The sequence below is a fragment of the Moschus berezovskii genome, chromosome X (assembly GCF_049115385.1).
Source record: "Moschus berezovskii isolate FMDL1 chromosome X, NW_MosBer_1.0, whole genome shotgun sequence".
In the NCBI taxonomy this organism is placed as follows: Eukaryota; Metazoa; Chordata; class Mammalia; order Artiodactyla; family Moschidae; genus Moschus; species Moschus berezovskii.
The window spans coordinates 49,852,320-50,140,677 of NC_142488.1; the positions used below are offsets into that span (position 1 = coordinate 49,852,320).

The following is a 288,358-nucleotide window of genomic DNA, read 5'->3' on the forward strand; positions in this document are numbered from 1 at the left end:
TACACATGAAACACTGGCTTTACAGGGTTCTAAGAGATGAGGGGTATACACTGTCCTGCAGTAGATAGTAGACCCTCAAAGGATACTATTTAAGTTGCCCTTAGCTTTTTTTTTGGGGGGGATTACCTTTTTTTTTTTTTAGTTATTACAGTTTTCTTGTTAGTATCTGTAGCATCTTAGATGATTTTAGATTTTAGATGATTTTGGCAGCCTCTTTAGAATCTGAGAGAGATCACTGTCAAGTTGCACTTTACTGGGTTTTATCCAGTTTTAGGAGGAGGGGAGGCAATGTCAGAATATATGCTTTTGGTTTTCAAGAAAGTTAACTAATATTCTTAAAAGTCTGGTCACAGAGTTACCTAATGCTTGATCAATCTGTGAAACTCAAATATTGAATTCTAAAATGGTATTTATCAACTACCACATATAAATATGTTTAAAATACTTTTCACTCTGAAGATTTCAAAGTAATTTCTAGGACACATTTACCTTATAATGAGTTCTGTTGGTCAGCATTCCAGATGATCACCCAACATTTCTGTTGACAGATTTTCCTCCATATTCCTCTAAAAATTTTACCCCATGATCTTGCCAGGTAATGAGAGGAAAACTTAATGGGTGTACTTTTTTTTTTTGCACACTCTACTTTGTGACATTCAGCACCCTTTTTCAAAAAACAAAAAAGTGTCTTCTGTTGCTTACCTGAGGATCACACTCAGCATCATAAAGATTCTGTCACTATCATTTGGGGGCATCCAGGACAGCATTTTGAGAACTGCTGTTGATAAGAGTCACAGCTTCTTTTTATAAAACATACTCTGGTTTGGATGAGTCTTTCTAAATCTTATGTACAGATTCTTCAAATTTCTTCTACAGTATTATTTGCAAGTTGAAATGGTTTTAGGACATTAGTGTAATGCAGATTCTCGCATTGCAGTTTTCCATGTGTACAAAAAACAATGTGCCTAAAATCTGTAATTCTTTCAAACTGCTTGTGTTTCATTAGTAGAGTCAGCTTTGTGTGATTACATTGAGACTTACAATTTATAAGCTGAAAATACTGCAGGTTTTATGATCCTTTTTGGAGTTACAATCCTTTTAAATAGTGTACCCCAGGATGAAAAAAGCTCCATGGAGATGACATTTATTAATGGCTGCTCTATATCATATGTCCCACATTTTGCCACCACCTCTGTTTTATATACAATTCATCATTCTTTTGCCTGCAGACTTTTGCAGTGCCTTGTAATATTTAGAATCTTTTCAGATTTTTTGCTGGAAAGAAAAGTAGTCTTCTAAAGTTTGAAGATGGTGAGTAGTGTACTGCTGTCTCCATGCTGACTGCAGTAGTTGGGTTAACATATATGTTATGTATACATTATGTATATATAACGTGTGTAAGTTTAAAAATACAGAAAAAAAGTGAGTTTGTGCAGAAATGAAGAAAACAGTGTTATTCACATCACTGTGGGTTTTTTAAGTTATTTTTTTCTCGTTACTTAAATGTTTGACTCAGATTATAGTCACTTTGACTGTAAATATTAGCTAGTTTTCTATCTAGGGGTTTTGCATTATTTCATAATTTTGCTAAATCATGATAGTGCTGTTTTCATCCTTGCTGAGGTACTTTTCCATCCCAGAAATAATTTAACTCTTGAGGTAAAGCTCAGAAATTCCCTTCTTACTTAACAAAGAGCCTACTATATATAAAGAAGGGCCTTCTTCCCATTTCCAACACACACCAAAACCTGTCCTTTCCATTTTCCTTCTTGTAGAAGAAAAAAGGTTACACTAAACAATCCTGCTTGTAAAGCTTTTTTGAGGGTATTCAGTATGTCCAACCATCATGTTTACTTCTCAAAGTGCAAGTCTGATGAATAGTACTGTATCTCCATATGTGGCAATGTGAGCATTTCATCATGAAGTACCTGCTGCTATGTTTGTGAAGTTGGGTGTAACATCTTAAGAATATGAAACCAGTATTGGTGTAAATCTAATGAAAATAACCCTATGTATTTGTACCAGTCTTGAATCTCTATTTAAGGCAACTTGCTGTAGTTAACAAATATCCACTTCGTTTTTCATCTTTTCTTGCCAGTTTTATATCCAGCATGAATTCCGATGGTTTGACAGCAAAATTATCTGTGAAAGTTTAAAAGGCACTTTTCTGCTGTGATTTTTGGATTGAGTGTGGAGTGTTATGTATATCATTTTAGAACCCCATATTTAATCCCACTCCAATTACAATTCTTTATCTACCTCTTTCAAAGCTGTTTTGGGGTACACATGAAAACACTGCCTGTGAAACTTGTTTTTTGCCTTGATTCTCAGTATTCTTTCAGGTTATAAATCTGGCCTGCCTTCTTGTCCCAGTGCTGTGAGTTTGAAATGCGAGGGACCATCACTCTGCCACCAATCTATGTTTTAAGTGATGAGAGCCACGTGCTTCTGAAATAAGCTTTGGGGATGTAGGGATGGAGAACAGAGAAATAAATCCAGCTGGTGGCAATTTATGACTTAGTGGTAGAAGTTAGTTGTAAACAAACAAATGGTAAGAAAATACCTAAATTAGACAGTCCAGTGCCTGTAACTTTGCATCCTTTATTAGAGATGCATTTCTTGTCTGTGTGCCTAAAGGGCTATGGGTTGAAATTGCTTTAACTATCAAAATGAAATATTTGATAAATCTTATAGCAGTGGCCTGTCATTCAGCTTACTAGCGTACAACTAAGTATTTGTAGTGATATTCTATTACCTTAAAATGGCTGTATGCTTTAGTTGAATTGTAGTTAGTTGTAACTGTTCATCCAATCTCTAACATTTATCAGAGGCATTGACTTTCCTCTTTGCTGTCTTCTCTGAGTGATGAAAATGATGCATTCCTTTTTTCCCCCAGAAAACTGAGTAAACGTTTGTAAACCACATATTGTTTCCCTTGTTTACTGTGTGTAACACTAAAGTGTATTTAATGTTAGTACTAATATTGTATTTCCGGCTTCATCTACAAGTACATTCCTGAAGTATCCTTGCCATCAGTTTGGGATTCAGTTATTTAATCTTCTGTTTGGTATAGAAGAATATTGAGATATTTGAGGTGTTGTGCAAGCCATTATTTCTAGAATAGATTGTTCATTTTTCATCCTGGATGAAAGTTTGATGACAGTAGTTTCCTGGGGACTTGTTTTTTTCCCCTTTTATTTACAAGATGACCCAATCAGGGAAGGGAGCATAGAAAAGGTCATTGATTTGGTTAAGTGTAATTTCTGAGATTGAAATAAAAAACCCACAAGTAATTCAGACTATAAAATGGTGACACTCAAACTTGGTAAAATCCTTTGACGTGAAATTAGTATGAAATTTTTCTGAAATGCTTTCAGGTCACCCTGGAAATAGTCTTTGTATGTGAAGGATGAACACAAACACTGGTCAGAAACCTTAACAGCCAACATAGACATGGGCCTGGGATAGTAACTAGGTTACACTGAAGGTATTTTCAACTGAGATAGCTGGAAGATTATATAAACCAACAGCTCCCATTCTGGAAGATTTTCTTTTAATTAAAAGAACCTCAAGCAAAAAGGCTAAAAGTCAAGCAAGAAGGGGAAGAGAGAAACTGGGCTCTTGAGAAAGAAATCAGTGCCATTGAAAAATAAAATTCCTAAATCCATGCTTGTCATTCTTCCTGTTTTTGTTTTTTTTAAGTTGCATTTCTTCTCCACTGTAAGATTTCAGATTGAAGTTTGTGGTCCAAAACATACCCTCAGCAGAAATAGTGATTGATTGGAAAGTGCAGTTGTTTAAGATCTGTCATGCTCAATCACTTAAAGCTGTAATTTGTTTGATATGAATATTAAGCATGTAGACCTAGTGCAGCATGGGAGCCACTCAGGAAGTTTATGCAATTAATAAACTTTCATGCATAATTTACTATAAAGTATGCAGAATTTTAGCCACTTCTCTACACTTAACCTTTAGTTGTATATGTCAACTCTCTTTTCTTAATTGGGGAATGTAGCATTATACGGAATGTTGTTAAACCTAATTTTAATCCTTCTTGACATTAACTTTTGTTATTTTTTTTATAAACCTAAGTGATCTGCCTTTAAGCAGTTGTCTGATTTTGGTTCTTTGAAACTGTGATTTTTATTTCATTTGTACCCAACCATTGTTAAGTATTTTGTTTCCTGGAAATTTTGCTTTGAAACAGAAAATAAAGGCTGTGTTAAAATGAGTATATTATCTTATTAAAATGCTGTCATAGTCACTGCAATCACGTGGCTTAAGCTGGTTCTTCATTTACCAAATCTAACTTAACAGATTTTAAAATGTTAATCCTGTAGTTATGTTGGCTAGACAAGCTAACAAACCTGTACCTCGATTTATAGCTCCAACAAATTTTGGAGTTGGACTTCTTCCCCTGATTTGTCAATAAGCTATAACTGTAACAGTCACTATGATTTACTGAGTGTTAATTAGGCTTGTAATATTTTTAATTCACAAAACAATCCTATAAGCGAGATCTGTTACTATCTCAACAGAGAAAATTTGAGGGTCAGAGAGATTAAATAATTTACCAAGGCACGATAGCTAGTAAATGATGAAACCTGGATCCAAACCCAGGTCTGACTCCGAAGTTCATGGGAAAAACCCCAGGCCATGCAGGAGACTCTGGTTCGATCCCTGGGTTGGGAGGATTCCCTGGAGAAGGGAATGGGTACCCACTCCAGTATTCTTGCCTGGAGAATTCCATGGACACAGGAGCCTTGTGGGCTACAGTCCAGGGGGTTGCAAAGAGTCAGACACGGATGAGTGACTGACTTTCATACTGACTCTCAGATATACTGTAATAATAACAATCAAAATATATTTAGACTAATTTTTCAACTAACCATTATGATTAGTATATATTCTTTTCATATATCTTTCTTGTTTTTAGTTTATTTATTTTAATTTTGGCTGTGCTAGATCTTCATTGCTGTGCTCAGGCTTTCTCTAGCTGTGTGTGGGGGCTACTCTCTAGCTGTGGTACACAGGCTTAGTTGCTCTGTGACATGTGGAATCTTCCTGGACCAGGGATCAAACCTGTGTCCCCTGTATTGGCAGGAGGATTCTTATCCACTGCACCACCAGGAAAGTCCTTCATATATCTTACATGAGGTTATATCCAGTGCTTGTTTTATAATTTCAGAATTAGATGTATATGTTTATGATACAAGCAATGATTCAAAATGTGCTCTTTGCACAAACTTATGATAGGGTATTTCCATTCGTATTGATAGTGTTTATGGTCCACCTTCAGGGAAAAAAAGTGCATTTGGAAATCTCCCTTGCACATCTTTCGTTTACCACACTACAGTGACTTGGGAAACTGTCAAATGAGGTCAGATCCCTTGTTCATTTGATAATTTAGGTAGAAGACTCATGAATATATTTATGCAAATAGCCCTGGAGGCAGAATAAGGGGTCTATCAGAAATATTCAAGATTAGATGAGGATTCTTAAAATGTTTTTAAAAATCTATTACCTTGATTTAATGATTCAGTGACTCCAACGTATTCTCTCTTAGGTGATCCTTAAAGGGAAGATCTGGAGAAAGGAAATGGCAACCCATTCCAGTATTCTTGCCTGGGAAATCCCATGGACAGAGGGGCATGGCAGGCCATAGTCCCTAAGGTCACAAAAGAGTCAGACACAACTTAGCAACTAAACAACAACAAAGGGAGGATACACAGTGGAACAAGCACAGGTTTTTTGATCTACAGACCTCTCAAACCTCTGTTTTCTCATTTGTAAAATGAGGTGGTTTTGACTATTAAATGAGATATGTCCCAAATTTGCTAAGTGTGCTAATTGTTAGACATCTCTAGTGACCTTCACAACAAACTTGCACTTGGGAAATCAGGCTGGTTTAGAAATGGGCCCTGGTTCGGATTATAGTTACTACAGATACCTTTTTGAGTCCAGCAGACCTGGATTTGTATTCTAGCTTTGTGAACTTAGGAAAATTACTTATTAGCTTCAATTTCCTTATCTGTAAAAATACCTCAGTGGTGGTATTTTGAGACTAAGTAAAAAAAAAAAAAAACATAAAGGGCTTAGCACTGTGCCTGGCACATAGTAGGTTTGCTCAAATAACAGTAACAACTCCTGAAGGGACCTCACATATCACTCAAGAGAAGAGGAAACAGTCATAGAGATGTAACAAAGCTGAACCCAATCTGCAAGTCCACAGGAAGTCTGCTGGGGAAAGATGAGAGTATTGGCTGCAGTGATAGATGATGTAAAGTGAGGTTCAGAGATGAAAATATTTAAATTGGAGGATAAAACATCATAAAACCCATTTAAAATGTGCCATCATTAATGAGCATTATATAAAAGAATGAGATGACATAATTAAGTCTGTGACTAAAGAATTTAGGAGGAGCTCAAGTAGTAGGAGTTGAGGAAATTCAGAAGGTGGGTCTTAAGACAGGAGCTCAAGACAAAAATGAAGTACAGCATAGATGATAGTCTGAATAGGAAGAGGACTTTGGGATAAATAGATGAAGAATTGGAAGACTAGCTCACATGCATGTTACAGATGAGGAAATAGACTCAGGAATTTAACCAGTATTTGTAAGATTTCTCCATTCTAGCTCAGAGGTTCTTATCCCTGTTTGCAATATTAAAATCACCCAGGGAGGTATTTTTAAAAATTAGTGCCTTGGTTGCACAACAAAGTGAATATACTTAACACTACTGAACTGTATGGCAAAAACCACTACAATGTGAAGTAATTAGCCTCCAATTAAGAAAAATAAATTAATTTTTTTTAAATGGCTAAGATGGTAAATTTTATGTTATATGTATTTTACCACAATGTAAAAGAAAAATAGTGTCTGGGCCCCATCCCTCTAATTAATATTGTTTTATAAAGCTCCCCAGATAATATATTAGTATCATATTAACCTAGCTAGGGTTGAGAACCACAGTCATTGTTTTCTTTACTAATCGAATGACCTCCCTGCTATTATTGCTGGTTTAAGAAACAGAAGCAATATAGCAGCCTCATTAGACCTTCTAATAAATTATTTCCTATTACCATTATAAGCTTCAGTTCAGTCGCTCAGTCGTGTCCAACTCTCTGCGACCCCATGAATCACAGCACGCCAGGCCTCCCTGTCCATCACCAAAGCTTACAGCCTCTCAAACAGCCCCCACAGATTTGGGCAATAAAGAAAGCTAAGTGGGGCCCTTATAGAAACTAAACTGCTAGTTTACTACTTAGGTGGAAGATATAAGATTTAATCCAATGTGAATTCTCCATGCAACCTCTTTATGCTTCTCTCTACCTTTCACTTTAATGATTAACATTTGTTAGGTGCTTACTGTGCCAAACACTTTAATATATCATTTAATCTTCACAAGCTTCTGAGGTAAATATCATTAACATCTCCCTTCTAAGCTCCTTGACTGTCTTGAGAACTCTTTACTCCCAGCCTAGTGTTATTCCTGGCACATAGTGGGCTTCCCTTGTGGCCCAGATGGTAAAAAATCTGCCTACAGTGCGGGACATGCGGGTTCAATCCCTGGGTCGGGAAGATTCCCTGGAGAAGGAAATGGCAACTGACTTCGGTTTTCTTGCCTGGAGAATTCCATGGACAGAAGAGCCTGGTGGGCTAAAGTCCAGGGGTCACAAACAGTCAGATACGACTGAGCGACTTAACACTAACTTAACTAAAGTGTTATTCCTGGCAAATAGTAGGTACCAAATAAATCTGTTGAAAACTTAATGAGTCTATGTTTCACAGATACATTAAGGGCTCAAGAGGTTAAATAACTTGTTATATAGCAAATAAGACGTTGAACAGGTTTTGAAGCCCAGATCTCAGCTCCAAAGCACACACTTTAAGCACTATTCTGTGACATGCACTGTCCCTTTCTACTTTCAGGGCTTTGGCCTCTGTTTACAGTACCCTCCGTATGGCCTATGTTTAGCATAAAGATTCTCTTGTGCTATTTATGTTTCGTGTTTTTAAGTAACAGAAACCCAATTTGAACAAGCTTAAACAAAAAGAGGAATTTATTATAAAGTTGTTGGTGGTATCTCACAAAACACAAGGATAATGCAGATGGCCCTTAGGAACAAATAAATCAGGTGCTAAAATGCAGCCAACATTTTTCATCTTTCCTCATCCAGCTCAATCCCAAATTCTCTGGGAAGGTACATAAAGAATGGCTCCTGATGCAACCCTGAGAGTAAGGTAGAGAAAAGGGTAGCAAAGGGGTAGAGGGGAGACAAAATAGATATTTACATACAGTCCTCCTTTTGACTGCCCCATAAACACATATGCCATTTCCCCCATATCTACAATTCCAAAATGCCCACACCTAACAATCTATGGACTACTGCCAGTCAAATGTAGCTGCTGCATCCAGAGCAACAACATGGCATGGACATGCCCCTTCCTCATCGAGTTCAGTGCAATCTAAATGTGGATCCTGCAACCTCTTTATAACTTGACTGCCACCAATAGATAACATGCAATAATAGAGAAATATTTAGATTAACCACAAAGTTTCCTTTTAGGAAAGCAAAGGGGCACACCTTTATCCAGTCACCGGTCCAAGTATACACCATTTCCACCTGGATAGGAAGGAAGGAAGGAAATAAATTATAGCTATAGAAAAACTTATGAGAGTCAGTTATATTGATGCGCCTTCTTGCTTTACCAGTCTGTACTTGGGCCTTGGGCTTACTCTAGAAGAGCAGTGATTCTCAAACTTAAGAGTACATTAGAATCATATGGAGAACTAGTGCAACCTGCAAAAACACTCAACACAAACACTCCATTCAAACACCTGCACTAAAGAGACCAAACTTGGCTTCTAGCCTTCTAAGTTTCTCAGTTCAGTTAAGTCACTCAGTCGTGTTCAACTCTTTGTGACCCCATGGACTGCAGCACACCAGGCTTCCCTGTTCATCACCAAATCCTGGAGCTTGCTCTCAGACTCACGTCCATTGAGTCAGTCAGTGATGCCATCCAACCGTCTCATCCTCTGTCGTCCCCTTCTCCTGCCCTCAATCTTGCCCAGCATGAGGGTCTTTTCCAGTGAGTCAATTCTTCGCATCAGGGGGCCAAAGTATTGGAGTTTCAGCTTCAACCTCAGTCCTTCCAATTAATATTCAGGACTCATTTCCTTTAGGATTGACTTGTTTGATCTCCTTGCAGTCCAAGGGACTCTCAAGAGTCTTCTCCAACACCACAGTTCAAAAGCATCAATTCTTCAGTGCTCAGATTTATGGTCCAACTCTCACATCCATACATGACCACTGGAAAAACCACAGCCTTGATTAGACGGAACTTTGTTGGCAAAGTAATGTCTCTGTTTTTTAATATGCTGTCTGGGTTGGTCATAGTTTTCTTCCAAGGAGCAAACATCTTTTAATTTCATGGCTACAGTCACCATCTGCAGAGATTTTGGAGCCCAAGAAAATAAAGTCTGTCACTGTTTCCATTGTTTCCCCATCTATTTGTGATGAAGTGATGGGACCAGATGCCATGATCTTAGTTTTCTGAACATTGAGTTTTAAGCCAGCTTTTTCACTCTTTCACTTTCATCAAGAGGCTCTTCAGTTCTTCTTCACTTTCTGCCATAAGGGTGGTGTTATCTGCATATCTGAGGTTATTGATATTTCTCCCGGCAATCTTGATTCTAGCTTGTGCTTCATCCAGCTCGATATTCCACATGATGGGCTCTGCATATAGGTTAAATAAGCAGGGTGACAATATACAGCCTTGACATACTCCTTTCCCAATTTGGAACCAGTCTGTTGTTCCATGTCCGGTTCTAACATGTTCTAACACGTTAACATGTCAGAGTCTCTGGGATGACCCAATTTTCATCTAGAAAAGCTTGGGGCTGTAAAAAGAATGTATAGCTTGTTCTAGCTGACCTCTGAAAATAGACCTGACCTCTCTAAGAGTGTTTACCTAAAAGGGCTTACAATTATGAATTCTTCCCCTGTCCCTTTGAGATGTATATGTATCTCCTACAACTCGAGAGTGTGTGTCTCAAGGACCAATCCTTTGAAATGTAATCATTATGAAGGCTAGGGCCTCTGTCTCTCAGGAACTGTGGGAGGATATAATGCTGACTTCAGTAATTGCCAATGAGCAGACACAGCTAGCCTAATTGCATTTACACTGGTCAGCCCTTTGTAATTTTTCCGTTTCCTGCCTCTACTTGAGCCCCGCCTCACTCCTCCTCCCTCCTTCTCCCTTTAAAATGCTGTCACCTCTGCACAAATGGAATGGAGCTCTGCTCTTTCCCCTACTGTCAGTAATTGAATAAAATCTGTTCTCACTGCTTTAACTAATGTCAGCCTTTGTTTATCTTTGACACCACTTAAATCACAGATTGGTCTTCCCCGATGGCTCAGCAGGTAAAGAATCCACCTACAAAACAGGCAATCGATCCCTGGGTCGGGAAGATCCCCTGGAGGAGGGCATGGCAACCCACTCCAGTATTCTTGCCAGGAAAATGCCATGGACAGAAAAGCCTGGCGGACTACAGTCCATGGGGTTGCACAGCTGAAGCGACTGAGCACACAAACACAAACCACAAATTACTGGCCTCACCCCCTAGAGTTTTTGATTCAGGAGGTCTGGAGTGAGGCCCAAGAAATTACATTTCTAACAGATCCTAGGTGCAGATGTGCTAGTCCATGTACCATACTTTGAGAATCATTGCTGGCTCATGGTCGCTGTTCACTAGATATGATTTTCTTCCTCAAAACCTCTTATGACTGCCTGTTGATTTCATTGAGGGGACTCACAAGGCTAATAAGTGCCAAGAATCTAGTCAACTTATGCACTTTGAATCTTTAGATTTGCTAAACAGAGTAATCTGACTCATTCTGTTGCAGCTCTACTTCTTAGCTCTGTACCTAAGGACTTGCCTCCTTCTCCCTGGCATTCTGCTCAAGGTGTCCAGTTCAGAGCACAGATAGAAAACAGCAGGCTGATTTAAAGGACGTGAAGCTTCTCTTTTTTGATCTGCTCTGGGAATGTTATACTTACCCACTCTCTCTTGCCTTTCAGCTGGATGCATGTACAGAGGAAGCGATCTTCACATTTGGGGGCTTTGGCTTATATAGATGGCTTCCTTGGTGGCTTAGATGGTAAAGAATCTGCTTATATAGATAACCTCATTCCAACTGCCAGTTTCCTAATTAGTGAAATATTTGAAGTGAGACAGAGTTCTACTACTATAAGTCAGCAAAGCCCATGAATATCTGACCGTCAACAGTTGCCAAACTCTTGATATATGCAGAAGGACTGCTGTTTTTGAGTCTCAAGAGCAATAAACAACTATTTCATTGCAAAATAACAGAACGCAAACTTCTGATTAATGATACGAGAGATCGCCAATCTCTGCCAGTCCTACAGTTTAGGGTTTGTAATTTGACACACCCCATTTCCGGTACCAGTTCTTGAATTAATATTTTTTGGTCATGAGTAGTTTCTAATTCAATTCTATCTTAAAAATAGTAAGGATATGAGATTGCTTCAGAGAAACCAAGGACAAAAATATCTAAAGAATGATCTAAAACCTGGGACTTAAACATGATGAAGCCTTCCTATCTCCCCTCTCTTCTCTGAGTCTGCATTTTTCTTCCCTTCCTTCAGACCAGCATCTTTTACTTTTGTTCATCTGATGGGAAAATTGACTGCTGATAGCTTCCAAGATTTAAATTTCAAGAAAAACTGGTCTCTCTGGTCCAGTTTCAAATTTCTAGGGAATGAGATTCTGATCGACCCAACCTGAATTTATTATCTACCTTTGACCCAGTCAGCTATGGTTATGGTTAATATGACAGTTTTTGTTATAACTGTAAATGGGGAGAGGGTTAATTCTTGGAAAGGAGGGCTGAGTAGACAATCATTTAGGTATCCATTATACTAGAAAAACCTCTATTCTTTCCATCTGCCATCCTTTCAAGCCACTATTCTCTCTTTCCCTGCTTGTTTTCTCAAGAGTTATTTATGTGCATTGCTTCAATATCTACTTATTCTTTGCCAATCTGGCTTGATCTATCTCCATTAGTCTTTTATGATGAATTTCTTTATGGAGTTTGACACTTTTTCAGCTTTTGCATCCCCATACACTTTTCTCAATGGGCTACTTGTCCACGGGGCCGCAAAGAGTCAGACACGACTGAGTGATTAACACTTTCACACTTTTCTCAGGCTTCCTAGGTGGCACTAGTGGTAAAAAAAAAAAAAACCAAAAAAACAAAACACGCCTTCCAATGGCAGGAAGATCTCCTGGAGGTGGGCACAGGAACCCACTCCAGTATTCTTGCCTGGAGAATTCATGGACAGAGGAGCCTGGCAGGCTACAGTCCATAAGGTCACAAAGAGTCAAACACAACTGAAGCAACGTAGAATGCATGCACACTATTCTCAGACTTCATTTCACCTGGACTACTCTTGGGTTCTGCACTTTTGTGTTCTTATTTAGCCTGCTTTTATCTCCTGCCTTCTATTAAGTTCCAAGCCAGATCTAACTACTACTCACAGAACAGAATGAATTTTCTTTGCTACCCTCCTCCTATTGAAACAGTGGGCTCTAAAAGCCAGCCAGCCAGAAGACTGGCACAATATCATAATCAACCAAGGAGAATGCTAAAAATAGATTTTTCAAAAGATGATTCTGTACTGTTAGGGGGAAAACTGAAACCACCTGCCCTGGCCAGGCAAGATAGTAGCCACTTGCATGAGTTATCTTAACAACAGGAGATCCTGGTAAGGACCATGGAACTAACAAGCTACCACCAACCAGAAGAATTCAGGAAAGGTCAAAAAGAGAAGACGCCAGTCCATATGTCCTACCAGCCTCCCAGAATCCTCATTGCACGCCATCTTGGCTGAGCAATTCACACACCATCAGTAAGAGCCCAGAGGCAGAATGACTGGCCAGAGACAAACTGGCCATAAACTCCAAGACTGCAAGCTATGTGGCAGAGCACTTCTCCTGGGTTCCCTTACCCTATTGTTCTCTGCTCAGGTGCCCTTTCCCGATAAAGCCTCTTGCTCTGTCAGCACGTCTCTTCAGACAATTCATTTCCAAGTGTTAAACAAGAGTCTACTCTCAGACCCTGGAAGGGGTCCCCCTTCCTTACAATTATGTCTGGAATTGGAGCCCTTACTGCTATTTTCTCAAGAGTTCCCCAACAAATTGATTCATAGTGGTTGCAAATAAATGTCCTAACTATATAACATTGTAGCTCAAAGAGTACCAGAAAGGAACAACTTGTAGTTTAATTTGTGTTGATGCTTATCTCCCTAAACAAAGAGATCCCGAATACATTGGATATCCCATTTCACTTTGTCTCTGCATTATCTTGGGCAAATCAATAATGTAAATCTCACTATTCATAAACTGGGGCCAAAAAACTCTTCCTCAAAGAATTACCTTAGCTAAAAAGTTATGTGGATTATTACAGAACAATTGCACTCATCTCACACATTAGTAAAGTAATGCTCAAAATTCTCCAAGCCAGGTTTCAGCAATACATGAACCGTGAACTTCCAGATGTTCAAGCTGGTTTTAGAAAAGGCAGAGGAACCAGAGATCAAATTGCCAACATCCGCTGGATCATGGAGAAAGCAAGAGAGTTCCAGAAAAACATCTATTTCTGCTTCATTGACTATGCCAAAGCCTTTGACTGTCTGGATCACAACAAAATGTGGAAAATTCTGAAAGAGATGGGAATACCAGACCACCTGATCTGCCTCTTGAGAAACCTGTATGCAGGTCAGGAAGCAACAGTTAGAACTGTACATGGAACAACAGATTGGTTCCAAATAGGAAAAGAAGTATGTCAAGGCCGCACAGTGTCACCCTGCTTATTTAACTTATATGCAGAGTACATCATGAGAAACGCTGGGTTGGAAGAAACACAAGCTGGAATCAAGACTGCCGGGAGAAATATCAATAACCTCAGATATGCAGATGACACCACCCTTATGACAGAAAGTGAAGAGGAATTAAAAACCCTCTTGATGAAAGTGAAAGAGGAGAGTGAAAAGGTTGGCTTGAAGCTCAACATTCAGAAAACGAAGATCATGGCATCTGGTCCCATCATTTCAAGGCAAGTAGATGGGGAACCGGTGGCTGACTTTATTTTTTGGGCTCCAAAATCACTGCAGATGGTGATTGCAGCCATGAAATTAAAAGACAGTTACTCCTTGGAAGGAAAGCTATGACCAACCTCGATAGCATATTAAAAAGCAGAGACATTACCTTTCCAACAAAGGTGTGTCTAGTCAAGGCTACGGTTTTTCCAGTGGTCATGTATGGATGTGAGAGTTGGACTGTGAAGAAAGCTGATCGCCGAAGAATTGATGCTTTTGAACTGTGGTGTTGGAGAAGACTCTTGAAAGTCCCTTGGACTGCAAGGAGATCCAACCAGTCCATCCTAAAGGAGATCAGTCCTGGGTGTTCATTGGAAGGACTGATGCTGAAACTGAAACTCCAATACTTTGGCTACCTGATGCGAAGAGCTGACTCACTGGAAAAGACCCTGATGCTGGGAAAGATTGAGGACAGGAGGAGAAGGGGACGACAGAGAATGAGATGGTTGGATGGCATCACTGACTTGATGGACATGAGTTTGGGTAAACTCTGGGAGTTGGTGATGGACAGGGAAGCCTGGTGTGCTGTGATTCATGGGGTCGCAAAGAGTTGGACACGACTTAGCGACTGAACTGAACTGAAGGTTATTTTACAACCTAAGATCATATTGTTATTGTTATCCAGTGGTTCAGTCATGTCCGACTCTTTGCAACCCCATGGACTGAAGCACGCCAGGGTTCCCTTTTACTATTTCTCAGAGTTTGCTCAAATTCATGTCCATTGAAGTCGGTGATGCCATCCAACCATCTCATCCTCTGTCCTCCCCTTCTCCTGCCTTCAATCTTTCCCAGCATCAAGGTCTCACAGAAATGTTGGTAGTTATCATTTTTACCTTTCATATGTGTCCTTTTCAATAATGTGCTACCCACGTTATTCCCTCCCCCCAAAGGAAAATTCTTCGTCCTTGGAAATCTTATAATACTTAAGCTGAATTAAAATAATCCACTTTACTTCCTTTCCCATGATGCATCACTAGCCCCCAAACTCCTTTTTCTGGGAAAGGCGATAAACAGCCTGAAGCAACTTGGTGGATGTAGAGTTGGAATGCAAATCTTACCACGCCCCGCCCCTTGATACCTAGTGAATACAAGGGTAGACGAGGATGGTAATTTAGTTCCAACTCTTTATCCTGAAGCCTTAGAAGAGAATACAACTCCCAGGATGCTCCGCTTCCCTGCCCCGCCCCCGGTACTCCCGCACCCCTGCCTCCAGCTAGAAAGCGTGTACCACAGAGAAGAGGCAATATGGCTCCCGGAGGTGGCAGGAACAGACTTTACCCTTTTTGAAGCGGTGAAGAGCGGCGGGAGAGGAATAAAAAAGAAGTGACTAGAGCCTGTCATCGGTTTTATCCTCCCAGCCTCTCCTGAGTCCGGTCGGCCTCACCCCTTCTCTCTTCCCAAATCCATTCAGCTGTCTCCTCTTCACCCCGCCCTCGTTCCGTCTCTAGCTCACCCCTCCCCTCGGGAATCCTTTCCCCGCCCTTCGCCCCCCGCGGAGTGCGCACGCGCCCGCCCCCAGCTTCGCGCCCAGATCGCCGCCTAGCTTGCTCGCGCAGCCGCCGTCTCATCTGCCCACCGACGAAGCATGGGCGTCCAGGGCTTCCAAGAGTTCCTGGAGAAGCGCTGTCCCGGGGCCGTGGTGCCCGTGGACCTCCTCAAACTCGCGCGCACGGTCTCGCGCCAGCAGCAGCAGCACCAGCATCGCCAGCTGCCGCCTACGGCAGCCCTAGCGCCCGGGGCACCACGCGCCGCCAGGGGCTCCGCGCCTCAGCAACCGCCATTCCCGCCCGCCGCCTTGGGTGCCTACTCCGGGGGCGCGGGGCCGACTCGGCACCATCACCCCGCTCACCACTTCCACCATCACAGCCAGGCGCACCCCGGCCTGCACCCGCCGCCGCCGCCGCCGCCGCCGCCTCCGCTGCCCGGGGCACGGGTGCTTGTGGACGCGGGCTCAGCGCTGCCGCGGCTTTATGGCGGCTACCAGACGGATTGGGTGTGTGGCGGCCAATGGAACGCCATGCTGGGCTACTTGTCAGCGCTCTGTCAGGCTTGTGCCTATCCCGGCGGCGACGGCCTGGAGCTGGTGGTCATGTTCCCCGGGGGCCTGGGCAAGGACCGGCTGGCCGAGTGGGGCCGTCGGTGCCAGGCCGAGCGGCAGACAGCGCAACTGATCGTGGGACACGTGGGCAACAAGGGCACCCCTCCTCCTCGGGCCTGGTTCCTGCCACCGGCCTGCCTGAGCCACTGCGTGAGGCTAGCACTCATCCGCTTCCGGGTCAAGGTGAGGGAGGGGCCGGATCTTAAATAACTCGCCCCACACCTATTCCCTCCCAACTAAACACCTAACCACCCACCTACTTACCTTTCTCCCATCTACCCACTCACCGCCCAGTCAGCTAACCCACTTGCCTAAATACCCTTGATCATTTTATCCATCTACCCAACCCTTCATACCACCCCCTACCGATTCGCTCACCTACATAACCACATTTCTCTGCCCATGTCATCCCAATAACCCCCTTTACCCAATTGACCTATCTCTGGGTTTTAGCAGAATTTCTTTTGTAGCTCCATCTTTCTCCTGCTGTTTTCTGCCTCAAGCTCAAATGCCCTTTTCAAGTTTTCCAGTTGACATCCTTCTGTTTGTCTCTTTCCAACCTTGCAGAAGATCAGTTAAACATGTTAATTGAACACCTTTCTTAGCAACTTTTCCCCGAATTTTGAACCATTGTTTCTTTTGCACCCATCTGTCCAGTCAACCATTTTCATTTCAACCTGTTTCTATCTCATCTTTCCTTAACCTAAACAAACAGACAAACCGACTGGTTCACTTTTCAACAAGTATTAACCCATTAAGAGTAAGGGGTTTAAAAGACATGTGAGACATGGTTCCTGCCCTTGGAAAATCAAAATATACACATGAAACATTTATTCAATGGTATAAATGTGTTACGTGATTGCGCTTTATGCTAAAGATTGTAAGTATAGTAGTTGTTTGGTGTATGTGTGTTGGGGGGGGCGATATCTGGGCTAAAATGCTTAGAGGAGGCTTCCTTGAAGTTGGACCTCACCTGGGTTTGCAAGAATGAATTGGATTTGAATTACTTGCAGGCTTGGGAAGAGGCTTCTTTAAAGGAGAGAAAGAAAGTGAGCAGAAGGAAATGGGAATAGCAAGCATGTGAGGCCCCATGGGGGCCAGTCTAATCTTTGCATGGGGTCACTGCATATGGGACCTGGAGAACAGCTTGGCAGCACCCCCAGTTCTTGGCACAACAGCTGTTGCTTTGTTGCTTTCCCATACTCTTAAGTTTCAAGTTCCTACGTGTAGGGAATAGCAAAGCTTGAGAATTAAAGGAGGTGGTCAGGAAAAAAATAGTACAGGGTTGAGTAGGACAGAACCACAAACCTATTCCCCAACCAAGGCTCTTGGGGATATGCACACAGTCAAAAAACTGGAATCATAAACTAAGGAAATGGTGCTGGGTGGAGTAATGAGGAGGGAAAAATCTCAGCTGAGAGATTGAAAGACCCATATAAACTTGCAGTGGTCATACAGCTTGTGGCTAGAGTCCAGTCATGCTTCTTGTGCTCAGCACCTAATATATGGCTAGGCTGGGTAGATTATAGCTGTTTTTAATAATTTTTTTTAAAAAATTCAATCATGAGCTATCTCAATACAAAGTGGGAGAAATATATATATCAGACTCCATTTGCTTGCCTTCCTGACTGGGCATTTTTTCAGTAGTTTGTCCATTCATGGCCATTCTTTCCAGTTTGTTTTCACTGCTACCACTCCATCTTTAAGGACTTTTTACCTCATAGTCATTATTAACTTGGTCTCTGTCAACAGTGACTAAGGTTGATGGAATGCTCAGTGTGTGCCAGCTGCTAATCTGGGTGCTTTATCAAATGAAAATTATCTCATTTGATCCTCATAATAACCTGTGAAACAGTATTATCCGTTTTTTTCAAATTAAGGAACTGAGGCACAGGAGGTTTAGAAACTTGCCCAGAGTCACCTGGCAATAAATGGCAGAGCTAGGATACATGCCCAGGCGATCTGGCTCCAAAGCTCATGCTCTTAGCAACAGTGCTCTAAGATGAAGCCTTCTAAAGTGCCAGTCAGATTAAATCATTTCCATATTGGACTAAAATCTTCTCTGGCTTCTGGGTAAAGACAGGTTTGGGCTGTTTGTTTGTTATTATTCGTTGAGTACCTATAGGCCAGGTAATATGTTGATTGCTGAGGAGTCAGAGTGAAGTAAGGGGATCGCTAGCCTCAAGAAGGTCAGATTTTAATAAACGAGACAAGCTGAAAACAAAGTTGCAGATACTGTGAGGTAATTGCTCATGATTGAAAAAATATGGTCCCTGTATGAAGTATTGGTTAATTCTGGTTGAGAGTGTGAAAATTGAGGGGGTTTTCACAGATTGATACTGAGCCTTGAAAAGGTCTGGAAAGGATGGTTCAGAGAGTGGACACAGATGTGGAGATATAAAATGGCCTTTGAGCTCTGAATAGATTTTGATTAGAGGTTGGCAGGTAGTTGAACACTGGGTTTGTGGTTTTCCAACTTTTTTGTTCATGCACATCATCAGCAAAAATTTTTGAGAGGCAACCCTGAAATGATCTAAGATTCTTCATTACACATAGGCTCACTTTTAAAATCCCAGCAGTTCATAAAAAATATATCTTGGATTGGATAGATAGATTGATAGGTGGTAAAGTAAATGTAGTAAAAATGGTAGTCTCGGTAGTGATTAGTTTAATGTTCACTATGAAATTGTTTCAACTTTGCTATATGTTTAAAGTTTTTTGTTACAAAATGTTGGGGAAAAAATTTCTCAGTAGTCATAAGCACTACCGTTTGCAAAATATGTCTTCTTTCCCATGCTAGATGATAAACAACTCTTTGATCTTTTCATAGTCTCCATAATAACTTGTTTATTTTAGGTGCAGGATATCTTTTTTTCCTTCAATGACAAGGTTCAGTTCAGTTCAGTTGCTCAGTCGTGTCTGACTGCGACCCCATGAATTGCAGCACACCAGGCCTCCCTGTCCATCACCAACTCCCGGAGTTTACGCAAACTCATGTCCATCAAGCCGGTGAAGCCATCCAGCCATCTCATCCTCTGTCGTCCCCTTCTCCTCCTGCCCACAATCCCTCCCAGCGTCAGGGTCTTTTCCAATGAGTCAACTCTTCTCATGAGGTGGCCAAAGTATTGGAGTTTCAGCTTCAGCATCAGTCCTTCCAATGAACACCCAGGATTGATCTCCTCCAGAATGGACTGGTTGGATCTCCTTGCAGTCCAAGGGACTCTCAAGAGTCTTCTCCAACACCACAGTTCAAAACATCACTTCTTCGGCGATCAGCTTTCTTCACAGTCCAACTCTCACATCCATACATGACCACTGGAAAAACCATAGTCTTGACTAGACGGACCTTGGTTGGCAAAGTAATGTCTCTGCTTTTTAATATGCTATCTAGGTTGGTCATAACTTTCCTTCCAAGGAGTAAGTGTCTTTTAATTTCATGGCTGCAGTCACCATCTGCAGTGATTTTGGAGCCCCCTAAAATAAAGTCTGACACTGTTTCCACTGTTTCCCCATCTATGTCCCATGCAGTGATGGGACCAGATGCCGTGATCTTAGTTTTCTGAATGTTGAGCTTCAAGCCAACTTTTTCACTCTCCTCTTTCACTTTCATCAAGAGGCTCTTTAGTTCCTCTTCAAAGTGTGTAGTGTGGCTCTTAATATGGTGAGTTTAAGACTGGCTCCAAACTGCATCTATAAAGTATCTGTAGATGTAATCAGTGACTGAAGTTTTCTCTCCTTACTCTGGTCAGTGATTGTTGTTGGAGTGATGGAGAACTTCTTGGTTTCTAACACAGACTTGAAAGGTGTTGGTTAATAACTGATTGTGATTTTCATTTTCAGGGAGGTGTTTCACTGTCTTGAAAATAACAATTCTTCACTTGAATGATTTGCATGCCTTCCATTTCTTTTGACTGAAATGCTAGTGAGTCAGTCCAAAACCCACTAGTGTATTTCTCCTTCCCTTGGTTCTGTTCTTGAGTCTAGGTCACAAGTTCGGCCTTTATTCCCAATCTAACTTTCATTTGTGATAGAGAAAATAGAGGGATTGAATAAAAGATAAATTGCCGGGTTGTCTGTTTAGGTTTAGACAATTTAAGACTTCCCTTTAAAATATTCAGTGTTATATATAACTGGGATGAATTTTGTTATTTGGTTGGTTTCATTTGTATGTTCTGCAAACCTTTGTAAGTGATCATTGCCAGTAGCACAGAAATTAAATAAAACCACAAATCGCTACCTAATCTCTTCCCAAGGGTCTCAGAGCAACCATAAAGCAGTTTTAGAATGTGGTTTCAAAGATGATGTGGTGTGGTTAATGGTATGAATACTTTGTTTTAATGGTTAGTGTATATATATTACAAAAAAATAGAACACATGAAACCCATAGTTTCATAGGTATAACTCTTTAGAATGAGGCCAATTTTTAAAAAGTTAAGTTGATTTAAAGAAAAGTATTAAGGTGTAGTACTTGGAGGGGCTTCCCTGGTGGCTTAGTGGTAAAGAATCCGCCTGCTAATGCAGGAGATGTTGGTTTGATCTATGGGTCAGGAACATCCCCTGGAGAAGAAAATGCCTAGCCACTCCAATATTCTTGCCTGGCACATCCCATGGACAGAGGAGCCTGGTGGGCTATAGTCCATGGAGTTGCAGAAGAGTGAGACTTGACTTTGCGACTAAACAACAACAGTACTTGGATGTTGCAGAAATCATGTTGATAGTAAATGAAAAAGTGAAGTTTGAGAAATCTGACCAACAGCATACGCCATTTTGTGCTTTTGTTCTCTAGAATACAGTATAGCAGTGGCTGCTGTGGCTCCTGATTATTATTTTCTTTGCCACTTTATTTTTAATTGAAGGATAATTGCTTTACAGAATTTTGTTGTTTTCTGTAAAACATCAACAAGAATCAGCCATAGGTACACCCATGTCCCCTCCCTCCCATCTCCCTCCCCATCCCACCCTTCTAGATTGTCACAGAGTTTGAGTCCCTGTTTGAGTTCCCTGAGTCATACAGAAAATTCCCATTGGTTGTCTATTTTACATATGGCATTTTACTTTTCCATGTTATTCTCTCCATACATCTCACTCCTTCTTCCCCTCTCCCCATGTCCAAGGTCTGTTCTCTATGTCTGTTTTTCCACTGCTGCCATGAAAATAAATTCATAAGTACCATCTTTCTAGACTCCATATATGAGTCAGTATATGGTATATATATTTCTTCTTACTGATTTATTTCACGCTGTATAATAGGCTCTAGGTTTGTCCACTTCATTACAATTGACTCAAATGCATTCCTTTTAAGGCTGAGTAATATTCCATTGTATATATGCACCACAGCTTCCTCGTCCATTCATCTGTCAATTGGCATCTAGATTGCTTCCATGTTCTAGCTATTGTAAATAGTGCTGCAATGAACATTGGGGTACAGGTGTCTTTTTCAGTGTTGGTTTCCTCAGGGTATATGCCTAGGACTGGGATTGCTGGGTCAAATGGTGGTTTTATTCCTAGTTTAAGGAATCTCCATACCATCTTCCATAGTGGCTGTATCAATTTACATTCCCACCAGCAATGCAAGAAGGTTCACTTCTCCACTCCCTCTCCAGTGTTTATTGTTTGTAGACTTTTTGATGGCCATTCTGACTGGTGTGAGGTGGTATCTCATTATAGTTTTGATTTGCATGTCTCTAATAATGAGCAGTTGGACTGTGAAGAAAGCTGATCGCTGAAGAATTGATGCTTTTGAACTGTGGTGTTGGAGAAGACTCTTGAGAGTCCCTTGTACCGCAAGGAGATCCAACCAGTCCATTCTAGAGGAGATAAGTCCTGGGTGTTCATTGGAAGGACTGATGCTAAAGCTGAAACTGCAATACTTTGGCCACCTCATGTGATGAGTTGACTCACTGGAAAAGACTCTGATGCTGGGAAAGGTTGGGGGTGGGAGGAGAAAGGGACGACAGAGAATGAGATGGCTGGATGGCATCACTGACTCTGTGGACATGAGTTTGAGTGAACTCCGGAAGTTGGTGATGGACAGGGAGGCCTGGCGTGCTGTGGTTCATGGGGTTGTGGAGAGTCGGACACGACTGAGCAACTGAACTGAACTGAACTGAATAATGAGCAGTGTTGAGCATCTTTTCATGTGTTTGTTAACCATCTTATGTCTTCTTTGGAAAAATGTCTGTTTAAGTCTTTTTCCCCACTTTTTGATTGGGTTGTTTGTTCTTCTGCCATTGAGTTGTATGAGCTGCCTGTGTATTTTGGAAATTCTTTGTCACTTGTTTCTTTGCTATTATTTTCTCCCATTCTGAGAGTTGTCTTTTCACCTCACTTTGTAGTTTCCTTTGCTGTGCAAAAGCTTTCAAGTTTAATTAGGTCCCACTTGTTTATTTTTGTTTTCTTTCTATTACTCTAAGAGGTGGGCTATAGAGGATCTTGCTTTGATTTATGTCATCAAGTGTTTTGCCTGTTTTTCCTCTAAGAGTTTTATAGTTTCTGATCTTACATTTAGGTCTTTAATCCATTTTGAGTTTATCCTTGTGTAGTTGGCCACCTCATGTGATGAGTTGACTCACTGGAAAAGACTCTGATGCTGGGAAAGGTTGGGGGCGGGAGGAGAAGGGGACGACGGAGAATGAGATGGCTGGATGGCATCACCGACTCTGTGGACATGAGTTTAAGTGTACTCCGGGGGTTGGTGATGGACAGGGAGGCCTGGCGTGCTGTGATTCATGGGGTCGCGGAGAGTCGGACACGACTGAGCGACTGAACTGAACTGAACTGATGGTGTTAGGAAGTGTTCTAATTTCATTCTTTTGCATGTAGCTGTCCAGGTTTCCCATCACCACATACTGAAGAGGCTGTTTTTGCTCCATTCTTTATTCTTGCCTCCTGTGTCAAAAATAAGGTCGCCATAGGTGCCTGGTTTTATCTCTGGACTCTATCTTGTTACATTGGTCTCTATTTCTGTTTTTGTGCCAGTGCCATACTGTCTTGAAGACTGTAGCTTTGTAGTATAATCTGTAGTCAGGAAAGTTGATTCCTCCAGCTCCATTCTTCTTTCTCAAGACTGCTTCGGCTAGTCATGGTTTTTTCTGTTTCCATATGAATTGTGAAATTTTTTTGTTCTGGTTCTGTGAAAAAATGCCATTGGTAATTTGATAGGGATTTCATTGAATCTGTAGATCGCATTTGGTAGTGTAGTCATTTTCACAATATTGATTCTTCCTGCCCAGGAACATGGACTGTCTCACCATCTGTTTATGTCATCCTTGATTTTTTTTCATCAGTGTCTCATAATTTTCTGTATACAGTTCTTTTGTTTCCTTCAGTAGGTTTACTCCTAGATATTTTTTGTTCTTGTTGTTGCAGTGGTGAATGGGATTGATTCCTTAATTTCTCTTTCTGATTTTTCATTGTTAGTATATAGGAATGCAGGTGATTTCTGTATATTGACCTTGTATCCCTTGACTTTGCTAAATTCACTGATTAGCTCTAGTGATTTTCTGATAGTATCTTTAGGGTTTTTTTTTTTTTTATTTATAGTACCAGTCCATCCTAAAGGAGATCAGTCCTGGGTGTTCATTGGAAGGACTGATGGTGAAGCTGAAACTCCAATACTTAGGACACCTGATGTGAAGAGCTGACTTGTTTGAAAAGACCCTGATGCTGGGAAAGATTGAGGGCAGGAGGAGAAGGGGACGACAGAGGATGAGATGGTTGGATGGTATCACTGACTCGATGGACATGGGTTTGGGTGGACTCCGGGAGTTGGTGATGGACAGGGAGGCCTGGCGTGCTGCGGTTCATGGGGTCAGAAAGAGTCAGACACAACTGAGCGACTGAACTGAACTGATGTATAGTACGCTGTCATCTGTGAACAGTGCGAGTTTTACTTCTTTTCCGATCTGGATTCCTTTTATTTCTTTTCTCTAACTGCCATAGCTAGGGCCTCTCAAAACTGTGTTGAATACTCGTGGTGAGAGTGGACACCCTTGTCTTGTTCCTGATGTTAAAGGAAATGCTTTTATTTTTACATAACTGTGAAATGTTTCCTGTGGGCTTATATATGGCCTTTTGCTTTTCTGCATCTATTGAGATGATCATATGATTTTTATCTTTCAGTTTGTTAATATGGTGCATCACATTGAATGATTTGCGTATATTGAAGAATCCTTGCATCCTTGTAATAAACCTGGCTTGATCGTGGTGTTTGAGCCTTTTCATGCATTGTTGAATTCTGTTTGCTAGAATTTTGTTGAGGATTTCTGCATCTATGTTCATCAGTGATACTTGCCTGTAGTTTGCTTTTTTGTGTGTTGTCTTTGCCTGTTCTTGGTATCAGGGTGATTGTGCCCTTGTAGAATGAGTTTGGAAGTGTTCCTTTCTCTGCAATTTTTTGGAAGAGTTTCAGGAAAATATTCATTAGCTTTTCTCTAAATGCTTGATGGAATTCCCCTGTGAAGCCATCTGGCCCTGGTCTTTTGTTTTTTGGGAGATTTTTTATCAGTTTTGATTTCATCATTTGTAATTGGCTTGTTCATAATTTCTATTTCTTCCTGGTTCAGTCTTGGGAAGTTAAACTTTTCTAACAAACTGTCCATTTCCTGTGGGTTGTCCATTTTGTTAGTGTATACTTGTTCATAATATTCTGTTATAATCCTTTGTATTTCTGTCTTGTCTGTTGTAACCTCTCCTTTTTCATCTCTGATTTTGTTGGTTCAATATTTTTCTCCCTTGTTTTCTAGATGAGTTTGGCTAGTGGTTTGTCAGCTTTGTTTATCATCTCAAAGAACTAGCTTTAATTTTGTTAATCTTAGCTATCGTTTCCTTCATTTCTTTTTCATTTATTTCTGTTCTGATATTTATGATTTCTTTTCTTCTGCTGACTTTGGGGATATTTTTTCTTTTTCCAGCTGCTTTAGTTGTAGTTAGGTTGTTCAGTGCTTTTCTTGGTTCTTGAGGTAGAATTGTATTGCCATAAACTTCTTTCTTTGAACTACTTTTGCTGAATCCCATAAGTTTTGGGTCATCATGTTTTTGTTGTCATATGTTTCTAGAAATCTTTTGATTTCCCTTGTTTCTTCAGTAACCTCTTCATTATTTAGTGGTATATTATTTAATCTCCATGATTTTGTGTTCTGGGCAGTTTTTTCCCTGTAGTTGATAACTATTCTCATACCGTTGTGGTCAGAGAGAGATATTTGATACAATTTCCGCTTTCTTAAATTTCCTGAGGCTTGACTTGTGACCCAAGATGTCGTCTATTCTGGAGAATGTTCCATGTGCACTTGAGAAGAAATTGTATTCCTCTGCGTTTGCATGGAAAGTCCTGAAGATACCAATTAGGTCCATTTGGTCTAATGTTTCATTTAAAGTTTGTTTCTTTATTGATTCCCTGTTTTGATGATCTGTCCATTGATAAAGTGGTGTGTTGAAGTTCCTTACTCTTACTGTGTTACTGTTGAGTTCCCCTCTTATGCGTGTTAGTGTTTGCCTTATGTGTTGAGGTTCTCCTATGTTGGGTGCATAAATATTTGCAACTGTTATGTCTTCTTCTGGATCAATCCTTTGATCATTATGTAGTTTCCTTCTTTGTCTCTTATAGTATTCTTTATTTTGAAGTCTGTTTTGTCTGAAACAAGGATTGCCACTCCAGCTTTCTTTTGGTTTCCATTCGCATGGAATATCTTTTTCTATCCTTTTACTTTCAGTCTGTATATGTCTCTAGGTCTGATGTGTGTCTCTTGTAGGCAACATATATATGGATCTTGTTTTTGTATCCATTCCATCAGTCTGTATCTTTTGGTTGGTGCATTTAATACATTTACATTTAAGGTAATTAGTGATATGTATGTTCCTATTGACATTTTCTTAATTGTTTTGGGTTTGTTTTTGTAGGTCTTTCCTTTCTCTCGTGTTCACTGGCTATGTAATACCCTTTAGTATTTGTTGTAAGGCTGGTTTGGTGGTGCTAAATTCTCTTTACTTTTGTTTGTCTGTAAAACTTTTGATTTCTCCATCAATTTTGAATGAGATCTTTGCTGGGTATCATAATCTTAGTTGTAGATTTTTTTTTCTTTCAGTACTTTAAATATATCTTGCCATTCCCTTTTGGCCTGCCACATTTCTCCTGAAAGATCCACTGTTAATTATATCGGTTTTCCCTTGTATGTTAACTTGTTGCTTTTCCCTTGATGCTTTTAGTATTCTTTATTTGTGCTTAATCTCTGTTAGTTTGATTAATATTTTTCTCCTTGGGTTTACCCTGTAATGGATTCTCTGTGCTTCTTGGACTTGATTGACTATTTCCTTTCCTGTGTTGGGGAAGTTTTTAACTATAATTTCTTCAGAAATTTTCTCAGTGCCTTTCTGTTTTTTTTCCTCTGGGACCCCTATAACTCGAATGTTGGTGTGTTTAATATTGTCCCAAATGTCTCTGAGGCTATCCTCAATTCTTTTCATTCTTTTTTCTTTATTCTGATCTTCAGCAGTTATTTCTATCATTCTGTCTTCCAGCTCACCTATCCAGTCTACCTCAGTTATTTTGCTATTGATTCCTTCTAGAGTATTTTTAATTTCAGTAATTGTGTTTTTCATCTCTGTTTGCTTATTTATTTCTTCTGTGTCCTGGTGATTTTATTAACTGTGTTAATTGTTTCTTGCATTTTCTCCATTCTATTTTCAAGTCTTTGGAGCATCTTTATGGTCATTATGCTGAATTCTCTTTCAGGTAGATTGCTTATTTCCTCTTTGTGTTTGGTCTTGTAAGTTTCTACCTTGTTCTTTCATTTGTGCTGTATTTCTCTGTCTTTTCATTATTTTTCTAACTTGCTCCACTTGAGGTATCCTTTTCCCAGGCTTTAAAGTTGTATTCCTTCTTCCTCTTGGTTTTTGCCCTTGGAGGGAAAGGTTGGTTGAGTGGTTTGTGTTGACTTCTTATTAGGGGTGATGTCTGCCTGTGTTCTAGTGAGAGGAGACCAAGCTGATCAAGCAGATAATTACAGAAATACTGGGACATATACACACACTTCCACACATAGAGTTATAAGCAAAGTATTCTAAAGAAAAGAGGAGAATGCAGAGATGCAAAGAATAGCAAGGACAGATAAGAAAGCCTTCTGAAGTGAACAATGCAGAGGAAAAGAATAGACTTGGAAAGAGTACAGATCTCTTCAAGAAAATTGAAGATACCAAGGGAACGCTTCATGCAAAGATGGGCACAGTAAAAGACAGAATCGAAAAGGACTTAACAAAAGAGATTAAGAGGAGGTGGCCAGAATACACAGAAGAACTATACAAAACAGCTATTAATTACCTGGGTAACCCCAATGGTTTTTCTGGAACTCTCTTGCTTTCTCCATGATCCAGTGGATGTTGGCCATTTGATCTCTGGTTCCTCTGCCTTTTCTAAAACCTGCTTGAACATCTGGAAGTTCATGGTTCACATATTGCTGAAGCCTGGCTTGGAGAATTTTGAGCATGACTTTACTAGCGTGTGAGATGAGTGCAATTGTGCGGTAGTTTGAGCATTCTTTGGCATTGCCTTTCTTTGGGATTGGAATGAAGACTGACCTTTTCCAGTCCTGTGGCCACTGCTGAGTTTTCCAAATTTGCTGGCATATTGAGTGCAGCACTTTCACAGCATCATCTTTCAGGATTTGAAATAGCTCACTTGGCATTCCATCACCTCCACTAGCTTTGGTCATAGTGATGCTCTCTAAGGCCGACTTGACTTCACATTCCAACCAGTCCATTCTAAAGGAGATCAATCCTGGGTGTTCATTGGAAGGATTGATGCTAAAGCTGAAACTCCAATACTTTGGCCACCTCATGCGACAAGTTGACTCACTGGAAAAGACTCTGATGCTAGGAGGGATTGCGGGCAGGAGAAGAAGGGGACAACAGAGAATGAGATGGATGGATGGATGGCATCACCGACTCGATGGACATGAGTTTGAATGAACTCCGGGAGTTGGTGATGGACAGGGAAGCCTGGCATGCCGTGATTCATGGGGTTGCAAAGAGTCGGACACGACTGAGTGACTGAACTGAACTGAACCCCAATGGGGTGGTCACTCATCTAGAGCCAGACATCCTGGAGTGTGAAGTCAAGTGGCCTGAGGAAGCATTGCTATGAACAAAGCTAGTGGAGGTGATGGAATTCCAGCTGAGCTATTTCAAATCCTAAAAGATGATGCTGTTAAAGTGTTGCACTCTGTATGCCAGCAAATTGGGGAAACTGAGCAGTGGCCACAGGACTGGAAAAGTTCAGTTTTCATTCCAGTCTCAAAGAAGGGCAATGTCAAAGAATGTTCAAAGTACCACACAGTTGCACTCATTTCACATGCTAGCAAAGTAATGCTCCAAATCCTTCAAGCTAGGCTTCAACAGTATGTGAACCGAAAACTTTCAGATGTGCACGCTGGATTTAGAAAAGGCAGAAGAACAGAGATCAACTTGAAACAGTGACAGATTTTATTTTCTTGGGCTCCAAAATCACTGCAGATGGTGTATGTAGCCATGAAATTAAAAGACGCTTGCTCCTTAGAAGAAAAGCTATAACAAACCTGGGAGGCGTATTAAAAAGCAGAGATAGCACTTTGTCAGCAAACATACATCTAGTCAAAGCAATGGTTTTTCCAGTAGTTATTTAGAGATGTGAGAATTGGACCATAAGGAAGGCAGAGTGCCAAAGAATTGATTCTTTCAAACTGTGGTGCTAGAAAAGGCTATTGAGACTTCCTTGGACTGCAAGGAGATCAAACCAATCAATTGTAAAGGAAATCAACCCTGAATATTCATTGGAAGGACTGATGCTGAAGCTGAAGCTCCAATTCTTTGGCCACGTGATGCGATGAGCCCACTCACTGGAAGAGACCCTGATGCTGGGAAAGATGGAGGGCAGGAGGAGAAGGAGTCGACAGAGGATGATATGGTTGGATGACATCAGCAACTCAACGGACATGAATTTGAGCAAAGAGATGATGAAGGATAGGGAATCCTGGCATGCTGCAGTCCATAGGGTTGCAAAGAGTTGGACACGACCGGGTGACTGAACAACAACAAAAGATACAGTAAATAGTGTACAAAATTCTGTCCTGGATTTGTATTGCTTAAAGTCTGTTTCCACAGTTTCACCACATGGTTTCCTTTTTGTACATTCTTGTGTCAAATTGTATACTTTTTCACCAGATATATACATAGATGCAATAAAAAAAAATTTAAAGAAGATTTATTGAGCACTTATGTTCATTTGCTAAATGGACAGTACTGCCAGTACAAGCAAATGTGTAAGCTCAGTGCCAAGTGAGTGACTCATATAATGATTTTATAGGAATTCAAAAATAGCAGTCTCTTTTTTTCCCTACATTTTAAGTCTCTCCCTTTCTGGTTTCTTTCATTTATAAGTACATATGCATATACAAATAACCTTTAAAGAATAAAAACTCCCCCTTTGTTTTGTAATTCCCTTAATCCCTTTTAACCATCATTCTTGAAGATAGAAGATTTTATAATTTCCCATTCCCTAGCCTATTGCCACTTGATATGTAATGTCAACATTTTGAAGCAAGCAAAACCATTTCCATTCTTACCCTTTATTAATGTTCTATGAAATTTCCTTTCTTTGAATTTCCTTTCTTGTATTACATAATGCAGCTTATTGCTGATTCTCCCATATAAGTCTCTAGTTGTTTCTCCTCCTCTTACTGCTTCCTTAAGCATTGGTGCTCTCATGACTTCTGTCCTATCCATATTCTTCTACATACATTTTCTGAGCAATCTCATCCATTATTAAGGCTTTAAGTGTTAACTGTATTATGATTATTCCTATAGCCCTTTTTCTCTAGCCCAACCTCTCTCATAAGCTTCAACACATCTTTTCTATGTCTTGTAAGTCACTTATATTAAAAAAAAAACCCAAGATGTCCTATAGGTGACTTATATTAAAAAATACCCAAGATGGAGTTCATTCTTTTCCACCAAAACTTGTTCTAATTATGGTATTCTCTTTTTCTTTGAATGTCATCTTTCATCCATTTCAAGCCAGAAACCATGGAGATCTTCTCAGTTCTTCAGTCTTCCTGTCACTTCTATCCACTTGGTCACCAGATCCTGTCACCTCTACCTCAAAAATGTCTCCTGAGTCCAGCTACTTCCACCCCCATTGCTGTAGTTCAGGCTGCCGTCATTTCTTATCTGAACTGTGAAAACTGCCTCACTCTTTGTGCCATAGTCCATCTTATACATTCCTATCAGAGAAGCTGATTTTTTCTGTGCCCAAAGATACCCAATGACTTTTTGCCTAACCTTACTAAACTCATTGCTCCCAGACAATGGCATGGGAGAAAAAAAGAGAATTATAATGTGATATGAAAATACTCCGAGAATCTCCAGCTTACTTGGTGCTTACCTTTGCCCATACCTGTTCCAAACATTGGAAGGTCCCAACCATTCTGAACTTCCATTTTTAACATCCTAGATACACCATGTCTTCTCATATAGGCTTTTCTTATTTAACTCTCACTCTTTGTGTAGCAGATTCCTATTTATTCTTGCTGTCACTATGAAATCTTTCCCAGGCGAGGTAAACAATGCCTTCCCTTGTGCTATCAGATTTTTTCTCCCATGCCATGTGCATTGTATCCCTAGAACTTACTTACCTTATGACTGGAAATTTCTATGTCACTCACTTCAGTTGCTCAGTTGTGTCCGACTCTTTGCAATCCCATGGACTGCAGCACGCCAGGCTTCCCTGTCTATCGCCAGCTCCCAGAGCTTGCTCAAACTCATGTCCATTAAGTCAGTGATGCCATCCAACCATCTCATCCTCTATCATCCCCTTCTCCTCCCTGCTTCAGTCTTTCCCAGCATCAGGGTCTTTTCCAATGAGTCAGTTTTTTTTCCATTAGGTGCCCAAAGTGTTGGAGCTTCAGTCAGCCCTTCCAATGAATATTCAGGACTGATTTCTTTAGGATTCACTGGTTTGATCTCCTTGCAGTCCAAGGGACTCTCAAGAGGCTTCTGCAGCACCACACTTCAAAAGCATCTTCAGTCTCAGCTTTCTTTATGGTCCAACTCTCACATCCATACATGACTACTGGAAAAACCATAGCTTTGACTAGATGGACATTTGTTGGCAAAGTAATGTCTCTAATATGCTGTCTAGGTTGGTCATAGCTTTTCTTCCAAGTAGCAAGTGTCTTAATTTCATGGCTGCAGTAACCATCAGTGGTGATTTTGGAGCTCAAGAAAATAGTCAGTCACTGTTTCCATTGTCTCCCATCTTTTTGCCTGGATGCCATGATCTTAGTTTTCTGAATGTTGAGTTTTAAACCGGCTTTTTCACTCTCCTCTTTCACTTTCATCAAGAGGTTCTTTAGTTCCTCTTCACTTTCTGCCATAAGGGTGGCATCATCTGCATATCTGAGGTTACTGATATTTTTCCTGGCAATCTTGATTCCAGCTTGTGCTTCATCCAGCCCAGCATTTTGCATGATATACTCTGCATATAAGTTAAATAAGCAGGGTGACAGTATACAGCCGTTAGGTACTCCTTTCCCAATTTGGAACCATTCTGTTCTTTCATATCCGGTTCTATGGGTTGGTTCTTGATGACTTGCATACAGATTTCTGAGGAGGCAGGTAAGGTGTTCTGGTATTCCCATCTCTTTAAGAATTTTCCATGTTTGTTGTGATCCACACCATCAAAGGCTTTAGTATAGTCAATAAAGCAGAAGTAGATGTCTTTCTGGAACTCTCTTCCTTCTTCTATGATCCTACGGATGTTGGCAATTTGATCTCTGGTTCCTCTGCCTTTTCTAAATCCAGCTTGAACACCTGGAACTTCTTGATTCACATATTGTTGAAGCCTCACTTGCAGAATTTTGAGCATTACTTTACTAGCGGGTGAGATGAGTGCAATTGTGTATAATTTGAACATTCTTTGGTATTGCCTTTCTTTGGGATTAGAATGAAAACACCTTTTCCAGTCCTGTGGCCACTGCTGAGTTTTCCAAATTTGCTGGCATATTGAGTGCAGCACTTTCACAGCATCATCTTTCAGGATTTGAAATAACTCAACTGGAATTCCATCACCTCCACTAGCTTTGTTCATAGTGATGCTTCCAAAGGCTCACTTGACTTCACACTTAGGATGTCTGGCTGTAGGTGAGTGATCACACCATCATGGTTATCTGGGCCAGGAAGATCTTTTTTGTGTAGTTCTTTGTGTGTTCTTGCCACCTCTTCTTAATATCTTCTGCTTCTGTCAGGTCCATACCATTTATGTCCTTTATTGTGCCCATCTTCGCATGAAATGTTCCCTTGGTATCTCTAATTTTCTTGAAGAGATCTCTAGTCTTTCACCTCTATTTCTTTGCATTGTTCACTGAGGAAGGCTTTCTTATCTTTCCTTGCTGTTTGGAACTCTGCATTCAGATGGGTATATCTTTCCTTTTCTCCTTTGCCTTTAGCTTCTCTTTTCTCAGCTATTTGTAAGGCTACCTCAGACAAACATTTTACCTTTTCGCATTTCTTTTTCTTGGGGATGGTCTTGATCCCTGCCTCCTGTACAGTGTCATGAACCTCCATCCATAGTTCTTCAGGCACTCTATCAAATCTAATCCCTTGAATCTATTTGTCACTTCCACTGTATAATCATAAGGGATTTGATTTATGTCATACCTGAATGGTCTAGTGGTTTTCCCTACTTTCTTCAATTTACGTCTGAATTTGGCAATAAGTTGTTCATGATCTGTGTTGTTCATGATCTGAGCAACTGTCAGCTCCTGGTCTTGTTTGTGCTGACTCTATAGAGCGTCTCCATCTTCAGCTGCAAAGAGTATAATCAGTCTGATTTCAGTAGTGACCATCTGGTGATGTCCATGTGTAGAGTCGTCTCTTGTATTATTGGAAGAGGGTGTTTGCTATGACCAGTGCATTCTATTCACAAAACTTGGCCCTGCTTCATTTTGTACTCCAAGGCCAAACTTGCCTGTTACTCCAGGGTTCTCTTGACTTCCTACTTTTGCATTCCACTCCCCTATGATGAAAAGAACATCTTTTATGTATGTTAGTTCTAGAAAGTCTTGTAGGTAGTCATAGAACCATTCAACTTCAGCTTCTTCCGCATTACTGATTGGGGCATAGACTTGGATTACTGTGATATTGAATGGTTTGCCTTGGAAGTGAACAAAGGTCATTCTGTCATTTTTGAGGTTGCACCCAAGTACTGCATTTTGGACTCTTGTTGACTATGAACGCTGCTCCATTTCTTCTAAGGGATTCTTGCCCCAATATTCGATACAATTGTCATCTGAATTAATTTTGCCCATTCCAGTCCATTTGAGTTTACTGATTCCTAAAATGTTGATGTTCACTCTTGCCATCTCTTGTCTGACCACTTCCAATTTACCTTGATTCATGGACCTAACATTGCAGGTTCCTATGCATTATTGTTCTTTACAGCATCAGACTTGACTTCCATCACCAGTCACATCCAGAACTGGGCGTTGTTTTCGCTTTGGCTCCTCTTTTCATTCTTTCTGGAGTTATTTCTCCACTCTTCTCAAGTACCATACTGGGCACCTATCAACCTGGGTAGTTCATCTTTTAGTGTTATGTCTTTTTGCCTTTTCATGCTGTTCATGGGGTTCTCACGGCAAGAATACTGAAGTGTTTTTGCCATTCCTTTCTCCAGTGGACCACATTTTGTCAGAACTTTCCACTATGACCCATCCATATTGGGTGGCCCTGTTATCTTTTAATTGTGTCCCAAGAGGGCAGAGATTTTGCTGCAGGGCTTGACGCATTGTGTATAATAATGGTTATTGAAAGAGAAAGAGGTAAATTGATAGACTCATTTACTATAGAAGGCTTTGAAAGGCAGATAAGTAAGAATATAGAGCCAGTGTTTTATAATGTTATAGGTTCATTCCGTGAAACTTACTCAATTTCAAATGTAATTGCCACAGTTTGTTAAGGAAAAGTATGCTTTGTAGCTGTTTAGCGATGCATTTATAGAATAAATTTCCCCTTGATCTTAGTAATGATAGCTACCACCTGGGCTAAGTAGCTTACATAGATTCATTATGTTATTCAATCTTATTTACAGACTTTATTGTGAGTATTAAATTAAGTACAGTGCTTAGAACATTATATGCAACATAGTAATTGCCGTATAAATGACAACTTCAATTACTTTGACCCAAATATATCGTATGCCAAGTAAGTTGGACATTGACATTTCACTCTCATGCTTTAAGCTTGACATGACATGCAGGGTACTTGATCTGCCTACCATTCTCTGGCCTCATTTAACCCCATTTTTCCTATCAGAACAATGAATGCTTTTTAGCATTTTTTGAACACCTATTCTTTGTGAGACCCTGTGCTCTGCACTATTAACAGTGGAATTTATTCCTTAAATAAATGTTTAATGGACTTCTAGTGTGCACTCGGAGAAGGCAATGGCAAGCCACTCCAGTACTCTTGCCTAGAAAATTCCATGGATGGAGGAGCCTGGTAGGTTGCAGTCCGTGGGGTCGCTAAGGGTCGGACACGACTGAGCGACTTCACTTTCACTTTTCACTTTAACACATTGGAGAAGGAAATGGCAACCCACTCCAGTGTTCTTGCCTGGAGAATCCCAGGGACGGGGAAGCCTGGTGGTCTTCCGTCTATGGGGTCACACAGAGTCGGACATGACTGAAGTGACTTAGCAGCAGCAGCAGTGTGCACTAGGCACAGTTTAATATTAAGAGGATAAAGCAGTGACCAAAACAGATTTCTTACCTCATGAAGTTTATATTCTGGTAGGAAGGACAAACAATAAACCAGATAAAGAGACAAAGTGTATAGTATTTTAGGTAGAATAGTAAGTGCTGTATGGAAAAATGAACTAGGAAAGTGAGACAAGGGAACACTGCAGTCGGGTGGAGCTCTACTCTAATCCTCCAGGAGCTGATAGTCTAGTAGGAAAGACAAGTAAGAAAATACTAACAGTAATAGCCCTGAGGATCTTTTCTCTGACCCTTGTCATAGGCCCAAGGACATAGTGAAAGTGGCAGAACCACAATTTGCATTTCAGATACCAAAACTTTTGCCTTTCCATCTATACCACAAAGAAAATCACAAGGATTATGGCAAGGATAGCAAACTTGCAGCCCATAGCTCCACAGATTTTTTAAAAGAATCCCATTGATTTTCATTGATCAGTAGTGTTCATCAGGATCTAAAGTCACATTGTGGGTTTGGATTGAATATTAAGGCATCATCTAGTTGAACGGTTTTTCATTTCCTTCTATCATTTAACTTGCATTTTACAAACTCATTTCTTTTTTAACAAGTATGGATTTGTTGCCAACATTTTAAAAATTGTGAATTATTACCAAGAATTCTAACATTCTAGCTGCTCTTGAAATATTGTCCTTGTGCAACAGTGACTTGCCCCTTTTATCAAGCCACATCGTCTTCATTTATTGGAGTCTATACTGCTCCATGGTGTCTGACCAGGTGCCACTTGCCTTTCATGACAGCCATCTTCTACATGACTCCTGGTCCTATCACTTCACGACAAGTAGATGGGGAAACAGTGGAAGCAGTGGCTGCCTTTATTTTTTTCTGCTCCAAAATCACTGCGGATGGTGATTGCAGTCATGAAATTAAAAGATGCTTGCTCCTTGGAAGGAAAGTTATGACCAACCTAGACAGCATATTAAAAAGCAGAGACATTACTTTGCCAACAAAGGGCCATCTAGTCAAGGCTATGGTTTTTACAGTAATCATGTATGGATGTGAGAGATGGACTATAAAGAAAGCTGAGCGCCAAAGAATTGATGACTTTTGAACTGTGGTGTTGAGAGTCCGTTGGACTGCAAGGAGATCCAACCAGTCCATCCTAAAGGAGATCAGTCCTGGGTGCTCATTGGAAGGACTGATGTTGAAGCTGAAACTCCAATACTTCGGCTACCTGATGTGGAGAGCTGACTCATTTGAAAAGACCCTGATGCTGGGAAAGATTGAGAGCAGGAGGAGAAGGGGATGACAGAGATGAGATGGTTGGATGACATCACCAACACAATGGACATGGGTTTGGGTGGACTCCAGGAGTTGGTGATGGACAGGGATACCTGGCATGCTGCAGTTCATGGGGTCGCCACAAGTCAGACACAACCAAGTGACTGAACTGAACTGATGTTGCTCCTAGTAATTCCCACCTCCTGGTATTCACACTCTTGTTTAATCTACCTCCACCTCCTGTGTGTGGGCTGGACTGTGACTTGCTTTTAATGAACAGAATATAACAAAAATGATGAGATGTCACTTCCAAGATTAGGTTATGAAAGACTGCAACTTCCATCTTGTTTGCACTCTGTCTCTCTCTCCCCCTTGGAATTTTTTGCTTGATCACTCTGGTGAAGCAAACTACCATGTTGTGGGCTGCCCTATAAAGAGGCTCACATTAAAAGTAACTGAGGGCAGCCTCCGACCAACAACCAGTGAGGAACTGAGGCCCTCAGTGCAACTGCCCACAGGGAACTGAATCCTGCCAACAGCCACTTGAATGAGCTTGTAAGCAGATCCTTTCCCAGTTGAGCCTTGAGATGACTGCAGCCTTAGCTGACACCTTGATTGCAGTCTGTGAGAGACCCTGAGCCAAAGAACCCAGTTAAGACACATTCACAGACACTGCTGCTGCTAAGTCACTTCAGTCGTGTCCGACTCTGTGTGACCCCATAGACGGAAGCCCACCAGGCTCCCCCATCCGTGGGATTCTCCAGGCAAGGACACTGGAGTGGGTTGCCATTTCCTTCTCCAGTGTGTGAAAGTGAAAAGTGAAAGTGAGGTCGCTCAGTCATGTCCGACCCTTAGCGACCCCACAGACTGCAGCCTACCAGGCTCCTTCATCCATGGGATTTTCTAGGCAAGAGTACTGGAGTGGCTTGCCATTGCCTTCTCCGATTCACAGACACTATGAGAAAATAAATGTTTTTTGAGCTACTAAGTTTGGGGGGTAATTTGTTATACAAAAGTAGAAAACTAAAACACCATTGATTGTTGTGCCTGTACTATTGTTTTGTTTTCTTTTTTGCTTGTCCTTTTTTTATAGTTTTGAAGAATATGAAATATTTCTTGTACCCATATCTGAAAAGTGGAGAAAACATACGCAAGAAGGACAAATATTTAAAGGAAAATCAAAGGGAGCCTATTTCCTAGTGGAAGTGATGATGTATCTAAACATAATGTGTTTGTTGAAAGACTGTAATTTAAGACACCATTTAAAAATAAACCATTGTAAGAAATATGACCAGTATACAAGAATGATGAGTGCTGAAACAAAAAGAACTTTAAAAATGGATTGGAATTTCAATAGGTTGTTTTTTAATACAGTCAAAATTAAATAATACTCCCATGAAATGGGATTTTATATTACATGAAAAAATTGCCGGGGCTTGAAAGCCTTTTGTAAGTAGTGATTTAAGAAAAGAGTGTTGAGTACAGCAGAATTTTACATCATAACCAAACATTTGCAAAAGTAGTAGATACATTTGTTCAGGATGTTTAAGATTGGTGGCTGAACATTTTTGTGACAAATTGTGTCAAGAAATTAAATTATAAAGTTTAGATTACAGTTGGTTACAACAGATATAAACACTGTACATTTAAAGTTACACTTAACTATGTGTCTAGCCAGTAGTTCTCAAAGTATGGTCCCTGATCAACAGCACTGTACCACTTGGGAACTTGTTATTAATACACATTATCAGGCCTTACCCCAGACCTACTGGAAATGAAGCTTATCAATTTGTTTTGATAAGCCCTCCAACTGATTCTGATACACCCTAAAGTTTGAGAACTGCACCTAGATATATAATTTAGATGTTAATAATTTTGATGCAATCTAACTCTTTTTGAGTTGCTTGTGATGGGTTCATCTACAAATATCTGGATTTTGTATGTTGAGAAAAGTCTTGAAATTTTTAGTATAGATTGGTCAAAATTAATGAATATGACTACAGATGGTACTTCTGCAATAATGTTACTGTTGAACTTAGGAAGCTTCAATTCTTTTTTAGAAACATTTTACAAAGACTTAAGGCTGTTCATTGTATCACTCCTTAGGATTCCATTTTTTATGCAAAAATGTGCAAAATGGATCATGTCAGTAATTGGTAATTAAGACTGTGGTTTGTACCAAACATAGTTGAATACTTTGCTTGGTGAATTATAAGATTCATATCACGGAAATCTGCCCTATTATAGAGATTAATTGACCTAGTTGAGGTATGGTACTGAAGATACTGGAGAAAAACAACTTACTTGGCATCCAGAAGGCATTCAGCACACCAGCAAAGACTAAAATAATATATATGACCTATTTGGTTGACATTACAGTTCAGTTTGAATAAAAACAAGGTTGTTCAGAAATATGTTCCAAATGTGTGGTTGTGTTTGCTCATTCCTAGCAAAATTATCAGAGAAGGCAATGGCAACCCACTCCAGTCCTCTTGCCTGGAAAATCCCATGGACAGAGGAGCCTGGTAGGCTGCAGTCCATGGGGTCGCACTGAGCGACTTCACTTTCACTTTTCACTTTCATACATTGGAGAAGGAAATGGCAACTCACTCCAGTGTTCTTGCCTGGAGAATCCCAGGGACAGGGGAGCCTGGTGGATGGCCGTCTGTGGGGTCGCACAGAGTCAGACACGACTGAAGTGACTTAGCAGCAGCAGCAGCAAAATTATGCCTTAGGACCACTCATTTGGCAGGAGATGAACTGACTCACTTTGCTGAAATTGGTTTCCCATAAATGAACATGATGGCCTGAATTACATTCCCCAAATTGTGGAGTTGTCTACTGAATTCCAGAAAGTTTCTCTGACCTTATATTCTATGAAAATAACCTTTTCCAAATGATGTTCATGGTGTGAAAGAATAGCTACAGTTGTTTTTGTTCAGTCCCTCAGTTTGGTCTTACTCTTTGTGACCCTATAGACTGCAACATGCCAGGCTTCCCTGTCCTTCACTGTCTCTCAGAGTTTGTTCAAATTCATGTCCATCCAGTGATGGATGAGTCGGTGATGCCATCCAACCTTCTTATCCTCTGTTGCCCACTTCTCCTCCTGCCCTCAATCTTTCCCTCCTGCCCTCAGTCTTTCCCAGCATCAGGGTCTTTTCCAATGAGTTGGCTCTTTGCATCAGGTGGCCAAAGTATTGGAGCTTTAGCTTCAGTCATTCCAATGAATATTCAGTGACAGTGGAGATACTGATTTACTGTGCTGTGGTACTAAAATTGAAGCATGATGTCATTCAAATGCCAAAATTCTACAAATATCTGAGGAGTAGTAATCCTAAATATAAAAAACACTATGCAAGACATCTATTTATGTTTGGAAATGCCTACATTTCAAAGCAGCTGGTTTCCATTATGAAATAGGATAAAAGTAATCATTCCCAGTAAAAGGATTCAAGGCTAAATTCTTTAGTACCCATGTAACACAAAAATATAAGACCTAACATTGACCTCTTGGTGCATTAGAAAGGCATCAGACCTCCTGTTGCAAGTCAAAGGAGCATATGCAAAAATGTAATGGTTGAATTTTTCTGTTTAACTTTTACTTTGAATTTATAAACTCCAGTATTTTAGTTGTTCATATTGTTAATACCTACAGTGTAGTTTAGGGAAAAATTTTTTCTGGTGGTTGATTTTCTTAACCATCTTCATTTATGTTAGCTGCAGCCCCTAGTTCAAGGACTCTTAGAAATTTCTCACCATCATTGTCATCTCTCCAGTTCCTGTCTTCCTTGCCAAGGTAACCCAAAAGCTACCTTGGATTGTTGTTTTTCTCCTACTTTTCTTTTTAAAAACATTTTTTTATTCTTTTTGCCTGCACTGGGTCTTTGTTGCTTTGGGCAGGCTTTCTTTAGTTGCGATGAGCAGAGGCTACTCTCTGTTGTGGTGCACAGGCTTTAGGCACACGGGCTCAGTAATTGGGGCATGCAGGCTCTAGAGCATGCTGCCTTCTGTACTTGTGGTGCACTGGCTCAGTACTTATGGAGCTCAGGCTTCGTTGCTTCACCACATATGGAGTCTTCTGGAACAGGAATTGAACCCATGTCCCCTGCAGTGGCAGACAGACTACTACCAGGGAAATCCCTGTTTTCCTCTTATTTCTAAGATTACCTTTCATCAGGCCTTCTGCTTTTTCAATCCTAAAGATGTTGCTTTGGGTAGAACAAGTGCCTATTCTGGAATCTACTTGTTTCAAATATTTCTGAGGACCTTCAGAGAGTAATATGTACCATAGAATTCATCTTTGTAGAATAAACAGACTGGACTTTATTTCTTAATGACTTTTTAGAGCCTGTGTGTTAGACATTTTATATAAATAATTTCAAAGTCATACAGTTAGGTAGGAATATAACAGAATCTCTACTTTATAGATGAAGAAGTTAAATGACTTGCCCATGATCTGCCCCACCAATTCAATTTGAGCATAGGTCCATTGAATGCTGAAGTTCCTGCTGTTTCTGCTGATTACAACACATGCTGAAAATAGTCTCCTGTCCCCAGATGAGCCACAACAAATTAAATAAATCTAAGTTATTGTTCTTATATGTGATAAGCAGTTTCACCTACAGAAATGAGCTGGCTCTTGGCAGCCTAAGAGCAATTTAAGGGCATTAAAATTGAGTATTCACAAATTAAAATGAGCATCTTTAATAGCCTTTGGTAACTCTGGATCAGTATTTACCACCTCTAGCTTGACTGCACTATTTAATGGCAAAGACTCTACCAGTGTGTGTATGTAGATAACTGATACTCCTTCAGTTGAGAGGGAAGATCACTTTGTGAATGTTGTCTTGAATTGACTATGATTTTGATTGCTACTATTCTTATGTTTTAAAATGATTGATTGATTGATATTTGGCTTCACTGGGTCTTCACTGCTGCATACAAACTTTCTCTAGTTGCAGTGAGTGGGGTCTACTCTTTGTTGCAGTACCCCGGTTTCTCATTGAGGTGGCTTCTCTTGTTACAGAGCATGGGCTGGAGGGTGCGTAGGCTTCAGTAGTTGTAGCATGTGGGCTCAGTAGTTGTGGCTCACAGGCTCTAGAGCTTGGGCTCAGTAGTTGTAGCACAGAGGCTTTGTTGCCCCACAGCATGTGGGATATTCCCGGAGTAGGGATTGAACCAGTGTCCCCTGTATTGGCAAGTGGATTCTTAACCACTGGACACCAGGGAAGCCCTGTTCCTACGTTTTAATTTGACATTATTCTTAGCTTTGTGATTATCAGTTTAGTTTATTAATGACTGTTGAACTCCACAGTACGCAGTGGCACAAATTTGCATTAACAGTAGTTTTAGTCTGTAATTTTAAGGTAATTAGACTTCAAGGCACATAGACATTGCAGTTGAAGTATAAGCCATCCATATTTCTACCAGTAAAGCACACTTACACATAATCCATCCCTGCCCCTTACTTTTCTTATAAAGTGGTGCTTCCTTGTCATTCTGATTTCTTTTTGCTTTGGAATTGAGAACAGGTGGACCACAGAGCCCTGTCTGAGTCTGACATCAGTTTCATGTATTTAACATGGTAGGGAAGTGAGGCTAGTATCCCAGCAGAATTTGGGATGAACTGGAGAAAGTCGTATTGCAGAGGTCAGAAAGCAGTATTACCTCTGGATTAAACTTTCTATGGTCAGGCAAGATTCTAGAGATAGGTATAATATAATCACTGTAACTAGCAAGTTTGAACTTCTCTGGTGGCTCAGTGGTAAATAATCTGCCTGCCAATGCAGGAGGCAGGGGTTCAATCCATGTGTGGGAAGATCCCCTGGAGTAGGAATTGCAACGCTCCAGTATTTCTGCCTGGGAAATCCCATGAACTGAATCCCTGGCAGGCTACAGTCCATGGGATTGCAAAAGAGACAGACATGATTTAGCGACTAAACAATTAACAACTAGCAGGCTTACAATCTAGATAGTCTCTATGGCCCTGTGCCTATTGTGAAATATTAGCACCACGCTCTAACCAACTGAGCTAACTGCCCCACCATTGTGAAATATTAATCACTAGAATGTCAGCTCCATGAGGACAGGAATTTGGGGCTCTTGTTCACTATTGTTCTTAACACCTAGGTCAGTGCCTCACATGTTTCAGTGCTTGACTCAGTAAATATTGGTTGAAGGCCTAAATGGTTCATTGATTCTCTATGTTCTATTCACTGGAGGTATACCAGGAAACAAAACAGAACAAGAAACCCTGGCTTTATTGGAGCATACATTCTAGTGATAAATACTTAACACTTGTTTTTAAATAGAAAATGTTGTTCAGTAAAATATTTTTTGAAAGAGCCAAAATATAGATAAGATGGAAAATATGAGCTCAGATTGAAGAGAAAATAGGAGCACTTGCCCTGTCTAGTTATTTGCTCCACTTCTCCATCTGCTCAAATCCTGGTTTGGGAAGCACAATTTGAAAGCCACTGCTGTAGAGTATGGAGAAGGCAATGGCAACCCACTCCAGTACTCTTGCCTGGAAAATCCCATGGACAGAGGAGCCTAGTAGGCTGCGGTCCATGGGGTCGCTAAGAGTCAGACACGACTGAGCGACTTCATTTTCACTTTTCACTTTCATGCATTGGAGAAGGAAATGGCAACCCACTCCAGTGTCCTTGCCTGGAGAATCCCAGGGACGGGGGAGCCTGGTGGGCTGCCGTCTATGGGGTTGCACAGAGTCAGACACTACTGAAGCGACTTAGCAGCAGCAGCTGTAGAGTAGGGGTTTCCTGGGTAGCTCAGCTGGCAAAGAATCCACCTGCAATGCAGAAGACCCCAGTTCAGTTCCTGGGTTGGGAAGTTTCCCTGGAGAAGGGATAGGCTACCCACTCCAGTATTCTTGGGCTTCCCTGGTGGCTCAAACGGTAAAAGAATCTGCCTACAATGCGGGAGACCTGGGTTGATCCCTGGGTTGGGAAGATCCCTTGGAGGAGAGCATGGCAAACCACTCCAGTATTCTTGCCTGGAGAATCCCCATGGACAGAAGAGCCTGGCAAGCTACAGTCCATGGGGTCGCAAAGAGTCGGACATGACGGAGCAAGTAAGAACAGTACAGCTGTAGACTACATGTCTACACTGGAAAATGAGACATTAAACTTTTCTCAGGGAGCTGTTTTCCCTTGAATTTTATAAATAGGTGTGCTTCTTCTAGAAAGCATTACCTCACTGACTGGTTACGTGCCTTTCCTCTGTGTTCCAGTGGTACTGTGCTTATAGCTTTTTGTGTTCTTTTTAACTGACTTACTCTGTGCTATCTGCATCTTGGCATTTGTAGTCCCTCAATTCATGTTCCTTAGACTGAACAGTAAGCCAGCAATTAAAAGCTGTAGATAGTTGTTCAGAATCTCAACTCCTACTTTCTTTAAAGCTCAGATGTGCTCCTTTTCTGATTAGTTGTTTGCATATATTGTTGTTTAATCTCACCTAAATAATTTTATTGCAAGGTTAACTGAACAGGCCCACTTTAGACTAAGAACTCATTCTGCTTCAGAGGGTAGCAGTGATTATCTTCTTTATTTATTTATCTGCTGATGGACATTTAGATTTCTTTCATGTCCTGGCTATTGTAGAGAGTGCTGCAATGAACACTGGGGTGCATGTATCCATTTAGACCATGCTTTTCTCTGGATATAGGCCCAGGAGTGGGATTACAGGGTCATATGGCAGCTCTGTTTTTTAAGGAACCTATATACTGTCTCCATAATGGATATACCAATTTATATCCCTACCAACAGTGTGGGAGGGTTCCCTTCTCTCCACACACTCTACAGCATTTACTGTTTGTGGATTCTTTCGTGATAGCTATTTTGGCTGGTGTGAAATGCTGTCTTGTAGTTTTGATTTGCATTTCTCTAGTAATTAGCCATGTTGAAAATCTTTTCATATGCCTCTTGGCCATTTGTTTATCTTCTTTGCAGAAATGTCTCTTTGGGTCTTCTCCTCATTTTTTGGTTGGGTTGTTTGTTGTTATATTAAGACGCATGAGCTGTTTGTAAATTTTGAAGACTAATCCCCTGTTTAAAAGGGAGAAAAGGAAAGATATAACCATATGAATGAGGTGTTCCAAAGAATAGCACGGAGAGATAAGAAAACCTTCCTCAGTGATCAGTGCAAAGAAATAAGAGGAAAACAATAGAATGGAAAAGACGAGAGATCTCTTCAAGATAATTAGAGATACCAAGGGAATATTTCATGCAAAGATGGGCTCCATAAAGGACAGAAATGGTATGGACCTAACAGAAGCAGAAGATATTAAGAAGAGGTGGCAAGAATACACAGAAGAACTGTACAGAAAGATCTTCTTAACGCAGATAATCACCGTGGTGTGATCACTCACCTAGAGTCAGACATCCTGGAATGTGAACTCAAGGGGGCCTTAGAAAGCATCACTACGAACAAAACTAGTGGAGGTGATGCAATTCCAGTTGAGATATTTCAAATCCTGAAAGATGATGCTGTGCAAGTGCTACACTCAATATGCCAGCAAATTTGGAAAACTCAGCAGTGGCCACAGGACTGGAAAAGGTCAGTTTTCATTATAATCCCAAAGAAAGGCAATGCCAAAGAATGCTCAAACTACGGCACAATTGCATTCATCTCACACGCTAGTAAAGTCATGCTCAAAATTCTCCAAGCCAGGCTTCAGCAATATGTGAACCATGAACTTCCAGGTGTTCAAGCTGGTTTTGGAAAAGGCAGAGGCACCAGAGATCAAATTGCCAACATCTGCTGGATCATGGAAAAAGCAAGAGAGTTCCAGAAAAGCATCTATTTCTGCTTTATTGACTATGCCAAAGCCTTTGACTGAGTGGATCACAATAAACTGTGGAAAATTCTGAAAGAGATGGGAATCCCAGACCACCTGACGTGCCTCTTGAGAAACCGGTATGGAGGTCAGGAAGCAACAGTTGGAATGGGACATGGAACAACAGACTGGTTCCAAATAGGGAAAGGAGTACGTCAAGGTGGTACATTGTCACCCTGCTTATTTAACTTATATGCAGAGTACATCATGAGGAACACTGGGCTGGAAGAAGCACAAGCTGGAATCAAGATTGCTGGGAGAAATATCAATAACCTCAGATATGCAGATGACACCACCCTTATGGCAGAAAGAAGGACTAAAGAGCCTCTTGATGAAAGTGAAAATGTCTAGTGAAACAGTTGGCTTAAAGCTCAACATTCAGAAAACAAAGATCATGGCATCTGGTCCCATCACTTCATGGGACATAGATGGGGACACAGTGGAAACAGTGGCTGACTTTATTTTTGTTGGGCTCCAAAATCACTGCAGATAGTGACTGCAGCCATGAAATTAAAAGACGCTTACGGTTGAAAGGAAAGTTATGACCAACCGAGACAGCATATTAAAAAGCAGAGACATTACTTTGTCAACAAAGGTCTGTCTAGTCAAGGCTATGGTTTTTCTAGTAGTCATGTATGGATTGCAGAGTTCGACTATAAAGAAAGCTGAGTGCTGAAGAATTGATGCTTTTGAACTGTGTTGTTGGAGAAGACTCTTGACAGTCCCTTGGACTGCAAGGAGATCCAACATTTCCATCCTAAAGGAGATCAGCCCTGAATATTCATTGAAAGGACTGATGTTAAAGCTGAAACTCCAATACTTTGGCCACCTGATGCAAAGAGATGACTCATCTGAAAAGACCCTGATGCTGGGAAAGATTGAGGGTAGTAGGAGAAGGGGACGACAGAGGATAAGATGGCTGGATGGTATCATCAACTCAATGGACATGGGTTTGGGTGGACATCGGGAGTTGGTGATGGACAGTGAAGCCTGGAGTGCTGCAGTCCATGGGGTCGCAAAGAATCGGACGCGACCTAACTAAACTGCTTTCTTTATGATTCAACTCTCACATACATACATGACTACTGAAAAAAACCATAGCTTTGACTAGACGGACCTTTGTCAGTAAAGTAATGTCTCTGCTTTTTAATATGCTGTCTAGGTTGGCCAGAGCTTTTCTTCCAAGGAGCAAGTGTCTTTTAATTTCATGGCTGCAGTCACCATCTGCAGTGGAGCCCCTGAAAATAAAGTCTGTCACTGTCATTGTTTCCCCATCTATTTGCCATGAAGTGATGGGATCAGATGCCATGATCTTCGTTTTTTGAATAATGAGTTTTAAGCCAGCTTTTTCACTCTCCTCTTTCACTTTCATCAAGAGGCTCTTTAGTTCCTGTTCGCTTTCTGCCATAAGGATGGTGTAATCTGCGTATCTGAGGTTATTGATATTTCTCCTGGCAGTCTTGATTCCAGCCTGTGCTTCATCCAGCCTGGTGTTTCTCATGATGTACTCTGCATTTAAGTTAAATTAGCAGTGTGACAGTATATAGCCTTGACACACTCCTTTCCCAGTTTGAAACCAGTCTGTTGTTCCCTGTCCAGTTCTAATTCTTGCTTCTTGACTCGTGTACAGGTTTCTCAGGAAGCAGGTCAGGTAGTCTGGTATTCTCATCTCTTGAAGAATTTTCCACAGTTTGTTGTGATCCACCCAGTCAAAGGCTTTAGCATAGTCAATGAGGCAGAAGTAGATGTTTTTCTGGAATTCTCTTGCTTTTTCTATGATCCACTGGATGTCAGCAATTTGATCTCTGATTCCTCTGCCTTTTCTATATCCAGCTTGAACACCTGGAAATTCTTGGTTCACATACTGTTGAGGCTTAGCTTAGAGAATTTTGAGCATTACTTTGTTAGCATATTAAATGTGTGCAATTGTGCAGTAGCTTGAACATCCTTTGGCATTGTCCTTCTTTGGGATTGGAATGAAAACTCACCTTTCCCAGTCCTGTGACCACTGCTGAGTTTTCCACATTTGCTGGCATATTGAGTGCAGCACTTTCACAGCATCATCTTTCAGGATTTGAAATAGCTCAACTGGAATTCCACCACCTCCACTAGCTTTGTTCGTAGTGATGTTTCCCAAGGCCCACTTGACTTTGCACTCCAGCATGTCTGGCACTAGTTATCTGGGTCATTAAGACTTTTTTGTATAGTTCTTTTGTGTATTCTTGCCACTTCTTGTTAATCTCTTCTGCTTCTGTTAGGTTCATGACATTTCTATCCTTTATTGTGCCCATCTTTGCATGAAATGTTCCCTTGGTATCTCTAATTTTCTTGAAGAGATCCATAGTCTTTCCCATTGTATTGTTTTCCTCTTTTTCTTAGCATTGATCGCTGAGGAAGGCTTTCTTATGTCTCCTTGCTATTCTTTGTAACTCTTCATTCAGATGGATGTATCTTTCCTTTTCGCACAATGTCTGGGATTCAATTAAAAAAATGATCAGGCATGTACAATAGCAGAGAAATGAAACCAATATGGAGAAATCAATCAATAGAAAGAAACCCACAAATGAAACAGTGAGAAAATTAATTGAAAAGGATATTAAAGTACCTATTATAAATATGTTTTATATGTTGAAGAAGGTAGAGAGAAGAGTGAGCATATTAAGGAGAAAGATGAAAGATTTTTTAAAAGGACCCAAATTGAACTTCTAGAGATAAAAAAGTCATTGTCTGAAATGAAAAATGCAATGGAGGGGATTAATAGCCTCATTATTTTCCAACAAAGTGTTCTGACGTCCACAGAAGAGATAACACAGTTCTTGAAAGCATAATGCTTATAAGCATAAGGCCTACTTTTGAAGAGAACTTCTGTACTCAGTAGGTTATATTGTTTCCAGCAGGAAGTCTGCTATCATTTTATCACTGCTCAGCATATAAAGTATCTTTTTTTAAAAAAACAAGTTTCTTAAAAGATTTTCTTCAACATTGGACATTGTAGAAGAAAAGATAAATGAACGTGAAAACATAGCTATAGAAACTAACCAAAATTAAAGACACAGAGGGGGGAAAAAGACCAAAAAATGAACAGAGCTATAGTGAGCTGTGCAACAACTTCAAGGGGCCTTAATATACATGTAATTGAAGTTTCAAAAAGAGGGAGGGTGAGAAAAAATATTTGAAAAACTGTTGGCTGAAAAATTTCCCGGTTTCTTGAAAATTAGAAACCACAGATCCAGGAAGTTTAAAAAAACGCAAGCAGAATAAACATTCAGAAAACTAACACTAAGGCATGCCATAACCAAATTGCTTAAAACCAGTGATAAAAATCTTAAAGCAGCTTGTTTAAAAAAAGATACTTTATGTACAGGACAATGGTAAGGATGATAGCAGATTTCTTGTTGGAAACAATATAACCTGTTGACAACAGAAGCTCCCTTCACAAGTAAATCTTACATTTGAAAGCATTCTGTTTGAAGAACTGTTATCTCTCAGCCATGAAAGGGAATGAAATTGGGTCATGTGTAGAGATGTGGATGGACCTCAAGACAGTTATACAGAGTGAAGTAAGTCAGAAAGAGAACAATATGGTATCTTAATGCATATATGTGGAGTCTGAAAAAATTGGTGTAGACAATCTTATTTACAAAGCAGAAATAGCAACACAGACATAGAAAATACATATGGATACAAGGGGGAGGGCAGGGTGTGATGGACTGGGAATTTGGGATTGACATATTTACACTACTGATACTTAAAATGGATAACTAATGAGAACCTACTGAATAGCACAGGGAACTCTACTCAGTTCTCTGTGGTGACCTAAATAGGAAGGAAATCCAAAAGATAGGGGATATGTGTATACATATAGCTGATTCACTTTGCTGTACAGTAGAAACTAACACAACATTGTTAAGCAACTATATTCGAATCAAAAATTTTGTAAATATAAATACAATTAAAAAAAAAACGGTGACATCTCTTCTGTTGACCTCAGCAAATATTTGCTGGAAAATAATGAGGCTCAGGTTTGTTTATTTATTTATTTATTACATCCATTAATTTAACACACTCCATGTTCAACTTAAGGTAAGAACCCAGGTGCATGCATGCGTGGTTAGTCACTACAGTCATGTCTGACTCTTTGCTACACTATGGACTGTAGCCCACCAGGCTCCTCTACTCATGGGATCCTCCAGGCAAGAATACTGTAGTGGGTTGCCATGCCCTCCTCTAGGGAATCTTCCCAACCTGGGGATCGAACGTATGTCTGCCTGTGTCTTCTGCATTGCAGGCAGATTCTTTACCCACTGAGCTGCCTGGGAAGCCCGGAGAACCCAGGACAGAAGGCCAAGTCCCAGCATTTGAGCTTACAGTTTAGTCAGGGGCCCAAAAAAGATCTGTGGTTTTATAATCTCCAACAAATTTTTTAAGTGTTTGGTCATTAGTTTTTTTTAACAGTTTTGGTTTTAATGTTAGGAATATGGACTTGTTGATAATGGCTTCCAAACGATTGAGCAGGGAATTTTTATGTGAACTTTAAGGTGTCTTTTCAACCCTCTTGGCAAATCAGTGGAATTGGAAAACCAGCCTTCTTTTTTCATTTGATACTACTGTATATAGCAAGTTGTATCCTGATCAGTAGCTCCGTGGAGCTGTGAACTTCTCTTATTCTGGAATCCCATATATATCAGTAGCAATCTATACCGATTCCCAATCCAAAACCTAACAAATTTATCCTTTTCCTTCATCATTACATTGTGCCCTTTGGACTCAGTTTTCAGTGATGTATTTTCACTCATCTGTACCTATTCTTTTACCTTGTTCTTTTCTTTCACACTAGAATCCTCTTGACCAGCTGCTCTAATATGCTTATCTGAAGAGTCTCAGCAAAAACACATTGCTTTTGATGTGTTTATTTATTTATTTTTAATATATTTATTTTAATTGGAGGCTAATTACTTTACAATATTGTATTGGTTTTGCCATACATGGACATGAATCTGCCCCGGGTAGTGTTACTAGTCTTTGTATGTTTTATGGTATTAGTTCTTTCACTGTTTTTGGCTTTCCATTTGTATTTTATATAAAATAATAAGAGAAAATGTAGTAAAATATTTGAATCACTGCAAAATCTGCTCTACCACGATGGCTTTGTTGTCATAACTGGAGGGTTGGCTAGCAGGCAATAGCTTGAAATATTTGTCTGATGTGTTCAAGTCCAAATTTAGTCCAAAGAAGATGGTTTAGATATGTTAATATATAATGTATAACTGTGCAGATGTTATAAAAGTCAAGTGTATAAAATCTGGAAGCCTGTGAAACCAAATAACCCTAATACAAACCAGAAAGTAATGTGTGCTATAAACAGGTATCAACTTAGAAATAGCTATGGGGAGTTATGGGAGATCAGATTGAAGCAACATTGATGTGGGGCTTGAAAGACTGGTAAGATGTAGACAGGCCAAGATGATGGGAAAGGACCTTCTAGGTGGAAGCAAAGACTTGCTTGCATATTTGAAGTTTGTAACTTCCTTGGGTTGGTAGGAAAAATTCAAGCTTCCTTTATTCCTATCTACTCCCAAAATGGAGGACTTGTGATAAGGTTTAGGAACACAGAATTGAATCACTCTCTTAGGAGTAGAACTTGAGAGGTTAAAAGCTGTTGCCATAGGATCTCTACTTTGGCATATCTCTATCTTGACCTTCCCCTTGCTTGGATATCTTTCTTTGTCTAGTTAACCTGTTGGATTGTGCCTTTTCTCCAGTGCAGGTGAAAGGATAGAAATATCCATTCCTAGACCACCGTCCTTCACTGAGCAGGCCAACTGGGAACTTGGATAGAGTCCAAAAGATTGGAAACCTGGAAATGGAGGATGATATTGAGGCATGTTCTGCTCTAATCCCTCGAAGCCAGGGTTTCCCAGCTTTAGTACTGTTGATATTCTTTGTTGTGGGGGCTAGTCTGTGCGTTGTAGGTTGTTTAGCAGAGTCCCAAGTAGATGCTTGTAGCACCTCCTCCACAGAGAGGAGAAAGGGCAAAATCACCCATGTTGAGAACCACTGCTCTAAGCCTTATGAAAATGTTATCTATGATTCTAGCTACTCATAGTCTGACTAGTAAGACTGAGAGGGACAGAAAGAACCCAGGATATGAGCCCAAATGGAAGGACCAAGAAATTTAATTGGCCAGTCTCTAGTTTAGACCCTAAGCTGAAAAGCTTCATCTCTTTTAGACTCCTCATAGTTCATACATGCTCTAGAGTAAGATCTGGATGTCTTCCTAATCCTGCATTGCAGTTTCTTCTCATAGAGCACAATTAACATCTAATATGGCTCATCCACCTTTGGTGAACATCTACACACATACTGTGGTGATGCCAGTATCTCTGCTTACTGTCTGGGGAATGGTGGTAGATGCTTCTCAATATCCTGTGAAAGTTTGGAGAGTAGGCAGAGGTCATGGAAAGGGATCTAATTATCTCTCACTAGCCAGTTTGTGAATCTTGCCATCTGACACCTCTCAGGGTAAGGAAGACCAGGGCAACATTCAGCTTCATCTCAGAAAGATCTAGACCTCTCTTCTTCCTGAGGACTTCTTCATTAAGAAGATAGCCCAGGTCATAGCATCAGAATTAAGAATTCAGGCCCCTACCAAGCACCCAGGTGACATTCTTCTGACTGAAAAAAAAGAGAGAAATAAAGTGCTTTGGATATATTGGGGGCTTTAAGTTTTTCCTTATGAAGAAAAGATTAATTTGCTCATGGAATGGACTTCCTATTATTAAATTTTATTGGGCATTATTTAGTCATTATATTAATAGTTACTTGAAACACATTGTAAAATTCAATATGTAGATCTGGGTTGCATAGCAGGTACATTGTTCTAAATTCCCCACTCCCCCTACAAAGTCACTCCTCACAGAGTTTTTCCACAGCCTCATTGAGTGGGCAATGGGCCTTTGTCACCTCACACCTGGGATATAGCTGATTGGATCAGGTTAGGCACTTAACCTGAGCTAATCAGCTTCTCTTCCCTAAGAATTTGGAAGGGGGACTCAGTAACTTCAGTTAGCGAGCCACAGGTGCTGGACTGACGTAGAAGTAGTTTTGGAGGCCATGTGTGGGCTATACAAACTGATGAGCTGGCAAAGAATTAAGTCTTCGGTCTGTTTAGTTTCTGTTTCCCCCACAAGGTTATAAGATCAAAGAACATAGGAACCATGTCTCTTTTGCACACTAGAGTAGTCCCAGAGTCTGGTACAGTGCCTGATGCATAATAGACACTCAATAAATATTCATCAAAAAAAGTTTTGACCAGTTTTACCCCGGTGGCTCAGCAGTAAAGAACCTGCCTGCCAATGTAGGAGACAAAGCGGAAGCCATGAGTTCAATCCCAGGGTGGGAAAGATCCCCTGGAGAAGGAAATGATAACCTACCCCAGTATTCTTGCCTGGAGAAGTCCGTGGACAGAGGAGCCTGGTGGGCTATAGTCCATGGGATTGCAAAACAGTCGGACATGGCTTAGCAACTAAACAACAACAAACCGCCTGAGAGAATGCATATGTGTGCTCAGTCATTTCAGTCATGTCCAACTCTTTGTCCTCTTCCAGGGGATCTTTCCGACCCAAGGATTGAATCCATGTCTCCTGTGTCTCCTGCATTGCAGGTGGATTCTTTACCACTGAACCACTGGGGAAACCCACTTAAGAGAATAAATAATGGCTATTTGTCTTCTTTCTCTGATTAACTGTTTAAGCATTCATCTGCCTTTATTAATAGGAAGTCACTGTTTCCCTTTTGAGGGCTCTATCCCCCCTAAACTTGGTAAAGAAGATAAGAACCTATTCATTCCAAGGTGATGAGTCCTATTTCTAAATTCTAGGCAGAGGGAGAGAGAACTGGAAAGCCTAGTCAGTGCACTAGCACCATTGTTTTTCTTGTCATCTCCCCTGGTCATGCATAGTGCAGGAGTTTTGAGTGTCAAGGTTACAGGTCTTTGAGTTAATTCTTCATGCTCAGCTATTGACCCTCAAAACATATCACTGTGTTTTGTAGATTCAGTCCTGGGGCTTTAAATCTTAGAATCAGCCCAAACCCCAAGAATCCTTAGGTTCTGGTGTTGATCCCAGATAAGCAGCCCAGATTTTTTCTGCCTAAAAGGTAATTTTTCCTTTGGGACCACTGGCATCCTTTCTTGCCATTCCGCAGATGTCTAAAACTTTGAATCTAAGCAAAAAGTAATTGGATTCTTGTCCCTTTCCCTCTCAGAAAGCCCTTGGCCTTCTTATGCAGATTTCTCTACTCTTTCCCCCAAGACTCTCCAGAACTCTGAATAACATTGTTAATACACAGCAGGGGAAAGGTCTCCTTATTTCTTGGCTAAGAGTGCCTTTCTGCCTTCCATTTACATGACTTAGGGAACTAGGCAAATCATTTTTTTCTATGATAAAATATCTGCCCAGAGTGAGTCACAGTCTTCATGACATCAAAAAGAGTGGGATTTTTTTTCAATTCCACTCTACTAGGTACCTAGCTATATAAGAACAAAGATGCAATTACCTGGAATGTGCTTTCAGTGTAACTCTTCCAGGAATCTGTAGAGGTTGTAGACCAAGGATCTGGGTCATCAGGGTTTTGACTCTCTGAAGTACCTAACAACATGCAAGGGCAAGAGAGGGGACTATCCAGTATTACTTCATTTCAACTTGCTTGCATCTGCAAAGACCCTATTTCCAAACGTCACCTGTACAGGTACTGGGAATTGGACTTAAATGTTTTTGGGAAGAGCACAGTTCAGCTCACAACAGAAACTAACCACCATGAGAAAACCGACATCTGTGTTAAGGCTGTGTCTCTTGCTGTTTCCAATCTTTGAGGTGCTAGAAATACGCTATGTTCTGCATGGTAGTGGGTAAGTTCCATCTTCTCCATTCTGTGTTACATTTATCCCCCTGTGTCTCATAGGGTCCCTTGTAAAATCAACTTCTTGTATTCTGCCTGAAACCTCTTTTCACCCAGGGTTTAGACACTAGTCGACCCAGCCCACAGGGACTTCCCTGGTGGTTCAGATGGTAAAGAATCTGCTTGCAATGCAGGAGACCCAGGTTCAATCCCTGGGTCAAGAAGATCCCCTGAAGAAGGTAATGGCTACCTACTCCAGTATACTTGCTGGGAAATCCCATGGACAGAGGAGCCTGGCGGGCTACAGTCCATAGGATTGCAAACAGCCAGACACAACTGAGCGACTAACACTAACACACACCACACAGTGTTAGTCAGGAGACATACATTACATGTAGTAGAGTGATCAAGCATGTAAGCACTGCAATTAGACTTTCTGAATCTACTAGTATGTGTGGTGTTCGTTATTTAATCTCCGTTAAGCTTTAGGCTCCTAATTTGGAAAGTGGGTATGAATGATAATCTACCTCACTTGAGGATTAAATGAGATATCAGACATATATATAAAACATTTAGCCAAGTTCCTAGAATATAGTGAAGTGTGAAAGTCGCTCAGTCGTGTCCAACTCTTCGCAACCCCATGGACATTACAGTTCATGGAATTTTCTAGGCCAGAATACCAGAGTGGGTAGCCTTTCCCTTCTACAGGAAATATAGAATATGGTAATTATTTAGATGAGAATGAACTTACCACTAAGAATAAACATATTAATGTATTTTCACAATTGCTATAGATTTTTTAATGCCAATTCTTTCCATGGCTGGCTGACTTATTTATTTATTTGGCCATGCCATGGGGCATGCAGGATCTTACCCTGACCAGGTATCAAACCTGTGACCCCTGCAATTAAAGCAAAGCCTCAACCACTGGATCACCCGGGAAGTCTCCAGATTACTTTTGAAAGAAAGAAAACATTACAGATACTGCTCAAGCCCCACCCCACATCCCTTTCCCCGTTGTCCCTCCTCAATGGTTGCCATCATCCTGAACAGGGTATATATTATTTCAATGAATGCTTTTATACTTTTATTTTATATGTCAGTTGCCATAAACAATATTTATCATTGCTTTTGCAAAAAGGTCTCAAAGTGTATGTATGATTTTGAAGCTTGCCTTTTAAACTTAACGTTGTTTTCCAGGTTTATCCCAGTTGATTCATGTAGATCTAGCTCCATTGTATATTCTATTCAAATCATAGTTGATTTATCCATTCCTTTACTGAAGGACAGTTGAGCTGGTTTACATGACCACTGGAAAAACCATAGCCTTGACTAGACGGACCTTTGTTGGCAAAGTAATGTCTCTGCTTTTTAATATGCTGTCTAGGTTGGTCATAACTTTCCTTCCAAGGAGTAAGCGTCTTTTAATTTCATGGCTGCAATCAGCATCCGCAGTGATTTTGGAGCCCCAAAAAATAAAGTCTGACACTGTTTCCACTGCTTCCCCATCTATTTCCCATGAAGTGATATACCTAGAATTGGATTACTAGGTAATAGGGAATATATATCTTTTTCTGCAACATTTTATTAAGAAAATTTTCAAACATACAGAAAAATTAAAAGAATTGTACAGTGAGTTCACATGTGCCCACTACCTAGATTCTACAATTAACATTTTGCAATACTTGTTTTATGATACACAAATATCCATCTATCCATTCCTCTATTAATCCATCAATCTATCTTATTTTTCTGATGCTTTTTGAAATTGCAGACATCTGTAACTTCACTCCTAAATACTTCAGCACATACCTCATTAAATAGAAGTCAGTATTTTTTATGGTTCTTTTTTCTTTTGAGGTAAAATTTGTATGTAATAAAGAACACAAATCTTAAGTGGTAATACAATGAGCTTTGACAAATGCATGTACTTGCATTGTTGTAATTCCTTTCAGTACACAGAAAATTAGCATCAACCCAGAAAGCTCCTTCATGTGTGTGCATGCTACATCGCTTCAGTCATGTCCTTCTCTTTGCGACCCTATGGACTGTAGTCCACCAGGCTTCTCTGTCCATGGCGATTCTCCCCAGGCAAGAACAGAGGAGTGGATTGCCATGCCCTCCTCCAGGGGATCTTCTGGATCGGGGGATTGAACCCATATCTCTTAACTCTCCTGCATTGGCAGGTGGGTTCTTTACCACTAGTGCCACCTGAGAAGCCCAAGTTCCTTCACACCTCTTCCCAGTCAATTGCCTCTCCCCCAGGCAATCACTGTTCTGTTTTTTTCTGCCATAGATGAGCAGTTCTGTCTGTTGTAGAAACTCATATAAATTGAATCATGCACTATGTATTCTTTTGTGCAAGGCTTCTTTAACTCAGCCTTTTTATTAGCGAATAGTATTCTATTGTATGAATGCACCATACTTTGTTTATCCATTTTCTTATCTATGAACATCCAAGCTGATTCCAGTTTGGGGCGGTTTTGAATAAACTTGCTGTGATAGGCAACCTCTAAAGTGACCCCAAATGATCGCTGCCTCCTGGTACACATGAACTTGTGTAATCTACCTCCTTCAGCTGAATCTTCATATGAGAGCACAGCCCCAGATGATGCCTTGATTGCAGCCCTGTGAGAGATCTTAAGGCAGAGGCATTCAACTAAGCTGTGAATGAACCTGAGAAAATGAGAATCTGAGAAAATAAATGTTTGTTGTTTTAAGACACTGAATTTTGAGGTACTGTATTATGTGGCAATAGATAGCTAATACAGTAGCTGTGAACATTCTTATAAAAGTCTTTTTTCAAACAAGTGCTTTGATTTCTCCTGGACCTCAATATTTAATTTTACTAGGTATTTCTGAATTACTCCCCAAACTCTCTGTTCTTATTTATATTCCAACCATTAATGTCTGAGACTTTTTTCCTTCAATTTCTTACCAATACTTGATATTACCAGATCGAGTTAATTTTTAAATTTAATTAATTAGAGAGCTAGGCATGAGAGTTCCAGAAAAACAACTAGTTCTCCTTTATTGAGTATGCCAAATCCTTTGACTTTGTGGATCACAATAAACTGTGGGAAATTCTGAAAGAGATGGGAATACCGGACCTCCTGACCTGCCTCTTGAGAAATCTGTATGCAGGTCAGGAAGCAACAGTTAGAACTGGACATGGAATAATAGACTGGTTCCAAGTAGAAAAAGGAGTACGTCAAGGCTATATATTGTCAGCCTGCTTATTTAATTTATATGCAGAGTACATCATGAAAAACACGAGGCCGGATGAAGCACAAGCTGGAATCAAGATTGCTGGGAGAAATATCAATAACCTCAGATATGCAGATGACACCACCCTTATCGCAGAAAGTGAAGAACAACTAAAGAGCCTCTTAATGAAAGTGAAAGAGGTGAGTGAAACAGTTGGCTTAAAGCTCAACATTCAGAAAACTAAGATCATGGCATCTGGTCCCATCACTTCAAGGCAAATAAATGGAGAAACATTGGAAATAGTAGCAGACTTATTTTTGGCGGGCTGCAAAATCACTGCAGATGGTGACTGCAGCCATGAAATTAAAAGACACTTATTTCTTGGAAGAAAAGTTATGACCAACCTAGAGAACATATTAAAAATCAGAGACATTACTTTGCCAAAAAAGGTCCATCTAGTCAAGGCTATGGTTTTTTCAGTAGTCATGAATGTATGTGAGAGTTGGACTATAAGGAAAGCTGAGCGCTGAAGAATTGATGCTTTTGAACGGTGGTGTTGGAGAAGATTCTTGAGAGTCCCTTGGACTGCAAGGAGTTCCAACCAGTCCATCCTAAAGGAAATCAGTCCTGAACGTTCATTGGAAGGAGTGATGTTGAAGCTGAAACTCCAGTACTTTGGCCACCTGATGCGAAGAGCTGACTCGTTTGAAAAGACCCTGAGGCTGGAAAAGATTGTGGGCAGGAGGAGAAGGGGACGACAGAGGATGAGATGGTTGGATAGCATCACTGATTCAGTGGACATGAGTTTGAGTGAACTCTGAGAGTTCGCAATGGACAGGGACGCCTGGCGTGCTGCAGTCCATGGGGGCAAAGAGTTGGACACTACTGAGCAACTGAACTAAACTGAATCTCCTGATTTTCACCTCATTTATGAATATTTTCTCCCAGTCTATGGGTTGTGTTCTCATTTTGTTTATGGTTTCCTTTACTGTGCAAAAGCTTTTCAGTTTGATTAGGTTCCATTTATTTTTGTTTTTATTTTCATTTCTCTGGGAGATGGATTGAAAAAATCTTGCTGCAATTTGTGTCATAGAATGTTCTGCCTATGTTTTCCTCTAATAGTTTTATAATGTATGGTCTCACATTTAGGTCTTTATTCCATTTTGAGTTTATCTTTGTGTATTGTGTTAACGTGCTGTAAGTTCATTTTTACTTGCAGTTAGGGTCCTGTTTTCCCAGGACCATTTGTTGAAGAAAGTGTCTTTCCCATTGTGCAGTCTGTCTTCCTTTGTCATAGATTAATTTCCCATGGGTGCTAAAGTTTATTTCTGGACTTTCAGTCTTTTTCTATTGATCTATAGGTCTGTTTTTGTGCCAGTCCCATGCTGTTTTGATGACTATAGCTTTGTAGTATAGCCTGATCTGGGCAAACCTGATTCCTCCAGCTCCATTTTTCTTTTTCAAGAGTACTTTGGGTATTCGGGGTCTTCTTCGTCTCCATACAGCTTTTAAGATCTTTTTCTTCTAGTTCTGTGAAAAAATGCCATTGATAATTTGATAGGGATTTAATTGAATCTGTAGATTGCTTTATATAATATAGTAATTTTGACAATGTTGATTCTTCCATGCCAAGAACGTAGTATATCTTCTCATCTCTTTGTGTCCTCTTCAATTTCTTTAATTAGCACCTTATAGTTTTTGGAGTACAGGTCTTCTGTCTTGTTCAGTAGGTTTACTCTTGTGTATTTTATTCTTTTTGATGCAATGGTATATGGGGTTGTTTCTTGCAATTCTCTTTCTGATTTTTCACTGTTAGTATATAGCATTCTGTGTATTAATTTTGTAACCTTTTTGCAACTTTTCCAGATTCATTGATGATATCTAATAATTTTTCTTGCAGCATCTTTAGGATTTTCTATGTATAGGATCATGTCATCTGCAAACAATGACAGTCTAACTTTTTTCCAATTTGGATTCCTTTTATTTCTTTTTCTTCTCTGATTGCTATAGCTAGAACATCCAAAATTGTGTTAAATAAAAGTGGCAAGAGTGGACGTACTTATCTTATTCCTGATCTTAGAGGAAATGTTTTCAGCTTTTCACCATTGAGTATATTAGCTGTAAGTCCCTCATATATGGCCTTTATTACATTGAGGTAGGTTCCCCTCTCGGCCCACTTTCTGGAGAGTATTTATCATTAGTGGCTGCTGAATTTTGTTAAAAGCTTTTTCTGTATCTATTGAGATGACATATGGTTTTTAATTCTTCAATTTGTTGATATGGGGTATCACAATGAATGATTTGCCAATATTGAAGAATCCTTGCATAGAAAATCCCAACTTGATCATGGTATATAATCTTTTTAATGTATCTGAATTGCTAGTATTTTGTTGAGGATTTTTGCATCTATGTTGATCAGTTATTACTGGCCTGTAGTTTTCTTTTTTGTGTGTGGTATATTTCTTTGGTTTTAATATCAGGTGGCCTCATAAATGGGTTTGGGAGTTTTCCTTCCTAAACAGTTTATTTGGAACAGTTTCAGGAGGATAGGTGTTAGCTCTTCTCTAAATGTTTGATAGAATTTACCTCTGAGTTCATCAGGTCTTAGACTGTTTGGAGTTTTTTAATCATAGTTTCAATTTCATTGCTTGTGATTTGTCTGTTCATGTTTTCTATTTTTTTCCTGGTTCAGGCTTGATATATTGTACCTTTCTAAGAATTTGTGCATTTCTTCGAGGTTATCCATTTTATTGGCATATAGTTGCTTGCAGTAGTCTCTTATGATATTTTGTATTTTTGTGGTGTCAGTTGTGTATATTAAGGTTGGGTGCATATATATTAATAATTTTTGTGACTTCTTGGACTGATCCCTTGATCATTATATATTGTCTCTTATAACAGTCTTTGGAGGGACTGATGCTAAAGCTGAAACTCCAATACTTTGGCCACCTCATGCGACGAGTTGACTCACTGGAAAAGACTCTGATGCTGGGAAAGGTTGGGGGCGGGAGGAGAAGGGGACGACGGAGAATGAGATGGCTGGATGGCATCACCGACTCTGTGGACATGAGTTTGAGTGTACTCCGGGAGTTGGTGATGGACAGGGAGGCCTGGCGTGCTGTGATTCATGGGGTCGCGGAGAGTCGGACATGACTGAGCGACTGAACTGAACTGAACTGAACTGATAACAGTCTTTATTTTAGAGTCTATTTTATCTGATATACATTTTGCTACTCCAGCTTTCTTTTGATTTACATTTACGTGGAATACCTTATTCTATCCCCTCATTTTCATTCTGTGTGTCCCTCAGTCTGAACTGGTTCTTTTGTAGAAAACATATTTGGATCTTATTTGTATCCATTCAGCCAGTCTTTGTCTTTTGGTTGGAGTGTTTAATCCATTTACATTTAAGGTAATTATCAGTATATATGATCCAATTGCTATTTTCTAAACTGTTTTGGGTTTGTTTTTGTAGGTCTTTTTCTTCTATTCCACTCTTGTTCTCCTCTCTTACGGTTTGATGACCATCTTTACTGTTGTAAAGGTTGCTTTTTCTTTTTTGTAGTTTATGGGTTTGCGGTTCCTATGAGGTTTTGATATAGATACAATAGATAGATGTGCAACCTATACATGTACAAGGTTGTTTTTTTCTGGTCTCTTCCCTTTCTGGAGGAGTTCCTTGGCATTTGTTGCAAAGCTGATCTTGTGGTGCTGAATTCTCTTAGCTTTTGCTTGTCTGTAAAGATTTTGACTTCTCCATCAAATATGAATAAGAGCCTTGATGGGTAGAGTATTCTTGATGGTAGGGTCTTCCCTTTCTTCATCACTTTAAATATATTGTGTCCCTCCCTTTTGGCCTGCAGAGTTTCTGCTGAGAAATCAGCTGATAGCCTTTTGGGAGTTCCCTTGTATGTTATTTCTTGTTTTCCCCTTGTTGCTTTAATATTTTTTATTTGTCTTTAATTTTTTTCAGTTTGATTTCTATGTATCTCAGTATGTTCCTCCTTGGGCTTATCCTGCCTAGGAGTCTCTGTGCTTCCTGGACTTGGGTGTCTGTTTCCCATGTTAGAGAAATTTTCAGCTAGTATCTCTTTAAATATTTCCTCAGGTCCTTTCTCTCTCTCTCCTCTCCTTCTGAGACACCTATAATGTGAGTACTGGTGCTTTAATGTTGTCTCAGAGGTCTCTCAAACTGTTTTCATTTCTTTTCATTCTTTTTTCTTTATTCTGTTCTTTAGCAGTGATTTCCACCATTCTGTCTTTCAAGTCACTTATCCATCCATTCTTCTGCCTCGGTTATCCTGCTATTGATTTCTTCTATCTAGTGTATTTTTCATTTCAGTTATTGAATTGTTCAACCCTGTTTTTTGTTTCTTCTAGGTCTTTGTTGAACATGTCTTGCAGTTTCTTGACCCTTGCCTCCATTCTTTTTCCAAGATGCTGAGTCATCTTCACTGTTATTATTCTGACCTCTTTTTCCAGAAAGTTGCCTATCTCTACTTCACGCAGCTGTTCTTCTGGGATATTTATCTTGTTCCTTCATCTGGGACATTATCCTTTGCTGTTTAATTTTGTCTAACTTTCTGTGATTGGTTTCTTTCTGCAGGTTGCAGGATTGTAGTTCTTGCTTCTGCTACCTGCTCTCTGGTAGATGAGGCTTTCTAAGAGGCTTGTGCAAGCTTCCTGATGGGAGAGACTGGTGATGTGTAGAGCTGGGTCTTGTCTCTCTGGTGGGCAGGGCTGTGCTCAGTAAAACATAAGTCCATTTATCTGCTGATGGGTGGGGCCGTGTTTCTTCCCTGTTGGTTGATTGGCCCAAGGCAAACTAGCACTGGAACCTACAGGCTGTTTGATTGGGATAATCGAAGCCTTCAGAAGGGCTCACACCAATGAGTACTTCCCTGAACTGCAGCCACCAGTGTCTTTGTCCCTTCAGTGAACCACAGCACCAACCCCCCACCTCTACAGGAGGCCCTCCAACTCTAAGTTGGTCTTTTCCAGTCTTTTATGGAGTCACTGCTTTTTTTCCTCTGGATCCTGATGCATACAATACTTTGTGTATGCCCTCCAAGAGTGAAGTTTCTGTTTCCTCTAGTCCTGTGGGGGAAGTCCTGCAGTCAAATCCCGCTGGCCATGAAAGCTGGATTCTCTAGGAACTCCTCCTGTTTCCAGTCCCCCAGGCTGGGAGGCCCAGCTTGGGGCTTTGAACCTTCATTCCAGTGGGAGAACTTCTGTAGTAGAATTATTTTCCAGTTTGTGGGTATCCCACCCGGCATGTATGGGATTTGATTCTGTCACAGTTGTGCCCTTCCTACTGTCTGGCTGTGGTTTTTCCTTTGTCTTTGGGGTAGGGTATCTTTTTTGGTGGGTTTCAGTGTTTTTGTGTCCATGGTGGCTCAGCAGTTAGTTGTGATTCCGGTCCTCTCTCAAGAAGGGGTGAGTCCATGTTCTACTGCTCCACCATCTTGAGCTAATCTCCCTAAGATCTATTTATGCTTCCTTTTTTAATGAAATGTTCTCCTGGGTTATCAGACTTTTTTATCCTTCTGTTAGAAAAATTAGTTCTCTGCACCATGACTTTCAAATGATTTTGCAATTTGTCATTGTCTCTTGAGTTTACTTACATTGGCTTTTCCCAAGCAGAAATGTTTTGTTTTATATATTCCAGAGGATTGAGCTTTCTCTTCGCTGTTACATACTGAGTTTTCTCTTATACTTAAACTTTACCCACTGAAATTATTTTTCTTAAATTCCCCTATGATGTCTTCTATTATTTGTATAGTTATCCAAGTTAATGTGTGAAGAATGGATCCACCTTATTTTTCTCAAGTAAATATCCAGTTATCGCAACACCATTTGTTGAATAATCTATATTACCTTTGTAATTTAAAAAAAGAGGGTATTTGTTGTTTCAGTAAATAAATTGCATTTAAATAAAGAGAATGGCAACTGTTATAAATTAAGATAACTGGGAGCCATATCAACCAGATGTAGCATGTGGACCCTATTTGGATTCTGATTTGAACAAACCAACAATTAAAAGATATTTTTGTGACAATCATGGAAAATAGAATAAGGACTGGATATTTTGTTTGTTTTTTGGCCATACCATGAGGCTTTTGGGAACTCAGTTCCCTGACCAGGGATTGAATCTGGGCCATGGCAGTTAAAGCCTGGAATCTTAACCACTAGGCCACCAGAGAACTCCTTGAGACAGGGTATTATTAAAAAACTCTTGTTAATTTTATTCAGTGAAATAATAGTACTGAGTTTGTCATTTTAAGTCTCTGTTACAGATACATAATGAAGTATTTAGAGGTGATTTGATATCTGAAACTTGCTTTAAAGTGTACCAAAAATGACCAATAATCATATGGAAAGATGATCAATATCACCAATCATTGGAAAAGTGCAAATCAAAACCATAGTGAGCTATTACTTAATACTCATTAAGATGACTACTATTTTAAAAAGGAAAATAACTGTTGGTGACACTGTAGAGAAATTGGAACCCTTGTGCACTGTTGACAGGCATGTAAAACAATGCAACCACTATGAAAAACAATATAGAGTTTCCTTTAAAAATTAAAAATAGAATCGCCATATGATCCAGCAATTCCACTTCTAGGTGTTTATCCAGAAGAACTGAAAGCAGAATCTCAAAGGGATATTTGCACACACCCATGTTCATAGCAGGACTATTCACAATAGCCAAGAAATGGAAGCAACCTAAATGTCCGTTGATAGATAAAGAAAGAAGATGTATATACATACAATGGAATATTGTTCATCCTTAAAAGGAACAAAATCTTACTACATGCTGCAACATGGATGAACCTTGAAAGCATTAAGTTGAAATAAGCCAGTCACAAAAAGGCAAATACTGTATGACTCCCCAAAAAAGTACTAAAGTTCATAGAAACAGAAAGTAGAAAGGTGATTGCCGGGGGCTGAGGCAGGGGCAAATGGGAGTTGCTTAATGGGTATAAAGTTTCAGATTTGTAAGATGAAAAAGTTCTAGAGCTCTGTCTCAAGGTGAGAGTACATTTAACACTGAACTATGCACTTCAAAAAAATGGTTAAGATGATAAATTTTATCTTGTGTGATTTTTTTATCACATTAAAAACTTATATTTAAAAAATGCCAGACAAAAGAAAGTAGATGAAAAAAGAATGACAATGTTAACATTGATATATGAAACTGGATAATGGTGTCATGAAGGTTCATTATGCTAGTCTCCTTAGCTTTCTATTTTGCAATTTTCCATAATTAAAAGTTGTAAAAGTGAGTTAGTGAGCTTAGTATACTTGCCTTGAGAACCCCATGAACAGTATCAAAGGGCAAAATGATAGGATACTGAATGAGGAATTCCCCTGGTCGGTAGGTGCCCAGTATGCTACTGGAGATCAGTGGAGAAATAACTCCAGAAAGACTGAAGGGATGGAGCCAAAGCAAAATCAATACCCAGTTGTGGATGTGACTGGTGATAGAAGCAAGGTCCAATGCTGTCAAGAGCAATTTTGCATAGGAACCTGGAATGTTAGATCCATGAATCAAGGCAAATTGGAAGTGCTCAAACAGGAGATGGCAAGAGTGAACGTAGACATTCTAGGAATCAGTGAATTAAAATGGACTGGAATGGGTGAATTTAACTCAGATGACCATTATATCTACTACTGTGGGCAGGAATCCCTTAGAAGAAATGGACTAGCCATCATGGTCCACAAAAGAGTCCGAAATGCAGTACTTGGATGCAGTCTCAGAAATGACAGAATGATCTCTGCTTGTTTCCAAGGCAAACCATTCAATATCACGGTAATCCAAGCCTATGCCCCAACCAATAATGCTGAAGAAGCCGAAGTTGAAAGGTTCTATGAAGACCTACAAGACCTTTTAGAACTAACACCCAAAAAAGATGTCCTTTTCATTATAGGGGACTGGAATGCAAAAGTAGGAAGTCAAGAAACACCTGGAGTAACAGGCAAATTTGGCCTTGGAGCACGGAATGAAGCAGGGTAAAGGCTAATAGAATTTTGCCAAGAGAACGCACTGGTCATAGCAAACACCCTCTTTCAACAACACAAGAGAAGACTCTACACATGGACACCACCAGATAGTCAACACCAAAATCAGATTGATTATATTCTTTGCAGCCAAAGATGGAGAAGCTCTATACAGTTAGCAAAAACAAGACCAGGAGCTGACTGTGGCTCAGATCATGAACCCCTAATTGCCAAATTCAGACTTAAAGAAAGTAGGGAAAACCACTAGACCATTCAGATATGACCTAAATCAAATCCTTTATGATTATACAGTGGAAGTGAGAAATAGATTTAAGGGACTAGATTTGATAGATAGAGTGCCTGATCAACTATGGATGGAGGTTCGTGACATTGTATAGGAAACAGGGATCAAGACCATCCCCATGGAAAAGAAATGCAAAAAAGCAAAGTGGCTGTCTGAGGAGGCCTTACAGATAGCTGTGAAAAGAAGAGAAGCGAAAAGCAAAGGAGAAAAGGAAAGATATAAGCATCTGAATGCAGAGTTCCAAAGAATAGCAAGGAGACATAAGAAAGCCTTCCTCAGCGATCAATGAAAAGAAATAGAGGAAAGCAACAGAATGGGAAAGACAAGAAATCTCTTCAAGAAAACTAGAGATACCAAGGGAACATTTCATGCAAAGATGGGCTCGATAAAGGACAGAAATGGTATGGACCTAACAGAAGCAGAAGCTATTAAGAAGAGGTGGCAAGAATACACAGAAGACCTGTACAAAAAAGATGTTCACGACCAAGATAATCATGATGGTGTGATCACTCACCTAGAGCGTGGGCCTTAGAAAGCATCACCACAAACAAAGCTAGTGGTGGTGATGGAATTCCAGTTGAGCTATTTCAAATCGTGAAAGATGATGCTGTGAAAGTGCTGCACTCAATATGCCAGCAAATTTGGAAAACTCAGCAGTGGCCACAGGACTGGAAAAGGTCAGTTTTCATTCCAGTCCCAAAGAAAGGCAATGCCAAAGAATGCTCAAACGACCGCACAATCGTACTCATCTCACAGGCTAGTAAAGTCATGCTCAAAATTCTCCAAGCCAGGCTTCAGCAATACGTGAACCGCGAACTTCCAGATCTTCAAGCTGGTTTTAGAAAAGGCAGAGGAACCAGAGATCAAATTGCCAACATCCGCTGTATCCTGGAGAAAGCAAGAGAGTTCCAGAAAAACATCTATTTCTGCTTTATTGACAATGCCAAAGCCTTTGACTGTGTGGATCACAACAAACTGTGGAAAATTCTGAAAGAGATGGGAATACCAGACCAGCTGACCTGCCTCTTGTGAAAGCTGTATGCAGGTCAGGAAGCAACAGTTAGAATTGGACATGGAACAACAGACTAGTTCCAAATAGGAAAAGGAGTACGTCAAGGTTGTATATTGTCACCCTGCTTATTTAACTTATATGCAGAGTACATCATGAGGAACGCTGGGCTGGAAGAAGCACAAGCTGGAATCAAGATTGCCAGGAGAAATATCAATAACCTCAGATATGTAGATGACACCACCCTTATGGCAGAAAGTGAAGAGGTACTAAAAAGCCTCTTGATGAAGGTGAAAGAAGAGAGTGAAAAAGTTGGCTTGAAGCTCAACATTCAGAAAACGAAGATCATGGCATCTGGTCCCATCATTTCATGGGAAATAGATGGGGAAACAGTGGAAACAATGTCAGACTTTATTTTTTTGGGCTCCAAAATCACTGCAGATGCTGATTGCAGCCATGAAATTAAAAGACACTTGCTCCTTGGGAGGAAAGTTATGACCAACCTAGATAGCATATTAAAAAGCAGAGACATTACTTTGCCAACCAAGGTCTGTCTAGTCAAGGCTATGGTTTTTCCCATGGTCATGTATGGATGTGAGAGTTGGACTGTGAAGAAAGCTAATCGCCGAAGAATCAGTGCTTTTGAACTGTGGTGCTGGAGAAGACTCTTGAGAGTCCCTTGGACTGCTAGGATATCTCACCAGTCCATTCTAAAGGAGATCAATCCTGGGTATTCATTGGAAGGACTGGTGCTGAAGCTGAAACTCCAATACTTTGGCCACCTCATGCAAAGAGTTGACTCACTGGAAAAAGACTCTGATGCTGGGAGGGACTAGGGGCACGAGGAGAAGGGGACGACAGAGAATGAGATGGCTGGATGGAATCACCGACTCGATGGAGGTGAGTCTGAGTGAACTCCGGGAGTTGGTGATGAACAGGGAGGCCTGGTGTGCCTTGATTCATGGGGTCGCAAAGAGTCGGACACGACTGAGCGACTGAACTGAACTGACTAACTGAACTAGGTAACCATGTCAAGTTATCTATCCTTTCTAGGGGGCTAGTTGCTTAAGCAGCAAAATGAATAATTGGGCATATGTATATTATATCGCTTTGATGTGCACTTTAAATATAGCTCAGTTGGTAAAGAATCTGCCTGCAATGCAGGAGACTCCTGTTCAGTTCCTGGGTTGGGAAGTTCCAGTGGAGAAAGAATAGGCTACCCACTCCAGTATTCTTGGGCTTCCCTTGTGGCTCAGCTGGTAAAGAATCCGCCTGTAATGTGGGAGACCTGGGTTCGATTCCTGGGTTAGGAAGATCCCCTGGAGAAGGGAAAGGATACCCACTCCAGTATTCTGGCTGGAGAATTCCATGGACTGTATAGTCCGTGGGGTCACAAAGATTTGGATATGACTAAGTGACTTTCACTGTAAATATGTAATAATTCTGTATGTCAGTTATACCTCAGTAAAACTTTTTTTTTAATGAGTAATTAGCTCACTGGTTCTTAGTTAGGAGTGTGCATCAGAACCTACTGGAAGCTAGTTTTGGAATATAGGCATTCCAGTCACACTCAGGAGATTGTTTCAGCAGATCTAAGATGAGGCACAGGTTTGTATATTTTGAAAATGCTTTCCAGGTGATTGTGATTTATATTCCTTATGAGAGCCATCAGATTTGTTAAAGATCACTAGTCCTTGACTTTCTAGAGTTGAAATCACTTGGATGGTGGCATAATCAACTGCAGACCAGCTAAAGGTAATGTGTTGTTGTAGAAAGAGCATGGGCTTTGGTGTCAGTCTGATCTGGGTTCCTGTAGCCCTGAACATGCCACATCACTTCTCTGAGCCTCAGTTTCCTTACCCGAACCACAGGAGTTATAATGCCGACATAGTCAGGTTGTGATGATGAGAAAGAACATATCACAGTCAGCACTATGCCTGGTACAATGTAGATGGATGCTCAGTCAGTGACTGGTATGAGAGGTAGCTGGAAGAAACTGTCACCAGGGGACAGCCCAAAACTGTACTCCTACCCAGACCCATCTGGAGTTAATTGTTACTGTAGACATAAATATGTTGTGGCGCAAAGTAAGCTTTTTTGCTTCCTTTGCCTGGATATCAAATAGATACCTTGCTTTGTTATTTGCTTACCAGTGTCCCTCCCTCTGCTGTGACTTAATATGTGACATGGCTCTCTACTGCAACTAGAACCTCTTTCCATAGCTTTGAGAAAGCTTATTGCATTGAAACTCCTGTCAGACTCCAGAAGAACTACTGCTGCTGCTGCTAAGTCGCTTCATTAGTGTCCGACTCTGTGCGACCCCATAGACGGCAGCCCGCCAGGCTCCCCCATCCCTGGGATTCTCCAGGCACGAACACTGCAGTGGGTTGCCATTGCCTTCTCTGCCAGAAGAACTATCATTCCTCTAAAACTTAAATTAAAAATTAAGTCAATTGAGTTCAACAAAATTATCAAGGTCTGTAGGCTCTGACGACAAACTCCAGGCTTTATTCCTTCCAGCTGTGTGATCTTAGAGATGAAAAATGGAGATGATAATAATAGTTATGGCCTCATTGAATTGTTTTGAGTATGAAATGAATTAATACATGTAAAGTAATTGGAACATTACTTAGCACATAGTATATGTTCAGTATCTGTTAGTAACTATTATTCATACTGCAATGCATCAGATCTTATGTGGGAGCCAGGAATACAGAGATTATAAAGTTTCTGCAGTCAAGGAACTTAGTGTGGCAGAACCAGTATGCAGATCATTTTAGTATCCTTTATGTAGAGCAACAGATGTGTGCACAAGAAGGGCACTTAACAGTCTGCCTCTATTACATTAAAAATGGTGCTCTCCGGGAAGAAGCCTGGTACAATGGAAAGTGTGCATTCTGGAGTCAGATCAGCTTGGGTTTGAATCCTGTGTATACACCCTCATTATGCAACTTTGGGGGCAGCCAACCTCTCGCAGCCTTAGTTTTTTCATTTCTAAAATAGAGTGAAGTTTCTGACTTCTAACTGTTGGAAGCGCCCTATTTAGGTGCCCTGTGGTCCAAGGTGCCCCTAAGAAAGAAAGCAGGGATTTTTTAAAGAGAGTTAGATGAACTTAGATTCAGGCTCTAGCTATATGTTATTTAACCTTTCTATGTCTATTTCCACTTGTATGTTTTTTCATCTATATCTGCTTTGTCCTTGGTTGTTCTGTTGATGAGATAATGTATGTAAAGCACATACAGTATATAGAAGGTACTAAGCAATATATATATAATAGCTTTATTATCTTTCTAACAAAGTTCTCATCTATTATTATTTAAAGTAAAAACTTAAATACTATAAACCATGTTAATTTCAATATTCTTTTAAAGAGCTTCAGGCCATAGTTCCATGCAGGGAGTCAAAAAACTGGTCATTTGAATGGACAAATGGATAATGCTGCCTGTGTTTATAGGAATAATTCAGTTTAGGCTAGGAGAGGCTTTCTTTTTTTTAAGAGTATTTTGTTCAGTCTTGTGTTGTGCTGTGCTTAGTCGTGTCTGACTCTTTGTGACACCATGGACTGTAGCCCGCCAGGCTCCTCTGTCCATGGGGATTCTCCAGGCAAGAATACTGGAGTGGGTTGTCATGCCCTGCTCCAGGGGATCTCCCCAACCCAGGGATCCAACCCAGCTCTCCCATATTGCAGGTAGATTCTTTACCATCTGAGCCACTGGGGAAGCCCAAGAATACAGAAGTGGGTAGCCTATCCCTTCTCCAGGGGAACTTCCCAACCCAGAAATCAAACTGGTGTCTCCTGCATTGCAGGCAGATTCTTTACCAGCTGAGTTACCAGGGAAGCCCTGTTCAGTCTTATATAATCTTAAATTTCAACAAACTATAAAATTCAGTTTCTAGCCTTTCTGACTTTTAACCAAATATAGGTCAGCTTTTGTTGCATGACGTGTTCTCTTTTTCCCTCCTAGGTCTTTCAGAGCCTTGAAGACCACCATTTGGAAGTGGTGGCTTTTTTCAGGGAAAATGGCTTCCATGGTCTTCTTGCCCATGACTCCGAGTATGCTCTCTACAATATTCCCTCTTACTATAGTTCCCATGCTCTGAAGCTGAGCTGGAATGGAAAGAACCTCACCACCAACCAGTTTCTGATGCAGGAGGTAGCCAAGCAACTAGGCCTGAAGCGGATGAATTTTCCCATATTTGCTGCACTGCTAGGTAGGTGGTCCAAAGAACAGACTCTAATGATCATGTAAGTTTCCTCTTTCAGTGTTAAGAGATGAAAACCAGAGCAATGGTTATCACTGTTGGATTTATCTTCTGAAAGTTTGCATGCCAAGCACTGTGCTTTGGGGATTCATACTAGAAACTCAGCATGTTTTATTATTAATTAATACAGGATATTCCAGAATATTATTTTGATTCTTGTGAAAATTTTTCTTTCATTACATTCTATAAGTATGTTATGAAGAGTACCATCTTAGGGCCAAATATCTTATTAGCCCTAGGCAACTTTGGTTTCCCACTCAGAGTATTAGCATTTCTTCCCCACTGTTTAACTTTAGATCAAGAACACAAGTCATTCTGCATATTTTTCTTTTTGTTTCTCTTGTGCTAACATTTTATTATGAAAATTCCCGAAAGTACAGCAAAACTGCAAGAATTTGCTCTGAAAATCCTGTTTCTACTACCCGTATTCTGCCAATAACATTTTACTAAACTTGCTTTATCATATATCTGTCTTTATATCCATCTATCAGTTTTTCTTTAAAAAATGTATTTCAAAGTTAACTGCAGACTTGATTATGTTTGAGTTGGTTTTCCAAGTACTGACAGCATGAAAGTTAATATCTTGTCTCAGGTGTGACCTCTGTTTATAATCCCAAAGAATTTGAGCTTGGATAATCTAGTGGAGTCAGCACAAGTTTTGGAATTAGGCCTTGGACAAATCACTGAAGTTACACCTCCTGGTTTCAGTTTCCTCATCTGTGAAATGGAATAATAATACCTCACAGTGTTATTGATAAGATTAAATGAAATAAGATATATAAAATGTCGAGCACTTAGTAGGCAGTCAGCAGTCAGTGGCTATTATTATAAAAGGCAGCATAACTGGGTGACAGAAAATAGCATGAACTTTGGAGTCAGACAGTCCTAGATTCTTAGCCTGGTGTGGGCACTTATTAGATGTGGCACCTTGGGTAAAGTCACGGGACTTGCTCAAACCTGTTTTCCTATCTATAAAAATGGAGATGATATTACCATACACAGTTATTATAAAGATTATATATATAATGTATGTGATTCATAGTAGATAATCAAACATAGTTACTGTAGTTGTTAAATTAAGAACATAGATATGTATGAAATATTTGATTTTTTTCCCCAAAGTCCCTTCATGGCCTGGAGATTATAAGAAAATATTTGTACAGTCAATAAATGACAGATATACTTTATAGGTAACCACATTCTCCCAGATGAGGACCTGGCTGCTTTTCACTGGAGCCTCTTGGGACCAGAACATCCCCTTGCATCACTTAAGGTAATGTGTCCCATTTCCTGCCTGTGCATCCATGCCTAGAGGACATCACGTTTTGATTGGGATTTTGATAGAGTAAATCTTTCATTAGACTTAAATTATTTCAGATACTTACAAAAAATTTATAATTATGGTCAATACTCTTGAAAAGGAGAAACTCAGTTTTCTACCTAATATATAGGGAAAAATCTAGTTATCCCCCACCCCCCGCCCCGTGTCTTTCTTCCCTGTGTGTTTCTCTCTCTCACATTACTACCACTGTCACACAGAGTACTTCACTTTTGACACTTCTAGTCACTAAACGTGGGGAGTTTTCCCCACACCAAACAATTTTCTGTGATACCAGCTGGGTATCCTACAATTTAACTCAATTCTAACACTATCTACCTGAGGAGTATCAGATTGCACAGGTTCAGGACTCAATTCCAAGGACCACCCCACCCCCAACACACTTTCAGATAGCAGTTGCAAGCCCAGGTTATCACCTGTGCTTCTTACAAACCAACTAGCTATAGTTTTGAGGTTCCAATGACTCCCTTCTTGGGTTCAATAAATTTGTTAAAGCACCTCATAGAACTCAGGGAAATACATACTTACATGTATCAGTTTATTAAAGGGTATGACAAAGGATGCAGATGAACAGCCAGATAAAGAGATACATAGGATGAGCTCTGGGAGGATCCTGAGCACAGGAGTGCTCTTACCACCTAGGAAATTACAAAGATTTTAGGTGCTCTATGCTAGGAACTGCAGTCAGAGAACAATATATGTTTTCTATTATCTCACACCTTTATTATCTTAAGGATTCATACAAACCTATGAAGAAAAATATTAATACTAATACCCTAGTAAATAAAAAAATGAGCAAAGGAAAGAAGCAGACAATTCACAAAAGAGGAACTAGAGTGGCCAATAATATGACTAGGTGTTAAACCTCACTAGTGATCAGAGATGCAAATTAAATGAGCAGTGTGATTCTTTTTTTTAACTTAACAGTTTAGAAAGTATTGAAAGAGTAGTCTACCCACTCCTGTCAAGGCTGTGTTGAGACTGGTGCTGTCATATACTTCTTGTGGTAGTATAAGTTGTTGGTGGTATTATATTTCCCTAATCCTTTCACTCTCCTAGATGTCTATTTCACATCTTTCCTTCTCTCCTCAAGCCTCTAATTCTCCTTCCTTGCTTATTCTCAGCTCATGACCTGGCTTCCTATTTCACTCAGAAAATTGAAGCAATGGTAACAAAACTTCCACCAGGTCCCACTCTTTCAACTTCTCACCTGCATGCTCTGCCTGCCTTGGATGACCTGTCACTGTTCCTGTCTTAGGCCAACCCTTCTGCTCTTCTGCTGAATCCATGCCTCCTTGCTAACTTAAGGACATCACTTCAGAAGTTCTCCCCTCTTTCTCCCACATCATCTTCCCTCTCTTGTTGGCTCTTTCCATCAGATGCATAAGCATGCATTCATCATAAAAAATAAAACCTGCTCTTGATTTCACTCCCTCCACCCAAGCTACTGCTCCATATTTCTTCTTCTCTTTTAGCAAACTCTTCTAGAGAGTTGCCTATGTTTGAGCTGTTTACTATCCCCTTTCCCTGTTCTCTCTTCAGTTTGCTGTGCTGAAATTGCTTTCAACAAAGTCACCAGTGACTGTGATGTTAATAAATCTAATGGCTAGCTCTCAGTTTTCATCTTGCTTGACCATACAGCAGTATATGACCCACTTGCTCACTCTCTGAGAACATATTCTTCACTTGGCTTTAAGGACCCTATTCTCTTGTAGTGTCCTACCTACTTCACTGCTTTCTGTCTCCTTTGCTGTTTCCTTGTCTTATGTACTTAACTTTGGAGTGTCCCAGAGTTCTATCTTCAGTCCTTTCTCTCTTCTATCCACACAATCCCTTGGTGATTGGTCTAATCTGGTGTCATGACTTTAAATACCATATGTTCATTAATGACTTCTAAATATACGTCTCCAGCTTTGACCTCCCATTTGAACTCTAGCTCCCAATATCTAATGGCCTACTAAACATGTCAAAGAAACACATCCAAATGGAAACTCCTGATCTTTCCCCTAAACCTGTCCCTTCCACAGCCATCCCTAATTTTCATTAACAGCAACTTTATCCTTCCAGTTGCTCAGCCTGAAAGGCTTGGAGTCATCCTTGACGTCTCTCTTACTTATGCTCCACCTCTCTTCTGGTCAGGAAATACCATCAGTTCTTTCTTCAAAATATATCCACTTCTCATCATTTTCACAGCTACTACCTTGGTCAAGCCATCATTCTTGCCTGGATTATTATACCACTTTACTAACTATTGGTCTTCTGCTTTCACTATTTCATGTACCAATACCTCTCACCCCCAGGCCCAAATCTATTCCCAGTACAACAGCCAGAGTCATGTTAAAAACTGACTCAAATCATGTCACTTCTCTTTTTAAAATTCTCTAATGACTCTTCATATCACTCACCTAATCTTTACCATGGCCTACAAAGCCCTGTGCTGTCTGGCCCTCTTGTACAGCTATAATCTCATCTCCTTTTCTTTTGTTCTTCAAATCTTTGCATTTACCATTCCCTGTACTGAGACTGCCTTTTCCTCCCACGCAGATATTTCTTCACTCTTATAGGTTTTTCAAATGTTCTTTGGCACTGTGGCCTTTCCTGACACTCTTTTAAAATTACCTCCCCCCTCACCTGCCACACACAGACAGTTGGATTGTCTAACTCCTTCTCTGTTGGTACTTTCTCCATACCCCTTACCTACATTTAGCACACTATACATTATATTATTCTGTTTGTTTCACCAAACTTATCCCATTCTAACACACCTGTACTATGGCAAAACCAATACAATAATGTAAAGTAATTAGCCTCCAATTAAAGTAAATAAATTTTAAAAATAAAAGAATTTAAGCTATGAGGGCAGGGAGTTTTGTCTGTCTGTTTGATTGCTACATCCCTAATGCCTGGAACAGTGCCAGGCACACAATAGGCATTAAATATCTATTGAAGGAAGGAATGAATGGTACACCCTATGCCTAAATTGTATTAAAAGCTTTTAGAAATGGAAAATGGCAAAATGGTTGTCTGAGGAGGCCTTACAAATAGCTGAGAAAAGAACAGAAGTGAAAGGCAAAGGAGAAAAGAAAAGAAATACCCATCTAAACACATAATTCCAAAGAATAGCAAGGAGAGACAAGAAAGCCTTCCTCAGTGATCAATGGAAAGAAATAGAGGAAAACAAAAGAATGGGAAAGACTAGAGATCTCTTCAAGAAAATTAGAGATACCAAGGGAACATTTCATGCAAAGATGGGCTCGATAAAGGACAGAAACGGTATGGACCTAACAGAAGCAGAACATATTAAGTGACAAGAATACACAGGAGAACTATACAAAAAAGATCTTAATGACTCAGATAACCACGATGGCGTGATCACTCACCTAGAGCCAGATATCCTGGAATGTGAAGTCAAGTGGACTTTAGGAAGCATCACTACGAACAGAGCTAGTGGAGGCGATGGAATTCCAGCTGAGCTGTTTTAAGTCCTAAAAGATGATGCTGTGAAAGTGCTGCACTAAATATGCCAGCAAATTTGGAAAACTCAGCAGTGGCCACAGAACTGATAAAGGTCAGTTTTCATTCCAATCCCAAAGAACGGTAATGCCAAAAAATGTTCAAACTATTACACAATTGCACTCATCTAACACACTAGCAAAGTAATGCTCAAAATTCTCCAAGCCAGGCTTCAACAGTACATGAACCGAGAACTTCCACATGTTCAAGCTGAATTCAGAAAGGGAGAGGAACCAGAGATCAAATTGCCAATATCCACCGGATCATAGAAAAAGCAAGAGAATTTCAGAAAAGCATTTACTTCTGCTCCATTGATTATGCCAAAGCCTTTGACTGTGTGGATCACAACAAACTGTGGAAAATTCTTCAACAGATGGGAATACCAGACCACCTTACCTACCTCCTGAGAAACCTCTATGAAGATCAAAAAGCAACAGTTAGAACTGGACATGGAACAATGGACTGGTTCCAAATTGGGAAAGGAATACGTCAAGACTGTATATTGTCATCCTCCTTATTTAATTTATATGTAGAGTACCTCATGCGAAATGCCAGGTTGGATGAAGCACAAGCTGGAATTAAGATTGCTGGGAGAAATATCAATAACCTCAGATATGCAAATGACATCACCTTTATGGCAGAAAGCAAAGAGGCATAAAGAACCTCTTGATGCAAGTGAAAGACAAGAGTGGAAAAGCTGGCTTAAAACTCAACATTGAAAAAACTAAGATCATGGCATCCGGTCCCATTACTTCATGGCTAATAGATGGGGAAACAAAGGAAACATGACAGACTATTTTCTTGGGCTCCAAAATCACCGCAGATGGTGACTGCAGAAATGAAATGAAAAGATGCTTGCTCGTTGGAAGAAAAGTTATGAGAAACCTAGACAGCATATTAGAAAGCAGAGACATTACTTTGCCGACAAAGGTTCATCTAGTCAAAGCTATGATTTTTCCAGTAGTCATGTATGGATGTGAGAGTTGGACCACAAAGAAAGGTGAGTGCCGAAGAATTGATGCTTTTGAACTGTGGTGTTGGAGAAGACTCTTGAGAATCCCTTGGACAGTAACAAGATCAAACTAAAGGAAATCAGTCCTCAATATTCATTGGAAGGACTGATGGTGAACCTGAAGCTCCAATACTTTTGCCACCTGATGCGAAGAGGTGACTCATTTGAAAAGACACTGATGCTGGGAAAGATTGGAGGCGAGAGGAGAAGGGGACAACAGAGGATGAAATGGTTGGGTGGCATCACTGACTTGATGGACATGATTTTAAGTAAGCTCTGGGAGTTGGTGATGGATAGGAAAGCCTGGCATGCATGGGGTCGCAAAAACACGACATGGGTTTGCAAGGACACGACTGAGCTACTGAAGTGAACTGAACTGAAAAGCTGTTAAGAAGTAGATAGCCTTTCATTCAGCAATTATCATTCTAGAAAACATGTAATTAGATCATTGGAAGGTGGACAACAAGTCATACCTACATTTCACCATAACATTTAAAATTTTCAAGCATCACAAAAATAGAAAAAGTAATATATAGTTAACTGTCACTGTAACATCTTCCATAGCCAGTAGTTGTTAAAATGTGGCTACATTTGCTTGAGTTTTTGTTGTTGCTGTTTCTCTTACTCATATATTTTAAAACAGATGCCAGTCCTCAAGTTATTTCACTCTCATGTTATTTGATACGCATCTGTAAAACACATGAGCATTTTCTGACATAGGCACAATGCCATTATTACTCCTAAGAAAATTAATGATAATTTCTTGATATCATCTTAATATCTAATCCATTTTTAGATTTTCCTGATTGTCTTACAAAAGCTTTTTTGTGGTTACTTCAAATCAGGATTCAAACATGATTCACACATTACAACATTACCTTTAATAGCAGAAGTTTGGAAACAGCTAAAATGTATCATGACAATTTGTCATGATTAATTATGGCAGTGCCATAAAATAGTAACTTTGTTTTGGGATTATGACTGATATGGTTTTTTCATTCTTTATCCTTTTCGATCTTGATTCCAAGTGTTCTGTACTGAAAATTAGGGGGATATTAATTTAAAGAAAAGATGATATCTGTCTCTCAGTGGATTTACTGAATTTGAATTCTGTATCTCACCCGTCTCGCTCTTTTTCTTATGATCCATCTTAGACATCAGTATGCTTTGCTTATCTTACTTCTTCTAGGTCAGAGCTCATCAGCTGGTTCTTCCTCCCTGTGATGTGGTAATCAAGGCTGTTTCTGAGTATGTTAGTTCCATCAAAGACCCCTCAAACCTGGATGTGGTCGGGAAGGATGTTTTCAAACAGTCTCAGGTAAGCTAGCCTTCACCTTCCTAAGAATGTCCAGTTTTCTTACTTCACAAGTAACACCAGCAGATTTGATCATTTTTGTGCTGCCTGCCTTCTCTCCTACTAGGTGCTTATCTTCTCCCTTCTTACGGACTACAGTCCCAAAGTTTTCTTTTAGAAAACATCACTAGGCCTGCATTTAAAGGATTTTTTCCCCTTTTTTCTACTGATTATTAAAGTTATATGAACTCATTCTACAGAATTTAGAAAATGTCACTTATACTATCATTACCCAGAAACAACTTGCTGTAGTTATCACTCTGGCATATATCCCTCTCTTTTTTTCAGTGTATATTTTAATATAAAGGAGGTCTTGCTTATTGAAGGAAAATGAGTGCTGAAAAAGGCTATAAGTATATCCATATAAAACAACAGTGTTTCATTATTAATAGCGAAAAAAGGGCTCACCTGGGATTTTATCTTGTGAAATGAAACTAAAAGTTAGGAAAATAAGTTTTTATTTTTGACAATTTCATTTACACTTATCCTCCGGGGTTTTCAGTTTTATTTTAAATTTAAAAGTCAGTAAAACTGACTTGTATGGTTATATGGATTTCTAAAACATGTATAGATTTGTGTAGCCAATATTACAATCAGGATCAGAGCAGTTGAACCTTCCCCGAAATTTCTCATGCTGTCCCTTCATAATTACACCCGAACTCATCCCTAATCCCTGGAAACTACCAGTCTATTCTCTGTCATACTTAAATCTTTTAGAGAATAGCATGTAAACGGAATCACAGAGTATGTGATCTTTTAAGAATGGCATTTTTCATTCAAATTAATGCCTTTGAGATTGTTTTAAGTTGTTGAATGTTGCATCTATGGATAATTCATTCCTTTTTATTACCATAGTATATATTGTGTCACTCTACATCATTTTGTTTATGCTTTCACTGCTAGAGAATATTTGAGTTGTTTCCAATTTTCAGTGGTTCAAATAGAGCTTCTATAAACATTTCAGTACAGGCTTTTGTATGAATGTTTTCACTTCCCTACTGTAATACCTAGTAATGGAAATTCTGGGTCATATGGTAAGTCTATGTTTAATTTAAACTTTATTTTTTTTCTTTTTTAAAAATTTATTTATTTTAATTGGAGGCTGATTACTTTACAGTATTGTAGTGGTTTTTGCCATACATTGACATGAATCAGCCATGGGTGTACTTCTGTTCCCCATCCTGAACCCCCCTGCCACCTCCCTCCCCATCCCATCCCTCAGGGTCATCCCAGTGTACCAGCCCTGAGCACCCTATCTCATGCATTGAACCTGGACTGGCGATCTGTTTCACATATGATAATATACATATTTCAATGCTATTCTCTCAAATTATCCCACCCTTGCATTCTCCCACAGAGTCCAAAAGACTATTCTATACATCTGTGTCTCTTTTGCTGTCTCACATATAGGGTTATTGTTGCCATCTTTCTAAATTCCATACACATGCGTTAGAATACTGTATTGGTGTTTTTCTTTCTGACTTACTTCACTCTGTATAGTAAGCTCCAGTTTCATCCACCTCATGAGAACTGATTCAAATGCATTCTTTTTAACGGCTGAGTAATATTCCATTGTGTATATGTACCACAGCTTTCATATCCATTCGTCTGCTGATGGATATCTAGGTTGCTTCCATGTCCTGGCTATTATAAACAGTGCTGTGATGAACATTGGGGTACACATGTCTCTTTCTATTCTGGTTTCCTTGTTGTATATGCCCAGCAGTGGGATTGCTGGGTCATATGGTAGTTCTATTTCCAGTTTTTTAAGGAATCTCCACACTGTTCTCCATAGTGGCTGTACTAGTTTGCATTCCCACCAACAGTGTAAGAGGGTTCCCTTTTCTCCACACCCTCACCAGCATTATTGTTTGTAGATTTTAGGATAGCAGCCATTCTGACCAGTGTGAGATGGCACCACATTGTGGTTTTGATTTGCATTTCTCTGATAATGACTGATGTTGACCATCTTTTCATGTGTTTGTTAACCATCTGTATGTCTTCTTTGGAGAAATGTCTGTTTAGTTCCTTGGCCCATTTTTTGATTGGGTCGTTTATTTTTCCAGAATTGAGCTGAAGGAGTTGCTTGTATATTTTTGAGATTAATTCTTTGTCAGTTGCTTCTTTGCTATTATTTCCTCCCATTCTGAAGGCTGTCTTTTCACCTTGCTTATAGTTTCCTTCATTGTGCAAAAGCTTTTAAGTTTAATTAGGTCCCATTTGTTTATTTTTGCTTTTATTTCCATTTTCTGGGAAGTGGGTCATGGAGGATCCTGCTGTAATTTATGTCAGAGAGTGTTTTGCCTATGTTCTCCTCTAGGAGTTTTATAGTTTCTGGTCTTAACGTTTAGATCTTAAATACATTTTGAGTTTATTTTTGTGTATGGTGTTAGGGAGTGTTCTAGTTTCATTCTTTTACAAGTGGCTGACCAGTTTTCCCAGCACCACTTGTTAAAGAGATTGTCTTTTCTCCATTGAATATTCTTGCTTCCTTTGTTGAAGATAAGATGTCCACAGGTGCATGGATTTATCTCTGGACTTTCTATTTTGTTCCATCGATCTATATTTCTGTCTTTGTGCCAGTACCATACTGTCTTAATGACTGTAGCCTTGTAGTATAGCCTGAAGTCAGGCAGGTTGATTCCTCCAGTTCCATTCTTCTTTTTCAAGATTGCTTTGGCTATTCGAGGTTTTTTGTGTTTCAGTACAAATTGTGAGATTATTTGTTCTAGTTCTCTGAAAAACACCATTGGTAGCTTGATAGGGATTGCATTGAATCTATAGACTGCTAACTTAAACTTTAGAAGACTCTGCCAAACCATTTTCCAGGGTGACTGTTGCATTCCTTAACAGTATTTGTTATTATTGATATTGTTATTGTTAATATTAGTCATTTTAACGGCTGTGTAGTGGTAGTTCATCATAATTTTAATTTGCATTTCTCAAATAACTAATGATGAGCGTTTTTTTCCTGGGCTTACTTGCCATCCATATATTCTTTTTGGTGAATGGTCTGTTCATGAAGTCTTTTGCATATTTTTTAACTGGGTTGTTTGATTACTTACTATTGAGTTTCAAGAGTTCATGACCTTTTGTCAGAAACTTGGCTTGTAAATATTTTCTCCTAGTTTATAGTTTGTCTTCATATTCTTTTAATGGTCTTTTGCAAAGTTAAAGTTTTCCAGTTTTACCTTTTTTGGATCATGCTTTTGGAGTCATGTCTAAGAACTCTTTCCCTAACTGCAATCCCAGTTGGAGTTGGTGGTAAAGAACCCACCTGCTGGAGCAGATGTAAAGGACTCAGCTTTGACTCCTGGGTCGGAAAGATCCCCTTGAGAAGGGCATGGCAACCCACTCCCGTATTCTTGTCTGGAGAATCCCGTGTTCTTATCTGGAGAATCCCATGGACAGAGCAGCCTGGCAGTCTGCAGTCCATAGGGATCCAAAGTGTCAGACACAACTGAAGAAACTTAGCACTCAAGCACAATATTTTCCTGTTTTCTTCTAAGAATGATATAGTTTTACTTTTTACATTTAGAACAAGTCGATTTTGAGTTCATATTTTTCGAAGTGTGTGGTAGTTTGTTTTCCTTTTACATATGTATGTTCAGTGGTTTCAACAAAGTTTTGTGAAAAGATTCTTCTTTCTCCACTGTATTGCCTTTGTCAAAAATCAATTGTTAAGGACTCCATTGGTGGTCCAGTGGTTAACAATCCATCGGCCAGTGCAGGGGACATTGATTTGATCCCTAGCCTGACAAAACGTGGTCCACTGGAGAAGGGAATGGCAAAACACTTCGGTATTCTTGCCTTGAGAACCCCATGAACAGTATGAAAAGGCAAAAAGTAGGACACTGAAAGATGAACTCCCCAGGTCGGCAGGTGCCCAATATGCTACTGGAGATCAGTGGGGAAATAACTCCAGAAAGAATGAAGAAATGGAGTCAAAGCAAAAACAACACCCAGTTGTGGATGTGACTGGTGATGGAAGTAAAAGCCCAGTGCTGTAAAGAGCAATACTGCATAGAAACCTGGAATGTCAGGTCCATGAAACAAGGCAAATTGGAAGTGGTCAAACAGGAGATGGCAAAAGTGAATGTCTACATTTTAGGAATCAACAAACTAAAATGGACTGGAATGGGTGAATTTAACTCAGATGACCATTATATCTACTACTGTGGGCAGGAATCCCTTAGAAGAAATGGAGTAGCCATCATGGTGAACAAAAGAGTCCAAAAAGCAGTACTTGGATGCAATCTCAAAAACGACAGAATGATCTCTGTTTGTTTCCAAGGCAAACCATTCAATATTATGGTAATCTTAGTCTATGCCCCAACGAGTAATGCTGAAGAAGCTGAAGTTGAACGGTTCTATGGACCTTCTAGAATGTCTTTTTCATTATAGGGGACTGGAACGCAGAAGGAGGGTGTCAAGAAATACCTGGAGTAACAGGCAAATTTGACCTTGGAGTACAGAATGAAACATGGCAAAGGCTAACAGAGTTCTGCCAAGAGAACGCACTGGTCATAGCAAACACCCTCTTCCAACAACACAAGAGAAGACTCTGCACATGGATATCACCAGATGGTCAATACCGAAATCAGATAGATTATTTATTTGCAGCTAAAGATGGAGAAGCTCTAAACAGTCAGCAAAAATAAGACTGGGATCAGAGTGTGGCTCAGATCATGAACTGCTTATTGCCAAATTCAGACTTAAATTGAAGAAAGTAGAGAAAACCACTAGACCATTCAGGTATGACCTAAATCAAATCCCTTATGACTATACTGTGGAAGTGACAGATAGATGCAGGGGATTCAATCTGATAGAGTGCCTGAAGAACAATTGACAGAGATTCATGACATTGTATAGGAGGCAGTGATCAAGCCAATCCCCAAGAAAAAGAAATGCAAACCGGCAAAATGGTTATCTGAAGAGGCCTTACAAATAGCCAAGAAAAGAAGAGAAGCAAAAGGCAAAGGAGAAAAGGAAAGATATGCCCATCTGAATGCAGAGTTCCAAGGAATAACAAGGAGAGTTAACAAAGCCTTCCTCAGTGATTAATGCAAAGAAATAGAGAAAAACAATGGAATAGGAAAGACTAGAGATCTCTTCAAGAAAATTAGAGATACCAAGGGAACATTTCATGCAAAGATGGGCACAATAACGGACAGAAACAGTATGGACCTAATAGAAGCAGAAGTTATTAAGAGAAGGTGGCAAGAATACACAGAAGAACTATACAGAAAAGATCTTCATGACCCAGATAATCACAATGGTGTGATCATTCACCTAGAGCCAGACATCCTGGAATGCAAAGTCAAGGGGGCCTTAGGAAGCATCACTACAAACAGAACTAGTGGAGGTGTTTGAGTTCCGGTTGAGCTATTTCAAATCCTAAAAGATGATGCTGTGAAAGTGCTGTTGTCAATATGCCAGCCAATTTGGAAAACTCAGCAGTGGCCACAGGACTGGAAAAGGTCAGTTTTCATTCCAATCCCAAAGAAAAGCAATGCCAAAGAATGCTCAAACTACCGCACAATTGCACTCATCTCACACGCTAGTAAAGTCATGCTCAAAATTCTCCAAGTCAGACGTTAACAGTACATGAACCGTGAACTTCCAGATGTTCAAGAAAAGTCAGAGGAACCAGAGGTCAAATTGCCAAAATCCACTGGATCATCGAAAAAGCAATAGAGTTCCAGAAAAACATCTACTTCTGCTTTATTGACTACACCAAAGCCTTTGACTGTGGTGTGAATCACAACAAACTGTGGAAAATTCCTAAAGTGATTGGAATACCAGACCACCTGACCTACCTCCTGAGAAATATGTGCAGGTCAAGAAGCAACAGTTAGAACTGAACATGGAACAACAGACTGGTTCCAAATCAGGCTGTATATTGTCACCCTGATTATTTAACTTATATGCAGAGGACATCATGAGAAACGTTGTGCTGGATGAAGCACAAGCTGGATTCAAGATTACCAAAATAAATATCAGTAGCCTCAGATATGCAGATGACACCACCCTTATGGCAGAAAATGAAGAACTAAAGTGCCTCTTGATGGAAGTGAAAGAGGAGAGTGAAAAAGTTGGCTTAAAACTCAACATTCAGAAAACGAAGATCATGGCATCTGGTCCCATCACTTCATGGCAAATAGATGGAGAAACAGTGTATACAGTGACAGACTTTATTTTGGGGGGCTCCAAAATCACTGCAGGTGGTGAATGGAGCCATGAAATTAGAAGACATTAGCTCCTTGGAAGAAAAGTTATGACCAACCTAGACAGCATATTAAAAAGCAGAGACATGACTATCGACAAAGGTCCTTGTATTCAAAGCTATGATTTTTCCAGTAGTCATGTATGGATGTGAGAGTTGGACTATAAAGAAAGCTTGAGCGCTGAAGAATTGATGCTTTTGAACTGTGGTGCTGAAGAAGACTCTTGAGAGTCCCTTGGACTGCAAGGAAATCCAACCAGTCCATCCTAAAGGAAATCCTGAATATTCTTTGGAAGGACTGTTGCTGAATCTCCAATACTTTGGCCACCTGATGAGAAAAACTGACTCATTGGAAAAGACTCTGATGCTGGGAATGATCGAAAGCGAGAGGAGAAGGGGACAACAGAGGATGAGATGGTTGTATGGCATCACCGACTCAATGGACATGAGTTTGAGCAAGTTCCGGGAGATGGTGAAAGACAGAATCCTGGCGTTCTGCAGTCCACGGGGTCGCAGAAAGTTGGACATGACTGAGCGACTGAACAACAGCTATAAATTGTTTTAATGAATGAAGAATAAGTTTTCCAAACAAAATTTTCTGATACCTCTCATACCCACTAGGTCACATTTAACTTTCTAGCACAATTTAAGTGCTATGTTTGTTTTAATAAAAATGTATACTTGTATTATATTTTCTTAAAAGATTTACATTCTTTTGATATTCAAATCATTCTTTTTTCAAGTGCCTTTCCAGCCATGCTCTTACATAATTCTCTTTTCCATCATAGTTGAAAACTACTGTAACAGATCCTCATTGGTCTGTGGCTTCTAGCATAATGTGAGCCATCTTCTATCATGTCCCTTTACTTTGGGAAATCCTGACTTTATTACAGATTTACCCATTCGCTTTGTTACTTCGCATTGCACTTTCAGCTGTTTGCATGAGACAATTAAGAAGAGATTGACCCACAAAAAAAGAAATTGCCATGTTCAGTAGGGAGAGATCCTAGTATTAAGCAGGGAATACTCTTTAAATGGAGAATACATTTTCCTGCTGATTTTTTTATTGTGATAAAAATGCATATAAAATTTACCATCTTAAAGATTGTAAATATGTGTTCAGTGGTATTAATTACATTCATAATATTGTGTATCCATCACCATCATTCATCCCTATAACTCTTATTATCTTGTAAAACTGAAAATCTACAACCTTTAAAAGATAAGTCCCCATTCTCTCCTCCCTATCAGCCTATTCTACTTTTGATCTCTGATTTTGACTACTTTACATACTTCATATAAGTGGAATTATACTATATATAGGAAATTCCCAGTGGCTTAGTGGTAAAGAATCTGCCTTCAGTGCAATAGGCACAAGAGACACAGGTTCAATCCCTGGGTGAGTAAGATCCCCTGGAGAAGGAAATGGCAACCCACTAGAGAATTCTTTCCTGGATGGACAGAGGAGCGTGACAGGGCTACAGTCCATGGGGTTGCAAAGTGTCAGACATGACTGAGCATGCTTGCATATGCATTTGAATTTGCAATGGGCTTATTTCACTTAGCATAATGTACTTAAGATTTTTCCATGTTGTAGCATGTATCAGAATATCCTTCCTTTTTAACACTGAATAATATTCTGTTGTCCCTTTCATGAATCACAGCTTTGTAATGGCAAAGGGGCTTGTGTAACTCAGTGAAGCTGTGAGCCTTGCTGTGCACGGCCACCCAAGATTGACACGGTCCACTGGATTAAGAAATGTCAACCCACTCCAGTATTCGTGCTTGGAGAACTCCATGAACAGTATGAAAAGGCAAAAAGATATGACACCAGAAGATGATGGTCATAGCAAACACCCTTTTCCCACAACCTAAGAGACAACTCTGCATCTGGACATCACCAGGTGGTCAAAACCAAAATCAGACTGATTATGTTCTTTGCAGCGAAAGATGGAGAAAGTCTATACAGTCAGCAAAAACAAGACCTGGAGATGACTGTGGCTCAGATCATGAGCTCATTATTGCAAAATTCAGACTTAAATTCAAGAGAGTAGGGAAAACCACTAGGCCCATTCAGGTATGACCTAAATCAAATCCCTTATGATTATACAGTGGAGGTGATGAATAGATTCAAGGGATTAAATCTGGTAGACAGAGTGCCTGAAGAACTATGGATGGAGGTTCATAATGTTTTACAGGACGCAGTGACCAAAAGCATCTCAAAGAAAAATGCAAGAAGGCAAGGTGGTTGTCTGAGGAGGCTTTACAAATAGCTGAGGAAAGAAGTGCTGTGATAGGCAAGGGAGAAAGGGAAAGATATACCCATCTGAATGCAGAGTACCAGAGAATAGCAGGGAGAGATAAGAAGGCCTTCTTAAATGAACAATGCAAAGAAATAGAGGAAAACAATAAAATAGGAAAGACTAGAGATCTCTTCAAGAAAATTGAAGATATTGAGGGAATATTTCATGCAAGGATGGCCATGATAATGGACAGAAACGGCAAGGACTTAACAGATTAAGAAGAGGTGGAAAGAATACACAAAACACCTATACAAAAAGGTCTTAATGACCTGGATAATCACGGTGGTGTTGTCACTCACCTAGAACCAGACATCCTGGAGTATGAAGTCAAGTGGGCTTTAGGAAGCATTATTGTGAACAAAGCTAATGGAGGCGACGAAATTCCAGCTGAGCTATTTAAAATCCTAAAAGATGACGCTATTAAAAGTGCTGCACTCAATGTGCCAGCAAATTTGGAAAACTCAGCTGTGCCCATAGGACTGGAAATGTCAGTTTCATTCCAATCCCAAAGAAAGACAATGCCAAAGAGTGTTCAAACTACCATACAGTCATACTCATTTCACATGCTATCAAGGTAATACTCAAAATCCTTCAAGCTAGGCTTCAGCAGTACAGGAACCAATAACTTCCACATGTATAAGCTGGGTTTCGAAGAGGGAGAGGAACCAGAGATCAAATTGCCAACATTCATTGGATCATGGAGAGAGCAAAGGAGTTCCAGAAAAAAAAAATCTACTTTCACTTCACTGACTATGCTGAAGCCTTTGACTACGTAGATCACAACAAACTGGAAAGTTGTTAAAGAGATGAGAGTACCAGATGACCTTACCTGTCCCCTGAGAAATTTGTATGCAGGTAAGAGACACGGGTTCAATATCTGGGTAGGGAAGATCCCCTGGAGGAGGAAATGGCACCCATCTCCAGTATACTTGGGGCTTCCCCGGTGGCTGAGCCAGTAAAGAATCTGCCTGCAAGAGATGCAGGCGATGTAGGTTTGATCCCTGGGTTGGGAATATCCCCTGGAGGAGGAAATGCAACCCACTCCAGTATTCTTGCCTGAAAAATCTCATGGACAGAGGAGCCTGGCTACAGTCAGTTCAAAGGGTAGCAAAGAGTTGGACCTGACTGAGTGACTAAGAAAGCAAGAAGCAACAGTTCGAAACAGACATGGAACAACTGACTGGTTCAAAATTGAGAAAGGAGTACAACAAGGCTATATATTGTCACCCTGCTTATTTAATTATATGCAGAGTACATCATGCAAAATGTGGGCCGGATGAATCACAAGCTGGAACCAAGATTGCTGGGAGAAATATCAATAACCTCAGATATGCAGATGATACCACTCCAGTGGCAGAAAGTGAAGAGGAACTGAAGAACCTCTTGATGAGGGTGAAAGAAGAGAGTGAAAAAACTGGCTTGAGACTCAATATTAAAGAACTAAGATCATGGTATCTGGTCCCATCACTTCATGGCAAATATAAGGGGAAAAAGTGGAAGCAGTGACAGATTTTATTTTCTTGGGCTCCAAAATCACTATGGGCAGTGATTGCAGCCATGAAATTAAAAGACGCTTGCTCCTTGGAAGGAAAGCTATGATCAACCTAGACAGCAAATTAAAAAGCAGAGACATCACTTTGTAGACAAAGGTCTGATAGTCAAAGCTCTGTTTCCAGTAGTCATATACGGATGTGAGAGTTGGACCACAAATAAAGCTGAGTCCCAAAGAATTGATGCTTTTGAACTGTGGTGGTGGAGAATACTCTTGAGAGTCCCTTGGACTTCAAGGAGATAAAACTTGTCAACCCGAAAGGAAATCAACCCTGATTATTCATTGGAAGGAGTGTTGCTGAAACCTGATGCAAAGAGACAACTCACTGGAAAAGACCCTGATGCTGGGAAAGATTGAAGGCAAAAGGAGATGGAGGTGGCAGAAGATGAGATGGTTAGATAGCATCAGCAACTCAGTGGACATGAATCTGAGCAAACTCCCGGCGATAGTAGAGGACAGAGGAAACTGGCATGCTGCAGTCCATTGGATTGCATACTCAGACATGACTTAGAGACTCAACAACAATATTCCATTGTTTGTAGACTGAGGAAAAATTTTGTACATGCTCAGTTGAGTGTTGAATATTTTTAATGTTATAGCATTTGCTTGCCTTTTTAGCTTAATAACAAAATTCCCCCTTTGACTAAACAAAACAAAATTGTTTAATAGTGACTTTGCTTCTAATTCCATCCTAAATGTTTTACAGTATTTCCTAGTCCTCTTTATATGTTTGATGTGGTAGTCAGCTCAGTGTAGTCATCTTTAACTTGCTTTTTCCACTTAACATTATGTCTTAAACCATTATTCATTGTTGCTATATAATTTTCACAAATATTTTAAACAGTTATAGAATTATCAGAACTCTTTTAAACAAACATACAAAATCTGCTAGGTAACAGCATCAAATTATGAATTTCTACTCTGCTACTTGTGGCCTCTGTGGATCTATTAATGAAAAGGTTAGGGGCTTCCATGGTGATCCAGTGATTAAGAATCCACCTGCTTATGCAAGGGACATGGGTTCAATCCCTGGTCCAGGAAGATTCCACATAGCACAGGGCAGCTAAGCCCATGTGCCACAACTACTGAAGCCCTTGCACCCTAGAGCCTGTGCTCTGCAACAAGATTAGTCACCACAATGAGAAACTTGCGCTCCACAACTAGAGAATGTCTGTGCAGCAATGAAGACCAGTGCAGCCAAAAAAAATTAATAATTAAAAAATAAATATGTAAAACAAAAAGAAAAGGGTAGGGCTTAATTAAATATGATCATATGTAAAATACTGAGTTAACTTCTATAGATAAGTCCCATGTTAGCAGAATATAAGTATGAATAAACCATTCTTTGTCCTTACAGAACTTGAGGTTAATGGGGAAGATTGAAGCAAATAAATAAGTACAACAAAGGAAAAAACAATAAAGTTTTCATAGAATGAAAGATTTCATAGAAGTGGTACCTCTTGAAGGAAAAGTAAATGTTTAGCTTTCGGGGCACAGAGCAGAGTGGGACAGTGAGGGAAGTACATGTAATTCAGTATTTCAGGTTATTGGGTCATAGATGTATTCTCACTGACACATAATAGTTTATAAGACATATTGTTAAGTGCAAAAGGCTATTTGAAAAACAATATACAATTCCACTTATGGGAAAGAAAACTGTACTTATGTACGTGTGTGTGTGTGTGTGTGTGTGTATAAACAGCAAAAGTTATGACAGGACACATAGCAAACTGGTTACATTGTTCACTTTGGGGAAGGAATGAGGGTACAGAGGTAGAGATATTAAGGAAGGTTCTGTGTATGGCTTGTGTATCTAAAGTGACGCTAGATGACCTGGACATCTTAATATCTATATTTGTGTGCCTGGTGGTTTAGTCACTTAGTCATGTCCAACTCTTTGCTACCCCATGGACTGTAACCCACCAGGCTTCTCTGTCCATGGGATTCTCCAGGAAAGAATACTGGAGTGGGTTGCCATTTCCTTCTCCAGGGAATCTTCCCGACCCAGGGATCAAACCCTGGTCTCCTGCATTGCAGACAGATTCTTTACCAATTGAGCCACCAAGGAAGGCCATTTGTGTGCCTGCATGCATGCAAATAAAAGAGATCTGGAATGCTTTGTAGATCCTAGAGTATTAACAGTTATAAACTCTAAGAGATAAGATTATAATTGCTTAATTTTTTTTCTTTTTTATTATATCTTTTATTTTTCCTACAAAAAATAAAGTGTTAACAGTTAGGAGATATTTTTTGTAGAAAATATTCAACACTGGAGCTGTGTGGTAAATTGCATACTCAAATGGCAACTGACTCCAGTGTTCTTGCCTGGAGAATCCCAGGGACGGGGGAGCCTGGTGGGCTTCTGTCTATTGGGTCACACAGAGTCGGACATGACTGAAGTGACTCAGCAGCAGCAGCAGCATGCATTGATGAGAGGAGGGCAACCCATTCCAGTATTCTTGCTGGAGAATCTCATGGATAGAGAAGCCTGGTGGGCTACAGTTCATGGGGTCCCAGAGAGTCAGACACAACTGAAGTTACTTAGCACACATGCACTGATGATGAGAGTATAACTTGAGGCATCTGCTTTTGAAAGAGGTTTATATCATGTGTCAAGAGTCTATGAAAATGACCATATCCTTTGACCTAGTAATTCCACTTCTAAAAATATCTCCTATGAAATGACCCAAGAAACATGTAAAAATAAGCTTATTAAAACATTATTTATAATTAGAAATGACTTTAATATCTTACATTCTATTTGATGAAATATTATAAAGGTCATAAATTATATTCAGGAGGATTTAAAATTTACATTGGAAAACCCCCTTCTCAATCATCCCCAACCCCACATAGATAAGTGGTATTTTCTATTGCTATAAGTAAGTTTCACTTCTGTGCGTGTGTGCTAAGTCACTTCAGTAGTGTCTGACTCTGTGTGACCCTGTGGACTGTAGCCTGCCAGGCTCCTCTGTCTATTAGATTCTCCAGGCAAGAATACTAGAGTGGATTGCCATGCCCTCCTTCAGGAGATCTTCCCGACCCAGGGATGGAACCCAGGTCTCTTGTTTCCTGCATTGGCAGGCAGGTTCTTTACCACTAGTACCACCTGGGAAGCCCAAGTTTCACTTCTACTTGGACTTTCAGTTCAGTCAATTCAGTCGCTCAGTCATTTCCGACTCTTTGCGACCCCCCGGACTACAGCACGCCAGGCCTCCCTGTCCATTGCCAACTCCAGAAGTTTACTCAAACTCATGTCCATTGAGTCGGTGATGCCATTCAACAATCTCATCCTCTGTCGTCCCCTTCTCCTTCTGCCTTCAATCTTTCCCATCATCAGGGTCTTTTCAAATGAATCAGCTCTTCCCATCAGGTGGCCAAAGTACTGAAGTTTCAGATTCAACATCAGTCCTTCCAATGAACACTCAGGGCTGATCTCCTTTAGGATGGACTAGTTGGATCTCCTTGCAGTCCAAGGGGCTCTCAAGAGTCTTCATCAACACCACAGTTAAAAAGCATCAATTCTTCGGTGCTCAGCTTTCTTTATAGTCCAACTCTCACATCCATGCATGACAACTGGAAAAACCATAGCTTTGAGTAGACGGACTTTTGTTGGCAAAGTAATGTCTCTGCTTTATAATATGCTGTCTAGGTTGGTCATAACTTTTCTTCCAAGGAGTAAGCGTCCTTTAATGTCATGGCTGTAGTCACCATCTGCGGTGATTTTGGAGCCCAAGAAAATAAAGTCTGTCACTGTTTCCATTGTTTCCCCATCTATTTGCCATGAGATAATGGGACCAGATGCCATGATCTTAGTTTTCTGAATGTTGAGCTTTAAGCCAACATTTTCACTCTCCTCTTTCACTTTCATCAAGAGGCTCTTTAGTTCTTCTTCGCTTTCTGCCATAAGCGTGTTGTCATCTGCATATCTGAGATTATTGATATTTCTCCCAGCAATCTTGATTCCAGCTTGTGCTTCTTCCAGCCCAGCGTTTCTCATGATGTACTCTGCATTTAAGTTAAATAAGCAGGGTGACAATATACAGCCTTGACATACTCCTTTCCCTATTTGGAACCAATCTGTTGTTCCATGTCCAGTTCTAACTGTTGCTTCCTGACCTGCATACAGATTTCTCAAGAGGCAGGTCAGGTGGTCTGGTATTCCCATCTCTTTCAGAATTTTCCACAGTTTGATGTGGTCCACACAATCAAAGGCTTTGGCATAGTCAATAAAGCAGAAGCTGATATTTTTCTGGAACTCTTTTGCTTTTTCAGTGATCCAACAGATGTTGGCAATTTGATCTCTGATTCCTCTGCCTTTTCTAAATCCAGCTTGAACATCTAGAAGTTCATGGTTCACGTACTGTTGAAGCCTGGCTTGGAGACTTTTGAGCATTACTTTACTAGTGTGTGAGATGAGTGCAGTTGTGCATATGTACTCTTTTGTCTGTTTCTCCTTTCACTCATTACGTCTGAGATTAGTCCATATTGTTGCATGTATCAGTCTTTTGTTCTTTATTACTGTACAGATTTTTTTATCATGTATATATCATAATTTATCCATTCTTCTGTTGATAGAATTATTTCTAGTTTGGTGCTATTAAATAAAGCTGTTGTTAGTATTCTTGTTTATATTTTTGGTGGACATATGTACTTATTTTTCCTGGATGAACACTTAAGAGTAGGATTGCTGTGCCATATGGCAAATATATGTTTAGCATAATAGGAAACTCCCAAACTGTTATCTCAGCTCTACCAATATATATTCCTACAAGCAGTGAATTGACTTCCAGTCACTCCATATCCTTGCCAGTGCTAGATATTTATAATCTTAAATTTTAACCATTCTGGAGGATATATAGTGATTTCACAGTATGGATTTTCTGTATGTTTAAGTGGTTTTGGTTGTAATGTTCATACCTTTTGAACCAGTAATTCCTCTTTGAGGACATTTTCCTAAGGACATAATTTGAAATCCAGAAAAACTTATATGTACATATATGTTCTCTGTTGTGTAACTTATAATAGCCAAATGTGAGAAATAACTGAGATGTTGGGTATTAGAGAAGTAGTTAAATAATTTATGATACACTTACAATGATAAAATATTCAGCCATTCAAAATTATCTTGTACTATAATAAAAGCAAGACATGAAATTTTACAGAGTATGGTATCCACTATAGAAAAAAATAAATGTTGGGTTGGCCAAAAAGTTTGTTTTGAGTTTTTCCATAAGCTATTACAGAAATGTTTTAAAATAGACTAGCTCTACTTCAATCCCCAAAAAATGAATTTTAAAAATCAGTGGAAGGAAACACATCAAAATGTCTTTGGGTGTAGTCTTCTTCTATCTTTATGTATTTTCTCTAATGATCATGTGAGCATTTTAGAACAGCACAAAATGTACGTAAACTTTTTAAACAATTTTTTTAAGTATTTGAGCTTTAATGTTCTATAATACTCTCTCCCTGGACCCAATCTTTTCTGCAGCATAAAAAAATTGCTCTCTTGGGTTTCTTTAAACATTTGATTTCTGCCATTGTTTTGAATCTCAAATTATAAATTGCATGAAAAAGGCACAATCGTGTTATTTCTCCTTCTGAACATCTGATATTCCTATATCCAGTCCAGGACAGAAGATAAAATAGAACGATTCAAGAAAGCGGTTGAGTACTATTCAGTCACAACCAAACTCTCTTCGCTGCCCGTGGGGCCCTCCTTTCTAGGTAAGGCTTCCATCTGACCCCAGGCTGCTCTTTATGTAGAAGAAACTGAGTCTCTCAGAACTCCTGGGACAGAGTGGAATCACTTACTTGTATTGCGCCCTCCTAGAAGTTATTCCTATTTGATAGACTTTTTTTACTTCCTTTTGATTTCCATGTAATAAGAGAGGTGACATGAAACAGGGCCCTCATTTCTAGAATTTATAGATGGGATCCAATGCCATTTCCTTAGCTTGGGCTTCTTCTGGTGCTAATCTCTGTTGTGGCCTGGTATACGTAAAATTGCCCCATCTGTGGGGTCAGGCCTGAATTTGAATTCTACCTCTGTTATGTACTCACTGTGTGATCTTTGCAAGTCATATTTACATGAAATGTGGCTCATGACACCTCCTTAATAGAGTTGTTATCAGAAGAAATAATTTATGTAAGGTTCTTAGTGTAGCTCGTAGTAGCTGTTCAGTAAATTGTAACTCATATATTCATAATAATTTCTCAGGTGATATGAGGTTACCAGAATGTATTAGGGTAGAATTATTAAGATTGACTAAAGGAGATAGCGCTTTCTCTTTGCTTCAGGTTTTCGAAATAATCGCCTTGGAAATCCTCCCATTCCACGAAATCAAGTGGGCACTATCTCTGCTGGGAAGCCGATGGTAAGTATCTTTTAAGAAGCTTGAGACCATTTGATAGCATTAGACTAGGATTGTTTGCCAATTTTTATAATCTGAGTTAAGGAGTTCGGGTGATTCAATATTATCAGAATGTCAAGGTTGTATATACCTATGTCACGTTCTCAACTTGAGGCTGGCAGACTCTATAGAAAATATTCAAATCAGCAACCACTAGGTCACTGTAAATGTAGATTAGCTAATATTGAAAGAATGACTCTAGGAGACATAGATTGGTCCATTGTCCTGCCTTTGAAGGATTCTGTCCACACATCACTGTTAGAATTATTTCTCTTTATTCTCAGTATGTTCTTTGTATCCCAACAATTCCAGCTACTGGCCTCATCCACAGTGTCACAACCTTTGGGGGAACCATCTTGGAGCCTGGTAAAATGTTAAATAAATTCCTTTTGTGTCTGTTTCGTCCTTTAGTTTTCTCACCATGTGCCCCAGAAAATGAAATATCCACCACCATTCCCAGTGGGACCCAACTCCTCTCTTCTCTTCTCCCCCCATGCTTTGGGGGAATCCCATGCTTTTTCTGAGGATTCCATGCTGCAGGACAGCCCCTTTGCCAATTGGGCTATCTCTTATGATTCCTCTGCATCCCAGTTTCCCAATTACCTGACTTCCAAAGCCTCAACTCCTTTGGGACCAGACTCTTCCCACTCCTCTTCTTCTGATGGTGATGAGCCAGAAGGAGCCAGCTCTGAGTAAGTAGCTATACAGGCACCCCAGGGAATAGATTTCTGAAGTATCTATATTCTTTTACTTTTAACCTAGGTAGGGAATATGGGAAAGTGTACGTTCCTGGCTTTTTTCTGTGACTCTTTGCACTTAAGTGAAGTAGGAAAACTCTATGTTTTGTCACTTCATGATCACTTGGACCCTCTACAGGTAGTAATTTTCAGATACCCAGGCCACTGAGGTAGAAGACAGCATAGCAGCTGGCTAGAGAAGCCCTGGTAGGGGTGTGCTATGTATCATGTCTGTCATCTCTCAGTTTGTGAAGAGGAGTAGATTGAACATTAAAAAAATTGAAAGGTTTTATAGAGTTGAAATATTAAAAGAGTTGAGTATGCAGTTATATTGCTTGGTAACTAAAAAGGGTTAACTAAAGTGTAACTAAAAAAGGTTCTGAGAATCAAAACAGTGGGATTTTGTATAATCTCATTTTTCTTAGATTATTCCTCCAAGCAGATTATTCCTGGAAGATAGAGCTACTTTGAGGTTTTAATTGTAGTTATTTCCTTAGAACATAAGCAGACTTTAAACATGACTTTTATAAGGTATAAAGGACTCAGAATGGAGCCCATGACTTTTGATTGCTTTGGTTGTTATCTGAAGAAAGAAGCTAGGAGGATAGTGATGGCCACTGAGAGGAATGGTATCAGATCCAGTGCTAACCCAGTGTCCTGGCTTCTAGAGGTTTTGTAAGATTCCTTGTAATCAGAATAGACATCTTGAGTTGAAACATCTTTATTAACCTCCTTTCTGTCTTCCACACTTATCTTTTTAAACCTTTTAGTCGGATCACAGAAACACTTCAGCAGCAGCCTGGATGGGAGGATCCAAATAGTGACAGAGGGTCTTGGGTAGAGCCCATTGATGCTGGAGTTTCAAATGCCAGCCTGGGTGATGGTGAGCCACACATCCCATCTCTGCTATCTATGTCTACAAGGAACCATATGGACATCACCATTCCACCCTTACCTCCAGTAGCTCCAGAAGTCTTGCGGGTTGCTGAACACAGACATCGAAGGGGTCTTATGTACCCGTATATCTACCATGTCCTCACTAAGGTGAGAGAACACATCGACACTTACCTCCCTGCTCTCAACACTGTATTTCAACTTCCTAGACTGTAGGTTACCAGAGAAAAGTCTGACCTTTGTTATCTGAAAGGAGATCAAAGGAGACCAAGTGTGCTAGGGTCCGTCATGTCTCAAGGGTCTCTAGTGAGGTGAGACCAGTAAAAGATGAGACTGTGCAGGAAATGAGGCCTAGAGGAGAAGGGTAATTATGAGATTTTGGAAAATACAATGTACCACGTTTGTAAACTCTGGTCTAGGGATGAACACTCTAAGAAGAGGCATTATACCCTTGGTCTTTACCTCTCATGAACCGTGAACTTCCAGATATTCGAGCTGGTTTTAGAAAAGGCAGAGGAATCAGAGATCAAATTGCCAACATCCGCTGGGTCATGGAAAAGCGAGAGAATTCCAGGAAAACATCTATTTCTGCTTTATTGACTATGCCAAAGCCTTTGACTATGTGGATCACAACAAACTGTGGAAAATCCTGAAAGAGATGGGAATCCCAGACCACCTGACCTGCCTCTTGAGAAACCAATATGCAGGTCAGGAAGCAACAGTTAGAACTGGACATGGAAAAACAGACTGTTTCCAAATAGGAAAAGGAGTACATCAAGGCTGTATATTGTCACCCTGCTTATTTAACTTATATGCAGAGTCCATCATGAGGAATGCTGGGCTGGAAGAAGCACAAGCTGGAATCAAGATTGCCAGGAGAAATATTAATAACCTCAGATATGCAGATGACACCACCCTTATGGCTCACAGTGAAGAGAAACCAGAAAGCCTCTTGATGGAAGTGATAGAGGAGAGTGAAAAAGTTGGCTTAAAGCTCAACATTCAGAAAACTAAGATCGTGGCATCTAGTCCCATCACTTCATGGGAAATAAATAGGGAAACACTGGAAACAGTGTCAGACTTTATTTTGGGGGGGCTCCAAAATCACTGCAGATGTTGATTGCAGCCATGAAATTAAAAGACGCTTACTCCTTGGAAGGAAAGTTATGACCAACCTAGATAGCATATTAAAAAAACAGAGACGTTACTTTGCCAACAAAGGTCCATCTAGTCAAGGCTATGGTTTTTCCAGTGGTCATGTATGGATGTGAGAGTTGGACTGTGAAGAAAGCTGATCACCAAAGAATTGAAGATTTTGAACTGTGGTGTTGGAGAAGACTCTTGAAAGTCCCTTGGATTGCAAGGAGATCCAACCAGTCCATTCTAAAGGAGATCAGTCCTAGGTGTTCATTGGAAGGACTGATGCTAACGCTGAAACTCCAATACTTTGGCCACCTCATGTGAAGAGTTGACTCACTGGAAAAGACTCTGATACTAAGGGATTGGGGGCAGGAGGAGAAGGGGACGACAGAGAATGAGATGGCTAGGTGGCATCACCGACTCGGTGGACATGAGTTTGAGTGAATTCCGAGAGTTGGTGATGGACAGGGAGGCCTGGCGTGGTGTGATTCATGGAGTCACAAAGAGTCAGACACGACTGAGTGACTGAACTGAACTGAACTACTTCTCCTGAGCTATTTCCCTCCTCTAGCCTTACCATACAAATCCATTCCCCAGCAGAATGTCTAAGATGAATTTTCCCCATTTAGTCAGCTGTAGTTAATCACAGTAGAGACTTTTAAAATGGAATAGCTTTTAAGCTGTCTAATACTCAGCTGGTCTCTTACTACTTCTTTTTAGTCTGAAATTTTCTCTACATAAAAGTAGAGAATTTAATAGCTAGGCTACAGTTCATTACTTGTTCTTCTCAGCTCAATTCCAAACCTTGAGGTAACTCATTTTCTCCTTTGTCCTGAACCATTTTCTTTTTAGGGTGAGATTAAGATTCCTGTATGTATTGAAGATGAGTGTAACATGGAACTTCCTCCAGCTGCCATCCTGTTCCGATCAGCTCGTCAATATGTGTATGGGGTTCTTTTCAGTCTGGCAGAGACACAGCGGAAAATGGAACGCCTGGCCATACGGCGACGGCTACCTGTAGAAGGTAAATGTGGTTCTAGCTTTGACAGTTCTCTGAAAGTTTTGACTCAGAACAAAAATGTCTATGCAAGCACATTATACTTATGGCTGTGGAACAGTCTTTGAGAAAGTGCATAATTCACCAGAATACATAGTATGGGAAATACATTAACTTAAGCCCAAATTCTTTAATCGTTAAGCATTCAGAGTAACTATTACTTATAAGATCCATACTGAACTTTGGGAATGTGGAGATGTATCTGATGTAGTCTCTCCTCCTCAGTGTGGTTTTTGTTTTGAGATTTGATCTTGTAGATAATTAGAGCCATTGAGATGGTTTAAGCTCCAGAGTAATATGGTCAAATTAGTACATTCAAAAGAACCAACTAGATTTCTGCTCATGGGAAGATGGAGTAGATGTATTTTTACCTATTCCTCCTGCTAAATAAAACTAAAAGCTCAGGATATTCTATATGAAGCAGCACAAGATGCTCTAGAAGGTGAAGAGGTGACAGATTGGCTAAGGGCCTTGGGCTCCAAGGAATGAAGCAGTAGTGAGTTCCCTGGGTTTTCCCTGTGTTTTACATATCCTGTGCTGGGTACAGGACAAGCTCACAGCCCAGAAATGCCAACAGCTACAGACCAAGAAAACCAAGTGTTTTGGTTTTCTCTAGCCAAAGTACACAAAGGAACAACCTAGCAATACAGAAGGCATTTAGATAATAACCATTCTACTCCAGCCAAACACTATAGAAAAACTGTAACCTACTCTTGCCTCAACCAACAAAGGCCAAATGAAGAACTTGGAATTCTACCTTTGCCATACTGTAAGAAGGTATGCCACCTACACCTGCTGTGGAGGTGACAGACATAGCCAGGTGGGAAGCTAGGACTTCTACTCCCACTTGCCAGTAAAGAGACAGCATCCTCCTTCACCCACCAGAGTGTTAACAGGAAAGACCTGCTAAAACACAAAATTTAAATAAGATCCAGAGTCTCTTAAAATAATACCCAAAATATCAAGGTTTGAATTGAAAATCCCTCATTACACCAAGAACCAGAAAGATTTCCAACTGAGTAAAGAAAATCAATATATTTGTGCTATCAACAGAAAATGAAATCATTGTAACACAACTGATTAAATTACCTGTTAAGGATTTCAGAGCAGCCATGAGAGAGAAATGCTTTGACAAACAATTTTGAACATTGTTTTCCTTCTTTCTATTTATTTATTTTTTAGCCACACTGCTTGGCTTGTGGGATCATATTTCCCCAACCAGGGACTGAATCCAGGCCCCTGGCAGTGAAAGCATCAAGTACTAACCACTGGACTGCTAGGGAATTCCCTGAACGTTCTTAATGCAAATTAAAAATGGAAAGTCATAGCAAAGAGATCTAATATACAAAGAAGAATAAATGGAAATTAAGAATTAAGAGATACATCTGTGTCTCTTTTGCTGTCTCGTGTACAGAGTTATCGTTATCATCTTTCTAAATTCCATATATATGCGTTAGTATACTGTATTGGTGTTTTTCTTTCTGGCTTACTTCACTCTGTATAATAGGTTCCAGTTTCATCCACCTCATTAAAACTGATTCAGATGTATTCTTTTTAATTGCTGAGTAATACTCCATTGTGTATATGCACCACAGCTTTCTTATCCATTTGTCTGCAGATGGATGTCTAGAAGTCTTTTGGACTCTGGGAGAGGGCGAGGGTGGGATGATTTGGGAGACTGGCATTGAAACATGTATATTATCATATGTGAAACGAATTGCCAGTCCAGGTTCGATGCATGATACAGGATGCTCGGGGCTGGTGTACTGGGATGAACCAGAGGGATGGGATGGGGAGGGAGGAGGGAAGGGGGTTCAAGATGGGGAACACGTGTACACCCGGGGCAGATTCATGTCAATGTATGGCAAAACCAATACAAAAATGTAAAGTAATTAGCCTCCAATTAAAATAAATAACTTATATTTTTAAAAAAGTATTAAGAGATACAATAACAAATAAAATACACAAAGGATGGGTTAAACTGCAGATTGGAGACAGCAGAGAAAATAATTTTGAACCTAGAGAAAAATGAAGTTATCTAGTCTCAATAACAAAAAATAGACTGAAAAATGAAGAGTGATCAGTGTTTTATAATTATAATAAAAGATCTAATATTTGTATAAATCAGAGTCTCAGAAGGAGAAAAGAATTACTTAAATAATAGTTTAAATGTTCTCAAATTTGGCAAAAACAAGCCCACAGGGTCAAGAAGCTGAAAGTGAAAGTTGCTTAGTTATATCCAACTCTTTGCAACTGCATGGACTATACAGTCTGTGGAATTCTCTAGGCCAGAATAGTAGAGTGGGTATCATTTCCCATCTCCAGGGGATTTTCCCAACCCACGGATCAAACCCAGGTTTCCCGCATTGCAGACGGATTCTTCACCTACTGAGCCACAGGGGAAGCCCAAGAATACTGGAGGGGTAGCCTATCCCTTCTCCAGTGGATCTTCCCAACCCTGGAATCGAACTGGGGTCTCCTGCACTGCAGGTTGATTCTTTACCAACTGAGCTATCAGGAAACCCCCAAAGTGAAAGTTGCTCAGTCGTGCCTGACTCTTTGCAACCCCATGGACGATACAGTCCATGGAATTCTCCAGGCCAGAATACTGGGGTGGGTAGCCTTTCCCTTCTCCGGGGGATCTTGCCAACCCAGGGATCGAACCCAGGTCTCCCACATTGCAGGCGCATTCTTTACCAGCTGAGCCACCAGGGAAGCTGAGTGAGTTATAAATAGTATAAACCCAAAGAAATCATGCCAAGATAGATTACAGTCAACCCCTTCCAAACCTAAAGACAGGAAGAATGCTTTTTTATTGATGTATACTTGAATTATTATGTGTCTAAGTTTTAGGTGTACAGCAAAATTGGTTCAGTTATATATATATATATATATATATATATATATATATATATTCTTTCCCATTATAGATATTGAACATATTTCAACATAGTTCCCTGTGCTATATATATATATATATATATATATATATAGTAGGTCCTTGTTGATTATCAACTTTATATGTAGTAATGTGCATCTCCCCTGGTGGCTCAGAAGCTAAAGCGTCTGCCTCCAATGCGGGAGACCTGGGTTCGATCCCTGGGTCGGGAAGATCCCCTGGAGAAGGAAACGGTAACCCACTCCAGTATTCTTGCCTGGAGAATCCCATGGACGGAGAAGCCTGGTAGGCTACAGTCCACGGGGTCGCAAAGAGTCAGACACGACTGAGCGACGGAACGGAACGGAATGTGCATCTATGAGAGGGTAGCAGGCAGAAAGGCCAGGAGTCTACAAACGGAGGAAATAGGCTGCAAATGTCAGACTTTTTTTCTCTCTCTCTTAAGCGGCAGGAGGAAATTTTCCCTTCTTTATACAAAATTAAAAGGAGGGTTCTCTTAAAATTTTGAATTGCCATGATGGCACCTGGTTGCACCTAATCTTAACTTTTCTCAAACCTTGAGCTAACCAATGCTTTATTCTTATGGAAATGTTTTCTTAAGGTATGTTACTGAACCTAGGTATTTACCCTAGACTCTGTCTTTCTTAAGACTCAGAACCTCAGAACTGATAATGGCTCAGCAAACCAGTATGTTTTACTCATATATTGTTCTCCTAATCTATGTTCAGTTCAGTTCAGTTCAGTTCAGTCGCTCAGTCGTGTCTGACTCTCCGTGACCCCATGAATCACAGCACGCCAGGCCTCCCTGTCCATCACCAACTCCCGGAGTACACTCAAACTCATGTCCACAGAGTCGGTGATGCTGAAACTATATATTTACTTGGAAACCTGCCTTTCTTCAAGATTCATGTCAATCGTTTTATGACCCAGGATGACTCACCTTGTGCCAGTGTTATCTCAAAATGCATGTTGTGGGTGAGGGGCCTGGTGCCACTCTGAGTTTTGAGACATTTCCTTTCTCTAATTAACTGTGTGCTAACAGATATATAACATCCAGCTAAAGGCTAGCAGGGGGGCACTCTTTCTGCCTCCTTCTGATGCCTATGTCAGAAGCTTTCTCAATCTCTTTTATACTTTAATAAAACTTTATCACACAAAAGCTCTGAGCGATCAAGCCTTGTCACTGGCCCCAGATTAAATTCCTCTCCTTCGGAGGCCAAGAATCCCAATGCCTTTCATTTCTCAGCAGCAACCCAAATTCCTAATCTGTTAATCCCAAACTCCTAATTTATCTCCCCCTTCCTCCTTTGATAACTGTAAATTTGTTTTCAAAGTCTGTGTGTATGTTTCTGTTTTGTAAATAAGTTCCTTTATATCATTTTTATATATTCCACATATAAGTGATATCATATGATATTTGTCTTTCTCTGTCTGACTTATTTCACTGAGCATAATATTCTCTAAGTCCATCCATGTTGTGCAAATGGTAGATTTTTAATCTTTTTTACGGCTGAGAAATATAACTATATGTGGTGTTGTTGTTGTTTAGTCACAAAGTCTTGTATGACTCTTCGTGAACCTGTGGGCTACAGCATGCCCAGCTTCCCTGTCCTTCACCATCTCCCGTAGTTTGGCCAAGTTCATGTGCATTGTATTGGTAATGCCATCATCTGTATTGTATTGGTAATCTCATCCTCTGTCACCCTCTTCTGTCTTCAGTCTTTACCAACATCAGGGTCTTTTCCAGGGAGCTGGCTGTTCATGTCAGGTGACCAAACTGCTGGTACTTCAGCTTCAACATCAGTCCTTCCAAAGAGTATTCAAGGTTGATTTTCTTCAAGATTGACTGGTTTGATCTCCTTGCTTTCCAAGAGACTCTCGAGAGTCTTCTTCAGCACCACAGTTCAGAAGCATCAGTTCTTCAGTTCTCTGCCTTCTTTATTGTCCAGCTTTCACATCTGTGCCTGACTACTAGAAAGACCTTAGTCTTGACTCTACCAACCTTTGTCAGAAAAGTGATGTCTGCTTTATAACACACTGTCTAGGTTCGCCATAGCTTCCCTGCCAAGAAGCAATTGTCTTCTAATTTCATGGCTGAAGTCACCATCTGCAGTGATTATAGATAGCCCAAGAAGAGGAAATCTGTCACTGCTCCCACCTTCTCCCCTACTATTTGCTGTGAAGTAACAAAGGTCTGTCTAGTCAAGGCTATGGTTTTTCCACTGGTCATGTATGGATGTGAGAGTTGGACTGAGAAGAAAGCTGATCACCGAAGAATTGATGCTTTTGAACTGTGGTGCTGGAGAAGACTCTTGAGAGTCCCTTGGACTGCAAGGAGATCCAACCAGTCCATTCTAAAGGAGATCAATCCTGGGTGTTCGTTGGAAGGACTGATGCTAAAGCTGAAACTCCAATACTTTGGCCACCTCATGCGACGAGCTGACTCACTGGAAAAGACTCTGATGCTGGGAAGGATTGGGGGCGGAAGGAGAAGGGGACGACAGAGAATGAGATGGGTGGATGGCATCACCGACTCTGTGGACATGAGTTTGAGTGAACTCTGGGAGTTGGTGATGGACAGGGAGGCCTGGCGTGCTGTGATTCATGGGGTTGCAAAGAGTCGGACATGACTGAGCGACTGAACTGAACTGAACTGAATGGGACTGGTCCCTGTGATCAGATTGACTATGATTTTAGTGTGTCTGTCCTGATGCCCTCTTGCAACACCTACCGTCTTACTTGGGTTTCTCTTACCTTGGACATGGGATATCTCTTCACAGCTGCTCCAGCAAAGTGCAGCAGCTGCTCCTTACCTTGGATGAGGGGTATCTCCTTACAGCCGCCCCTCCTGACCTTGAACGTGGAGTAGCTCCTCTCGGCCCTCTGGCGCCCTCACAACTGACACTATTTGGATCTGGGGTTGCTCCTCTCGGCCACCGCCCCTGACCTTGGACATGTGGTATACCCCTCCTCTCAGTCGCTGCCCCTGACCTCAGGCGTAGGGTAGCTCCTCTCAGCCACCACCCCTGACATCAGGCATGGGGTAGCTCTTTTTGGCTGCCGCCCCTGACCTCGGGCGTGGGGTAGCTCCTCGCGGCCACTCCTGCGCCATTGCGGACTGGCGCTTTTGGCCGCCGCCCCTGACCTTGGACATGTGGTAGCTCCACTCCGCCACCGCCCCTGACCTTGGGCATGGAGTAGCTCCTCTCGGCCGCTCCTGCACCGTCGCGGCCTGACGCTTTTGGCCGCCACTCCTGATCTCGGTCGCAGGGTAGCTCCTCTCGGCTGCTCTTGTGCCGTTGTAGCCTGGCGCTTTCAGCCGCCTCCCCTGACCTCGGACATGGGGTAGCTCCTCTCAGCCACCGCCCCGGACCTCGGACATGGGGTAGCTCCTCTCAGCTGCCGCCCCTGACCTCGGGCGCAGAGTAGCACCTCTCAGCCACTCCGGTGCCATCGCGGACTGGCGCTTTTGGCCGTCGCCCTTGACCTCAGACATGCGGTACCTCCTCTCAGTCCCTGCCCCTGACCTCAGGCACGGGGTAGCTCCACTCCACCACCGCCCCTGACCTCAGGCATGGAGTAACTCCTTTCGGCTGCTCCTGCGCCTTTGCGGCCTGATGCTTTTGGCCGCCGCTCCTGACTTCGGGCAAGGGATAGCTGTTCTTGGCCGCAACTGTGCCGGCGCAGCCTGGCCACCGCTCCTGACCTCGGGCGCAGGGTACCTCCTCTCGGCCGCTCCTGTGCTGCCATGGCCTGGCGCTTTCAGCCACTGCACGGGACCTCGGAGATGGGGTAACTCCTCTAGGCCGCTCCTGTGCTGATACAGCCTGACGCTCTGGGCCCCGCCCCTGACCTCAGACGTGGGGTAGCTCCTCTCGGCCACCGCCCCTCACCTTGGGCAAGGGGTAGCTCCTCTCCGCCACGCTTCTGCACCATCTGTCGCAGCCCGCTCGCTTCTGCCCAGTCCGTCACAGCATGTAGAGATCTGACAGAATGTGGTCCACTGGAGAAGGGAATGGCAAACCACTTCTGTATTCTTGCCTTGAGAACCTCATGAACAGTATGAAAAGGCAAAATGATAGGATACTGAAAAAGGAACTCCCATGGTCAGTAGGTGCCCAGTATGCTCCTGGAGATCAGTGGAGAAATAACTCCAGAAAGAAAGAAGGGATGGAAACAAAGCAAAAACAATACCCAGTTGTGTATGTGACTGGTGATAGAAGCAAGGTCCGATGCTGTAAAGAGCAATATTGCATAGGAACCTGGAATGTTAGGTCCATGAATCAAGGCAGATTGGAAGTGCTCAAACAGGAGATGGCAAGAGTGAACATAGACATTCTAGGAATCAGTGAACTAAAATGGACTGGAATGGGTGAATTTAACTCAGATGACCATTATATCTACTACTGTGGGCAGGAATCCCTTAGAAGAAATGGAGTAGCCACCATGGTCAACAAGAGTCGGAAATGCAGTACTTTCACGCAGTCTCCAACGATCTCTGTTCGTCTCCAAGCAAACCATTCAATATTACAGTAATCCAGGCCTATGCCCCAACCAGTAGTGTGGAAGAAGCTGAAATTGAACGGTTCTATGAAGTCCTACAAGACCTTTTAGAACTAACACCCAAAAAAGATGTCCTTTTCATTATAGGGGACTGGAATGCAAAAGTAGGAAGTCAAGAAACACCTGGAGTAACAGGCAAATTTGGCCTTGGAGCACGGAATGAAGCAGGGCAAAGGCTAATAGAGTTTTGCCAAGAGAACGCACTGGTCATAGCAAACACCCTCTTTCAACAACACAAGAGAAGACTCTACACATGGACATCACCAGATGGTCAACACCGAAATCAGATTGATTATATACTTTGCAGCCAGAGATGGAGAAGCTCTAAACAGTTAGCAAAAACCTGACCAGGGACTGACTGTGGCTCAGATCATGAACTCCTTATTGCCAAATTCAGACTTAAATTGAAGAAAGTAGGGAAAACTACTAGACCATTAGATATGACCTAAATCAAATCCCTTATGATTATACAGTAGAAGTGAGGAATAGATTTAAGGGACTAGATCTGATAGATAGAGTGCCTGATGAACTATGAACGGAGGTTCATGACATTGTACAGGAGACAGGGATCAAGACCATCCCCATGGAAAAGAAATGCAAAAAGCAAATTGCCTGTCTGGGGAGGCCTTACAAATAGCTGTGAAAAGAAGAGAAGCAAAAAGCAAAGGAGAAAAGTAAAGATATAACACAATAAACTGTGGAAAATTCTGAAAGAGATGGGAATACCAGACCACCTCACCTGCCTCTTAAGAAACCTGTATGCAGGTCAGGAAGCAACAGTTGGAACTGGACGTGGAACAACACACTGGTTCCAAATAGGAAAAGGAGTACGTCAAGGTTGTATATTGTCACCCTGTTATTTAACTTATATGCAGAGTACATCGTGAGGAACGCTGGGCTGGAAGAGGCACAAGCTGGAATCAAGATTGCCGGGAGAAATATCAATAACCTCAGATATGCAGATGACAACACCCTTATGGCAGAAAGTGAAGAGGAACTAAAAAGCCTCTTGAAAGTGAAAGAGGAGAGTGAAAATGTTGGCTTAAAGCTCAACATTCAGAAAACTAAGATCATGGCATCTGGTCCCATCACTTCATGGGAAATAGATGGGGAAACAGTGGAAACAGTGTCAGACTTTATTTTGGGGTACTCCAGAATCACTGCGGATGCTGAATGCAGCCATGAAATTAAAAGACACTTACTCCTTGGAAGGAAAATTATGACCAACCTTGATAGCATATTAAAAAGCAGAGACATTACTTTGCCAACCAGGGTCCATATAGTCAAGGCTATGGTTTTTCCCGTGGTCATGTATGGATGTGAGAGTTGGACTGTGAAGAAAGCTGATTGCCGAAGAATTGATGCTTTTGAACTGTGGTGCTGGAGAAGACTCTTGAGAGTCCCTTGGTCTGCAAGGAGATCCCACCAGTCCATTCTAAAGGAGATCAGTCCTGGGTGTTCATTGGAAGGACTAATGCTAAAGCTGAAACTCCAATACTTTGGCCACCTCATTCGAAGAGTTGACTCACTGGAAAAGACTCTTATGCTGGGAGGGATTGGGGGCCGGAGAAGAAGGGGACAACAGAGAATGAGATGACTGGATTGTATCATTGACTCGATGGACATGAGTTTGAGTGAACTCCGGGAGTTGGTGATGGACAGGGAGGCCTGGCGTCCTGTGATTCATGGGGTCGCAAAGAGTCGGACACAACTGAGCGACTGAACTGAACTCAACTGAATAATTATCAATGCTGAGCATTTTTTTTCATGTGCCTTTCGGCCATTTTTATGTCTTCTTTGGAGAAATGTCTATTTAGATCTTCTGCCCACTTTTTGATTGGGTTGTTTGGTTTTTCAGTATTGTATGATCTGTTTGTGTAGTTTGAAAATTAAACCGTTGTTCATCCTAAGACAGAAAAATTATTGAAAGCAGCCAGCAAGAAATGATGCTTTACATAGAGGGGAAAATAATACAAATAAAGTTTGATCTTTCATCAGAAGTCATGGAGTCCCTTCTGCCTTTATAAAAGTGAAGCCTCCACCGTTAAAGTATATACACAAAAAATCTCACACAGTCCAAGACTCAGGACAGAAACAATAATTTGTAATGAGGCTGGATCAGACCAAGTCCTGATTTAGAGAGCCTCCCAGAGAGATAAGAGACAATTGAAAAATCATTGTGCAGATATCAAGCCAGCAGTATCCATTTTGGGGAGTTCATCCTATCATGGGTATATTGGTGCTGATACGTGCCATCTTGGAACCTTCCCTTTAGTTTATTAGTGCCTGGACCCAGCCCCACTCACCAGCCAATTAGCACCAGTTCTAGGACATTCCAGGCCAGACAGATAGCTGGGCAGATACACAGACATACCCACCAGTACACTGGTGGCTGTACTGAGCCGTTGGCCACACCGGGACCCAGCCCCGTCCAGCTGCAGGCCAACATCAACTCCAACACACTGGGACCTATCTCCACCCACAAATGGGCCAGCACTAGCCCCAGGACCTGGCTTCACCTACTAGTGGATGGACAGCAGGCCCTGGACCCTCTGGGCTCCAGCCCCACCCATTAGCCTTTCAACACCATCTCCAGGCCTAGAGACAAAGAAGGACATTACGTAATGATCAAAGGATCCATCCAAGAATATACAAAAATTATAAACATATATACAGCCAACATAGCAACGACTAAATACATAAAGCAATGTATTTGCTAAAGGGAGAAGTTGACTGTAGCATATTAATATTAGGGAACTTGAACACCTCACTTACATCAATTGACAAATTATCCAGACAGAATATAAATGATACATTGGCCTTAAATGACACATTAGTCCAAATGGACTTAGTAGATATATAGAAGTTACATCCAAAGGTAGCAGAATATACATTCTTTTCAAGTGCACATGGAGCATTCTCCAGGATAGATCACATGCTGGGCCACAAGATAAGTCACAGTAATTTTAAGAAGATTTAAATCATAACAAGCATCTTTTCCAACCACAGCAATATGAAGCTAGATATTAACTACAAGGGGAAAACAATAGCCTGCAAAAAAATTCTCAAACATGGAGGCCAAATGTTACGCTACTATAATGAATTGTAGCATAATAAATAATAGAAATAATAATAATAATAGCATATATAAATGATCAATGGATCACTAAAGAATTCAAGAAGATATCAAATAATACCTAGAGACAAATGCAAATAGAAACACAGTGATTGAGTATATATGGTGGGATGCAGCAAAAGCAGTTCTAAGAGTCATAGTAATGCAAGTCAGCCTCAGGAAAAAGAAAAATCTGAAACAACCTAACCTTACACCTAAAGAAAGTAGAAAATAGGAGCAAAAACCTCAAAGGCAGTAGAAGAAATGATAAAAATCAGAACAGAAATAAATGCTGTGGAAACTAAAAATAAGATCAGTGAACTTAAGACCTTGTTCTTTGAAGTGACAAAATTGGTAAATTTTTGGCTAGATTCATCAAGAAAAATAGATGGCCCCAATCAATAAAATCAGAAATGAAAATGGAACAGCTACAACCAACACCACAAAAATGAAAAAGATCATAAGAGATTACTATGGACAGTTATGCACCAATAAAATAGACAGCCTATACCAGTGGGAAGGTGGGAGGAGAGATTGGGAGTTTGGGATTGATATGTATATACTGCTATATTTAAAAAAGATAACCAAAAAGAATCAGGGAACTCTGGTCAGTACTCTGTAAAATAACCTAAATGGGAAAAGAATTTGAAAAAGAATAGGTACATGTATATGTACAGCTGAATCACTTTGCAGTATGCCTGAAACTAACACAACATTGTTAGCCAACTATAATCCAATATACAACAAAAATTTTTTTAATTAAAAAATAAATAAATTGGACAACTTAGAAGAAAAGTATAAATTTCTAGAGATGTACAATTTCCCAAGACTAAATCAGGAAGAAATAGAAAATATGAATAGACCAATTTAATGAAATTGAATCAGTAATCAAAAACTCCCAACAAACAATCATGTAAAGATTAAAATAAACCAGTACAACACTGTAAAGCTATTATCCTCCAATTAAAAAAATTAAAATACCTGGGAATAAATCTAAGCAAGGTGTTAAAGGACCTATATTCAGGAAATTATAAGACTTTCATGAAAGAGATTGAAGATGGCACAAACAGAAAGATATAAGTGCTTCTGGAATAGAAGAGTTAATAGAGTTAATATTGTCAAAAACCATACTATCTAAGGTAATCTACAGATTCAATGCAATCCCTATCAAAATACCAACAATATTTTCCACAGAACTAAAACAACTCTAAAATTTATATGGAAATACAGAAGACCCAAATAGCCACAAAGTCTTAAAAACAAAAATACATGGAGAACAGTATGGTGTTTTTCCTTAAAAAACTAAAACTAGAACTACCATATGATCCAGTAATCCCACTCCTGTGCATATATCTGGAAAAGGTGAAAACTAATTTGAAAAGATACATGCAACCCAGTGGTTATAGCGACACTATTTATAGTATCCAAGACATGAAAGCAGCCTCAATTTCCATCAGCAGAGTAATGCATGAAGAAGATAATGGAATACACTCACACTCTCTATCTCTCTCTCATACACACACGGATATTACTCAAGCCATTAAAAAAGAATGAAATAATGCCATTTGCAGCAATACAGATGGAACTAGAGATTATCATACTAAGTGAAGTAAGTCAGACAGAGAAAGACAAATATCGTATGATACTGCTTATTTGTGGAAAATCTGAAAAGTGGTTCAAAAGAACTTATTTACAAAACAGAAACAGAGTTACAGACTTCAAAAACAAATTTATGGTTACCAAAGGGGGAAAGTTGGGGAAAAGGGATAAATTAGGAGGTTGGGGTTAACATAAACAGCGCTTGTGGTAAAGAACCTGCCTGCCAATGCAGGAGATAGAAGAGACATGGGTTCAATCCCTGGGTCAAGAAGATCCCCTGGAGGAGGAAATGGCAGCCCACTCCGTATTCTTGCCTGGAAAATTCCATGGACAGAGGAGCCTGGTGGCTTACAGTCCTTGAGATCACAAAGAGTTGGACACGACTGAAGTTATTTAATTGATGCTTTTGAACTTTGGTGTTGGAGAAGACTCTTGAGAGCCCCTGGACTGCAAGGAGATCCAACCGGTCCATTCTAAAGGAGATCAGCCCTGGGTGTTCATTGGAAGGACTGATGCTAAAGCTGAAGCTCCAATACTTTGGCCACCTCATGCGACAAGTTGACTCACTGGAGAAGACTCTGATGCTAGGAGGGATTGGGGGCAGAAGGAGAAGGGGACGAAAGGATGAGATGGTTGGATGGCATCACCAACTTGAATGACATGAGTTTGAGTGAATTCCAGGAGTTGGTGATGGACAGGGAGGCCTGGCGTGCTGCGATTCATGAGGTCGAAAAGAGTCGGACACGACTGAGCGACTGAACTGAACTGAACTGAACTGAAGTGACTTAGCATGCATAGCATGCATGCATAAAGCAGATAATCAATAAGGATCTACTGTGTAGTCCAGGGAACTCAATACTCTGTAATAACCTATATGAGAAAGCAATCTGAAAAAGAACACATATATGTTATACATATTATATAGTTATAATTATATATCTTTTATCATATATTCAGGTTCAGATTCTCTACCCCCTGGTACCAGGGAAGCCTATATATAATGTGTATATAAGGTGAGAAGATGGAGAAACAGTGGAAACAGTGTCAGAGTTTATTTTTGGGGGCTCCAAAATCACTGCGGATGCTGATTGCAGCCATGAAATTAAAAGACGCTTACTCCTTGGAAGGGAAGTTATGACCAATCTAGATAGCATATTAAAAAGCAGAGACATTACTTTGCCAACCAAGGTCCGTCTAGTCAAGTCTATGGTTTTTCCTGTGGTCATGTATGGATGTGAGAGTTGGACTGTGAAGAAAGCTGATCGCCAAAGAATTGATGCTTTTGAACTGTGGTGCTGGAGAAGACTCTTGAGAGTCCCTTGGACTGCAAGGAGATCCAACCAGTCCATTCTAAAGTAGATCGATCCTGGGTGTTCATTGGAAGGACTGATGCTAAAGCTGAAACTCCAATAAAAGGGGTAGCACAGGAAAAATATTTGTGGTGATGGAATAGTTTTATATCTTGATTGTGGTGATAATTGCATGAATCTACAAATGACATAGAACTATACACATAGTTGTACCAATGTCTATTTCCTATCTTTGCTATTGTATTAAAATCACTTTATTTTATTTATTTATCTTTGGCCATACAGTGAGGCATGCAGGATCTTAGTTCCCCAACCAGGGATTGAACCTATGTCCGCTACAGTGGAAGTGCGGAATATTAACTGCTGCACAGCCAGGGACGTCCCTATAATCAGTTGAAGTGCTTGTGTTCAAGTAATCATTATTTTACTTAATAATGGCCCCAAGAGCAAGAGTAGTGATACTAGCAGTTCAAATATGCCAAAGAGAAACAAGAAAGTGCTTTAAGTGAAAAGGTAAAAGTTCTCAATAATTAATTTATTATTATTATTAAGTTATAAATAATTAATAAGGGAAGGAAAAATGATATGCTGATGTTGCTAACATCTATACTAAGAACAAAAAGATATATGGTAAGAACAAGTCTTCTATCTGTGAAATTGTGAAGAAGGAAAAAGAAATTTATGCTAGTTTTGCTGTCACATCTTTAACTGCAAAAGTTATGGCCACAGTACATGATAAGGGCTTAGTTAAGATGGAAAAGGCATTAAATTTGTACAATAAGATATTTTTAGAGAGAGAACCACTTTCAGATAACTTTTATTACAGTATAATTGTTCTATTATTGTTGTTAATCTCTTGCATACCTTTATCATAGGTTTACAGGTATAGGTAAAACCATAGTATATACAGGACTCAGTACTATGCATGGTTTTGGGTGTCTACTGGGGGTCTTGGAATGTATTCCCTTTGAATAATAGAAGGACAACTATATGACTGTAGAACTACGTGACAGTTGAGCTTTAACTGTTTTTCATTTATAAAATGGGTACTATATTTTGTGATAATATAATCATAATCTCTCAGGTTTGTCTAGAGGAGTAAGATTTACATTTATATATAAAATACTTAATACATACCAAGCATCTGATAAATGCTTACTACTCTTGCCGTTACTGCTGCTAACAATAAAAATTATAGTGACAGAAAATACAAAGATGTTGAAGTGTGATGGATTCTGTCAGTTGTGACCAGCGGTGAAATGCTCAGAGTCTCTATAGCCTGTTTTTCCTCAATTTCTGTCTTTTAGTTCCTTCAGTGATTCTTAAAGAGTGGTCTGCCTATAAAGGGAAGTCACCTCAAACCCCAGAGCTGGTGTCTGCACTGACGTTTCGGGAATGGACTTGCCCAAACCTAAAGAAGCTCTGGCTAGGCAAAGCAGTTGAGGACAAAAACAGAAGGATGCGTGCCTTCCTGGCCTGTATGAAGTCAGACACACCCAGTATGCTCAATCCAGCTAACGTCCCCACCCATCTGCTGCTCATGTGCTGTGTACTCCGGTAAGCCATGTGACCTGGAAGTGGTCAGTTCATTTCTCTTTTAGTTTTTTGACATTTCCCTTAAGCAAGTGGTTTTTATGGTATTTTGAAGTGGGGAGGTTTTATGCTGACTTTAGACTTCAGAAACACTGGAATTGATTGCCATGACATATATATATGTGGGCTTCCCTCATAATTCAGACAGTAAAAGAATTTGCCTGCAATACAGGAGACCTGGGTTCAATCCCTGGGTTGGCAAGATCCATATCCATGTACAATCTCTAGTGATGTTTATTTGTGTTGATTTTTTTTTCTTTTTAAATACAAGAGATATTATGGTATACATTTCATTCTATTTCTTACTTTTTTCACTCAGTGTTCTTTTTTAGATCTATCCATATTCATATATGGTTCATTCCTGATGACTGCTGAAATATATTCCAACAAGTACTAATATCACAGTACTTTATTTGTTCTTTGATAGATAGTTTCCAGTTCTTTGGTATTCCAAACAGTGCTGCAGGGAATATCTTCACAGATGTCTCTGTCTGTTTGTGTTCCTATGTCAGTTTATCGGAAGTATGCACTTTAGAGTAGAAGTCCTGGATCCTGTAAACTGTATATATAAATTTTTCACCAAATATTGCCAGATTTCTCTAGAACCTTGTTCTAAATTATTAATAGTGCATTAGAGTTTCTATTTCTTCATATTTTTGCCAGTTCTTATATAACTTCTTAATTTTTGCCAATCCATTGGGTTTCAAGTAGTATCTTTTATTTTACTTTGCATTTATTTGATCTTCTATTTTATATGTAGGGCTTCCCTGATAGCTCAGTTGGTAAAGAGACTGCCTGCAATACAGGAGACCCTGGTTCAATTCCTGTGTCAGGAAGATCTGCTGGAGAAGGGATAGGCTACCCACTCTAGTATTTTTGGGCTTCCCTGTGGCTCAACTGGTAAAGAATCTGCCTGCAATGGGGGACACCTGGGTTCGATCCCTGGATTGGGAAGATCGCCTGGAGAAGGGAAAGGCTACTCATTCCAGTATTCTGGCCTAGAGAATTCCATGAACTGCATAGGCAATGGAGTCGCAAAGAGTTGGACATGACTGAGCAACTTTCACTTTCACTTTTCTATTTTATATATAATATGTTAGCTATTTGTTTTCTCATTCTGTGAAGTGCCTATTTATCTTGCAAATTTTCTTTTAGGTTATTTATCTTTTCCTTGCTGATTACATAAGTTTTTTGTGAGATATATATATGTATAGACATACAAATATAGCAGATGCCTTTTCTGTATCTGTGTGTGTATGTGTCAAATTTCTTTTCCAGTCAGCCACAATTTTTTAAAACTTTATGTACAATATCCTTTTTGAACAAAATTATTTCACTGTCACTGGCTTTTCATTATTATGATTTCATACATACAGAAAATTGGGACTTCCTTGGCCATCCAGTGGTTAAGGCTCTGTGCTTCAACTGCGGAGACCATGGGTTCCTGGTCAAGGAATTAAGATTCTGCATGCCATACCATATGACACGGCCAATATATATATATATATATATTATGTTCCTGTGTCCATGGAATTCTTCATGCAAGAATACTGGAGTGGGTAGCCATTCCCTTCTCCAGGGTATCTTCCCAACCCAGGGATCAAACCCAGGTCTCCTGCATTGCAGACTGATTCTTTACCATCTGAGCCACCACGGAACCGCCCCCCCCACCACACACACACACACACACACACATACACATACATATATGTGTGCTTTGCTCAGTGACTCAGTCATGTCTGATTCTTTGTGACCCCATGGACTGTAGCCCACTTGGTTACTCTGTCCGTGGGATTTTTCCAGGCAAGAATACTGGAATAGGTTGCCATTTCCTACTCCAGGGGATCTTCCCGACCCAGAAATTAAACCCGCTTCTCTTGCATTGGCAGGCAGATTCTTTACCACTGCACCACCCAGGAAACCCTTATACATACATACATATAAAGAAAAATTGGAAGAATAGTATGGCAAACACTCATATGACCATCGTGTAGATTCTATAATTATTAATAATAACAGCTTTATCCAATATAACTTTCCCTCTCTCTATCTCTATCCATCCATTTATATATCCTTTTTGATTCATTTCCAGGTAAATGGCAGATATCAGTACACTTTACCCCTAACCAATGAGTATTTGATTTTGTCAAACCCATCAATCTATACGTTTATGGTGTGTGTTTTGGGGATCTTATTTAATAAATTCTTTCCTACCCATGGGTCATAAAGATGTTTCTACTTTTTCTGTAACTGTTTACATTATAGTTTTATAATATTGCCTTCCATTTCAGGTCTTTAGTGGGTATTTATTCTGTGTATGCTTTAAGAAAGGGTCTAGTTTTATTTTCTCTACATAATAATCCAATTTTCCCAACTCCATTTATTAAATGATCTCTTCTCTCCCCATTGATTTGTGTTACCACCATTCCTAGGTACTAATTTCCTATATATACTTGAGTTCATCCCTGAATTTTATTTTGTTCCATTGCCTATTTGCTGTCTCACCAATATCATGTTCATTCAATTATGAAGGGTTTGTAATTTGCCTTAATAGAAGGTAGGTTAAATCTGTACTCTTTGCTTTTCTTGTTTCAGACTTGTACTGACTGCTCCTGAACCACATGAATCTTTAATTTTCCATATATAATTTAGAATTAGTTCATTTTCCACGAAATCTTGTTGGGTTTTCTGGTCAATGAATTGGATTTACATTATAATGTTGTCCTTCTACCCTAAGATCATAGTTTAATTTTCCCTTTATTCAGATCTCTTTCAGTCTTTTTTGAAGCATAGTTGATTTGCAATATTATATTAATTTCAGGTATACAGAACTTTATGTCCTAAGTAGAGTTAATATTCTTTCATAAAGGTCTTCTGCATTTTAAATTAATTCCTAGGCACTTCATATATATCATTGTAATTGTCGATGGTATTCAGTTTTTTTTTTTATTAAATGTTCTCATTGTTTATTTGCTGATGTAAAGTAAGTAAATTTTGTACAAAGAGGAAGTCAGTCCTTACAAATCACCAGATGGTTATAGATTTTTGAGCTTTGAAATTGAACAAACCTTAAATTCTGGCTCTGGCATTTTTCAACTTGAATAAGTCACTTTAACCTTTTAGAGTATCCATTTCCTCACCATAAATGGGTATAATAATTCTTACTTCTCAGAGCTGTTTGAGGATTGAGATAATACATGCAGGGGCCCTATCACATAATAGATGCTTAATATATGTTAATATTCTAACTACCTTGATGTTGAGATTGGTGACTTAACAAGTCTTCCCAATAAGAATAATGGATTATATTCATTCCTCCTAGCTCCTAACATATTCCTGCATCACAGCACTACATTATCTCATATTAACTCTAGAATTACATGTTTTGTTTATCTTTTTTTCTCAAAAGTATAGTAGTAGCTCATTTTCCCGTTTATTTGATTCTCTGGGTTTTTGAAACACATCCAAGAACATGAAAATAAGTAAAAATGACTTATTATCAGCTCTACCAGCTATCACAAAGACTATGCTTTAATAGGTTCTATATTCTTCCCCTGAAGAGACCCCCTTAGCCTTCTGATCAACCTATTTATTCTTAATTTAGACACATTTCTGACAGTTTGGTCATCTGATTTCCCAGTGTAGAACAAATTAGAAGCAGAAAATCGTAAGGGAGTTGAGACAGAGAGTGGGAGCTATTCTTAGAACCAGCCCCAGGATAGCAATAAATGATAGGCCACTCCTTAAAAGCAGGGTAAAAGATATAAAGATTACTTTTAAAAAGACCTAAGAACCCAAAAAGAAGAGGCATCATCTGAAGTCTTTTTGTGTTGGGGGAACTGCCCTGTAAAAATCAGTAACTCATACAAGATCATTATTAAAGCACAAGGCAATTAGCAATGTTCACAAAATCAACAAGAACATGTTCTATAATATTACATGTTATATACCTGGCAATGTGCTAAGTCAGCCCTTTGTGTTCAATGCTTCTAATCCTCATAAAAGTGCTGAAAAGTGTTATTTATCTCCATTTATAGAAGAGGAAACAAAGGGTCAAAGAGAAGTAACTTGGACATGAGTTTGAGTGAACTCCGGGAGTTGGTGATGGACAGGGAGGCCTGGCATGCTGTGATTCATGGGGTCGCAAAGAGTCGGACATGACTGAGTGACTGAACTGAACTGAACTGAATAAGAGTTTGAACTAAAGTCTGTCCAACTTCAAACTCCTATGCTTTTTAAAAGACAAAATGGTAGAAAATATATAGTTTTAAAGATTAACAGAAAATCTTAATGGAAATTTAAAATTCAACTTTAAATGAAAATTAACTCATCCTAAATACTGCATTGCCCATCAGTGTAAAGACTTTGTAGGAGTATTGAACTATGACCTGATTGAGTGTTAGGAATCTAAACTCCTCAATTGCTTCTACTAACTGTAGTTAAGAGATACCCCTTATGAAAGTAATGCTGGGCAAGTTGTAGCTAAAACTTAAGTTGGTGCAGCTCTTGGACAGTTGGTTTAGAGAAATGAATATATACTAGGAAAACTTGATATATTTGAGGAAGGCATTAATACATATAATATGTATTAATAAGCCCATAAAATGGGCTTCCCTCATAGCTCAGTTGGTAAAGAATCTGCCTGCAATGGGGAGACCTGGGTTCAATCTCTGGGTTGGGAAGATTCCCTGGAGAAGGGAAAGGCTACTCACTCCAGTATTCTGGCCTGGAGAATTCCATGGACTGCATAGGCAACAGGGTCACAAAGAGTTGGACGTGACTGAGCAACTTTTCACCCACTTCACTTACTATATATAATAGTCACTACTGAGAAGGGAAGGATAATGAGGAACTCTGTCAGGCTTCTAGGGGTGGGATGCAGCCCTGTTGAATAAGGCGAAGCATGTGCCAAGGCCCTACCATTTCTAGCATAGGTACATTCCAAACTCAACAGTTTTCCAGAAATGCAACATGAAATTGGACAAAGTTTGTCCTCTAGATTCATGGCAAAGGTTTAGGCGTCTTTTCAGAGGAACAGTTCTATTAAGAAGCAGAAGATTCATTCATAGCTATAATAAAACATTTGAGTTAATCATGTGCCATCCTGATATATAAAGATGCATAAGAAATAATTTTTGTTCACCTGACAGAATAATTCTAAAGTATGTTGGAAAAGCAAATGAATAAGAATAGATTATAATTTTTTATTTTGTTTAATTTATTTATTTTAATTGGAGGCTAATTACTTTACAACATTGTATTGGTTTTGCCATACAATGACAAGAATCCGCCCCGGGTGTACATGTGTTCCCCATCTTGAACCCCCCTCCCACCTCCCTCCCCATATAATCCCTCTGGGTCATCCCAGTGCACCAGCCCCGAGCATCCTGTATCAAGAGCAGTAAGAGGCGTCTTGGCTCAAACAACATCAACAAAAAAGCCAGGGTGTATTATAAACATATACTAAATTAATGTGATACTGGCACAAAAATTGACAGGTCATTGTTTTAGTGCAGCTAGTACTAAGACTCTAGACACATGATAACTTAAAATATGCTAAAGAAAGCTTCTCAAATCAATGAGGGATAGATGAATTGTTAATAATTGTTGAGAAAATTGAGTTGGTATTTGGGGAAATAACATCATGTTAGAGCCTTACCACACATAAATTCTAGACAAATTTATTATAGACATAAATGTAAAGGAAAAAATAACAGGTAGAATAAAAGATGAGCAATGATTTAGCTGATCTTGAGACAAGAAACACGTTTTTTCAATGAAAATAAAGAAGCCCTCAAGCCCAGGGCATTGTCAAAAATAATGGCAAAATCAATGGCAAACAATCAGGTGGGACAAATACCTTAGTTGCCTGTGGTTGCAATACACCATACCAAAAATTTAACTGGGAGATCTGAGCAATAAAACAACCATAAAGGGCTTGGATAAGCTCCCATATTAGTCCTGGGAATCTGGAAGACTGTAGATATACATGGCTACATACAGACTCAGGAGAGGCCTAGAAGAGCCCCAATTACATTCATACCTGGTTGAACATGAGACTTGCACAAGGAAAAAAATAAAAGCCAGACATAAATTGCTTGAATTTTTAATGTATGCCCTAACCTACACATTGATCCCTTTTGTAAAAATGAAAGCTTTATTGGCCCAAGATGTTTCTGCACAACTTTTGACTAATCATTGGCTGATTAATAAGCTGTGATGATCCTAGGGAGACTCCTAGGAAGCTGGACTTTAAAATGACATGAATTAAAAGTAAAAATCTGAGCAAGGACATCAGGCTGCATATTGCAGGAGAGATAGACTATCCAGAATTAGTTCAGACATGTCACTAAACAAATAAACTAAAAAGCAGCAACTACAGTGCTTTGGGAAGGAGTCAAAAGTCCAGAGTTGCTATATTATCAAAACTGTCCAATGTCAAATAAAAAATTACAAAACTTGCAAAGAAATAATATATAGCTTATACTTAGGACAAAACACAGTCAATGGAAACTGTCTCTGAGGGCATATGTATATAGGACATAGTAAATAAACACTTTCAATCAGCTCCTATAAATTACATTCAAAGAACTAAAGGAAAACATAAAGAATTAAAGTATGCTGACAGTGACCCATCAAATAGAGAATAGCAATAAGAAAATAGATCTATCAAGATGGTCGAGTAGACGAAGACTTGCAACTCACCTCTCCCCATGAACGCATACAAAGCACATCTACGTATGGAACAATTCTCACTGAAAACTAATCGGAAACTGGCGGAAGGACTCCTGTACAACCAAGACAACAAGAAAGATTCATCTGTAATTAGGCAGGGAGGGAAGAAAAGCAATCAGGTCAGGCCCTGTACCCCTGGGAGGGAACTCAGAGGAACAGGGAGATTACATGGGTGGAGATTCACTCTGGGGAGTAAACTGTTTGAGCCACAGATTGGGACGGCCCAGGATCTGACACAAGGGAGACAAGCCCTCTTGACTGATTGGAGGACTACAGGGACTAACGTGAGGAATGTGGGAAGCCTGGATTGAGCATGAGAAGCATGTGTGTACTAGCTTACCAGCAAGGCAGGGCAGAGTGAGGACTTCTTCAGTGACTGCCAGGTTTCCCACAACTGCCCCAGTGCCAACCCCAATCGAGTGACTGCTCCAGACCCACTTATCCACAGTGCATCACAGCACTGGATCTAGGGCTGCCACAACCAGGTAGAAAGCTCAGATGTGGGACACCGAGGATACTGAGTTCCAGGGGGGTGTCTGGGTGGGGCTGTGAAGTCCATTGTTGGTGCTTACTCAAGATAAAAGTGAAAGAGGAGAGTGAAAAAGTTGGCTTAAAGCTCAACATTAAGAAAACTAAGATCATGGCATCTGGTCCCATCACTTCATGGCAAATAGATGGGGAAACAGTGGCTGACTTTATTTTTGGGGGCTCCAAAATCACTGCAGATGGTGATTGCAGACATGAGATTAAAAGACGCTTACTCCTTGGAAGTAACAACCTAGACTGCACATTAAAAAGCAGAGACATTACTTTGTCCACAAAGGTCTGTCTAGTCAAGGCTATGGTTTTTCCAGTGGTCATGTATGGATGTGAGAGATGGACCATAAAGAAAGCTGAGCACCGAAGAATTGATGCTTTTGAACTGTGGTGTTGGAGAAGACTCTTGAGAGTCCCTTGGATTTCAAGGAGATCCAACCAGTCCATCCTAAGCAGATCAGTCCTGGGTGTTCATTGAAAGGACTGATGTTGAAGCTGAAACTCCAATACTTTGGCCACCTCATGCGAAGAGGTGACTCATTTGAAAAGACCCTGATGCTGGGAAAGATTGAGGGCAGGAGGAGAAGGGGACAACAGAGGATGAGATGGTTAGATGGCATCACCAACTCAATGGACGTGGGTTTGGGTAGACTCTGGGAGTTGGTGATGGACAGGGAAGCCTGGCGTGCTGCTGTTCATGGGGTCGCAAAGCGTCGGACATGACTGAGCAACTGAACTGAACTCAAGCAGTGTATTAGAAGTAGCCCAAAATTCTTGACGGTGGCCACTCTAGCACAGTTCACCTCCCCATAAGCACTACGAATCAATGCAGGCCCCACCTGCCCTGAGTGTGACTCCACAGCAGGACTGGGGCAGTGGAGGCTGAAGGCAATAATTGGATGTGAAAGACAATGGGGAGTTGAACCAAGGTTGCATCTGAGCAGAGCAAGGGAAACAGTTGCTGGCGCCTACACAAGCAGTGCCTTGGAGACAGCTTGTACCTCTTTCTACAGCTGACATGAGCTCTGAGCTCACAGGGGCCCCCCTTGCTTCAGCTCTGGGGCAAAAGTCCTAGTGCAGGAAGGGGAGAAACACATACTTAAAGGAAACAGAGCCAACTCAGCTAGATCCTAAGGGCCTCCATTTCAGTATCTTGGGACCTGACCCAAATCCCTGACAGGATGATGATGGCCACTGAGCAGAGAGGAAGCCCCGCCTCACACCAGGCTCCACCCCTAGCACCTCCATAGCATTTTTTCTTACATATTGCGGTGCTCCTATGTTGGGTGCATATATATTTATAATTGTTATATCTTCTTCTTGGATTGATCCTTTGATCATCATGTAGTGTCCTTCTTTGTCTCTTTTCAAAGCCTTTATTTTACAGTCTATTTTATCTGATATGAGTATTGGTACTCCTGCTTTCTTTTGGTCTCTATTTGCGTGGAATATCTTTTTCCTGCCCTTCACTTTCAGTCTGTATGTGTCCCTTGTTTTGAGGTCGGTCTCTTGTAGACTACATGTATAGGGGTCTTGTTTCTGTATCCATTCAGCCACCCTTTGTCTTTTGGGCATTCAACCCATTTATATTTAAGGTAATTATTGATAAGTATGATCCTGTTGCCATTTACTTTGTTGTTTTGGGTTCGAGTTTATACACCCTTTCTGTGTTTCCTGTCTAGAGAAGATCCTTTAGCATTTGTTGGAGAGCTGGTTTGGTGGTGTTGAATTCTCTCAGCTTTTGCTTGTCTGTAAAGCTTTTGATTTCTCCTTCATATTTGAATGAGATCCTTGCTGGGTGCAGTAATCTGGGCTGTAGGTTTTTCTCTTTCATCACTTTAAGTATGTCCTGTCCTTCCCTCCTGACGTGAAGAGTTTCTATTGAAAGATCAGCTGTTATCCTTATTGGAATCCCCTTGTGTGTGATTTGTTGTTTTTCCCTTGCTGCTTTTAATATTTGTTCTTTGTGTTTGATCTTTGTTAATTTGATTAATATATTTCTTGGGGTGTTTCACCTTAGGTTTATCCTGTTTGGGACTCTGGGTTTCTTGGACTTGGGTGACTGTTTCCTTCCCCTTCTTAGGGAAGTTTTCAACTATTATGTCCTCAATTATTTTCTCATGGCCTTTCTTTTTGTCTTCTTCTTCTGGGACTCCTATGATTCGAATGTTGGGGCGTTTAACATTGTCCAAGAGGTCTCTGAGATTGTCCTCATTTCTTTTAATTCTTTTTTCTTTTGTCCTCTCTGTTTCATTTATTTCTACCATTCTATCTTCTACTTCACTTATCCTATTTTCTGCCTCTGTTATTCCACTGTTGGTTCCCTCCAGAGTGTTTTTTGATCTCATTTATTGCATTATTCATTATATATTGACTCTTTTTTATTCCTTCTAGGTCCTTGTTAAACATTTCTTGCAGCCTCTAGGTTTTCTGGGTGTACAACGGGTGTGCCTTCTCAGGTGTGCCATGTGTCTCTTCTGGGGAGCTGATCTCTGGCTGCGACCCTCCTGGTGGGTGTCAACCATCCAGAATCATAAGAAGTCTTGGTTAGCAAGGAAGCCTGCTTGCAGTTTCATAGAGGATGCTTCTCTGGGGCCGCGATTGCCCGCTTCCGGCTCTGGCTGCCCCCGCCTGTCTGTCTCTGGCAGGGAATGGGCTGGTCCGCAGCCAGCTAGCTCTGCTCAGTCCTTTTTTCTGTGAGCGGGCCTGTCAGTGTCTTAGGTTAGGGCTTTTCGTGGGAGAGAGCTCTCTCTCTCTCTTTTTTTTTCCTCTCTCTTTCTCTGGCTATCCCACAGTCTGGGTTGTTATTTCACCTTAGTTCCCTCAGACTGCCCTTGGGGCATTTAGGCCCAGTCCTTATCCCAAGCAATGCAGCCAGCGCCTCTCTATCCAGCCCCCGCTTGCTAGTGGTGGATGTGAGCATTTGGGCTGCTTCTCCACTGGGAGTTGCCGTTAGGCACATAATCTGTGGGTTTTAATTATTTATTTATTTATTTTTCCTCCCGGTTATGTTGCCCTCTGATATTCCAGGACTCACCACAGACCCATTGGTGAGAGTGTTTCCTGGTGTTTGGAAACTTCTCTCTTTTTTAAGACTCCCTTCCCAGGACGGATCTCTGTCCCTACCTCTTTTGTCTCTCTTTTTATCTTTTATATTTTGTCCTACCTCCTTTCGAAGACAATGGGCTGCCTTTCTGGGTGCCTGATGTCCTCTGCCAGCATTCAGAAGTTGTTTTGTGGAATTTGCTCAGCATTCAAATGTGCTTTTGGTGAATTTGTGGGGGAGAAAGTGGTCTCCCCGTCCTATTTCTCTGCCATCTTAGGACTGCCCCCCCAGTCAGTGTTGTAAAAAGAATGAATAAAAATAGAAAGAGACTAAAAGACTTATAGGACAATATCAAGCATACCAACATATGCATAATAGATGACCCAGGAGAAGGAGGGAGGTTGGAAAAAATACGTGAAGAAATAAGAATTGAAAACTTACCAAATGTGATGAAAAACATAAATCTGCCCATCTGAGATCAAAATCTCCATTTAATACAACCTCAAATATTCACACTTAGACATTGTTGAAAAGAGAAAGCCAGTCTTAAAAGAGGCAAGAGAGAAACAGCTTGTTACATACCAGAGAACCAGAAGAAGATGAATAATAGTCAAACGTTAGAAGTAACCTATTTTCACTGTTGGATTAATTAAGGAAGAAGAAGTTATATATACATATAATACAATATTATTCAATCTTAAAAAGGAAGGAAATTCTGACACATGCTACAACATGACTGACCGTTTAAGATATGCTCAGTGAACTATGCCAGTCACAAAAAGACAAATATTGTATGATTCCACTTATATGAGGTATCTAGAGTAGTCAAATTTAGAGATAGAATGTAAAATGGTGGTTTCCAGGGGATGAGGGGAGGGAGGAATGGGAAGTTACTGTTTAATAGGCATAAGTTTCAAGTTTGGAAGAAGAAAGTTCTGGAGGTAGATAGTGGTGATTATGCAGCAAAATTTGAATGAACTTAGTGCTGCTGAACTGTATACTTAAAAATTATAGAAGTGGTAAATATTATGTTATATATCTCTTACCACAGGAAAAACAAAAAGAAAGACAAGGTATAGGACCTCCAGAGTAAAGAGGGTAGGGCAAACCCTATCCTGAGCAAAATTATAACTTAACTACTGAAAATTGTTTTTAAAATAATTTAACCCCCAGGCATACCATAGCCTAGAAAACAGGGACTCCTTCTCCTCCTAGATCCCATTCTTGGGTTATAGTTTCACCCTGGAATAGGATTACTCCCAGTTCTTATCAACCCCAGCCCTATGTCCCAGTAGGTGTGGTAAAGAGGCTCACTTAACCAGCCTCCACTCATGGCAGAAGCTCTAATCCAGGGGCAGCATGCCAATGATATTTGGGGCCCTGATCATTCCCACTGAGCTCATGTGTCAGAAGGAGTTTCCACACTGGGAGGGTCAAGTCAAAAGAACTAGGGGCTGCCAGCCCATCACCCCATTCTCAGTACCACTTGTAGAGCAGAATGCCACTTGTCATTCTGAGAAAAGCAACCCCAGATCTGGTACAGTGACTAGGAGCTCTTCTTAGGGAAAAAAGCAGGCCATAAGAATGAGGAGCTTTATACGTCTACCTAAAGTGACTGTCTTTATTTGAAACACAGTTGATGCTAAGGAATTAACACAAGGCTGGTCACTCCATGATACAAACAGAATGGCAGAGCATTTAGAAGTTTTATGGAGGGAGTTGGGGAAATAAACAACCAAGAAGAGCCATCCTAAAACTCCCCTGGTGGCTCAATGGTAACGAATCTGCCTTCCAATGCAAGAGACAGAGATTTGATCCCTGATCTGGGAAGATCCCACATGGTCCCAACTTCTGAACCTGTGCTCTAGAGCCCAGGAACCACAACTACTGTGTGAATCACAACAAAATGTGGAAATTTCTTAAAGAGATGGGACTACCAGACCACCTTACTGCCTCCTGAGAAAACTGTATTCAGGTCAAAAAGCAACAGTTAGAACCGGACATGAAACAATGGACTGGTTCCAAATTGGGAAAAAAGTACTTCAGGGCTGTATATTGTCACCCTGCTTATTTAACTTATATGCAGAGTATATCATGTGACATGCCAGGCTGGATGAAGCTCAAGCTGGAATCAAGATTGCTGGGAGAAATATCAATAACCTCAGATATGCAGATGATACCACCCTCATGGCAGAAAGTGAAGAAGAAACTAATGAGCCTCTTGATGAAGGTGAAATAGGAGAGTGAAAAAGCTGGCTTAAAACTCAGCATTCAAAAAACTAAGATCATGGAATCCGGTCCCATCACTTCATGGCAAATAGATGGGGAAACAATGGAAACAGGGACCCATGACATTAAAAGACGCTTGCTCCTTGGAATAAAAGCTATGATAACCTAGACAGCGTATTAAAAAGCAGAGACATCATTTACTTTGCTGACAAAGGTCCATGTAGTAAAGCTATGGTTTTTCCAGTAGACATGTACGGATGTGAGTATTGGACCATAAAGAAGGCTGAGCACCAAAGAATTGATGCTTTCCAACTGTGGTGCTGGAGAAGACTCTTTGAGAGTCCCTTGGACGGCAAGGAGATCAAACCAGTCATTCCTGAAGGAAATCAACTCTGAATATTCATTGGAAGGACTGATGCTGAAGCTCCAAGACTTTGGCCACCTGATACAAAAAAATGGATTCATTGGAAAAGATCCTGATGCTGGGAAAGATCAAGGAGAGGAGGAGAAAGGGGTGGTAGAGGATGAGATGGTTGGATGGCATCACCAACACAATGGACATGGGCAAACTCCGGGAGATAGTGTAGGACAGGAAAGCCTGGCATGCTGTAGTCCATGGGGTTACAAAGAGTTGGACATGACTGAGTGACTGAACAAAAATAACAACAGTTAAATAAGTGGGAAAACACCCCTTGTTCATGTATAAGAAGATACAAGATTTTTAAGATGGCAGTAGTCCTCAAGTTTGACTACATATTTACCATAATCCAAAATCCCAGATGGCTTCTTTGCAGAAATTAACAAGCTGACACTAAAATCAATGCATAAATACAGTGGGCTCAGAGTAGCCAAAACAGTCTTGAAAAAAAAGGCGTAATTATAGATTCACAATTCTTAATTTAAAAATTTACTACAAAACTACAGTAATTGAGACAGTAGTATAAGGGTCAGTATATAAATGATGAAGTACATTTGAGTGCCCAGAAAAAAACCCTTCCATTTATGGTCAGCTGATTTTTGGCAAAGGTACCACAATAATTCAATGGGGAAAGATAGTCATTTTAGCGAATAGTTTTGTGATAACTGGATGGCAAATAGTTTTGTGTTAACTGGATATTCATATGCAAAAGAGTGAAGTTGGATCTCTTATCTCACATAATATACAAAAATTAACTCAAAATGTATCATAAACCTATATGAAAAAGCCCAAATTATAAAACTTTTAGAAGACAACACATGTAAATCTTCATGATCTCAGATTAGGCAATGATTTCTTAGATATAGTGCCAGAAGCATGACAGAAAGAAAAGTACATAAATTGGACTAGATCAAAACTAAAAGCTTAATCCACAGCAAACATTATTCTCAGTGGTGAAGGACTGGAAGTATTTCCTCTAAGACCAGGAACAAGACAAGGGTCCCCACTCTTACCACTATTATTCAATGTAGTTTTGGAAGATCTTGCCATGGCAGTTAGACAAGTAAAAGAAACACAAGGAATCCAGAAAGGAAAATAAGTAAAACTATTAGTGTTTGCAGATAACATGATACCATACATAGAAAATCCTAAAGATGCCACCAGAAAACTACTGGAGCTAATCAATGAATTTAGTAAAGTCACATAATACAAAATTAATACACAGAAATCTCTTGCATTCCTATGCACTAACAACAGAAAAAATCAGAGAGATTAATGAATCAATCTCACTCACCATTGCACCCAAAAGAATAAAATACCTAGGAATAAACCTACCCAAGGAGACAAAAGACCTGTATGCAGAAAACTATAAGACATTTTTGAAAGAAATCAAAGATAATATAAATAGATGGAGAGATATACCATGTTCTTGGATTGGAAGAATCTATATTGTAAAAATGACTATACTATCCAAAGGAATCTTCAGGTTCAGTGTATTCTATATCAAATTTCCAACAGCATTTTTCACAGACTAGAACAAAAAATTTTACAATTTGTATGGATATGTAAAAGACCCCAAATAGCTGATGCAGTCTTGAAAAAGAAAATGGAAAGGAAGGAATTGGGCTTCCTGACTTCAGACTGTACTACAAAGCTGTGGTAATCAAAACACTATGGTACTAGCACAAAAACAGAAATATAGATCAATGGAACAGGATAGAAAGCCACACACCTTACGGTCAACTTATCTTTGACAACAGAGACAACAATATATGATGCAGGAAAGATAGTCTCTTCAATCAGTGATGCTGGGAAACTGGACAGCTACATGTTAAAGAATGAAATTAGAACACTTCTTAGACCATGTACAAAAATAAATTCAAAATGGGTTAAAGACCGAAATGTCACACCGAATACTATAAAGCTAGAGGAGAACATAGGCAGAACACTCTTTGCCATAAATCACAGCAAGATCCTTTTTGACTCACCTAGAGCAATGGAAATAAAAACATAAATAAACAAATGGGACCTAATTAAACTTAAAACTTTTGCACAGCAAAAGAAACTGTAAACAAGATGAAAAGACAACCCTTAGAATGGGAGAAAATAATTGCAAACAAAACAGCTGACAAAGGATTAATCTCCAAAATGTATAAGCGGCACATGCAGCTCAATATTAAAAAAAAAGCCCAGTCAAACAGTGGGCAGAAGACCTAAACACACATTTCTCCAAAGAAGACATACAGATGGCCAACAAACACATGAAAAAATGTTCAACATTGTTCATTATTAGAGAAATGCAAATCAAAACTACAATGAGGTGTCACCTCACACCAGTCAGAATGCCCATCATCAAAACATCTACAAACAATAAATGCAGTAGAGGATGTGGAGAAAAGGGTACCAACCCTCTTGCACTGGTGGTGAGAATATAAATTGATGCAACCACTATGGAGAACAGTATGAAGGAAAGTAGGAATAAAATTACCATATGACACAGCAGTTTCACTACTGGGCATATACCCTGAGAAAGACTATAACTCAAAAGAACACATATACCCCAATGTTCATTGAAGCACTATTTACAGTAGCCAGGACATGGAAGCAACCTAGATGTACATCAACAGATGAATGGATAAAGAAGTTTTGGTTCATATATACAATGGAATATTACTCAGCCATAAAAAGGAATGAAATTGGGTCATTTGTACCGATGTGGATGGACCTAGACTCAGTCATACAGAGTGAAGTAAGTCAGAAAGACAAAAATAAATATCGTATATTAACACATATATATGAAATCTGGAGAAATGGTACAGATGAACCTATTTGCAGGGCAGGAATAGAGACATAGATGTATAGAACAAACTTATGGACACATTAGGGGAAGGGGAGATGGGAGATGAATTGAGAGAATAGCATTGACATATATATGTATTGCCATGTGTAAAATAGATAGCTACAGGAAGTAGTAGTATAGCATAAGGAGCCCAGCTCAGTGCTCTGTGATGACCTAAAGGAGTGGGATGCTGGGTGGTGGGGAGGGAGACTCACAAGGGAGGAGATATCTGTGTACTTATAGCTGATTCATGTTGTTGTACAGCAGAAACTAATACAACATTGTAAAACAATTATAATCCAGTTAAGAAATTTAAAAATTATACTCCAATCAAAAAAAAATTATACTCCAATTAAAAAAAAAAACTAAAAGCTTGTGTGGTAGAGACAATGCCACGAATAAAAGTGAGAACCCAACTCACAGAATGGGATAAAATACAAATCATATATCTGATAAGTGTCTAAACTATCCAGAATGTATAAAGAATTCTTACAACTCAATAATAAAGGAGAGATGATTTGATTTAAAAATCAAATCGGCAAAAAAATTCAATTGACATTTCTCCAAAGTAGATATATAAATGGCCAATAAGCATATTGAAAGAGACTCAACATCACTAATCTTTCAGTCAGTTCAGTTCAGTTCAGTCGCTCAGTCGTGTCCGACTCTCCGCGACCCCATGAATCACAGCACGCCAGGCCTCCCTGTCCATCACCAACTCCCGGAGTACACTCAAACTCATGTCCACAGAGTCGGTGATGCCATCCAGCCATCTCATTCTCCGTCGTCCCCTTCTCCTCCCGCCCCCAACCTTTCCCAGCATCAGAGTCTTTTCCAGTGAGTCAACTCGTCTCATGAGGTGGCCAAAGTATTGGAGTTTCAGCTTTAGCATCAGTCCCTCCAATGAACATCCAGGATTGATCTCCTTTAGAATGGACTGGTTGGATCTCCTTGCAGTATAAGGGACTCTCAAGAGTCTTCTCCAACACCACAGTTCAAAAGCATCACTAATCTTTAAGGAACTGCAAATCAAAAATACAATGAGATGCCAGTTTATACCCATTAGGGTGGCTATAATTAAAAAGACTGACAAGTGTTGGTGAGGATGTGGAGAAATTGGAACACTACTGGTAAGAACATAAAATGAAGACACATATTCACACAGAAACATGTTCTTGAATATTCATATAGCATTACTCATAATACCCAAGAAGTGGAAATAACTCAGATGTCCATCAACTGGTGAATGGGTTAACAAAATGTAGTATAGTCATACAATAGAATATTATTCAGTTATAAAAAGGAATTAACTATTGATTTATGCTATAACATGGATGAACCTTGAAAAACAGTAAGCTAAGTGAAATTCACCAGTCACAAAATGACATACATTGTTCTATTTATATGAAATGTTCAGAATAAGCAAATCTGTAGATGTGGGATTACCAGGGGTCTGAGGGAGGGGCAAATGTAGAGTGAATGCTAATGGATATGAGGTTTCTTTGGGGCGTGATTTAAATGTAGTGGTGACAGTTACATAGCCCTGTGGATTAACTAAAATCAGTGACTTTATACACTATTAATACATGAATTGTATAATAATTTTATCTCAATAAAGCTGTAAAGTAGAAAGGAAAATGAAATAGATCCCCAGATAACCAAAGATTAAGAGACTTTATTGCTGTCAACTTGCCATATAAGAAGTATTAAAAGATGTCCTTCACGTTGAAAGGAAATGACACCAAATGAATGAATGAATAATAACCACCTGTAATGGTAGTTACATAGGTATATGTAAAAAGTGGTATGAATATATTTTTTTTCTCATTTGTTCACTTAACCTATTTAAAAAGACAACTGCATAAGTCAATAATTATAAAATTGTGTGTTGGTTTTAGAATAATAGCATAATACACATGACAATAATAACACAGTGGAGGGAGGAAAGGAGAGAACTATATTGGAATAACATTTCTACCTTCTACTGGAATTACTTAGTACTAATTTGATGTGGTGTGTCAGTTAAGATGTATTTTGTAATATACACAGCAACCATTATGAAAATAACTAAAATATAGTAAAAAAAAAAACCAAAATAATTAAAATGCTATACTGGAGAGTATTTAATGCAGTAGAAGGCATTAAAAATGAACAAGCAAAAAAGGTATGAAACCTATAAATCTAAACATATCAACAACTATATCAAATGTAACTGGACTGAACATTCCTATCAAAAGGCAGAGATTGTGAGATTCGATACAAAGCATGAGCTATCTACAGGAGATATACTTTGGATTCAAAGACGCAAATAGGTTAAAAGACAAAGAATAGAAGAAAACATACCATGCAAGCAATAACCATATAATAGCTGTACTAATATCAGACAAAATAGACTCTAAGACAAGTAATGTTTTAATAGACAAATAAGAAAATTTTATAGTAACAAAAGGGTCAATTCATCAGGAAAATATAATAATTATAAACATATATTCCTAACAACAATATCCCTAAATACATGAAGCAAAAACTGGTAGAATTTAAGAATGAAATAGACATTTCAACAATGATAGTTGAAGGCTTCAATGCCCAACTGTCAATAATGGCTAGAACACCTAGACAAAAAGCAAAAATACGGAAGATTCATGAAACATCATCAACCAACTTGACCTGACCTGATAAAAATGATTAATATAGATCCTTCACACTACACACAAAAATGGATCATAGACTAAAATGTGATAGTTAAAACAATCTAACTTACAGGAGAAATTTTTCATGATTTTGGGTTAGGCGAAGATTTCTTAGATACAACAATCAAAGCAAAATCAACCTAAAAAAATAGATTTCATCCAAATACAAATTTTTACACTTCAAAAGCCACCATTACAAAACAGAAAAGACAAGCCACAGACTAGAGAAAATATTTACAAATCATATATCTGATAAAGGACTTGTATCAGAATATATATAAGAAACTCTTAAAACTTATAAGAAAACAGACAACTCAGTCTAAAAATGAATAAAAGATGTAAATAGACATTTCACCAGAGACGATATAAGGTTGTAATATAAGCACATGAAAAGATTCTCATCTTCAGTAATCATTGAGGAAATGCAAATTTAAACCATAATGAAATACCACTTCACTCAGCTGAAATGATTATAATAATTTTTAAAAAAAGACAATGATAATGACAAATGTAGGCCTGGCTGCAGAGAATTGGGATTCCCTCATACACTGATGGAAATTTAAAATGGTATAGCTACTTTGGAGATTAGTTTGGCATTTTCTTAACAGGTTAAACATAAATATATAAATAGTCACTCAGTTGCATCCAACTCTTGTGAGCCTCTGGCCATGGGATTCTCCAGGCAAGAATACTGGAGTGGGTTGCCATTCTCTTCTCCAGGGAATCTTCCCAACCCAGAGATCAAACCTGGGTTACCTGCATTGGCAGGCAGATTCTTGACTGTCTGAGCCACCAAGGAGCCCATACAAATAATCATATGACTCATTTATTTCACTCCTAGGTATCTGTTGAAAAAATAGGTCCACACAGACTTGCACATGAATGTTCAAAGAAATATTATTCATAATAATCGAAAAGTAGGAACAACTCAAGTATCTGTTAACTGGGAAGTAGATGTGATATGTCTATCAATAAAATATTACTCAGTAAAATAAAACTACTAATACATGCCAGAGCACTGAACCAACTTCAGAATCACTATGCTTCATGGCAATGAAAATAATCAAAGAAGGAACGTTCATGGACTTACTATTGTAAAGCTATCAATTCTCAAATTGATCTGTAGATTTAACACAATTCCTGTGGGCTTAATGCAAGAATTTTTATGAATGAAGACAAACTTATTCTAAAGTTTATGTGTAAATTTATATAGGCCCTTACAATAGCTAAAACAATCTTGCAAAAAAGAAGTATAGGAATCACTCTACCTAATATTGTAGCCAAAATAATCAAGACTGGTGTTATTTGCAAAGGGTTAAGCACATAGGTCAATGGAACCAAATTAGGAACCTAGAAATAGAACAACACAAGTATATTCAAAAGTGTAAAAACAATTCAGTGAAGAAAGGATAGCCTTTCAACAAATGGTGCTGAAACAATCAGACATCCATAGGCCAAAGAAACAAACACTTCAATCTGAACCTCACACATTATACAAAAATTAACTCAACCCTGTCTAAAGAAGGCATCCTAGGAACTTGTTTAGAAAACTGGGACTTTTTGAAGAAAGCATTAACCATTCTGTCTCTAAACTGCTGTTCTAATCTACAGATCCCAGACTGTAGAGTTATCACATTTCCTGCTTCCAGCCAACCCTGCTCACTTCAGACTGGCCCCCCATAATCGTAATTGGCAAGAGCCAATTCCTTAATACATATTTTGTTGCGCCTGTTTGTCCTGAATTCAGTGGTTTCTGTGTACTGGCAGACTCCTTGGTTTGTCTTGAGGCTGAAGTCAAGGGGAAATTCTCTCAGCACCAAGGACCTCTCTGTTCAGTCCTGAATGGATTTTCCCTCCAATTGCAGGGCTTGTTCCTATACTTGTGCCGCTAAATGTATAAAGGTATATAGTTATACCACCTCCAGATTCTCATTGTTGAATATATTGTGCAGTGTTAAATACAGTTCAGTTCAGTTCAGTTCAGTCGCTCAGTCGTGTCCGACTCTCCGCGACCCCATGAATCACAGCACGCCAGGCCTCCCTGTCCATCACCAACTCCCGGAGTTCACTCAAACTCATGTCCACAGAGTCCGTGATGCCATCCAGCCATCTCATTCTCCGTCGTCCCCTTCTCCTCCCGCCCCCAACCTTTCCCAGCATCAGAGTCTTTTCCAGTGAGTCAACTCGTCGCATGAGGTGGCCAAAGTACATTGCACCCTTAAAGCCATGTATCCATTTAAAAAATCTGAACGAAGGGCCAGCATATACATGAGGTCAGTGTTTGGTGAATTTAATAAAATAAAAATGATCAGCACTTCTAGAAATCTATCTTGAATGAATAATCAGAGATACAGATGAGATTTAAATATGTGAATATCTTCGTAGTAATTTTATAATAAAAGAAAATGAATAGTGTGTTTCTAATATTATAGGAATATTTATATAAATTGATAAAACACATGAGGAACATGAAGTCATTTAAAATCATGTTTTTGACAAGTATTTAATGATGAAAGGTTCTTATAATGTTGATTGAAAAAAGCAAGATAGAATATTCTATATGTAGTATGAAAAAGAGAAAAAACTGAGATTTGAGATGCTAGGAAGAAAGAAGCCATAAACTTAACAGCAGTTATACGTGAATGGTGCCTGTCTCCTCTACCATCTAGAGATGAAGTAACCAAAGGCAGAGATTCTTTTACTTTATTTCAGAACCTAGCTAGCATCCAGCCCATGGTAGGTTACACTTAGATTATTCAGTTCAGTTCAGTTCAGTCGCTCAGTCGTGTCCGACTCTCCGTGACCCCATGAATCACAGCACGCCAGGCCTCCCTGTCCTGTTTGTGAAATGAATAAATAAGCTTTTGTCACTTAATAATGATGCTTTTATCTTCTAGATACATGGTTCAATGGCCTGGAGGCCGAATCCTGCATCGCCATGAGCTAGACACCTTCCTGGCACAGGCAGTTTCTACTCAACTTTATGAACCAGATCAACTGCAAGAACTCAAGGTGATTTGAACTATCCTCATTTAAATTACTTTAAGAGCTCATAGCTCTATTTTAGGTCTTTTTTTTTTTTCCTACAGCTGGGGAGATTAGTAAGTTCTGCAGGTAAATGTTTGATTTACTTTAGCCAAATATTTATGTCTATTAATAAACCCAACACTGCTTACATACTGATAGGTGAGAATGGGTAGAAAAAATGGTATTGTGTAAGACTGGTAAGTTGTGGCCCATAGATCACAGTAAGGTTTCCAACTCTTACAAAAGATGCTGCTGCTGCTGCTAAATCACTTCAGTCGTGTCCGACTCTGTGCGACCCCATAGACAGCAGCCGACCAGGCTCTGCCATCCCTGGGATTCTCCAGGCAAGAACACTGGAGTGGGTTGCCATTTCCTTCTCCAGGGACTTATCCTGGTGTTCCATTTGTCTTTGAGTAAATGTCTACCCTCTCTCCCAGGTGGCTCAGTGGTAAAGAATTCACCTGCAGTGCAGGAGGTGCAGGGGACACAGGCTCGATCCTTGGGATGGGAAGTTCCTCTGGAGGAGGAAAAGGCAACCCACTCCATTATTCTTGCCTGGAGAATTCCGTGGACAGAGGAGCCTATGGCCTACAGTCCATCAGGTCGCAAAGAGTCAGACACAACTGAGCACACACACAATCCAATACTTGATTTACAATATTACATTAGGTTTAGGTGTTAGCACAGTGATTTGGTATTTTTGAAGATTATATTCCATTGTAGACTATTATAAGATAATGAATATAATTCCCTGTGCTACCTTGCTTTTTAAAAATAATACTGAGTGTTACATGTGTCTCTTTCAATTCTGGTTTCCTTGGTGTGTATGCCCAGGAGTGCGATTGCTGGATCATATGGCAGTTCTATTTCCAGTTTTTTGAGGAATCTCCACACTGTTCTCCATAGTGGCTGTACTAGTTTACATTCCCACCAACAGTGTAAGAGGGTTCCCTTCTCTCCACACCCTCTCCAGCATTTATTGCTTGTAGACTTTTGGATAACAGCCATTCTGACTGGTGTGAAATGGTATCTCATTGTGGTTTTGATTTGCATTTCTCAGATTATGAGGGATGTTGAGCATTTTTTCATTTGTTTGTTAGCCATCTTTATGTCTTCTTTGGAGAAATGTCTGTTTAGTTCTTTGGACCATTTTTTGAATGGGTCATTTATTTTTCTGGAATTGAGCTGCAGGAGTTGCTTCTATATTTTGCAGATTAATCCTTTATCAGTTGTTTCATTTGCTATTATTTTCTCCCATTCTGAAGGCTGTCTTTTCACCTTACTTATAGTTTCCTTTGCTGTGCAGAAGCTTTTGATTTTAATTAGATCCCATTTGTTTATTTTTGCTTTTATTTCCAATATTCTGGGAGGTGGGTCTTGGAGGATCCTGCTGTGATTTATGTCGGAGAGTGTTTTGCCTATGTTCTCCTCTAGGAGTTTTATAGTTTCTGGTCTTACATTTAGCTCTCTAATCTATTTTCAGTTTATTTTGGTGTATGGTGTTAGGAAGTGTTCTAGTTTCATTCTTTTACAAGTGGCTGACCAGTTTTCCCAGCACCACTTGTTAAAGAGACTGTCTTTTCTCCATTTTATATTCTTGCCTCCTTTGTCAAAGATAAGGTGTCCATAGGTGCGTGGATTTATCTCTGGGCTTTCTATTTTGTTCCATTGATCTATATTTCTGTCTTTATGCCAGTACCATACTGTCTTGATGACTGTGGCTTTGTAGTAGAGCCTGAAGTCCGGCAGGTTAATTCCCCCAGTTCCATTCTTCTTCCTCAAGATTGCCTTGGCTATTTGAGGTTTTTTGTATTTCCATACAAATTGTGAGATTATTTGTTCTAGCTCTGTGAAAAATATCGTTGGTAGCTTGATAGGGATTGCATTGAATGTTCATTGCAGCACTGTTTATAATAGCCAGGACATGGAAGCAACCTAGATGTCCATCTGCAGACGAATGGATAAGAAAGCTTTGGTACATATACACAATGGAGTATTACTCAGCCATTAAAAAGAATACATTTGAATCAGTTCTAATGAGGTGGATGAAACTGGAGCCTATTATACAGAGTGAAGTAAGCCAGAAAGAAAAACACCAATACAGTATACTAACGCATATATATGGAATTTAGAAGGATGGAAATGATAACCCTGTATATGAGACAGCAAAAGAGACACAGATGTATAGAACAGTCTTTGGGACTCTGTGGGAGAGGGTGAGGGTGGGATGATTTGGGAGAATGGCACTGAAACATGTATGTTGTCATATGTGAAACGAATCACCAGTTCAGGGTCAATGCATGTTGCAGGATGCTCGGGGCTGGTGTGCGGGGATGACGCAGAGGGAGGATAAAGGGAGGAGGGAGGTGGGAGGGGGGTTCAGGAGGGGGAACACGTACACCTGGGGTGGATTCATGTCAATGTATGGCAAAAGCAACCAATATAATATTGTAAAATAATTAGCCTCCAATAAAAAAAATAATAATAATACTGAGTGTTAGAGGGAAGTCTAGACAAGCAAGAGGAAGCAAGTAAATCCAGCATAATAACTGAAGGCAGTAGAATATAGTAGGTTAGAGAGTAGGCTCTGAAGCCAGGCTGCCTTGGCTTTGAATCTTAGCTCATTAGGTTGGGTAACCTCTGTAGTTTCAGTTTCCTTACTTACAGTATTATGAGGATATTAAATAAAATAATCCATGCAAAACACTTAGAAGAGTAGCTAGCATGTTCTAAGTATACAGTACTCAATTAGGTATTAATGCAAGACACTCCTCTTGTGACTTAAGTAGCCATGGTCCTTTGAGACCCTAATATAAACTAGAAGAAAATCAAGTCTAGTAAGACTTACAAAATCTTGACGTGAGATCAACTAAGGAAAAGATGAAAACAGTCTTAGAAAAACAGTATTGGTTCCTTTCTACAGTAAATGTGATATTGCTTGGTACTAGAACAGGTACTGACAACTCCACACCACACCTAGGAGGGGACCTGCAATTACTATCCCTTTTCCTGTTAAAGCCATCTAACATGTCAACTTGAGATAACCACTGTGTACATTTTGATGGTTTCTTCCAGCCTTTTGTCATGCATTTTCTACATGGTTGATATATTATTTATGTAATTATATATTGTATTTTTAAACTTAACCTAGAACATATTTTCTATGTCTTAAAATTTTTTAGTAAATATTTTATCATATGGATGTATCGCTTAATTATTCTTATTTTGGCCATTTGGTTTCCAGTTTTCACTTACTATATGTAATAATTAACATCTTTATGTTTAGAGGCTTATTCACATCTCAACTTCCTTAGAATAGATTCCTAAAAGTAGAATTTCTGAGTCAACAAATGTGACCATTTTAAGGTTCTTGATACATATTGCTTGATTTTAATATACATTGCTCATTAGTTTTATTTGAGTGTGCCATTTATTTCCCCATATCCTCATCAGCATTGGATGTTCTTTTGGTCTTTTGTTTTAATTTTTTTCTTATTTGACAGGCAGAAAAATTGGTGTCTCAAGTGGGTATCTTTTTAAGATTTGAAAGTTGATTTTTTTTTTTGTAATGAGTATCTTCCAAACCATCTCAGGGATAGAAATGGATAGAGGCTGCTTATGTACTCAGGTATCCATATTGAAAAGTAACATGTTCTCATTTAACTGCAATAATCAACAAAACTAGTAATCACAAAAACTAGTTGATCTGATCATATGGACCACAGCCCTGTCTAACTCAGTGAAACTAAGCCATGCCGTGTGGGGCAACCCAAGATGGACGGGTCATGGTGGAGAGGTCTGACAGAATATGGTCCGCTGGATAAGGGAATGGCAAACCACTTCAGTATACTTGCCTTGAGAACCCCACGAACAGTATCAAAAGACAAAATGATAGGATACTGAATGAGGAATTCCCCAGGTTGGTAGGTGCCCAGTATGCTGCTGGAGATCAGTGGAGAAATAACTCCAGAAAGAATGAAGGGATGGAGCCAAAGCGAAACAAATACCCAGTTGTGGATGTGACTGGTGATAGAAGCAAGGTCCGATGCTGTAAAGAGCAATATTGCATAGGAACCTGGAATGTTAGGTCCATGAATCAAGGCAAATTGGAAGTGGTCAAACAGGAGATGGCAAGAGTGAACGTCAACATTCTAGGAATCAGTGAACTAAAATGGACTGGAATGGGTGAATTTAACTCAGATGACCATTATATCTACTACTGTGGGCAGGAATCCCTTAGAGGAAATGGAGTAGCCATCAAGGTCAACAAAAGAGTCAGAAATGCAGTACTTGGATGCAATCTTAAAAATGACAGAATGATTTCTGTTCGTTTCCAAGGCAAACCATTCAATATTACAGTAATCCAAGTCTATACCCCAACCAGTAATGCTGAAGAAGCCGAAGTTGAAGACCTATAAGAACTTTTAGAACTAACACCCAAAAAAGATGTCCTTTTCATGATAGGGGACTGGAATTCAAAAGTAGGAGTGACAGGAAAATTTGGCCTTGGAGCATGAAATGAAGCAGGGCAAAGGCTAATAGAATTTTGCCAAGAGAACGCACTGGTCATAGCAAACACCCTCTTCCAACAACACAAGAGAAGACTCTACACATGGACATCACCAGATGGTCAACACCGAAATCAGATTGATTATATTCTTTGCAGCCAAAGATGGAGAAGCTCTATACAGTTAGCAAAAACAAGACCAGGAGCTGACTGTGGCTCAGATCATGAACTCCTTATTGACAAATTCAGACTTAAATTGAAGAAAGTAGGGAAAACCACTAGACCATTCAGATATGACCTAAATCAAATCCCTAATGATTATACAGTGGAAGTAGGAAATAGATTTAAGGGACTAGATCTGATAGATAGAGTGCCTGATGAACTCTGGACAGAGGTTTGTGACATTGTATAGGAAACAGGGACCAAGACCATCCCCATGGAAAAGAAATGCAAAAAAGCAAAATGGCTGTTTGAGGAGGCCTTACAAATAGTTGTGAAAAGAAGAGAAGCGAAAAGCAAAGGAGAAAAGGAAATATATAAGCATCTGAATGCAGAGTTCCAAAGAATAACTAAGAGAGATAAGAAAGCCTTCCTCAGCGATCAATACAAAGAAATAGAAGAAAACAACAGAATAGGAAAACAAGAGATCTCTTCAAGAAAATTAGAGATTCCAAGGGAACATTTCATGCAAAGATGGGCTTGATAAAGGACAGAAATTGTATGGACCTAACAGAAGCAGAAGATATTAAGAAGAGGTGGCAAGAATACACAGAAGAACTGTACAAAAAAGATCTTCACGCCAAAGATAATCATGTTGGCGTGATCACTGACCTAGAGCCAGACATCCTGGAATGTGAAGTCAAGTGGGCCTTAGAGAGCATCACTACGAGCAAAGCTAGTGGAGGTGATGGAATTCCAGTTGAGCTATTTCAAATCCTGGAAGATGATGCTATGAAAGTGCTGCACTCAATATGCCAGCCAATTTGGAAAACTCAGCAGTGGCCACAGGACTGGAATAGGTCAGTCTTCATTCCAATCCCAAAGAAAGGCAATGCCAAAGAATGCTCAAACTACCGCACAATTGCATTCATCTCACACGCTAGTAAAGTCATGCTCAAAATTCTCCAAGCTAGGCTTCAGCAATATGTGAACCGTGAACTCCCAGATGTTCAAGCAGGTTTTAGAAAAGGCAGAGGCACCAGAGATCAAATTGCCAACATCCGCTGGATCATGGAGAAAGCAAGAGAGTTCCAGAAAAACATCTATTTCTGCTTCATTGACTATGCCAAAGCCTTTGACTGTGTGGATCACAATCAACTGTGGAACATTCTGAAAGAGATGGGAATCCCAGACCACCTGACCTGCCTCTTGAGAAACCTGTATGCAGGTCAGGAAGCAACAGTTGGAATGGGACATGGAACAACAGACTGGTTCCAAATAGGGAAAGGAGTACGTCAAGGTTGTATATTGTCACCCTGCTTATTTAACTTATATGCAGAGTACATCATGAGGAACACTGGGCTGGAAGAAGCACAAGCTGGAATCAAGATTGCCGGGAGAAATATCAATAACCTCAGATATGCAGATGACACTACCCTTATGGCAGAAAGTGAAGAGGAACTCAAAGGCCTCTTGATGAAAGTGAAAGAGGAGAGTGAAAAGGTCGGCTTGAAGCTCAACATTCAGAAAACGAATTCATGGCATCTGGTCCCATCACTTCTTGGGAAATAGATGAGGAAACAGTGGAAACAGTGTCAGACTTTATTTTTTGGGGGCTCCAAAGTCACTGCAGATGCTGATTGCAGCCATGAAATTAAAAGACGCTTACTCCTTGGAAGGAAAGTTATGATCAACCTAGAGAGCATATTAAAAAGCAGAGACATTACTTTGCAACCAAGGTCCGTCTAGTCAAGGCTATGGTTTTTCCCGTGGTCATGTATGGATGTGAGAGTTGGACTGTGAAGAAAGCTGATCGCCGAATAATTGATGCTTTTGAACTGTGGTGCTGGAGAAGACTCTTGAGAGTCCCTTGGACTGCAAGGAGATCCAACCAGTCCATTCTAAAGGAGATCAGTCCTGGGTGTTCATTGGAAGGACAGATGCTAAAGCTGAAACTCCAATACTTTGGCCACCTCATGCGACAAGTTGACTCAATGGAAAAGAGTCTGATGGTAGGAAGGATTGGGCGGGGGGAGGAGAAGGGGACGACCGAGAATGAGATGGCTGGATGGCATCACCAACTCGATGGACATGAGTTTGAGTGAACTCCAGGAGTTGGTGATGGATATGGAGGCCTGGTGTGCTGTGATTCATGGGGTCGCAAAGCGTCGGACATGACTGAGCGACTGAACTGAACTGAACTGAACTGATCTATATTGAAAAGTAACATGTTCTCATTTAACTGCAATAATCAGCAAAACAGGAGTAAGAGTAAATGTAACCAATAACCGCAATTTCTTAATGGTAGTTTTTCCTCTGTGGTGGTTTCAGATTGAGAAACTGGATGCTCGAGGGATCCAGCTTGCTGCCCTCTTCATGAGCGGAGTTGATACAGCCCTGTTTGCCAATGATGCCTGTGGCCAGCCAGTTCCTTGGGAACACTGCTGCCCCTGGATTTACTTCGATGGCAAGCTGTTCCAGAGCAAGCTAATTAAAGCAGGCCGGGAAAGAGTATCACTAGTTGAGCTCTGCGATGGCCAGGTACCAGCATGTTGGGTAGCTACTAAGATCAACTGTGATCTGCTGTGAAAGTGAATGGCAGAAAAGGGTAAAGGAGCAGAGACACTGGGGAAGGAGGTAGCAGACGTAGGAGAATGTGTCTGACCTTAACCTAACTTGGTCAAGGATGGTCCCAAAGGCCCAGGGTCTATGTACATGTTACAAAATCATGTTGGGAAGAGTTTTTTCTTTTTTAATAATGGGCTTCAAATTTTCATATTCCTTTTTTTTGCTCTGAGTTATTTTTTCCCCATGGAATGAATGCTCAGATATACTATATGCCTTTCCCTCATTCTTAGAATTTCATTTCACTTATTTACAAAAACTAAGTCATTTTTTCAAATAATATTTTTTGCAAAGGAACTATTTTAGAAATAGAAGAGGGCAGTAAAATAGATGACAGAGTAAAAGCAGGGGATATTTTTGCAATAAAGCCTTGGGAAAGATGAAAGAAGGCAAGGGAAAGGAGCCCTTAATTTCTTCTTTGTCCATTTGTGGGGAATAAGCTGAGAGATTAGAGAAGAGGCCAGCAAACTACAGAAAGGTATTTTTTAATTTGAATTTTTATTCCAATAAAACTTTTTGAAACATGGCCACATTCATTCATTTACATATTGTCCATGACTGCTTTCATACTATAATGGCAGAGTCAGGTAGTTGTGACAGAAGCAATATGGCCTACACAACCTATCTGGCCCTTTTCACAACAAGCTTGTTGACCTCTTGACTAGAGGCATGGACTTTTCCTGGATAGAGGTCATGGTCTCTGATCCTGAGTATGAGGGAGAAAGTTAAAAGGGTTTGTATGTGTCAAGTTTTGTTCTCTCTTTACATAATTCTATTACCTCCCCCTTAAAAAATAACCTAGCCTATTGCTGGCTGTGTGATTGGCCATTACTAAATACTCATTGTTGTATTTGTCTTTCTTGACCTAATCGTGGTGCCTCATAAGCCCTTGGTCAGAACTAGTATGATGGTAGTTTGGCATCATGCAAAGAGTGGGATCTTTGGTGTCAGGCAGGCTTCCCTGAGCATGTTACCTTGAGCCATTTAACTCCAGGCCATGATTCCTTCGTGGGAATAGACTTGTGAGTTTGTACATAGACCGCCCAATACTGTGCCTGAAACATAGAAGTTTTAAAAATTGCAGCTGCTATTATTACTCTGTTCCTCATTTGAAGGCTGACCTGGCAACCAAAGTGGAGAAGATGAGACAGAGCATACTTGAAGGAGTCAACATGAACCATCCACCACCTTCTCTACTTCCATCACCTACCTTTGTGCCTCCCATGGTGCCCTCTCTCTACCCTGTTTCACTTTACCCCCGAGCCATGGGCCCAATGCCACCTCCCCCTCAAGGAAGGAGCCGGGGGTTTGCAGGTCAGTACCTAAGAATAAGGTGTTTGTCAGTGTCAATCTATTTCATAATGACCCATCCAGTAATTATTGCCAATTACAGAATCATCAGTTTCATATATATCTTGTCTCATTTACTGTCTGTGCTGTAGTGTGGTTTGAAGAGTAGCTTATTGAAATGGAGGGGTGTAGCCTGTGGAAGAAAGCCCACTGACTTCCCAGACTACTCTCCATAGAAGTGATTAGTCCCTAAGGTTTTGACTTATGAAGTAACTGATGTAGAAACCAAGAGTCACATTTTACTTTTGAGAACTGCAGTTCATGTGAACTGGGTCTTCATGTTTGCTGGTTAGCTCACTCATTCCCCATAGACAGGTGTACACAGGAGCTTGCAGGAAGGGCAGTGGGAAGTCAGTAAATGACTAGTGTCAGCAAACAACCGTAGCTTGATATACCCATTTCCACTCTGAGAGTAGACCTAACACCTTTCCAGAAGCATAGAGAGAAATAAGTCACAATCTGTACCCTCTAGGTGATTGCGTTTTAGTGGGGAAATCAAATACATACATACACATGTGGATCCACATATACGTATACTGGGTTAGCCAGAAAGTTCCTTCATTTTTAAAGTTAAAACACACAGTTTTCATTTTCATCATGAACTTCATTGAACAAGGTATTCATCGTTTTGTTCCATTACCTTCTGCCATTTTTCAGCCAACTTCATAATTCCATCTTCCCAAAACTTTTATTTTTTGCAAAGAATAGTTCCAGGTGTCTTTGATAGTCTTCCAAGGAATTGAAATTTTTTCCATTAAGAGAATTTTGTAAAGACTAAAATAAATGGAAATCTGAAGGTGCAGTGTCTGGTGAATACGGTGGATGAATCAGAACTTAGCCAAGCTGTAACAGTTGTTGCCTGATCATCAAAGAAACATATAGTCTTGCATTATCCTGATGGAAGATTTTGCATTTTCTATTGACTAATTCTGGATGCTTTTTATTGGGTGCTGCTTTCAGTTGGTCTAATTGGGAGCAGTACTTGTTGGAATTAATCGTTTGGTTTCCCAGGAGTTCATAATAGAAGACACCCTACCAATCCCACCATATACACAACGTCACTTTCTTCATATGAAGACTGAACTTTGATGTGGTTGGTGGTGGTTCATTTCACTTACTGCATGATCTCTTCCATTCCACATTATTGTCCAGTATCCACTTTTAATTATCCATCACAATGAAACGTTTTCATTACATTTAAGTAGAGAATCATAAGCAGAATTATAGTCAAATGGCTGACTATCACTGTGTGTAATAGATGACTTATTTGTTCTCTTCCTGTTTGCAAAGTTTGCACCTGGTTAAATGGAATGGATATAATTCACAGTGTATGATGTAAACCTTCAATGATAAATTCATGTAAAGTATACAAGTTTTCAATGCCCTTCTTAATTTTATTATTTTTATACACTGCTTTGTTCAAAAGCACTCTGATTGATGTTTGACTCTTTTGTATACTGTGTATGAACACAAAATAAAAGATGCATTTATTTGAAAAAAAAAAAGAATTATAGTCAAGAAGGTTTTCCCTTAACTTATGTGGAACCCCCACATCAAAGCGATGAACATAACCAAGCTGGTGCAAATGATTTTCAACATTTGATTTGAATATTTTGATCTACCACATGGTGTAACATTGACTATTCTCAATTAATGTCTCAGTTTGATCCCAATCAACTTCAACTGGTCTACCTGACTCTAGAGCATTGTCCAGTGAGAAATGTCTAGTACGAAACTTTTCAAACCACTTCTGATGTGTTTGATCAGTCACAGCACCTTCTCCACACACTGCATAAATCTTTTTTTTTTTTGCATTTCAGTTGCCTTTTTACCTTTCTTTTTTAAATAAATGCATACTGATGTGACAGCTGTCAAAATACAATCTAACAAAATTGTTTCAAATGAAGTTAAAGACAACTAAGCACTACTAGTGCCATCTTACAGAAAGAAAAAAAAAACCTTTTGACCAACACAATATATACACACACGTATGAATAAATTATGGTGATATCTGAACTGTGGCTTAATGACAAACAAACACGCATGCTTAGGTAGGTCAGGTACTGATCCTAATAGTTCAAACAACCTTTTTTCCTGGTGAAACAGTATTTTAATGGGGATATTTTAACATGAAATGTCAAGATTCTGTGATCGGGTGAGAGTGGTATGGTTGAAGTGTGTGTTGTTTATTGCTCATCACTTTAAAAATAGTAAAGCTTGGAAGTTGAAATTTGTCTTAAATTTAGGGTTACAAAATTCAGCATGGATGTTTTAGTTCAAGGGTGTGCCTAGGTGAGCAGTGTAAATGTCTGCTCAGTTCACTCAGGTAATGATTAGGTCTCATAAACCAGGGAGTCAGCCCTTCATTCCATCCTTTGAAGATGTTTTTACAGATGCCTGCTCTCATTCTTTACATGCTGATTTTATTGTGTCTCAGAAGATAGCTTTAATTAAGGCCAAGTTCTCAGAAGGTCCTCACCATTGTCCCAGCTCCCAGTGATAAAACCTAGTTTCCAGTTACTGGTGGCTCCTGAGGAGCCTCCTGCCTTCTTAAAGGCCACAATAGGATCCCCAAATGCAAGTCTTTCTTGCCCTCTTAGGATTGGCTAGTCACCTAGTTCCTTAGACTCCCATTTTTATATAAATGAGGGGTTCTTTGCTAACAACCTGCTAAGTGAGTGAAGAGTTATTAATATTTGGGTTTTTTCCATAAAATAAAGTTAAAGGCTTACTAGCATTCTCTATCTTATGAAAGCTTTCTTTTGTGCCAAACTGCAGACCTGTACTGTGCTTGTGAGCTCACACACAGAGTTGGAATTTCCTGTTTTAAGATGATATCATGCTATCTTGTCTTTGAATTGGTTCTTGTTTTCAACTGTTGCTATTCTTACCTTGTAATCATAAATCACTGTTAGTTTGTTGTTGTTGTTCAGTCACTAAGTTGTGTCCAGCTCTTTGCGACCCCATGAATTGCAGCACACCAGGCTTCCCTGTCCTTCACTGTCCCCCAGAGCTTGCTCAAACTCATGTCCATTGAGTCAGTGATGCCATCCAACCATCTCATTCTATCTCCCCTTCTGCCCTCAATCTCTCCCAGCATTAGGGTCTTTTCCAATGAGTTCGCTGTTCGCATCAGGTGGCCAAAGTATTAGAGCTTCAGCATCAGTCTTTCCAATGAATATTCAGGACTGATTTCCTTTAGGATTGACAGGTTTGATCTCCTTGCTGTCCAAAGACCCTCAAGAGTCTTCACCAGCACAATTCGAAAGTATCGATTCTTCATTAAACTGTTAGTTTAGTTTCAATTTTTTTGTTCTATTTGGTTGTTTGACTAATCCTCCAGTGTGCATTTGAATCAAAAGTAGTTTTGGCCAGTTACATGAGGATGTATAAATTCATGTATCAGTTCAGTTCAGTTCAGTTGGCTCAGTCCTGTCCAACTCTTTGCCACCCCATGGACTGCACCATGCCAGGCCTCTCTGTAAATCACTAACTCCTGGAGTTTACTCAAACTCACGTCCTTTGAGTCAGTGATGCCATCCAACCATCTCATCCTCTGTCGTAACCTTCTCCTCCCACCTTCAATGTTTACTAGCATCAGGGTCTTTTCAAATGAGTTGATTCTTCGCATCAGGTGGCCAAAGTATTGGAGTTTCAGCTTCAGCATCAGTCCTTCCAATGAATATTCAGGACTGATTTCCTTTATGATGGACTGGTTGGATCTCCTTGCAGTCCAAGGGACTCTTAAGAGTCTTCTCCAACACCACGTTTCAAAAGCATAAATTCTTCAGCACTCAGCTTTCTTTATAGTTCAGCTCTCACATCCATACATGACTACTGGAAAAACCATAGCATTTACTAGACAGACCTTTGCTGGCAAAGCAACATCTCTGCTTTTTTATATCCTGTCTTGGTTGGTCATAACTTTTCTCCCAAGGAGTAAGCATCTTTTAATTTCATGACTGCAGTCACCATCTGCAGTGATTTTGGAGCCCCAAAAAATAAAGTGTGCCACTGTTTCCACTGTTTCTCCATCTATTTGCCATGAAGTGATGGGACCAGATGCCATGATCTTTGTTTTCTGAATGTTGAGCTTTAAGCCAACTTTTTCATTCTCCTCTTTCACTTTCATCAAGAGGCTCTTTAGTTCTTCTTCACTTTCTGCCATAAAGGTGGTGTCATCTGCATATCTGAGGTTATTGATATTTCTCCCAGAAATACATGAATACATGTGTACATGAAATAAATTCATTTCCTGCTTTAAAAAGGTAGTTTGGGCCTATAATTTTCCAATAGCTTGATCTCAAGACCTCATTCTCTCTCCACAAATATTGAATCCCTACTGTGTATAGGCTCTGTAGTTGAAAATGAATCAGGCACACCCCACTTGCTAAAGTGGATGTATGTAGATTTTCAACCCTTTCTTCTGAAATTTGCTTCCACCATGACCCTTTGTTCTTATCACAGTCTTTTTACCATAGGGAAATGGAAAAAATACATAGAATACGTGGGCTGTGGATCTTTTATTCCACCTCTTATCCTACCTTGCACTTGCCATTCACTGCTGCCATTGTTCCTCTCTTTCTAGGACTCCATCCAATCCCACCCCAAGGAGGAAAACTGGAGATTGCTGGGATGGTTGTGGGCCAGTGGGCTGGCAGCAGATCCTCCAGGGGGCGAGGTTCCTTTGGCATGCAAGTGGTTTCTGTCGGTGGGCCAGGAAAGGGGTATGTATGTGACTAGGTTGGTATAAGCTAGTATCAATCAAGGTGGTCTTGGGGAAATGCCCAGCTATTGAACCCTTTTATTAAGGTAAGAGGCGTGAACTAACTTTGCATTTCTAAAGCCAGGTTTCAACAAAACGAAAAGCTGGTTCTTTGAGAGGGTAAATAAAATTGACAAACCCCTAGCCAGACTCATCAAGAAACAAAGGGAGAAGAACCAAATCAATAAAATTAGAAATGAAAATGGAGAGATCACAACAGACAACACAAAAATACAAAGGATCATAAAAGACTACTATTAGCAATTATATGCCAATAAAATGGACAACTTGGAAGAAATGGACAAATTCTTAGAAAAGTACAACTTTCCAAAACTGAACCAGGAAGAAATAGAAAATCTTAACAGACCCATCACAAGCACTGAAATTGAAACTGTGATCAATAAACTTCCAGCAAACAAAAGCCCAGGACCAGATGGCTTCACAGCTGAATTCTACCAAAAATTTAGAGAAGAACTAACACCTATCCTACTCAAACTCTTCCAGAAAATTGCAGAGGAAGGTAATTTTCCAAACTCATTCTATGAGGCCACCATCACCCTAATACCAAAACCTGACAAAGACGCCACAAAAAAAGAGAACTGCAGGCCAATATTACTGATGAACATAGATGCAAAAATCCTTAACAAAATTCTAGCAATCAGAATCCAACAGCACATTAAAAAGATCATACATCATGACCAAGTGGGCTTTATCCCAGGGATGCAAGGATTCTTCAATATCCGCAAATCAATCAATGTAATACACCACATTAACAAATTGAATAATAAAAGCCATATGATTATCTCAATAGATGCAGAGAAAGCCTTTGACAAAATTCAACATCCATTTATGATCAAAACCCTCCAGAAGGCGGGAATAGAAGGAACATTCCTCAACATAATAAAAGCTATATATGACAAACCCACAGCAAACATTATCCTCAATGGTGAAAAATTGAAAGCGTTTCCCCTAAAGTCAGGAACAAGACAAGGGTGCCCACTCTCACCACTACTATTCAACGTAGTTCTGGAAGTTTTGGCCACAGCAATCAGAGCAGAAAAAGACATAAAAGGAATCCAAATTGGAAAAGAAGAAGTAAAACTCTCACTGTTTGCAGATGACATGATCCTCTACACAGAAAACCGTAAAGATTCTACCAGAAAATTACTGGAGCTAATCAATGAATATAGTAAAGTTGCAGGATATAAAATCAACACACAGAAATCCCGTGCATTCCTATACACTAATAATGAGAAAATAGAGAAATTAAGGAAATAATTCCATTCACTGTTAGAACAAAAAGAATAAAATAGTTAGGAATATATCTACCTAAAGAAACAAAAGACCTATATAGAAAACTATAAAACACTGGTGAAAGAAATCAGAGAGGACACTAATAGATGGAGAAATATACCGTGTTCATGGATTGGAAGAATAAATATTGTGAAAATGAATATATTACCCAAAGTAATTTATAGGTTCAATGCAATCCCTATCAAGCTACCAACGGTATTTTTCACAGAGCTAGAACAAATAATCTCACAATTTGTATGGAAATACAAAAAACCTCAAATAGCCAAAGCAATCTTGAGAAAGAAGAATGGAACTGGGGGAATCAACCTGATGGACTTCAGGCTCTACTACAAAGCCACAGTCATCAAGACGGTATGGTACTGGCATAAAGACAGAAATATAGATCAATGGAACAAAATAGAAAGCCCAGAGATAAATCCACGCACCTATGGACACCTTATTTTTGACAAAGGAGGCAAGAATATTCAATGGAGAAAAGACAGTCTCTTTAACAAGTGGTGCTGGGAAAACTGGTCAGCCACTTGTAAAAGACTGAAACTAGAACACTCCCAAACACCATACAGAAGAATAAACTCAAAATGTATTTAAGATCTAAACATAAGACCAGAAACTATAAAACTCCTAGAGGAGAACAGAGGCAAAACACTCTCCGACATAAATCACAGCAGGATCCTCCAAGACCCGCCTCCCAGAATATTGGAAATAAAAGCAAAAATAAACAAATGGGACCTAATTAAAATCAAAAGCTTCTGCACAGCAAAGGAAACTATAAGCAAGGTGAAAAGACAGCCTTCAGAATGGGAGAAAATAATAACAAATGAAGCAACTGACAAAGGATTAATCTCAAAAATATACAAGGTACTCCTGCAGCTCAATTCTAGAAAATTAAACAACCCAATCAAAAAATGGGCCAAAGAACTAAACAGACATTTCTCCAAAGAAGACATACAGATGGCTAACAAACACATGAAAAGATGCTCAATATCCCTCATAATCCGAGAAATGCAAATCAAAACCACAATGAGGTACCATTTCATGACAATCAGAATGGCTGCTATCCAAAAGTCTACAAGCAATAAATGCTGGAGAGGGTGTGGAGAAAAGGGAACCCTCTTACACTGTTGGTGGGAATGCAAACTAGTACAGCCATTATGGAGAACAGTGTGGAGATTCCTTAAAAAACTGGAAATAGAGCTGCCATATGACCCAGCAATCGCACTCCTGAGCATACACACTGAGGAAACCAGAATTGAAAGAGATACATGTGCTCCAATGTTCATCGCAGCACTGTTTATAATAGCCAGAACATGGAAGCAATCTAGATGTCCATCTGCAGGCGAATGGATAAGAAAGCTGTGGTACATATACACAGTGGAATATTACTCAGCCATTGAAAAGAATGCATTTGAGTCAGTTCTAATGACATGGATGAAACTGGAGCCTATTATACAGAGTGAAGTAAGCCAGAAAGAAAAACACCAATACAGTATACTAACGCATATATATGGATTTTAGAAAGATGATAATGCTAACGCTGTATACGAGACAGCAAAAGAGACACAAATGTATAGAACAGTCTTTTGGACTCTGTGGGAGAGGGTGAGGGTGGGATGATTTGGGGGAATGGCATTGAAACATGTATATTATCATATATGAAACGAATCGCCAGTCCAGGTTGGATGCATGGTACAGGATGCTTGGGGCTGGTTTAGTGGGATGAACCAGTGGGATGGGATGAGGAGGGAGGTGGGAGGGGAGTTCAAGATGGGGAACACATGTACACCCAGGGCAGATTCATGTCAATGTATGGCAAAACCAATACAATAATATAAAGTAATTAGCCTCCAAATAAAATAAATAAATTTTTAAAAAGAAAGAAAAAAAATAAAGCCAGTTTTCAGTTGAATTCAGTAAACATATAATAAATGCCCTGCCTTGAAACAGTTTTTGCCCTGGAGGAGGACTTGGGACTTGGGACAATTCAATATAACATACAAGTGACAGATAGAGGTTTATACTGGTAACACAGAGGAGAGGCATCTAACATAAGAGGGTCAAACTTGCTAGTGGAGGTGAGTAGTTAATTAAGTGAAAATGGAGGTATGGGCTTTATGTGTTCCTCATGATCACTTTCCCACCCCCACCCCCACTTTCTAAAGGCATGGAAAAGAACAGACTGGTAGAGGAGCCAAAGGACACAAAAAAGGAAATAAACAAGTAAGTACCTTTTTGAGATTATCTCCCTCTTCTTGTTTTTGTTTTTGTTTGCAAGAGATCAGATTAGGCATGGAAACCTGGGAGCTTTCATAGCTTCTCCCAGCATTTGATTTCATCTGCCTACTCTCTAGCAATCTGTTGAGGGTGAACCTGCCCAGGCTGTTCCCACAGGGCTGCAGAGTGTTATCCTTTTCCCTGAGTGAGGCCACAAAATAGAAACCTGGTACTGTGTCCTAAAGACCTGCACTTAGCAAAGCATTACTACATGAACCATAAAGAGGCCAAAGTGAAATTAACAGTGGGATTCCAACAGCATACCTCAGTTTCTGTGGTGCTACTAGAGATGCTTAAAAATTGGACTTTCGCCTTTGCTGATGATGGGAGAGGAGGAGGCACTACCATTCTGCTTATTCTTGATGGTTCAGAATGGTCTGAACCTCACTGGTCTTCAAATTCATTGGTCCCCCATCCCCCTGTAGAGATCCAAAATCTTGTACTGGCTTCAGACTGCTGGGCTCCTTGTAGCATAGTAACTATCATTTCTTAAGTGCCTGCTTTCTCCAAAGCCCTCTACTAGACATTTTATATGTGGTTTCTAATCCTCACAAAGGTCGTTGATGAGACCATACCGCAAGACAATTTTATCATCAGTCCTCAATTCCAGCTCAGCTCTCATGTATACAGCCAGCCCTCATTGCATCCATGTTACTCCCATTTTCTAATGTTTTCTCAAGGAATACAAATTTGCTTTAATGTTATTTTGAGTCCAACATGAAACTATAGTGATAAGTCCCCTACACAACATATTTTGTAATGTACTCCAAAGCCAGAAAGCAGTGACTTTGGGTTTTTCCAAAGCTTCTCATCTTTTTCCAGAAACTGCTCCATAAGGGAAAAGGGATTGCACTGTGCAGGAAAACGGATCACTCGGGTAGTCTCCCATAAGGTAGTACCCTATAAGATAGTCCTCTCATAAGGTTGGAGAAGGGAATGGCAACCCACTCCAGGATTCTTGCCTGGAAAATCCCATGGACAGAGGAGCCTGGTGGGCTATAGTCCATAGGGTCACAAAGAGTCAAACACGACTGAGCACACATACACATACACGAGGTAGTACAGCCTTGATGAATTCACCATGATTCAGGGACTGATCAGTAGGCATACAGCCTAAAAAACTTGATATCTTTGGTACAATCATAGTAGATCCATCTCACATTAACCAAAATCACAGAAATAGCTTTGTGGATATGGCTAAAGGAGTGGGGGAGGGGACGAGAAGGGAGAAGGTGAAAGCTAAAGTACTAATTTACAGTGGAAAGAAATAATTATTACAATATATTGTATACTTTTTCCTAGTCACTCTTATAAATACATGTATTTATTATTCCCATTTTAAACAGGAGAAAACTGAGGCTCAGAAGAATGAAGTATCTTGACCATCAAGTTAGTATTAGAGTTGACATTCTAGCTTGAGCTGACTGATTCCAAAGCCCTGTACTGTGCTAATTCTGATACAGTATAACAACTGTAATTGTTAGACAAGATTCAGACCTAGGCCTTCCTGACTCTTGTATGCATGCTCTTAACCATATCTAATCAGAGCTTTCTTTCTCTTAGAGCAAGCTGCCAAGGAGGCCATGGTATCAGAAGTTTGCCTGAGGGTGTGGAATCAGAACAGTAATATTAGCTAGCAAATATTGAGTTCTTACAGTATGCCGAATGCCACCATGCTTTACATGGTGTGTGTCGTTGAATCCTTATATGAACCTATGAAATAGATAATATTATTCTCTCTGGTTTATGGATGCTATTTGATATCTAGTTAATATATACTATTCAGTTCAGTCACTCAGTCGTGTCAGACTCTGCGACCCCATGGAGTGCAGCACGCCAGGCTTCCCGGTGCATTACCAACTCCTGGAGTTTGCTCAAACTTATGTCCATTGAGTCGGTGATACCATCCAACCATTTCATCCTCTGTCATATACTATTATTCTCTTCTAGATGGGGAAACTAGGGGGAAAAAAGGGATGATAGATGATCTTAAATTCCTCTTAGCTAAGATTTCTGGCGGTACTGTTATCTACTCTAGAGGTAGCCTGGCCAAGGAAATCCTTACATTGACTTTGTTTGTAGCTAAGGCATCTTCCCATCTGAGATAATTAATTGTTCCAGTTTATTAAATATTCCATTACAGTCCTATCTTCATGAGATTATTCCTAGGTCAGTGGAGTTTTGTGTATTCTCAAATTATTCAGTCCCTTATTTGTTACATTTTTATTTCTTTGTTGACTCACATGGCTAATTCCTTCCATTACTAGTTTCATCTTATTTCCAGGTTCTTGAGAACTTCACAGTAACCTCTATGTTGTATAGGTATTGGAGACAAATGATCTAGCATTGAATCTGGCAGTGCCACTTACCAGTTTTGTAACTTTGAGCAAGTTACTTACCCTCTCTGTGCCCTAGTTCCCTCATCTATAAAAATGGAAGAACTGGTATCTACCTCAGAATTATTCTGAGTGTTAAATGAGATAGTGAAGTATTTAATATAGAACCTGGTACATGGGGAGTGCTCAATAAATATTGGTAGTTATTATCTATAATGACCACATATTCAATGGGCATTAGATTTCTATTATGCATTGTGTCAGTGGAAAGAACAATGTCTTTGGAATCAGACTTGGATGCAATCTGGGCATGCCAATGACCTTGAGCAAGTCATTTTACTTTTTTGAGCCTCATTTGTCTTTCTTATCTGTGAAACCAATATCAGAATACCTGGCATGTCAAACCACTTAATAATCAGAAACTCTTATTATTCCTAATAATACTCATTGGGAGCCAGTACTGCACTTCAAGGTCATGCAGTTCATGGCATTAGCATTTCAGGAGCAATTACCATTGCTGAAATTAAAACCAAGTGATTGTTTTTAGTTATGAAAATTTCTGTGAAATATTACACATAGATCTTATCATTTGTTTTCTTTTCCTTTCATTTACAAACCCAGTTGTCAGTATTGGACGGCGTTGCATGGAAGTTAAGAGAATAAACTTTAGAGGCTGACTGACCTGGAGTGGAATCCTGGCCCCACTACTTTCTACTTGTATCTCCTTAAGCAAGTTATTTTAATCTTTTTGAGCTTCAGCTTCCTCATCTGTAAATGGGATGTCATAATATCTACCATTTAAGGTGCCTTTTGGCATTTGAAAAAATACATTGTAAAACTTGGTAAATAGTAGCTGGGCCATTATTGTGTTGGTGTTATTGCCATTAGATTCGAGTTAGGTCCTTTTGTTGTCACCTTAAGTTCTCCAGACAGTGTCAGAGTGTACTTGGTGCTAACAAGCTTTGGACTTTCTGGTGTTTTTGAAGAACTGAAGCAGTTTCCACAGGCTAGCTTATAAACATGCTTGGGAAGGATCAGCCAGTTTTGGGATTACCTTTCCTACTGACTATCTCTGTTTTTGACAGAGCTCTTCAGATGGAGTTTCTAAATCCCTGGAGCCTCAACAAGGTCGGTCTCGCTCACAGGTAGATGGAAACAGTGGCACATTGATCAAGGAAGAGAAGACTGATCATCTTCCAGCTCCATCACAGTGTGCCTTATCCAGAGACAGCAGTGTGTGTAATAACAGTAACCGGTACTTCCCTGGGAAGAATGGCGAGAAGAGCTGCTTACAAGAGCAAAAGCTAGGAACTGTGACACAACAGAAAGAGGAGTAACAAGCAAGAAGATGGCTTCAGCAGATCAGGAAGAGGGGGAAACCTATACTTCTCTGATTTTAGGCCTAAGTTAGAGGAGGACATGAAATACTTACCCTAGTTTTGTTCAGGATTTTGATGGGGGTGTTCTTTGGTATCCATCTTTTCCCCTTCCCTGTCTTTTTCTGGGCTTCCAGACTCAGCAGTCTGTTTCTAGAGAAGCTCTGATCAAATATGAATGGCAACAAGACTAGTTCCTATTCTCAAATTGAATATATAGTGCCAATATTCTCTTTACCTCCCCTGGGAGGCTATTAAGGCACAGACTATTTGGTATCATCACGTAAGGACCTACAGAAAAGGTCTAACTTTGGTTTTCTGAGTCTTTATTATGATGTACATTTACAAAACCCATGGGATGGTGGATACAGCTACCTATGGCTTCCTAACTTGGCTTTTTTCTTTATGAACTGGTAGGGCCTTCATATATAATCAGTATCCACGTCCTTCTAACTCTTTTCCCCATTCACTTATGCCAGGGATTTGTACTACCGCCTCTAGCTCTGGCCTGACAATCAGATAGGTAGATGTTTTCAGGGAAGTGAGGTAGTATTGGTTATTTTATTTTTTTTATTCTTTTTTAATTTTATACACTTAAAATAACTACCAATGGCCTTTGTACTGGGGGATTCAAGTGAGTCAAAAAAGTACTGGGCAGATTTTTCCTGCCTCTGAACTAAAGCATTATTTGTAAAATAGAAGATGTGGTGCAGTTCACCCACTCCCTGCTTCCCACTCCCTGCAAGGGTGGGAATCAGTGTAATGAAATGATGTTCTAAAGGGAACTCAAAAGACTGTGTGTGTGTGCGTGCATGTGTGTGTGTCTGTCTGTCTGTGTACGGATGTTTGGGTGGATGTATATATGAATGTGTGTATCTATATGCATACACATACCCTTTATATAAAGAGACAGATCTATTTATCTATACATATTTTATATATATATATATGTGTGTATGTATGTATGTATAAATATATATATGTTGTATATATATATATCTATATACATGCACACACATACATACATGATGATGTCCCAGAAGATTTACTGAATTTCCCAGAAATGCTTCCACTGCTATGGAGTGGTGGGTTTCAGAAGACCACATTTAAAAAATCCTTACTAAGTCGTAGCCCATCACAATTACAAGAAGATGGGCTTCTCTAAGCAGACAAAAAGTACTTTCCAGAGATTGCCTGTTCAGAACAACAAACAATTGGGTTGTCACAAGCTTAATCTTGATCAGAGTCCTCACATCCCCTATGGTAAAAACAGAAGGTTGGATTAGGATTGGGAAGAGTTGGGCGTTTTCTTATGAAGGAGCAGCTTGGTTGGGAGAGAGAAAGGGGATGGAAAGTAATTATCAGGGCTTGCAGCCAGTTTAGGGAAATCTCATCTGAAACTGTAGGATCAAACTGGCCTTAGGCTAGAATTGATTGCCATGAATCCCTGAAGGAGAGTAGGTAGGGAAGTGTGAGGAAATCGACAATTTGATTTTACATGCCTAGATTGTTTCATTTATTCATTGACATTTTGACTACTGGATCTTTTCATTTGCTTTGCAAGGAAGACTTCAGAGGACTCTGGCCTGGGCCAACAGGGGTGTTCTATGAAAGGTTCCCAGCCCCCAAGTAAGATCAGAATCTGCCCAGGACAAAGAGTCTGTTCCTCTTTGCTAGAGATACTCTTGAGACAACCTTGCACTTCCAGTCCCTCCTCAGCAGCCTAAGTATGAGGGACGGGAACATGGCTTGCAACAGATTAGCATGTGTCTTCATTCAGGAATTGAGGCTTCTAGCCTCATACACCTCCTTTTGGGCTTTGTAATACTCTTGCCCAAGAAGTACCATTTCTACAGGAACACAACTGACTAGACTTCTAGCAGGGTCCTCTCTCTTTTTGAAAAACCTCATGCACCTTAACCCAGAGCAGGTCCTTGGTGACATTTTTCCAGACAACCAGAAAGCTGTTTGCTTACTGCCCACTTACAATAAGTGTATCATCATGAAAGACTGAAGATGTCTCAGACTGTTTTATCCTAGTCTGGCCCAGTTTAAGAGAACCCACAGTTTGCAGAGGTGGGAAGGTCTAGAATGCCTCTTCCCCTACCCAGAGACTTCATACATAAACCAGAGCAGGATGATAAGAATGCATACCCAGGCAAATGTAACCAATAATGAAGTGTACAAAAGCTTCCTCTATAGAATTGGCTCCCCTAGTTTTCCCCGCTCTTCTCCTAGCCTGCCCAGCCTTTCACAACATCTTGATGGTTAGGACTTCTATGTCCTGCAAGAGAAGGATTTCGTAGCGAACTTACATGACTTGGAAATTTCTTTCTGGAACCACAGAGGGAGGAATCCTTTGGAGCTCTAAAAGTAACCAGAATCACCGAGCTGTGTTAACTAGCTAGCTAGCTCCATTTTCTATTAGGAAGTACTTGGAGTTATATGGAAAGGTATTTTCTTCAGTTGCTATTTCTGTGAATCTTGAATCTATTTGATATGCTCAAATGACAGTATTGTTAACTCTCACAGCATTAAGATGATGCATTATTTTGTAGGTATTCACTGTGAGAAGTAAAACTGCTGTTTGACAGGGATGATTCCAGTTTGCCAAAAGGCTTGCTTTTCTCCTTTCCACACACCTCCACTTTCTCCTAGCCTGGCCCAGGATGAAACAAGTGACTCACTTCCAACTTTGATTTTTATTTAGATTCAGAATTTTGGGTTCGTAAGGTTACAAGAAAGAATTATAAAGGGCCATAGTCCTATATTTTATCTGCCAAGACATACAATTTAGAAGTCAGAAAGACTACGGTTTATCACTGGAAGATTAACTTTTTCTTGTTTCAAGATCAACTTTTTTGAATTTCTTTCAAATTAGGGAACTGAGTCTGCTCTTTGCTGTGAGTACCACTTGAAGAGACTGTCATCCTTCATTTGAGGTTCAATTTCTGACTATGATGTGGCCTTTCTTGAACAAAGTCATACATCTTTTAGGAACCCCCAGAAATGACCCCTTTACTGTAGGGCCATAAGCAAAAGCACCCTGGATATATACAGCCACAGATCCTCAAGGACTTGCAGTTCTTGATTTCTGCTGGTGTATCTTGGGGTCAGCCTATAACTCCCACCATTATTAGTGGCCAGTCTAGTCTGGACCAGGCCTGATAAAATGTCTGCTCACTTGTACCATTTTCATTCTAAGCCAGTAGGACTTTGGGTAGACTTTAAAACCCAAGAAATGACACTTGCTTTGTCTAGTGACATTTGATTTTTGTCTGCATCTTGATTTCCTGGCATTGTTGGCCAAGTCACATTAACTTGTTTTAATCACTGAGAAAAACAGTCATGTAAGGCATTAGAGAGGGTGGTTAAGAAGGGGCGTGGGGAATGAACGTTTATGTAGGGTAGAAAGAATGTGGAAGTAACTCCTTGGTTATAGAGATCCAGTCCACTGGAACCTTAGAAGGCTTCTGTAAGCATGTCAGTGCTACCCTTTTGGCCTTTAAGACTCCCCACCCCACATTGAAATGACAGTACAAGTAGACCACAGTTTAAAGTAGTTAGTTGATTCTACTAAGGTTTAATCATTTTACTTGTTCAGTTCCTAATGCATATTTCCCAAATATGCTTGGGGTTTCGGGGGGTAAGTTCTCACTGTTCCACTGTGTGTCACCCTATATTTTTCTCCCTCTTGTGACTTTGGCACCTTTTATTTGACTTTCCATTTTCTTAGCTTATTGCTATAGTCTGCTGGTGCAGGTAGAGCTCAGTGTACCCATTCCCCTATTACTGCTAATTATCTTCAGGATTGTCAGAGGTTATTTTGCTGTTCTAAGAAAAGAACTTCATATTTTTTTTACAAAACATTTTTTTCCAAGGTAAAAGCAAAATAAAATACCCCTTGTGCTAGGGTGCCCACTGCAGCTTTTGACATTGCCCTTGTACTTTTTTATAGATGCTCTCTTTGTCCGTGTTGGTAGTAACTGATGACTAGTGAATTTTCTTGTAAATGAAACAAATTACATATTTCAGTTTTTATTAATCTTTCATAACCCTGCCAAAGCTGATGACTTCATTTTAGTTACTTCCCAGAAGACACTTCCTCATCCACCTTTTATTTTATTCTATTCTATTTTTAGAATAACATACTAGGTAGAGAAACTTTAACTACAAGGATTCATTGATTTTTAGTGCTCCCTGATAAATGATGTTATTGACAAAAGTAAAATCTTTCATTGTTTTTTCCTGTGTTAATATCTCTTCTCCTGTGCTCTTGACAGTGTGTTTAGTGGATGGATAATATGTATTTCTCTTCCAAATTCCCTGCCTTTTTGGCCCACCTCACCACAAAAGCTCCATAGTTTATTAATGTAAGTTTGAATGGATGCTTCTTAGGGAAAACTGCAGGAGTTAAGGAAAGTGTTTCAGAAAGGAATGAAAATGTCTCAGGAGTTGTTCTGTGATGGAAATTGGTCTGGTGTTCTGTTAATGCTGATGGAAAGAAACTTACAGTGCTTAATAAAAGTCTATTCTTTTAGTTAAAAAATGTGAAATAATTTTGGGTGTGTGAAGTTTAATTTCTTTTCCCATTTCTGGATTTTTTTCTGTAAATGGAGGATATACTTGTCTCAATTCAGAAGTGTTACACAGAGACTTAGGAGCCTGTTTGTAGTTGAACATTAGGGCAAGAGAGCCAGTACAAGAATCATTAAAAGGAAGGGCATATTTAGCTTCCTGCTGAACTTCTTTATTTGGATGTTCTAAAGGCACCTTTGATTTCACATTTCCCAAACTAAACCTATTTTCTCTTCCAAAGCCTGCTTCTCTACATGAGTGACACTACCTTCTACTCAATTGTCTATACCACAAACCAACCTGGAAGTTATCCTTGATGCATGCCTTACCCTCATTTCTCAAGTCAGTTTGTGACAAGATCTGTTGGTAACATTCAACCATCTTTCTTTTTCTCACATCTGTCTCTTTTATCACCCCACTTGCTGTGGCTTAGTTCAGGCCTCCTTATGTCTCACCTGAATTGTTGTAGTTGCTCCTCTGCCTTATTCCTAACCAGGCAACTGTGAGCAAATTCTGTGTCTACGTGTATGTACCTTTTCCCAGTGAAAGGGTGCGTACCTTTTTCAGTTGCTTAAAGAAGTCTTAAGAAGTTAAGAACCACTGCTTTAATTCATCATGCTTATCAGCTTCCAGAGGAATCTGTCCTAACATGCTACATGCCTACTTCCATGGTGCCTTCATGATCTGGCAGCCTCATTTCCCACCACCCCAACTTACTCTAGCGACACTAAAGCACATCCTACACATTACACTGTTAATATCCATTTCTTCTCATTTGCTTATATCATTTCCTAGAATCCCTCTCTCTCCTTGTCTCTAGTGCAGTGTCAACTTTTCCCTCATATCTTTTGGGTTCTTTTCCTGATCCCGTACTGGGGTCCCCATACAGACTCACCACAACCAGTCCCTGTAGCACTTCACTGCATCTCTGCCACTAGACTAAACTTGAACAACTTTGTCTTGGCATCTACCACCGTGCATGCACTTAGAAATGTTTGATGACTAAATTAAGGACAGCTAAAATACGTTTGAAAATGTTCTGTGGTGCAAAACAGATTGTAGATTTTTGAGGCAGAGGATGTGTTGATGGCAAAATGCAGGAAGATTGAATATGAAGGTTCATCACTGAATGCTATTCATTTAAATGTGCTTTTAAATGGGGCTCTTAAAAAAAAACAGAGTCCTGACTTCCCTGGTGGTTCAGTGGTAAAGAATCTACCTATCAATGCAGGACACAGATTCCACCCCTGATCCGGGAAGATCCCACATGCTACAGAGCAACCAAGCTCATGCGCCACAACTATTGAACCTGTGCTCTAGAGCCTGGGAGCTACAACTACTGAAGCTCATGTACCCTAGAGCCAGTACTCCATAACAAGAGAGACCACTGCAATGAGAAGCCTGCATATCTCAACTAGAGAGTAGCCCCTGCTCACTGCAACTAGAGAAAAGCTTGCACAGCAGTGAAGACCCAGCACAACCAAAAATAAAATTTAAAAGAGAGTTAAAATTAAAAAATTTAAAAAAATTTAAAAAGAGTTCTGAGTCATCTTTGAGCAATAGACTGATGCTTAAAGCAGAATCTGAAGCCAGGACTCTAGATTCTTACTTTACTGCTTCTGCTGAGTGTTGCTAGCTAGGCTTGACCTCTGTGACTGCTCTGTGCCCTGTGTGTACAGGTTGCAGAAGGAAATAGCCGAGCCTAAAGGCAAGCATTAGAGGTTACTGAAGTTTGTAAACACTTTCCCTTAAATGAAAACTCATTTGTAAAAGTTTGTTTTATAGTTGGTTCATTATGGCTATAGATGTCTTTTCCTAACCTTTGCACTCTAGGTGTTGGGTCTCAGAATTTGATAGTGGGAGCCTTGATAATCTGTTCATCTTTTAAACCTTGCTAATAAAGATGAATAAATGTTCACATGGACATCAACTAGTCTAATCAGATGGACCAAAGAAGTCACTTTTCAGAACCTATTTTCGTATCTAAACTGAGTCACTGCAGACTAATACAGAGCTCATCCTTTTCCAAAAAAAAAAAAATCCTACTATCTCTGCAGTACTTTTAGGGTTTGACATCATTGGGAAGGCACAGTGCAATTTAAGAAATAGATTGTTAGGTCCACCATGGCTGGAAGAGTACTTATTCATATAGTGATACATGTGCCTTTCCTTTTTCACTAGTTTCATATTCCTAGGCTTTCCTTTTGTTTTGTGGTGCTTACAAGGAAAACAGGCAGAATCCAATAAGAAAGTTCTAGTCAGTTGAAAAGACTTTAAAATCAGAAAGTTTCTTGCTGTCATAGGATGAGCAAATGAGGGATCAACCATAGAAACTGGACATTCAAAATACCTCTCCTAAAAACCAGTCCCACAATCCTATTTTGGCAGAGTATGTGAAGGGGAGACCCAGTTTCTAAATGAAGAAACTTTGCCTTTTCTCTCTCATGTTGAAAAGCTGACATACAATGTAGGTGATACTCTGTCCCTTAACTATGCCTTTTTTGACTTTGTATATGTTGAAAGAGATAATATCTTTTGAGGAACATGTGTCAGGCAGGAACCTTGGTATGGATTTGGTTTCACTTGTTTTAAGGTTTAATGAAATGCCTTTATTAGCTTTCCAGACTTTTTATATATATATGAATACAACAAACTGAGGAGCTGGATCTTCTGCTGTCCTCACATGCCTAAAGCTGTCATTACTGTCTTGGACAAAGTGGCAAAAGATAACATAAAATCTTTGTTGTGAATTAGTCGGTAGGGTCTGACACATGCTCACAAGGTTCCTGACTAGTGCCTCAGTATTTCAGCACCTTAAGCATGATAAGGGCTTCCCTGGTGGCTCAGACAGTAAAACATCTGCCTGCAATACAGGAGACCTGGGTTCGATCCCTGGGTTGGGAAGATCCCCTAGAGAAGGAAATGGCAACCCACCCCAGTACTGTTGCCTGGAAAATTCCATGGACGGAGAAGCCTGGTAGGCTACAGTCCATGGGATCGCAAAGAGTCAGACGTCACTGAGCAACTTCACTTCACTTCAAGCATGATAAAATTCAGTCAACAATAAAGTGAGTGTTTCAACTAGAAAAAAGAGTTTGATAGTGGGAAATCTTTACATTTGGCCTTTAAAACTTACTGTTAACTGAGGACCTATTAGGTACCAAGCATAGTACTAGGCTTCTCAGGTGATGCTAGTGGTAAAGAACATGCCTGCCAACGTAGGAGACATAAGAGATGCAGGTTCAATCCCTGGGTTGGGAAGATCCCCTGGAGGAGGGCATGGCAGCCCACTCCAGTATTCTTGCCTGGTGAATCCTATGGACAGAGGATCGTGGCGGGCTACAGTCCATGGGGTTGCAGAGTCAGATACTGCCAAAATGACTTAGCACAGTACTGAGAGTTAACTTTGGCAGGATGATAAGGAGTCCAAGCCTAAGGCCCCTTTATGGAGGAGGTAAGCATTCTTTTTCACATTCTTTTGCATAGACAAGTAGGCCCCATAGGCAGCAGTATCTCTTGTTCAAGGACATGCCCCTTTTTGAGCTTTGGATATATGTTATGGGGGAAAGTCTGGGTAAAAACTTTCACAGCCTTGAGCTCTGGGTTAACCTGTTCCTTCTGACTAATCTTGTGCTGATGTCATCCCAGGATGTATGTTACAGGAAAGGGTCACCAAAGTTCTCACAGCCTTGAGGTATTTTTTATCTATTCTCAGACGTATATAATGCCCTACTTAAATTAGTGAGGTGGGTACTCTTCTGTCCCCTTCTGATATCTATGTCAGAAGCTTTTTCTGTCACTTTCACTTTAAATAAAATCTACACAAAGCTCTGAGTGACTGAGACTGTCTTTGGTCCTGGAGTTAAATCTCCTTCAGAGACCACGAATCCACCAGCACTGTTCACCATTTACCACTAAGCTATCATCTTGGGTGCTTGTCCAGGATCTTCAAGACAAGGTAAGGACACTTGGAGCTCTAGTTCTTTTGTTCTCCTAGTAAACACGTTTTCTGCTTTGTTAACTCTACAGTGTGCCTGTGCAAGTGATTGACTGAAAGCCAGAAATGCACAAAACAAGTGCAAAGCGAGAGTAGAGCCCAGTTTGTGTTTCTGTGGCACCTCATAATGACTGAGGGCAGCCCAAAAGGGGAGCCTGTCGGGGATTTATACTGACCTGGTGATACCAAGAGGCAGCCAACGTCCCTGTGAGGGGAGCGGCCAGAAATGGGTGAAGTGTGTGGACCAAACTTTCCTTTCTCGGTCACATTTTCCTGGTCTTTTTGACCATTTTGTAACTGCCTGGGAGAATTGAAATTACTAACCTAATCTGTCAAATCATAGACTTTCAAGGGACTTGCCATCCATTCTGTTACTGTGTACTATTACTTAGACCTCAAATTTGGATTGACAGTCACAAAGTACCTAGTCTTGTTAGAAGCCAAAAGTTACACCTGTGTTGTCTTTTCATGTACTGCAGACAGGAGCACAACTGGGAGCTGGGTGGAGCTCTGACTCCAGGAACCTCTCTCAGGCTAGAGGTTGTTCCCTTAGCCGCCTGCCTCGGGCCAACAACCTGAAAGTGAATCCTTGTCACAGCTGTGAGTCTGGTCTGTATGGATGGAGGCACTGCTGACAGCTGAGGTTTCTGAAGACACAGATTGGGAATTCTAGGATCTGGTCAGATTGGAAGTGCAATGAGCTTCATTTGGTAAGGCTGGCTCTTAGTGGGCCAGAGGAGGTTCTCCAGTGGCTTTTGTCTCAACTCTTCAGATATTCTTTCTGTGTAATCTGTGGAAATGAACTGAAAGGATTGGCACTAATACGTCAACAAAAATCACTTTTTCCTCACTGGCTGGCCCTTCACCACCTATTTTTATTTTTATCACATATCACCCCAGGTGGCATCAGAGGAGGAGCAGAAATCATGCAGAGGTTTTAATGGTGAGGAACTGGACATCAATCTGGGATGCCATCAGGACTACCCTTGCTGCATCTCCACCCTACCTTGGTGGTAGAATGGGGAAGGATGGTAATGAGACACCTGCATTGATAAGTTCAATTTAGTTCAGTTGCTCAGTAGTGTCCGACTCTGCGACCCCATGGACTGCAGCACATCAGGCTTCCCTGTCTATCACTAACTCCTGGAGCTTGCTCAAACTCATGTCCATCGAGTCTGTGATGCCATCCAACCATCTCATCCTCTATTGTCCCCTATTGTCTGCCTTCAATCTTTCACAGCATCACGGTCTTTGCAATGAGTCAGTTCTTCCCATCAGGTAGCCAAAGTATTGGAGCTTCAGCTTCAGCATCAATCCTGCCAATGAATATTCAGAACTTATTTCCATTTGGATTGACCAGTTTGATCTCCTTGCTGTCCAAGGGACTCTCAAGAGTCTTCTCCAACAGCCATAGTTCAAAAACATTAATTCTTCAGTGCTCAACTTTCTTTAATGTCCAGTTCTCACATCCATACATGACTACTGGAAAAGCCATAGGTTTGACTAGACAGACCTTTGTCAGCAAAGTAATGTCTCTGCTTTTTAATATGCTGTCTAGGTTTATCATAGCTTTTCTTCCAAGGAGCAAGTGTCTTAATTTCATGGCTGCAGCCACCATCTGCAGTGATTTTGGAGCCCAAGAAAATAAAGTCTATCACTGTTTCCACTGTTTCCCCATCTATTTGCCATGAAGTAATGGAACCAGGTGCCATTATCTTAGTTTTTTGAATGTTGAAGTTTTAAGCCAGCTTTTTCACTCTCCTTTTTCACTTTCATCAAGAGGCTCTTCAGTTATTCTTAAATTTCTGCCATAAGGGTGGTGTCATCTGCATATCTGAGATTATTGATATTTCTCCCAGCAATCTTGATTCCAGCTTGTGTTTCATCCAGCTTAGCATTTTGCATGATGTACTCGGCATATAAGTTAAAAAGCAGAGTGACAATATACAGCCTTGACGTACTTCTTTCCCAATTTGGAACCATTCCATTGATCCATGTCCAGTTCTAACTGTTGATTCTTGACCTGCATACAGATTTCTCAGGAGGCAGGTAAGGTGGTCTGGTATTCCCATCTCTTTAAGAATGAATGTTCAACAGTTTCTTGTGATCCACACAGTCAAAGGCTTTAGCATACTCAATGAAGCAGAAGTAGATGTTCTTCTGGAATTCTCTTACTTTCTCTATGATTCAACTGATGTTGGCAATTTGACCTCTGATTCCTCTCTCTGCCTTTTCTAAATCCAACTTGAACATATGGAACTTCTCAGTTCATGTATTGTGAAAGCCTTGCTTGGAAATTTTTGAATATTTCCTGCTGTGTGAGATAAGTGCAATTATGCAGTAGTTTGAACATTCTTTGGCATTGCCTTTCTCTGGGATTGCTGTGAAAACTGACCTTTTCCAGTCCTGTGGCCACTGCTGAGTTTTCCAAATTTGCTGGCATGTTGAGTGCAGCACTTTCATCATCTTTTAGGATTTGAAATAACTCAGCTGAAATTCCATCACCTCCACTAACTTTGTTCTTAGTGATGATTCCTAAGGCCCACTTGACTTCGCATTCCAGAATGTCTGGCTCTAGATGAGTTACCACACCAGCGTGGTTATCCAGGTCATTAAGATCTGTTTTGTATAGTTCTTCTGTGTATTCCTGCCACCTCTTCTTAATATCTTTTGCTTCTATTAGGTCCATACTGTTTCTGTCCTTTATCGTGCCCATCTTTGCATGAAGTTTTCCCTTCAGTTCAGTTCAGTCACTCAGTCGTGTCCAACCCTTTGCGACCCCATGAATCACAGCATGCCAGGCCTCCCTGTCCATCACCAACTCCCGGAGTTCACTCAAACTCATGTCCATCGAGCCGGTGATGCCATCCAGCCATCTCATTCTCTGTCGTCCCCTTCTCCTGCCACCCCCAATCCTTTCCAGCATCAGAGTCTTTTCCAGTGAGTCAACTCATCGCATGAGGTGGCCAAAGTATTGGAGTTTCAGCTTTAACATCAGTCCTTCCAATGAACACCCAGGATTGATCTCCTTTAGAATGGACTGGTTGGATCTCCTTGCAGTCCAAGGGACTCTCAAGAGCCTTCTCCAGCACCACAGTTCAAAAGCATCAATTCTTTGGCAATCAACTTTCTTCACAGTCCAACTCTCACATCCATATACACCCTTGGTATCTCTAATTTTCTTGAAGAGATCTCTAGTCATTCCCATTCTATTGTTTTCCTCTATTTCTTTGCATTGATCACTTAGGAAGGCTTGCTTATCTCTCCTTGCTATTCTTTGGAACTCTGCATTCAGATGGATATATCTTTCCTTTGCTCCTTTACCTTTCACTTCTTTTCTCAGCTATTTGTAAGGCCTCCTCAGACAACCATTTTGCCTTTTTGTGTTTCTTTTTCTTGGGGATGGTTTTGATCACTGCCTCCAGTACAGTGTCACAAACCTCCATCCATAGTTCTTCATGCACTCTATCAGATCTAATTCCTTGAATCTATTTGTCACCTCCACTGTGTAATCATAAGGGATTTGATTTAGGTCATACCTGAATGGTCTAGTGGTTTTCCCTACTTTCTTCAATTTAAGTCTGAATTTTGCAATAAGGAGTTCATGATCTGAGCCACAGACAGTTCCTGGTCTTCTTTTTACAGACTGTATAGAGCTTCTTCATCTTTGGCTACAAAGAATATGATCTATCTGATTTCGGTATTGGCCATCTGGTGATGTACATGTGTTTCGTCTGAATCAAGGCAAATTGGGAAGTGGTCAAACAGGAGATGGCAAGAGTGAACATAGACATTCTAGGAATCAGTGAACTAAAATGGACTGGAATGGGTGAATTTAACTCAGATGACCATTATATCTACTACTGTGGGCAGGAATCCCTTAGAAGAAATGCAGTAGCCATCATGGTCAACAAAAGAGTCCGAAATGCAGTACTTGGATGCAATCTTAAAAAAGACAGAATGATTTCTGTTCATTTCCAGGGCAAACCATTCAATATTACAGTAATCCAGGCCTATGCCCCAACCAGTAACGCTGAAGAAGCCGAAGTTGAATGGTTCTATGAAGACCTACAAGATCTTTTAGAACTAACACCCAAAAAAGATGTCCTTTTCATTATAGGGGACTGGAATGCAAAAGTAGGAAGTCAAGAAACACCTGGAGTAACAGGCAAATTTGGCCTTGGAGCACGGAATGAAGTGGGGCAAAGGCTAATAGAATTTGGCCAAGAGAACTCACTGGTCATAGCAAACACCCACTTCCAACAACACAAGAGAAGACTCTACACATGGACATCACCAGATGGTCAACACCGAAATCAGATTGATTATATTCTTTGCAGCCAAAGATGGAGAAGCTCTATACAGTTAGCAAAAACAAGACCAGGAGCTGACTGTGGCTCAGATCATGAACTCCTTATTGCCAAATTCAGACTTAAATTGAAGTAGGGAAAACCACTAGACCATTCAGATATGACCTAAATCAAATCCCTTATGATTATACAGTGGAAGTAAGAAATAGATTTAAGGGACTAGATCTGATAGATAGAGTGCCTGATGAACTATGAACGGAGGTTCGTGACATTGTACAGGAGACAGGGACCAAGACCATCCCCATGGAAAAGAAATGCAAAAAGCAAAATGGCTGTCTGAGGAGGCCTTACAAATAGCTGTGAAAAGAAGAGAAGCGAAAAGCAAAGGAGAAAAGGAAAGATATAAGCATCTGAATGCAGAGTTCCAAAGAATAGCAAGGAGAGATAAGAAAGACTTCCTCAGCGATCAATGCAAAGAAATAGAGGAAAACAACAGAATAGGAAAAACAAGAGCTCTCTTCCAGAAAATTAGAGATTCCAAGGGAACATTTCATGCAAAGATGGGCTCGATAAAGGACAGGAATGGTATGGACCTAACAGAAGCAGAACATATTAAGAAGAGGTGGAAAAAATACACAGAAGAACTGTGCAAAAAAGATCTTCACGACCAAAATAATCACGATAACGTGATCACTGACCTAGAGCCAGACATCTTGGAATGTGAAGTCAAGTGGGCCTTAGAAAGCATCACTACGATCAAAGCTAGTGGAGGTGATGGAATTCCAGTTGAGCTATTTCAAATCTTGAAAGATGATGCTGTGAAAGTGCTGCACTCAATATGCCAGCCAATTTGGAAAACCCAGCAGTGACCACAGGACTGGAAAAGGTCAGTCTTCATTCCAATCCCAAAGAAAGGCAATGCCAAAGAATGCTCAAACTACCACACAATTGCGCTCATCTCACATGCTAATAAAGTCATGCTCAAAATTCTCCAAGCCAGGCTTCAGCAATATGTGAACCGTGAACTTACAGATGTTCAAGTAGGTTTTAGAAAATGCAGAAGTACCAGAGATCAAATTTCCAACATCCGCTGGATCATGGAGAAAGCAAGAGAGTTCCAGAGAAACATCTATTTCTGCTTCATTGACTATGCCAAAGCCTTTGACTGTGTGGATCACAATAAACTGGAAAATTCTGAAAGAGATGGGAATACCAGACCACCTGACCTGCCTCTTGAGAAACCTGTATGCAGGTCAGGAAGCAACAGTCAGAACTGTACATGGAACAACAGACTGGTTCCAAATAGGAAAAGGAGTACATCAAGGCTGTATATTGTTCACCTTGCTTATTTAACTTTTATGCAGAGTACATCATGAGGAACGCTGAGCTGGATGAAGCACAAGCTGGAATCAAGATTGCCGGGAGAAATATCAATAACCTCAGATATGCAGATGACACTACCCTTATGGCAGAAAGTGAAGAGGAACTCAAAAGCCTCTTGATGAAAGTGAAAGAGGAGAGTGAAAAGGTTGGCTTGAAGCTCGACATTCAGAAAACAAAGATCATGGCATCTGGTCCCATCACTTCATGGGAAATAGATGGGAAAACAGTGGAAACAGTGTCAGACTTTATTTTTTTGGGCTCCAAAATCACTGTGGATGCTGACTGCAGCCATGAAATTAAAAGACGCTTACTCCTTGGAAGGAAAGTTATGACCAACCTAGATAGTATATTAAAAAGCAGAGACATTACTTTGCAACCAAGGTCCGTCTAGTCAAGGCTATGGTTTTTCCAGTGGTCATGTATGGATGTGAGAGTTGGACTGTGAAGAAAGCTGAGCGCCGAAGAACTGATGCTTTTGAACTGTGGTGCTGGAGAAGACTACTGAAAGGAGATCCAGCCAGTCCATTCTAAAGGAGATCAATCTTGAGTGTTCATTGGAAGGACTGATGCTAAAGCTGAAACTGCAATACTTTGGCCACCTAATGCGACAAGTTGACTCACTGGAAAAGACTCTGATGCTGGGAAGGATTGGGGGCGGGAGGAGAAGGGGACGACGGAGAATGAGATGGCTGGATGGCATCACCGACTCTATGGACATGAGTTTGAGTGAACTCCGGGAGTTGGTGTTGGACAGGGGTCGCAAAGAGTCAGACATGACTGAGCAACTGAACTGAACTGAACTGTGTTGTTGGAAGAGGGTATTTGCTATGACCAGTTTGGTCTGTTGGCAAAACTCTGTTAGCCTTTGCCCTGCTTCATTTTGTAATCCAAGGCCAAACTTGCCTGTTGCTCCAGGGATCTCTTGACTTCCTCCTTTTGCATTCCAGTCCTCTATGATGAAAAGGACATCTTTTTTTTTTTTTGGTATTAGTTCTAGAAGGCCTTGTAAATCATAATAGAATTGTTCAACTTCAGCTTCTTCATCTTTAGTGGGGCATAGACTTGTATTACTGTCAGTAAGGGACAAGTTAACTCTGGCCAGGGAAGGAAGCTTACGTGGAAGACCTGTCTCCACCCCTATCTAGAGCAGGGAGAGTTGCCTCCAGTAGAAAAAAGCCACGGCACTGGGCGCTGCTTTTTTCTCTCTTACATATGGGAGCTAGCAGTCCCAGAACTACCCCCTTTGAACTGTATCTTGGAAAAACTGGGGTAAGTTTCATCCCCAGAGCCCAAAATGTCCCTTATATACAGGCTTTCTTTAAGAGAAGACCTCACTTGCCCAGAGAGACAATCCCTGCTGGGACAACATCTTATCAATCAGTCTACCCCTGTCATCAGAGCCAATTTGAACACTCTGGTTTAAATTTTATCTATGAAACTGTGACTACATAAAGAAGAGATGACATTTTTGACACTGAATGACCATGATATTTTTAGACTCTGGAGAAAATAGGTTAAAATGAAATCTTTTTGAAATTGCAAAACCAGTTCTTCTAGCACATGCAATTAGGAAAAAGTTGACTTGTTAAAATACTTTTTTTGGAGCTCCGATCCTGCCTGAGAAACAGAAAACATGCCTGGGGAAAAACCTGAAGTTAACTCTCATCATGTCCTTGAGATACACAACCCACTCTGTCTGGGACTCCAACCATGAGCAAGTTAGTAGAACCTCAAGCCAAGAAAAAAAAAAGGGGGGGGGCAAAGAGAGATTTTAAATTTCAAGTGGAAAACTGTGAGGTCTCTGTGTGTGTCCTCGTCATTGGACAATATCGCTGAAACCTAATTGGCCTAAAGAGAAGTAAGCGCTTAGAAATCAAACAATTCTAAATTCAAAAAAATTAAACTAAAATGAATTTCAGGCTTGTGTGAACTGGGAAATATTCACTATTGAGTTAATATCTGGTATTGATGTTTGTTTATTGACCTAATTAACATAGACATTGTGAAGATACTTTGGCAAGTGACATAGCTTTGGATGATTTATATTTACTAATCTACAAAATAATGATATAAAGTACAGTTCATGGTTGCTGAAGGAAAGTAAGATGTGTGTTTTCAATAAAAAGGTATAAGAAATGAAATTACATTCTATTAAGAAAAAGGAAGTAAATCTGAAATTAGAGGTGGCTGTTCTCTGAATGGGCAAATAAAATGGATACAGGAAATACAAAAAAGGTTTGCGACAAATGAAAAAAGATTTGTGGCAAGTGGAAGAAGTTTTGTGCAAGATGCAAGTTTCTTAAGACATTAAACTGCCTTTGAGGTCTTTTATTGTTACTTTTGGAGAAGGCAATGGCAACCCACTCCAGTACTCTTGCCTGGAAAATCCCATGGTGGAGGAGCCTGGTAGGCTGTAGTCCATGAAGTTGCTAAGAGTTGGACACGACTGAGCGACTTCACTTTCACTTTCACTATTGTCACTTTGACTAAGTGAACAACTGTTGTTTCACAGTGAACATAAGCTGCTACCAAACTGGAATTTGGTTTTCTCTCCCTCATTAAAAGAACAAAGTTTTCTTGAAATGTGGCTTTTGATAATCGACTGCGGTGCACATAGACAAAGCTCATTCTGCTTCTACAAAATTAACCCCTCATCAGGGAATTTAAAATGGATAAAGAATGGCTGTAAACCAAACAGTCAGGGCTATGGGAGGTCCAACACAGCCACTTGGGTTTTCCCAACTCCCTGACAAACCTCACTTTTATTTGATAGGCTAAAGCCTTTCCTGGCTGCAGAGTTAATATCTCACAATGGGAAAAAGTGGTTAAAATGTGTTTTCTGCAGTCTCCAGTGATTGGGGCACCCACTTTCCTGGACAGGTCTTACAGACATTGGCCAAAACTTCATGAGCTTCTTGGAGACTATTGTTTTCACTGATGTCCTTGGTCATCAGGCAGGAATGGCAGAATAAAGGGGTAGGTTGCATGGGATTGAATAGACTGCAAAATATGACTATAATTTTCATGAATTTTTGTCTGATGTATTACTGTCTTCTAATCTTTGTTTTCAGATATAAAGAAGTTCTTCTCAAGTTCAGTTCAGTTCAGTCGCTCAGTCCTGTCCGACTCTCAAGTTCAGTTCAGTCGCTCAGTCGTGTCCGACTCTTTGCGACCCCATGAATCACAGCACGCCAGGCCTCCCTGTCCATCACCAACTCCCGGAGTTCACTCAGACTCATGTCCACAGAGTTGGTGATGCCATCCAGCCATCTCATTCTCGGTCATCCCCTTCTCCTCCCGCCCCCAACCTTTCCCAGCATCAGAGTCTTTTCCAGTGAGTCAACTCATCGCATGAGGTGGCCAAAGTATTGCAGTTTCAGCTTTAGCATCAGTCCTTCCAATGAACACCCAGGATCGATCTCCCTTAGAATGGACTGATTGGATCTCCTTGCGGTACAAGGGACTCTCAAGAGTCTTCTCCAACACCACAGTTCAAAAGCATCAATTCTTCGGCGATCAGCTTTCTTCACAGTCCAACTCTCACATCCATACATGACCACGGGAAAAACCATAGCCTTGACTCTCAAGTTACTGATGGTTTAAAATGATTTAATGATTCACACCTATGGGTAAAATTAAAACATTTTTCTTCTCTCTCTGCCTCGTCTCTCCAGAAATTGGAGACACTTGGGTTCTGAACAGCCTTTTCAAGGTAAAAAAGACTGTGTCCCAACATATACAGAAATCTCAAAGTATACTGGGGAGCTCTAAAAGAAAAATCCACCCAACTGATGTCAGGCCTATGGCATCTATCATGTTTCACTGAGTATTACATTCTAGTTTTATTAATTAAGGTCTGTATTTACTGACTCACTTCTGAGTTAGTTCCTTGTGGTTATGTTACATTGCTAAGAGGTTTAATTATTAAAAAGGACACTCTGAGTTTGTTTCTAAAGTTTATCCCAGTAACCAGTATATATATAAAGATCAGATGCTCCAGGATCTACAACCAGAAGATTAACAGCAGGCTATAGTCATTTAATAAACTCGGTCAGATGACCTGGAGATATCACTGGGCTATACCTAATGAAGTTCTTGACTTAAGGTCTTACTGGTGATTTTACTATTACTGCTAACGACATTGTTTTCTGTATTGCCTGTTTCAAGAAGTGTTGTCCCTTACATTATCAAGTATGTGATGGAGCCACTGATATAATGATGGTGTACAGTTCCATATAAAATCCATAATTATAATGGTGTGACTCTGTATATGAAAAGAAGCAAGAGGGAATATTGTCCTGGACCAAGAGACTAGTGAGACAGGTGCGGTCCAGAGATTTTGCTACTCACAAGGCCTAGTCCGGTAACAGCGCATTGAGTGGCCTATCAGTGAAATCTTCAACAGACCTAGTAATGAGCCTTCCCAGCACTGTGGGACAAGATGGTCATGAAACACCCCCAAACCATGGTCAAACTCATGGCCATAAAGGGGCCCTATGACTGGAAACTGGCCCTTGCCATCTGCCTCTACAAAGATTAACTCATGGACACTACAGCTGCTGACCTTCAACATCCTCTGAAAGGAGTTCAGGGTGAAAATCAGAGATTAGATGCTTGCTCTGTGCTCTGGAAAAAAAATGGACAAAACAAGCCTTTGGATAGTCAGATATTTTCAGGTAAAAAATTTTTGAGCCCAAATTCTTGCATCTTCTCATACCTAAAAAAACACTATCTATAATTGTCAATAGTGACAACTACTTTGGCTTATATGTTAATACCACAATAAGAAGCTAAAGCCTACTTGGACAAACTTAGACAACTAGCTATGACCATAGTGAAAGTGAAAGTCACTCAGTCGTGTCCGACTCTTTGCAACCCCATGGACTATACAGCCCATGGAATTCTCTAGGCCAGAATACTGGAGTTGGTAACCTATGACTATACGTCTCCCTAAAACAGCTATATACATAGGGGTTCAGACTCATTCTTCTAAAAAGAAATGGTAAGATTTATTTTGTCTGTTAAGGTTCAGGTTGTCACTCTTTCAACTACTTCTAACTGGGTTTGTTATACCCACATTCAAAATGCATATGAACATGCCAAATGGCTCCATTCTTATAAATAGGACAGCCCAAGTGTTGACTATATCTAAACCAGGATCAAAGTTACTACCAAATGTAACCTGACTCCTACTCTTGCTTGGACTGCTGATTACAGTAATTCTTTTACTGATTTTTGGTCTCTGCCTTTTAATCTACTTGTCTAGTTTGTTCTTTCTGAAGGATACAACAGCTTCCCATACAAAGTAACAGTGATGCAGAGATTCTGGTCACTCTTCAAAACTGGACTCCCCTGATGTTCCACTCTTGTCATAGATACAATCTTTGTTTACAAGTTCTCCTTGGTGAAAAACTATCTTGATTGTAATACTTGTAATCATTCTGATTTTGCTGTTTGTTCCTTACATCTGTAACTGTGTAACGAGACTTGTTTCTAACTGTCTGAAAACATTTAAATTACAAATGATTGTTCATGCTCCTACAATTTCTACTGCCTCCTCTAGCTATTATTTGGGATCCTTAGATCAGAAACCCTAAATAAAGGGGTGATGAGAATACGTTGCTTCAACAACTTAGAGTCTGCCTCCCTCACCCGCAGGAAGCAGTTACTGACAGATTTCTCCGCCCTTTTCCCCTCAGCAACAATATTCTCCTAAAAGAAAAAGGGGAGAATGAGAGAGTTAATTTAGGCAGATTGATATGGAGTCCAAGCCAAAGGCCCCTTTATGGAGGAGGTACACATTCTTTCTTTTCACATTTTTTTGCCATGGACAAGTAGGCCTTTGTAGGCAGCAGTATCTCTTGTTCAAGGACATGTCTTTTTTTGAGCTTTGGATTAATGTTATGAGAAAAGGTCTGGGTAAAAACTTCCACAGCCTTGAGCTCTGGGTTAACCTGTTCCTTCTGGCTAATCTCGCGCTGATGTCATCCCAGGATGTATGTTATGGGAAAGGGTCAGGACAAAATTCTCACAGCCTTGAGGTATTTTTTATCTAGTCTCAGCAGCTAGTTGAGAAGTATATAAGGCCCAACTTAAACTAGTGAGATGGGTATTCTCCTGCCCCATTCTGTTGTCTATGGCAGAAGCTTTTTCTGTCACTTTCACTTTAAATAAAATCTACACAAAGCTCTGAGTGACTGAAACTGTCCTTCAGAGACCACGAATACAGCAGCATCACTCACCGCTAAACTATCAGTACTAGGTTCTTGTACATTGTTTCTAAACCTTGAACAACTCTGCAAAGTAAGTACTATCCTCACTTTACACATGGGCAAACTGGTTCAGTGTTACATAAGTTCACATACAACTAATAAGTGATTAAAAACCAGTGTTCTAAATCTAAGTTTGTTTTGACTAAGTAGATAATACTGAACCCTGCTCAGCATTCCTTCCTCCTATGGCAGCAGTTAAGCCTAGTATTTTCCCCCTTTGGGGAACTTCTCCTCCCAATCTTGGGATAGAGGTGGATTGACCATCAGTCACATGACTTCACCTCCCCCAGTGCAGGGATGGATATATGACCCAAAACAGCATCAATTGTGTTATTTTCATGGACTTGAAGGAGAACATGACCAAGAAGGCAGATATCTCTCCTAAAATCACAAGCATTAAGAATAATGTGAGCCTGGAACATTGTCTTCTATTTATATCTTCAATTAATCTTTATTTGTGTGTAAGAAATAGGAAAATTCTGTGCTCATTTATTAGGAGCAGATGCAGAAAGTGATCTTTTTGAGGGATTACTATGTGCCAGGGAGAATTCTAGGCACTTTATACCTTTAAAATTTTTTCATTTTATTATTAAGTCCTTATACATTTATAATCTCTAACTCTAGAAAAGGGGAGTGTATCAGTTGGATAGCCTAGATTTTGCTGCTATGCGTGTATGCATGCTCAGTTTCTCAGTTGTGTCTGACTCTTTGCGACCCTTTGGACTGTAGTCTGCCAGGCTCCTCTGTCCATGAGATTTTTCAGGCAAGAATACTGGAAAGAGTTGCCATTTACTCCTCCAGATCTTCCTGACCCAAGGATCGAACCTGTGTCTCCTGCATTGCAGGTGGATTCTTTATCGCTGAGCCATCGAGGAAGCCCTTTGCTGCTATAATAATCACAAAATTTCACATAATAAAGGTATACTTCTTGCTCATTATGTCCAACATAGATTGGCAGGGGAGCTCTGTTCATCCAAAGCCACTTGAAACTCAAGCCAACAGAAGCCCCATCACTAAGTTAGGAAGGGATGTGACCAAAACACACACTGATCCTTACAGCTTAAAATGTCACCCATCACTTTTCTCTTCATTACCCAAGAAATGGCCCACATGGTTGCACCTAATTTCCTGGAGGCGGAAGTACAAATCTACTATGTCACTGAAACACAGAAGAAATAAGTTTGGTGAGTCAAAATAATACCATCACAGGGAGAAATGACCCATTTCTGGGTAGATTTGATTCATTGCCTTTTTTCCCCCTGGGTTAGCAGTTTATTTAAAAAAAAAAAACAGTTATCTTATTTTCTTCCTTGTCCATCATTTTTCTTAACAGAAAAAGTTATAAAAAACTGGGGAGGGGGAGTTATATTATCTTTGCAGACTGATATATTTGTGGAGGACTCGTGAATAATGACAATGATTCAAAAGCTCCTAGGTTTACTCCTGAATCCTTTGCAAAGAGCAAAGGATAACATAAGAAAGAATTTTGTTTACAACAAGCTTGTAATACCACATTGATTATGACAGTGCAGTGGTTACGATTATGTTCACGATAGTATATTCCTTGCCCAAACACCAAACACACTAAAATCACTTGGCTGCTTACAAACTGGAGGAACCAGCGCAAACAGTCATCTGAAGAGTGGGAACCAGAATGGGTAAGGCTTCTCTGGCAGTGAGACTCTGACAAGAGTGGCTTCTCACCTGGGCCACCCTCCCTCACTTCAAGTCCTGGTCTTTGGTTTCATCTAAGAGGGCAGAGTGGATCCCCAGCTTTTTGAGTTCTTCCACCAGGTCCCCGTTCTGGTGCATCTGCAGCAGAATGTCACAGCGCCCCCCCCCCAAACTCGCCGTTGAGGTACACTTGCAGGATGATGGGCCAGTTGGAGTAGTCTTTAATGCCCTACTGGAGCTGGGGGTCGTCCAGCACGTTGGAGGCCGTGCAGTCGCAGATGCCATGCAGCCAGAGAATCTGCACCACTGAAGCCACACTGGGGCTGCTCCGGTATCCCCTTGAGGAAGACCACCACCTTGTCCTTCACCAACACGTCCAGGTGCTCAGACAAGCTGCTGCCACCCTCAGGCCAGGGCCCTGCAGGCCGCCGCCACCCGGCCCAGGGACCCGCTCCAATTAATTGCCTTTAGATTGGTTGCCACTGCCTACCCACTTGAGTTATTATACCTAAAATTTGTAATGGAATAGTAAAGCATTAATTCCCGTTCTAGTGTCACAGGGCTTCTCTGCATGTGCACTGAAGTGGATATCAGTTCAGTTCAGTTCAGTTCAGTCGCTCAGTCGTGTCCGACTCTCCGCGACCCCAAGAATCACAGCACGCCAGGCCTCCCTGTCCATCACCAACTCCCGGAGTACACTCAAACTCATGTCCACAGAGTCGGTGATGGCATCCAGCCATCTCATTCTCCGTCGTCCCCTTCTCCTCCCGCCCCCAACCTTTCCCAGCATCAGAGTCTTTTCCAGTGAGTCAACTCGTCGCATGAGGTGGCCAAAGTATTGGAGCTTCAGCTTTAGCATCAGTCCCTCCAATGAACATCCAGGATTGATCTCCTTTAGAATGGACTGGTTGGATCTCCTTGCAGTATAAGGGACTCTCAAGAGTCTTCTCCAACACCACAGTTCAAAAGCATCGATTCTTCGGCGATCAGCTTTCTTCACAGTCCAACTCTCACATCCATACATGACCACGGGAAAAACCATTGCCTTGACTAGACGGACCTTGGTTGGCAAAGTAATGTCTCTGCTTTTTAATATACTATGAAGGTTGGTCATAACTTTCCTTCCAAGGAGCAAGCGTCTTTTAATTTCATGGCTGCAATCAGCATCTGCAGTGATTTTGGAGCCCCAAAAAATAAAGTCTGACACTGTTTCCACTGTTTTTCCATCTATTTCCCATGAAGTGATGGGACCAGATGCCATGATATAATCTGGGGATAAAGCAGGCATTGAGTTTAACTCCCCCTATCCCACCCTGTGAGGGTGGTCCTGAGGATTAAATGACATAGTGTATGTAAAATGCCTGGCATATAATGCAGCCTCAATAAATGTTAGCTGTTACAGGTTTGGCCAGGGGGTGGGGGAAGAGTTGGTAGTAGATGATAGACTTGTCTAAGCTCCAGGTCCTGATTTCCTCATAACACATTTCTCCCTAGCCTATAATCTGTCATCAGTCCTTCCTATTTGAATGTGGCTGCTTCCAAAGGTGATGTGTGTGCCCTGTCACCAAGTCCACAGTTTTCATACAGGCATCTTGCCTTCCACAGCAATTGACATTGAAATACAGCCCATTCATGAAACTCTCTAGCTTCCTTACACTTCTCTGCTGTTTCACTTTCCTTTTTTGACTATTTAAAAATATTATTAAGTACTATTTAATAAGGGCTTCCCGGGTGGTACCAGTGGTAAAGAACTCACTTGACAATGCAGGAGACTAAGAGATGCGTGTTCGATCCCTGGGTCGAGAAGATCCCATGGAGGAGGGCATGGCAACCCACTTCAGTATTCTTGCCTGGAGAATCCCATGGATAGTGGAGTCTGGCGGGCTCTCTGGTCCATAGGGTCACAAAGAGTCGGACATGACTGAAACGACTTAGCACACTCACACACATTATTTGATAAATGCAAAAGGATATGTAACATATGTTATGAAAGTCAATAATAAACTGAACTCTCCTGAGCCCACTGCCCAATCTGAGAACTATCCCATCTCTCTGCCTTCCCCAGAGGTAACCAGTATTTTCACTTTTAGTTTTCATTCCCTTGATTTCTTCTTAAATAGATCACATATGTAATTATTCTTGAACAATATATTGTTAGGTTGTATTTGCTTTCTAATTTTATAAAAATGTTATTTTATGTAAGTTCTGCAACTCCCTTTTCTCATCCAACATTTTTCCCTCTAAGACACAAACACATTGCTGCTGTAGCTGTAGTTTATTTTTCGCTTCTATATAGTATTCCATTGTGTGAATATACACAATTTATCTACCCATTCTTTTTTTATCTTGGAGTAAAAGTTTATTTGACCAAAGTGTAGAAAAACTGATACTATTACATATGATACAGTTGCAAGAACCTAAATGAAAAGTGTGGGTTTTATTCAGTTGCACAGTTTGCTAGTGTATTTCTTGCATAGTGTGGTGCTTAATAAATAGGAGTGAGAAAAAAAATAAATAGGAGTGAGGGCAGAGGATTCAGATAAGCTAGAAGCAGGGTGATTTTTTAGTCAGAGTTGTAAACTTGAGTTGGCCCCCACACTGCTGGGCAATGTGGAATGTTTCAGCCCTGAGATGTTAACTGAGAAAGCAGAAATATAACAAAGCTAAAACGTGCAGCCCTGTCTACAAAATACTGCATTTCCAGTTTAATCAGGAGTTTCTTGGTTTTTTATTAACTTGGTCCTGAAGAAGGAATTAAAATTCTAAATAAGTAAATCTCCAGTTTGCCATTCCCTCGAGTATAGAGGTGATGAAGTTGGGTCAATTACTTCTTTTATTTTTACTTTATAGTCTGAGAGGGCCATTCTGTCCAATATTTGTTCATAAAAAAAGCAGTCTTGCTCAATTACTGATGGCTAAGCAACCTTTTTGAAAAAGACAGCTTCTCCTAATAGGACTGAATTCTTCAACATTCATTTCTCCTGAGTGAATGGCCTCATATCAAAGCAGATAAGCATGTGTCATTACTGGAATAAGACATCAGCTCCTCAGGGAACAACTTTAGAGTGAAAGAAACATACAGAAGAGTATATCAAGGATCAGTCCAGAAAACATTTGGGTAATTACTACGACTCTTTTCCAAGCATTCTCACACTGACTGCTCAGATAATGTTCTGAATGGTGAAGTGAGGAAAAGAGCCAGGATGATCAGGTTAACCTCTTGGTAGTTTATGACTTCCCACAGTAACCTCACCCCCCTTGGTTGCTCTGGTGGAAAATCGCCACCCATTTTAATGTAGGGTTGGGAAGATCCACTGGAGATTTTAATATGATGATCCCTGGCCTCCTACAGTGTGACCAATGGTGGAATTCTTCAACCTTTTAAACTGACCCATGACCAGATGTTGGAATCTGTGTTTTGAAAGTGTGGGTTTGTCTATTCTCCCAGGAACCAAATGCCCTCAGTCTTAAAAGAGAGTATGCTCAATATGAAATACCCTGCCTACCGTAAGAATATATGCAAGGTAAGGATAAAAATAGAACTGAAAAAATTGGTGCCACTTGAAAAAAAGAAAGGAGTAGATTTAACTGGTGCTCAAAGCTTCTCTGATACAAAATATTTTTCATGTATTCGTAATTTCCTTGACATTTCCAGCAAGGCGAAGAGGCAATAACAAAAGAAACTTCTTACAAGAAAAGAGAAAGACACGGAGCTCTGGCATTTCTGTTGGAACAAGACTCTTCTGTTCTGGTTATATACAGTTTAGTTCAATCAGTGTCTGATCCAGTGTCTGAGATAAGCCCCTGTTCTCTTCTTTGGCCCGGGCAAGTTTTTCTTCCAGGTCATCAATTGTCTTTTCCAGTTTCACAACTGTTCTCTGAAAATTTGGTATGTCAGTTTGTCAGACAGAAGTTTAATTTCTTCTTCATATTTGTCCTCCTTTTCAGAATACTTTAAAGATGCAGCCTCTAGCAACTTCAGGTTGTTAGTGACATTCTTGAGTTCTTCCAGGTCACCACATTTTAGTTCAGACACCTCACATTCCTCCACCCTCTCCAGCTCACCCTCCAGGATGACCAACTTATGAGCTACCTCCTTGTATTTGTGGTCGGCCTCCTCAGCAATGTGCTTGGCCTCTTTAAGCTGCATCTCCTGAATCTCCATCTTCTCCTCATTTTTCATGGCCGGGTTTTCTATCACCTTCATCCCTCTCTCAGTCTCATTTGCAGCCTTTTCTGCCTCCTCCAGCTTCTGCAGGGCTGTGGCCAGTCGTTCTTGAGCCCTGTCCCACTCCTCCTCGACAAGCTGGATGTGTGGATTGAGAGCTGCCACATCATCTTGGTCTTTCTCGTGCTGCTCACGCTTGCCATCCAGCTCCCTCTGCAGGCCCTGCGTGTGGTCCTCCGCCTCATCTGCTTGCTGCTGCAGGGCCTGCATCTTGCGTTTCACTGCCTCCAGGGAGTTGAGGCCAGCCATGGCACAGAGGTGTACACAGCGGGCAGCGGTGTGTGCTCAGCTCTGGTCAACTCTGGCAAGCTCTACCCATTCTTATTTCCATCAACGTTGCCATGAATGCTTGTGTACATGTCTTCTGCTGGGACCTAAGGCAAGCAAATGCTCAGTTTTATAAGATAGTGACAAAATTATTTTTAGAAGTAGTATTAAATGGGAATAGTAATGCCTGCTTTACCTCCCTTATAGGTAGTTGTAAGAGTAAGACAAGCTGCTGCTGCTGCTGCTGCTAAGTTGCTTCAGCCATGTCAGACTCTGTGCGACCCCATAGACGGCAGCCGACCAGGCTCCGCCGTCCCTGGGATTCTCCAGGCAAGAACACTGGAGTGGGTTGCCATTTCCTTCTCCAGTGTGTGAAAGTGAAAAGTGAAAGTGAAGTCGCTCAGTCGTATCCGACTAGTAGCGACCCCATGGACTGCAGCCCACCAGGCTCCTCTGTCCATGCGATTTTCTAGCCAAGAGTACCGGAGTGGCTTGCCATTGCCTTCTTCGTAACACAAGCTAGTGCACGTGAAAACACGTTACACCTTAATACATTAAGATGGCACAATTGGCATGCTGGTTTTGAGTCCAAGCTCAGACTCCTGAATGGTGTGTCATGTGCATACTGGTTTCAAGGACCAGAAAGACTGACTGTTCCATATCAATTTAAAGTATTTCTAGAATTTTCTCATGATAAAGACTAGACTCTTAGATTCTGAGGCAGATGTCTGTTTGTTTTCCTACCTGATAAGCAGCCTTTCCTCATTTCTTCCAATAACAGCACCTCAATTTTCCAAAGAACTACCTCTGTTCCATTTTTGGAAGTGTCCTCAAGTGCCCTCCTCTCCATAGCCAGCTCATTGGGGTTTATTACTGCTGTTGTCATAGCTTTGTTTCTTTGCTTTATCTTGCTTGCTCTTTAAAGACTTCTTTCACTTCTAAGTCCAGCATGATAAACTGATTACAAAAATGGTCACAGCTGTTTACACCTCCCTGTATGTACACCTTTTGCAGCTCTTCCCTTTAAGAGATGGCATCTGTTGCTCTACCCTTCAAATCTAGAATAGTCTTGTATTTTCCTTTGATCAATAGAATGTTGCAGAAGTGATATTATGTCAGTTCTAAGTCTTGCATGCTTCTGCTCACTCTATTGGACCCCTGGAGTTACCATGGGAATGAGCCTGGGCTAGCCTTCTGGAGGAGAGACCCATTTGTCTAGCTATATCCAGCCAGACCAGCTTAGACCTGTCAGTCCTCAACCAACCCACCAGCCACAGATACATAAGTGAGCCCAGCTAAGATCAACCAAGCCTAGTGCAGATCAACAGAGCACTGACCTATAGACTCATGAGCAACAATACATGGTTTGGTTTCAAGCTACTGAGTTTTGGATGGTTTATTATGCAGCAGTTGCTAACTCACACAATAAAAAATATGTTTTATGCAGAATCTGGTTGTTCTTTAGTAGGAAGGCCCTTCAAGATATTTATTCTTCTGTACTATCTCTCCCACTACTTCTCCATTTTCTTCTTAGAATGTCTCTTAAGATTAGCATTTCTCAGAGTTTCTGTTTTCAGCCACCTTTTCACTATTCTTTCTCCTTGGCCAGTTTCATCCTATCACATGGCCTCAGCTCTTACCTCTATATAGATGACTCCCAAATATACCTCTATGTGAACTTTACTGAGCACAGTTCAAATGGTCTATATAACATTCTCCCAGAAAAATCATGACTCAATATGTTCAAATGTGAAGTCTTACTCACACTCCTTCATTGTTTCCTATACCTCCTCCTCCTCTAGCTTGATTTCTCTATCTCTAGATAGTGTCACTACCATCCTCACATCACCCAGGCCAAAAAGTTCATCACCTAAGACTTTCCATATACCCAGTCATTCTGCAATGTCTCATATCTGTCCCTTCCGTCTATCTTCATAGTTCCTCCTCCTTCTGCTTCTTCTTTTTCCTCTTTTCCTCTTTCTTTGTTCTTGCTATTGAAGTATGACCAGTAGTCCAGCAACATCAGCATCATTTGGGGAGACTATTACAATGCAGGATATTGGGCCCCACCTAAAGATCTATTCAATCAGAATCTGCATTTTAACAAAATCCCTAGATAATTCATATACACATTAAAGTACAGTTAGCAACTCCCTAGTTAAGTCTCAATCAGGATAGATAAAGTCCTCACCAGTGTATAACCTATGCACCATGTTAGTGGCACTCAAGCCCGGCTGCACATCAGAATACCTGAGAAGTCTTCAATTTTCCATTTATCTTTTCATTATTTAATCTTTTAAAAAATAATACATTTATTAGTTGTTTCTTCAATAGAGAAATACAAAGAAGGAAATTAAAGTTGAATTATGCCTTGCCCAGATAATGCCAAATGACTTTTCTTTTTTGACAAAAGGAAAATTTGCCTAAGGTTAGGCAACTCAAACAGAATAAAATATACAAAATGAAGACTGAAAAACTGCTAACACCACCTCAATTCCAACTCTTTTTCTCAAATATTGCTGTTCTTGATCAGAATTAACCTTCCAGGAAATAATTAAGCACACACCTGCGTATATGTTTATTCTTTTGTTTAAAAAGTATAAATTACTCTCTTTTAATCGTCATGATTTTTATATTTAATATATCTTAGAGATATTTTTCTACAAGCATATACAGAGTATTTCATAATTGTTAAACCACATGGTATTCCATTAGATGGATGATTCCATCTGATGGATCAATTCCCTACTGACAAGTGCTTTGATTGCTTCCAGTTTTAGCTATTACAAACAATGCTGCAATTATAATCCATCGGCATGTGTGTGTGTGTGTGTGTGTGTGTGCGTGCTGTGTTTAGTCGTGTCCAACTCTTAGTGACTCTACGGACTGTAGCCTGCCAGGCTCCTCTGTCCATGGGATTTTTCAGGCAAGAATACTGGAGTGGGTTGACATTTCCTTCTCCAGGGGATCTTCCTGACCCAGGAACTGAACTGCATCTCTTGCACTGCAGGCAGCTTCTTTACCTCTGAGCCACAAGGGTAGTCTATCTGTCAGCATATATTTTGATAAAGTTCTGCAAGTATATCCATTGGGTAAATTTTTAGTCCAAAATTCCTGAATATATTGGTTAGGGTGCTTTTGGTTACAAGTAACAAAACACAATTCCAGGGGTAAGGTGGGCTAGAGCTACCCAGTTTCTTTAAGTCTCTCTGCTGTGCAGTCCCTACTTTATCCAAGTAGTTTTTTTCAGTGTGATTCCTGGACCAGCAGCATCAATCTCACCTAAGAATTTCTTAGAAAAGGAAATTCTTTGTCCCTACCACAGACCTGCAGAATTTGAAACTCTGAGAGTAGATAAAGATCAGCAATCTATGTTTTAACAGATTAGGTGATTCTGATGAACACTAAAGACTGAGAACCAGTGCTTTAAGCCAAGGTGCCAGTGAAATGGCTGACAGTGGCAATGGAGGCTTTGAATCTCTTCCTTAAGTCCAGCAAGGAAGAGAAAACTCTGACCCAACATTCCAAGTAAGTAGGACTCCCATGGTTCTCCCTCATTAACTTGCTTAGGTCACAAGTCCTCTGAACTAATGATGTCTGTGGTCAGAAGAGCTGAGAGTAAAATCTGTTTTCCTGCAAATACATGGGCTATGGGTGGGAAGACTAGACACATAAATAAAAATCTACAGCTTCTTGGGAAGGAAAAAATGGGGAATGATTGCTGAGAAGGCACGAGCAACGCCTACAACATTCAAAGAATATCTTCATGTTTTATTTTGATATATTCTACCAAATTATACATCAAAAACATTGTAACAACTTCAAGCCCACCAGCAGCATATGAAAACATCTAGTATTTCTTCATACCCTGACTTGCTCTGTTTAGATCAAACTTTAAACATTTCCCAGTCTTATAGATAAAGATGGCATTTTATTGTTTAGATAAAGATGGCATTTTATTGTTTTGATTTATATGCCTTTACTCATGGATGAAATTAAACATCTTTTCAAATCTCTATTGATGTGTGCATGTTTTTCTCTGTAGATTACTTGCTTATTCTTTAGCTCACTTTACTATTGGGTTTTGTCTTTTTCATGTTAGTTCTTCTGAACTCGTTGTAAATTAAAGAAATTAGCCTTTTATCATATATGATGCAAATATGTTTTCCCAGCTTTGTTGATCTTTTGAATTTGTTTATGGTATTCCCCACCACCCTGCCAAAGCTTTAACTTTTAAGCAGTGAAATTAATCAGTATTTTTCTTTACTGGAATCTGGATTTGGGATTTTACTTTAAAAGGGCCTTCCCCCATGTCCACATTTCCACATGAACATCAGTCAAGTCTGTAAAGCTTTTAAAAATTAAGGATGCTGGGCCTCCACTCCAGACCTAATAAAGCAGATTTTTTAAATGTGACCCTCTGTACTTGGTTGAATAGTGTCCTCCCAAACTGTGATTGTGACCTTATTTGTAAATATGGTCTTTGCAGATATAACCATGTTAAAATGAAATCATATGACATTAAGGTGGGCCTTAGTCCAATGACTGGGGTCCTTACAAGACAGAAATTCAGGTACACACATGTGATGATGGAGGCAGAGTGATACGCCTACAAGTCAAAGAATATCAAAGACTGCAATCACTAGAAGCTAGAAAGAGACAAGGAAGGATGCTTTGCTAGGGCTTTCAGAGTGAGCATGGCCCACCATCACCACTTCTAGCCTCCAGAACTGTAAGACAATAAATTTCTGTTGTTGTAAGCCACACAGTTTGTTATACTTCATTGCGGCAGCCCTAGGAAACTATATACACTCTATTTGTTCAGTCGTTCAGTCATGTCTGACTCTGCAACCCCATGGACTGCAGCACGCCAGGCCTCCCTGTCTTCCACCACCTCCCAGAGCCTACCCAAACTCATATTCATTGAGTCAGTGATGCCACCCAAACATCTCGTCCTCTGTCATCCCCTTCTCCTCCAGCTTTTAATCTTTCCCAGCATTAGGGTCTTTTCCAATAAGTCAGCTCTTTGTATCAGGTGGCCAAAGTATTGGAGCTTCAGCTTCAGCATTAGTCCTTCCAGTGAATATTCAGGGTTCAGTATGAAAAGGGGAAAAGATATACACACTCTATATCTAAATTTAAAAATAAATCAAGTGTGATTCCAAAACACCCCAGGTTGAGAAACACTGGACCAAATAATAGTCATAACCATCCTCAACTCACTCAGTATTTAGTAAGAGTAGAAAAACAGAATGACTGAAATATTTCTCCTTTAGAAAAGGAAGTCCTGGGTGTTGTGACAATCCTTTGAAAAAAATTAAGTTATTGTTATCAAGTTCACTATGCTGCTGCTGCTGCTGCTAAGTCGCTTCAGTCGTGTCCGACTATGCGACCCCATAGACGGCAGCCCACCAGGCTCCCCCGTCCCTGGGATTCTCCAGGCAAGAACACTGGTGTGGGCTGCCATTTCCTTCTCCAATGCGTGGAAGTGAAAAGTGAAAGTGAAGTCGCTCAGTCGTGTCCGACTAGTAGCAACCCCATGGACTGCAGCCTACCAGGCTCCTCTATCCATGGGATTTTCTAGGCAAGAGTACTGGAGTGGCTTGCCATTGCCTTCTCCACAAGTTCACTATAGTAAACTCTAAATGTGTTCTAGAAGCTAGGGACAGGAAAAAATCCCTACTTTCATGGAGTTTCCAATCTAAGGAGAGACAGACCATGAACATATAAACAAAAGTTGGGTAACTTCAGTAAGAGGTGATCTATGAAAAAATTAAATTAAGGTAATGAACTAGGGCACATCTTAATGTAGAGAGGGTGGTTAATTTAGTTAAGGTGATCAGGAAAGGCCTTTTGGAAGAAATAATATTTGAGCTGAGCCCTGAGGGTGTCAGCCATAGGAACATCTCGGGGAAAAGAGTTCCAGATAGGAGAAATGCAAGGGTTTTGAGAAAGAGATGAGTTTGTGGTAGGTTAAAGACCTAAATGGAAAGCACTATAACAGAATGAGAAAACAAAAGATAATATGGTTGTTGCCTTGGATAAAAAAAAGGTCTTGCAAAGCAATAAGCAAAACAGAAAATCCACAGAAGAAAAGACTGATATAAATATATCAAACGGCTACACAAACATCTAAAACTCCTGTATGATAACACAAACTATAAACATGGTATGTACTATAAGAAAATATCAGATATATATATATATATATATATATATATACATATAAAATAGACAAAGGATTAATATCCAGAAATATAAATGACTCCAACAACTCAATATGGAAAAAAAAAAACAACCCTGTAAGAAAAACTATGCAAAGGTTACAAACAGTTCACAGAGAATAGGCCAATAAACATCAAATAAAAAGATGCTCAACTGCACTAGTGAGGGAAAATGCAAAGTTAAAAACAAACACAAGGTACCATTTTTTTTTTCTCCATCAGATTGGCAAACAGTTTAAAGGTTGGAGTCTTAGGAAATGTGAAGCTACACTGCTGATGGGAGTGAAAACTGACATAATGCTTTTGAAAGGCAATTTGGCAGTATGTATTAAGATTGAAAATATCCATACCCCATGGCCCAGAAACTCACTTGTGAGTGTCCAGCTGCAGAAACATGCCTGTGCACAAGGAGGCCCTTACTAGTATGTTCACTGCAGCTCTGTATTACTGAAAAATTAAACCATTGTAAATATGCATCAGGGGAGTGGAGAAATAAATCAAGAGCTATCCAAATCATGGAATTCCCTGAACAGGAATTCAAAAAAGAACAAGGTTGATTATTTTCCTTGTAGAAAGATCTCCAAGATGTTGCCAAGTGAAGAAAGCAGTTGGCTAAATGATATGGACAGTATGATCCTGTTCACATGGAAATGATTGATATCTACATTAACCTCCATTTTCTGTATTGTCATCTTGTTTCTACCCACCCCTACCTCCTACTCTCAGTGAAAAGGAGTTTGGTTAGGGCAGTAATTGTTTGAGTGGCTACAATTCCCTCAAATCATCTCACAATTACCATCCAGCAGGAGTGAGAACCTGCTACATAATTTGTAGGGCCCAGTGCAAAATGAAAATGGAGGGTTCCTTGCTCAAAAACTAGGGGAGAGATGGGAAGTACAGTTAAAGGCATGAAAATAAAATGTTTTTTCTTTAAAAATATTTTATTACTTATAAAACATAATGATGATAATAGTGATACCTGAAAAATAATTTACAAATTGCAGAACAATATTTTTATAATTTATATAATAAAATAAATAACATGTTACTAACATGATATCTTGATTGATCATAAGATTTTTCTGCCTCTCTTTTCTGCAAATTCAATTATTTAGTCATTTTAGCAAGCTTATTTTGAACCAACACGATTGAAGGCAACATCAGTCACGAGATTGTAAATGTTTGATAACTTTTCATTTTGATAAGGAGCTTTCTGCTGACGCATTGGCACTGTTTCCTGTAGGCTGTGACAACAATGGGATAGATTCCTGATAAATTATTTCAAAATACAAATCTTCACACATCTAGACCTGATGAGTCCTATAGAACACTTCTAAAAAGATTTAACTCTTCATACAGATCAGGTTTGTCCAAGTCTAAATCTAATTTTAAATATAATTTTTACAATGGCATTTAATGTTTCCTCTGGCATTTCCTGTAACTTGTGGAGGTATGCTATATAGACTGAATGCTTGTATCCCTGACCCCCAAAGTCATATGTTAAAATACTAGCCCCCACAATGTGATGGTATTAGGAGGGGGGGAGGGCTTTGATAGGTGATTAGGTCTTGAGGGTGGGGCTCTTATAAATGAGATTAGTGCCCTTATAAAAGAACCTCCAAAGAGCTCTTTCACCCCTTCCCCCACACAGCAAGAAGATTACCATCTATGAGCCACTGTCTGGCTCTCACCAGACACTAAATCAAGCCAGCACCTTGATTTTGAACTTCCCAGCCTTCAGAACCATGAGAAACAAATCTTTGTTCATTAGCCACCCAGTCTATGGCAATTTTATTATAGCAGCCTGAATAGACTAATACAAAGTCATACAAGAAATGAAAATGGCTTCATAATTTATTTATAATTTAAAACATACTTGTATGCATTCTACCAGCATACCTTCAATTAAAAGGAAAACACTTAAATTATCTTCCTCATTAATAACTGGTTAATCCAAAGTTTTTATCAATTGTGTCTACTTTGATGATTTTTAAATTTAATTTTCATTTCCTAGCCTGTGGATATTTGCTTTGCAATTTTGCACTAGTTTTCAAAATGAGATATTCTACACTGCTCAAAAAATTCTAATAACCACACCTCAAAGTAATTTACTTTGAAGGCAAACCATTTAATATCACAGTATCCAAGTCTATGCCCCAACCACAAATGCTGAAGAAGCTGAACGGTTTTATTAAGATCTATAAGATGTTCTAGAACTAGTACCAAAAAAAAAGATCTCCTTTTAATCATAGGGGACTGGAATGTAAAACTAGGAAATCAAGAGATACCTGGAGTAACAGGAAAGTTTGGCAATGAAGTACAAAATGAAGCAGGGCAAAGGCTAACAGATTTTTGCTAAGAAAATGCACTGGTCATAGCAAACACCTACTTCCAACAACACAAGAGATGATTCTACAAGTGGACATCACCAGATGGTTAATACTGAAATCAGATTGATTATATTCTTTGTAGCCAAAGATGGAGAAGCTCTATACAGTCAGCAAAAACCTGGAGCTGACTGTGGCTCATATCATGAACTCCTTATTGCAAAATTCAGACTTAAATTGAAGAAAGTAGAGAAAACCACTAGACCATTCAGGTATGACCTAAATCAATTCCCTTATGATTATACAGTGGAAGTGACAAATAGATTCAAGGGATTAGATCTGATAGAAACAGTGCCTGACAAACTATGGATGGAGTTCTGACATGTACAGGAGGCAGTGATCAAAACCCAATAAAAAGAAATGCAAAAAGACAAAATGGTTGTCTGAGGAGGCCTTACAAATAGGTGAGAAAAAAAGAGAAGCAAAAGGCAAAGGAGAAAAGGAAAGATATATCCATCCGAATGCAGAGTTTCAAAGACTAGCAAGGAGAGATAAGAAGGCCTTCCTCAGTGATCAATGCAAAGAAATAGAGGAAAACAATAGAATGGGAAAGACTAGCGATCTCTTCAAAAATAATTAGAGATACCAAGGGAACATTTCACGCAAAGATGGGCACAATAAAGGACAGAAATGATATAAACCTAACAGAAGCAGAAGATAATAAGAAGAGGTGGCAAGAATATTCAGAAGAACTATATTAAAAAGATCTTAATGACCCAGATGATAATGATGGTATGAAAACTCACCTAGAGTCAGACATCCTACAATGTGAAGTCAAGCGGGCCTTAGGAAGCATCACTATGAACAAAGCTAGTGGAGGTGATGGAATTCCAGCTGAGTTATTTCAAATCCTAAACAATGATGCTGTGAAACCGCTGCACTCAATATGGCAGCAAATTTGGAAAATGCAGCAGCGGCCAAAGGACTGGAAAAGTTGTTCTCATTGCAATCCCAAAGAAATGCAATGCCAAAGAATGTTCAAAGTACTGCACCATTGCATTCATCTCACATGTCAGCAAGTGTTAGTGTTAGCCGCTCAGTCGTGCCCGACTCCTTGCGACCTCAGGACTGAAGCCCACCAGGCTCCTCTGTCCATGAGATTTTCCAGGCAAGGATACTGGAGTGGGTTGCCGTTTCCTTCTCCAGGGGATCTTCCCAACCCAGGGATCGAACCCGGGTCTCCTGCACTGCAGGCAGATTCTTTACCGACTGAGCTACAAGGGAAGCCCCAAAGTAATGCTCAAAATTCTCCAAGCAAGGCTTCAACAGTATATGAACTGAGACCTTCCAGCTGTTCAAGTTGGATTTAGAAAAGGCAGAGGAACCAGAGATCAAATTGTCAACATCAGTTGGGTCATAGAGAAAGCAAGAGAATTCCAGAAAAACATCTACTTCTGCTTTATCGACTACACCAAAGCCTTTGACCGTGTGGATCACAACAAACTGTGGAACATTCATTCTTAAAGAGATGGGAATATCAGACCACCTTACCTGCTCCTGAGAAATCTGCATTCAGGGCAAGAAGCAACAGTTAGAACTGGACATGGAACAATGGACTGGTTCCAAATGGGAAAGGTGTACATCAAGGCTGTATATTGTCACCCTGCTTATTTAACTTAAATGCAGAGAACATCATGTGACATGCCAGGCTGAATGAAGCACAAGCTGGAATCAAGATTGCCGGGAGAAATATCAATAACCTCAGATATGCAGATAACACCACCTTTATGCAGAAAGCGAAGTGGAACTAAAGAGCCTTTTGATGAAAGTGAAAGAGGACAGTAAAAAAGCTGGCTTAAAACTTCAACATTCAAAAAATTAAGATCATGGCATCCAGTCCCATCACTTCATGGCAAATAGATGGGTAAACAATGGAAATAGTGACAGACTTTATTTCCCTGGGCTCCAGAATCACTGCAGATGGTGACTGCAGCCATGAAATTAAAAGACCCTTGCTTCTTGAAAGAAAAGCTATGATAAACAATCTAGACAGCATACTAAAAAACAGACACATTATTTTGCTGACAAAGTTCTATCTAGTCAAAGCTATGGTTTTTCTAGTAGTCATGTATGGATGTAAGAATTGGACCATAAAGAAAGCTGAGTGCTGAATAATGGATGGTTTTGAAGTGCAGTGTTAGAGAAGCCTCTTGAGAGGCCCTTGGACTGCAAGGAGATCAAACAGTGAATCCTAAGGAAATCAATCCTGATTCATTGGAAGGACTGATGCTGAAGCTGAAGCTCCAATACTTAGGCCTCCCGATGCGAAGAACTGATTCCTTAGAAAAGATCCTGATGCTGGGAAAGATTGAAGGCAGGAGAAGTGGATGACAGAGCATGATGAGATGGTTGGATGGCATCACCAACTCAATGGACATGAGCAAGATCTGGGAGTTAGTGATGGACAGGGAACCCTGGCTTGCTACAGTCCATGGGGTCGCAAAGAGTTGGACATGACTGAGCAACCGAAATGAACTGAACTGAACTGAAAGTTCTTGCTCTGCAATGTCCATGAGTACCTTTTTATTTTGTAATAATTTACTGACAAATTTACTGCCTGAATGCTAGCAGTTCCTGACCCAGTTCTCAGGCCAGAGTTAATATTTGTGTATAGTGGCAGGGACAGGTTCTGTGACAGAAAGGCAAGATTGCCTCTCATCACAGGTCCCATCACTACCCCCATGCAGAGGCCATCCTTTCTCTCAGGGCTGCGGCTACTGCTACCTCTGCTGCTGCTGCTACTGCTGCCACCATTGTCACTGACACAACGTCCCCCACTCCAGGCCCCATAGTGCCCCAGACTGCCCCTGATTTGCTTATACATACCAGGCACTGCCATGTCCACAGGCTGTGCTCACTGCCACTCAGTATATCTCTTCTGCTCATGTGTATGCTCCATTGTCACACTGGACCATACTTAAAAGACACAGGTTCAAACATAAAATTAAGAATGTCAAGACAGTGACAGAAGAGCATTAAATCAAGCCTGAAGTCTTTTCTGGGAGTACAGCTCTGTACATCTGGCACACCCCAAGATGGCCATGGAGGAGTGGGTTGGTGTTCTTAGTTACCTAGTTTGGCACCTGGGGGACTATCTTGTTAGTTTTCATTCTAAGTGAGCGTAAACCATATTTTGCTTCTGTGATTCAAATTATGCAAAAAACTGTTGATCACCTTCTCCTATTACATGGATCTTAGAGTCACCAGTTGCTATTAGATTAATGAATGGAGTTGTGAAAAGCCTGGAGTCTGGTCCTGTATCGCCAGGAAGCCCAGCTTGCATACATACTAGCCATATGGCCTTGAGCAGGTGGTTTTAAGTGTCTACACTCAGCTTCCTCATCCATAAAATGGGGATAGTACTAGTACTAGTCCCTGGAGAAGGAAACGGTAACCCACTCCAGTATTCTTGCCTGGAGAATCCCATGGACGGAGAAGCCTGGTAGGCTACAGTCCACGGGGTCGCAAAGAGTTGGACACGACTGAGTGACGGAACGGAACGGAACGGAACGGAACTAGTACTAGTATCTACTCATTGGGTTGCTGTAAGGATTGAGTTAATGCATATAAAGAGGTTAGAACAGGTGCTTAGCACACAATAACTTCTCAGATAATGTCATTCATCGTTATTTTGTCTTCTGTTTTCACTGTCTTTGTACTTTCAAGTCTATTTTGGAGCAAGTCTGTTCTTATGTAATGCTTTCCCATTTTCCCCCTGTTTTTCTTCATGAATTTTATAGTTCACTTTGGCCCTCGTAATTTTTTATCTCAACAGTATATGTATGTACATTTAGACAGATTAATCAGAAAAGAGCTCGCTGAGGTTCCTTCTAGGAAAGCAAGCAGGGATTGAATGGTGGTCAGGGTGGATCTTTAGTCTGTTTGGATGTTAATTTACAATGGGAATGCATTTCCTATTGTTTATATAATTAAAAGTAAATATTTACAGCTGTTAAGTAGAGGTGGGGTAGAGGAGGAAAGTTTCCAGGGCAGCCTTGTGCTATGGCGGCCAGTTCAGATCATGCACTGATGTTGTAAGGCACAATTGGAGCACACATTTTCAGGGCATCAGCGGACTGCCTCCCAACCAGGGCAGTGTGAGTTACTTTGTCAGCAAATCTAACTGGCTTGATTTAGCCCCCTGACAGCTTTGCTTTCCCCATTATCTTTTATCCCACAAACCTTACCACCCAAGATCACTGGGAATAATTTTAGGGATGGGTACCACTGTACCTAGGTCAAACACTACCTCCTGTGAAACCTTTCTTGACACACCCACTGAATACATTTGAATTAATTGTGGTTCTCTTTCTGTTTCTACATTCATACCTCTAGTTAGCACTTGAGAGGGTTTGACCTTTTAAGCCTTGTTATTGTTCATTGAATATTGCCTTCCTAACTAGATTGTACAGGGTCTCTAATTCATGTCTGGAGACTCCACCCCCAAACCCCACCAGTTCATCATAAATGTTCAGGAGGTGTTATTGACAGACAGCCCTGAAATGGCCCCCACAACCAAATTAGGGACTTTACACTTTTTATTCCTTCTATCCTGTCCCTGGCCAGCTCTTCCTGTTATTCAGGTCTTCTGCTCACATGTCAGCTTCTCCAAGAGGCCTTTCTTGACTATTTAAAATAGACTAGCATCTATTTAACGGAGAAGGCAATGGCAAGCCACTCCAATACTTTTGCCTAGAAAATCGCATGGACAGAGGAGCCTGGTGGGCTGCAGTCCATGGGGTCGCTACTAGTTAGACACGACTGAGTGACTTCACTTTCACTTTTCACTTTCACACATTGGAGAAGGAAATGGCAGCCCACTCCAGTGTTCTTGCCTGGAGAATCCCAGGGACGGCGAGCCTGGTCGACTGCCATCTATGGGGTTGCACAGAGTCAGACACGACTGAAACAACGCAGCAGCAGCAGCAGCAGCAGCGTCTATTTAAATCTTTGTCTCATAACTTGTTTTATTTTCCTCATTGCACTCACTGCAGTTTAAAATTTTCTTCAGTTCAGTTCAGTCGCTCAGTCGTGTCCGACTCTCCGCGACCCCATGAATCACAGCACGCCAGGCCTCCCTGTCCATCACCAACTCCCGGAGCTCACTCAGACTCAAGTCCACAGAGTCGGTGATGCCATCCAGCCATCTCATCCTCGGTCGTCCCCTTCTCCTCCCGCCCCCAACCCTTCCCAGCATCAGAGTCTTTTCCAGTGAGTCAACTCGTCGCATGAGGTGGCCAAAGTATTGCAGTCTCAGCTTTAGCATCAGTCCTTCCAATGAACACCCAGGATCGATCTCCCTTAGAATGGACTGGTTGGATCTCCTTGCGGTACAAGGAACTCTCAAGAGTCTTCTCCAACACCACAGCTCAAAAGCACCAATTCTTCAGCGATCAGCTTTCTTCACAGTCCAACTCTCACATCCATACATGACCACGGGAAAAAAACCATAGCCTTGATTACTTAACTCAATTGTCTCACTCTCTGGAATGTGAACCACAGGAGAGCAGGGACCTTGTCTGAATCCTCAGTGTCTAGAACAATACCTTGTATATAGTTGTTGTTCAGGTGTTCAGTCGTGTCTCATTCTTTACAACTCCATGGACTGCAGCATGCCAGTCTTCCCTCTCCTTCACCATCTCCCAGGGCTTGCTCAAATTCATGTCCATTGAGTTGGTGATGCCATCCAACCATCTCTTCCTCTGTCGTTCCCTTCTCCTCCTGCCTTCAATCTTTCCCAGCATCAGGGTCGTTTCTAATGAGTCAGCTCTTCACATCAGGTGGCCAAAGTACTGAAGTTTCAGCTTCAGCATCAGTCCTGCCTGCCAATGAATATTCAGGATTGATTTCCTTTAGGATTGACTGGCTTGATCATTTACAGTAGGTGTTCAGTAAATATATGAATGAATTGGACATGATTATTGACTGATCTCCATGAAGAATGTTAATTCCATGAGGGCCAGGACCTTTTCTCGGTTACTACTATATCCTCACACCTAGTACAGTACCTAGTGCTCAAGAATTGTTGGGTGAGTGAATTAATGTTCGACACACTCTTTAACCCAGCATATTCAGAACTGAACTTAGTCTCTTCTGCATGAAACCTGCTTTTCCTTCTATGTACCCTGGCTCAGTCAATGGCACTGTCATCCAGAAATGACTCCCAATCCATAAATGAACTCACACTCCTTTCACTCATTCATCTACTATTTTCAATTAATCTCCTAGCCCTACCTATTAAACCTCCAAAATACCCCACTTATCTTATCATTTTCTACCCCCTGCTGCAACTATTCTGATTCAGGCCTCAACTTTTTTCATGACAATTGAAACTGCCTCCTCTCTGCCTTCCCCCTTTTCTGCCATTTATTATGGAATCCTTCATAAATTTGTATGTCATACTCATACAGGGACCATGCTTAATCTTCTCAGTGTCTTTTCAATCTTAATATATGTGCTGCTTAAACAAACATCCTTCTGCCTTTGTGTGAAGTTAAGAAAGCTTAGCTGCAGGGTTTGTCACCCACCATATGGTTATGTGGTTATATGTTTTATAAAGTTTACAAAGTGTAATTAAACCACAATTGGTTAAACTTGCTGTCCCTTTCTACTGAGAGTTTTCTTGGTCACATTTTCCTTGTAGGTGGTATTGGAGCTGCCTCAGACATTTTTGAGATTCATCTAAGTAGAAGTTGATTTGTGGGATAAATTTAGTTTGGGTTTAGTGGGGACATCTATATGTTTGTTCCATTTCCATTTATAGTTATTACCCAGGTATAAGAATGACTTCTAGAAAAACTTTACCTTTTAATGTAATTTTGAATTTGCAAGTCTATATTCTTTTCCTAGTGAAATGAACCTCACAAACTGTATAAGCTTCAGGTCCCACTAAACCTGGACTGTCCTCTGCCTAAGCCACAAATGTGACTCTGTTGCTTCTGCTCAAAAACTATAGTGATTTCTTATAGCTTACAGGATAAAATTGAACAGTCAACTTTTTTGTAAATGTTTTCCCATGTTCATCCATGCATTTGTACACAATGTTCACTTGTGTGTGTGTCTGTGCATGTGCACACACTCAGTGGTGTTTGACTCTTTGCAACCCCCATGGACTATAGCCCACCAGGCTCTGTCCATGGGATTTTCCAAGCAAGAATACTGGAGCGGGTTGCCATTTCCTTTTCCAGGGGATCTTTTCCACCCAGGGATCCAACCTACATCTCCTGTATCTCCTGCATTAGCAGGCAGATTCTTTATCACTGAGCTACCTGGGAATCCCATTTGTACATCATAATCCTTTTACACACAATGTTCTTGTTAATTTAGTGAACTTTTATATACTCTACAAGTCTCTCTGAAATCTTCCTTGACATCATCAAGCGGCTTCTGAGGCACTTTCTTGGCCTCATTCTACATTTTGCAAGAGGTATCTGTACTGGTGGCTCAGAGGTTAAAGCGTCTGCCTCCAATGCGGGAGACTCTGGTTCGATCCCTGGGTCGGGAAGATCCCCTGGAGAAGGAAACGATAACCCACTCCAGTATTCTTGCCTGGAGAATCCCATGGACGGAGAAGCCTGGTAGGCTACAGTCCACGGGGTCGCAAAGAGTCGGACACGACTGAGCGACGGAACGGAGAACGGAACGGATCTGTACTTATTGGATGCTGTATTCCAATCGTTTACTTGTAGCCTTGTCTCCTGAGCTGGCTGGCAATTTCCCACTGCAGAGTCCCTTTTTTTTCATCATTCTATCCCAAGGGCTTCCCTGGTGGCTCAGAGGTTAAAGCGTCTGCCTCCAATGCAGGAGACCCGGGTTCGATCCCTGGGTCGGGAAGATCCCCTGGAGAAGGAAACGGTAACCCACCCCAGTATTCTTGCCTGGAGAATCCCATGGACGGAGAAGCCTGGTAGGCTACAGTCCACGGGGTCGCATAGAGTCGGACACGACTGAGCGACGGAATGGAACGGAATCCCCAGGGCCTAACCCCCTCATCACTTAGGAAATCAGTGTGCACACACGCATTTTCTTTTCTAAAGCAGTGGGACCCGTCAAGAAAATGAAATAGTAAGAGGATTCCTGCAGAATTTTCTAGACTGTCTGAGAAAACCAGCGCCACCCTGAAGCATGTGTTGGAGTTCCATCCCCTCAACCTCTTCTATTCCATCCTCAGGCTGTAGTAAGAAAATCATGGGGCAGGTGCATGGAAACTCTTCAATTGTATCTGAACTGAACTGGGGGGGGGGGTGGTGGTGGTGTGGGTGTGAAAGTGAAAGTTGCTCTTTCGGGTCTGACTCTCTGCGACCCCATGGACTATACAGTCCATGGAATTCTCCAGGCCTGAATACTGGAGTGCATAGTGTTTCCCTTCTCCAGGGGATCTTCCCAACCCAGGAATTGAACCCAAGTCTCCCACACTGAAGGCGGATTCTTTACCAGCTGAGCCACCAGGGAAGCCCAGACAGGGTTGGGAAGTACCAAAGAAGAGAGATTTCAGAGGGAGCTGGGAAATTGACAGAGGCTTTATGCAGGGACTGAGGGCAGGACCCCCAGGGGTCGTAGAGGGTGCAAGGTTCAACTTTCTGGCTCTGAAACTGAAGCAATTTGGCTTCCCTAAGCCCGTGTCCTCAATTGGGGATGATAGCTTCTCTTGCAGTGTGAAGATTAAAGACCTGGAGACCCTGTGAAACAGGCCGACCTGCTGAAGGTGCTCAGCGAACAGGAGCCTCTGTGAGTACTCGCCCCCCCCCTCCACCCCCAACCCCCCCCCCACCCCCAACCCCCCCTCCCCCCACCGCCACCTATTAAGTTTGCGGCGCACAGTCGCAGAGTTCACCTCCTCTCATAAGAAGCTGGGGAGGAGTGGGAAGACAGAGAGAATGTGTGTGTGTCATTGTCTGTTGGCGGTGGGTGCTTAACTCCCTGCTTGCCCGGAGGAAGTTGGGAAGCCAGGGAAGGCTCTGGCCCCACTCAAAATGGAGCCAAGTGCCTGCCTCGCCTAAGATGGCGGCCTCTCCGCCTCTTGGTTCCGGGTCCTCGGCGTCGACTGGGTACCTGGGGAGTCCAGCCGGTCCAAAGGTGGCCGAGCCCCGCCCTGCTTCTCAAGGTGACGCTCCGCCCCTCATGGCGTCACATGGGAGCCGGGGCCCGCCTCTGCCGCGGTTACCTCGCGAGTCCGGACCTCATAAGATGGCGGTTGGGTCGCCTCCCCACGGCGGTGCCGCCACTCTCAACATGGTAGCTGTTTATCCCGTATTTCTCCTGCCCTCTCCGCCCCAACTTCCTCGTTGTTTTGAATAAACTTTATTGACTACTCCGAATTGCCTATCACCGCCACTGAGCATCTCCCAGCGACTTTCCGGACTGCTTTTCTCCAACCCGGCCGCCGGTTCGTCTCCTTCTTCGTTGGTTTGCTCGCGGCGATCTCCTGCCAGCCCAGCGACGCCGCCGCTAGCCCGTTCATTGGGCGGCCGCTGGACTAGGCCCGAGCCGAGGGCTCCAGTAGGCCCTAACGGCCGGGGCCAAGGCAGAGCTGTGGAGAAGGCTGCCCTGAAGCACCGCCGGGCGGCCAGCGAGACCCAGCGGGTGGTTGGAGGGTAAGGCGAGCGAGATTCGCCGCGTTGCCGTGACGATCCCACAATTCGGCGCGCGCAGCCTGTGGGGCCGGAACTGCCGGCCGAGCCTCCCGCTGAGCGAGGCGCTGAGCAGCTCCGGAGCTAGCCTGGCCGCCGGCAGTTCGGTAGGACTGAGCTGCGCGGGCTTGAGGACTCTCTGCAGCTTTACAGATGAGGAAGTCCCTGTAGGGTTCGGGACCGAAGACGTTATTGTCAGGTTTGGGGCGTGAGGAGGTTCCTGTCAGTTTGGGAGGCGTGAGGAGATTCTCCTAAGTTTCGGGGGCTGGAAGGATGTTCCTGTCACTTTGGGATCTGTGATGAGATACCTGTCAGTTTTAAGGGGGCAGAGGAGTCTTGGTCAGTTTGAGGGGCCTGTGAGGAGATGTCTGCCAATTTCAGAGCTGTGGGAGGAAAATCCTCACTTGGTTGCGGAGTGTGAGGAAATTCTAGTCAGTTTCAGGGGTTTTGAAGTGAACTATTTGAGTTTCTGGGGTGCAACAGAAGCCTGTCAGCTTTGAAGTAGTGGGTGAGCTGATCAGTTTTGGGATTGAGATTTATTTCAGTTGTTGTGGTGATGAGACTCCCGTCTGGTAGTGGATGGAATAATTTTGAAAGTGAAGGAGCAGATCATTTAAACTCTCAGAACACGACCCCAGAACTGTGCTTTTAGTTGGGCGCCTAGTCTTGTCTGCCTCGTTCCTGAAGGCATCGAGATAATTTTCGAGTAATCTGAGGACTTCCAGGGGTCCCTATTCTCTCTCTTGTTGCCTCTATTTTTGGAGTGAGAGAAGGGGCTTTTTCTAAGATACCCCCAGCCTCACCCTCTAGGCTGTCGTTTGCGTCATAATAAAGAGAGCCCTGGGAAGCAGCGTTGCTAACAAGGAGAGGGTGCAGTGAAAGATTAAAGGAGCTTCCTGAAAAGGCGTCAGATCTTTCCCTGAAATCCGGAAAGAAGTTATCACTGACCCAGGGGGCTGAAGGAGGTGAGGAGGGAAAATAAAGCTTCAAGAGCAGAGCGCTGTTCTTTATTTGTTAAAGCGGCCCGTGGACTTTCTCCAGTTGCCCCCTACAGCCCCAACCAGCTGTGTTGCATCCTGGCAGCAGCGGTAACTGTCCATTTGAGAGCTGAGGGTTGGTACCGTGGGGGACCTGATTCACTCTGTAAAAGTGTCGTTTGTGCCCAGCCTTGATCCAGAGGGGACGCGTGCTGCCGCCTCCTGCTCCTTTTGAAGCTAAGAACCTGGCCCACTGCAGAACGCTCCAAGGCCTGGTGAAGATGGCTTCAGTACCAGTGTATTGCCTCTGTCGGCTGCCTTACGATGTGACCCGCTTCATGATCGAGTGTGACATGTGCCAGGACTGGTTTCATGGCAGGTAAGGAGGGCAGGGCACCCTGGACAGGGTGCCGTGGCCAGGTGCTCACTGGTTTACTCCTTTCTCTGGTTCAGGTTCCTCCTCAGAAACATAATTTCCCCTCTCTCTGGGACAGTTAGGTCCAACCCACCCCCAGACACAGGTTCTTACATCCCTCCTTGTAGATTATGGCCTAGCTTAACATTGACATTTGGTTTCTCCTCTTTTTTCTTTTCCTATGTGTATTTCTATTTTGAACCCTTCTTCTATTTTTTATTTTTTTTTCCTTAGAAAAATACTTTCTTTTCAGTTACAAAGAATGTATCATCTTTGTATTCTGGTAATTTTGTTTTTCCTCAGAAGCTGGCTTTGGGAGAGACTGTACTGCATTTTTGAGATATTTGAGTCCAACAGACATGGATTTGAGTTGTGGTTTTGCAGCTTACTATCAGAGTGACCTTGGACAAGTTGCTTTGCTTCTCTGAGTCTCTTTGTCTTCAGGCAGACAGAGTGTTTTCTTTATCTATTAGATAAAATATATCTAATACAAAGCATTTTTGCATGCACCTAGTAAATGGAGGCAGAAATGCAGTAGTATTTTATTTCTACAATATTACCTGCAGAACCATCCAGGTAAATTGAATTAAGCAGAGGAGATATTGGGTAAAACAGTAGGAGTAAAACCACTAATGAATTCCCTCTAGGTAACCATGTGTGCATATAAGCACCTGTCACCCAGGATTCCAGAAATGTTAGTGTGTGGAGTAAACCTGTAATGTTATCCCATTATTGGGACTCCTGTCCCAGCTCTGGAAAGAAAACCATGAGAGGATTTGTACATTGGAGTACAACAAAACAGTGTATGGCGCCCTCCTGCTGTTGCATGTTGTTAGGTTCTAGAATTTTCAGTTGTTATCAGTCCTTTTCAAAGGGAGACTTCACAGGGGCTCTAGTGACCTGCCAATGCAGGAGACACAGGAGATGCGGGTTTAAAATACCCTGGAGGAGGAAATGGTAACCCACTCCAGTATTCTTGTCTGGAAAATCCTATGGACAGAGGAGCGTGGCAGGCTACAGTCCATGGGGTTGAAAAGAGTCGGACGTGACTTAGTGACTGACCACATGTGCACTTTCCAAAGGAGGTGTTCCTGTTACCACACCCAAGACCAAACTGAAGGTGTTGGTACTGGTAAAATTCTACTCTTAGCAGGGACTGCCCCATGCAGCACATCCAAATTCATATTCAGCTGATCTTTGTTGAGTATTTACTGTGTGCCAGGTGCAGAGTTCTATTCACTGCCTCATATTATTTCATTTAAAAGGGGGCGGACCTAGATGATGGGGTCTTTTTCTTTCCCCTGGAAATAAATGGGGATTAAGATGTCTTTCAGAAAAAAAAAAAAAAAGATGTCTTTCAGGATTCCTGGTATCTTTGCTAGTGCTGATCAAGTCACTCCTCTGCTTAAAATTCTTTCAGTGATCCTCCTACAGAATAAAAATCAGTCTCTTTTGTGCGACAGACAAAACCTTTTGTGATATACTTGTTCAGTCTCATTTACCACCACTCCTCCTCCCTTGTTCTTTATATCCCAGAAAGACTGAACTACTTATAGGTCTGGGAAAATTTTATACTTCCTTATGCCTTTTTATCTTTGCACATGCTATTCCCACTAATGTCCTTCCATTTACAACTCATAGCATACCTCTTTTGTAGAAGGCCTCCTTTTGGGTTCCCATGGCACTTTATGTATATTCTTATTGAAAGTAATTATTTCATCATATCATAGTTATAAGTATATTTTTGTCACTAATTAGCAAGAGCTACCTGAGGGCAGAGATGCAATCTTTTCATATTTGGTATCCTCAGAACCTAGTTCAATGCTAAACATATAATAGATGCTGAGTACATTTTTCAGTGAACAAATGAGTGAATCTTCTTGATTCATTGCCTGTGGCCCTTGCTTTGGATTGTGTAGGTTTAAACTTTGAAAAGTGAACTTCTGCACGCAGTACAGAGACCCTAACTGTGCAGTGTGGGAACAGGAAATAGGAATGAATGCTTCCTGAGTGCTTACTGCGTGCCAGGGCCCATGACAGAGACTTGGCATACATTTATCACATCTAATGCAAATCCAAGCCTGAAAGTTAGTTCGTTTTCAAATAATATTAAAAAAATTTTCCCTGACTATGTAAGTGAGACATGTTTATTGTAGACAATACAGAAAAGGAATAAAGAAGGAAATAAAAATCATCCATGGGCCTTTTATCCAGCACAATCTACTGTTTAATTTTTTGTTGCATTAACTCCCATCGTTTGACTTAGAATATAAACATGTATTTTATTGGGTTGGCCAAAAGATTCATTTGGGTTTTTCTGTCACATCTTACAGAAAAACCTGAACCAATTTTTTTGGCCAACCCAATACAGTGTGGGATTGTATTATAAACACCATTTTGTAACATGATTTTTATTCCTACTTAACATTATAAAGTTAAGGTCATTAAATATTGATCTAAACATGATTTCTGATATCCCATTATATATCTGTGTCATCAGTTACTCGGTCATTTCCTTTGAGGTTGGATACTTAGGTTGTTTCTACTTTTTTATATTATAAATAATACTATGATGTGAGGGAAACTTCAGGGTTTCTGGAAATGTTTGGCATTTTTATTTGGGTGCTCGTTGAAACAAAAAGGAAAACATTGTGGTAAGCATCTTTGCACAGTAGAGACCTGACATTTATAAGGAATACTACTGAGGCCTTAAGAATTCCAAATTTACAATATGAAAACGTGTTTATGGGCCAGGCCCCTCCTTGATCACATTTCTGTGGTGAGTCCTGTGTTTCTGTGCACACCCTGACATAAGTTAACTGCCTTAGTTTTTTTCCCTATGCAAGAGGCCAAAATTTTATCTCTTATCATGCTTTTCTATGGACTGCCAGAGAATAAGGAAGCCAGCTGAGAATCAGGTCCTTGGTGGGTGGCTGTTCTTGGTTGCTAAGTGCGTTGCACACATGCACACACACACACATACATATGCACACATCCTAGGCTCATAGTACTTTAGCATAATTGAAAGTTGCTAAATATTATGCATTTTTCATGGTTGCCCACAATAGTTAAGCCCACAGATGCCTGTGAGTGGGTGAGTGAAAGTCTCTCAGTCGTGTCCGACTCTTTGCGACCCCATGGACTGTAGCCTCCTCCATCCATGGGATTTTCCAGGCAAGAATACTGAAGAGGGTAGCCATTTCCTTCTCCAGGGGAACTTCCCGACCCAGGGATCAAACCCGGGTCTCCCTCATTGTAGGCAGAAGCTTTACCGTCTGAGCCACAAGGGAAACAAGCCCACAGATGCCTGTAGATGATATAAATCTGTTCATATCTCTGATGACTTCCAAAGGCCAGATTTCTTAAAGTCCAGTTAGGGATTAGTAATGCCATGTTACTTTCTGGAAAGGTTATAACACGGAAGATGACTATTCCATTTTGCTGGTGAGAATCTGGAACTCATGGAAGTTAAGTTACTCTTTGAGTCTGGATTTGAAATTAGAATTATCTAGCTTGAGACCAGGTTCTGAAAAGTGGAAAAAACAATGGTAGAGCTCCATTCCTCTATTGTAAGGGGCTGGATTTTGAAGAGCACTTTGATTTGTAGAGCAGTGGTTCTCAAACTTTAGGGTGTATCAGAATCACTTGGAAGACCTCTTAAAAGATAAGATAGGTAGGCCCCACCCGCAGGATTTCTGATTCAGTATGTGAGTGGGAGCCACTCTCAGAACCACTGATTTAGAGCATTATTCTGTCTCAATTCCTTCCCATTCTGTGGAGTGTGACAGCTTCTGATATTGTGGAATGGGTGGGCTAATATATCATAACTGTACACTGTTATTCTCAAAATGTGGTTCATTAACTGGAAATTTGTTAAAAATGTGAATTCTTGGGTTGGAACCCAGCAGTCTATTTTAACAAGCAGGTAGATTCTGATGTATCCTAACTTTTGAGAAACCTTGCTGTACACTAGTGGGGGAAGTTAGTTGGCAAGCATATATCTGGGGCTTTGACAAAACCTCACTCCTTTACAGTTTTCTTATCTATAAAGGAAGTATTGTTTGGCACATCCCCAGGGTGGTGGCTGTGGTGTGGACTCTTAAATTCTAGGGAAATTGGCACTGCCTTCAGATCTGGGTTCAAATTCTGACTCTGTTACTTTTTAGCAAAGGATTTCATCTCTGTTAAACCTCAGTTTCCTCAAGAGAGGTTGTGATGATTTAAATAAAATGGTAATGACCATTGTTTATTGAGTACTAGCTAGTCTGCCACTCTTTATGCTAAACACTTTTCTTATGAAACTCTAATACTTTGACCACCTGATGTGAAAAGCTGACTCGTTTGAAAAGACCCTGATGCTGGGAAAGATTGAGGGCAGGAGGAGAAGGGGATGACAGAGAATGAGATGGTTGGATGGCATCACCAACTCAATGGACATGGGTTTGGGTGGACTCTAGGAGTTGGTGATGGACAGGGAGGCCTGGCGTGCTGCGGTTCATGGGGTTGCAAAGAGTTGGACACGACTGAGCGACTGAACTGAACTGAACTATTTTTAATATTTTTTTTGAGTTTTAAAATTATCAATTCAATTCACTTAATAGTTATAGGACTATTTAAATTATCTATTTTATATTGGATATGTTGTGGTTGTTTGTGCTTTCCAAGGAATTGATTCGTTTCTTCTAAGTTGTCAAATTTAGTGTGTACAGTTGTTCATAATATTCCCTTATTATCCTTTTGATGTCTGCAGGCTGGCTCTGTGGTGACATCTCATTTCATTTCTGATATTGAAAATTTCTATCTTCTCTTTTTCTTTTCAGAGTTGCTATAGGTTTGTCAGTTTTATTGATCTTTTCAGAAAGCAAGCTTTTTATTTCATTGAATTTCCCTATTGTCTTTCTGTTTTCAGCTTCGCTGATTTCTACACTTTATTTCCTTCCTTCTGCTTGCTTTGGGTTCATTTTGCTCCTCTTAATGTCTTGAGGTGGGAGCTTAGGTTATTGATTTGACACTTTTCCTGTATTCTAATATAAGTATTTAGTGCTATCAGTTTTCCTCTTAGTGCTGATTTAGCTGTGTCCCTCAAATTTTGATGTTTTCCTTTTCATGGAGGCTAATTACTTTACATTATTGTATTGGTTTTGCCATACATTGACATGAATCTGCCCCGGGTGTACATGTGTTCCCACCTCCCTCCCCATCCCATCCCTATGGGTCATCCCAGTACACCAGCCCTGAGCATCCTGTACCATGCATCGAACCTAGAGTGGCAATTCGTTTCACATATGATAATATACATGTTTCAATGCCATTCTCCCAAATCATCCCACCCTCACCCTCTCCCACAGAGTCCAAAGGACTGTTCTATACATCTGTGTCTCTTTTGCTGTCTCGTATACAGGATTATCGTTATCATCTTTCTAAATTCCATATATATGCGTTATTATACTGTATTGGTGTTTTTCTTTCTGGTTTACTTCACTCTGTATAATAGGCTCCAGTTTCATCCACCTCATTAGAACTGATTCACGTGTATTCTTTTTGATGGCTGAATAATACTCCATTGTGTATATGTACCACAGCTTTCTTATCCATCCATCTGCAGATGGACATCTAGGTTGCTTCCATGTCATGGCTATTATAAACAGTGCTGCAATGAACATTGGAGCACATGTGTCTCTTTCAATTCTGTTTTCCTCGGTGTGTATGCCCACACACCGAGGCATACACCATCGGAAGGAGTGCGATTACTGGGTCGTATGGCAGCTCTATTTCCAGTTTTTTAAGGAATCTCCACTCTGTTCTCCGTAGTGGTTGTACTAGTTTGCATTCCCACCGACAGTGTAAGAGGGTTCCCTTTTCTCCACACCCTCTCCAGCATTTATTGCATGTAGACTTTTGGATAGCAGCCATTCTGACTGGCGTGAAATGGTACCTCATTGTGGTTTTGATTTGCATTTCTCTGATAATGAGTAATGTTGAGCATCTTTTCATCACTCTTAATTTTTTATTAGCTTAGGGACTTCATGTTTGACCTGTGTATAGAAGTATGTTGTTTACTTTCCAGGTGTTTGTAGATTTTCCTGTTATTCTGTTACTGTTTCTGGTTCGTTTCCATAGAATATACCCAGTACAGTTTCAGTTCCCATAAATTTATTGGGGTTTGTTTTACGGCCCAGGATATGGCCTGTCTTGGTATATGTTTCCATGGTCACTTGAAAAGAATGTGTATCCTGCTGATGTTTGAAGGAGTTTTCTGTAAATGTTGATTTACCCCTGTTGGTTGATGGTGTTGCTGAATTCTTCTCTGTCTTTGCTGATTTTCTGTATAATTGTTCAGTCAGTTGTTGAGAAAGAGGTGAAGTGTCCAGGTATAATTGTCAATTTTTCTATTCTTCCTTTCAGTTTTATTATTTGCCTCATATCTTGCAGCTTTGTTGTTTGATGAAGATGCATTTAGGAGTGCTGTGTCTTGGTGGATTGACCCTTAAATTATTATGTAACGTGCTTCTCTGTCACTGGAAATTTTCTCTGCATGGAAGTCCATTTTATAGGATATTAATATAGACATTAAAATAGCCACGCCTTTCTTTTGATTAATGGTTCCCTTATGTCTTTTTATATCCCTTTACTTTCAACTGACACCATTATATATAAAGTGAGTTTCTTGTAGACAGCATATAAGTTTGGAATTATTTTTTTCTACTCTGCTAGGCCTGGCGTGCTGTGATTCATGGGGTCGCGGAGAGTCGGACACGACTGAGTGACTGAACTGAACCTCTGTAATTGTTGTATTTAGATCATATGTACTTAATGCAATTATTGATGTGTTAGGGCATAAATTGGTAATTTTTTTGTTTTGTTTGTTTTCTCTGTTCATTCTGTTTTCTTTCTCCTGCCTTCCTTTGGGTTACTTAAATCTTTTCAAGAATTCCATTTTGAATTATCTATAATAAATTTAGATATAAATATATATATATATAAATAAATTCATCTATAATGTTTTTGAGTGTATCTCTTTGTATAGCTTTTTCATTGCTTGTTCCAGGCATTGACGTAATACATACATAACTTATCACAATCAACTGGTATAGACATTTTACTAGTTTGAGTGAAGAGTAGAAATCTTATTTTAAATTTCTTTATGCTCCCCTGCTATAGTTACCTTAAATATTTCATCTACATATGTTGAGAACCATATCATATAGTAGTATAATTTTTGCTTCAACTGTCAAACGTGATTTAGAAAACTCAAGTGGAGAAGGAAAATATATTGTACGTACCCATATTTTCCCTGGTGGTTCAGACGGTAAAAGCATCTGACTACAAAGCGAGAGACCCAAGTTCAATCCCTGGGTCAAGAAGATCTTTTGCAGAAAGAAATGGCAACCCACTCCACTCTTCTTGCCTGGAAAATCCCATGGACGGAGGAGCCTGGCAGGCTACAGTCCGTGGGGTTGCAAAGAGTCAGACACGACTGAGCAACTTCACAACCAACAACCCATATTTTCACTGTTTCCCTTCTTCTGTCTTACTTCCTGGTGTTCTTAAGAGTCCTTTTATCATTTCCTTTCTGTTTAAAGAACATCCTTTAGACATGCTTTTAGAATTGGCCTATTGGCAACAAATACTCTTAGTTTTCCTTCATATAAGAATGTCTTGATTTTCCTTGAATTGCTGAGGTGGTCTTTTCATTTGATATTAGATTCTAGGTTTCTAGTTCTTTTCAGTCCCTGAAAACTGTTGTGCTACTGCCTTTTGGCTGCTGTGGTTTCTGATAAGAGATGTTCTGTCATTTAAATTGGCATTCTGCTTTAGGAAATATCATTTTTCTCACTGATGTCAAGACTTTTTCTTTGTATTTTTTATGTTCAGGAATTTGATTTTTTTTTTTTTTGGCTGTACCACATGGCTTGTGGGATCTTAGTTCCTGAACAAGGATCAAACCTGGGCCACGGCAGTGAAAGCACCGAGTCCTAACCACTAGACCATCAGGGAGTTGCCTGATTATACTATTTCTGAGTGTGGATTTCTTTGGGTTTGATTTTTGTTTTAGTCTACAGGTTGCTGAAGCTCTGTTCATTTTTCTCAATCTATTTTATTTCAGTTTTATTGAGACGTATTTGACATATAGTACTGTTTAAGGTATAGAGTATAATGATTACTACAATTAAGTATAGATACAATAACTATACCACAGTAAGGTGTAGAATGAAATGATTACCACAGTTAGTTTAATTAACATCCATCATCTCAGGTAAGTACAAAAAAGAAAGGAAACTAAGCTTTTTGCTTGTGATGAGAATTTTTAGGAATTACTCTTAGCAATTTTCAAATATACCATGCAGCAGTGTTAACTATAGTCATCATGTTGTGCATTTTATCCTCAATACTTACATATTGTATAACTAGAAGTTTGTACCTTTTGACTACCTTTATGCAATTCTCCCACCCCACCCCCACCTCTGGAGGGTAACCACAAATCTCACTTTTTCTATGAGTTTGGGTTTTTTCCTAGATTTCATATATAAATGAGATCGTAGAGTAGTCTTTGACTTATTTCACTTAGCCTAATGCCTTCATGTATCTGTTGGCCATCTGTGTGTCTTTGTGAAAATGTCTATTCGGTTCGTCTGTTCACTTTTTCTTTTAATTGGAGGATAGTTGCTTTACAATATTGTGTTGGTTTCTGCCATATATCAACATGAATCAGCCATAGGTATACACATGCCCCCTCCCTCCTACCTCCCACCCCATCCCAACTCTCTAGGTCATTACAAAATACCAGGTTTGAGCTCCCTGTGTCATACAGCCAATTCCCACTGGCTATCCATTTTACGTATGATAAAGTACATATTTCAATGCTACTCTCCCAATTCATCCCACCCTCTCCTTCCCCAATTGTGTCCACAAGGCTGTTCTCTGTGTCTGCATCTCTATTGCTGCACTACAAATAGGCTCATCAGTACCATCCTTCTAGATTCCATATACAGGCATTAATATATGATATTTGTTTTTCTCTTTCTGACTTCATTCTGTATAATATGCTCTAGGTTCATCCATCTCATTCAAACTGACTCAAATGTGTTCCTTTATATGGCTAAGTAATATTCCATGGTATGTATGTGCCACAGCTTCTTTATTCATTCATCTGTCAATGGACATCTAGGTTGCTTCCATATCCTAGCTATTCTAAATAGAGCTGCAGTGAACATGTGTCTTTTTCAGTTTTGGTTTCCTCAGGGTATATGCCTAGTAGTAGGATTGCTAGAGTGTATGGTGGTTTTATTCCTACTTTTTAAAGGAATCTTCATACTGTCCTCCGTAGTGGCTGTATCAGTTTACATTCCCACCAATAGTGCAAGAGGGTTCCCTTTTCTCCACACCATCTCCAGCATTTATTATTTGCAGTTTTTGATGATGGCCATTATAATGACGTAATACCTCATTGTAGTTTTGATTTGCGTTTCTCTAATAACAAGAGATGTAAAACATCTTTTCATGTGTTTCATCTGCCCACCTTTTAACCAGATTTTTTTTTGCTATTGACCTGTAGGAGTTCTTAAATTTTAAATAATAACTCCTTATTTAATATTTAACATATGAATTGCAAGTACTTTCTCCTGTTCCATAGGTTGCCTTTTTATTTCTGCATAGCAGAAACTTTTTAGTTTGATGTGGCAAACCAAATTTTTGATTTATTTTAGATATTGTTTATTTTTGATTTTGTCACTTTGTGCTTTCAGTGTCCCAGTGAAAAAATTATTGCCAAGGTCCACATTAAGGAGCTTTTTTCCTGTGATTTCTTCTAGGAGTTTCATGGTTTTCAGTCTTACATTTAAATCTTTAATCCATTTTGAGTTAATTTTTGTGAGTAATATAAGTCAGGGGTCTATTTTCATCCTTTTACATTTGTTTTTTTTTTCTTTTTTTAATATAAATTTATTTATTTTAATTGGAGGCTAATGATTTTACAATATGTATAGGTTTTACCATACATTGACATGAATCCTCCACGGGTGTACATGTGTTCCCCATCCTGAACTCCCCTCCCACCTCCCTCCCCATCCCATCCCTCTGGGTCATCCCAGTGCACCAGCCCCAAGCAGCCTGTATCATGCATTGAACCTGGACTGGTGATTCATTTCACATATGAAAATATACATGTTTCAATGCCATTCTCCCAAATCATCCCACCCTAGGCCTCTCCCACAGAGTCCAAAAGACTGTTCTATATGTCTGTGTCTCTTTTGCTGTCTCGCAAACAGGGTTGTCGTTACCATTTTTCTAAATTCCATATATATGTGTTAGTATACTGTAACGCTGTTTTTCTTTCTGGCTTACTTCACTCTGTATAATAGGCTCCAGTTTCATCCACCTCATTAGAACTGATTCACATGTATTCTTTTTAATGGCTGAGTAATATTCCATTGTGTATATGTACCACAGCTTTCTTATCCATCCGTCTGCAGATGGACATCTAGGTTGCTTCCTTGTCCTGGCTATTATAAACAGTGCTGTGATGAACATTGGGGTACACGTGACTCTTTCAATTCTGGTTACTTTGGTGTGTATGTCCAGCAGTGGGATTGCTGGGTCATATGGCAGTTCTATTTACAGATTTCTAAGGAATCTCCACACCGTTCTCGATAGTGGCTGTACTAATTTGCATTCCCACCAACAGTGTAAGAGAGTTCATTTTTCTCCACACCCTCTCCAGCATTTATTGCCTGTAGACTTTTGGATAGCAGCCATTCTGACTGGCATGAAATGGTACCTCATTGTGGTTTTGATTTGCATTTCTTGATAATGAGTGATGGTGAGCATCTTTTCATGTGTTTGTTAGCCATCTGTATGTCTTCTTTGGAGAAATGTCTGTTTAGTTCTTTGGCGCATTTTTTGATTGGGTCGTTTATTTTTCTGGAATTGAGCTGCAGGAGTTGCTTGTATATTTTTGAGACTAATTCTTTGTCAGTTGCATTGTTTGCTATAATTTTCTCTCATTCTGAAGGCTGTCTTTTCACCTTGCTTATAGTTTCCTTTGCTGTGCAAAAGTTTTTAATTTTAATTAGGTCCCATTGTTTATTTTTGCTTTTATTTCCAATATTCTGGGAGGTGAATCATAGAGGATCCTGCTGTGATTTATGTCGGAGAGTGTTTTGCCTATGTTCTCCTCTAGGAGTTTTATAGTTTCTGGTCTTACGTTTAGATCTTAAATACATTTTGAGTTTATTCTTGTGTATGGTGTTAGAAAGTGTTCTAGTTTCATTCTTTTACAAGTGGTTGGCCAGTTTTCCCAGCACCACTTGTTAAAGAGATTGTCTTTCCTCCACTGTATATTCTTGCCTCCTTTGTCGAAGATAATGTGTTCATAGGTGCGTGGGTTTATATCTGGGCTTTCTATTTTGTTCCATTGATCTATATTTCTGTCTTTGTGCCAGTACCATATTGTCTTGATCGATCCTGGGTGTTCATTGGAAGGACTGATGCTAAAGCTGAAACTCCAATACTTTGGCTACCTCATGTGACGAGTTGACTCACTGGAAAAGACTCTGATGCTGGGAAGGATTGGGGGCGGGAGAAGAAGGGGATGACAGAGAATGAGATGGCTGGATGGCATCACTGACTTGATGGACATGAGTTTGAGTGAACTCCAGGAGCTGGTGATGGACGGGCGTGCTGTGATTCATGGGGTTGCAAAGAGTCGGGCACAACTGAGTGACTGAACTGAACTCAGGACTTTCTCTGGTGTTGTAGACAGTGTGGGGTCAGTTCATTTTCAGATAGTACCTTGATCCGGCTTATAGTTCTTAAGATCTGTAGGCCCCTTCCTATGTCAGTTCAGTTCAGTTCAGTCGCTCAGTCATGTCTGACTCTTTGTGACCCCATAAATCAGAGCACACCAGGCCTCCCTGTCCATCACCAACTCCCTGAATTCACTCAAACTCATGTCCATCGAGTCGGTGATGCCATCCAGCCATCTCATTCTCGGTCGTCCCCTTCTCCTCTTGCCCCCAATTCTTCCCAGCATGAGAGTCTTTTCCAGTGAGTCAACTCGTCACATGAGGTGGCCAAAGTATTGGAGTTTCAGCTTTAGCATCAGTCCTTCCAATGAACACCCAGGATTGATCTCCGTTAGAATGGACTGATTGGATCTCCTTGCAGTCCAAGGGACTCTCAAGAGTCTTCTCCTGCACCACAGTTCAAAAGCATCAATTTTTTGGCGATCAGCTTTCTTCACAGTCCAACTCTCACATCCATACATGACCACTGGAAAAACCATAGCCTTGACTAGATGGACCTTGGTTGGCAAAGTAATGTCTCTGCTTTTTAATATGCTATCTAGGTTGGTCATAACTTTCCTTCCAAGGAGTAAGCATCTTTTAATTTTATGGCTGCAATCAGCATCCGCAGTGATTTTGGAGCCCAAAAAAATAAAGTCTGACACTGCTTCCACTGTTTCCCCATCTATTTCCCATGAAGTGATGGGACCAGATGCCATGATCTTTGTTTTCTGAATATTGAGCTTCAAGCCAACCTTTTCACTCTCCTCTTTCACTTTCATCAAGAGGCTTTTGAGTTCCTCTTCACTTTCTGCCATAAAGGTGGTGTCATCTGCATATCTGAGGTTATTGATATTTCTCCCAGCAATCTTGATTCCAGCTTGTGCTTCTTCCAGCCCAGCGTTCCTCATGATGTACTCTGCATATAAGTTAAATAAGCAAGGTGACAATATACAGCCTTGATGTACTCCTTTTCCTATTTGGAACCAGTCTCTTGTTCCATGTCCAGTTCTGACTGTTGCTTCCTGACCTGCATACAGGTTTCTCAAGAGGCAGGTCAGGTGGTCTGGTATTCCCATCTCTTTCAGAATTTTCCACAGTTTATTGTGATCCACACAGTCAAAGGCTTTGGCATGTAGTTGGTGCTAATTGCAGGGTTTTAATCTATTGCACCTGTCATTCCCAAAGCGGTTCCCTCTGTTTATTTTAGCTTCTTCTGTTTGCTGGTCTCTTCAGTGTCTAATTTCTGCCCTGACACAAGGGGGTGGTGGTGGTCACTTTTATAGACTTACTTTTTCAGTCGTGCTTTGGGGAGGGAGGAACACTGGCTTTTGTGGGGAGTGCTCGCAGTGTCTCGCCCACACTGGGTTTGCCCCTGCTCATGGTGTGTGTGCTTTCCCAGTCTACACTGTTCAGGCTCCAGGTTGCTCTGCCAGGAACTGTATGAGGCAGGCCCTGGGTTGAGTGCACTTCTGAGATCTAAGCCGCTCAGGTTCAGATTCTTGGGTACTCCGCAAAGCTGCAGACTTGTTTGGGCCTGCGTTTTGTGCCCTTCACAGGTCCAAGCAGCTCAGGTGACCAGTTGCTTGGCGAGCACAGTCGCCCCCACTTGGGGGTTGCGTCTTATCGCCTCCCCCGTCCCAGCTGCTCGGTTGTCTGGGTGTATGACCAGCGCACCTTCTCAGGTGTGCCATATGTCTCTTCTGGGGAGCTGATCTCTGGCTGCAACCCTCCCGGCAGATGTCGACCGTTCAGAATCCCAAGAAGTCTTGGTTAGCCATGAAGCCTGCTTGCAGTTTGGTAGATGATGCCTCTCTGGGGCCGTGATTGCCCCCTCTGGCTCTGGCTGCCCTTGCCTGCCTGTCTCCGGCAGGGGATGGGCCTGTCCGCAGCTGGCTAGCTCTGCTCAGTCCTTTGTTCTGTGAGCTGGCCTGGCGGTGTCTTAGGTTGGGGCTTTTCGTGAGATAGCTATCCCACAGTCTGGGTTGCTATCTCAAGTTTGTTCCCTCAGATTGTCCTCAGGGCATTCATGCCCAGTCCTTACTCGAAGCAATGCAGCCCACGCCTCCTTGTCCAGCCCTGGCTAGCTAGTGGTGGATGTGAGCATCTGCACTGCTTCTCTGCTGGGAGTTGCTGTTAGGTATGTAATCTGTGGGTTTTAATTATTTATTTATTTTTTCTCCCAGTTATGTTGCCCTCTGAGGTTCGAAGGCTCACCATAGTCTCATCGGTGAGAGTGTTTTCTGGTGTTTGGAAAATTGTCTTTTTTAAGACTCCCTTCCCAGGATGGATCTCCATACCTACCTCTTTTGTCTCCTTTTATCTTTTGTATTTTTTCCTACCTCCTTTTGGAGACAATGTGCTGCCTTTCTGGGTGCCTGATGTCCTCTGCCAGCATTCAGTTGTTTTGTGGAATTTGCACAGTGTTCAAATGTTCTTTAGATGAATTTGTTGAGGAGAAAGTGGTCTCCCTGTCCTATTCCTCCTCCATCTTAGGACCGGCCCTCCTTTTAATTTGAATATCTAATTTTCCTAGCACCATTTAAGAGACTGTCTTTTCTGCACCCAGTATTCCTGACTCCCTTGTCCATTATTAGTTGACCATGTGTGCAGGGTTTATTTCTGTGCTCTTGATACTGCTCCTTTGGTCTGTGGGTCTGTTTTTTGCCAGTATCACACTGTTTTGATTACCATAACTTTGTAATACAATTTGGAATCAGGAAATGTGATACTTCCCACTTTCTTCTTTATCAGAATTGCTATAGCTATTCTGGGTCCTGTGTGGTTCCATATAAATTTGAATGTTGTTTTTTCTACTTCTTTAAAAAAATACTATTGGAATATTTTTAAAAATTTGTTTTTATTTGGAGGATAATTGCTTTATAATGTTGTGTTGGTTTCTGCCATACATCAACATGAATCAGCCACAGGTATACGTATGTCCCCTCCCTCCTGAACCTTCCTCCTTTCTCCCACCCCTCTGTATTGTGACAGAGCACTGGGTCTAGCTCCCTGAGTCATACAACAACTTCCCACTGGCTATCTGTTTTACATATGGTAGTGTATATGTTCCAGTGCTACTGTCTCAATTCAAAAATATGAAATGCTTTATGATTTTGCATGTCATCCTTACACTGAGCAGATGACCCACAAACTGGAGAACAATTATACCAAAGAAATTCTCACACTTTTGTGAAAGTTCTAGGGCCCCTAACAGGTTTCCTAACCTGGGGATCCAGCATAGGGACTGAGAACCCCCAGGGAATTTGACTTTGAAGGCCAGTGGGATTTGATTACAGACTTCCATAGGACTGGGGGAACAGAGTCTTGGAGGGCATAAACAAAACCTTGTGTGTACCAGGACCTAGGAGAAAGTAGCAGTGACCCAACAAGAGACTGAGCCAGACTTGCCTGTGAGTGTCCAGGAGTCTACGGCAGAGGCGTGGGTTGACAGTGACCTGCCGTGGGATCAGGGGCAATGAATACAACAGTCATCGGAGCCATGGCATGCTGGCATAAGTCCTTTTGAAAGAGGTCATCATTACCCCTAACATAGTTTGCCCTGAGGCCAAACTACAGGAAGGGGACAGCCCCACCCATCAACAGAAAATTGGATTAAAGATTTACTGAGCATGGCCTTGCCCAGCAAGTTCAGTTCAGTTCAGTCGCTCAGTCCTGTCTGGCTCTTTGCGACCCCCTGAATCACAGCACGCCAGGCCTCCCTGTCCATCACCAACTCCCAGAGTTAATTCAAACTCATGTACATCGAGTCGGTGATGCCATCCAGTAATCTCATTCTCTGTCGTCCCCTTCTCCTCCTGCCCCCAATCCTTCCCAGCATCAGACTCTTTTCCAGTGAGTCAACTCATCGCATGAGGTGGCCAAAATATTGGAGTTTCAGCTTTAGCATCAGTCTTTCCAATGAACACCCAGGATTGATCTCCTCTAGAATGAACTGGTTGGATCTCCTTGCAGTCCAAGGGACTCTCAAGAGTCTTCTCCAGCACCACAGTTCAAAAGCATCAATTCTTCGGTGATCAGCTTTCTTCACAGTCCAACTCTCACATCCATACATGACCACTGGAAAAACCATAGCCTTGACTAGACGGACCTTGGTTGGCAAAGTAATGTCTCTACTTTTTAATATACTATCTAGGTTTGTCAAAACTTTCCTTCCAAGGAGTAAGCGTCTTTTAATTTCATGGTTGCAATCAGCATCCGCAGTGATTTTGGAGCCCAAAAAAATAAAGTCTGACACTGTTTCCACTGTTTCCCCATCTATTTCCCATGAAGTGTTGGGACCAGATGCCGTGATCTTTGTTTTCTGAATGTTGAGCTTCAAGCCAACCTTTTCACTCTCCTCTTTCACTTTCATCAAGAGGCTTTTTAGTTCCTCTTCACTCTCTGCCATAAGGGTGGTGTCATCTGCATATCTGAGATTATTGATATTTCTCCCAGCAATCTTGATTCCAGCTTGTGCTTCTTCCAGCCCAGTGTTCCTCATGATGTACTCTGCATAGAAGTTAAATAAGCAGGGTGACAATATAAACCTTGACATACTCCTTTTCCTATTTGGAACCAGTCTATTGTTCCATGTACAGTTCTGACAGTTGTTTCCTGACCTGCATACAGGTTTCTCAAGAGGCAGGTCAGGTGGTCTGGTATTCCCATCTCTTTCAGAATGTTCCACAGTTTATTGTGATCCACACAGTCAAAGGCTTTGGCATAGTCAATGAAGCAGAAATAGATGTTTTTCTGGAACTCTCTTGCTTTCTCCAAGATCCAGTGGATGTTAGCAATTTGATCTCTGGTTCCTCTGCCTTTTCTAAAACCTGCTTGAACGTCTGGGAGTTCACGGTTCACATATTGCTGAAGCCTGGCTTGGAGAATTTTGAGCATGACTTTACTAGCGTGTGAGATGAGTGCAATTGTGCAGTAGTTTGAGCATTCTTTGGTATTGCCTTTCTTTGGGATTGGAATGAAGACTGACCTTTTCCAGTCCTGTGGCCACTGCTGAGTTTTCCAAATTTGCTGGCATATTGAGTGCAGCACTTTCACAGCATCATCTTTCAAGATTTGAAATAGCTCAACTGGAATTCCATCACCTCCACTAGCTTTGTTCGTAGTGATGCTTTCTAAGGCCCACTTGACTTCACATTCCAAGATGTCTGGCTCTAGGTCAGTGATCATGTTATCGTGATTATCTTGGTCATGAAGATCTTTTTGTACAGTTCTTCTGTGTATTCTTTCCACCTCTTCTTAATATCTTCTGCTTCTGTTAGGTCAATACCATTTCTGTCCTTTATCGAGCCCATCTTTGCATGAAATGTTCCCTTGGAATCTCTAATTTTCTGGAAGAGATCTCTTGTTTTTCCTATTCTGTTGTTTTCCTCTATTTCTTTGCATTGATCGCTGAGGAAGACTTTCTTATCTCCTTGCTATTCTTTGGAACTCTGCATTCAGATGCTTATATCTTTCCTTTTCTCCTTTGCTTTTCGCTTCTCTTCTTTTCACAGCTATTTGTAAGGCCTCCTCAGACAGCCATTTTGCTCTTTTGCATTTCTTTTCCATGGGGATGGTCTTGGTCCCTGTCTCCTGTACAATGTCACGAACCTCCGTCCAGAGTTCATCAGGCACTCTATCTATCAGATCTAGTCCCTTAAATCTATTTCTCACTTCCACTGTATAATCATAAGGGATTTGATTTAGGTCATATCTGAATGGTCTAGTGGTTTTCCCTACTTTCTTCAATTTAAGTCTGAATTTGCAATAAGGAGTTCATGATCTGAGCCACAGTTAGCTCCTGGTCTTGTTTTTGCTAACTGTATACAACTTCTCCATCTTTGGCTGCAAAGAATATAATCAATCTGATTTCGGTGTTGACCATCTGGTGATGTCCATGTGCAGAGTCTTCTCTTTGTGTTGTTGAAAGAGGGTGTTTGCTATGACCAGTGCGTTCTCTTGGCAAAACTCTATTAGCCTTTGCCCTGCTTCATTTCGTGCTCCAAGGCCAAATTTGCCTGTTACTCCAGGTGTTTCTTGACTTCCTACTTTTGCATTCCAGTCCCCTATAATGAAAAGGACATCTTTTTTGGGTGTTAGTTCTAAAAGGTCTTGTAGGTCTTCATAGAACCGTTCAACTTCGGCTTCTTCAGCATTACTGGTTGGGGCATAGACTTGGAATACTGTAATATTGAATGGTTTGCCTTGGAAACGAACAGAAATCATTCTGTCGTTTTTAAGATTCCATCCAAGTACTACATTTCGGACTCTTTTGTTGACCATGATGGCTACTCCATTTCTTCTAAGGGATTCCTGCCCACAGTAGTAGATATAATGGTCATCTGAGTTAAATTCACCCATTTCAGTCCATTTTAGTTCACTGATTCCTAGAATGTTGACGTTCACTCTTGCCATCTCCTGTTTGACCACTTCCAATTTGCCTTGATTCATGGACCTAACATTCCAGGTTCCTAAGCAATATTGCTCTTTACAGCATCGGACCTTGCTTCTATCACCAGTCACATCCACAACTGGGTATTGGTTTTGCTTTGGCTCTATCCCTTCATTCCTTCTGGAGTTATGTCTCCACTGATTTCCAGTAGCATACTGGGCACCTACTGACCTGGGGAATTCCCCATTCAGTATCCTATCTTTTTGCCTTTTCATACTGTTCATGGGATTCTCAAGGCAAGTATACTGAAGTGGTTTGCCATTCCCTCCTCAGTGGACCACATTCGGCTGTAGTCCATGTGATTAGGTTGACTAGTTTTCTGTGATTATGATTTCAGTGTGTCTGCCCTCTGATGCCCCCTCGCAATACCTACCTTAAAGCAAGACCCAGATTCCCCCACAGCCAGTCCATCACATCAGGAAGCTTCCTCAAGCCTGTTATCCTTGTCCATAAGAGGGCAGACAGAATGAAAACCATAATTACAGAAAACTAATGAAACTGATCACATGGATGACAGCCTTGTCTAATTCAATGAAATTATGAACCATGCCATGTAGGGCCACCCAAGATGGACGGGTCATGGTGGAGATTTATGACAAAATATGGTCCACTGGAGAAGGGAGTGGCAAACCAGTATTCTTGCCTTGAAACCCCATGAACAGTATGAAAAGGCAAAAAGATACGACACTGAAAGATGAACTCCCCAGGTTAGTAAGTGCCCAGTATGCTACTGGAGAAGAGTAGAGAAATAGCTCCAGAAAGAATGAAGAGGCTAAGTCATAGCAAAAACAGTGCCCAGCTGTGGATATGACTGGTGGTGGACGTAAAGTCTGATGCCATAAAGAACAATATTGCATAGGAACCTGGAATTTTACGTCCACGAATCAAGATAAATTGGAAGTGGTCAAACAGGAGATGGTAAGAGAACATTGACATTTTAGGAATCAGTGAACTAAAATGGACCAGAGTAGGCGAATTTAATTCAGATGACAATTGTATTCACTATGTGGGCAAGAATCCCTTAGAAGAAATGCAGTAGCCATCATAGTCAACAGAAGAGTCCAAAATGCAGTACTTGGATGCAATCTCAAAAATGACAGAATGATCTCTATTCATTTCCAACACAAACCATTGTATATGACAGTAACCCTAGTCTATGCCCGAACTTCTCATGCCAAAGAAGCTGAAGTTGAATGGTTCTATGATGACCTACAAGACTTTCTAGAACTAACACCAAAAAGGATGTCCTCTTCATTATAGGGGACTGGAGTGCAAAAGTAAGAAGTCAAGAGATCTCTGGAGTAACAGGCAAGTTTGGCCTTGGAGTACAAAATGAAGCAGGGCAAAGGCTAACAAAGTTTTGCCAAGAGAATGCACTGGTCATAGCAAATACCCTCTTCTAACAACACAAGAGAAGACTTTTCACATGGACATCACCAGATGGTTGCTACCGAAATCAGACTGATTATATTCTTTACAGCTGAAGGTGGATACGCTCTATATACAGTCATCAAAAACAAGACTGGGAGCTGACTGTGGGTCAGATCATGAACTCCTTATTGCAAAATTCAGACTTTAAATTGAAGCAAAAAGGGAAAGCCACTAGACCATTCTGGTATGACCTAAATCAAATCCCTTACAGTGGAAGTGACAAATAGATTCAAGGGATTAGCTCTGATAGAGTGCCAGAAGAACGATGGATGGAGGTTCGTAACATGTACAGGAGGCAGTGATCAAAACCATCCCGAAGAAAATGAAACGCAGAAAAGGGAAAATGGTTGTCTGAGGAGGCCTTAGAAATAGCTAAGAAAAGAAGAGATGTGAAAGGCAAAGGAGGAAAAGAAAGATACATCCATCTGAATGCAGAGTTCCAAAGAATAGCAAGAAGAGATAAGAAAGCCTTCCTAAGTGATCAATGCAAAGACATAGAGGAAGACAATAGAATGGGAAAGACTAGAGATCTCTTAAAAAATTTTAGAAATACCAAGGGAACATTTCATGCAAAGATGGGCACTGTAAAGGACAGAAACAGTATGGAACTAACAGAAGCAGAAGATATTAAGAAGAGGTGGCAAGAATACACAGAAGAACTACACAAAAAAGATCTTCATGATCCAGATAATAATGATGGTGTGATCACTCACCTTGAGCCAGACATCCTGGAATGCAAAGTCAAGTGGGCCTTAGGATGCATCACTATGAACAGAGCTAGTGGAGGTGATGGAATTCCAGCTGAACTATTTCAAATCCTAAGAGGTGATTGTGTGAAAGTGCAGCATTCAATGTGCCAACAAATCTGGAAAACTCAGTAGTGGCCACAGGACTGGAAAAGGTCTGTTTTCATTCCAATGCCAAAGAACGTTCAAACTACTGCACAATTGCACTCATTTCACATGCTGGCAAAGTAATGCTCAAAGTTCTCCAAGCCAGGCATCAACAGTATGTGAACCAAGAACTTTTAGATGTACAAGCTGGGTTTAGAAAAAGCAGAGGAATGAGAGATCAAATTGCCAACATTCTGTGGATCATTGAAAAAGGAAGGGAATTCCAGAAATACATCTGCTTTGTAGACTATGTGAATGCCTTTGACTGTGTGGATCACAACAAAGTGTGGAAAATTCTTTAAGAGATGGGAATCCCAGAACACCTTACCTGCCTCCTGAGAAATCTGAATGCAGGTCAAGAAGCAATTAGATCCAGATATGGAACAACAGACTGGTTTCATATTGGGAAAGGAGTATGTCAAGGCTGTATATTGTCACCCTGCTTATTTAACTTACATGCAGAGAACATCATGTGAAATGCCAGGCTGGATGAAGCACAAGCTGGAATCAAGGTTGCTAGGAAGAATATCAATAACCTCAGATATGCAGATGACACCATCTTTATGGCAGAAAGCAAAGAGAACTAAATAAATAGCCTCTTGAGGAAAGTGAAAGAGGAAAGTGAAAAGGCTGGCTTAAAACTCAACATTCAAAAAACTAAGATCATGGCATCTGGTCCCATCACTTCATGGCAAATAGATGGGGAAACAATGCAAACAGTGACAGACTTTATTTTCCTGGGCTCCAGAATCACTGCAGATGGTGACTGCAGCCATGAAATTAAAAGATGTTTGCATCTTGGAAGAAAAGCTATGAGAAACTATCTAGACAGCATATTAAAAACCAAAGACTACTTTGCCGACAAAGATCTGTCTAGTCAAAGCTATAGCTTTTCTGGTAGTCATATGAATGTGGGAGTTGGGCCATAAAGAAAGCTGAGTTTTGGATAATTGATGCTTTTGAAGTGTGGTGTTGAACGAAACTCTTGAGAATCCCTTGGACTGCAAGAAGATCAAACCAGTCAATCCTAAGGGAAATCAATCCTGAATATTCATTGGAAGGACTGATGCTGAGGCTGCAACAATCTAGCTACCTGATGCGAAGAACTGACTCATTAGAAAAGACCTGATGCTGTGAAAGATTGAAGGCAGGAGGAAAAGTGGACGACAGAGGATGAGATGGTTGGATGGAATCACCGACTCTATGGACTTGAGTTTGAACAAGCTCCAGGAGTTGATGATGGACAGGGAAGCCTGGAATGCTGCATTCCATGGGGTTGCAAAGAGCCAGACACAGGTGACCAACTGAACTGACTGACTTGCACAGGGACCATGGTAATCTTCTCTGTATCATTACCATTGGAATCTTGATAAAGATTGTTTTGCATCTATAGATGGCTTTGGGCTGTTTAGGTCCTATAATGGACTGGATAATAATGCTTCATTGACTATGCCAAAGCCTTTGACTGTGTGGATCACAATAAACTGTGGAACATTCTGAAAGAGATGGGAATACCAGACCACCTGACCTGCCTCTTGAGAAACCTGTATGCAGGTCAGGAAGCAACAGTCAGAACTGTACGTGGAACAACAGACTGGTTCCAAATAGGAAAAGGAGTACGTCAAGGTTGTATATTATCACTCTGCTTATTTAACTTCTATGCAGAGTACATCATGAGGTACGCTGGGCTGGAAGAAGCACCAGCTGGAATCAAAATTGCCGGGAGAAATATCAATAACCTCAGATATGCAGATGACACCACCCTTATGGCAGAGAGTGAAGAGGAACTAAAAAGCCTCTTGATGAAAGTGAAAAAGGAGAGTGAAAAGGTTGGCTTGAAGCTCGACATTTAGAAAACAAAGATCATGGCATCTGGTCCCATCACTTCATGGGAAATAGATGGGGAAACAGTGGAAACAGTGTCAGACTTTATTTTTTGGGGGCTCCAAAATCACTGCAGGTGCTGATTGCAGCCATGAAATTAAAAGACGCTTACTCCTTGGAGGGAAAGTTATGGCTAACCTAGATAGCATATTAAAAAGCAGAGACATTACTTTGCCAACCAAGATCCGTCTAGTCAAGGCTATGGTTTTTCCAGTGGTCATGTATGGATGTGAGAGTTGGACTGTGAAGAAAGCTGATCGCTGAAGAATTGATGCTTTTGAACTGTGGTTCTGGAGAAGACTATCTAGAGAGTCCCTTGGACTGCAAGGAGATCCACCCAGTTCATTCTAAAGGAGATCAATCTTGGGTGTTCATTGGAGGGACAGATGCTAAAGCTAAAACTCCAATACTTTGGCCACCTCATGCAAAGAGTTGACTCGCTGGAAAAGATTGATGCTGGGAAAGATTGGGGGCAGGAGGAGAAGGGGACGACCGAGAATGAGATGGCTGGATGGCATCACCGACTCGATGGACATGAGTTTGAGTGTACTCCGGGAGTTGGTGATGGACAGGGAGGCCTGGCGTGCTGTGATTCATGGGGTCGCAAAGAGTCGGACACGACTGAGCGACTGAACTGAATGGACTGGAACCTGGCGATCTGGAGTCGATGATAAGAAAGTAAAAGAGAGAGAGCAAGAGGCTGATATTCCTTTGTTTACGCAGAAAACCAATAAAGCTCTTGACCCAGAACTTGCACTGCTTCACATAGGCACCGGGTGCCCTCTCAAGGGGATGAAAGCACAGTGCACCTTCTTGAGAGGGTCTTAGAAGCCTGGGCAAGAAAGTGAGCTCAGCGGGCTTCTGCGCTCCAAAGAATTAGCCTGAGAGAGAGAGAAGGAAAGAAAGACTCGGGGACCCAAGCTCTGATGGAGCAAAGGTGTTTTATTCAATATAGTGTGGGTATATGTACTGTCTTACAAGGTAGCTATTTTCAGCAAAGATAAAAATCAAAAGTCCAGACTTAACAAATTATCCTAAGGCAATCCATATCAAAGAGAAAGGGTTGTAAATAATCACTTTTACCTTATGGTTCATAAAAAGGAAGAGGGTTGTAAATAGTTACTTATCACCGTGTTGAAAAAGTAACGAAGGAAATGCATGCATTCCTCAGCCCCAGGAGCGGTTTGCCAACTCCTCTTTATTCATGAATATTCAGGAATTAATAAGGAACAGAGGATTCATGACAGATCCAAAACAGCACACAGGAAGCCTCCTGTTAAATGCTTCCTGACATTGGGCATTATGGACTTTTTAACAATATTGACTTCCAATCCATGAACCCAGGATATCCTTCCATTTCTTTGTGTTTTCTTCAATTTCTTTCACTGATGTCTTGTAGTTTTCAGTATAGAGATCTTTCACCTTGTTGATAAAATTTATTCCTAAGTAGTTTATAGTTTTTGGCACTATTATAAATGCAATTGTTTTATTTTTCAGATAATGTTTTTGGTGTATAAACATGCTACTGATTTTTTCACATTAAATTTTTAAATTAATTTTTTGTTTTTGGTTGTGCTAGATCCTTGTTTCTACATGTGGGCTTTCTCTGTTGCAGTAAGCAGGGGCTCCTCTTCATTGCAGTGTGCAGGTTTCTCATTATGGTGACTTCTCTTGTGGAACATGGGCTCTAGGCCCTTGGGCTTCAGCAGTTTTGGTGCATGGGCTTAGTTGCCCCATGGCATTTGGGATCTTCCCAGATCAGAGTTAGAACCTGTGTCCTCTGCTTTGGCAGGGGGATTCTCAACCACCGGGGAAGTCCTGCATGTTAATTTTTTATCCTGCAACTTTACAGAATTTATTTATTAGCTGTAACAGTTTTGGGATGGAATTTCAGGATTTCTTATATATAAAATCATGTCACCTGCAAACAGATAATTTTGTTCTGATGCCTTTTCCCCCTCCCTTGCCTGATTGCTCTGACTAGGATTTCTAGTACTCTGTTGAATAGAAGTGGTGAGAGTGAGTATCCTTGTCTTGTTCCTGATCTTAGAGGAAAAGCTTTTAACCATATACCATTGAGTCTGATGTTAGCTGTGGGCTTATCTTATATGGCCTTTATTATGTTGAAGTACATTTCTTCTATACCCCACTGAGTGTTTATAAATCAGTGTTGAATTTTGTTAAATATTTCTGTATCTTCTTTTGAGATCACTTTTTTCTTTCATTCTATTAATGTGATATATCACCTTTATTAATTTGTTTATGTTGAACCAGCTTTGTGTTTCAAGGATAAATCCCATTTGATCCTGGGAAATGTTCCCTTTAGTTTGCTGCTGAATTCGGTTTGCTAGTATTTTATTGAGAATGTTTCCATGTGTATTCATCAGGGATATTTACCTTAGTTTTTTTTTCATGTAGTGTTCTTGTCTGTGTTTGGTATCAGGGTGATCCTGGCCTCATAAAATGAGTTCTGGAGTGTTCCCGTCTCTTTGATTTTTTAGAAAGAGTTTGAGAAAAATTGTTGATAATTCTTTAAATGTTTGATAAAATTTACCAATGAAGAAGCCATCTGGTCCTGGGCTTCTCTTCTCTTTGGGAAATTTTTTTTATTTATTACTGATTCCATCTCCTTATTAGTCTCTTCAAATTTTCTATTTCTTCCTGATGCAGTATTGTCAGGTTGTGTGTTTCTAAGAATTAATCTATTTCTTCTAGGTTGTCCAATTTTTTTACTTACAGTTGTTCATAGTTCAATCTGTTTTCTTTCTGTTGTTCAGATTGGATAGTTTCTGTTGTTCTGTCTTTAGGTTTACTATTTTTTCCCCTCTATTGTCTACATTCTGCTGTTGAGCCCATGCAGTGAGTTTTCATTTAAGTTGCTTTAATTTTTTCTAAGGGCTTCCTTGGTGGCTCTGTGGTAAAGAATCTGCCTGCCAATACAGGAGACGCAGATTTGATCTCAGTTGGGAATATTCCCATGGAGAAGGAAATGGCAACCCACTCTAGTATTCTTGCCTGGGAAATCCCATGGACAGAGGAGCTGGTGGGCTACAGTCCATGGAGTCTCAAAAGTGTCAGACATGACTTAGTGACTTAAGCAACAACAGTTTTTTCTAAAAGTGTCATTGGTTCTTTTCTATATCTTCTATTTCTTTGAAGAGATTGTAGTTTTTGCTTATACTTTTTATTTATTCGTTTGTTTCTGGCATGTTTGTAATTGTTATTGAAGCATTTTTGTGGTTGCTTCTTTAAAATCCGTCAGGTAATTCCAGCATCTGTGTCATCTCATTAGTGAGATAACTGATTTTTTTTGTTCATTCAAGTTGTGATTTTTCTTGTTCTTTATAAGCTGAGTCATTATTTTCATTATATCCTGAATATTTTAGGTATCATGTTATGAGACTCTGGATATTATGATATCTTATGTTTTTGCAGACTTCTTCAGACACTGCACTTCATTGTCAGGGTAAGGGGTAGGTACTACTCTTTACTGCCAGGTAGAAGTCCAGGTTCCCCCACTTGCTGTCTTTTGGCACTCACTACCTCAAGTCCTGCTGTCATCTGGTCAGGCTGCCTTCTCTCCATTTTTCAGAGTCATTTTACCTTTTATTTTTCTTAATGTCCAAGATTTTTAGCTGTACTTAGTGAGAGTAATAGGGAGAAGTGCATTTACTCCATTATTCCTGAACTAAAAGTGACCAATTAATCTTTCAAATAGCTCTTTTGAATTGTTATTTTCTCTCATGAGGTTAAATACCTTGCTCAAAGCTACACAGCCAGTTAGTTGTTCAACCACAAGTCAAACTTGGGTCCCTTGGACTCTTGCAATAGGATATAATACTGTAGATAGTATAAGGCACTGTTAGGTTAAACCATTTTCAAGTGGGAGATAGAGAAAATCAGGCTTATAAGCTCACACACACTCCACATTTTTGTTCCAAATGAAATCAAGTTAAAGTGGATACCACCCTCTTTAAAGCAGCAGAAGGGTAACCCACAGCTTTCAGAGTGTGTAGCAAAGGAAAGAGAAGGCTTAGCATTCATATTCAGAGTTTACTCGATGCAGTATATGAGCTGCTGAATCCCTGGTCTAGAGAAAGTCTTGTAGGATGTGAAATTAGAAGGATCAGAAAGACAGCCTGCTCTGTCAGGGCTCATAGGTTGTCTTTGGAGTGGCATATTTTTTAAAATAAATTTTATTTTTTAATAATTATAGATTCATGAAAAGTGAAAGTGAAGTCACTCAGTCGTATCTGACTCTTTGTGACCCCCTGGACTGTAGCCTACCACTCTCCTCCCTCTGTGAGATTTTCCAGGCAAGAGTACTGGAGTAGGTTGCTATTTCCTTCTCCAGAGCATCTTCCTGACCCAGGGATAGAACCTGGGTCTCCCTCATTATAGGGAGACGCTTTACTGTCTGAGCCACCAGGGAAGTCTCAGCCTTAGTCCTTTACATTCCAGTGGTGCAACCCACCAGTCTTATTCCAATTTCACCAGTTTTACACATACTCATTTGTGTATATGTGTATTTAGTTCTATTCATTTTATCATACTTGTAAATTCGTGTAACCACCAGAATCCAAATTCAGAGCCATTCCTTCACCAGTGGGGTAGCATAATTATTGCCCCAACTCACCTAGGAGAAATTTGGGATGGCAAATATGTACCAACAGATGGGTAGTCAGTATCCAAGAGGAGTTATAAAAATTCAGACCAGAAGACCTCATAGGCATGATGCCCAGGAATGAATTATGGGAACTAAATGAACATCTGCTTTTGGTAATAGAGGAATAGTGATGAAAAACTGGCCTGGAATCCTAACTTTTCCTTTTACTAGCTCCATTTCTTTGGGTAGGCCATTTCACCCCTCTAAGTGTCTGCTTTCTCAGCTTTACTCATATATTTAAAAAAATTTTTTTAATTGAAGTATAGATTTCACAATAATTGTATTAGTTTTGGGCATGCTGTCTTAGCTTTAAAACAGAAAGAATCTATATTTCATTGGTTATTATGAAGATTAGTAATATAATCTCTGTAAAGCACCTAGCACAGTCCTAGCACATGGTACATACCCAGTTCTGGCTGTCACCTAGAATATTCATTCAATAAATATTTCTTGAGTATTTACTCTTTGCTAAGGAGTGACCCGGAGAAGGCAATGGCAAGCCACTCCAGTACTCTTGCCTGGAAAATCCCATGGATGGAGGAGCCTGGTAGGCTGCAGTCCGTGGGGTCGCTAAGGGTCGGACACGACTGAGCGACTTCACTTTCACTTTTCACTTTCACACATTGGAGAAGGAAATGGCAACCCACTCCAGTGTTCTTGCCTGGAGAATCCCAGGGACGGGGGAGCCTCGTGGGCTTCCGTCTATAGGGTCACACAGAGTCGGACACGACTAAAGTGATTTAGCAGCAGCAAGGAGTGAGCTAAGAGCTGTAGGAGATAGAGATGAATGACACACAGGGCTGTGACCTCTAGATTATTTCATGTTAGAAAACAAGATGAATTCATTCATTTATTCACTCACTTGTGGACTGACTTATTCAGTAGGTGTGTGCTATGGTATTTTCTAGACACTGGGAGAGTGGATACAGCAGTGAACATGAGACAGTAAGCTTACAGGAAAATATATAGTGTGTTTGGCTTCCCTGGTGGCTCATACACTAAAGAATCTGCCTGCAGTGCAGGAGACCTAAGTTTGATCCCTGGATCGAGAAGATCCCCTGGAGAAGGGAATGGCTACCCACTCCAGTATTCTTGCCTAGAGAATTCCATGGACAGAGGAACCTGGAGGGCTACAGTCCTTGGGGTTGCAAACAGTTAGACACAACTGAACAACTAACATTTTCACTTCACTTTCATATAGTGTGTTAAGTGATAGTGCTGTAGAGAAATGTAAAGCAAGGTGAAAAGGAGTGCCATCTCCAGGGCTGGAGGTATAGTTATTTTATTGGTGTACAGGGTGATTATATGGGTGACGCTTGAGCAGAGTCCTGAAGGAAAGTGAGGGAGGGAAGTTAGGGAAGAGGTTTCCAGGTAGAGGAAATAAGGGACCTGAGTGGGGAGCATGCCTGGCATGTTACCATTCCAATTATAGCAAAGAAGCCAGTGTTACTAGACAGAGTGAGGAGAGAATAGTAGAAGCTGATGATAGGGGCTGGGAGTGGGGGTGGGGGCATAAATCATGTAGATCAATGGTTCTCCAAGTAGGACCCAGCAGGATCAGCATCACCTGGGAACTGGTTAGGCAAAGTCCATTGTCCTACCCCAGACATACCAAATCAGAAACTGGGGGTCGACTCCAGGAAGCTATGTTTTAACAAACCTTCCAGGTGATTCTGATGCACACTCAAGTTTGAGAACCACAGGTATAGGGCCCTATGACCCGTTGTTAAGTTGTTTTCATGCCAAGTGGGATGGGAACCACAGAAAAATTTTGAGCAAAGGAGAGTTGTGATCTGGTTTAGGCTTTGGCTGTTGTGAGGACAGACTCAAGATGAGGAATATGAGATGAAGCAGGAAGAGTTTTGGGATCACTGTAGATCATTGTTTCTTAAAGTGTGGTCCTTGGACCAGCAGCATCAGCATTACCTGGGGTCTGGTTCCGTTCCGTTCCGTCGCTCAGTCGTGTCCGACTCTTTGCGACCCTGTGGACTGTACCCTACCAGGCTTCTCCGTCCATGGGATTCTCCAGGCAAGAATACTGGAGTGGGTTACCGTTTCCTTCTCCAGGGGATCTTCCCGACCCAGGATCGAACCCGGGTCTCCCGCATTGGAGGCAGACGCTTTAACCTCTGAGCCACCAGGGAAGCCCCCGTTAGAAATGCACATTTCTGGGCCCCACCCCAGATCTATTAAATCAGGATCTCTGGAGATAGACCTAGGAATCGGTCTTAACAAGTTTTCCAGGTATTTCTGATGTGCCCTAATATTTGAGAAAACACTCATCTAATTAGGTAATGGTGATTTGGACCAGAGTCAGTGGTGATGAGAAGTGATTAGATTTTGAGTATATATTGATACAGGATTTGCTGTGTGAAAAGACTCAAGTTTTTGTTTTGAAGGGCTTTGGTATACAGGGGAACAGAGTAATAAGGCAATAACAGAAGGGGTCACAAGAGGATTTTTTGTTTGCTTGGGTTTTTGGGGGAGATAGAGGTGACACCTTGTTTGTGTGCGTGCCAGTGCATATAGAATAGTTATTTTGGTGCATCCAGAATTTAGTGAAACCTGTTATTGGTAGAATTATGTTCCAGAGACTGGGTAGACCAGAAAAGAAACTTCCCTGGTACACTGAAACTTGCTCAGTGTTCTTCGCACTCCTCCAGTTCTATGTGCTTGGAGGCAGGGGGAATTGGTATGAATGGTGGGTGCCTTAGCATCTAGGGATGGGTCATCCCTGTTTTTATAGATTGTGCTTGGCCTGATCAAGATTGTTGCAGGAACCAGAATTTGACTTGGATTTTCTGATAGTTTTTGAATAATGAAGAAAAGTAAAATATGTTCTTTTTCCTCTTTATTGATGAAAGAAGATAGTTTTTCCAGGCATAGGTGGTGACAGCTCTTGGCTTTTTGGATATCCTCAGAGAGCAGAGCTTGAGCACATAAGAAGCTAGATAGGATCCTGAGCAATCTTGTTACCTCTTAAGTTTCTCCAGCCCTTAGTCCCCATCTTAGTTCCAAACCCTGGAAGGGTTAAATGCCCACTTTTGTATTCTCATAGCACTTGTACTCTATTGGAGAAGGAAATGGCAACCCACTCCAGTGTTCTTGCCTGGAGAATCCCAGGGACGGTGGAGCCTGGTGGTCTGCTGTCTATGGGGTCTTACAGAGTCGGACACGACTGACGTGACTTAGCAGCAGCAGCAACAGCACTTGTACTCTACTAATAACCCTACATTATATTCTGATTATATATTGTAATGGTATAGTGGAGTCAAACAGATCCAGATTTTTATCCTGCTCTTTTATTAGTTTTGTAATGACCAACAAGTTACTTAGTCACTCAGATTTCTCATCTGTTAAGTTAGAATAATATTAATAATGATGTGCCAGCTATTCTCAGTTTCTTTACCTACTTGAGCTCATTTAAGCCTAACAACCCTATGAGGTGGGGTACTATTAATATTCTCATTTTTTAGATGCTGAGGCACAGCAAGGTTAAGTAAACTGCGTAAGTTCACACAATTAGTAAGTGGCAGAGGTGAGATTTAAACCCAGGCAGTTTTGCTCCCAAGTTTGTACTTTTAAACTCTGTGCTTCTGAATACTGTACAGATGCCCTGGTTTGTTGTGGAGATTAAATGTGATAATATATGGGTGATAATATATTCATAGCTCACTTATCTCCTCAATTCCTTTTATGAAGACTTCAGATTCACTCACCATCCCCTTACCCTGCTTTATTTATTTTATAGCACTTATGAAACTATTTTTCACCACCTGTCTCCCCCTCTAGAATGTCCAGTCCATGAGGGCAGTAGCTATTTTCAATCAATGTTTATTGAATTTGTGCACCAACTTACATCCAAATACTGAGTACCTCCCTTGTGCCAAACTCTGTTTTACATGTTGGGAATAACTCATCTTAATCTTGAGACCTGGTGTTCAGAACTGAACTGAACTGAACTGAATCTTGAGACCTGGTGCTGTGATAATTGTCCTCCTCACTAGGGAAGCAAAACAGCATTTAGGAACCTTGGTCCAGGTGATAATTATTGAGACAGTGCAGCCAGAAGCCTGATGTGAGATGTTATCTAGCCCAGTGAATTGGATTGAATAATAAGCTGACTTGGGAGATGGATAAGGTGAGGACTTGGGGTGAACAAGAGACGCTGTCTGTTGTATGTAGTAGAGGCAGATAGCAAGTAAATGGGCAATTGCAAGTCTGTAGGGTGAGTGCTGAAATAAGGATAGTTGGTGGGGGTTGGGTGGCATGGGAGTAGGGAAGAGAAAGGGAAGGAATGTTTTGGGCACAAGGAGCCATGTGTGGTGAGTGCCAGAGACCAGAAAGAGCTTGGCACTGAGAGTTGAGCTGGGTTTTTAGAGTAAGGCTGGCTTCATGGCACATGTGACAACTGTAGTCACATACAGCCTCATATTTGAAAGGGGGCCCCATGCCCGTGCTTGAGGTTTAATGCTATGTGGTTGTTGTCTTGAAATTCTTAATAATTTTACCTTTGAATTTTTGTTTTGTATGTGAAGTTCAATGGGACAGTGTAGTTTGTCCTGGAGACCTGGAGTTTTAGCTCATCTGTGGTCCTACTTCTTGCTGCTTCCCTGCCTCCCTGAACAGATTCTCAGCTGGCTGCCTGTATCACCAGGCTTGGGTGCAGTTCCTGCAGAGTCATGGTCAGGTACATGGGTCCTGCACGCTGAGTGCCTGTGAGGGCCTGTGCTTGTCCCTTGAATAGTCCCATGCCCAAGGGAACATGACAGGAATTAGCAAATAAAAAGCCCCATGACAAGTTTGAGAGAGAGATTATGGAAGAGAGGAAAAAGCTTTGTTCTTTTGTCAGCAGGGAGGCCCTGATTTTCATTTGCACTAGCCCCACAAATTATATATAGCTGATGCTGTGTGTGAAGGGCAAATGGTGGGACCTTTTAGGCCATGATAAGTTTATACTTTACCTTAACAAAAATAGAAAGCATGTGATGGGTTTGAGAAGGGTTGACAGGATCAAATTTGCGTTTAAAAATGATCACTTTGGGCTGTAGTGTGGCTGGTCATTTGGGTGAGGACAGAATAGAGGCCAGGAGCCCAGTTAGGAAGGCAGGACAATAATCCCAGTTAGAGATAATAGTGGCATGAATTAGGGCAGGGACTGTGAGGATGACAGAAGGACTAGCTAGTGGACAGGACACTAGTATAAGGGCAACTGATAGCCAATTAGGATATGGTGATAACTTGGATGATAATAGATCATTTACAGAGCACTTGGTCTGTACCAGGCACTGTTCTAAACACTATATAAATTAACTCCTTTACTTTTGAGAGAAACTTTATGATACACAAAACAGTTTTTATCCCCATCTTACTGACTAGGAAACTGAGGCATAGAGATGTTAACTTGTCTAAGATCTCACAGCTAGTTAAGGGGAAGGTCTAGCTAGGATGTGGGCTTCCCTGGTTGCTCAGCGGTAAAGAATCTAACTGCCAATGCAGGAGACCTGGGTTCAGTCCCTGGGTTGGGAAGATCCCCTGGAGAAGGAAATGACAATCTACTCCAGTATTCTTGCCTGGGAAATCCTGTGGACAGAGGAGGCTGGTGGGCTACAGTCCATGAGGTTGCAAAGAGTTGGACACAACTGAGCAGTCACACTGAGCACAAGCACTAGCTAGGATGCAAACCCAGGCAATCTTGCCTGAAAGTCTAACATCATGAGCTTGAATATCTACTAAGGGTATAGTGGAGGGAGAAAGATGAGAGGCACGTCATTAGTGGCTGCCAAGTTTCTGACTTAAACACCTGGTAAGCTAATAGTGACAGTTTAGAGGTAGGTTTAGGGGACAGGCAGGGAAACAAGTTGAATTTGGACATGTTAATTTGAAGTGCTATGTAAGTGGGCTATCCAGTAGAAATATCCAGGAGACATTTCGAGGGAGTGGTCTGAAACTCACCAGAGAGATCTGGCTTGCAGTTGTAGGTACATAGAGGGCACATGGAGCCCAGGGAGTGAGTGAAACCAACGAGGAAAAATGAGAAAAGGGTGCCCAGGCAAGAGGACCTAAGAAATGTCAACATTTAAGAAGGGGGCAGGAGAAAAAGAGTGCACTGAGAAACAGAAGGAGCAGCCAGAGATGTAATTAAGATCACATCACATCCCTGCTCATAATCCTCTGGTGGATTTCACCCAGTTCTTCACTCAGGAAAAGCCAAAGTTCTTTATGATGGCCTATAGGACCCCATTGCATGAGCCTTTCCAACTTGTTATTGTCCCCCTTGCACTCTTCTCCTCTCTGTTTCCTTATAATCTAGGCAGACTCCTACCACAGGGCCTTTGTACTTGTTCTAATTGAGATGCTCTTCTCTCATATACATATGGCTTGCTCCTTTACTTCCTTCAGGTCAAAACAACAATTCAAAAGTTGTTTTGTCAGTGAGTCCTTCCCTGGCTGCCCTACCTAAAATTCCAGCACCACTGTCATTCCTCTTGCCGCCCCCTACCCCACTGTGTGTGTCTGTATACTTGCATACACATGCATACATACTCCCTTTCTGCTTTATTTTTCTACTTAGCTCCTCTTACTATCTAAGGCACAGTATGTTTCACTGATACATTGAGTTACTTTGTTTCTTGTCTGGTCAACCATTAGAATATCGGCTTCTAAAAGAATACATTTGAATCAGTTCTAATGAGGTAGATGAAACTGGAGCCTATTATACAGAGTGAAGTAAGCCAGAAAGAAAAACATCAATACAGTATACTAACACATATATATGGAATTTAGAAAGTTAGTAACAATAACCCTATATGCGAGACAGCAAAAGAGACACAGATGTATAGAATAGTCTTTTGGACTCTGTGGGAGAGGGTGAGGGTGGGATGATTTGGGAGAATGGCATTGAAACATGTATATTATCATATGTGAAACAGATTGCCAGTCCAGGTTCAATGCCTGGGACAGGGTGTTTGGGGCTGGTGCACTGGGATGACCCAAAGGAATGGGATGGGGAGGGAGGTGGGAGAGGGGTTCAGGATGGGGAACTCATGTACACCTGGGGTGGATTCATGTCAATGTATGGCAAAACCACTACAGTATTGTAAAGTAATTAGCCTCCAATTAGAATGAATAAATTTATTAAAAAAAACAAAAAAAATGTACCAATCTATATACCGCTGCTGAAAATTTTATCAAGCTAGTCAAAAAAGTTAGTGAATTTTGGGTTAAGGGCCAAAATCAAAAAATTTGCAAAATTCTTTCACCATATAACACTTTTGGACCTTCAGTTCAGTTCAGTCGCTCAGTCGTGTCCCACTGTTTGCAACCCCATGGACTGCAGCACGGCCTCCCTGTCCATCACCAACTCCTGGAGTTTACTCAGACTCATGTCCATAAAAAAAGAATGTCAGCTTCTTAAGGGCAGGGATTTTTGTATGCTTTGTTCTGTGTCTTTGTCCCTTCAGCAACAAGACCAGGCCTGGCAGATGCTCATGAAATGTTAGTTTGAGGAATGGACCCCAGGCAAATGGGGTATTATGGAAGTCGAGTAAAGAGAGCACAGGGTCAGTACTGTGGTAATGCTGCTAGGTCAAGTGAGATAAAGGAGAGAAGTACTTATTGCATGTGTCAATAAGGAGGTTAAGATATCAGTGAGGTCTGTTTTTGCTTTTGAACTGTGGTGCTGGAGAAACTCTTTGAGAGTCCCTTGGACAGCAGGGAGATCAAATCAGTCAATGCTAAAGGAAATCAACCCTGAATATTCATTGGAACAATTGTTGCTGAAGCTGAAGCTCCAATACTTTTGCCACCTGATGCAGAGAGCTGACTCATTGGAAAAGACCCTGATGCTGGGAAAGACTGATGGCAAGAGAAGGGGACGACAGGATGAGATGGTTGGATGTTATCACTGAATCAATGGACATGAGTTTGAGCAAACTCCGGGAGATAGTGAAGGACACAGAAGCATGGCATGCTGTAGTCCATGGGCACAAAGAGTCAGACATGACTTAGCTACTGAACAACAAAAAGACTAAAATCAGATTGTAGTAATGGGTGAGAAAGTGTACACAGCAACCTGAAAAAATTCTTTTTGTCAGTTTGGCCCTGGTAGAACGTCTCTGGATACTACCAGTTGGCTAGAAATAGGAGGGAGACTTTTTTTTAAGATTTTTTTAAATGTGGACCATTTTTGCCATCTTTATTGAATTTGTTACAATGTTAGAATGTTGTTTCTGTTTTATGGTGTTGGTTTTTTTTTTGGCCATAAGACAAGTGGGGTGTTAGTTCCCCAACCAGGGATTGAACCCTCACTCCCTGCATTGGAAGATGAAGTCTTAACCACTGGACCTTCAGGGAAGTCCCAGAAGGGAGACTTCACTGTATAACACTTCTGTACCTTTTGAGTTTCATAAAATGTATAATTGATATTTATTTAAATAAAAGTCATTGTGAAGCTGCATAGGTTAAACAAAGAAGATATTTAGCTTTGAAGTGACAGAGAAGGGCAGACAGGAGGGAGGGAGGGTTTTTTTTATATCTGTAAAGATTAGTGAGCTAGTTTAAATTCTATTATGAAGGAGAAGGTGGAGAGGGAGAGGTTGAAAATATTGCAGAAAGAAGAGATAATTTACTGAGAAGGTAAAAATGTGACCCAGGTAGAAAAGCTGACTCTACAAAGAAGGAAAGAGTTCTTTTGTTGTGACAGGAGGAAAAGAAGGGTGTAGAAGGAGGTGGATTTGGTGTGGGAAGTTGAGGTAGTTCCCCTCTGTTTACTTCATTTTATCTAAGAAGTCAGAGGCAAGGTCATTTGTTGAGAGAAAAGAAGAAGGTCGTGGGGTCAGAGATTTGAAATAGCCACTGTGGATAATGGGGGAGAGAACTGAGCAAGGAAATATAGGAGAATGATCAGGCAGCATTACCCAGATTTTTTAAAAAATAGGCTCAGCCAAATTGAGTGGAAGGTACAGAGATTACCCATTTGCCTCCTCCCTGCACATGCATATCCTCCCCCATTAGCAACATCTCCCACCGCCAGAGTGGTATGTTTGTTAAAGTAGATGAACCTATGTTGACACATGATTTATACCCCAAATCCATAGTTTACATCAAGATTTACTCTTGGTATTATACATTCTGTGGGTTGTGGGCAAATGTATAATGACTTGTACCCACCATTATTTTAGTAGCAGAATAATTTCACTGCTCTAAATATTCTACGTGCTTCACATATTCATCTCTTTTCCTGCCATCCCCTGGCAACCACTGATCTTTTTACTGTCCCCATTGCTTTGCCTTTTCCAGAATGTCATGTAGTTGGAATCATATAATATGTAGCCTGATGGTGTTCTTTCAAAGTTTCTTTCATATCTATTCATGGCTTGATAGCTCTTTTTTTTTCAGTGCTGAATAATATTCAATTGTCTGAATGTTTATCCATTCACCTACTGAAGGATATCTTGGTTGCATCCAAATTTTGGCAGTTATGAATAAAGTGGCCATAAACATCTGTGTGCAGATTTTTGTGTGAATATAGTTTTCAATTACTTTGAGTAAATGCCAGAAAGTGCAATTGGTTTTGTAAGAAACTGCCAAATTGTATTCTAAAGTGGCTGTGTTTTGCATTCCCACCTGCAAAGGATGAGAATTCCTGTTGCTCCACCTCCTTGCCAACATTTGGTGCTGTCAGTGTTCTGAATTTTGGCTTTTCTGATAGGTGTATAGTGATATCTCATTGTTTTAATTTGTATTGTCCTATTGATATATGAAGTGGAACACCTTTTCATATACTTATTTGCTATCTGTACATCTTCTTTGGTAAGGTATTTGTTCAGATCTTATGCCCGTTTTTTAATCGGGTTGTTCATTTTCTTACTGTTGAGTTTTAAGAGTTCTTTGTGTATTTTGGATAACAGTCCTTTATCAGATATGTCCTTTGCAAATATTTACTGTCAGTCTTTGGCTTATCTTTTCATTATCTACCTTTCACAGAGAGGGTTTTAATTTTAATGAAATCTGGTTTATCAGTTCTCATTTTTCATGGACTGTGCCTTTGGTATTACATCTAAAAAGTCATTGCCAAACTTAAGTTTATCTAGATTTTCTCCTGTGTTATCTTCTAGAAGTTTTATAGCTTTGCATTTTGTATTTCGGTCTGTGATCCATTTTGAGTTCTTTTTTGTGATGAGTATAAGGTCTGTGTGTAATTTCATTTGTTTGCATGTCCAGTTGTTCTGGCACCAATTGTTGAAAGGTTGTCTTTGCTGCATTGTATTACCTTTGCTCCTTTATCAAAGATCAGTTGACTCTATTTCTATTGATCTATTTCTGGGCACTCTGTCCTGTTCTATTGATTTGTTTATTCTTCCATCAGTGCCACACTGTCTTGATTATTGTAGCTTTTTAAAAATTTTGCTGCACCATGCAGCATGTGGGATCTCAGTTCCCTGATCAGGAATTGAACCTGCTACCCCTGCATTGGAAGCACAGAGTCTTTACTGCTGGACTGCCAGGGAAGTCCTGATTACTGTAGCTTTACAATAAGTGTTTGAGTCAGGTAGCATCAGTCTTCCAACATTGTTATTCTCCTTCAATGTTGTGTTGGTTATTCTATGACTTAGATATTTTGGACACTCAGTTTATTGTGGCACCAATCCATTGAATGATTTTTTTTCTTCTAGCCATGTCCAGTGGTTCAGTGGATTGAGCCAGGGCTTGGATTTGCACATGGGAGTGATGTAAAGGCAGTGGGGCAAGTGAGTTGAGGGTATCTGTAAGAGAATGGTTGAAGTGAGGAATGATGGAATCTATAAACTAGATAGGGAATAAGGGTGAAGGCAATAGTAGTTGAATGGGTGAAAAGTAGAATCAAGAGATTTTGAGGGCAAAGAACAGGTGTAAAGAGAGCTGGATGGATGACCTTGTGGTCAGAGAGTGATGTGTGCATTTTGTATCCCAGAGGTGGAGCAGTTGCAAGTATTGATAGGGTTTGGGGGGATGGCCATGAGAATTGGTAGCTGAAATTGGAATGGAATCTCTGAAGATGAAAAGGTCAGTGTGCTAAGAGGCTGGAATGTTAGGCCTCTATATCCTTTATTATGTCACGTGAGAGGTTGGCAGGACTTGAGATGGAGAGCAATCTGTGAGCAGGTTCTTCAATGAATGAAAAAGGTATGTTTGGGAGATGAGTAGCTGACAGTGAAGAGGAGTGGGAAGAGGTACGGATGAATGATATGAAACTCAGAAGAGCAGGAGATCTTATACAAGGATAGAGGAGAGATAATTTCGGAGTCTCACTGAAAAGTGAGGGGGTGTTCACCCCCAGTCCAGCCCTGAGTTGTAAGGGTCTGGGAGAATGTATAGCTTCTACCTGACCTGACCAAGTTCTAACACAGTGCTTCTGAGACTTTCTGAGGTGAAGGACCAGGGTATTTTTTTTTTTAACTTCCAATCTGTAATGGACTAATGCTTTTATGAAATAAAATGTCCCCAATTTATTGATCTGCAACAGATTTACAGGGTTAGCAATGAGGAAGGTGGTGGCGTCCTGATCCCAGGAAGTCAGTTTATGAGCATGGTCTTGAACCAGAATGGTTGGAGCTCTGCCTTATTTTTAATGCTCCCTGTTCTGTGTGGCTGACCAAAAATTTTAAGAGTTAGATCTTAGCCAGAAGATTTTTAGAGGGCTGCTGATGACTTCTTTGGTGAGGAAGGGTTTACATTTTGTGAGATTACTAGCTCACATACATGTAAACTCAGATTTTCAAAATTATATCTTTCTCAGATATTATAATATTAAATTAATAATACATGTTCATTGTAGAAAATTAGGAAATACAGATAAGGAAGGAAAAATGGTTACCATAATCCTTCACTGAGAGGGAACCACTGTTTTCATTCCTTTTCATTTAATAAATTGCTCAATAAAATTTAGGAGAAGGCAATGGCAGCCCACTCCAATACTCTTGCCCGGGAAATCCCATGGATGGAGGAGCCTGGCAGGCTGCAGTCCATGGGTCACGAAGAGTCAGACATGACTGAGCAACTTCACTTTCACTTTCCACTTTCGTGCACTGGAGAAGGAAATGGCAAACCACTCCAGTATTCTTGCCTGGAGAATCCCAGGGATGGGGGAGCCTGGTGGGCTGACGTCTGTGGGTTGCACAGAGTCGGACACAACTGACGCAACTTAGTAGCAGCAGCAGCAATAAAGTTTAAATGTTTGATTTTATGTAGGAATAATATTTTAGATATACTGGTTAAATAAAATATTATAAAATTATTATTAAAATTAATTTCACTTGTTTCTTTTTACCTTCTTAATGGGGCTATTAGAACATTTAAAATTACGTATTTGATTCATATTATATTTCTGTCAGACAGCACTGCTCTAGAGTCTCTTCCAGCTTTGACCATTCTGAGTCTTAATGAAGCTTTATTGTCTGTACATTTTTAGCTGTCGTAATTATTTTAGACCATCGTGGTGCAATAGAATTTTTTGCGTTGACAAAACAGTTTGATAATCTGCCCAGTATGGTAACCACATGTGGCTACTGAGCACTTGAAATGTTCCTAGGGTGATGGAGGAATTGCATTTAAAATTTTACTTAATTATGTATTAAACAGCACAGTTCTAGACCTTATGAAAAATAAAATTTCCACAAACATTGGCTTATTTTCTCTTTTCTAGTTGTGTTGGTGTCGAAGAGGAGAAGGCTGCTGACATTGACCTCTACCACTGCCCCAATTGTGAGGTCTTACATGGGCCTTCCATTAGTAAGTAGATCTTGGGGTTTTAAAGAGAAGGCAATCCAGAGAGACAAAGCAAAGGAAGCTTTGAAGGGAAATTGCCTTTGCCTGAGTGCTTCAGATTTGTCTCCCTTGGGAAATAGGAGAAGCTTATGTAGGCCCTGCAGGCCAGCAGCTGCTCCATTGAGAGGGCGGAAATGCAGTTTCACCTCCCTCCCTTATTTAGGGATTCCCCAAAGGAAGCACCTATCCTCACCAAGTGCTTTCTGAGTCCATGAGGGCTTCCTTGACTCCAGATGCTCCAGAGGGTTGTTAGATTGGAAGAGAAGCAGGATCTGCTGAGGCTTTTGCTTTTAGAACCATAGCCTGTAGCCATTTTGACTCAGTCTCTTGTCTTTTTCTGGCTTAGTGAAAAAACGCCGTGTATCTTCAAAAGGCCATGATACACACAAGGGGAAGCCAGTGAAGACGGGAAGCCCTACATTCATTCGAGAGCTCCGGAGTAGGACCTTTGACAGGTGAGGACCCCTTACTCCAAGAGCCAGTGAACGCTACTGCTCTGGGAACCTGGGACCCATCTCTTCTCAGCTTTTCCACTGGCTATCCCACTAGGTGCCTCCATCATTTGGGGATGTCTGCAGGGCTCTGTGAGTTCCCTTTGTGGGGAGATCTTCTGTTTTTGTCAGTTTCTGAGAAACACTGTTAGACTTTCATTTGATGTACAGAGTACATTAAGGTCTACTTGTGGAAACTTTGAGTAGATAGGCAGTTTTTGCCTCAGTCAGGAGAGGATATTTACATGTACCCAGGGAATGCTATAACTAGAAAGAGTCTTAAAAACCAGAAAGTTTAATTCTCTCACTGTAGAAAAGCAGAAACTCTCTGGAAAAATATTTTTTTGAGTAGTCATGTATTTCTTTTACAGTCAAGAAAAAATTTGTTTCCTTAAAAAATTAAGATTGGCTTATTGAAAATAAATTACTTGAACAAAAATAATGAGTTAGAAAAATTAATGAATAAAACACTGTCTTTCTTAGTTTTTAATTCATTTGACCATTTTCAGCTCTCCTGTAAATGAAGTGTTATTTAGGATTGTAAGTGTTTCTTCAACTTAATATTTGTTTTATTTAAAGGCAGTGGGACTATTTATTTTATTTTTTACCCTACCCCCTCAGGTCTCTTATCCAAAGTCAACCAATTTCTTGTGCATTCTTTCAGAAATAGTTTTTGCTTATACAAACATATATGAATGTGTGTGTTGCCCCTTTTTTTAAATTAAAAAACACAAATAGAAACACTTACTGTTCTATATCTTGCTTTTAAAAAAATCTAAATTCTATATCTTAGAGATCAATCCATAACAGCATATACCGATGTTCTTCATTCCTTTTCATGGATATTTAGTACTCCATTGTATGAATGTATAATTTATTTAAGCAGTCCTCTTGATGAACATTTAAATTGATTCTAGTATTTTGCTATTAGAAAAAAATGCTACAGTGAATGTCTTTGTACTTAAGTGTTTGCATATGTAAGTGAGTGTATGTGTAGATTTACTACCTAAAAGTAAAACTGCTAGGTCAAAGGGTATGTGCTTTAAACATGTTTATAGATATTGCTAGGTTGTTTCTAATGTGACCACATCATTTCATACTCCCACTAAACAATGTGTGAGGGTGCCTATTTCCCTATTATCCTGGCTAACACTATTTATTATCAAACTTTTTTTTCCTTTCTGATAAGATAAAAAATGAGATTTCACTGTTTCCATGTGGATTTCTTTAGTTATTAAGGAAGCATGTATATTATGATGCATTTATAAGTCATCTTTATTTTTCTTCTCTGTTAACTATCTGCTTACATTGTTTGACAGTTTTTCTGTTGGGTTACTGCCTATTTCTTACTGATTTGTAATAGCTTTCCATGCAGAAAATTTTAAATTTTAGGTAGTTAAATTTACTTATTACTATTTTTAATGGCTACTGGGCCTTGTCTTTTCCATAATTTTTTCTCCCCTGTGACTTTATTTTTTTATGATTTAATCTTTGTTCCATCTAGAATTATATAAAGAATGAGCCAGACATTGATCTTAATATTTTTCCAGATGTTTATTCCAACACAATTTGTCAAATAGTCCATCTTTTTCTCCAACATGATTTTAAGAAAACCAGAAGCCCCTGTTTTCTAGTTAACTAACTATGTATGTCAAGACAGTGGTTGTAAATATTGTTTTTGTTTTCTAAATCAGTCTTTTCTATTTTCCAGTATTTTAAAATGGGGTGGTACTGCTCTGAAAGTGAAAGTCGCTCAGTCATATCTGACTCTTTGTGACCCCATGGACTATACAGTCCATTGAATTCTCCAGGCCAGAATATTGGAGTGGGTAGCTGTTCCCTTCTCCAGGAGATCTTCCTAACTCACGGATCAAACCCAGGTCTCCCACATTTCAGGTGGATTCTTTACTAGCTGAGCCACCAGGAAAGCCAAAGAATACTGGAGTGGGTAGCCTATCCCTTCTCCAGGGAATCTTCCCAACCCAGGAATCAAACCAAGGTCTCCTGCATTGCAGGTGGATTCTTTACCAGTTGAACTACCAGGGAAGCCCAAGGTACTGCTCTGGGTTAGTGTAAATCGGCTAAACTTGTCAGATACATCTTTTCTTCTGGGGCAGGCTGTTGACTGATTTGTTCCTTTGTCATCTAGAGAAGAGCATCATATTGACAGGATATCCTGGATTTAACTTCCCACCTCTGCCAGTGGCCTGGCTTCTTGCCTTCAGTAGGTCATTTCTTAGCTGGGATGTGAAGTTTATGCCACTCATTAGTTGCTAGCCCACATTAGGTCCCCTCAGGAAGACCCCACATCTTTGGTGAGTGAAAGCATGAGGCCTTCAGTAGCAGAGCTTGTAGGGTTCACGCTTTCTCTTGTGTGGCCCACAGTTCAGATGAAGTGATTCTGAAGCCCACTGGAAGTCAGCTGACCGTGGAATTCCTGGAAGAGAATAGCTTCAGTGTGCCCATCCTGGTCTTGAAGAAGGATGGATTGGGGATGACGTTGCCCTCACCATCATTCACTGTGAGGGATGTGGAACACTATGTTGGTAAGCACCACAGACCCTCTGAACTGTGACATTGTTCACTCCCATCAAAACATATGACCCTTCCCTTCCAGTTTTCATTTCTTTTCTAGCCATCTTGGAAATCTGAGGTGATGTACCTTGCCCAGAGTCATTCTTAGGCAAAGCTAGAACCAAAATCCTGGTCTTTTGTCCTTTTCCTCCTGCTGCTGCTGCTAAGTCGTTTCAGTCGTGTCCGACTCTTAGCGACCCCATGGACTGCAGCCTAACAGGCTCCTCCGTCCATGGAATTTTCCAGGCAAGAGTACTGGAGTAGGGTGCCTTTGCTTTCTCTGCCTTTTCCTCCCGCTGCTGCTAAGTCACTTCAGTCGTGTCCGACCCTGTGCGACCCCATAGACATCAGCCCACCAGGCTCCCCCGTCCCTGGGATTCACTAGGCAAGAACACTGGAATGGGTTGCCATTTCTTTCTCCAATGCATGAAAGTGAAAAGTGAAAGTGAAGTCACTCAGTCGTGTCCGACTCTTAGCAACCCCATGGACCATAGCCTAGCAGGCTCCTCCATCCATGGGATTTTCCAGGCAAGAGTACTGGAGTGGGGTGCCATTGCCTTCTCCACCTTTTCCTCCTAATAGACCACAAACTCCAGGCTGAGCCCCATCTTTTACCTGGGGAATTCCAAAGATTGTTATGACCTCTCTGTACTCTGTTGAGATGAGAAAGCCTTTGACTTTTGCCCTCATATGCTCGTTGTATTCTGGACATCAGTTTTAGGGGAAAGGAAGAGAAGTGAGGAAGCAGGACCCAGGCAGATGGATTGTACTGTGAGACCGTGTGTCAGGCATTTCTGTTGCCCTAGCATGTTCGGAGAAGGCAATGGCAAGCCACTCCAGTACTATTGCCTAGAAAATCCCATGGATGGAGGAGCCTGGTAGGCTGCAGTCCATGGGGTCGCTAAGGGTCGGACATGACTGAGCGACTTCACTTTCACTTTTCACTTTCACACATTGGAGAAGGAAATGGCAACCCACTCCAGTGATCTTGCCTGGAGAATCCCAGGGACGGGGGAGCCTGGTGGGCTTCTGTCTATGGGGTCACACAGAGTTGGACACGACTGAAGTGACGCAGCAGCAGCATGTCTGGACCTGGCACATAGGTCTAAGGAGAGTGTGAGGAATACCTACCCCCACTTCCCATATGTGTCCAACTATTTGCGACCCCATAGACTATAGCCTGCCAGGCTCCTCCATCCATGGGATTTTCCAGGCAAGAATACTAGAGTAGGTTTCCATTTCCTTCTCCAGGGGATCTTTCCGACCCAGGGATTGAACCTGGGTCTTCTGCATTGCAGGCAGACTCTCTGCCATCTGAACCACCAGGGAACCCCCCACTTCCCATATATGTGTAGACAAATACATTGAGAGAAGTTTTCAGTGTAAGGTCACTCTACGGACTGGTTAGGGGATGAGTTTTTCCTGGTCCCTGAGGCCACTTGGTACAGAGCCTATCTCTTTATTCCAGGTTCTGACAAAGAGATTGATGTGATTGATGTGGCCCGCCAGGCCGACTGCAAGATGAAGCTTGGTGATTTTGTGAAATATTATTATAGCGGGAAGAGGGAGAAAGTCCTCAATGTTATTAGTTTGGAATTCTCTGATACCAGGTAAGAGGGGCAGGGGTAAGTACAAAGCCTCACAGAGTATCTAGGACTTGTATATACTGAGTATGTATTAGTGTTCCTCTCCCTTCCTCCAGGTGATTTCTTCCTTTGGCATGGGGAGCTGGTTTATACTTTCTAGGGTAGTTGCTCACATTATAACAACCAAATCATATTTCTCCTTTACAGTTTCTAGCATTGGATAGATTATTCAGTGGCTGTTTTAATTAATTTTTGTCTCTTTCAAGATCCAGGACAGCTTCCTTAGACCTTTTTTTTCTGGTATGTAGATTGTGGCATGGTCACTGTTTAACTCCCAGGATAGCTCCACTGTCCCAGGTAAACACTTCTTTACCTGGAACTGAGCTCTGACAGGTTTCTCTACTTGATCTTCATAAAGAAAGACACTATGACATAGGGACAGTACAATACTGTTAAATACCACATGCCAAGTGAGTGGGCCTGAGTGTGGAGATTCTGATCATTCAGTAGAGGAAATTATCACCTTTGACTGGGAATGGCTATGGAGCTGGGACTTGCAACTTCCAGAGCTGAGTGGAAAGAATGCTGACTTGTCTTATAAAAATAAGTGTACTGTATGCTCTTGGGGATTCTGTGGAGAGAACTTTGTCTTCCCTGATTCTCACTAGGATGGGGGGCATTTTATACTGGCTTCAACCTTCAATTTCCAATCAGCTGACTTCTGCTCTCCACCCCTTCCTTGATAGGCTTTCTAACCTTGTGGAGACACCTAAGATTGTTCGGAAGCTTTCATGGGTGGAGAACTTGTGGCCAGAGGAGTGTATCTTTGAGAGGCCCAATGTGCAGAAATACTGCCTCATGAGCGTGCGGGATAGCTATACAGACTTTCACATTGACTTTGGTGGCACCTCGGTCTGGTACCATGTGCTCAAGGTAAGAATGGGTATGGTTTCTGAAGACAGCCAGGCCTTGGCCTCCCTGTTTGTTTCAAGTGGTAGCATAAAACAGGCTGCTAAGGCCTACCTGCATCCCAGATTCTATTTGGGTAACATTTACACATAACTACTCTTATCAGGGTTGGGTATTGAGTGGATATGCAGTATAAGTTGTCTCTGCTTCATAGTTTTGATGATTAACTTTTTAAAAAATAACAACAGTTGTCTAAGGTTTTCTCTGGTATCTTAATTGAGCCAATCTGTACTCCTACCTCTGGGTATGGAAATGTCCATATTTACTGCAGAAATTTCTGGTAACATGAGACACTCCGCCTCCTCCCAAGTTTATTGAATTATAATTTTTGTACTATGTCATTCATCAATTTTAAGTTTATAGTTTGATGAGTTTTGACAATCGTATAAATAGTTGCATGACTGCCACCACTGAAGATAGAGCATGTATGAGGTGTTTGGTTTTTTAAAAAAGTTTTATTTATTTTTGGCTACACTGGGTCTTCATTGTTGCACATAGGCTTTCTCTAGTTGCAGCAAGTGGGGGCTACTCTCTAGTTGTGGTGCACGCGCTTCTCATTGCAGTGGCTTCTCTTGTTGCAGAACATGGGCTGTAGGGCACATGGGCTTCAGTAGTTGTGTCATACAGGTTCAGTAGTTGTGGCTCACAGGCTCTAGAATGCAGTTCGGTAGTTGTGGCACATAGGCTTAGCTGACCCAAGACATATGGAATCTTCCCGCATCAGGGATCAAACCTGTGTCCCCTGCATTGGTAGGCAGATTCTTAACCACTGGACCATAAGGGAAGTCTGAGATGGTTTTTTTAAATGTCAGCCTTCCTTTAGTTTCCCTTTTCGTAGTTGTTACAGTTTTGTAATTACCATATTGATTGTCAGTGACTAAAGGATTTTGGAGGTCTGGTAAACAAATTTCTTAAATAACTTATTGTTTTCTACCACTGTTCATGCTATTTAGTTTTCTTGTCAGAAATGCCAAGAAAAGAGCAGAAACTTGGATATGGCTCTTGTCCAAATGATCACAAATCCTGAACTAGTTGTTTATCATGAAGAAATTGGAGTGTGTAAATGAAAGTGCTATTATGCAAGTGTTATATTTAACTGTTTATTCTATTTTTTGACTTTTTATTTTGGCATATAGCCCATTAACAATGTTGTGATAGTTTCAGGTGGACAGCAAATGGGCTCAGCCATACATATACATGTATCCATTCTCCCCCAAACTCCCCAAACTCCCCTCCGATTGAGGCTGCCATGTAACATTGAGCAGAATTCCCTGTGCTGTACACTAGGACCCTGTTGGTTATCCATTTTAAATATAGCAGGAGATCCCAAACTCCCTATCTCTCCCCCCATTAACATTTTAATTTTTAAATAGTTTCTTTTTTACAGAAAAATTGCTAATAGGAATATTTCCTGTGTGCCCTTCACTCAAATTCCTATGTTACTATTTTATTATATTCTCTTTCTCTGAAGCAAATATAATAAAATAATCTTACATATATATTTTTTCTGAAACGCTTGAAAGTATTTTCAGACATGATATCCCTTTATCTTGTAATAATTCAGGGTGTATTTCTTAAAAACAAGGGTATTCTCTTATATAATTACAATATAGTTATCAAAATCAAAATTAATATTGATACAGTTCTATTATCTACAGATCTGATTCAAATTTCTTCAGTTGTACAGTAGATATTTTCTAGTGTTTCTTTTCTGCACTGAAATGTATTGTCATGAAATACTGGTTAAACTAATCAAGCTATGGGTTGGGAGATTTTTGTGCTAGTGGGTTTTTCTTTCTTTTCTGCCAAACTACCTATGTGGTGATTATCCAGGCAAAGCATAATTAAGAAATAAAATGTTCTTCCAACAGATAATCACCCAAGGCGATTACTGAACTTTTAAACTTTTATTAGCTGTGATTGCAGGTGTGAGAAGAAACACTCTCTCCAAATGGCATTTAAAGCCAAATTCAATTTTCTTCTCATTAGTAATGTGGCCTTAAATTCTCCTGGGGCTGGTAGTATTGATCTGCTCATCTGTAGAGGACATTTTTAATTTGGTATTGCAGGAGCCTTTGGTGTACATTTGTCTTCAGTTGACAATTTTGTTTGAAATGCCCTTTCCAGATTGTTTTTGTTAGTCTTATAGAAGCTTAAAAGTACAAAGTGAAAAGGAACTTTTGAAGTTTTCCATATTTTTATATAAATGATCCTTGGACAGAAAGAATTCTAGCATACTACATGGTCCTGGAACATGAAAGAATATTCTTTTGGAGACTCCTGGAAGTCTTTTCTGGAAACCCTTGACATCTTTGGCCCTTTCATCTTTGTTTCAGGGTGAGAAGATCTTCTACCTGATCCGTCCAACAAATGCCAACCTGACTCTCTTTGAGTGCTGGAGCAGTTCCTCTAACCAGAATGAGATGTTCTTTGGGGACCAGGTGGACAAGTGCTACAAGTGTTCTGTGAAGCAAGGACAGACACTTTTCATTCCTACAGGTCTTCCCTGGGCCCCTCTGGGAGGGTTTGAGGAAGGTGGGAAGAAGAAGGGAGCTTGTGGCACAAGAACCAACCCCTTCCCATAATGTTTTGACCTGAATGTGAGATACCCCTCTCATATCAGTTAAAGGCTCAGAATTGCACATCAGGAAAATTCAAGTGGTGACCAAAGTGGTGACCAGTGGGTTGTTTGGGGAGGTCCAGAAGGAAGTTGATAGGCTTCTTTGCACTGAACTCATGTCAACTTGGTGGACAGATAGAAAACAGGACTCTCAGCCCTGTGACTCTAGAGATAGTGACTGGAGAGACTGGCATTGTAATCTATAAGTCAGAATGACCTGGGTAGGAATAAGTTTTATTTTTCCTGAAATAATAAATGCATAGGCTTTGCCCCTAGAATTATGAATTCATAGGTCTGAAGTGGGGTCTGGGTATGGCTATTTTGGGGGAAAAAACCTAGTTGTCTCAATTTGGGGAAAGTTGACATCTTTAGTATGTTGCATCTTCCATGAACTCAGCGTGTCTCTCCGTTTATTTAGATTTTTCTTGACTATCTAATTTCTTAATTCCTTGATTTCAGAATTAGTGTTAAATTTTCTCAAAATGTTCAGTATCATTCTCTACTGCTGCCACACGGATCTAGAGCTTTCCTTTTGGGAAAGATTTTAATTAACATTCAATTTCCTTATACTTTATTAGGCTATTCAAGTTATTTTATACTGGGTGAGTTGTAATAGTTTGTGCTTTTGAAGCAATTGGCCCATCTTATCTAACTTGTCAAATTTATATGTGAAGAGTTGTTCACAGTATTTCTTATTATTCTTTTGATATCTTCTAAGTCTCTAGTGTACCCTCTTCATTCTTGATGTTAGTAATCTGTGAATTTCAATTTTGTTGAACGTTTAAAAGAATCATTTGTTGTTTCACTGTGATTTTCAATGTAGTCTTTGTTTTCAATTTCATTGATTTCTACTTTTATCTTTTTTCCTTCTTTCTGCTTACTTTGGGTTTATTTTGCTCTCCTTTTTTTCAGTCTTGAGACAATAGCTTAGATTATTGACTTAAGATTTTTCTTCCCTTTTAATGTATTTAGTGCTATAAATTTCCCCCTCAGCACTGATTTAGCTATGTCACGTATTTTGATATGTTGTAGTTTTCATTTTGTTAAATGTGCTTTTTTAAAAGAAATTTATTTATTTATTTGGCTGTGCTGGGTCTTAGTTGTGGCATGTGGGAATCTCATTCCCTGACTGGGGATCAGCCCAGGCCCCCAGCAATGGGAACACAGAGTCTTAGCCACTGGACCACCAGGAAGGTCCCCTAAATGTGCTTTTTAAAAATTTGAGATATAATGCACATACCATTAAAATTACCATATTGTTAAAGGGTACAATTCAGGTTTTCATCAAGTTGTACAAACATCAGCACTAATACCAGGAAGTTTTTATCGCTTTAAAAAAGAAACCTTGTACCTATTAGCAGTCACTTCCCATTACTTCTCCTCACCAGCCCCTATCAGCCACTTTTGTACTTTTCTTTGAGTATGAATTTTCCTTTTCTGAATAGTTCATGTAAATGGAATCATGCAGTATGTGGTCTTTTATATCTGGATTCTGTCATCCAGCATATCAGGGTTCATCCATGTTATAGCATTTATCAATACTTCATTCTTTAAATGGCTGAAAAGTACTCCATTTGTAAGGATACACCACATTTTGTTTATCCATTCATTATTTTATAGACATCTGGGTTTTTTTTCGCCTTTTGCCTATTATGAATAGTGCTGTTACGAACATTCATGTACAAGTTATTGTGTTAACAGATATTATATTTTTAGTGCTCTTGGGTATATCTACTTTGGAAAGGGATTGCTGAGTCATATGGTAACTCTGTGTTTAACTTCTTAAGGAATTGCCAGACTATTTTCTAAAGCAGATGCATTTTACATTTCCACCAGTGATTTATGAGAGTCTCAGTTTTTCCACATCCTTCCCGACACTTGTTTTTGCCTGTCTTTATGATTATAACCATTCTGGTGGTGTGAAGTAGTAGCTCACTGAGATTTTTATTTTGTGTTTCTTTAATGGCTATTGATTTTAAACATTTTTCCATGTGCTTATTGGATGTTTATATATCTTTTTTAAAAGAAATATCTATTCAAAACTTTTGCCCATTCTTTAATTAGGTAATTTATCTTTCTATTGTTGAGTTGTAAGAATTCTTCATGTGTTTTGGATTAGACTTTTATTGGATATATGATTTGCAAATACTTTCGCTTATTCTTGGGATTGTCTTTTCACTTTCTTGCTGTTGGTCTGTGAAGCACAAAGATCCAGTTTATCTATTTTTTTTCTTTGTTTGTGCTTTTGGTATTGTATCTAAGATACCATTGCCTAATTCAGAGTCATGAAGAGTAACACCTGTGTTTTCTTCTTAGTTCTTACATTTATGTCTTTCATCCATTTCAATTTAATTTTTGTGTATGGTGTGAGATATGCCATCCAATTTTATTCCTTTGCATGTGGATGTCCAGATGTCCTGGAACCATTTGAAAAGACCATTCTTTCCCCATTGAATTGTCTTGACACCTTTGTCAAAAATCAATTGACTATAGACCATATGTTGGTTTATTTCTGAACTTTGAATTCTATTCCATTGATCTATATGTCTGTCTTTATGACAGTATCACACTGTCTCAGTTACTATACTTTTGTAGTAAGTTTGAAATTGGAAAGTATCAGCCTTCCAACTTTGTTTTTCACCTTTAATTTCCATATAGTTTTTTTTTAGTGTTAGCTCTAGTTTTATATGTGTGAATATATATGTGTATGCATATGTACATGTATAGATAAATATGTACATGTGTTTGCATGTGTAGATATGTCCATATCTATATATGTATATACATACATACATATATGACTCTTATCACAGTCTACTGGTATTGACATTTTAATTGACATTTTACCAGTTTGAGGAAAGGGTTCAAACCTTACCTCTTTTCACATCTCTTTACCCTTTATAATTTTTTTGCCTTAAATATTTCCTCTGCATACATTAGATCCACATCACATCGTGTTTTAGTTTTTGTTTCAACTGTCAAACATAATTTCAATAGGAAAGTCTGTTGTTTTTACCTGTATTTTTACTCTTCCATTGTTCTTCCTTCCTGGTGTTCCAGGATTCCTTCTCTTATTTCCCCTCTGTTTAGAGTTTCAGGGTAGGTCTTCTGGCAATAGATTCTCTTAGTTTTCCTTCATCTGTAAATGTCTTGATTTCCCTTTCACTCCTGAAAGATATTTTTGCTGGATATAGAATTTTGGGTTGGTAGTTATTTTCTTTCAGTACTTTAATGTTGTGCTGCTTCCTTCTAGTTTCCATATGAAAAGATTTTGTCTATCCTTCAAATTATTTTTTCTCCTGTATGTGTTATTTCTTGCTACTTTCAGTATTTTTTCTTTTTTATTTAATTTCTCAGCAGTTTGACAATAATATGTGGATTTCTTTGGATTTATACTATTATGTGTTCACTGAGCTTATTGAATGTGTAAGTTTATGTCTTTTGCCATATTAGTGACGTTTTTAGCTATTATTTCTTCAAATATTTTTTCAGCCCCACACTCTTTAACTTTTCTTCTGGGTCTTTGATGATACAAATATAACACATTTTGCTGTAGTCTCACAGGTTCCTGAGACTTTTTTTTCTGTCCCATTTCATGGTTCTTTATTTTTTGGTCTTTTAAAAAATTTTTACTGACATATAAGTTGATTTACAATGTTTCAGGTGTATAGCAAAGTGATTCAATTTTGCATATATATATATCTTTTTTAGATTATTTTCCTTTATTGGTTATTATAAGATATTGAATATAGTTCCCTGTGCTATACATATACAGTAGGTTCCTTGTTGGGTTCCTGAGTTTATTTTTCACTCAGTCTGTTTCCTTTCTCTTGTTCATGTTGGGTGCTTTCTGTTGTCCTGTTTTAAAATTATCTGATTCTTTTCTTCATTGTCTCCATTCTTCTGTTGAATCCATTGTTTCATTATATATTTCAGATGAAGTATTTTTTTAGTTCTATAATTTCCATTTGTTTATTTATGGCTTCTCTCTCTACTTCTTTTGCTTGTTTCCAGCATGTTTGTAATTGTTCAGTGAAGCATTTTTATGATGACTCCTTTAAAATTCATGTCATATAATTCTAACATCTTTGTCTAACATTATATTGTATAATTCTGGACTTTTCTGTTACTCAGATCTATTTGTTGATTCTTATATTGATTTGATTACATTGGTTTTATAGAATGTTTAAGGCAAGTCACACAACCCCACCCCCATACCCATCTGCTTTCCTCTTTTATAGTTTTCTATTCCTAGGTATTTTTTTATCCATCTTTAAATCCTTTGCTGAGTTTCACACATGGTTGTTGTTGTTTTTTTACACTGGGAACTTGGTAACTGGTAAATTGAACTTGTTTACCAGAGATTTGAGTTGGATTCATTTGCTTCTTGGTAGATACTCCCACAACTGGGGGCAATCTGCTTAGTTCTACAAGCATTTCATGTTTACTCTCTACCCCAACATTGTGCTAGGTGCTAGAGATTAAAGATGTATAGGCCATTTCAGTATAATGTTCTAGTAGACACAAAGAGGTATTCACCAGAAGTTTGGGGAGCACAGAGAAGAACACTTAGTCTGGCCAGAAGTTTGTGACAGTCTTCTCAGAAGAGTGACACCTGAAGGGTAAGTAGGTACTGATAAAGGAAATAAAGGCATAAAAGACCTCTCAGATTAGGGAAAGGCATAAGCAAAGCAAAGATATGTGAAGCAGTTTATGAATACTAGAGCCTAAAGACCAAAGGCTGGGAACAGATGAAACTGAAAAGATTGGCAGGCTGAACATACTTGAAGCTGAAAAGATTGGCAGGCTGAACTTACTTCAGAGGCAACTGGGGACTATTAAAGATTTATTTATTTAATTTCTAATGAAATATTTTAGATGAAGCAAAAGATATAAAGAATAATATAGTGAACATTTATGTGTTTATAACTTAACTAAAAATATAATATATTACAAACGTATTTGAAGCCTTCTATATATCTCTCCTCAATTTCCCATTCTGACCTCTCAGAGCTAGCCATTGTCCTAAAGTTGATGATATCATTCTCCTGCATTTTTATCCCTTTATTACATAGGTAATGCCTTACTGAGCAACTAAGCAGTGTATAGTATTGTTTTACATGTTTTTTTGGGGGGACGGGGTGTGGTCTTAATTTCCAGTCACTAGGGAAGTCTCTGTTTTACATGTTTTTGTTATATAAATAGAATCATATTACATATTTTTCTCAACATTTTTCTCTGAACATTATAATTGTGGGATCCTGTTGATACGTGTGGCTATTGCTCATTCATTTTACTTGCTTTCTATTATTCCACTCTACAGCAATTTATCTATTCTCCTGTGGAAGTACATTTCATTTAAGAGTTTCAAGCAAGAGATGATATGGGCAGATTTGTATTTTGGATATGTCACTTAGGATTGGGATTTGGAAGATAGACTTCAGAGATCAAAATTGTTGTGGAGCAGTAGTTTACAAACACTTTGGACTCTGGATCTCTGTATACCCTTAAATATTATTGAGGATCCCAAAGAACTTTTATTTATGTGGTTTATATGTATTAATATTTACCAAACTATAAATTAAAACTGATAATTTAAAAATATTTATTAGTTCATTGAGAAAAAATAAGAATAAACCCATTATATGTTAGCATAAATAACCATTTTTATGAAAAATAACTATTTTCAAACTAAAAATTTAGTTAAAAGGTTGACCTTTACATTTCTTCAAATTTTTTTATGTTTGAGTTACTAGAAAACTTAAGGCCCTCAAATCTGCCTCTGTGTGTTATGATATCATGTCCTATACCCTTTGAAAAACACCACTGTACACCTATGAGATAATGAGAGTTAAAAAGACAAATAACATCATAGTATTATTATGAACATATTTTTGACCTTGCATATGCTCTAAAAGAGGCTCTAGGAGCCCCAGGATTCCCTGTATCACCCCTTAAAGAACCATTGGTGTTAGAGGAGACAGTTTGGAGGCTGTTATAAGTAGCATAAGTAAGAAATAATGAGGGATCTGAACCACACCATCAGTAGGATGGATGGATGAAGAAGAGGAGATGAATATGAAAGAGATTTAAGAAGGAAAATCAGGAGATCCTAGAAGGCAGTATAGGGTCAAGGGCAAGGAAAATAATTTAGTTTCATCTAGGTACATTCTTCACAATCAACCTGTGAAGTGGATATTTAGCTAGCAAATGGCAGGATTTGAACCCAGGTCTAACACAAAAGCTCTTTGTTTTACTTAGGGCAGAGTTTAAAGAGGTAGTCATAGCAAGGAGATGATGCCTTTCTTAGTGAAAAGAGAGAGGATCGGTGAGGCACTGAAGAGATTTTGAAGTACAGAGAGGGGGATGTAGGAGGAGTTTATTAACCCCATAGGTTGGTCCAGTACAGGGTTATAATGATGGCAGACTTGGCCAGGATGGGTGTTGGGAATGTGGAGGAACCTAGAATATTCTGAGTTACTGCCAGACTGGATGCTCTAAGGTATTGGGTTTGAGCTGAGTGGGCAGTGGGGATGTCCAAAGGAAGAAAGGCCTTCTGCCAGCTATGATTTTTGCCTTGTTACACTGCAGGATGGATTCATGCTGTGCTGACCCCCGTGGACTGCCTTGCCTTTGGAGGGAATTTCTTACACAGCCTTAATATTGAAATGCAGCTCAAGTGAGTCCTGAAGCTCTGGTGATCCCAAGTTGGCCATTTCCATCTGCTAGAGTCCTTGAGTTCTCCCCTATAGTGAAGAGTACAGCATAGAAGGAGGCAAGATCATAAAGGAATGGATACTGGTTCCTGATGATGTTCAGTGGAGGATGAACACCTCTTCCTCACTTAGCAGTTATGTGACTATCAAGTCACATAATCTTTGAGCTCAAATTTCCTAACCCATAAAATAAAGTCTTAAAGGATAGTTGTGAGGATTAGAGATAATGGATACAAAGCATCCAGAATAATACCTGATACATAGTAGGTGCCCAGTAAACAGTATCCTCATCATTGTTATTGTTGTAACTACTTCCTCCAGAGCCTATGAGATTGAGAAGCGGTTGAGTACAGCAGACCTCTTCAAGTTCCCCAACTTTGAGACCATCTGTTGGTATGTGGGAAAGCACATCCTGGACATCTTTCGAGGTATGGAGCCCTTTGCCAACTGTCCTTTTTGCTCTGTTCTCATAACCAACACCTCAATCAAGACACAGTAATATTCCATCAACACAAAAATCTCTGTAGTGCTACCCCTTAATAATCTCACCCACTCTCTTCCCTTGAACTATCCATAACTTTAGGAAACCACTAATCTGCTTTTCTTCTCTCTAATTTTGTCATTTCAAGAATGTTATAAAAATGGAACCAAATGTTGTGATCTTTTGAAATTGGCTTTTTTTACTAAGTATAATGTAAGGTAAGGCATAGATTTAAAATATCTTATTTAGTAAAAGGAGCTGAGAAAATTGGATCACAGTAAAATTATTCCTATTCTTAAAATAAGAAACTCAATCTGAATAGTGTCAGAGTTCTCTGAATATCCCTCCCCTGGCGACAAGGCCCAGTCCTATGCTGACCTCATCGGTTTGGTCTTGGGTATTAGCCCAAGTAGAAGCCAACCTACCGGGTTTCTTCTTTCCTGGTTTGCTCAGTGACTTGGCCAGGAAGAGTTACAAAGAACCTCACAGGCCAATGAGTGTAGTCTCTTATGCAGTACCTCAAGCCCTTATTCTGCCACCTAGATAGACTGTCATGTAAGTGTTCATTCAGGGGCTAGAGGACTAACTGCTTATTATCTGTTCTGAACAGCTTAGTTCAGTAGAAAATTCTTTATTGAGCCTCAATTTGGATGTTCGTTATAACCTCCTCCTGGAGTAACTCAGAACAAGGCATTAATGGCTCTTCAGATCTGTGTAGGTGGCAATCATGGTCCTCCTGAGTGTTCATATTTTGAAAACCAAGAGGCAGAGTAGTGTAGAAGGAAGACTGACGTTAGATTCTGACAGACGTGGTTACAGTCTTGGCTTTGTCACTTACCAGGTGTGGCCTTTGTATTCTTTGCCTCTCTGGGCCTTATTTTCTGAACTATAAAATGAAGATGATATCTGGCTTACAGGGTTGGGTATAGGATTCAGTGAGATAGTAGATGTCAAGGTACTCATAAAATGAACACCATTATAAGAACTGAGATCTGAAGTTGTGCTGAGAACCTTGAACATTTTCTCTGGTTGCCTGAAAAAAGTAAAAAGTCCTTCACTTCCCTGCATGGTTTCTTTGACACTCTACCTTCCTCTTTCCCCCTGTAGGTTTGCGAGAAAACAGGAGACACCCTGCCTCCTACCTGGTCCATGGTGGTAAAGCCCTGAACTTGGCCTTTAGAGCCTGGACAAAGAAAGAAGTAAATATACCTATTTCTCTATCTACTTTAGAGGTCTACTGTCAGTAGGAACTGGCTTTGGGAAGATCTTCTGGGGAGGTAGAAGATACCAGGGAGGTTTGTGGGCTCCTGGCATTAGAGTGGAGGACAAGAGTATTAAGAAAGAAAAACTTCACCTGTAATTTTAACACTCACAGAGGGAATTAACATGTGGATATATTTTGTTTTGTTTTTTTGTAATATGCATTTTTAAAACATTATTGCTATTACCCTGTACATATAATTTTGTATCTGAATTGATTGGTTTATCTTAATTTTTCTGTGTCACCAAGTTCTCCAGAAACATTGATAGTTACATGATATTATTTTGCCGGGATGTACCATCCTTACCTAACCACTTGCTTATTGTTGCTTCCTTTTTATTTATTTATTTATTTGGGGGATGGTTCTAGAAAATCATGCAGTAAATATCTATTTGCATTAGTCTTTGTCCTTCATCTCTTGATTGTTTCTTCAGGATAGATTCCTAGAAGAGCAATTGCTAAATCAAAGTATATGAAAAATGTAAGATTCTTGATGCATGCTGCCAAAATGGCTTTTTAGGAATATATTCATGTATCTATCTATCCAATATCCATCTATCCAACTGAATACTAAACAGCTATAAAAGAGATTAAGGAAGCTGTCTATGTACTGATTTGGGAAGACCTCTAGAATTTATCATGTAAAGGTGTCTAACTGTGGGTATAGTGTGCTGCCTTATGTGTAAAGGGGGGGAGGGGACAAGAACTATATTTGTATGTGCATGTATTTGCCTGAAGACACAATCTGGAGGGATTCAGAACAAAGTAATAAAAGTGGTTACTCATTGGGGTGGGCTAGAGGGGCTGATGGCAGGGACAAAGTCTTTTCAATATATATCTTTTTATATTGTTTGATTTTTGAGCTGTGTGAATGGATTGATTGCCTACTCAAAATGTTGGATTTATTTAAAAAAAAACAATTTTAAGAAATGCAAAAAGGAAATATCAATATATTCTTTTATACTTCTGATATTCTTGTAGATTCCTTCCCCTGCATACAGTAGTATAAGGAGACTCTTCAGCCACTGAAGGCTTAATTTGCTCAATTTCCCCTTTTCCTGTTTACAGCCTTCCCCTCAAATATTCTTGGACTTCATATTTTGGACCTTCTCTTGCTCCCTGGACTCATCTGCACCTGGGCTTTAGCCTTTGATTCTGTTTTGCCCCATCCCTCAGGTGTGGCTGCCTTGGGTTTCATTTCTGACCGTGCATCCCACCAGACCCTTCTATGAAGTGAACTTCTGATTGACTCTGTATCAGGAACACCTTTAAGGGAGGGAGGTGGGTAGGTCCTAAACATTCATGTCCTGGGCCAGGATGGCCTCAAGGACCAAGGAATGGCCCCAGACAGTGTGACCAGAGGGAGCTGGAAGAGAGGAGGACGTAGAACTGAGGAGCCCGCACTCATGGAAGAAAACTTTTGTGAAGTGCAAATGACTTCCACGAGAAGCACTTGCTCCTTCACCTTTCCAGAGCCCCTGGGCAGGGAGGAGGGAGCTGTCAGGGTTATCTAGTTGGGTCACATGGGTTCTCAGCTCCCATTGCTGCCCAACCACCAAAATAAATTCCAGATGATTAAAAGAGCTAAACCATAGGAAGCAAGGAGGAAATACTGAGGAATTTTTATCAGTATTCTCTGGATACAGAATTCAAGTCAAAACTGGTGGAAGAAATCACAGAGGAAAAGCTTGAGAGGTCTGTCTGCATAAAGACATAAATAAAATCGTTAATGATTTAAAAAAGAGATAACCAACAGGTCCCTCCCTGGGTTGCTTTGGGCTAGCTGTGGGCCTATAGCTGCTCAGCACTGAGTTCTGTGCTCACAAGTGAAGAGGCTAGGTTCTTCCTGAGGTTCTTGACTTTCTGAGGGGTGTGGTTCAAGCCCACAACTAAGTTCCTCACACCTCTTGACACTGTCCTTTATGTTTTGCAAATATTTCCTCCCAGTCAGTGGTTTGCCTTAATAGTGTTTTTTTAATAAGTCTAAAAATTTATCAGTTTTTCTTTTATGATTCATATTTTTTATGTCCTAAGAAATCTTTGCCTAACCTAGGGTCACAAAGATTTTCTCCTCTGTTTCCTTCTAAAAGGTTTATAATTTTAGTTATGGCATTTAGTTCTGTAATCCATTTTGAGTCTGTGTATATCTGATGCAAAATATAGAATGGTCTTTTCTTGCATGTGGATATCTGATCAGTCTAAGAACCGTTTGTTAAAGAGACTACCCTTTCTCCATTGAATTGCATTGGTAACTGTTGAAAATCAGTTGTTTCTTATGTATGGATCTATTTCTCATGCCTTTTATTTGACAGGCTCTGCCAGACCACGAGGATGAAATCCCGGAGACAGTGCGGACTGTTCAACTCATTAAAGATCTGGCTAGGGAGATCCGCCTGGTGGAAGTAAGAAGCATGGGAACAGGGGAGGCATTTGAAAAGGGCTTAAGACTCAAGTGGCAGGTCAGGCTTTTGCAGCTGGCGTGGGAGCTCAGGGGAAGGATTGATAAGACCCCACCAAGGACCCTATTCATTCATTCACATAATTATTATGTGCCTCAAGTATGCCACATGTTGGGCTAGGTGCTTAGGACACATAAATAACTACAGTGCCTGCCCACAAAGAACTCACAATCTAGTAGAGTACCCTGGGCAAAGTTAACCTTTCTGAGCCTCAGTTTCCTCATCTCTAAAATGGCTATAGGTAATAACTGTTGAGGGATTGTTAAGAGGATTAAATAAGGTAATATAGGTTGAGCACAAAGTATAAGACTGGGCATTTAGTGGGTGCTCAATAAATTCTGATGGTGGGTCATGTGGTTGTGGGTGGTGGAGGTCATAGTAGTAGTTGTTGTTATTAATATTTTGACTCAGTCTCTGCATTCTACAAAATGACAGTTCTCCTGGGTTGAAGATGATTACAAAGCCATGTTTCAACAGGTGGCATATACCACGAGGCAGTGAGGTGTAGTGGTAAGAGACTCAGAGAAACTTGGGTTCTGGTTCCTGCTCTGTCACTTGCTAGCCATTCAGGGCCTCAGTATCCTTATCTGTAAAGTGGGGACAATACCACCTTTTCAGAGTTTTGTTATGATTAAGAGCTAATGTATGTAGAGCCCCTTGCACAGTGCCTGGCAGAGTAAGTACTCAATAAATGTGAGCCATTGTTGTTACTAGACTTTGCAGTGAAGAGAGAACTCAGTGTGGGCTGGTGAAGTAGCAGAGGCACCAGAGGAGAATTGGACTTGAAGTTTCAACTTTCCTTTAGCTCAGAAGCTAAAGGATATAGGTTGTTAGCACCTATAGGTTGCTTAGCACCCAGAATATAGGCACTAAACATGCTAAAGGGTGGTTAGAGTGCGCTACTGGGAAGTTGGACTTCTAGCCTCACCTCTTGCAGCATGTTTCACTGCCTGCACCATTACACCATGGCTTACGTTGACCACCTTCTACCTCATTTTCTTCCACTTCCATCTGTCAGAAATCCATCAGGGTTTAGTTAAAATGCCTGTCTTTTCTCTGGCTATATAAGTTTTGTATACACAGAACTTTGGGCTGGTTGGAAGAGGACTTAGAGGTGGATTATATCTTTTTCACTGGCTTTCAAATGTTTTGAAGAAGTGAAATCCTTTTTTTCAAATGAAATCTTACATGGAAGCTCAATATATGCAACCAGTTGAAGCATAACTAGTATGAATAAGTAGCAGTTACAAAGGTGGGAGGGAGGCTTAGAGCTCCACTTGTTTCTCTTATTTGCCTTCCATCTACCTCCAATCCCCAGGGCTCTTCCTGAGAAGTTCAAAGAAGCCACAGAGCATCTTTGAAAACCATCTTTCCAGTCTGCTCCTTTAAATTTACAGCTGAGAAAACAGATCCCCAGAGTGATCAGAGCACTTACCCTTGGTCACAGAGCTAATGAGTAGCAGATTTAGAACTAGAAGCTCTCTTCTCTTAAATCCTGTAGTCCTTAGAGTTGGAACCACACATTTTAGTACTCAATTATTTTCTGTCTCATGTCAGCTGCTCTTGGAGTCTTTTCTCTCCAGTTTTGATAGTAGTGCTGGGCTTTTTCTCTGCTCGTCTTCTTACTCGTCAATGGCTGGGTAAAGAAATGCCACCCAGTAAATTCTTGATGACTTATTGTGCAAAAACTAGGGTGTGCATAAGTGCCTATATGGAGCATCTTTAAGCCCCTTCATGGCAGTATCACCAGTGCCATGAACAGACCTCTGCTCTTAGTGTAGAGAGAACCCTTGAGTAAGCTCTAACCCCTCATGTCCTAACACTCTTGTAGGATATCTTCCAACAGAACGTTGGGAAGACGAGCAATATCTTTGGGCTGCAGAGGATCTTCCCAGCTGGCTCCATTCCCTTAACCAGGCCAGCCCATTCCACTTCAGTATCCATGTCCAGGCTGTCACTGCCCTCCAAAAGTGGTTCAAAGAAGAAAGGCCTGAAGCCCAAGGAATTCTTCAAGAAGGCAGAGCGAAAGGGCAAGGAGAGCTCAGCCTTGGGGCCTGCTGGCCAATTGAGCTATAATCTCATGGATACATACAATCATCAGGCACTGAAGACAGGCTCTTCCCAGAAAGCAAAGGTGGGTGCTGGCCAATGGGTTCAGCCCAACCCTTTTGGGTCCCTTGGAAGAGCAGAATATCAAAAGGAAAGGCTCTCCTGTCCTCCCACCTCCCTTAGGGCCCCTGGTGTTTGGCTACCAGTCCCACTCATTTAACAGGCATTTATTGAGACCTTGTCTATGCTGGGCACTGTGATAGCTGCTGCAGACAATAACCCTCAAGAGGCCAACAGGCTAGTGAGAAAGATAGGCATAAAAAGAAATGAATGCAATGAGATGTTGTGGATGCCACAGTTAAGGGTGAGTGTGGGACCCTGAGACACAGGGGAGGGGATGATTGTATCTGGGTAGGGATGATGGTCAGGAGCTCTTCTCAGAAAGCATGACACTTGAGCTGATCTTGAAATACTAGGATAAGAATGATATTTGAGTACATGGTATATGAGTGGCAGGTTGGAGTCTTGAACAGATTTTTTAGAAAAGTCCTCCTCCAGGGCCCCACCTTGCTTAAAGATTGTGGTACCCTCCATGGGCATGTGAAGATGCTCCACTCTCCTTTTAGGGAACATGTTTTGCAAGATTGATAGGTTTCCCCTGAGCCAGGCATACATTCTCAACCTTCTGCTCTTGTGATCATTTGGGTTGGGGATGGGGGGCAGCATAGTTGAAGACCTTGGTTCAGGTGGTTTTGATAGTGAATTCCACCAGTAAAACCAGAGGGAACTGGTTATTCTCATTCACATGGGAGTTCCAGACAGGTGACAACTGAGCTTCCTCCTCCTGCAGTTCAACATCACTGGCACCTGCTTGAATGACTCAGATGATGACTCACCAGACTTGGACCTTGATGGGAATGAGGGCCCGCTGGCCCTATTGATGTCTAATGGCAGGTGAGGTGGGAAGAAGAAGCAGAGATGCTGGGATTTTCGGTAGCAATATGCCATTAAGACAAGGCATGGAATTGGGACCTGGGGCTGGGACATGGGTGAGGGAGGGACTGTACTTGGGGAAATACCCAGATATTATCAGAAAACATTGCTGAGTACAGAGAACCATGGTAGTGTTGGAAGTGGGTTAGGGGAGAGGTCTGGAACTAATTGGCAATTCTGAGAAAAATCTTGTATAAGTTCTAGAAATTTCAGCAAGTCAGTGGATCAGAACTGTTGGCAGGAATAGGAAGTAGTATAGTATACTGGTTAAGAGCATTAGTTTTTATATACCTTTTGCAATTCAATTTTTAGGAACTTATTTTGCAGAAATATTTGCCAGATGTGTAAAAAGAAATATTCAGTGTTCACTGTATCATTGTAATAGTAAATAGTTGGAAGTGTTCATTAATAAAGGTTGGATAAATTATGGTACGTCTATGGAATAGAATACTGTGTAACTTAAAAAGAATGAGTTTAGTATCTATTGATGTGAAAAAATTTCCAAGATACATTTTAAGTGAAAAAATCATGTTGCAAGATAATATGTGGGAATAGTTCATTTTAATTTTTTTAAAAGGCATGTATGCATATGTGTGTGTGTAAAAAAGTAATGTACAGTCTTCTACATTTATTTATTTGGCTGTATTGGATCTTAGTTGCAGCATGTGGGATCTCTGTTGCGTCATGTAGCATCTTTCGTTGTGGAACAGGGATTCAGTAGTTATGGTGCGTGGGCTCTGTGGGTGTGTCATATGGACTCCAGAGCATGTGGGTATCAGTAGTTGGCAGCGTGTATGCTGTCAAGTTGAGACACACAGACTCCATAGCGCATGGGCTCAGTAGTTGTGGCATGTGGTCTTAGTGGCTTTGTGGCATGTAGAATCTTAGTTCCTGACCAGGGATTGAATTCCCTGCATTGCAAGGTGAATTCTTAATCACTGGGCAACCAGGGAAGTCCCTTGCCTTTATTTTTAATTTAACTTTTTAAAAGAGGTTTAAAATTTATGCAGTTTAAAATTCAATAAATGTGAAAGAATACATAGGAAAAAATTTTGCTCCCACCCTTCTCTGTTCTCCAGTTTTCCTCTGCACTCATGGAACACCAATGTCAGTGCTTTCCTTCCAGAGATGTTTATACACATTCACACAAATAAATATATCAATATTTGTTACATATTTTATGCTTGTCACACCAAACTTGTAACAGTAGTTATCTCTGGAAAGTAGGATAGGGGAGGCAAGAGAGGAAATTTTCACTTCAAAAGCATATGAATTTTGTACAGTGAGTATATATTAGTTTTCTTAAAATAATTTTTAGCAGACTGTTTTCTAAAAGAACAAAAGCACATCTTGACAAAAAGCTTGGGCTTGGGAATCAGACAATTCCGAATTTGAATCCCAGCTCTGACACATATTCCCTATGGCAAGCTAATTAACATATCTGCATCTCTCTGTCTTCATTTTATCTGTTCTATAGATAAAACTTATCTTAGGGTTGTTGGAGGACTAAATGAAGTAATGTATGTAAAGTGCTTATTGCAGGTCCTGGCACATATTAAATGTTTAATAAATGGTTGCTTTTATAAATATAATAATGAAGTTGAAAATGAAAGATGACAGTGGTGGTGATGATGATGATAGTTGTGGGTATGGCCAGAAGCTAACTAGGTTGTCAGAAATCCTCAAACATGTAGGGAGGCAGAGGAAGATGGTAAAAGTTATTTTTTGGACACTCAGAACACCAGACAGGAGCAGTCAAGAGCTAAGTATAGAGTATGAACAGTGTAGGAACACAAGGGACAAGGATACCTTAACCGCCTTTTTGTAGGAAAAGATTGTTTTCAGATCTCAAGGGTGAGTATAGTAAGTCTACCTGACTGGGAAATACAGGAAAAGGGAGTGTGAAGGCAGGGCAGATTCTGAAAGCAGCAGAGCTATCTTTGTGATTTGAGAACATAGTTACCAAAGAATAAAATAGACTGAGCATTGCCTTTGTTGGTCTGCTGGGGAAGAGAAAGTTGAGAGTCCTGAGGTTCCAGCCTGTAATGGTTATTAAGGACACGAGACATTTTCCCTTTCCTCATCAGTCTTCCTTGTGCTGCTTCTAGTACTTCCTTCCACCTGCTAGAGGCTGCTGCTAGGTGAACCTAGGGAGTCAAGGTACAGTAATATTTACAGACGATATGATACTTATGTCTGATTTTTTTCTCCAGAATAGTGCCATGTTTTGTGGGGCTGAGGTGCAAATGAAACAAGATTGGCTGTATGTTGATAACTGCTGAATCTTAGCTGGGTCCTAGATACATGGAGTTTTTAATATTTTGTATATGTTTGACATTTTTCATAATTAGAAGTTAATAAAAGATCAAGGTTGAGTAGCTACCATTTATTGAGCACCTGCTCTGTGTCAGACTCTATGTTAGCAACTTACATACATTATTTAGTCCTTCCAACAACCCTTAGGGGTAAGTGTTGTTATCCTTACTTTACTAATGTGGGAAAGTGAGACCCAGAGAACTATAAGATTAGCTACCATTGGGCCACTTGTTATATGTCAGTCTCTACATTAGCTCATTAATCCTCCCAGCAACCCTTTGAGGTAGAAAACAGCTAATTCACTAAAAGCCAGTTCACCAAATGACTATTTGTTGAATGTATACTCGCTTACCAAAAACTTGTTTCTCTTGACTTATAAGGCTTTTTTGAGCAGTTTGTACTGGTTAACATTGTTTACTATGTGTGGTAGAATTATTAAGATTTAAGCTACTTTTGAGTTCTTTCTACTTTATATATTTTAACACTTTTTTGAGATATAATTTACATATCATATAATTAACCTTTTTAAAGTGTATAATTAAATGACTCTTAGTAAATTTAAAGAATATGCAACTGTCACCACAGTCCAATTTTGGAACATTTCTATCACATCAAATAGATCACTCATATCCGCTTACATTCAGTCCTGGTTTTCTTCCCCAGACCCAGGCAACCATTAATATTCTTTCTATCACTATGAATTTTCCTTTTTAGATATTTCATATAAATGGAAGTCATTTAGTTCCTATGGAAATGTAGTCTCTTGTGTCTCACTTCTTTCACTTAACATGTTTCTGAAGTTCATCCATGATGTAGAATGTATCATTAATTGATTCCTTTTTATTGCTGAATAATATTTCATTGTGTGGATCTACCACATTTACTTTATCCATTCTCTAGTTGATGGCCATTTGGATTGGTTATGCTGTTTGACTGTTATGAGTAATGGTGCTTATGAGCATTTATATGCTAGTTTTTGTGTGGACATGTTTTTGTTTCTCACTTAGGAATTAAATTTAGGGTCATATGGTAACTCTGTTTAGCTTTTTAAGTAACTGCCAAAATTTATCCCAAAGCATCTACCATTTTACACCCCCACCAGCAATTATGAGTTTTTCCATATATTGGCTAATGCTTGTTATTGCCCATCTTTTTTATTATAGCCATTCTGATGGATGTAAAGTGGTATCTTATTGTGGTTTTAATTTGCATTTCCCTAATGACTAATGATGTTGAGCATCTTTTGGTGTGATTATTGGATATTTATGTATCAACTTTAGAGAAATGTCTGTTCAGATCTTTTGCTTACTTTCTAATTTGTTTTGTCTTTGTTGTGTTCTAAGAGTTATTTAAATATTCTGGATACACATCCTTTTCTAGATAAATGATTTACAAATACTTTCTCCCAGTCTGTGGCTGGTCTTTTCTTTTTCTTAATGGTATCTTTTGAAGCACAAATGTTTTGAATTTTACCTAATCCCAGGCCACAAGATATTTTCCTACATTTTCTTCTAGAAGTTTTATCGTTTTAGCTTTTACATTTAGATATATGATCCATTTTTAGTTAATTTTTGTGTGTGATATAAGGTCAGAGTTCACACTCATTTTTTTGCATGTGATATCCACTTATTTCAGCATAATTTGTTAAAAAGACTATTCTTTCTCCACTGAATTGCCCAAGCACCTTTATCAGAAATCAATTGACTATAAATTTAAGGATTTAGGTCTAGATTCACAGTTCTGTTCCATTCATTTTTATCCTTATGCCAATATCATACTACCTTGATTACTGTAGCTTTATAGTAAATTTTGAAATTGAGTACTAAGTCCTCCAACTTTGTTCTTTTTTGAAATTGTTTTGGCCATGTACATAGCCTTTGTATTACATTTTAGTTTATTAATCTCCACAAAACTAGATGGATTAGATAGGATTGCATTCATTGAATCTATAGATCAATTTGGAGAGAATTGCCTTTGTATGAGACTGTTTTTATGTTCTCCTTCACTCTCTCTCCAGTACCAAGAGGGTGAAGAGCTTATCCAAGTCTCGGCGAGCCAAGATCATGAAGAAGGCAGACAAGGCTAGGCTGGTGTCAGAACAGGTGATGGAGGATGAATTGGACTTGGACTCAGATGATGAATTGCAGATTGATGAGAGACTGGGAAAGGAGAAGGCGACCCTGATAATAAGACCAAGTGTGTACTTGTTCTTTTTCTTTCTTGCCCTGCCCATTTCAGTTTGGTTTTGGTCCCTTCAGTAGACTCAAGACCTTAGGCCTGAGCTTGTTGACTTTCTGATTTACCAGCTCTGTAGACTTTCTTTGCTCTAGAGATTAATTTATAAACTAATTCCTTACCTCCCTAAATTGCTTATCTGTGGTCATTACTTTCAGGAAAATTATAGTTTTATTCTCTTTCTCCTGGATATTTGGCTCAGATGCTAACCTTAGCTTCATGGTAAGTACATACTATTGCTTTCTAGAATTTCCCCGAAAGCTGCCTCGTGCGAAGCCTTGCTCTGACCCCAATCGAGTTCGTGAACCAGGAGAAGTTGAGTTTGACATTGAGGTAGGAGCCTTCCCTGTTTCTTATCTTCTGCTTGTTCTGGTTACAGAATCAGAATGTGGTTTGTCATTTTAGTTGAGGTTGGGGGAGACATCCTATGCATTCAGTTCCTAAAATATTTATAAAGTGAAAGATTGTGTGCTAAGTGCTCCTGAACATATAATGGAAGATTATACTTTAGTTAAAATATTTTAAAAATCTTTACTATAGAGTAGAATAAAAGGCAGTGTGATGTAGCAGAGAGAGTATCTGATTTGGAATATCTGATTGTGACTTTATATACATATTTAACTTCACTGAGCCTTAGTTTCCTTATCTGTAAAATGGGAATTAGTACTTGCCTCACAAAGATGCTTCAGAGACTAAGATGAAAAAACAAATATTCTGCTTAATACTTGGTAGATACTTGGTGCTCAGAAGATATTAGTGTCAACTGTATATTAGGGCCTGGGCAGCTGAAGTGATATACTTTTTCTCCAACAGGAGGACTATACAACAGATGAGGACCTTGTAGAAGGGGTCGAAGGCAAGCTTGGAAATGGGAGTGGAGCCGGTGGAATTCTTGATCTGCTCAAGGCCAGCAGGCAGGTGGGGGGACCTGACTATGCTGCCCTCACGTGAGTACTGGCTTTGTTCTCCCCTTTCTAGGTGATCAGACAAAACACACCCCCACCTGCCACCTTTGGCTAGGTCAGCCAATCAGTAGATATTAATTGAGTCATTTAAAGGGACAAAGAATTATCCAGGGCATTTGGGCTGAAAGAATAAAGTAGACATGAAATCTGTCCTGGGATATTTAAGATATGACTTAGAAAGGATGTACAGATTTCAAGGGCAATGAGTTTGGGGTTCTTTGGAAGTCAGAAGAGGCATGGAAGGAGAGCTGGGCCTTTTCTGGATCTTGTTTTTTTTTCTTTTAAAAAAAAAAGAATGCGGCATGTGTGAATAGGAAGGGTGGTGCACCCTTGTTCTTGCCACCTTGCCTGCTGTCTATGGAGAGACTTCAGTCAAGAAGGACTGGCCTTTTTATGGAAATAGTCTTTGATACTATTTTGATCTTTAGTTTGGTTTCTAGTTTTTCACTTGGGATGATTCTCTCCTGCTTATTCCCACCTTGACCCAGGCAGCTCTTGTCCCTCCTCCCTGACTATTCTTATGACTAGTTTCCTCTGACAACTAGAGAAACTCCTTCAGCATTTCTCCTCTGTCCTTTGCAGCGAGGCTCCTGCCTCTCCCAGCACTCAGGAGGCTATCCAGGGCATGCTGTGCATGGCCAACCTGCAGTCCTCATCATCCTCACCAGCTACCTCCAGCCTGCAGGCCTGGTGGACTGGGGGGCAGGACCGAAGCAGCACGAGCTCCAGCAGTGGGCTGGGCACAGTGTCTAGCAGTCCTGCTTCCCAGCGCACCCCAGGGAAGCGGCCCATCAAGCGGCCAGCCTACTGGAAAACCGAAAGCGAGGAGGAGGAGGAGAACGCCAGTCTTGATGAACAGGACAGCTTGGGAGCTTGCTTCAAGGATGCAGAGTATAGTAAGGGCAGCTGAGCACTGGAGTCAAGGCCAGGAGGGCTCCCCCCCTAGCCCCAATCTCAATCCCAAATCCAGTCCAGGACAGTCTGTAGTGAGCAAAGGCCTGGCCATAAGCCTGATGCTCAGTTTCTCTGTGCTGTATTTTCTTAATCTGTAAAATGAGAGTATCTCACAAGTTGATGTACAGACTACCTGGCACAGTGTCTTGCTTATGGGAGGCCCTCAAAAAATGATAGCTATATAGGGATTTCCCTGGTGGTTCAGTGGTTAAGGCTCCATGCTACCAATGCAGGGGGCCTGAGCTCAATCTCTAGTCAGGGAGCTAGATCTCACCTGCCACAATGAAGATCCAGTACAGCCAAATTTAAATAAATAAATTTTTTAAATGGTAGCTATTATCCATTTTTAGCATTGTCCCGTTGTCACTGCAGGTGACTCTTTTTTCCCTCTTGCCTATTATATTTCCATTTGTTGTTTAGTTATTCAGTCGTGTCCGACTCTTTGCGACCCCATGGACTGTGTAGCCTATCAGGCTTCTCTGTCTATGGGATTTCCCAGGCAAGAATACTGGAGTGGGTTGCCATTTCCTTCTCCGGCAGACTTTCCCAATCCAGGGATCGAATACACGTCTCCTGCATTGGCAGATGGATTCTTTATCACTGAGCCACAAGGGAAGCCCCTTTACTTCCATTACCTGTATCATTTGTGTTATGTGTTGTTCTTCATCTCTTGCAAAGGTATATGATGACTTTTTAGTGGGCTTTTCACATTTAATAGATGACTCCTTTTTTAAACTAAAATGTATTGAGTATGCAGTGTATAAAGCACTTTTTTTAATAGTGCAACTGAGTTATAGGTTTTCGTTTTAATGTTATTTTAAAAAGTAATCCTCGTTGACCAAAATTAGGACAGAGAAAGCAAAAATTCCCTTTGATTAACATTCTTCCCTCTCTGAGGAAGTTATCCAAAGGTAGCCTTTATTATCAGTTTGAAGTATACCTTTTAATTTTTTGTGTTTATACCCATTTGTAGACATAAATAGAGGTATAGTTTTGTGTGTATTTGGTTCTACAACTTGCTTGGATTTCTTTCAACATCAGTACGTAGAGGTCTACTTCATCAATGCATTGAGATCTACCTGCTGCATAGTAGTCTGAAGCATAGGTGTACCATCATATGTTTAACTGTCCTCTACTGGTTAACATTTAGGTTGTTTCTAATTTTTAGTGTTATGAAAATTCTTATAAATAGCCTTTTGTTTTCATGTGCCAATTAGCATTTCTCTAAGGTAGCTAGACCTGCTGAGTTGAGGTGAAGGGTATATACAAAATAAATGTTAATGGTGTTGAATTCCCTCCACAAGGGTCAGTATATGAGCAGTGTGTGAGAAATACCTGTTTCCCTACAGCCTTACCAACAGTGGATGTTATCAGCCATTTTAATTTTTGCCAATCTGATGGCAAAAACTGGTGTCACAGTTTGTTTTATATGTTTATTGACTTTTCCTTATTCCTTTCCTGTGAATTAATTACTCAGTTATTCACTCATTTTTAGAATGTTAGTTTTTCTTATTGATTTATAAGAATTCTTTATATATTCTCAATTTGTTGGAGTATTTTTTATATATTCTGCAAATGTTGAAAAATATTTTCCTTTAGTCTGGTGCTTGTATTTTAATTTTACTTATGGTATCTTAGTGTGTAGTAGATTTCAATTTTTACATAGTCATCTTTATCAACTTTTTGTATTTTATGTTTTGGTAAGAAAATTTCTTATATTTTCACCTAAAAAGTATATAGAAGTTAAAATTTTAGGTTTTTTTCTGGAATTAAGTTTTATGTATTGTGGGAGGTAAGAATCTAACATTATTTTCCACATGGATAGTCATTTGCCCCAATACCATTTATTGACTAGTTCATCAATTATCCCCTGATTTGAAGCTTTTCTTCTGTCTTAAACTAAATTTCCTTATATGTGTGGATTTTTTTCTTTTTTTTTTTTAGGGGATGGAGTGCTGAGTGACTTGTGGGATCTTAGTTTGCTGATCAGGGATTGAACCCATACCCTCATCAGTAAAAGCACAGAGTCCTAACCACTGGACTTCAAGGAATTCCCTGAATTTGTTTTTCTGCTCTATTCCCAGTTCTATTCCTAAATAGCTATATTACTTTGGGCAAGCTAATTAACTTCTCTGTGATGATAGTACTTACCCCTTAGATTGTTGTGAGGAATAAATGAATTATGCATAAAGCAATTAGAACATTGCCCAGCACATAATAAGTGCTGTGTGTTAGATGTTAATAATACTCTGTTCCATAAAACCGATTTGTCCATTCCTGTGGCACTACCTCATAGGTTAGTTACTACAGGCCTTGTTTCTGGTAGGGCATATCCCCTCTGCAGAACTTGCTTTGGACCTAAGGAGAACAAGGATGTTCAGCAAGCCCATTATCTCTGGGTTGAACTGTGCTTAGTCTTAATTTGTTGCCAAGTTTCCCTGGCTATTCATCCTACCTTTAGCAATCACATTGACCTATAGGATTAGGGTTAGGGGAACTAACCTTAATAAGTTAGGGTTAGGGGAACTAACCTTAATAAGATTACCTTAAGTAATCCTTGCCCAGTTTGAGCCCATTTGCATTTGCACCCAGTATTGTACAGGGTAATCAGTGGATCCTTTGTAGCCTTAAACTCTGCCTGGGCTCCTTTTAGAAGTAGGTTCTTGAGGGTATTTGCTCAAGATAGATAGCAACTTCATTAAATTAAAATCTAATCTAGAGCCTAGTGATCAGCAGTGTTTGTTGTTGTTTTTAGACACACGGAGAAATGTCTTCACAACTTCTTCATGTGCACTTTCCACCATCCGCCTCGCCCACTGGTGCTTAATTTTGTAGAAGACAAAGCCACCATTTGCCCTTCCTGATAGGAGGCACTATTGCAGGATTTTTAGCTTTTATATATAGATCTTCATATATAGGTTTTCTCTGAAATGTGAGAAAACTTACCACTGATTGGTTAAAAACAACATCCCAGGGAAAATTGCTTTTGAACCAGTGCAACTTCTGGATGACATTGCTGTCATTCTGCCATTTACCTTTGCATAGTCACAAAATAGGCCATCTTGTCCTTTTGTCTTCAAACACGGTCTGTCTCTATTCAGGCTTTCTTGTATATCTCTTCTTCAGTTTATTACTGTGTATTTTATTTTATTGTTTGGTTCCCATTGAAAATGGCACTTTTTATCTATCGTATTTTCCAGTTGGCTGTTGCTAGTATGCAGGAAAATAGTTGATTTTTCTATATTGTTCCTTTGTTGCCTTATTATACTCTTGTTAGTTCTGTTAGTTTTTCAGGCTCTGTTAGTCTTGGGCTCTTGAAGTAGGTGATCTATGTCCCCTATCTTAGTTTGCTAGGGCTGCCATAACAAAATACCACAGACTGGATGGCTTGAAGTGAAGTGAAAGTCACTCAGTCATGTCCAACTCTTTGCAATCCCATGGACTGTAGCCATCCAGGCTCCTCCATGGAATTCTCCAGGCAAGAATACTGGACTGGGTAGCCGTCCCCTTCTCCAGGGAATCTTCCCAACCCAGGGATCGTACCCAGGTCTCCCACATTGCAGGTGGATTCTTTACCATCTGAGCCAACAAGGAAGCCCAAGAATACTGGAGTAGGTAGCCTATCCCTTCTCCTGGAGATCTTCCCAACCCAAGAATCGAACCAGGGTCTCCTGCATTGCAGGTGGATTCTTTACCAGCTGAGCTGGTAAATCAGGGAAGCCCACAGAACAATAGAAATTATTCTTTTCACAGTTCTAGAGTCTAGAAGTCCAAGATCAAATTATTAGCAAAGTTACTTTCTCCTGAGGACTCACCTTGGCTTGCAGATGATCTCCCTCTTGCTACATTTTCACGTAGTCATCCCCTGTGCATACAGGCTCCTGTTGTCCCTCTGTATATCCCAATCTCTTCTTAAAAAGGGACCAGTCAGATTGGGTTAGAGCCCACCCCAGTGGCCTCATTTTAATCTACTTACCTCTTTCAAAGCCTTATCTCCAAATACAGCCATACTCTGAAGTACTAGGAGTTAGGAATTCAACATATGAAATTTGGAGGGAGGACACAGTTATCCTATAACACCCCCTTTCATTCTGGTATTCATACCTCTAGATTTTCCTAGTTTTATTGCAGGTGGTGTGGGCATCCTTATGTTGTTTCTGACTTTACAGGTAATGTTGCCAGTGTTTGTCCAATCAATATATAGGACTCTGTAGGTCTCTGGTAGACTACTCTCATGAAGTTCAGGGGAATCTCTATCTATAGTTAGGTTTTTGTTTGTTTTAAAATCTGGAGTGGAATTAGGTTTTATCAGATTTTGGGGGGGGCATCTTTTGTTATAAACACATAGTTTTTCTCTTAATTTGCTAATTGTGATTTACATTAATAGAATTACTGATTTAGAATTGATATTTCTGTCTTAAAATTAGCTGTATTTGGGGCTTCCCAGGTGTCGCTAGTAAAGAACCCAATGCAGGAGACAAAAGAGACCCAGGTTCAGTCCCTGGGTTGGGAAGATTCCCTGGAGGAGGGCACGGCAACCCACTCTAGTATTCTTGCAGAATCCCATGGACAGTGGAGACTGTTGGGCTACAGCCCATAGGATAGCAAAGAGTCAGATATGACTGAAGCAACTTCACACAATTTCTGGTTTTATTTTATTCCTTTTTCTTAGTGTACTTTGTGCAACATCTTGAGTTGAAAGCTCTGTTCATTTATTTTTAGTCTGTCTTCCCTTTTGATAAAATATTTTCTAAATTTTATTTTTAAAATTAACATTTATTTTTTTGACTGTCTCATTGAATTTTATTTTTTTATTTTTTTCCTTTTTTTTTTTATTGGGGGCAAATTACATTAATATATTGGTTGGTTTTGCCATACATTGACACGAATCCACCCCGGCTGTACATGTGTTCCCCCTCTTGAAACCCCCTCCCACCTCCCTCTTCCCCATATCCTCCCTCCAGGTCATCCCCATGCACCAGCCCCAAGCATCCTGTATCATGCGTTGAACCTGGACTCGTGATTCATTTCACATATGATAATATACATGCTACAATGGCATTCTCCCAAATCATCCCACCTTCACCCTCTCCCACAGAGTCCCAAAGACTGTTCTATACACCTATGTCTCTTTTGCTGTCTAGTATACAGGGTTAAGGTTACCATCTTTCTAAATTCCATATATATACATTAGTATGCTGTATTGATGTTTTTCTTTCAGGCTGACTTCACTCTGTATAATAGGCTCCAATTTCATCCACCTCATTAGAACTGACTCAAATGCATTCTTTTTGATGGCTGAAAAATACTCCATTGTGTATATGTACCAAAGCTTTCTTATCCATTCATCTGCAGATGGACATCTAGGTTGCTTCCATGTCCTCGCTATTATAGACAGTGCTGCAATGAACATTGGAGTACATGTGTTTCTTTCAATTCTGGTTTCCTCGGTGTGTACGCCCAGGAGTGTGATTGCTGGATCATATGGCAGTTCTATTTCCAGTTTTTTTGAGGAATCTCCACAGTGTTCTCCATAGTGGCTGTACTAGTTTGCATTCCCACCAACAGTGTAAGAGGGTTCCCTTCTCTCCACACCCTCTCCAGCATTTATTGCGTGTAGACTTTTGGATAGCAGCCATTCTGACTGGTGTGAAATGGTATCTCATTGTGGTTTTGATTTGCATTTCTCTGATTATGAGGGATGTTGAGCATTTGTGCATGTGTTTGTTAGCCACCTGTATGTCTTCTTTGGAGAAATGTCTGTTTAGTTCTTTGGCCCATTTTTTGAATGGGTCATTTATTTTTCTGGAATTGAGCTGCAGGAGCTGCTTGTATATTTTGGAGATTAATTTTTTGTCAGTTGTTTCATTTTCTATTAATTTCTCCCATTCTGAAGGCTGCCTTTTCACCTTGCTTATAGTTTCCTTTGCTGTGCAGAAGCTTTTGATTTTAATTAGGTCCCACTTGTTTATTTTTGCTTTTATTTCCAGTATTCTGGGAGGTGGGTCATGGAGGATCTTGCTGTGATTTATGTCAGAGAGTGTTTTTCCTATGTTCTCCTCTAGGAGTTTTATAGTTTCTGGTCTTACATTTAGCTCTCTAATCCATTTTGAGTTTATTTTGGTGTATGGAAAAAATAAAAAATAACATTTAAATAAAATTTGTTTTGTTGATACACACATGCTTAGATTCTTGTAACCACCACTACTACCACAATGAGTAGAACACAACCCCTCCAAAGCCCCTTATATTATCCCTTAGTAGTCATGCCCTCCCTCTACTGCTAACTCCTGGCAACTACTGTTCTCCATCACTGTGATTTTGCCTTTGCCAGAATGTCATATAAAGGAATTATACAGTATGTAATATTTTGAGACTGACCTCTTTTACTTAGCATAATACCTTTAAGATTCACCCATGTTGTTGCATATCAATAGCTTGTTCTTTTTTTATTGAAGAATTGTATGTATCTACCACAGTTTCATTTTGTTTATTTTGGGTGAGCCATGTGGAATGCAGGATCTTAGTTCCTTGACCAGGGATCAAACCCCTGCCCTCTGCAGTAGAAGCACAGAGTCCTAACCACTGGACTGCCAGGGAAATTCCTCTGCCACAGTTTTTTTATCAATTTACCCATTGAAGGACACTGGATTGTTTACAGCTTTGGGTGATTATGAATTGGGATGCTGTGAACATTTGTGTGCAGGCTTTTGTGTGAACATGAGTTTCCCTAGGGTAAATACCTAGCAATGGGATTCCTGAACAGTGTGGGCAGTAGATGCTTTAACTTTATTGGAAACTGCCAAATTGTTTTCCAGTGATTCTGCCATTTTACATTCCCACCAGCAATATGTGAGAGTTCCAATTGCTCTGCATACTCATCAGCACTTGGTATTGTTAGTACACTTATTTTAGTCATCCTAATAAATGTGTGGTGGTATCTCATTTTGTGGCTCATCTAATGGCTAATTATGTTTAACATCTTTTCATGCATTTATTTGCTACTCATATACTCTTTTTTGAAAGAGTACTACTGCCTTTTAAAAAACTAGGTTGTTTAACTGTTGAGCTTTGAAAGTTCTTTATATAGTCTGGATTCAAGTCTCTTTCAGGTATGTGATTTGCAAATATTTTCTCCCACTCTGTGGCTTGTATTTCATTCTCTTATGACTTTCTTAAACACGTTCACATTCTAGAAAGTCAAGTTTATCAGTTTTATCTTTCATGGCTTATGCTTTTATTTAAGAACTCTTTCTGTAAAGTCAGGGTGCAGTTTTCTCCTTTTTTAACCTAACAACTGTATGGTTTTAGGTTTTACATTTCTATCTGTGTTCCATTTTGAATAAATTTTCACATAACATATGATGTTTAGGTTGGGTGAACCTTTTTTGCGCATATGGATGTTCACTTGTTCCAACACCATTTCTTGAAAAGATGATTTTTAATTTTTATTTTTCTATTGACTTGCATTTGTATCTTTGTCAAAAGTGGAATGACCATATTTGTATGGTTCTGTCTCTGATTTGTTCTTTTCCATTGATCTACGTTATCAATCCCTTTGTCAGAACCTCACTGTCTTGATTGCTGAAGCTTTATAGTAATTCTTTTTTTTAAAAAAGATTTATTTTTTTTTGGCTGTACTGGGTCTTCATTGCTATATACAGGCTTTCTCAGTTGTGGAGATTTGGGTCTACTCTTCGTTGTGGTGTGCTGGCTTCTCATTGAGGTGGCTTCTCTTGTTGCAGAGCACTGGTTCTAGGTGCATGGGCTTCAGTAGTTGTGGCACCTGGGCTTAGTTGCTCTGCAGCCTGTGGGATCTTCCCTGAACAGGGGTTGAACCTGTGTCCCCTGCATTGGTGGGCAGATTCTTGATCACTAGACCACCAGGGAAGCCCTATAGTAATTCTTAAAATCAAATAATACGACGTCTTCAATTTTGTCTTTCCATAAAATTCAATTTGTCTGAATCTACAATTTCTGCTAGGATTTTCACTGGAATTATGTTAACTATATGGATCAATTCAGAGAGAATTATGATCTTTATTTTTTATCAAGGTGAAATATATAGCTAAACATATATATATATAATTAAACATGAAATATATAATTGTAAACATTTTAAAATTTACAATTCAGTGATATTTAGTGCATTCACTAAACAGCCTCTCTCTGTTTCCAATATATTTTCATGACCCCAGAAAAATATCCTGGATCCATTAAATAATTGTGTCCCGTGTTCCCACTCATCTCATCCCCTGGTAACCACTAATCTGCTTTCTGTCCATATGGATTTGCCTATTATGGATATATCATATAGCAGTAATCATATATTATGTGATCTTTTGTGTCTGGCTTCTTCCACTTACCATAATGTTTTTAAGGTTTATCCAAGTTATAGGATGTATCACTATTTTGTTCCTTTTTATGGTTGAGTAGTATTTCATTGTATGGATATACTACATTTGTTTATCCATTCATCTGCAGATAGGTATTTGGGTTATTTCCACCTTTTGGCTGTTATGAATAACGCTGCTATAGATGTTTGTGTGCATGTTTCTGTATGGACACATGTTTTCATTTCTCTTGGACATATACCTGGGAGTAGAATTACTCAGTCCTATGGTAATTCTGTGTTTAACTCTTTGAGGGACCACGGAAACATTTTATACAAGGACTGCAAGAGAATTCTCACCTTAGATATATTGAATCTTCTAATTTGTGTGCATGATATGTTCCTCCATATTTACTCTTTGAAAAATTTCATCAGTGTTAAACATAGTTTTCAGCATGCAGATCCTACATATGCTTTTTTTTATTAAATTTATCTCTGAGTTCTGTATTTTTTTGCAAATACTGTAAATGGTACCTTTTTTTTTTAAATGGTACCTTTTTAAACCCTTGGTTTCTAATTGTTTATTGCTAGTGTAATATATATGTGTGTGTGTGTGTATGTGTATATATATATGTATATATGTATATAAAACACAAAATCAGACATGACTTAGCAACTGAACAATAAGTGTATATAAATATGATTGATTTATATTGACTTTGTATCCTGCAACCTTGGTAAACTCACTTATTAACTCTAGGAATTTTTTTTTAGTATTGTTGTTCAGTCACTAAGTCGTGTCTGACTCTTTGTGACCTCATGGACTACTGCATGCCAGGCTTCCTCGTCCTTCACTATCTCCTGGAGTTTGCTTAGATTCATATCCATTGAATCGGTGATGCCATCCAACCATCTCATTCTCTGTTGCCCCCTTCTTCTCCTGCTCTCAATCTTTCCCAGCATGAGGGTGTTTTCTAATGAGTTGGTTCTTCACATCAGGTGTCTAAAGTATTGGAGCTTCAGCTTCAGCATCAGCCCTTTCAATTAATATTCAGGATTGATTTCCTTTAGGATTGACTGGTTTGATCTCCTTGCAGTCCAAGGGACTCTCAAGAGTCTTCTCCAGCACAATTTGAAAGCATCAGTTCTTTGGTGCTCAGCCTTCTTTATGGTCCAACTCTCACGTCCATACATGACTACTGGAAAAATCATAGCTTTGACTATGCAAACCTTTGTTGGCAAAGTGATGTCTCTGCTTTTTAATATGCTGTCTGGGTTTGTCATAGCTTCTTTTTGGTATATTCTTTGTATTATTTTGTCTAGATGATCATGATCATGTCATGTGTAAGTAGGGACAGTTTTATTCCTTTCTTTCCAATCTTTGTTTTCCTTCTTGCCTTTTTGTTCTGGTTAGGATTTTCAAGCACAATGTGGTGAGAATGAACTAACACCCTTGCCTTGTTTCCAATCTAAGGGAGAAATTATCTTTTCACTATTATGATGTTATCTGTATAGGTTATCAAGGTAAGGAAGTTTACTTCCATTCTTTTTTTGCTGAGTTTTTTTTTTTTTTTAATGAATGAGTGTTGAATTTTCCCAATATTTTTATTCCACCAATGGATATAATCATGTTGTTTTATTCCTTTAATCTGTTAATGTCATAGGTTACATTGATTAATTTTCAGATATCACAGAATTGAAGTCATAGGATAGACCTGAATTGCTAATGATGTATTATTCTTTTTATATATTATTGGATTTGATTTACTAGTATTTCACTGAGGATTTTTGTGTCTTTGTTCATGAGGGATATTGGTCTTTAATTTTTTTTTCTTATATTTTAGTTTTGGTATCAGGGCAAGCAGTGCTGGCCTCAAAGAATGAGTTGGGAAATGTTCCTCCTCTATTTTCTAGAAGAGATGATGTACAATTAGTGGGTTTTAAAAAATGTTTAGTAGCATTTTTGAGTGAAGCCACCCAGCCCTAGGGATTTCTTTTTAGGTTTTAACTATGGATTTATTTTCTTTGGTAGATATAGAATTATTCAGATTTTCTATTTTGTCTTGGGTAAGTTTTGATAGTTTGTGGTATTCAAGGAATTGGTCCATTTTAGCTAAGTTGTAGAATTTATGAGCATAAAGTTGTTTGGAGTTTTCCTGTATTACCCTTTTAGTGTCTGTGAGGTCTTTAGTGATATTTTTAATTTGATGTTATTTTTTCATTTTTATTCTTAATGTTAGTAATTTGTATCTTTTATTGTCATTCTTGTTGGCATCTTATCAATTTGATCTTTTCAAAGAACAGTTTTTGGTTTCATTTAAAATTTATTAAGGTTTTGTTTTTTCACATAAGATTTAGTCTATCTTGAGAATTTTGTGTTGTGAACTTGAGAAGAATGTGTATTCTGCTACTGTTGGGTTGAATATTCTATCAGTTTCAATTTAATCATGTTGATTAGTGATAATCTATATCTTTGCTAATTTTTCGTCTACTTATTTTCTTGATTACTGAGAGATGTGTTGAAGTCTCCAAGCATAATTGAGAATTTGTTTCCCTTTTTAGTTCCATCAGTTTTTGCTTTGTGCAGTTGGAAACTCTGATGTTGGATGCATCCACATTTAAAGATTGCTATGTTTTCTTGTCATTATATTTACCATCTTATCATTGTTTTCTATCCCTTTTCATCCCTGCTAATTTTCCTTGGTCTGAAGTTACTTTATATATCATTTATTTATAACTGGATATTTGTGTCTTTGACCCCCTTCATCCAATTCCCTTACTCCTCACCCGCTGCCTCTGGTAACCACGAATCTGATCTCTTTTTCTATGAGTTTGGGCTTTCTTTTTCAGGTTCCACATATAAGCGAGATCATATGTTATTTGCCTTTCTCTATCTGACTTATTTCACTTAGCATAATGCCCTTCAGTTAACATATGGTAGGATTTCCTTCTTTTTTTTTGCTGAGTAGTATTCATTCATTTGTATGTGTATGTGTGTGTATCACATTTTCTTTATCCATTTGTCTATTGATGGACATTTAGGTTGTTTGATTTTCTTATGTTGAACCACTCTTGCGTTCCTGGGATAAATCCCCCTTGGTCATAGCATATAATCATTTTAATAGGCTGCTGAATTTGGTTTGCTAGTATTTTGTTGAGGATTATTACATCAGTATTCATAAAGCATATTAATGTGTAGTTTCCCTTTCCTGTAGTATCTTTTTCTGGCTTTGGTATCAGGATCTCATAGAATGAGTTAGCGTGTGTTCTCTCCTCTTCTGTTTTTTGAAAGAGTTTGACAAGGATTGATGTTAATTCTTCATTAAGTGTCATGTATGGATGTGAGAGTTGGAGAAGGAAATGGCAGCCCACTCCGGTGTTCTTGCCTGGAGAATCCCACGGATGGGGGAGCCTGGTGGGCTTCCGTCTATGGGGTCGCACAGAGTCGGACACGACTGAAGTGACTTAGCAGCAGTAGCATGGATGTGAGAGATGGACTATAAAGAAAGGTGAGCACTGAAGAATTGATGCTTTTGAACTGTGGTGTTAGAGAAGACTCTTGAGAGTCCCTTGTACTGCAAGGAGATCCAGCCTGTCAATTCTAAAGGAAACCAGTCCTGAATATTCATTGGAAGGACTGATGCTGAAGCTGACACTCTGATACTTTGGCCACCTGATGCCAAGAACCGACTCGCTGGAAAAGACCCTGATGCTGGGAAAGATTGAAGGTGGGAGGAGAAGGGGACAACAGAGGATGAGATGGTTGGATGGCGTCACTGACGCAATGGACATGAGTTTGAATAGGCTCCGGGAGTTGGTGATGGACAGGGAAGCCTGGAGTGCTATAGTCCATAGGGTTGCAAGGAGTCAGACAGGACTGAGTGACTGAACTGAACTGAACTGAACTGAGAAACCACCAGTGAAACCATCAAATAACCTTAACTTTTCTTTGTTGGAAGCTTTTTTATTTTTTATTCAGTCTTTGTACTTAATATACGTGAGTTCAGATTTTCCACTTCTTCAGTCAGTTTAGGTGATTTGTGTGCTTCTAGAAATTTGTCTTTATTTTTCTTTTTTTAAATATTATTTATTTATTTTAAAATTTTATTAGAAAACTGAATTATACAATGTGTTTATGTCACTCACTGAGTACATGGCGTTTAAAAACAACATCATTACAGAAAGATAACAAAAATACAAAGTCTTAAAACATACGGGATGTGGAAAACATTATCCACTGAGACCTTAAATGTAGTAGACTTTACATAAAATAATTTGTTACATAATTTGTTAGCATACAATTGTTCACAGTATTCTCTTATAATCCTTTTTATTTCTGTAAAGTTTGCAGTAATGTCCCCACTTTCATTTCTCATTTCAAGTATCTTTGTCTTTTCTTTCTTCTTCTTTGTTAGTCTAACTAAATATTTGCATATTTTGTTGATTATCTTTCAAGCAACCAATTTTTTATTTTGTTGATTTTGTTTTTTTATTTCAGTCATCTCTGCTCAGATCTTTATTATTTCCTTCCTTCTGTTAGCTTCAGATTTAGTTTGTTCTTTTTCTAGTTTCTTAAGGTGTAAAATTAGGTTACTGATTTGATATCCTTCTTTTTTAATATTGTAAGCATTTACACACATAAATGTCTCTCTGAGCACTGCCTTTGCTGCATCCCATAAGTTCTGGTATGTTGTGTCAAAACAAGGTTTTCCTTCCTCTCAAAGTTTTTAAAAATCAACTTTTGATTATTTTCCTCTGATCTATTGATTTTTTTCAGAGTATATTGTTTAATTTTCACCAGTTTATAAATTTTCCAGTTCTGTTACTGATTCCTAGTTTTGTTCTATTGTTTTTGGAGAACATGCTTTATATGTTTTCATTCTTTTGAATTATTGAGACTTGTACGCTAAATTATGGTCTGTCCTGAAGAATATTCCATGTACACTTGAGGAAAATGTATATTTTGCTGTTTTGGGGTGAAGTTTTCTGTATTTGTTGGTTAGGTCTAGTTGACTTATAGTACTGTTCAAGTACTCCATTTCTTTATTGATCTTCTATCTGGATGTCTTATTCACTATTGAAAGTAAGGTACTGAAGTTGCCAACTATTATTATAGAACTGTTTCTCCCTTCAAGTATGTCAATATTTGCTTTATATGTTCTTGGTCGAATGACCTTTTTATTACTATGTAATACCCTTCCTTATCTCCTGTAACAATTTTGTACTTAAATTCTATTTTGCCAGATATTAGTATAGCTACCCAGCTCTCTTTTTGGTTACTGTTTGCATGGGATACCTTCTTCCATCTTTTCACTTTCAACCTAGTTGTTTCTTTGGACCTAATGTGAATCTCTCATATGTAATATACAGTTGAATCCTGTTTTTGATCCATTCTATCTTTCTTTGCCTTTTGGAGGGTGAATTTTTAAAATAATTTTATTTATTTATTTATTGGCTGCAGTGGGTCTTTGTTGCTTTGCGCAGGCTTTTTCCAGTTGTGGTGGGTGGGGGGCTACTCTTCATTGTGGTGTGTGGGCTTCTCATTGTGGTGGCTTATTTTGTTGAAGATCATGGGCTCTAGACATATAGGCTTCAGTAGTTGCAGCATGCGAGCTCAATAGATGTGACTTGCAGGCTCAGTAGTTGCAGTGCACGGTCTGTGGTGCATGGTCTTCGCCACTCTGCAGCATGTGGAATCTTTCCAGACCAGGGATGAAACCTGTGTCCCCTGCATTGGCAGGCGGATTCCTACCCAGTGTGCCACCAGAGAAGTCCTGAAGAGTGAGTTTAAACCATTTACAATTAAAGTGATTTCTGGTATGGAAGGACTTACCTATGCTATTTTGTTATTTGTTTCAATATGTCTTTATATTTTTTTGTTCCTCATTTCCTAAGTTACTGCTTTCTTTTATATTTAATTGATATTTGGGGGGTAGTATACCAAATTGACTCATTCAGTTCCTTTTTTATGCTTTTTAGTTTTCAAAAGTGGTTACCCTGGGGATTACAACTAACATTCTAACTTTATAACAATCTAGTTTGAATTAATACAACCCAGCTTCTATAGCATACAAAGACTCTGCTTCTATACAGCTCTCCCACCCATGTATGGTTATTTTTGTCACAAATTACATCTTTAAACATTGTGCTCCTTTGACATAGATTTATGGTTACTGTTTTATACATTGGAATTGTAAATAATGTAGAAAAAAGAGTTAGAAATCACAAATACAGCACTACTGACTTTTATATTTACCTCTGTAGTTGCTTTTATTGATGTTTTTCTATACTCTCAGATGTCCTTTTATTTCACTCTGAAGGACTTTGTTTAGCATTTCTTAAATGGCAGATTTATTAATGGACTACCCCAGCCTTTGTTTACTTGAGATGTCTTAATTTGCCTTCATTTTGGAAGAAATGTTTTTCCAGATATACTTTTGGTTGACAGTTTTTTCTTTCAGCACTTAAAATATATCATCCCACTGTCTTCTGGCCTTCATTGTTTCCGATGAGAAATTGGTTGTTTTATTGTGCTGTCTTGCTGCTTTCAAGATCCTCTTCTTTGTCTTTTGATAAAGTAGTTCTATATTTTCTTCTTCCTTGTCTTTGTCTATTGACAGTTTAAATATAATGCATTTCAGTGTGAATATCTGAGATTATCCTAGTTGGAATTTGTTGGGCTTCTTAGATGTATATTTTCATGTATCTCATAAAACTTGGAAAGTTTTTAAAAGGTCATTGTATCTTCATATAGTTGTTCTCCCTTTTTCATGCTTTCCTCTCCTTCTGACACTCCCATATGAATATGTTGGTTAATCTTGATAGTGTCCCAACAGCCCCTTTACCTCTGTTCATTTTTTCTTTTTTCTTTCTTTCTGCTCATCAGATTAGATAATTTTTTCTTCATGTTTGCTGAATCTTTGCCTACTCAAAATCTGCTTTTGAATCCCTCTAGTGGATTGTTATTCAAGTCATTGTACTTTTCAACTCCAAAACTTCTATTTGGTTTCTTTTTATATTTTCTTTCCTGATTGATAGTCTCTTTTTAAATTGAGACATGGTTATTTTTTTATCATATTTAAGGCAATTGATTTAGTCTTTGTATAGTAAGTCTAATGTCCAGGCTTCACGGACAGTAGCCTACCAGGCTCCGCCGTTCATAGGATTTTCCAGGCAAGAATACTGGAGTGGGCTATCATTTCCTTCTCCAGGGGATCTTCCCAACCCAGGGATCGAACCCGGGTCTCCTGCATTGCAGACAGACCCTTTACTGTCTGAGCCACCAGGGAAGACTCCTTATGGATAGGTTTTATCAATTTGTTTTCTATAAATGGAACATACTTTTCTGTTTCTCTGCATGCCTTATAAATTTTTTGTTGAAACCTGGACATTTTGAATATTATAATGTGATAACTGGAAATCATACTTTCCTTTCTCCCTAAAGATTAACTGTTGTTGCTTATTGTGAGCTACAGTTATCTATTTACTTAATGACTTTACAAGTACTGTGTTCTTATTGTGTGTGGTCACTGAAGTATCCATTTCATTAGCTGACTGCTGAGGTTTCCTGAAAGAGTTTTTATAAGTGCCTTAATTTAGCAGGCTTTTTCTTTGTTAAGCATTCCTTTTGTTGTTGTAAGTTTTTGATTGGATTACAGAATCCCCCAAAAGTTTATTATATAAGTTTTTGACACCATAATGGTTGCTTCACTGGAGGAACAACAGATCCTTGGAGCTTCCAATTCCATCATTTTTGGAGGGGGCATCACTCCTCCCACCCTCATATTTTTAATATGCATATTTTAACTTGTATTTTTTAAAATGTCTGAAATTAATTACTGCTGCTGCTGCTGCTGCTAAGTCACTTCAGTCGTGTCCGACTCTGTGTGACCCCATAGATGGAAGCCCACCAGGCTCCCCCATCCCTGGGATTCTCCAGGCAAGAACACTGGAGTGGGTTGCCATTTCCTTCTCCAATGTGTGAAAGTGAAAAGTGAAAGTGAAGTCGCTCAGTCGTGTCCGACCCTTAGTGACCCCACAGACTGCAGCCTACCAGGCTCCTCCATCCATGGGATTTTCTAGGCAATAGTACTGGAGTGGCTTGCCATTGCCTTCTCCGAAATTAATTACTATCTACATCTTATTTCATCTTGAATAAGACATGAACCTTAGAGTAGATTTCCTTTTGTATATTACTTTGTACCTATTTATCTCTCAGTCCTCAGAACTTTGCAAGGCAGGTAGCATCTATTATTTCAATTTTATGGTTGAAGGTAGTGAAACTTACAGAAGTTCTCCTTGGCTACAAAGCTAGTGTGTCAGTCCAAATTTCAAAGTAATTGTCTAATCCTGAAACTTGAGGTCTTTCTACCATACCACACTTCTTCTTTCCTTTAGGTGGAGAAAAACCTTTCAAACTCAATGAAATAATCGACAAACCCAACATTGACAGCCATTAGGCTAGTAGGGATGGAACCTTTGTCAAACAACTCTATTACTGGTAGTCTTTTCTTTCTAGGGACAATTAATAAAATTTTTTAAAAATTTAATGAGTCAGGAGGCAGAGGTTTTACTTCTCTTCTCAAGGAAGAAGGCCTGAAAATCAGACTCATTTTCCTACAGAGAGGCCCATCTGGAAGGAACTGTGAGAGTGGATTCCTCTCTCTCTGATGAAGTAGAATTCTAGAGAAGTTTGAAGCTGATCATTAGTAGGAATGGAAAAATTAGGAGGACATTTTCACTAAGAAGAAATTTTCACTCTCATTTTGCTTTTCTTTTAGGTTTAGTAGCAGTAGAGATTAACTTCATCAGTAGGACCTTTCTAGACTTTCTTCCTATTAAATCATATAGATGTTGTATATATATGATAAAACTGGGTGTTTGTATGTATTTGTATAGGATAAAATATATGTGTGTGTTTTGTCATTCACATCATTCAATTCCAGTAATCTTGTTCCCAGTTCAGCCTAAGTGGTCTTTTTGTTCCCTTTGCATGAATGTGTGAACCACTTCTTTTTCCATTAATTTAAGAAACACTTACTGAGCAGCTACTCTGCATTGTGTTTGGCTCCCTTAGTTTAAAATCAGATAATACATATCCTTGCTCTCACAGTAAATTGTAGGTGGCAGATTTACTAATCATCTCTTAAATACTATGTAACAACTCCAATAGAGGTATACACAGGATACTATGGAGAGTTGAGGAGGCATCTGAAAGAGATTAAGAGAAGAGGGAAAGCTTATTTAGGAAGTGAATCTAAAGCTGAATTTTATAGGGTCATTAACTCATGAAGTTATTCATTAAATGATTGTTGGGCAAGTGAAATCAGAGTTAGATGATGCTGGGAGAAGAGCATTTGCAGTAAGGGTGCACAGAGTAGAAAGACATGAAAAGTATGTGACATATTCAGGAATTCCTA

The 288,358-nt window shown here is 40.1% G+C and overlaps 3 protein-coding genes, 1 long non-coding RNA gene and 1 other non-coding gene across 14 annotated transcripts in view; 2 read left to right on the forward strand and 3 right to left on the reverse strand.

Annotated features, from left to right (window-relative positions):
* Nucleotides 1–7,943: 7,943 nt before the first annotated feature.
* On the reverse strand, nucleotides 7,944–15,603 carry LOC129535261 (uncharacterized). Its single transcript, XR_008681554.2, has 3 exons — nucleotides 15,462–15,603; nucleotides 8,588–8,626; nucleotides 7,944–8,232 (listed from the first exon to the last, which is right to left on the reverse strand). It is a non-coding gene; the product is annotated as an uncharacterized LOC129535261 (long non-coding RNA).
* FAM120C (family with sequence similarity 120 member C) lies at nucleotides 15,603–161,727 on the forward strand. Of its 3 annotated transcripts, none has more exons than XM_055393947.2 (16): nucleotides 15,603–16,464; nucleotides 70,539–70,785; nucleotides 72,027–72,109; nucleotides 77,890–78,018; nucleotides 93,763–93,862; nucleotides 94,436–94,512; nucleotides 94,960–95,240; nucleotides 96,056–96,329; nucleotides 98,172–98,343; nucleotides 113,170–113,419; nucleotides 134,847–134,961; nucleotides 141,974–142,183; nucleotides 143,383–143,581; nucleotides 148,206–148,344; nucleotides 151,856–151,913; nucleotides 155,389–161,727. In XM_055393947.2, exons 1-16 carry the CDS (start codon nucleotides 15,769–15,771, stop codon nucleotides 155,638–155,640), a joined length of 3,282 nt encoding a protein of 1,093 aa, XP_055249922.2. In that variant the 5' UTR covers nucleotides 15,603–15,768; the 3' UTR covers nucleotides 155,641–161,727. The 3 variants fall into 3 exon arrangements, with proteins under 3 accessions (XP_055249922.2, XP_055249923.2, XP_088690266.1); XM_055393948.2 differs by lacking the exon at nucleotides 155,389–161,727 and adding an exon at nucleotides 154,925–155,381; XM_088834140.1 differs by lacking the exons at nucleotides 141,974–142,183; nucleotides 143,383–143,581 and having other exon boundaries at nucleotides 155,389–155,585.
* A 19,918-nt stretch (nucleotides 161,728–181,645) lies between these two features.
* Nucleotides 181,646–182,370, reverse strand: LOC129564440 (tropomyosin-like). Its single transcript, XM_088834334.1, is given in 2 exon segments — nucleotides 181,646–181,779; nucleotides 181,782–182,370. Coding segments are annotated over 2 exon segments (723 nt in total).
* Nucleotides 182,371–197,364: 14,994 nt separating this feature from the next.
* On the reverse strand, nucleotides 197,365–197,472 carry LOC129535312 (U6 spliceosomal RNA). Its single transcript, XR_008681586.2, has one exon. It is a non-coding gene; the product is annotated as a U6 spliceosomal RNA (small nuclear RNA).
* A 2,694-nt stretch (nucleotides 197,473–200,166) lies between these two features.
* Nucleotides 200,167–288,358, forward strand: part of PHF8 (PHD finger protein 8) — a 105,868-nt gene continuing 17,676 nt past the window's right edge. Inside the window, exons 1-19 of one of the 8 annotated variants that reach the window (XM_088834139.1) lie at nucleotides 200,167–200,592; nucleotides 201,795–201,984; nucleotides 241,817–241,902; nucleotides 242,285–242,393; nucleotides 244,815–244,975; nucleotides 246,472–246,613; nucleotides 247,336–247,522; nucleotides 249,895–250,057; nucleotides 256,770–256,857; nucleotides 257,216–257,322; nucleotides 258,483–258,574; nucleotides 260,949–261,038; nucleotides 262,927–263,229; nucleotides 263,368–263,508; nucleotides 263,995–264,098; nucleotides 268,471–268,649; nucleotides 268,936–269,021; nucleotides 269,502–269,635; nucleotides 270,236–270,549. In XM_088834139.1, the coding sequence (XP_088690265.1) occupies nucleotides 201,887–201,984; nucleotides 241,817–241,902; nucleotides 242,285–242,393; nucleotides 244,815–244,975; nucleotides 246,472–246,613; nucleotides 247,336–247,522; nucleotides 249,895–250,057; nucleotides 256,770–256,857; nucleotides 257,216–257,322; nucleotides 258,483–258,574; nucleotides 260,949–261,038; nucleotides 262,927–263,229; nucleotides 263,368–263,508; nucleotides 263,995–264,098; nucleotides 268,471–268,649; nucleotides 268,936–269,021; nucleotides 269,502–269,635; nucleotides 270,236–270,549 (2,584 nt within the window). In that variant the 5' untranslated portion in view covers nucleotides 200,167–200,592; nucleotides 201,795–201,886. The other 7 variants (XM_055438066.2, XM_055438067.2, XM_055438068.2 and 4 more) reach the window with 7 other exon arrangements.

What these genes read in the sequence shown, in the direction of transcription:
- FAM120C (XM_055393947.2), top strand. Translation starts at nt 15,769, where the DNA reads ATGGGCGTCCAGGGCTTCCAAGAGTTCCTGGAGAAGCGCTGTCCCGGG. An exon ending in GCGACGGCTACCTGTAGAAG is followed by an intron (nt 98,344 to 113,169) that starts GTAAATGTGGTT and finishes TCTGTCTTTTAG; the next exon opens with TTCCTTCAGTGATTCTTAAA. An exon ending in ACAAAAAAGGAAATAAACAA is followed by an intron (nt 151,914 to 155,388) that starts GTAAGTACCTTT and finishes TGTTTTTGACAG; the next exon opens with AGCTCTTCAGATGGAGTTTC.